Raw genomic sequence first — 288,358 nt, 5'->3', positions numbered from 1 at the left:
AAAAGAGGAAGTGTGAGTGAAGTACTTATGAAGAGAAGTAAAGGCATAAGAGGCATGTGTCGCAACAAGGTGGCTCCAATTGGGTAGTGGGAAGTATAAAATGCATAGATGGAAAGTATAAAAGCAGACAAGAAGTGAGCAAGGCAGGTCGAAAATAATGACAGAGTCTGAGAAGCAGGCTTTATGGGAATGCAAATGAGGGAAGGAATACCGATCAAGTGAGGTTCAGACACACATGGATACAGAGGAAAGACACCTAAGGTACACATAGGGCAAGTATTTCAATATTTATTCTATTACCTGTCTTCAACATGTCACATGGCTAGTGCAATTATTTATTGTGAAGAACAACTGGGTGTTGAAGTGAACTGCAGAGGTTTTTTCCCTTATATCCTTTAGTTGGTTTGGGCCACTGCCTAGATGGGCTACTGAGAAGAATACCAAAAGTTGACCGGGTTACAAGAAAGCTGTTCAGAGGTTTGAGGAGCTAATACTCTGGACAAAACGTTAAAGGTTACCAAAGGGGGTTACCAAGCCAGCAGTCAGTCGTCTGAGACACTTAAAAGCAAACTGTGTAGTTATGGGTGCCTGGTCCTTTAATGGGACAACACTTGGCCTCCAAGGTGGGTTTAAGCAACCCAGAAGTACTTCCTAACTGGATGGTCAGTACTCCAAAAGTTTTCAGGAGTCTGTCTTAAAAGAACTTCTGATCTCTCAGCTGAGATTGGTTTTAGTCAGGTCTGGAGAAGAGGCAAGAGCTCACCTAGGGCAAAGGAGGAGAAGGAGGTCACAAACAAGGATAATGACAGGGGCAAAGCAAGAAGTAAGAGGCAATATAGGACCATGAGGGTTCAGGATGCAAGATTTATTAAGCCAAAGTGAGGCCATTTTTTTATTCTGCATATTTTTCATTTACTACTGAAACTTTCTTAATTGGACTTTAACCGACCTTAATAAATTGCCATTATTCTGAATGTTAAAAGACATCTGGAAATCTTTTCCAGTATGAGGCTGCTTGAGAGCGCCTCCTGCAGTTATGTTAATATGATATTGTTAGTATTCTATATGTCATTTTTTCAAATTAAATTATAAATAATATGTTATAATGGGTTGCAGGTATATTCTGCCTTGTTTTGTAATAATAATTACTGGCATGGATTTAGCATATAAAGAAATCTGGGATGGGTAAGGTAAGTAGACATTTATATAGATGTAATGATATGTATAAAACACTAAGTGGAAACTTTGAAAAGTGGAGGCATCATCCTTTTAGTTTCTGAAGTAACAAGAATATTTTACAAAAGGGAGACTCTACCTTTTCTCACGCATGACAAAGATACTGAACTTAAAAGCACAAGGATGCAGGTTTCATTTTTGCCTCTGTCTCACTGTGTCAGCCTGAGCAAGTCACTTCTACTGTCTGTGCTCTCATTGTAAAAATATCTGTAAATACATTTCATGTGATGGAAAAAATAAACAGTACTGTTATTGGATTGAAATTTCATTACTTATTGCTGAAATAACAGTAAACAAATCTGAATAATAGGAAAATAAAACAGTACTACTACAAAAAATAACATGAAAATAATAACAACTGTGAACATAATGACATCCACCTCACTGTCCTTCAGTATCTTATGTGAACACATCTTGCAGCCACCACTGCTGATACCTCTTGTGCATAGACTCTGAATCCTCTCTTTTCGAATATTAACCCAATCCCGCACAAGAGTGTGACAAACCTGTTGGCCATTGCCAGACAGAAGGGAAGGCCATGTTGAAATCTAAGGCACTTCAAAGGTGCTCTGGTGGGGTTAAGGTCTGGAGAGAAGCCAGGCCAAGGCAGCACCTGTACACTAGGATTTCTGAGGACAATCATGACAGTTGCCTCTGTGCTTTGCCTGGCATTGTGCTGCTGTAGGGTCAGACCCCTAGGAAGTGTGAGCAGAGGGCCTCTGGCATGTTCTCTTGCTCTATGGACAGCAGCATGAAACCTGGCTCCATCTGCCCTGTCACTGATGCAGGCACTGTGTCTACTGACAGTTTCAGCAGTGGTAAAAGTGGAGGATCTAAAACCATCTTTCAGATGGATCCCAATGAAAAGTCAATCCTATTTTGGTGCAGTGATTTAAGGGCAACAAATTTTAAATGGCGATCTGTCCTGCCCATCTGCTGAAAATTTACCTGCATGTAAGACACAGTAGAGTGGCTTAATTAATAATGTAGGGTAATGCTGGCATATGCCATAACTGTGTGCCACATGCCAATGGCCCTTTTATCTTGTTTCTAGTAATGTTCTAGGCATTACAAAATACATAGAAAGGTGACTAAAAAATAGTCTTGCGGTCCTGTGGCCTAAGCTTTGAATTAAGGCTTTTTTTAAAGTGACCTGATCATGCATTGTTCCACCAGAACCTTCTTGGGTAGAAATGCATCACACTTTAATGCAGGGTTAGCCAACCAGTCACACTTTGAGCATAAAAGAAAATGCCATAGAACTGCAAAAAGCCACATCATCGGCTATGAATGTGTTTATGTAAGTACTGAATGTGTGTCAACAAACAAAAAAACAGAACAAAATCCAGTAACCTGCAGTAAAGGAAGATTGCTTTGAAAGACTTTTTTTTCTTCTTACCCTGCAAATAGTGGCTTTTGACTCAGTGGTACTTCTGCCATTCCTTGCATTTCACAATCTTTTTCAATCCTGGCTTAGATTCAGATAGATAGATAGATAGATACTTTATTAATCCCAATTGGAAATTCACATTCTTCAGCAGCAGCACACTGATACAATAAATAATATTAAATTAAAGAATGATAATAATGCAGGTGAAAAACACACAATAACTATGTATAATGTTAAATGTTAACGTTTACCCCCCCGGGTGGAATTAAAGAGTCGCATAGTTTGGGGGAGGAACGATCTCCTCAATCTGTCAGTGGAGCAGGACAGTGACAGCAGTCTGTCGCTGAAGTTGCTCTTCTGTCTAGAGATGATACTATTAAGTGGATGTAGTGGATTCTTCATAATTGATAGGAGCCTGCTGAGCGCCCTTCGCTCTGCCACAGATGTTAAACTGTCCAGCTCCTTGCCAACAATAGAGCTTGCCTTCCTCACCAGTTTGTCCAGGCGTGAGGCGTCTTTCCTCTTAATGCTGCCTCCCCAGCACACCACTGCGTAGAAGAGGGCGCTTGCCACAACTGTCTGATAGAACATCTGCAGCACCTTATTGCAGATGTTGAAGGACGCCAGCCTTCTAAGGTAGTATAACCGGCTCTGTCCTTTCTTGCACAGCGCATCAGTATTGGCAGTCCAGTCTAATTTATCATCCAGCTGCACTCCCAGATATTTATAGGTCTGCACCATCTGCACACAGTCACCTTTGATGATCACTGGGTCAATAAGGGGTCTGGGCCTCCTAAAATCCACCACCAGCTCGTTGGTTTTGCTGGTGTTCAGGTGTAGGTGGTTTGAGTCGCACCATTTAACAAAGTCATTGATTAGGTCCCTATACTCCTCCTCCAGCCCATTCCTGATGCAGCCCACGCTAGCAGTGTCATCAGCGAACTTTTGCACGTGGCAGGACTCCGAGTTTTATTGGAAGTCCGATGTATATAGGCTGAACAGGACCGGAGAAAGTACAGTCCCCTGTGACGCTCCTGTGTTGCTGACCACAATGTCAGACGTGCAGTTCCCAAGACGCACATACTGAGGTCTGTCTTTAAGATAGTCCACGATCCATGCCACTAAGAATGAATCTAATCCCATCTCTGTCAGCTTGTCCCTAAGGAGCAGAGGTTGGATTGTGTTGAAGGCGCTAGAGAAGTCTAGAAACATAATTCTTACAGCACCACTGCCTCTGTCCAAGTGAGAGAGGGATCGGTGTAGCATGTAGATGATGGCATCCTCCGCTCCCACCTTCTCCTGATATGCAAACTGCAGAGGGTCAAGGGCGTGTTGAACCTGTGGCCTAAGGTGGTGAAGCAGCAGCCTCTCCATGGTTTTCATCACATGTGATGTCAGAGCAACAGGCTGAAAGTCATTCAGCTCACTAGGACGTGATACCTTTGGGACTGGGGTGATACAAGATGTTTTCCAAAGCCTCGGGACTCTCCCCTGTTCCAGGGTCAGGTTGAAGATGCGCTGTAGAGGACCCCCCAGCTCCGATGCACAGACCTTAAGCAGTCGTGGCGATACTCCATCTGGACCCGCTGCTTTGCTGGCACGAAGTCTCCTCAGCTCTCTGCTCACTTGCGCTGTTGGAATTATGGGTGGGGATGTCTTTCCTATGCTGGTATCAGCAGAAGGATGTGTGGAGGGTGCAATACTCCGAGGTGAGAGTGAGAGTGGGTTAGGGTGGTCAAACCTGTTAAAGAAGTTGTTCATTTGGTTTGCTCTCTTCATGTCTCTCTCGATGGTGGTACCCCGCTTCGAGCTGCAGCCAGTGATGATCTTCATCCCATCCCACACTTCCTTCATGCTGTTATTCTGCAACTTCTGCTCCAGCTTTCTCCTGTACTGCTCCTTTGCTGCCCTGAGCTGGACTCGGAGTTCCTTCTGCACGCACTTGAGCTCATGCTGATCACCGTCTTTAAAAGCCCTTTTCTTCTGGTTCAAAAGGCCCTTGATGTCACTTGTAATCCATGGCTTGTTGTTAGCATAGCAGCGTACAGTTCTTACTGGAACTACAATGTCCATACAGAAGTTGATGTATTCAGTAGTACAGTCAACAACTTCCTCAATGTTCTCACTATGAGATCCCTGCAGGATATCCCAGTCTGTAGTTCCAAAACATTCTCTCAGAGTATTCTCAGCCTCCGGAGTCCACTTCCTGAATGATTGTGTGGTTACAGGTAGGACTCTCACTTTTGGTTTATAGTGAGGCTGAAGCAGAACCAGGTTATGATCTGCTTTCCCAAGCGCAGGCAGCGGGGTGTTGACACTGAAAGCAACACTTTCACATATGCGTTAGCAAGAACAGATCTGTGATTTGTGGTAAATGGTAGATTCGTTATAGTTGGAGGTCTGATACTAATCACTTTAAATTATTATTTTCTGGAGAAAAGATAGCAATGACATCACTGATGCTTCACTGATGCACCATTTTACAAATTTGCCTTAATTGTACAGCTTTTTAACATGGATGATGTTCAATGTAAGTTTCTATGAAGCAAGTGTTACTGTCTCAGAGTGCTTGGTAAACCTTTGAAAGAACTAGGTGTGTTTGAATGACTGTTGTTTCAAATTATCTAGCTTGCTTTTGTGAAGTTCGGTACCTCTGAGAAACTCCTCGCCGATGTTATCATGAAGTGACTTTAAATGATGCTGGAGGTTTAAAGCCTTAAAATGTGACAATGAAGTCTGACACATTAAGCATAAAGACTTTCTATTATGTTCCATAGAAAAATATAAATCATTCCACTTTGCTAAAAATGTTCTGTGTTGATCTTCATATTACACTTGACTTTACACTTTCCTGATCCTGTCATGACTTTTTTAAATCAGTGGTTGAGGATAGGGGTGGCATGGTGGCACAGTGGGTAGCGCTGCTGCCTAGCAGTTAGGAGACCTGGGTTCGCTTCCTGGGTCCTCCCTGCGTGGAGTTTGCATGTTCTCCCCGTGTCTGTGTGGGTTTCCTCCCACAGTCCAAAGACATGCAGGTTAGGTGCATTGCCAATTCTAAATTGTCCCTGGTGTGTGTGCCCTGCCTGGGGTTTGTTTCCTGCCTTGCACCCTGGGATTGGCTACAGCAAACCCCTGTGACCCTGTAGTTAGATTATAGCGGGTTGGATAATGGATGGTTGAGGATAATCACAATGAAAGTCTGTAGAAATCACCATAATAACAATATTTTGTTACCTTTTCTTCCGAGGTTGATATTCATATTTGGGCACAGATTTAAACACATAATGAAAGCTACAAACATTATAATTGAAAATAAAAAATAAAGAAAATATGATGTTAAATGGAGAGCTGCACATATGCAGACAAATAGCCGCATGTGGCTTGTGAGCCTCAGGTTGGCTACTTATGCTTTAATATGTTTGACTTGTTGCAGTATCTCATTGCATAAGCTGTAATTCTGGTCAGATGGCCTAAAATAAATTGACACCAACTATAATTATAGTTTTCTCATTCCAGAAAATTTGGCGTTTCTTTTTTTCCATCAGTATGCAAAATAATAATGTTACACTGCTGTTAACTTAATTTATTTGTACTGTAAATATCTTCTCAACAGGTAACATTAAGCTGTAAAAGGTATACCTGAATAATGTCTGTGTTACAATAGATGCACCTGAACATGTCAGCAAAATGTTTTGATTTAGTTATTTCGATTAAAAAAATGATGTAACTTTTTTTGGGCATGGTAAGAATTTTTTAAGACAACTGTGATTATGTTGCTATTTGTTCCCCTACGGATAAAACAATTAATTTATATGTTACTACTGTGCAAGCAGCTACTCTTGTAAATATACATTGTCATGTGCAGATTTAAAAAAAGACAGGTTTGGATCCTATGAAGATGTCTGCCAGCATATTTATTCCCATTCTCAAACTGAGAAAGACATTAGTGATTTTTTATTTTGCTTGACAGTGGCATTTGTGGAGTAAAAGAAGTGTTCTCATTGTATGCAACCTTTTTGCCTGCGCTGCTAAGGAGCTGCTGCCATTTCTTAACGTACAGTTTGAAAGTTTTTTATTTTTTTTTATTTTTTGGTTGCCAGAATTTTACTATAAAAAATATGGTGACAATGTTTTTAGGTCAGTTTTTGAAGTTGTATATTACACAGTGGCGGCACGGTGGCGCAGTGGGTAGCGCTGCTGCCTCGCAGTTGGGAGATCTGGGGACCTGGGTTCGCTTCCCGGGTCCTCCCTGTGTGGAGTTTGCATGTTCTCCCCGTGTCTGCGTGGGTTTCCTCCGGGCGCTCCGGTTTCCTCCCACAGTCCAAAGACATGCTGGTTAGGTGGATTGGCGATTCTAAATTGGCCCTAGTGTGTGCTTGGTGTGTGGGTGTGTTTGTGTGTGTCCTGCGGTGGGTTGGCACCCTGCCCAGGATTGTTTCCTGCCCTGTGTTGGCTGGGATTGGCTCCAGCAGACCCCCGTGACCCTGTGTTCGGATTCAGCGGGTTGGAAAATGGATGGATGGATATTACACAGTAAATAACTGTTGTTTGTTTGCAGCATGTTACAATAAAAATGAAGATTTTACAGTAAACTGACATTCACACTGTAAAAAATTTGTCAATTATTAAAACATCAAAAATATCACCAGAAGCAGAGACCAGCATGTAGTTTACAACAGTAAAATTACAGCAATCACTATTTATTTATTTTTATTTCATTATTTTTTTTTTTTGCAAACGTAAGTTTTATTCATACAGTACAAAATACAATCCAGAAAGCAAATTATGCCATTTCATTTTATACATTGAAAAGAATTCAATGTTTAATGAATCAATTGCATGTTGTCTGGAGGAAGAGAAAAGTCTGCTTTTGTGGTGTATTGTGTGCTACAGATTTGCCAGTTAATCGAAAACAACCCACCATAAATCAGCTTCAATAACCTCAAGAAACCTTCAGCACTCGAGGAAAATAAGTTTGCTACCTCTGTTTAAGATTTTTTCCACCTTGTGCAAAGGAGTGCGGGTCAAAAGGAACAATATAGTAAAATAGGGCATTCCCTTATGCAAATGTTGTAATTGTATGCTAATTTAGAAATCAGTGCCAGGAAAAAAAAGAAAACAGAAAATATTGAAATTCTGAAAATTGCAAAATACTCTACGTGTGTATTGTAACAACACAAACTTATTTTACCTCGGGTGCACATTAGTAATATTGAAGAAACAGCAATTAGAGTTAAATTAATGTAAGGTAGCTGCTTAAAGTTACAGAATGTATATCCTTGCCCACCATGTGTGAGTGTATTAGAGCAAACGACACGGTCAATAAACTTTTTTGAAACAGCTTAGCGTAATAAGATGGAAGGTATAATACAATTTCCTTTGTGATGGAATGATCTGGTTTTTGGTGCTGTATTTACCATTTTTTCACAGAAAAAGAATATTTTTTTACAGGTTAATTTAAAAAATATATTATTCTGTATGTTTAATTTCAGTGCTTCAGTGTTACTGAAACAGTGTTTTACCATTTGCATTTGGCAGTTGTTTACCTTCACTTTTTAACAGTTTTACACTGTAGAATTAATGACCATTTTTTACAGTGCACCATTCTTTATCCTAGTTTTTTTTTTCTTTTTAAATGTATCATATTTCTGTGATTTTTCTCTTTGAATTTCAAGCACTGATATCCATGTTCTTTAACATCACTTGCTATTTAAACTTATGTTGCCTTCAGGTTGTAATCCCACATACATCACTTACACAGTCCCTTATGTCAATTAACACCCCTGGAGCTCTCCTCAACAAGAATAAAAATTGTCATTATCGATCACAAGACTGGTGGCAGCATCTGAAGTATGCATTATTTTTAACTAACCTCCTCGAAACTGGAAATTCTGTAGAGGGTTAATACATTACATATGGAAATGGGTGTTAGGGCACAAGTAATGAATACTGTTCTGTTTTTGAAGGTGTACTTTTATTTGATTGGCTTTTACTCCCTATTTAAAATAACCATATACTCTAAATGTTAACAAAAAACAATATTCTTAAGTTAACAATTTATAAAACAAAGTCTGTATTTTTAAAATTCAATATAATTTGAATTTGTTTAAAGAAATTCCCAGCATATGAGGCTTACAGAATCAGGAAGAGCAAAGTCATACAAGTAACTCATAAGATGTGTGTGCACACATATCTAAGTATAACATACATTTTATATGCTTCTTTATTTAAATATTATGTATAAACAAAACTAAGAAATAGCCTATGTGTTTTTCTTTTCATTTTAATTCAAATATCTTTTCCTCAAGTTCCTTGTGCATTTCTTAACTTTCTGTTTTTTCATTATAGGTTCAGTCTGGGTTTATTTCCTGTGCATTCATAGCCACCAGCTTTTCTCTAACAGAAGAAACATTGTTAAAGCGGAAACTGTAGCTTTCGCCTCTACAATGGGGATCATTTTAAACTTTAAGCAGCCTTGAAGAAGGTGAATAAAATCCTGTGCAAGCACTTTGGGCCCCTTCACCACCTCTTTCTAATTTCCTACTCTTGCCGAATGCAGCATAGTGTCTTGGTTTCTGTTGACAATAGAAGAAACACTTTATTACATTCTCTCTTTATGATTTATGTTTGTGAACTAATTACAAAGTTGCTGCTTTTTTTTAAATGAATTCATTTTAGATTTTAAAGACGGTGTTTTACCATTATATATTTTAACTGATATACTTTCCTAGTAAGTTATTTTTCCTGGGAAATGTGCTTTGAATAAAGTATATTAAAATTAAATATATATGTACAGCATATATGTATATATATATACAGTATGTATTAGCTTTTGATTGAACCTTAATTTTACTATTTTCAAAATCCTCCACACAAACATTTTTTTATTGTTTTTTACCAGTTCTGAGTCACAGGTGGCTGGAGTTTTTCCAAGCATCATTATATAAACAGCTTATTACAGAATGACAGTCTGTTGATAGGTCCACAAATATAGCCAGTAAGGCTGGTCTGAGGGACTAGTTAAGTTGGCAGAATATCCATGGACTGTAGGAAGAAACCAAAAGTCCTCAGGCACTGGCACAGATAGTGTCTGTGGAAATAATAATTACTATTTCATTCATATGTTTTTTGTTAATTTTTACTGCTTTAGGGATTGTAATCTTGGTATGATGGAGACTGTCTGTGCTGCAATAAGTGTTAAAGCTATGGTCCAGAAGCCTTCTGTTCTTGTTAGAGACACCCGTAACAAGTTAGTCTAAAGGATGGGACCCATGTAGCCTGATTAGTTTCAGCCTGAGGAAGCCGCACAAAAGTCATGTGCAGTCCCCACATACGAGGGAAAAGGGTGATGATGCCTGCGGGATGACAGTGTGATGGGAAAGGTCCTTGTCAGCGCAAGTGTTTAACAGTGCGACTCAGGCTTCATTGGGCAGGCGGGATTGTGGAACTGGGTATCCTGATGGTTTAATTAGTAAGCAGTTCCACAGCAGCACTCCATGGATTATAATTAGGGGGCCACAACAACAGGTGGATAAAAGAGAGTGTTGGTAGGAAACAGGAAGTGCAGAGAAAAAAGAATGAAAAGAAAGAACAAAAAAGAAAGAGTATGTAGGTTAAAAGGAAAGGAAAGGGAAGGAAAGGAAAGGAAAAAGAGAAAGAACTGTGACAGAGCCGATGCTCAAGATGGCAGAAGGATGGGTTAAAGCCCCAAAAGGAGAATGTGGCCGGCATTCAAGTGGCAGGATGGCTCCTGCTGACCAATCAAAGAATTGGATCGACCCACAATTCCGAGTGAGCTCCCATCCTAAGGTTGTACTGTGGCCGCAGATGAGTGATGGAGCAGGGTCCATGTGGCTGACATGATGGGCTTGATGCACCCCAGCAAGGACAGAACAAGGTGGCTGGGGTGCAAGCTCATGACTGATCTTGCAGAAGGATGTCTCTTTGAGGAGATACCAGTTCAATTTAATGGATTATTTCCTATTTATTTGTGCACTATCAACCACCATGGACAACACCAATTTTTATCCTGGACTATTTTTTTTTTTATTTAAGGGAGACTACGTTGTTTGAACACATTGTTTGGAATAATAAAAGATCTAATAATAAAAGAGCAGATTTTGCACCTTACTCTTTACTGTTTATGTCCTCATTGCACAGCTCATATCAGTTATGCTAACTGGAGCACCTGGAGGAAACCCACACAGACATGAAGAGAAAATGTAAGCTCCACCGCTGGTCACTTGGTTCTGATTGTCTTCCTGGTTTTGACCCTTCGCTGCTTTTTTTTGACAATTTCTTTTAGCTCTCCTTTCATTTCTTGGTCACTTTGCTAACAAATATCCAAAGGCATTGTACATTCCTTATCACTCAGGTGTTGCATTAAGTAAATCAGCAGACACCTGATAGTCCTATCTAAGACTTCTATGTGCCATAACAAATCTCTGTGGTTCAAGTTTGCTCTTGCAACTGTGTTTGTTAACCCTTTCTTTTGCTTCCCTTTCTTGTTTAAAGCTTGTGGTCTTTTGACCATTTAGCATCTAGGATTTTCTGATTATTGAGTATAGTTTTAGTATTTAGGATTTTTGAATTTAGGATTGTGGAATAGAGGGTTAATATTTTTTAAAATAAAATTATTGAAAAATTATGTAAAAAATGAAATAAAGTGTCGGGCAATGTTATGTTTTATTTGTTTATTATAACAAACAAGAGATGCATTTTATGAGCTAGGGTAGATGACTGAGGAACAACTATCTGAATACCTGAAAGGGCCAGTTGTTTTATCTCTTTTTCAAATAAATGACAAGTCTGAATTAATTCTGAACTGAACTTCAAACTCTTTTATGTGTAAAGGTGCCTGTCTCGTCAGAATTTGCAAAGGGAAAGGTTAAGTCCCACAGAAAGCTGCCAGAAAAGAAACAGACCACCACACCACTTGCAGGAGGGACCTTGCAGAGTTAGTTTGGGAATGCAGGAGCCAGTATGTTTTGTATAAATGCTGAATGTTCCAGAATGTTAAACACATTACTAGTGTTAGTAAAAGAGAGATGCAGCATCAGTAGAACAATTAAATGCTTCTCCAAGGAATTAGGGGCAAATCACCCTTTTGCCCGATAGCACTCACATCTCTCATCATGAAGCGCTTTGAGAGGCTACTTGAACGTTAAACTTCCCGCATCACATGACCCCCTTCAGTTTACCTACAACCCAAACTGTTGCACTGAAGGTGCCATATTGTCCACTCTTCATTTGGCCCTGTCTCGTCTGGACAAAAGAGACACTTACGCTAGGATGCTTTTAATTGACTTCAGTTCAGCTTTCAAAACCATCATCCCTCAGAAGTTCATAGGGAAGTTGGGTATACGGTGCTGTAAAACTTCCCTATGCACCAGGATACTAAACTTCCTTACAGAGAGACATCAGGCAGTTCATGTCGGAAACACAATCTCCAGTACCATCACACTGAGCACTAGTGCCCCTCTAGGGCTGTGTACTCAGCTCACTTCTGTTCACTATGCTGACTCAAGATTATATGGCAGATGACACAATGGTTGTGGGTCTTATTAGCAATGGGGATTAGTCAGCTTACATAATGGAAATATGACAATTGATGGACTGGTGCAAGTGGAACTGTCTGTCTCTTAATGAAGACAAGATAAAGGAGATGATTGTAGGGGATCTGTACAGAATTTTTTCAAAACCTGGCAGGATTTAATCAATAATATTTTAGAATAAGAAAAATTTTCTTTTCCTTCTCCATTTATCTTTTTTTGCCCTATTAAACTCAATAATTTAGGCATGTTTTCAAGCCTTGAGTATTACTTCTTTGGCCATGCTCTCCTTCTCAGGGGTGGGGTTTGATTTGCTTTCAATCCTATTTTTTGTAAAAATTGATCTACAGTATATGTATGGAATGATTACAATAAAATTAATACAAAATAAATAAATAAATAAATAAATAAAAGAGATGATTGTAGACTTTAGGAAGGCCCATGCTGTCCCTATTCCACTGCACATTAAGGGCTCTGCAGTGAAATTGGTAAAGAGCACCAAATTCTTTAGTGTGCTCCTGGCAGTTGACCTTCTAGTACTTGATCAATTAACACCTCCACCATAGCCAAGAAGGCACACACTACCTTCGGATGCTGCAGAAGGCATGTCTTCCTCACCCCATTCTCATCACATTCCATAGCGGCACCATCGAGAGTGTTCTGGCCAGCCACATCAATGTCTGGTTTAGGAACTGCAGTGTCTCTGACTGTAAGGTCCTACAACAGATAGTGCACACCAAAAAAGATCATTGGCACCCCTCTGTCTTCCATTAAAGAAATCTTTATAAAGTATTGCATCCACAAAGCCTGTAGCATTGTTAGGAGCTGTTCTTTGTCCCACTCCCATTTAGCAGAATGTACTGTAGCATCTGAACCAGTTCTGCCAAATTCTGCAACATCTTCTACCCATTGGCCTTCTGGACTCTGTGCTGCTTCCCTGTGATCAGATCAGCTCCCTGTAGTTTTTTTATATTCAGTACATTTGTTACACTTGTTACCAGTGCTGCTTTTTATTATAAGTTGTTGTTATTATTTATTTATTTACTACTATCTTTTTCAATTTTTTACTATCTATTCACTTACCTATTATTTATTATTAATTTATCTCTTCATCTATTTATAATATACTATAGTTCTTTACCTGTCTTGCACTTGTTGTGTGATGTGATGTTGCATCATGGTCCTAGGGAATATTATTTTGTGCCACTGTATGCTACAATACTGTGTATGGATGGTATGACAGTAAAGCCACTTGACTTGACATGACTTATTGGGAGTGATGCTTAACCCTCCTCTAATGGAGAAGATGAAACTAGGGAAGAAATACCACAGGGGGCAACATCTCCTGAACTGCAGTCCGTTCATTGTTCAAGATGGGAAGGTATGGGCTTGTGCTGTTTCTAAGGAGCTTCCTCAGAGACCTAGCTCTTTAAGATCAACCAAACACTCACGGGTGAAGATACATAAATTATCTGCTAGATTACTCTTGAGTGTAGGATTACTCTTCATTTTTGTTTTTGGCAAAAAAGTGATTTTGGGACAGGTTTTAAAACTACCTCACAGCCAGCGCACCTTTGAATATGAAGTCATGGGGAGAGTTGATGGTGATGATGTTTGCTTTATTACTCTTTTCCCATGTGCAGGGGAGTGTCACAAGGACCCTCTTGTTGAAACAGCTTGAACCAGAATGTCACATTTCATTCTATAATATGGCAAAGGGCCAGTTGTAGAACTGCAACAAATACAGTGTAAGTCAAGCAAAAACATTTCAAATGTGCCCATATACTGTATATTCTGGAACAGTTAATAGTCTGACCGAGAAAAGGGAGTGAAATGTCTTCTGTTTGTGAAGGGTTAGGTCCTATGGGAATGCTAGCAAGACAGAACCACTCAAGTCTTTGATGTAATAATCTGTTTATTTTCTTTGTTTTTATACATGGTGGGCTGACAGGTGATTAGCCATATGGTATAGTACCCTTGACGTCCTAAAGTACAGAGAGTAGTGGGAAAATCAACAGGTTTTTTTTAGCAGAGAAACCCAAACACTTGGATAAAGCATGACGGTCCTAAAGAGGTTTTGGGATATTTATTCTATCTGCCAGTGGTAAGACCTTACTTAAGTATTATTATTGGTAGGGAAGGTTTACAGACAAATTGAAACTTTTTTATGTCAAGCCAAATAAACGGACTACAATAAATTAAACCAAAAACAAATAAAACAAGCTGGGCATTTAAGTGAGGAACATGTTATTTGAAAAAAAAAAGAACAACAATTGTCTGACAACACATCTGCAATTTGTTTCTATTTACAGTGCAGCAGGGACAGGACAGACAGTTGGAAATTGCTCTTTATTTCATGCAAGGCATAGCCATTCATATTTTAATCAATACATATCGTGTCTTAGTTAATTGCTTAGTTTTGATAGAGCAATATGAACCTTTTTTTCAGCCTACAGTACTTCTATTTAGTGTTTAAATAATCAGCTTCAGTAAATTCAATCAATTCAGTAAAAACCGCTACATCCTTAAAAAGAACATTATGTACCTGAAGATGAGGACACACACAGTCAACAAGTGGTTAGTTTAAAGTTGGTAAGTGCTTTTATTTTAAATCAACTTTAAATCAACAAACAAGTAGTGTCCAGAAAGTGCAGTGCATTCCAATAAGTCTATAAATAAATAATGCAATAAAATGATATGCAAAGCGGAGGTTAAAATCAATAAATAATCCCATAAAAATGTGGTTAGACTTGGGCAGATTTGTGACAGATGAAATTTAAAGTAAGTAAATGTTGTCACAAAAATGACCATAAGACATTGCGAAGGTTTGGGGCAGCCACCCGTATAATTGTTCCTGGCTGCAAAACTGATTAATGAGCACAGACATGTTCATTCAACTGAGTCCAAAACAGAACTGATTCTCTTCAGGCAATATGGCGGCTTTAAAGGCCAGCGAAGGAAGTGATGTCATCAGCACCGGAACCGGAAGGGACGTCATTGGCTGCCCCAGAGCCGGGCGGGATTTCCCTAGAATGGTCTGCAAAAGATCGAGAGGGAGAATTAGTGCACTTCGCCACCCCCTGGTCTGGCATGGAATCACATGTATTCAAGCCCTTTAGTTGTCTCCAAAACACACGTGTGTGACAATGTAAAGTATTACATGTAGGAAGTAATAATGTTAGGTTTGAATACACAATGGGAGGTCTGAAAACGAAACGTACACCTTATGAGGCAGACATAGAAGTTGTAGTGGACTTGACACTATCAACTTGCAGGCAGTGTTCAGAAGCCAAAAAGAAGACTAACAGAATTTTAGGTCATATAGCACAACGTGTAGAGTACAAGTCCAATAAGGTTATGCTCAAGATTTATAATGCACTGGTGAGGCCTCATCTGGAGTACTGTGTGCAGTTTTGGTCTACAGGTTACAAAAATGACCTAGCAGCGCTACAAAATGACCCAAGAAGAACAACTAGGCTGAGTTCAGGGCTACAGGGGATGAATTATGAAGTAAGATTACAAGAGGTGAGCCTTTACAGTTTAAGCAAATGAAGATTAAGAGGAGACATGATTGAAGTGCTTAACTAAGCTAATTATGAAGGGAATTAGAACAAAGGATCGAGACTGTTATTTTAAAATGAATTCATCAAGAACACGGGGACACAGAAACTTAAGGGTAAATGTCGCACTAACATTAGGAAGTTTTTCTTTTCACAAAGAACCATAGATATATGGAAAAAAACAAGTAGTAATACCAAGTAGTGTGCTAGACAGCAGAACTATAGGGACTTTCAAACTTGGACTTGATGCTATTCTAGAAGAATTAAAAGGATAGGAATAGCGAGCTTTATTGGGCTCAATGGCCTGTTCTCGTCTAGACTGTTCTAATATTCTAATGAAGTGAAACCTCTATATTTCCTCAGCTTATCCCATCATGACCTTGCCACATGAGCAGACGCCTGCCAATAGGTGCAGTCATCCAATAATCCTGGCTGCACTTCCCTACTAACAGTATCTTGACTCATTGCTGAACCTCACTCACGTCTCCCTTATCCAGTCCATCAGCATCATAAAGGGAGACGCCGTACAACAGGGCCTCTCCTACGTTGCTCAATAGGAGTTGGGGGGGGTTTTGCAAAAATAAAGTGAGGTTTTATTTACAGGTGCACATAAAGAAAAATACCTCAAAGGACACACAAAAACAGTTATGAAACAGAGTCCATGTATACACAAAAACAAAAATAAAGCTGTCTTCCTCCACAGTACTCCAAGTCAGGAAGCAGCTCCTCCAAACAAATGAACAGTACTGGGTTTAGCCACAAAAGCTTTCACAATACAGAAAAAGAAAACTGTGTATATACAAAAATAAACAGTGCACCATTAACCACAACCCAATAAATACCTCCACCAAAGCTCATCAAGAGATATTTATCAAGATACTGTATATATTCAAGAAGAAAACAAATGTGCAAAAATCAAGGCACAAGTTGCAGTGTTTGGTAAACTCACGAGAAACGCTCTACCAAGTACCTCAGTCAGTGCGATCTAGCCAGAAGACCCCCTCTAGAGGCCGGAAATTTCCTTTTGTATTCGGCTAACCAAGTAAACTGTCGAACGTCATCCTTCTATGGGCACGTGATCACGTGTACGTTTCTCCGAAGAGTGGTGTCTCCCACCCTGCCAAATTCCTATTAAAATGCAGGCGGCCAGTGCGTACATGCATATAGCTATGTGCTTCTCTCACAATTGAAAGGAAGCCCCTCTTTTTCCCCCCTGAACCACTGCCCAGATAACTGTCGATATGAGAACCCTTTGTACACTGTGGCAAACTGAAACTATGGTGCCTTGTGCTGTTTTTTGCTTGTCCAGCACTACAAGGTCATGGGAGGCACAGGCATGAGTGGAAGATGGAAAACGGCATCCTAGCCGGACAATGGCAGAGCCATCTTTCCACTCTTGCACGAAACCTGCCGCGACGCTCCCCAAAAGCAGCTCATATCGTCAGTGAAGATGTCCCTCTGCACCTTCTAAATGGACAAAAAGGCAAGCTTTATTTCTTTATATCTTATTTGTCCCTTTTTCTCCCAAACTAATACCCCTCTCTCAACACTGCAGAGAACACAAAACTAACTTAATTTAATTGATGGTAATGCCAATGAGGTGCATGACCACAACTTGACTAACCCACTCACATTTGCACGTGAATGCGTGATCTGCCAAGCACCACAATCAACCTCGGAGATGGCATGTACACTCTCAAACGTGCACCTGCACCCACTTGGAGCTTGCACACTCTGGGACTCACGATTATTTATTGAAAATTGTGCTTCGCCATGGACCTCTTACCACACAGTTGTGAATATAATACTATGAAATCAGATTTACAGTTCAAAATACCTGTAGGTATTGTCTCAGGTGAGCAGATATTCAGGGGTGGGCAAAAGTAGGCTTATAGTTGTGAGTACGCAAGGCCAGCAATTTGAGCACTTACAAGACTGTACCTAGTGCATTGTGACATTCTTTTGAGTTATTAAAGTTATTGAGTTATTAAAGCTATTATAATAATCATAATCTGCATATCTTCTCCCATACTAACAACTGTAAACCTACTTTTGCCCGCCCTTGTATCTATACAACTGACCATGGCAGTGTTTACCCCATAAAAATTACTTTGTGACCGCGGCAGATGTTTTAACTGGTGAAGATGAATGGGGACTAGTAGGGATTAACAGCATATTTAAAGACCCTATATAACAGTCCCCTCCTTTAACCGCCACCTTATCGTGGTGGAGGGGTTTGCGTGTCCCAATGATCCTAGGAGCTCTGTTGTCCGGGGCTTTATGCCCCTGGTAGGGCCACCCAAGGCAAACTGGTCCTAGTTGAGGGATGAGACAAAGAGCGGTTAAACAAACCTCCTATGATGGAAAACAATTTTGGACGGCGTTTTCCCTTGCCCGGACGCGGGTCACCGGGGCCCCACTCTGGAGCCAGGCCTGGAGGTGGGGCTCGATGGCGAGCGCCTGGTTGCCGGACCTGCACCCATGGGGCTCGGCCGGGCACAGCCCGAAGAGGCAACGTGGGTCCCCCTTCCCATGGGCTCACCACCTATGGGAGGGGCCAAGGAGGTCGGGTGCAGTGTGAGTTGGGTGGTGGCCAAAGGCGGCGACCTTGGCGGTCCAATCCTCGGCTACAGAAGCTGGCTCTTGGGACGTGGAATGTCACCTCTCTGAAGGGGAAGGAGCCTGAGCTAGTGCGCGAAGTTGAGAGGTTCCGGCTAGATATAGTCGGACTCACCTCGACGCACAGCTTGGACTCTGGAACCAATCTCCTTGAGAGGGGCTGGACTCTGTACCACTCTGGAGTTGCCCTCGGTGAGAGGCGTCGAGCAGGTGTGGGTATACTTATTGCCCCCCGACTTGGAGCCTGTACATTGGGGTTTACCCCGGTGGACGAGAGGGTAGCCTCCCTTCGCCTTCGGGTGGGGGGACGGGTCCTAACTGTTGTTTGTGCGTATGTACCGAACAGCAGTTCGGAGTACCCACCCTTTTTGGAGTCCCTGGAGGGGGTGCTAGAGGGCATACCTTCTGGGGACTCCCTCGTTCTGCTGGGAGACTTCAATGCTCACGTGGGCAATGACAGTGAGACCTGGAAGGGCGTGATTGGGAGGAATGGCCCCCCCGATCTGAACCCGAGTGGTGTTTTGTTATTGGACTTCTGTGCTCATCACGGATTGTCCATAACGAACACCATGTTCAAGCATAGGGGTGTTCATATCTGCACTTGGCACCAGGACACCCTAGGCCTCAGTTCGATGATCGACTTTGTGGTCGTGTTGTCGGACTTGCGGCCACATGTCTTGGACACTCGGGTGAAGAGAGGGGCGGAGCTGTCAACTGATCACCACCTGGTGGTGAGTTGGCTTCGATGGTGGGGGAGGATGCCGGTCAGGCGTGGTAGGCCCATACGTGTTGTGAGGGTCTGCTGGGAACGTCTGGCAGAGCCCCCTGTCAGAAGTAGCTTCAACTCCCACCTCTGGCAGAACTTCGACCACATCCCGAGGGAGGTGGGGGACATTGAGTCCGAATGGGCCATGTTCCGTGCCTCTATTGTTGAGGCGGCTAACCGGAGCTGTGGCCGTAAGGTGGTCGGTGCCTGTCGTGGCGGCAATCCACGAACCCGTTGGTGGACACCGGCGGTGAAGGATGCCGTCAAGCTGAAGAAGGAGTCCTACCAGTCCCTTTTGTCCTGTGGGACCCTGGAGGCAGCTGATAGGTACCGGCAGGCCAAACAGAATGCGGCTTTGGTGGTTGCTGAGGCAAAAACTCGGGCGTGGGAGGAGTTTGGGGAGGCCATGGAGAACGACTTTCGAACGGCTTCGAGGAGATTCTGGTCCACCATCCGGCATCTCAGGAAGGGGAAGCAGTGCAGTGTCAACACTGTATATGGTGGGGATGGTGCGCTGCTGACCTCGGGACGTTGTGGGTCGGTGGGGGGAGTACTTCGAAGACCTACTCAATCCCATTAACATGCCTTCCAATGAGGAAGCAGAACCTGGGGACTCAGAGGTGGGCTCCCCCATCTCTGGGACTGAGGTCACCGAGGTGGTCAAAAAACTCCTTGGTGGCAGGGCCCCGGGGGTGGATGAGATACGCCTGGAGTTCCTCAAGGCTCTGGATGTTGTAGGACTGTCTTGGTTGACACGCCTCTGCAACATCCCATGGACATCAGGGACAGTGCCTCTGGATTGGCAGACCGGGGTGGTGGTCCCCCTCTTTAAGAAGGGGGATCAGAGGGTGTGTTCCAACTACAGAGGGATCACACTCCTCAGCCTCCCTGGAAAAGTCTATTCAGGGGTCCTGGAGAGGAGGGTGCGTCGGATAGTCGAGCCTCGGATTCAGGAGGAACAGTGTGGTGTTCGTCCTGGTCGCGGAACAGTGGACCAGCTCTATACCCTTAGCAGGGTCCTGGAGGGTGCATGGGAGTTTGCCCAACCAGTCTACATGTGTTTTGTGGACTTGGAAAAGGCATTCGACCGTGTCCCTCGGGGAATCCTGTGGGGGGTACTCCGAGAGTATGGGGTACCGGCCCCCTTGGTAAGGGCTGTTCGGTCCCTGTATGATCGTTGCCTGAGCCTGGTCCGCATTGCCGGCAGTAAGTCGAACCCGTTTCCAGTGAGAGTTGCCCTTTGTCACCGATTCTGTTCATAACTTTTATGGACAGAATTTCTAGGCGCAGCCAGGGCGTTGAGGGGGTCCGGTTTGGTGGGCTCAGGATTGGGTCACTGCTTTTTGCAGATGATGTTGTCCTGTTTGCTTCATCAGGCCGTGATCTTCAGCTCTCTCTGGATCGGTTCGCAGCCGAGTGTGAAGCGGCTGGGATGAGAATCAGCACCTCCAAATCCGAGACCATGGTCCTCAGCCGGAAAAGGGTGGAGTGCCCTCTCAGGGTTGGTAGCGAGATCCTGCCCCAAGTGGAGGAGTTCAAGTATCTCGGGGTCTTGTTCACGAGTGAGGGAAGAATGGAGCGTGAGATCGACAGGCGGATCGGTGCGGCATCCGCAGTAATGCGGGCTCTGCATCGGTCTGTCGTGGTGAAAAAGGAGCTGAGCCGCAAGACGAAGCTCTCAGTTTACCAGTCGATCTACGTTCCTACCCTCACCTATGGTCATGAGCTATGGGTAGTGACCGAAAGAACGAGATCGCGAATACAAGCGGCTGAAATGAGTTTCCTCCGCAGGGTGTCTGGGCTCTCCCTTAAAGATAGGGTGAGAAGCTCAGTCATCCAGGAGGGGCTCAGAGTAGAGCCGCTGCTCCTCCGCATCGAGAGGAGTCAGATGAGGTGGCTCGGGCATCTGATCAGGATGCCTCCTGGACGCCTCCCTGGTGAGGTGTTCCGGGCACTTCTAACCGGGAGGAGGCCCCGGGGAAGACCCAGGACACACTGGAGGGACTATGTCTCTCGACTGGCCTGGGAACGCCTTGGGATTCTCCCGGAAGAGCTAGAAGAAGTGGCCGGGGAGAGGGAAGTCTGGGCATCTCTGCTCAAGCTGCTGCCCTCACGACCCGACCTTGGATAAGCGGGAGACAATGGATGGATGGATGGATATACTGTATAACAGTGTGATAATCTATTAACAGTATGACACATCAGGCCTATATATTTATAGCAATGAAGAATTAAACATATTTATAAAATGCAGTAACTACAACATTTAAAAACAGTATGTACAGGATGCTGTATGTATTTGTTGAAGTTGCATAATTCTACAATTGTGTGCAGCTGGCTAATTCATCTTTTCAGAAGAAGTAGCGTTGCAACTTAGTGAATGGATTGGAATGAATATCTCTTGAAAATTCACTATTTACACTGCCCACATATATTATTGAATATTCTTAAAAGAAGCAGTAAAACAGATCTGTTTTCCCTGCTTTCTTGGGGCACATGGAAACAGTCACATTAACTAAACTAACTATCCAGCCATCCATCCATTTTCCAACCCGCTGAATCCGAACACAGGGTCACGGGGGTCTGCTGGAGCCAATCCCAGCCAACACAGGGCACAAGGCAGGAACCAATCCCGGGCAGGGTGCCAACCCACCGCAGGACACACACAAACACACCCACACTAGGGCCAATGTAGAACTGCCAATCCACCTAACCTGCATGTCTTTGGACTGTGGGAGGAAACCCACGCAGACACGGGGAGAACATGCAAACTCCACGCAGGGAGGACCCGAACCCAGGTCCCCAGGTCTCCCAACAGCGAGGCAGCAGCGCTACCCACTGTGCCACCGTGCCGCCCCTAAACTAACTACTGCAGCTTTATTAACTCTTTAGAGATCATTATAACATGTTGACTTTTAGACACATAGACTTACCTATATACTGTATAATAGATGAAAAAGATCACTGGCATCAAACAGCAAAAGTAGGAGACTCTCTAAAACCATTGCACAAGGTATTTAAAATGCAAACTTAGTGCACAGTTATCTAAAGTTTAACTGAGGTAATGTTGCCTTTTATTTGAACAAGTAAAAACCACTGGAACCATACACATGTACTCTAATTTGTATTTCTGAAATGATGAAACCATAATATCTCAAACCTCATAGCTGGAAGAACATTGTCCCTAGTATTTATCTGTCTGGCCTTCAGTACAGACGCCACCTAACCAACACCAACAGGGTATACAGAATGCTTTAAACTGGAATTGTTTTCACTTTATGCAAGTACTATTAATGGAATAAATTTTGTCTCCCAGACTAGCTAAAATAAAATATTTATACATCTAATCTGCTGAAATTGAAATAAACAGGTGTTTATAAATATATTTCAGCAGGAAAACAAAAATGAGCACAAATATCCTTTGTGAGGGGCCAAACACAGGTTCAAATCAAAAAGGTTTGGGACTCCAGCCAGGTAGTCCCTTTTAATTCCTTCCAATTTTACAAACATAAACAGGTACCGTCCTCTAATAGGGAACATAGGCAAGCAAAACAAACTCAAAATTACAATAGTGGCAGGTAAACAAGCGTAATAACAGAACAGGTTCTCAGAGCTTTCACCCTCCAGCACTGATCTCATCAAAAGACAACTTAATAACTTTTAGAATGGGAAGATGGGAAGGGTGGAGCTAGTTTCCTTCACTGGGAGGTTTCTGGGAGCTGTGGGAAAAAAGGGAACAAGTTTAGCGACAGCGCCCCCTCTCACCCTGGAGGGTTACCTCGATCCTCAGACGCACATGCGTGACACCTTCCTTTCACTCTTTTTCTTAACACTTTATAATACATTTTTTTATTAAAGTGGTTGCAGATAGGGAAATTTACAAGAGTTAAAGGTAACCTCAAGAAAGCTGTCTTGTAATTTACCATAATCACTGTGGACACATCAGATTGTTACATCCGATTACATTTTTTCCATACTCTATGAAAATGTCAACCTCAGACCTAATATTCTTTACTATAAGAATTTGAGATTCATGTGGCTTATTTAAATATTTTTATATTTATTTATATTCTAATAGAACATTATCTTCTTCTACCTCTTGGGGAAAACCTGGGTCATCAGTGTAGACTGTATTTATACTTTAAGCCTGTGGCAATCGGCTGGGAGTGGCACCCAACCGGGATGCCCTGAAGGACCGGAGGAGGGTTTATGCCTCCTCCAGTACACGAGGGGACAATCGCCTTGGTGGCTTTGAGGACCACAGGAACAGAACTTAGAAGCTCAACCCTATAGGGGCCCGTAGTCACCGCCAGGGGGCGCCCAATGCCTGGACAGCCCTGGTCCTCAGGACTTCCGCCACACCCGGAAGTGCTGGGGGGAAGACGACCAGGGACACCCGGAGTGCTTCTGGATGCACAGCCTGCAACTCCGCCACACTGGGGAATGTCGGCGGTCACTCATTGGGAGGCACCTGGAGCACATCTGGGTGGATATAAAAGGAGCTGCCTCCCTCCATTCGATGGCTGGAGTTGGGAGAGGAGAAAGACAGAGCTCGTAGGAGAGGAGTGGAGGCGGTGTGAAGAAAGAGAGGCATTGTGAAGGGCCTGTACTTTGGGGTGATTGGTGCTGCGGCACTGGGGTTTGTGTGTGTTTCACCTTTGTAAAAATTGTAAATAAACGTGTTTTGGTGCTTAAAACGATGTCTACCTGCCTGTGTCCGGGCTGCATTCCACAAGGCATAAAACATAGAAAAACATTTGCATTATTTATTGTTTGTTAATATGTCATTAAGTACTTTAATGTATCTTCAGGCAGTTTAATATATTCCTGGTTAAATAACATATTCCTTTACAGTTCTCCTAAGGCTCATTCATTGTATGCATCAAGAAGAATCTCTGTGGATTCTGGTGTTATTCCCTCAGTGTTATTCACAGTGGCAAGGGCTCAGAATTAGATAAGAGTTTGTTCCAGGGTATACATGCATACAGCCTTAAATACTGAAAGCAGAAGCAATTTACAGAGGCAAATTAACCACAGAACATGTTTTTCAGTTCTTGGAGGAAGCTGGAGTGCCCAGAGGAAATCCACCCAAACACAGAGACAACATGCACTCTCACCTTGGTCATAAATGTTTTGAAGTGTTAATAGTACATCCTGCAATGCAAATATATGCATAGTATTGTATTACTGCGAGCTTTGCTATTAATATTATTGTAAAAAGACCCAGTGTAAATATAAAAAGATTTATTTCAAGATTTTTTATGATATGCACTTACTTGTATAGCACATTTATGCATTGGTTAATCCTGAGACATTTTGCTTAATGGTTAAATTATGCACTTAATTAAAAAATGAAACCATTATAATTAAGCCACATTGCTTTTTAACATTTCATTAAAAACAACAGATTGACACTGAATCTAAGAAAATGAGTAGTTTGTCTTTTAAAAAAAGCTGAAGCAGAGTCATAAAATAAATAATTAATTCCTGATGTTAAGTCTTAACTCCATCATTTAAACAATAGTGGGGTTTATTTCAGAATAATGAATTTTCCATTCCACCTGATGAAGTGCTAGTTTATAGGAGCACATTCAGCGCTTTGATCACAATTTCAGCTTTATTATATATATAACTTTTAACCAGTTTTTATTTAAGAAATTTTAAGTTTCTGTCTAAAGATATGTATAAAATGATAATTAATACACTCTTGGCAAAGAATATCCCTAAAATTAAAACCTTCTTTAAGAAACATATTTTAAACTTCACAGCAATGAAAATAAGGCTAGTATTGATATAGAAACAAAAAATATAATAGCATTTTCTTGTACAGAAGAGTCAATTAAGCTTGGCGATTGATTGGAAATTAATGTTCAATCACTTTTTAACTGAGAGGACTTAATCTTTGGTTTCACTGAATCTGTAGTCTTACAACGCAAGACTGGTCAAAGTGCCCCATTTGCATTTCTGAATTAATTCAAAATACAATTACAAGGATTATTACTTGAACTAATACTTATGACCAAATTACTCTAATTCTTAAGTGCTTCCAGGCAAATTTAGAGCTGATTTCAGAATTCTTCTTCTAATACATGAAATTAGGGTTAGGGTTAGGGTGTAAATGGTTGGTCCCTAACTTCTTCATGGAACTTATTAACAATGTATACCAGAAGTATATGGTACATTATGATTTTAAGGAGCTGGTCTTCTTAAGGTTCAAACATTAAAAAAAGAAATTGTGTAGGCAATTGAGCCTTTAACTACTTGGCCCTAAAGCTGTGGAATGATCTTTCTGCCCCAACTCTGTATTACATAGAAAGGCAGCCAACAAACCTGGAATCTCTGAGTCAGTAAGCAGCACCTTATCCGCTTGAACTAAAGTGAAATTCCAGGGAGAATTAAGGTCACAGCACCATTTGTCTCTGTTCAAGAATTCACTCAGGGCTACACCTCATTTTCAGCTGCTCATCCTCTCTGAGACAGCCACAGCAGGACAAAAACTGATGGCTTTTGAGTTACACAGCTACCAAAGGAATTACCACAGCTGGCAAAGAAGGCTGCTCTGCAGTCCCAAGGCTCTGTTTGAGTTGTGTCGTGGCTGTCTCAGGGAGGATGATTGGCTGAGAATGGGCAGCTGAAGCGGGTCAAATTCCTAAGCAGAGACGCAAAGCAATTCCGAGTTGCCTCAAATTTATTCTAGAGTTACCCTAAATACTGTAAATTGTTCAACAGGCTGTTCACAGTCCATTTCTATTATTTGGCCACTTGCTCAAAAATAAAAGACTAGCCATCATTATAAGCTGTTACTGACCCTCCTCTATTCTCTTGAGTTCCAGTAGGGATTCAATCTACTTTTTATTAAACTATGCAACTAGTATGCTTATACTACTGTCAATGCCCAGGAGAAGAAGAGCAGCAAGTTGGCCTGGGTTTTCAGAACTGTGATTTTTGTATTCTGAAACAGACTGTGGATACCACATTTTTATTTTCTCAAAGGGATGATATTAGTTTAAGAAACATTATTAACTGATTAGTTATCATCATTTTTTCACAACAGTGGCACCACAAGGAGAAGGATGAAGTGTCCTGCCAAAGACTGACAATAATGAAATAAATCCATTTAACTATTCTTTAAGTAAAAGAACAGCATTGTAAATAAACGAAAAAAAGTATGTTTCTAGCAGTGAAATTGACCATCATTCGTTGGCAAGAGTAACCCCTATGATGAGATGACTGTTTTAATTATATATATATAAACACTGTGGCACCAACAGGGGGGGTGTACCAGCCCCCCTACCTGAAACAGGCAGACACAAGAGGCACAAGGTCAAAGCACACGTGATTTTTTATTTTCTTTTCCCTTGTGGAAAACGTCTTCCCCATCTCCCACAAGCCAAACACAGTCCCCAAACACAGCACACAACACACAAATCCTTTTCTTTCTTTTTCTCTTTTCTCCTCCACTCCTCCTGGCAAGCTTTGTCTTCCTCCTCTTGACTCTGACTCCCCGAGTAGTGGCTGCTGCACCTCCTGGCCGTGGCCACGGATCCCAACAGGTCTGCACCAAACTCCAACCCTAATGAAGTCCTGCAGGAGTCCCAGGCACCAATGCAACCCAGGGGGTCTGCCATCCAGAGCTAGCACTCTGACCATGCTTGCTCCCCTGTTTCCTCCAGCATGGAGGCGTCCTGGCTGAGCCTCGTGGGTCGAAGTGGCCCATCCCGCAAGAGCTATTTCTCTCCAGGACAGGGAGTTGACATATCCTCTCTGCAACAACATAAGAAGAATGGCGCCCACTGCCGTTCTCAACGAACACCACCTCCAGCTGGGGCCCAGATTTTGACACTCATAGCACCGTCGCTCCCCTCCAGCTCATACCCTGCGGGATTGGAAGCAGAACGGAAAGTCCTGCTTTGTTCTGTGCCCAGCTGAGGTTGGCGTGTTTGTCCGCCTCTATGCACCAGAGTGGACAGGCTTTCGCCCTGCAATGTTCAGAGACCCAGTTTTCTTTTCCAGGTCCTCTACTTACTCTGGGGCGCACCAATGGTCTGGGTCTCCCTATGGGATGAAAAGAGACGCTGCGCCGTCAACGCCCCAATAGACTTAAAGGAAACTGCTGCCAGCATTTGGGGCCAGCACCTCACATGCGCCTCTGCCCTTCCCGCTCCCACCGCGTGATCAGTCATAACATCTGCTTCCACTGCCGGGGTAGCGGCTACTCCATGTCCGGAATTGACAGATACTAGCGCGCTTTTGTTATGCATACACATAACATCCATAGACTCCCTTCATCATGTTTCTCTTTAGTTTTCAAGTTCCTGAAAAAACTGAGGTATATTTATGTTACTGTCTTTAGATAGCTGGGTAGAGCCAACATAATATGAAGATTATTTCTGCTAATTTATTTATAAAAACAATTGCAAACAAGTATGCAAATGGCAGGCAGGCCATGCTTATTAAATGAGCAAATCAAATTTCACTTTTATTAAATAAACTAGCAAAATACCCGCGCTTCGCAGCAGAGATGTAGTGTGTTAAAGAGGTTATGTAAACATATATATATACATAAACATATATACGTATATATACATATCTACATATACACATATCTACATATACATATATATACATATACACATCCACATATACATATATACATACATATACAAATTTACATATCTACATATATATATATACATATAAATATAGACATACATATATACATTCATACATACATTCACATATATATATATATATATATATATATATATATATATATATATATATATATATATATATCTACTTATTGGCTCCTGTATTTAGGATATAGCGGGTTGGATAATGGATGGATGGACATTTGTATGCATAGCCCTATTTGCCCGTTTTCGTTTTTTTTCTTTCTTCAGTAATATTTCAGTAAACCCGGAGCTTGTCAGTTCAAATCGTGGTACTGACACCACTGTGTGACCCTGAGGAAGTCACTTCACCTGCCTGTGCTGCAAAAAACAAAAGTAATGTAACAAATTGTACCTCAGATGTTGCAAGCTGCTGGAATAAAGGCATAAGTAAAATAGATAAATATGTATTATACACATAGGAACTATTCATTTATTTTCAGTTAAGTCATCTGCAGCAAACCTTTATAAATGAGGGTTTCTCCTTTTTAGATAGTGCAAACTGTTTCTTCTTCATTGAGGTTTTCTCTTGGAGAGCTTTTTTCATTTCATTGAAAATTAAAGCAGCAGCTGCCAAAATATGTAGCTTTCTTATTAATTTTTCAACATTGTGTAAAATAACTTTATAAAGTAACATAAAAGGTTTAAATACTGGTTATCCTTTTACGCTAAAATATTACTAAAGAGATACAAAAAAAGTAAAATGCATATGTTCTTTTTCTTTAAGGAGATTAAATATTACTGAAGAAAGAAAAAAAAAACTAAAACAGCCAAATGGGGCTATGCATACAAACTTAAAAGGTTTAAATAAAACAGAAATATACACTTTTATTTTTACTTGCTTAACTTGTGGAGGGTGTATCCTGTAGCAAAGCCCTAACTTTTTTCGTGAAAGCCCGTTTCAGTCAATAAGTCTTAAAAACAGGTGTAAAGATATTGACAATAAGCTACACAAACCCACCAAGACATGGAATCGTTTAAATCAAGTATCATTACATCTTCCTTTCTTAAAGAGAAGTAAGGCAGTACTTATAAGCTTACATATATATATATATAGACATACATACATATATATATATCTATATCTATATATATCTATATCTATATATGTATATCTATCTATCTATCTATCTATCTATCTATCTATCTATCTATCTATCTATCTATCTATCTATCTATCTATCTATCTATCTATCTATCTATCTATCTATCTATCTATCTATCTATCTATCTATATATATATATCTAAATCCCAGCGAAGTACTGCTTTTAAATTTTTATTAGGAAGAAAAGCTTTTTAAATTGAGGGAAAATATCCTAAAATAGCAATTTGTTAAGGATCTGTTTTTTTGTGAAGCAGCCTTAACACAACTTTTCCGCTGTTTTATAAACAAACGCCATATAAGGTCTTCCTTTTTACTTGCTTTGCCAAGGAAGGAGCCTTTTTATGAAATCCAAGGGTTCTTCGCTTTTTTTTTTGTTTGTTTATTACGATTGTTATAGTTCTGTTTGTATACGACGTTGTCAGTTCAGCACTCAGGTTGTAATATGACCAAGCCGTGCAAGCTTACTGTTAAGAATGCAACGTATAGTTGTACATGAGAAAAGCAATCTTGCCTCAAATCAATGGCAACCTTTTGTAGGTCTATGAACTTAATTTAAAGTTTAGGTTTACACGGTGCTTTCTTTCCGAAGTACCTGCACTCATGAATATGTCTGTATGCATCAGTCGCTCAAATCCCCGCGCTTTGCACTGGCGAAGTACTGCTTTTAAATTTTTATTAAGAAGAAAAGAAAACCTTTTAAAATTGAGGGAAAATATGCCAATAACAGTTTGTTAAGGATCTGTTTTTTTGTGAAGCTGCCTTCACTCGAGTGATCACTTCGAGCTGACTTGCTGGCTAACCATAAGCGTTACCTGGTAGGTAACCACCCATACAATCAGATTGTGAATCAGACTACGAATGCCGTGAATGTAATTACCCCGATCTACATACTGTCAAATAAACGAACCACACGCCGTGGCACAATTTTAGGGGCTTCGCCTCTAGCGCTGATGTCCGAGGTTCGATTCCCGTAAGGGAGTGAAGTGAGTGGGTGGTTACCTACCAGGTAACGCTTATGGTTGGCCAGCAAGTCAGGTAACATCAGCCACGGTGCCTTCAGTTGTGAGAAGCAGATCATAGAATGGATGAAAATAGTTTACTGTCAAATAATGCAAAGAGTACGCGACACGTCTTTCCCCCTTATTCTTGGCTCATCAGGCGTACACACTCACTGCACTCGCTTACAGCAATCGGACGTCAGCGCTAGAGGGGCTTTGCAGCGGTGAAGTATTGCTTTTAAATTTTAATTAAGAAGAAAAGAAAACCTTTTTAAATTAAGTCTTAAAAAGAGGTGTAAAGATATTGACAATAAGCTACACAAACCCACCAAGACATGCAATCGTTTAAATCAAGGCGCGAGTCGAAAAACACCATCCCATAATATTAGTTAACGATTAACACATTTCTATATGTATTGTAAGCATACAATACAACTGATAATATGTTGCGCTTATTTATCTGGTGTACTGACATTTTTGCGCGTTTAACGGCTCAAATCTAACGTGGTTTGTGCCCTTCAGAATGAAAAGAGTTTGCATTTACCTTTTTAATAAAAGGCGAGCTTTTAAGCCTGAGAAATCACCCCGTAAATGCACACGTTTAATTGCACATGTGTTAATATGTATGCTTACACAGTATTAAAAGACACTTAACAAGTACACAGTATTAAAAGACAGTCAACAATTAACGTCATTTACCTTCATTCCCGCGTTTGACTTGTGCTGTAAATCTCTTCCTCGTTTTCAGTTCACGTGATTACGTAGGAGGCGTAATACGTGATGACGCGATACGTGACTCTGCCTCCTCCATTAGAGTATATGGACAAAAAACAGGTTCCAGTTATGACCATTACACGTAGAATTTCAAAATGAAACCTGCCTAACTTTTGTAAGTAAGCTGTAAGGAATGAGCCTGCCAAATTTCAGCCTTCTACCTACACGGGAAGTTGGAGAATTAGTGATGAGTCAGTCAGTCAGTCAGTCAGTCAGTCAGTCAGTGAGTCAGTGAGGGCTTTGCCTTTTATTAGTATAGATCACACTTTAGTGTGGTCTGCCATTGTGTATGGAACATGCATAATTGTAAACTTTACTCATAGAGAAAATAGTTAACCTTAAAAGACATGGGAAGGTAAATAAAAATCAAAAGAAAAAGAAAAATTAAACATGAATTTGGTTGTATTAATGGAATGATGTCAGTATATTCTTAAAAGTTGCTGGGCAGAAATTACTGCTGATCTATACTCTTTATAATTTTGTAACAGTTATCTTCATTCTCAGTTAGAATAGAGAATTAAATATGTCATGTACTGCTTGGCCTGTCCTGGGCAATGCCTGATATTACAGATACATTTGGTATGAAAATACATTCTATGAAGACTTTATTTTAAATAAACTTTCTTTTTACTTCAGTAAATTATTTACTTTTGACTATGTTCTACTGGATCATTTATTTATGACATATGTAGAAGTACATTTGGAGAAGATTACAAATATTTACCCTTAGTGAGAAAGCATTAAGGATATTGCAGACAAAATGGATTATATCGATGGTAAGAAAAAAAAGTGCAACTGGCATTGTTTGCTCCCTTGCAGATCAAAGTAAAGATCCCAGGGTGCAGTTAAGGTCCTCTGGTAATTTTTTGAGTATCTCTGGACAGGACCATTTAGATTTGTGATTTAGATTTGTGATAGTACCCTAAGTATATACATTCTCAAACCAGAGCCAGAGTAAGTCAGGATATACAGAAATCAGGCTAATTCCATCCCAGAAAACCTGAATTTAACCAAACCTATGTTTGTGGAACAGATTAGACCAATATTTCATGATCCGTAAGGCCAAAGATGCAGATAATTTGTTAATCATGCTTTCTGGAATGGACCAGCAAGCAAGTTTAGTGTGAAGGAAACTTCACTTCAAGACTTGAGATTAGGTCCTACTGTAGTCTAGCTCACAATTCTTGGATTCTGTTCTGCCACTACAAGGTGAGATTCAGTGGAATGATAGAGGGTATTATGAATTCCCATATATAAAATAGCAGAATGAGTTCAGGCTTCAAAATAACCAAAACCCAGACCAGTGTTCCAACATTTCTGGCACCCTTAGGCAGGCCTAACCCTTGGGAGCCTAGTCCAACACTCAAATGGCAGGCAATCTAAAACAACCAAAGCTAGTCTGTAATCTAGTTTCTAAATCCACAAAATAAGCAACATATATACAGTATATAAAAATTGTGACTGGTGTTGCCGACAGTTAGCTACCCATTACGGCAGCGATATTCCCCTGTTCTGTTTTTCTAGCACTGCCAGCTGCACACTTTTATGTGCTTAACTGCTAGCTGTCTCACTGTTAAACAGTAAACCTATGGGAAAGAAACACAGCTGCCCTTCAGGAGCTCATTGTTAAACAGTATTTCAATGGGAAACAAAACACTCTTATGTGTCCCCTTTGTGGGATCAGCTGCAAGCTTGCCAGGCTTACCACATGTGCGCTTCTTGCACGAGGCTTAAAACATTTAAAAGACTGTGCCCTGGCCAACCTCATGGCTCACTCTCCTGTCCTCTCTTCCAAAGACTGTGCCTACCCCCATCGCTTCTTCTGAGAATATATACATATATAATATCAACAATACATCTGAGCAAATATATAATATACTGTATTTTGGGGGTAGTCTTTCAACAATGACATAATGTTAGACTTGCATCCTGAGTTAGAAACTACAAAACACAAGGCATATAAAAAAGGATCTTACATAATACACTCAAAAAGTATTACATTTATTAAACAAACAGAAATCAAAAAATGACATAAACTTTGGGGACCAGGGCTGCTTTGTGCTAACAAGGGCCACCTCTGTACTTCAGGTCTGATGTTATTATTGTGGCCTGCTTTTTGATTTTAATGAGCTTGACTGTCACAGCTACTGTATTGTCTTCCCCTCAATTTCCCCTACTCCCCATGGTTTGGTTGATAGTGAAGCAGAATACAATATACAGAAAGTTTGGGATTCATTCAATATTTTATCTAGAATCTAGAATACTGCCAGGGGCTGTATAATTGCTTTGGCAATTTCATTAGCATCATCCTGGAAAACATGATGGTTCCCTTTTGATTCCATACTTTAGGAAGTATGGATTCAGATAGATAGATAGATAGATAGATAGATAGATAGATAGATAGATAGATAGATAGATAGATAGATAGATAGATAGATAGATAGATAGATAGATAGATAGATAGATAGATAGATAGATAGATAGATAGATACCTTTATTCATCCCCTCAGGGAAATTCAGGTGTCCAGTAGCTCAAGCACATCAGTAAAAAATTGTTGCAAATTATTAAGAAAGGCACAGATTACAATAAATAAATAGTAAGAGGTACAAATGGTCAATTGTTACAGTGGCGGAAGGTAGAGTGGTGATCAGGGCCTCATGCATCAATGGTGTGTATGCAAAAAAATGTTGTGTATGCCTGTTTCCTCTCACACTTTGAGACATATAAAAGCAATATTTGCCATTTTGTCAAAGCAGTGCTACTATTTCTGTGTCATTTACCTTTCTTTTTCATTTTCATATCAATGATGAGGGATATTGTCTGAAACAGAATAAACAGACAGTGGGCTGCGACTCGCCTTTTCACGTCAACTTGATGGCTTTTGTCAGTAAACTCACTACAGACACACTTTCACCGTTTTGTTTCTACAACGGCATTTGTTTCCACTCAGACATGGCAGCCAGCGTTCGATTTCACTTCCATGGCTTGTTTCAAAACAAAGGACTGGTCCAAGGGAAAAGGATAGTTTCTTCAGCAATCAAATCTCTTTAGGTTTAGTTGCATTAAGCTGTGGAGACTGTTTTCATCCAAAGCTTGATTTGTGTATTTATGTGGTATTCCTGCTTGTTGATGTTATTTAGATTTTTCGTTCACTTGTCACTCCTTCTAATATATTTTGTTCACAGTTCCTAGAACACACTCTAATATACTTTTGCATCTGTCTCTAGAATTGTCTTCTGAAATGGAGTTTAAATAAAAAATTCAAAAATCACAGTTAATGTGTGCAATGTACGATTACATTTTAGATTATTTTAGCATGACACAAACAAACTGCTCCTCCCAAATTACAGTTTTGGCCTAAAAAAAGAAAATCAGCACACTCCTTTAGTCATGCACTATTATTTTAAACATATCTTTGGATAAAAAAAGAATCTACACTTAAAAGTGCTCCTTAACCTCAAATATTTTTTAACTAGTACCAAGTGACTATTTTTGTTTGATTTTTCTGAGATTGAACTTAAGGTATACAAATTAAAATTATCTTAAAGCTTTAATTACTGGGTGTGGAATGTGGCCTTTTTTCTGTGCATATATAACACCTACAGTAGGGCAGAGTTAATGGTATCTTAGCTGAGTGTGTAAGCTCTACTGTAATCTTTTTGGGAATGTCAAATTGGAAGGTAGTGTTTTTAATGAACTGCTTTAATGTCTGTCTGAAGAATTCTTCAGAAATAACCTATATGTAGGCCTTGAAAGCATATTCTTAAGTTCTTTTTGAGAGACCCATCAAACATAATAACTGTACTCATAAAAATTAAAAACAAAAATTGACCTTACTACTATGGTACTAAAGCGAAGTATGTATAGCAGCATTCAAATAAAGCCTAAGTCTTATTAACGCAGTAAAATGATAATGGATGCAGCATCTTCACCTTTTTTTGATATTAAATTTAATTTCATTGTGCCAGCCCCTTCTTGTTTGATTATTCATGTAACAATCTTTTCTCCTTGTCCTTAGTGACACTTGGTCTGCCTTGGATGTCATTATATATGACAGAGGTCTTCTGTCCAAATTAAATTTTTATTGTCTGTCCACTTTCTGCTCTTTTAAAAAGTGGATGATCTAGCACAGTTGTGATCGGGACTTAAAATCAGCCAGCATATACATATACAGTCATCCCTCACCTATTGTGGGGGTTACGTTCCAGAGCCCCCTGCGATTGGTGAAAATCTGCGAAGTAGCTACCTTATATTTATTTTATTATTTATATATATTTTAAGGCTTTATAAACCCTTCCCACACTCTTATAAACCTTACTGCCTTATTACGTCCACTTACAACTCGTTTTGCTCCCTGGTTAAAGGACACTGTGGCCATAGATCTTATATTCTTTTCCTCCTTTTTAAATAAAACATATCCAAACCTTTTACCTTTTCGGCAATCGTTAGCATCTTCCGTTGGCGCTTGGGCACGGCCCCTGAAGCAGTAGCAGATCGTTTTGGAGCCATAACGAAGGGCTTGACTATGCACAAAGATAAACACAAAAGAACACAAAAGTTAACTCTTTACACAGCGAAACACGTTGATGCTGAATGAGCGAGATAAGACTTCCTGGTTAATGCAGCGGAATCGAATTCGGCGCACCGTCGCTGAGCCAATCAGCACACAGGAAATTAACTGCATGCTCTGATTATGTAGCTTCTCAGCCATCCACCAATAGTGTCCCTTGTATGAAATCAACTGGGCAAACCATCTGAGGAAGCATGTACCAGAAGTAAAAAGACCCATTGTCTGCAGAAACTCGCGTTATATATTTAGATATGCTCACGTATAAAATCCGCGATAGAGTGAAGCCGCAAAAGTCGAAGCGCGATATAGCGCCGGATTACTGTATATACCTCCAGGGGGTGCAGCAGCTGTCCAAACACCCAACACGACAGATAAAACGTTTTTATTCAGTGGGAAAAATTTTCCATCCGTTTCCCACTACCACCAATTACAATACAGCCCAAGAATATACAGCATGCAGCACTTCTTCATTTCTCTCTCTCTTTCCTTCCTTCCACCTCAACTCCTCCACTGACAAGCCTTGTCACTGTTTCTCCCAACTCTGGCTTGTCTCTGCAAGGCAGCTGGCTCCATCACAAAATGCACCCAGGAGCATTCCAGGTGGCTTGTTAGGGAGGTCTGAAATTTCTCCCATGTAATACATACAGGTTTTATTCTGTTATGGCAAATACCAATAATGAAATCTTCAGAATAATGAATACTTTTTGCAGGCCCGGACAAACATTCATAGAACATCATGTTAAATGAATCTCATTTTATTTAAATGTAAATCTCAGTTTTCTTTGAGATTAACAAAACAAAATGAGAAATGGTGTCAGTTTATGGTGAAAGAAATATTAACAATCCTGGAAATAACTGATTCCAGAATAAAGAAAAATGATGTAGCAAAAGCATTTTGGAATCACGCTTTCATCTTCATCTATCTAAAGATGTGTTTTCATTCTGTATTTTCATACCTGTACTTCTATTAAAAAAGTTACCTCTAACATCTCGTCATTCTGTGCTCATACCTGTATTTCTGTTTAAAAAAAATTACATCTAATGTCTCGTTTTCATTGTCTCGATGCATGCTCAATAATCCAGGTAAGGAAATCCTAGAAATTTGATTCTGTTCATCTGGACAAAGTTTTTAAGTGGGAGAAATATTTCGAGACTTATCCAAGTCTCTTCCTCAGTCTCAATTGACTGCAGGTTTCCCCAACCTTATAAACAGTACCTTGTGTCTTCAATCAACATATTTCATATACAAAAGCCAGTACTACAGGCAGAAGCACGGGTGTGCCATGGGTTCCCCTGTTTCACCTATAGTAGCCAATCTATAAATGGAAGAAGTGGAAAAGAGGGCTCTATCATCCTATCCTGGAACACCACCGAGCCATTGGTTCAGATATGTGGATGACACCAGGGGGAAAATCAGATCTCAGGAGGTACCACAGTTCACAGACCACATCAACGGGGTGGACAAACACATCAAGTTCACCAGAGAGGATATGGAAAATAACAAGCTAGCCTTCTTAGACTGTGAAATTTCCATCGTCAACGGGGGACATTTGAAAGTGGATGTGTACAGTAAACCCACACATACGGACCAGTATCTAAGGTTTGACTCTCACCATCCACTAGAGCACAAACTAGGTGTCATTAGGACTCTACAACACAGAGCTAACACCATTCCCACAGACAGAGGCCAGGGAAGCAGAAGAACACCACGTTAAAAAGGCCCTGAGTAAATGTGGATATCCCAGCTGGTCCTTTGTCAAAGCAGGGAGGACACCTAAAGAACGCTCCAAGCGATTCATAAGAGAGGAAGGACATCCATTGCCTAAGCGAAAACCCTTAGTGATCCCGTATGTGTCAGGAGTATCGGAACAGCTGAGGCGCATTTTCTCGAAACACCGGGTCTCAGTGGCTTTCAAACCCCAAAACACGCTACGCCAAAGATTGGTCCATCCCAAGGATCGGGTCCCACGGCACAAACAGAGTAACATAGTTTACGCAGTTAAGTGCCAGGAGGAGTGCCGTGAATTGTACATCGGGGAAACCAAGCAGCCACTGGCTAAGCGCATGTCACAACACAGAAGAGCTTCCTCGTCAAGCCAGGACTCCGCAGTCTATTTACATCTACAGGATAGTGGTCACTCCTTTAAAGATGAAGAGGTGCACATCCTGGACAGGGAGGAGCGCTGGTTTGAGAGAGGAATCAAGGAGGCCATTTACGTGAAAAAGGAACGACCATCTCTGAACAGAGGAGGGGGCCTAAGGGTACATCTGTCGCCATCTTACAATGCTGTGATTGCAGCCATTCCTCAACCCTCTATGAATGGTTCACACGTCTACTAATCAGTGGACAATTTGCATATCACTGATCAACTGGCCCTTTGTCAATGGTGCTAGTCTCTGTGATTAAGCAAAGGAACTGTTTATAAGGTTGGGGAAACCTGCAGTCAATTGAGACTGAGGAAGAGACTTGGATAAGTCTCGAAATATTTCTCCCACTTAAAAACTTTGTCCAGATGAACAGAATCAAATTTCTAGGATCTCGTTTTCATTACATATTCATACCTGTATTTCTAATAAAAAAAAGTTACATCTAACATATCATTTTCATTCTGTATTTTTATACCTATATTTCTTTAAAAAAAGTTACATCTAATGTCTTCTTTTCAAATAAAATATTTTTTGTAGTTAAAGAAACACTGATCTTTTATTCAGATATTGTTCAGCTTGGAAATTGCCCGATTTCCCCCACCTCGCACCCTCCACAATGCTGGAAAAAATACTGCTCAATTTCGAGGAATTAAACACCATTTCCGCATTATATAAAATCCTATTAGAGTCCCTACCTTTCAAAGGTCCAAGAGGACATTGGGAAGAAGATCTCCTAATCAATATATCAGAAAAGGAGTGGAAGGTAGCAAAGCAGAGAATTCACTCGAGCTCCATATGCGCAAAGCATAGAATTATTCAACTAAAAATTATATATCGAGCTCATCTGTCTCACTTAAAGCTGTCCAAAATGTTTCCAGGGCAAGATCCAACCTGCGAACGCTGAAACCAAGCTCCTGCCTCACTGGGTCACATGTTCTGGGCTTGTATCAAACTAACATCATTTTGGACCAAAATTTTTAAGTGCCTTTCAGACAGCCTTAGGGTCACAATCCCTCCTAACCCATTAACAGCTGTGTTTGGTGTTCTTCCAGACGGACTTGAAGTGGAAAAGGACAAGCAAACGGTGATTGCATTCACTACACTTTTGGCACGCAGACTTATTCTGTTAAATTGGAAGAATCCTAATTCTCCTCTGATAAGTCAGTGGGAAACAAATGTTTTATATTATTTGAAATTGGAAAAAATCAAATTCTCAGTTAGAGGATCTGTACAAAATTTTTTCAAAACCTGGCAGGATCTGATCAATATTATTTTAGAATAAGAGAAATAACTATTACCACATTTAATTCCCTTCTCCATCTCTTATTTACCTATATATTTATTTCTCCCTTTCTTTTATTTATTGCTGCCTTATTAAAAAGCCCTAAGCAATTCTCCTTTGGCTAAGCTCTCCTTCTCAGAGGTGGGGTTTGATTTGTCTTCAATTTTGTTTGGTTATAAATTGATCTATTCTTATGGAATGATTACAATAAAAATTAATAAACAGAAAAAAAAAAAAAAAAAGGATATTGTCCAGCTTGGGTCTCAGAGTTGCATGAGAGACAGGAAGATACATCCAGGTGTTCAAGGAAAATACAGGTACTTTATTACTCTACAGAGAAGGCAGGTACAGTCTCAAGACTTCTTTCAAAATAATAATAGATTCATTAAAGTGAAATTTCTAACCGGTTTAACAATGGAAAGAAAATACACATCATATACTGTAAAAGTCTATTAAAGTATGTAGGATAATAGTTATAACAGGAGAAATTTTCAAATTGAGTTTCTTTTTTTTGTTAATCATTTAAGGAATCTATGAATTTTAACTGAATTAAATTATTTTATGGATGCCCCACAATCTTATTTTTAGTTACATACTGCTTTAGTTGACTAGGAGGTGCCAAGAATTGAGCCAGACAGATAAGAAGATATTCTCATATGTTAATTTTATTGTATATGCCAAAATTTGTACAAGCCTTCTTGTCATCAGATAGTTTGGGGAAAAAAATTATGTTTAGCTTCACTCCTGTGCTTCTGTTTATTTAATTATATTCACATGCACAATGCCTAAGGTTATAAGTGTGTGTCTACCTGCAGCTGAGAGGTGTGGGTAAGAAGTTATATTCCATTCATGGAGATGCATACTAGAGGAAGGAGGGACTAGAATCAGCTAAGTTTAGGTATGTGTTCCTGTTTCATTCATTGTTCTTATCACTTGTCTGGGCAGCTAGTGTTGCTAGAAAATATTGGGCTTTATATTTCATGCGCATTTCGTAGCATACTATATTTATCCAAGGATGTTTGCTGTCACACTTTGATTTATTTAATTATATATGAGTTATCCATCCATCCATCCATTTTCCAACCCGCTGAATCCGAACACAGGGTCACGGGGGTCTGCTGGAGCCAATCCCAGCCAACACAGGGCACAAGGCAGGAAACAATCCCGGGCAGGGTGCCAACCCACCGCAGGACACACACAAACACACCCACTAGGGCCAATTTAGAATCGCCAATCCACCTAACCTGCATGTCTTTGGACTGTGGGAGGAAACTGGAGCGCCCGGAGGAGACCCACGCAGACACGGGGAGAACATGCAAACTCCACGCAGGGAGGACCCGGGAATCGAACCCAGGTCCCCAGATCTCCCAACTGCGAGGCAGCAGCGCTACCCACTGCGCCACCGTGCCGCCTATATGAGTTATTTAATTATATATGTATGAATCTGTTCAAAAGGGGGAAACATTTTGCTTACATTGAGCACTTAGTAATTCCTATGGCATATGGATGCTCCGATTGTTCTGATATTAAAATAAACTTCATCTTGATTTCAGGTCATTGATGTTGATGACACTATGGCCATCCAAGAGGACCTCAACAAATTTAATTCTGAACATTTTTGTTATAGGCAAAGTCGCTGGTGACAGCAGTGACCAAAATGTTGGGATTGTGATTGAAGGAGTGAATGTGCTTTCTGATATCCCTAGTGTAGCACACACATGTGCCTTTCTAATGTGCCTCATTTATGCTCTGGAACTAAGCTACCCCAAGTAACTTAAATGTACCTTTGAGTTTTTCCAAAAGATCTTGTTAGAGATGGAAGATGCAACCAAAATGCTGGCCTTGAAGATTCACAAACTAAGGGCCTCCTCACTTTTCTAGCGTGATGAAAGTCTGACAATGGATATTCAAAGAGCTCCACTTTCAGGACTGATAACATCACTGGAAATTTGTTTTCAAAGCAATTTAATGAAATACATTTCCAGAATATTTTTTTTTCATTGAGTATTATTGGTGTTCTGTTAAAAATGGAAAACAATGTTTGAAAGTGCACATTGTTGAGGGTTGAATGTCACCTTAATTTCACCACAATGCATTGTCTCTGTTTGTACATCTTTATGTGTCCTTGGCTTCCAGTTTCCCTATGTCTTCTCTTTTTCTCTCCGTATTTTATTGTGTATGTGTGTGTGTGTGTGAATGTGTGTCCCTCATCTTTTAAATTTGTGTTATAACTTTACCAATTTCCTTTCTTCCTTGTCTCTGTCTGTTTCTTTGACTTCCTGAGTTTTGCCTTCTGATAGTTTTGAACTTTTTTCTCCTCTCTTTCCATCCATCCATCCATTTTCCAACCCGCTGAATCCAAACACAGGGTCACGGGGGTCTGCTGGAGCCAATCCCAGCCAACACAGGGCACAAGGCAGGAAACAATCCTGGGCAGGGTGCCAACCCACCGCAGGACACGCACAAACACACCCACACACCAAGCACACACTAGGGCCAATTTAGAATCGCCAATCCACCTAACCTGCATGTCTTTGGACTGTGGGAGGAAACCGGAGCGCCCGGAGGAAACCCACGCAGACACGGGGAGAACATGCAAACTCCATGCAGGGAGGACCCGGTAAGCGAACCCAGGTACCCAGATCTCCCAACTGCGAGGCAGCAGCGCTACCCACTGCGCCACCGTGCCGCCCCTCCTCTCTTTCCCACTCTAAAATTCAAACATAGTGTGGAATGAGCCCCGGACACAGACAGACGGACATCATATTAATGTCACCCAACACATGTTTATTTACAGTAATAAAGCACAAACCCAGTGCCGCAACACCAATCACCCAAAAGTCCAGGCCACAACCACAGTATGCCTTTCTTCAGACCGCCTCCTTCTCTCTCTCTCTCTCTCTTCCTAGACCTTGTCCTCTTCCACCCGACTCTAGCCCCTCTGTGAAGGGAGGCGACCCCTTTTATATGCACCCGGATGTGCTCCAGGTGCTTCCCGGCAATCTTCCACCGGCACTCTCCAGTGTGGCGGAAGTGCCGGCTGCATACCTGGAAGCACTCCGGGTGTCCCCACTCATCTTCCCCCAGCACTTCTGCCACACCAGGAAGTGCTGGGGGAAGATGAGTGGGGACACCCGGAGTGCTTCCAGGTATGCAGCCGGCACTTCCGCCACACTGGGGAATGTCGGCGGTCACTCATTGGGAGGCACCTGGAGCACATCCGGGTGGATATAAAAGGAGCCGCCTCCCTCCATTCGATGGCTGGAGTTGGGAGAGGAGAAAGACAGAGCTCGTAGGAGAGGAGAGGAGAGGAGAGGAGAGGAGTGGAGGTGGTGTGAAGAAAGAGAGGCATTGTGAAGGGCCTGTACTTTGGGGTGATTGGTGCTGCGGCACTGGGGTTTGTGTGTGTTTCACCTTTGTAAAAATTGTAAATAAACGTGTTTTGGTGCTTAAAACGATGTCTACCTGCCTGTGTCCGGGCTGCATTCCACAAGGCATAAAACATAGAAAAACATCTGCATTATTTATTGTTTGTTAATATGTCCAGGGCTCTCCAGGCATGGGGGCGCCTCCTGGCAGCAACCACAGGCCCCTACAAGGTTGAGCTTCCCAGCTCTGTACCTGTGGCCCCCAAAGGAACCAGGGCGGTCGCCCCGTCATGGTCTGGAGGAGGCACAAGCCCTCCTCCGGTCTTCCTGGGTGTCCTGGCTGGGTACCACCCCCAGCCGGGTGCCACAATAGACAGAATTTTTTTTCATATAATGCCACAGTTATAGTCTGCAGTACTTTTCTTATAGAGTGCCAAGATACAAAATTTTCAGTATTTCGTTGTAACTACTTGAATGTTCAATAATTACTGTTTATGTGCTACTTATTTCATTCAAATGAAGGGTAGCTACAGATACTTTCATGCTCCTGTTCTGATGTGTATGCTACAATGTAACAGTTGTTTTTTACTTACAAAGAACCACTTAAAGCCAAACAGGGTGCGGCCCTTTGGTGGCCTTGACGGTCAAGGAAGCAAATGATGTGATCTTGATTACAAAAAAATGTTGCATGAGTGTTTTGTCTTTGTGTTAAAGACAAATAAATGCTCTTCAGAGTAGATTTTGTCTCTTTTTTCGAAAAGCAATTAGAGTTAATCACTTTAACTGTGATTGGCTTAGAAAATAAGAAAACAAAGGTAATTGAAAGATAAATAACAATGAGAATGTCAAGTAGATTCTACTCAAAAATGTACTTATGGGCATGACAATGTTGAATTACTTATACTCATAGAAAGTAAGCTGTGTCCTGAAAACCGAGGTAATTACAGCCAACAAGGAGTAATTCTGTTTAAGAAAATATACACAGGTACTACTTAAGAGCGTGTATTCATTTACTAGAACCGAGTTGATTTTACTTATAATAACGCCTTCAAAAATCTGAAAAATTGGGTAAATTCAGCTCAAAATAATGATGAGGAAATTTTAAACATTGAGTTTGCTTTATTGAAAAAAAATTTTTATGACTGGAAACTTAGGTGCCTTTACTCAAACTTCCAGTGTTTAGACTAAAAACTGATGCAAATGGCAACCTCACTTTTATTGAGTAGATCTGACAGTGTAAGGTGATGACACCTTCAACATATCTTCATCTTCACTTGCAGGCCTAGAGTTTAACTATGCAGAAAATATCTGTTAATGGAATAAGAAATGCACGTGTCATTATTTAAATTAGTATATGCACACATAAGATGTCATAACTCTGAACATAATTTGCTGGATTTGATAATGGATGGATGGATAGATATATGACATGGGAGAACCTATGGAGCATGGAACCACGGTTGCCTAAGTACGATCAGAATACATGCCAGGTCAAAATTAATAAATTAAGTAATCTAAATAAATAAATAAATAAATAATCCTAAATTGTCCCTAGTGTGTACTTGGTGTGTGTGTGTGTGTGTGTGTGCGTGCGCGCCCTGCCCAGGGTTTGTTTCCTGCCTTGTGCCCTGTGTTGGCTGGGATTGGTTCCAGCAGACCCCCGCAACCCTGTAGTTAGGATATAGCGGGTTGGATAATGGATGGATGGGTGGATAAATAAATAAATATATAAAAACAAGATGGGCATACAGGGATGTAGCTTAAATTTAGGCAAATAGGTGTAAGAATTGCTTGCGGCAAAAACCAATAGCACAAAAATAAGGTGAAAATCATATGTTAAAAGAGAAATAAAACACATTTTGCTTCAAATGCTTAAACATGAAAAGTAAAAAATGCCAATGTAAATCTATTGATGTAACAATACTAATTCAAATTTTTTTTTTTTTTGGTTTTTATTAGTGACAATTACATAAGGTATTTAAATATCTAGAATTTTGCAGGAATTTTTAAAAATGCTTTCTACTTTGTCTCCAAATTTATTGAATTATAAATCAACATTCAAAGAAATGTTTTTATTTCAAAACACATTAGGGTGGAGAGACACATTTTGTTGAGATTTTGTTTTCAGTTCGTAATCACTTTTTTTGCTTTATTTACATAGAGTTGATTCAGAAAGGGAATGTCACTGTCTGCTGTGCTGCAGTATAAATTCCAATTTGGCTCTTAATTTGCTGTCTCTAGACTCATATCTCAGTCTCAGTCTAAAAATAATAAAATTCATGCACACAAAATGGAAAAGAAGTGTGAATATACAGGCCACAATAGTTAGACACATTGGTTAAACTGGCCATTCATAGAAGTGCTGTCACGGCTTGCTAAACATAAATGGTTTTTTTCCTCTTGTAAACCACAAACATTTTGTTTGCAAAATACTGAAAGGAAGCCCTTCACAACTGCCAACTTTCAAAGGTTTTGAAAAACTTAGCAGCTCCAGTAAACTGGGTTCAAATCTGGGCTTGGACCCCATCTGTGTGATGGTGCACTTTTTCCCATAGCATGTGTGGATTTTTCTCTGGGTGCTTTAAGTTTGCTCCCAAGTTCCCAAGTTTCTGCATGACACTAAAGGCTGCTATAATATCAATAGAAAAAGAAAATGTAATCTTTGATAAATTAATTTAAATTTAATGTGATTACTTCTGCATTTCTTGCTCAGCTCTGTTGGGTCAGAAATCTCATTATTCACTTCATCTTAGTAGGGTATATTTACATAATACTATACATGTAATTTGTGTAGACCATCTGTATATAAAATGTAACTTTTGTTAGTAGTATTTACATTTTATTTCCATATAATTGATGTTTTTCATGCATCTACCAGTTTATGTATCTCTCTATTATCTACTGTAGGCCAACTCCCCACATTTAATTTTTTTCCCTGACATTTTCTAACTGCCACTTAATGACACATTAATTGTGGGGTGCAGTGCAGGAACAGGGTACTGAAGCTTGAGACTGATGGTACTGGGTAAAAATAAAAAAAATAAAAAAAATGAGCACTACAAGCAAACAATCATCATTATTAGTGTCATATTGTGCTTATTAAAGCGCTTATTGTGTGCACCAGATGAAATGGAAGGAAAGAAGAGCTAAAGTTGCGTGCTGTTGGTTCTGCTTGAAGTGAGAATTAAGGGCTCCTGGAGGCTGGCTGTTTGCATTTTATATGCTAAGAACTGTATTGTAACCTTTTAAGTTATCCGCTGAACAAAATATTGCAGTACTGTCTTTTGTAATGCACTGACTGATATAATTATCCTTATTTCTATCACTATAGTTAGTAATTTGCTGCATTTTTAGAAATAAACATGTCCTAAAAGTACAAATTTAAGTCTCAGAAAATAAAAACAATGCAAAAGTAAATACAGAAGTCATATTTGTTTAAACACAAACTAAAAAGATACTTCAACTCTGTGAGTAACAACAAAGCAGCAAATACATTAATATTGTAGCCACAAATATCAAAATTCACTGCTTTGGCACATAAGGGAGAAACGTCATCACCTCTACCTTTTGGGAGGTTAGCCAGCTAAACGACTTGCTTTCTTTGATTGCCTTTGGACTTGTTTGCTGCATGTTTGCTGCTTTTTGCATTAGTTTAGTTTTATTAGATGGTGAGTGCAAAAAAGATACTAAAGTCTTTATCAGATAAAAAGTGACTGGTGGGTGTTTAAGCCACACCTGTTTGCTGCATAAAATATAACAATGTTCAATGTGCTCTTTAGACAGTTGTAGAGGGGAAAAAAGCAAAATCATATAATGTCCAACAAGGCATTCCATTTTAAAACCAATTGGATAAGCTTATAACAGTCCTTATCAATGTGTGGAACATTGTTCTGAAGCATAGCAAAAGTTGAGCTGGACTTGTTATTGTGTTATTGGAAGCCCTTATCTTTAAGGTTATGACAAAGAATATGACCCAAGTGTATCTCATACTTTTGAGACTGTTAAACACATAGCAAGTTTATATTAAAAGCATCAAAAAATTAGTGTGAAAAACAGCATTCTCAGTAAACTTTCTAAGGCAGGGCAATTCTAAAAGAATATTAGTTACCATACATTAATTCATCACTTTTTGATAATGTAAAGAGTGACTGTTTTAGATTAAAATATTTGTATTGCCCTGGCTGTGCATTACTAAAGTTTCCTGGCCATGACTGGGCATCTAAATGCTAAACTGTTTTTCAAAAACTCTCTCTCTCTTGCTCTCTCTCTCTCTATATATAAATACAATATAGATAGATAGATAGATAGATAGATAGATAGATAGATAGATAGATAGATAGATAGATAGATAGATATCCTATATTGTTCCTGTTCCAAAGTAGGCAGGCACCTCTTCATCTAATGACAACAAACCAATGGCACTTACATCTCTGAATTTTACACTTTCTATCTGTATTTGATTGCTTTGGTTTAATTTAACATAATCATACGCTAGACATTGTTTGCTTATCTGGTTTAACTGTGCCTCAGCCCTCTGGTTCTATTCTAGGTATATTACACCATAAGCTTATTGAGTTCAGCCTTGATATTCTAAATGTAGCAGAACAACCATACCTTTTTGTAACTACAACTAAATCCTCCTTAATGTTCTTAACTGCTGGTCACTTTGATTGTTTACTTTCTTGTGATGAACTCAATTCAAAGTATAATAATATTATTTCATCAACTCTGGATAATCTGGCCACACTGAAAACCGAAATTGTTTCTTCTCATCACACGTCACCATGGCACACCCCTGAACTCAGACTTATGAAGGCTGCTGGACATCACCTTGAAAGTCTCTATAAAAAATCTGGGCTCACAGTGCACTGTCTTGCTTACACCAATCAATGTGAAAAATTATCAAGATGCTCTTAATGCTAAAAGATATGCCTATTTTTCTAATATCATCAATGAGGAAAGAAATAAACCTAGCACTCTTTTCACAACCATTAATAAGCTACAACCTTGATCAGCTACTCTGATTGGCTCTGTTACACTATGTAATGATTTTTTTTTCCAAAATAAAATTTGCAATATTTATAAGCCACTCCCACCATGCCCCCAATCCCACATGTTGTCATTGTGAATTAAGATAAACAGTTGTCTCATTGAGAGAAATTTTACTCTCAATGAATTGATTATGAAATTCAATGCCTCCACATGTTTTCTTGAGCCAACAGCACTTCTTTTATTTCTTTTAGGACCCATTTATCTGATCTTTAACAGTTCTCTGGTTTAGTTCCCCTCTGTTTGACAACTGCAATTAACACTCCAATTCCTAAAAACCTTCTCTTGATTTCTTCAGTTCTTAGCATATTATACACCAATTTCCAACGTTGTGTTTTTGTCAAAGTCTTAGAGAAGGCTATTGCCTCTCAGTTACAGCCACATATGCTCAATAACAACCTTCTTGAGCCTTTCCAGTAAGGGTTTTGCTCTCATCACCATACAGAAACTACTCTTCTTAGAGTAGTCAATGATCTTCTCCATTCTGCTGTTTCTGATCTTATTAATATTTTATCCATCCATCCATTTTCCAACCCGCTGAATCCGAACACAGGGTCACAGGGGTCTGCAGGAGCCAATCCCAGCCAACACAGGGCACAAGGCAGGAACCAATCCCGGGCAGGGTGCCAGCCCACCGCAGGACACACACAAACGCACCCACACACCAAGCACACACTGGGGCCAATTTAGAATCGCCAGTCCACCTAACCTGCATGTCTTTGAACTGTGGGAGGAAACCGGAGCGCCCGGAGGAAACCCACACAGACATGGGAAGAACATGCAAACTCCACGCAGGGAGGACCCGGGAAGCGAACCCAGGTCTCCAGGTCTCCCAACTGCGAGGCAGCAGCGCTACCCACTGCGCCACTGTGCCACCCTAATATTTTATTACTTATTGATTTTAGTGCTGCATTAGATACAGTCAATCATAATTCTCTACTCTCCCGTCTCCAATCTCACCTTGGAGTCTGTGACATTGCTTCAGCATGGCTGAAATCATATCTTACTGATAGGCAGCAATTTATTTCTATTGGAAAACATAAATCTCATACTGCTCCACTTTCTCAAAGTGTCCCACAAGGCTCTGTTTTAGGGTCCCCTCCTGTTTACCATTTACATTCTAAACCTGCACTCCATTATTCATCAACATGGTTTACAATTTCATTTTTATGCTGATGCCACACAAATTTACTTTAGCACTGGTCCCACAGGTCAGCTTCTACTGATATTAAGCTTTGGATGACATCGAACTTCCTAAATGCTGAACAGGGAAAAACTTGTTGGTTTCAAACTTGCTATTTCAAGGGTTATTAGCTTCTGCCTCAGTTTAGATTTAATCACAGTGTACCCCTCTAGTACAGTTTGTAACCTTGGTGTTACTTTTGAGCTTACACTTTCTTTTCAATCACACATTTCTTCTTTGACTAAAGTAGCTTTCTGTTGCTTATGTAACATTGCCCATCTCCATTCGCCACTCAATTTTTTGTGAGGCAGAAATTCTTGTTCATGCTTTTATCACTTCTCATTTAGATTACTGTAATTCAGTGTTGTTAGGTCTGCCTGCCAAATCTCTTAATAAACCGCAATATATACAAAATTCTGCAGCCAGGTTACCCACACTATGAAATCAGCACATATCACACCTGTTCTTTTTCAGTTATACAGGCATCCTGTAGCAGCTTATATAAAATATAAACTACTTGTCCTTACATTTAAAGCTCTAAATGGTCTCACTTCTTCTCACATTTTTGAACTTTTATGTCCTTACAAACCAGTATGCATACTCAGATCCTCTTACACCGGTCTACTTTCTGTTCCTCTTGCACATCGGTCTACTGTGCAAGACATATCTTTCAGTGCCCCCACACTCTAGAACAATCTTCCACAACATTTCTGTGACCGTACAAATTTATGGTCATTTATGTCCAACCTCAAAATACATCTTTTTGTTCAACATTCCTTAATTCAAACCTAACAGTCTTTACTCATCAGTCCATCTTTTAAAATAATGAAAATGTATCCTACTATATATTCTAAATTGTTTTATAATATATTATGTTATTTTAATGTCTTTATGCTTGCATTGCATTGTATAATCTTGATTATCTTGTAGAGTGACCCTGAGTCTATGATAAGGCATTATATGATTATTATTATTATTATAATAACCTCATATTATGAAGACCTTTGACACTCCTGGACTATATAAGTCCTCTTATGGTAGGTAATCTGGACCTACTGTAGTTTCTCTATCAGACAAAGATTGGCATGGAGGATCCAATTATCTTTCTACTCCACAAGGCTTATTCTCACCTGGACAAATTTGTCAGCACTGTGAGGATGATATTTTTTGGATTTCTCCAGTGCCTTCAATACCATCTAGCCATCCCTGTTAAGCAGTAAGCTCAGAGATATGCCAGTGGATGAGTCTATGGTATCCTGGATAATGAGCTATCTTTCTGGCATATCGCAGTCTGTGGGACTCAAGGACCGTGTTTCTGATACGGATGTGAACAACACTGGAGCACTACAAGGAACAGTCCTGTCTCTTTTCTCTTCACTGTGTACATCTCAGACTATAAATATGATACCAGGTCATGTCACTTACCAAAATTCTCATATGATTCTGCACTTATGGGGTGTATTGATAAGGGGGATGAGGCGGAGTATAGGAGTCAGGTGGAGAACTTTGTTTCTTGGTGAAGAAAGAATTGTCTGCACCTTAACATCAGCAAAAACAAGAAACTGGTTACTGACTTGAACCGCACCAAAGAGTCTCTACACCCAGTTATTATTCAGGGAGAGGATGAAGAGGAGGTGCACACCTACAAGTACTTGTGGGTTCACATCAATGACAGAACAGGCCTCGTAACACAGGTACCATATAAGAAAGGGCAAAGCAAGCATTTCTGAGGAAACTGTGTTCCTTTAATGTGGGTAATGATATCCTTCACATCTCCTACAAGTCTGTGAAGGCCAGTGTGATTTCTACGCTGTGGTGTGCTGGGCTGGTAAAATCATTTCAAGAGAAGCCCAACAAATCTACAGGCTAATTAAAAGGGTGGGGTCAATTATGGGTTGCACTCTGGATCCCCTGGAGGTAGTAGGAAGGAGGGAATTAAAACAAAAATGAGTGCCATTGTAAACAATGCTCACATCTTCTCTATAACACACTAACACTAAGTACTTTCCACCAATAAATCATTCAGCAGAATTGTGTCAAGCAGTGTTGTGCATGAACTAGTTCAAAAGAGCGCGTTCATTGAACAAGCTCATTTTTCTAAGAATGATGAACATAACGTAATGTATTTGCAAGTGAAGATCTTGAATGTGAGCTAGTTCAGTTTTATGTGACATTCTGTATCTGGTTTAGGCCCAGATTAAATGTGTTGCCTTACCCTGTAATGTAGGGGTGGACCCAAATCTGAATACGGTATTCGGATAAGCAAAAATAGTGGATTTTTACGAATATTTATTTCTTACAAATTTTTTGTCATTTATTTGTATTCAGAACAAATAATGAAAAATCAAATAGGCACTGTCTGTGTCTGCCTGCTTGTGCTTAAGCTGCATCCCCACTGACACGAGGAAAATGTTTTACTTTGCGAGGTCACATTAAATTTTTCCTCATTTGACATGCAATATGTGACGCGAATTTTGACCGTCAGTGTAACAGGTTAGTTCACCTACATGCAGGTTCCAAAGTCACCATTTGTGTCACACATTGGAAATAGACCGGTAATTGATATGTATACTTGTATCTATTTAATTGCTTTTTGACCAGGAGGATATTAGCATATATGGTTATATGTGTTTGTTGCTGGGTATAACTCAATAAAGTGTAATTAAATAAAAAAGTCTTCATAATTATTGTATTTTATTCAAGAACACTGTAATAGCCTAATTAAGGCAAGCAAAATTGAAAAAAGTTAACTCATGGGTCATTTATTCTCACTCCTTAAAAAATACAAAATGAACTGGACATGAACTAGTTCAAAATTGAAATGGTGAACTATGACTGTGAATTTATTCATTTTAATCTGTGTGAACTGAACTTTGAGCTAGTCCTTGTGAGGTATGAACTTGCACAACACTGGTGTCAGGAAATGCTACTGGGACTCCTTTATACCAACAGCAATACATCTACATAATGTCCCATTGTGACTATAGCTGCCAAATCAGAAGTTTTCTTTCTTTTTAATTTTCTTGTTTTTAAGTCATTCTAGTGTGTGTTCAGATGAATTTGTGTGTGTATATCTATCTATCTTCTTCCTCTTCATCTTTTCCCACTTTAATGTGGAGTCAATGTTTTACAGGTTTCAGTGTGATTTGTACGTCCAGATGCCTTTCCTGACACCAACCCTCCCCATTTATCTAAGCTTGGCACTGGCTCCAAAATCTATCTATCTATCTATCTATCTATCTATCTATCTATCTATCTATCTATCTATCTATCTATCTATCTATCTATCTATCTATCTATCTATCTATCTATCTATCTATCTATCTATCTATCTATCTATCTAGAGCTTGTGTTTCCTGTTGTACTTGAATACTTCTCTCCATCTATTTATAATGAAGGTTGATAAACTGGTTATTGTTTTGAGGATCCCAAAATAACAACCTTGAAGTCTGCCTTCTGATGGCTATAATGTGGTTGTGCTTCCTCTGTCTAAATCAGGGGTATCCAACTCCGGTCCTGGTGGGCCACAGTGGCTGAAGGTTTTCATTATAACCATCTTCTTAATTAGTGAGCAGTTTTTGCTGCTGATTAACTTGTTTTGCCTGAGTTTTAATTGACGTTACTCAGACCCCTTAGTTGTTTCTTTTTCTTTAATGAGCAGCCAAACAATATTGAGACACAAAACAAGCTGCCACATGGACCATCCAACCATCCATTTTCCAACCCACTGAATCCGAACACAGGGGCATGGGGGTCTGCTGGAGCCAATCCCAGCCAACACAGGGCACAAGGCAGGAACCAATCCCAGGCAGGGTGCCAACCCACCGCAGCACATGGACCAGCTAACTTGAAAAGAAAGAAAGTTGAAGGTCTCGGTCATGTTGGTCTGCTCAGGTTATCAAAACATCTTGATGGTGGTCTTAGAAAAAACAGAAAATCAACCGTCTGCTGTGGAAGAATGAGAGCAGCAACAAGTCATGATATTCAATAATGGCTTTAATTAACTGCAAGAATTGGCTTCTCATTAAGAAACTGGTTGGAGTGAAATTGGCTGGAGTTTGACATTTTAGAATGAAAACCTGCAGCCACTGCAGCCCACCAGGCCCGGAGTTGGACACCCCCGGTCTAAATCTTTTTTTTTACAACAGACTCACCCATTAGTAGCAATTTCAGCTATCAGTTGTTCTATCACAGTCTCTTTTGACATTTTTTTCTATATCATCTTATTTTTATTGGATGGATTGAGAGTGTTTTAAGTTGAACATATCATAAACATGGCTGGAAAAACCTGAATGAATATGAATTGTTTATTAGAATGTCAAGAACTGGCAAATAGGATAATTATGAAGACGCATGAGATATTTGAAAAACCGTGTAATCCAGAAATAATGTAAAGAAATAATCAGACTCTGCGATAGTGACTTTAAAATATATTGTATACTAAATCTGTAAAGAAAATCTGAAAAATTCTTAGAACACTTTAGTATTAAATGCAATGAAGAGGTAGAGAACAATTTTTAACTTTTACTGTGAGTATTTATACTTTTATTTTAATGCTCAGTTAGTACAATTGTTATAAAATGCCATATTCAGGACATATCAGCCATTTATCATTACTTTTGACATATTTTAGTTCTGAAATCTTATTTTGCAGCTAAATACTCAGAGCTTTGTAGCAGTAGCTCTGTAACATTTACAGACTAGCAGTTTGTAATGTGGGGTGCTGGGGCACTGCCTCCAAATATTTTAAAAACTCTACTTAAATGAATTGGGTAATATGAAATTATCATGAAATAAATTTGATTATTTGCACAGCATGCCTGGTATTGGCACATGTCAACATCCATTTCTGAGTGAATAAAAAAAAATGGTGTGAATACCTATATTTCAGGAATGAAAAACACCAGCCAAATGAGAGTCCATGTGAGTCCTGAGACACCCCCTTAAATGGTTGCTTTCAAATGGGGACGTGGTTCTCTGTGCCCCGGGCAGTCTCACATTTATTGGCAGAGAATTAGCACTGTTTTAGGTTTTTTTAATCTAATAAGATTGGAGAGTCGTCAAGACACTATTTTATGTTGATGTCAACGGTCCACTGTTCACACCCACCTTTAACATTATATAACTACAGATGAGCAAGTACAACTTTGATGGCAAATTCAAGTGAAGCTTCAGAAATTAAAGAATATTCGATTGTTTCTTTAATGAAACACCCCTTCATAATCATTCACATGAAGAAAAAAAGAAGATGAAGGAACTTGGACCGAACTGACCTGACTTTTGAGGATGAGCTTACACACAGAATTTTTCCAGCTCTTGTTATGACAGATTGACTTGGCTAACTGGGTGTGGTGTCATACCTTTTTCTGCTTTCCCTGTTTGCTGTTTCAAAATGTTGTTATCGAAGCATTGTGGGCAACAACAGGGATACGAGATGTAAGATATCTTTCTGAAAAATATAAATGTCATGAAAGTAGCTGCAGTCATCTAGACAATTGCATGAGGCTAAATTTTTTTGCCAGGCTTAGTATTGCTGAACATCTAGGAGAAGGCTACAGGATTGGCATTAGAAGGCACAATGAAGAGGTGACCAAAAATAGACAGATCCTGTCCAGAATAATAGATGAGATACATATGTGTTTGTTGTTAGTAGAATAGTGGTATGCTTTGGGATAATTTTGATTACAAAAAGTGTGCCACTACAGAAAAAAAGGTTAGGAAACACTGATCTAGACAAAAGTAAGGCTATTGTTTTTGGCAGGCTCAGTGAAATGACTCAGTTTAATCAGAAAGTAACTGAGAAATTTTCAGGCCTGAAGGAAACGAGGGTCAAAATGTATGTTCAAGGAAATACATGTATCCTGATCGTAAAGGCAGAATAAGATTTAGGTTGGACTTGTCATGTAGGTGTAGTACAAGACAGTTTGGGGGGGCGAGTTATATTTTAAGATGGGGGTGTGTGGATTTTACAATGTGAACTTGTGCCCAGGTGAGGAAAGTCTGGCAAACTTGCATAAGACTGGGCAGACTAGCAGCAAGTGTAAAATAAAATTAGAGTAGCAATGACTCTGTGGATGTGGTAAATGATAAACTGGGATAGAAGACTAGTGATTGAATGATGTGGATTTATGGAATAAAGTGGAAATGGCCAAGGACTGGGCACTCCATTAGCAGAAGAAAAATAAGATTTGGATTGAACTTATGTTATGGATATTTTATAGGATCGACAAAAGTCCGTTTATTGGAAGATTACAGAGGTGGTGGTGCGGATATTATGGTGTGGCACTTGGCAAGTTGGCAGAGGATTTGGAAATTTAGAGACAGGTGTGGTATAAAATTTGTGTGGCATGTGTACCTGTTCCTTTCCACATCTATAGGGCAAGTTATGGGAAGTATAAGGGGACTGCAGATGTCACAAACTGAACTTTTGGAGCACAGTATAAAAGGGAAAGCTGGCATCAGATTGGGCAGCTTGGTGGAAAGGGTATAATACATTTTAGCCTGGATTTGTCATATGGGTCATGTACTGGACAGGCCAAGATGTGCATCGACACTATAATGAGGACCACAAGAGTATGTGGAAAGACCAGACAGATAGACAGATATGAAAGGCACTACTTAATAGATAAGTGCTGCTTCATTTTGACCCCTCAAAAGCTGCATACCTGCCCAAGTTTTTTTCACCAGCCGCCACTGCTTACAGAAGTTGTTCATAATGGAAACAGTATTTATAAATTATGCTGTAAGAACTGCTTCACATTGTAGTTAACAATACACTCTGCTCTGATCTGTAGTCTCTTGTTTTCAATATACTGATTATGATTTTAACAAATTATTAAATCAAACTTTCGATCTGTTTCCAGATATTATTAGTTAATTTTTAATTGCATAGACTTTTCAAAGTTTACTTTCTTGGTTGTAGTAGATAGATAGATAGATAGATAGATAGATAGATAGATAGATAGATAGATAGATAGATACTTTATTAATCCCAAGGGGAAATTCACAAAGAATTATACAGTACAAGTGTAACACTCTGAATAGTTTTATCTGGTTACTTTTAATTTGTTCTTGTTTGCTTAGTACAACACCCAGAGATAATATGCTCTGTGAAAGGCTTTGAATAAAATAATATTTTTTGATTGAATTTGTAATTTACTAAATTTAATAACAAGATGTGTTCAGTATTTTCATCTTTTTATTGTAAATTAAATTTAAAAAGCTGAGAGAAAACTAGATTATTTGTGGAAAACCCACATAAAAACATGTTAGCTTCACACGGACAACACTTGAGTCAACAACAAAAACCCTGTAGTTGAAAATCCGATACAATAAGCACTATATCATCCAATCAATAGCAATATTCTGATATCTCTAATGAAAAAACATAATTGATCAAAATGTTATTGATGCTTAATTATATAAAGTAGTGACATAATTTGATGTTAAAATAAATTAATAATAATAATAATAATAATACATTTTATTTATACAATGTGCCTTTCTGACAACTCAAGGGCACCGAACAAACAAACAATAAATAAATAAATAAAAGACACATTATCCATCCATCCATTGTCCAACCCGCTGAATCCGAACACAGGGTCACGGGGGTCTGCCGGAGCCAATCCCAGCCAACACAGGGCACAAGGCAGGAACCAATCCTGGGCAGGGTGCCAACCCACCGCAGGACACACACAAACACACCCACACACCAAGCACACACTAGGGCCAATTTAGAATCGCCAATCCACCTAACCAGCATGTCTTTGGACTGTGGGAGGAAACCGGAGCGCCCGGAGGAAACCCACGCAGACATGGGGAGAACATGCAAATTCCACGCAGGGAGGACCCAGGAAGCAAATCTGGGTCCCCAGGTCTCCCAACTGCGAGGCAGCAGCGCTACCCACTGCGCCACCGTGCCACCCAAGACACATTATAAACAACTTCAAACATCAGAAAATATAAAAAATAAAACCAAACAAAGCCATTGTAATCATAAAGAAAAAGCCATTTTAAACAGATGCGTTTTAAGTTTACATTTGAAGGATGAAAATGATTTGGTATTTCTAAGCTCGGTAGGTAATGAATTCCATAGCTTGGGAGCAGAACGGCTGAATGCTCTGCTCCCCATGGTGGTTAGACGGGCAAGAGGGACGGTCAGATGGAAGGAGGAAGAGGATCTAAGGTTACGGGAGGGAGTGGCAACATGAAGAAGGTTGGACAGATATGGAGGGGCAAGGTTATGAATGGCCTTAAATGTTAATAACAGAACTGTAAAATCAATTTGAGACTTAATCGGGAGCCAATGAAGCTGCTGCAAGACTGGAGTAATATGGTGAATAGATGGGGTTCGAGTAATGATGCGTGCTGCAGAATTCTGGACTAGCTGAAGCTTTTGGAGAGATTTATTAGATAAACCAAAGAGGAGTGAATTGCAATAGTCGAGACGAGAAGGAACAAGACTGTGAACAAGAATGGCAGTGGTATGGGGAGTGAAGGAGGGGCGGATGCGATTAATATTACGTAGGTGGAAGTAAGCAGACCGGGTGATGTTATTAATGTGAGATTGGAAAGATAGAGTATTGTCAGGGATGATTTTTAATTAACTGTGCATTTCTCTTGTTTTAATCTTTCATACACTGTAGATAGTGGAAAAAAATATAACCCACACTTGTTGGTAATCTAGATATTTTCTTTGCTAAATTATGTTAACCACTTTTCAAATTCATTATTTATATTCAACCTTTTCTGAATCCTACAAAAAGGAAGACCATTAGTTTGCTCTTTCTACTTGTAATTTATAAGAAGAAAATAGTGCTCCACCACTATAAATAACATCAAAGGGTATGAAGGAGGGATGTCTTCATAGACTTGATAGCTTCCTGCATGCTTGGCAAACAAACATGAAACAGAATCTTGGCACTCTGATAAAGGCACCATCAGTCATGACCATAAAACAGCCACTTTAAAACGGATCCCTTTTACAAGAAGATTATATTTCAAATACATGCACAATGTCACATTGGGTTGGTAGTATTTTAATGATTTAAAAATTGTACATTTATCCATCCATCCATCCATCCATCCATCCATCCATCCATCCATCCATCCATCCATCCATCCATCCATCCATCCATCCTTCCTTTTTCAAGCCCATTTAATCTATCTCATGGCCATGGGGTGTATTCAGTTCTATTCAATCTTAAAAAAAATACTGTCCTTTGTAAATCCAGCAAACTGTACACAAATTTAAAATGCAGTATAGTTATAAAATAACTCAAAACATAGTGCAGCAAGAACAGAAAACACTTACATAAAATACAACAATTTCAAAGCCTTTAAGTGCCAACATTCAATAGTCCAAGGTCAGCCACACTCTGACCATTTTGACCATGACATATCTAACCCTGTGGCAAAGGAAGAGCCAAATCAGAATATACAAAGAGTAAAAAAAAATGAAAAGACTTAATAACTCTGAATCAAGATACTAGATATAATTATTTAAATCTAATTTGGAAATACTCTATGAAAAGACTCAGCAATCTCTAAGAAGGTTATAGTACAGTAGGAGTGAAATACATTTTTGAAAATATTTGTGGGTGCCAAGAAGAAAGGAAGGTTTCAAACCTGGCCAGGAGGACATAAATGGGCTTACCATGAGCAGTTCATTCCACCACTTGACAGGTGGCAGTATTCCTCAGAGCTAAACCTGATTAGGACACCCACAGGGTGGCATGGGAAATGGAGTCCAGAAACTCAGGCCTGGGGTGTTTTTATGTAATGGAAACAGAGCAAATTCATATATAATATGGAACTTTTGATTCTCAGGTTTCTTCATGTTCTTCTTCTAGGAAAATACTTGTAAAAAGAAAGTATTTGGTTCTTTTTTTTTAAATGATACAATAAAAACAGAAGTGCTTCAGCTATGCTTACTTTTTAGTTTATTTAATATTATAGAAATATTTTCTTTTGAGTTGCTTCTTTCTGCTCCATGTCAGGTTCTGTTCCAGTGAACCAGTGAAGATGCAGCATGAAGTCAGCACCACTCTTAGAAAGGAAAAATTTAGTTGTGCATACTATACAGTAGTGTATGTAAAGCAGAATATAACCATAATAAAGTAAACACAAAAAAGAAACTAATCTGAACATAGGTTTATTGACCACTGTCAAACCATTCATACCAGCTATTGTTGTGAAACATGTAGAAAGTCAAGATATTCACACAACGAAGATGAGATTTTTTTAACAAGGAGATGTAAAGGACAAAGTTGAAGAAGTCAAAATACAGAATGAGGTCAGAAAACCACAAGGTTCAAAAATATAAATGACAAAGCCAAACTAAGAGGTCAAAAAATTGTTAAAACAGTAAAACATCTGAACCAAACTAGGAAGAAAAAAAAAATTAAAAAATGATTAATTGAATTAAATTAATGAAATAATAGTAAACAGTGAAAACAAAACTGCTTCAAAAGATCTTTCCAGAAATATTCTGAAGCTGGGATGCCAGAAGCTGCACACCACATTCTTATTATAGGTGGAGTGCAACGATGCAATAAGTCATGTGACTTTCATGTTCTGTGACATGAAGTGGACATAGGAGCTGTAATCAATATGGCTGTGGCCATGAAAGAAAGAGGCACAAAATGGCAGCAAGTACTATTGAAGCTTAAAGCAAGATGATGGTGTGATAAAGTTATAAACATGCCTTAGGATATAAACAGAGGAAATATAGGAAAATAATAACAAAAATGAGTAATAACATTCAAAATGCAAGATCAGGAAACTGTTACTGAAAGCCTGGTACCCAGAAATAAAAAGCTATATAGTCACAGGGAGAAGGGAGGGATAGACTTTCAGGGATAGCAATCATTATCTGAAATGAATGTGTTCCTTATGTTTTAATTATTTATATATCTCTGTCTTTTTATGGGAGGCATGCTGTACAATGTTTGGTGCTGTTTCCTCAAGGATACACCTTACTGGGTTTAAATCCTGCTCCCTGTTGCAGTCTCTGTGGAATATACATGTCTTTTCTGTATTCTCATGGGCTTTTCTCTGGATACTTCATTATTCCTTCCATATCCCTGTCAGGTCTGTGTTATGTTAGTTGGCAATTCTAATTTGGCTCCATGGGCATGTAAATGGATGGACCCTACCTTTCTCCTAATGTTGGGATAACTGGGCAACAATGAACTGATTGACAATGTTTGAGGACTTTATTATGTCTTTTTATGCATATCATTGTTTAATGTATTCTGAGCCAATCAATTATTGATTAAAAATTCACACTAATAGTACACAACATTTAAAAGGAAATTAATAAACAAGGCTTCATATAGCAAGAATCCATTAAGAATAGCAAGTTGCTGTAATAAAAATGACCTTATAATCAAGATAATTCATTAGTAGACAAAAGCATTGGTTATTAGTAATTAAATAATAATGGAATGTTATGTTATAAAACCAAATATCTGAAGCAAATTTTGAAATGAGAAGACCAATATTTATTTAAAAAAATACTACTGAAAATAAGAATGAGCGATAAGTACAACTGTATTAAAGGTTCCACTTTTTACATATGGTAGGAATCCAACCTTAACATTCATCTTTTAATGCAGCTTCACATAAAACTAAGTGATTTGAATTTCAAGACCTCCAGAGTAAATGAATACTTTGCTAGTAGCAAATAGTGATGAACGAACCCTGCAGTGTTTGCTTCTTTTTGAGTCTGGTGAAACCATGGAAATGTTCAGGAACTTTGCATTGAAGTCAAGGGAGAAGAATAGATAGATAGATAGATAGATAGATAGATAGATAGATAGATAGATAGATAGATAGATAGATAGATAGATAGATAGATAGATAGATAGATAGATAGATAGATCAGGAACTTTGCATTGAAGTCAAGGGAGAAGGATAGATAGATAGATAGATAGATAGATAGATAGATAGATAGATAGATAGATAGATAGATAGATAGATAGATAGATAGATAGATAGATAGATAGATACTTTATTAATCCCAATGGGAAATTCACATTCTCCAGCAGCAGCATACTGATACAATAAATAATATTAAATTAAAGATTTATAATAATGCAGGTGAAAAACAGACAATAACACATACTGAGGTCTGTCTTTAAGATAGTCCACGATCCATGCCACCAGGTATGAATGATGAACTGAATCATTTTATTTTATTTTATTATGAATGATTTGAACTGAATCAGGATGAACTGAACTAGTTTTGAATGAAATTGTAATGATTCAATGGTCTTTTAAGTGTCCCTGATGGAAACACCTACAGTATGCTAGACCTATTATAGTGGCCAAATGTGAGATCTGATCTATGAGGCAGCCATGCTAACCGCTGTTTCTCAAACAACAATAGATAAAGACAGAACAATAACCACAAACAAATTGCCACAAACTAGCAATAAGTGAAAAAAATATATAATATTGTGTTCACAGAGTTTCAATCTTGGGGCACACATTGTTCATGCCATGAAGCAGCAGCACGGAACTGGCTCATTGCGTTGTTTAATGTTGCGGCTCCATGTGCAGCCTGAACATTTTTGTTGTTTCTGATCTATATGCGCTTTTTACCATCAAAAACACCTAAATAGTAATAAATCTTTCATTATTTTTATTTCACAGGGTCTCATGTGTTTTCTGACTTGAGGAGGGGGATAGGGAGGGCCTCTTTAAGGTTTGTTTTGACTTGTAGCTGCAGTTTAAAACTAATTATGCATGTAAAATTAGCCATGCGGCGCTGTAGTCATTGATTAAGTGAGCAAGCACTCCGGTGGCAGTACTCATAAACCTTATGGTCAGTTAATGTACTCATCAAATTAAAATGCTTAAAGTTTTTTTTCTTTTTTTTAATGCATGTGGGGTGCAAATCCAGCTGGAGTACTGATTGGGTCATGACATCACAAATGTGCAAAGCATATCGGGCACTGATCTTATAGTATGCATTACTGAAACTTCTGTGCATGGCTGCTACAGCTCTGATGCCACGTTGGCTTTGCAATGTGTTATGGGGAGCTGGGTAGAAAATGTCTGTGTCTGTCACTTGATGAACGTCCAAGAAAATTTTCCCGCACATAGTTTCACCAGCAAACATGGGATATTTGCTGCAGAAAAGGCGTTTGGCAAATTTGCTTATAAACACAAGGAGCAATTTGTTTAATTTGTTTACTTTTGAAGCTGTATTTAGTATTTTTTATTTCAAATGTCAATAAAATGTGTAATTTGGTTGGCCAGGGTGTCTGAGAACTGTCATGTGAATTGTATATCGCACACACACATACACACACAAAATTCCCATTTAATATTATAATTTCAATAAATAAACTAATTTGTAAATTAAAACTTATAGTAATCCCAGTAACTTTTATAATGCTGCAGCAGTCACCAAGGTGAAGGATACAATATCTTTACTAGCAAGTGAGAAACAAGGTGCATGCAAGAAGTATTTCTAAACTGTTTTTTTCCACTACAATTGTTAAGGCAGTTTAAGTGACCCACCAAAAATAAATCAGTATGTTAAATGCATTTCATTCTTTATTTCAACTTAACACTATTTATCCCTAAACTTTTCTATCACTTTCTCAGTTGTTGCTTTCTCACTTTTTTAAATCCTCTCCATATCTTGTTTTAACATTCCTTATGAAAATTATAGCTTGAGGTCAAGAGATGTGCCAATACATTCTCTTTGATCTTTGCCAGGCATCTGGGCACTCAAAGATGTTTTTCAAAGTTGTATTAACATAATGTTGTGGAAGTTTGGAAATCTTGCAAGTGCTTATGAGAGTGTTGTGTGCTTTACCAGTTTTCTTAATGTGCTTTATTCAGTTTGATTTATTTTTACCCAGTACAGTTCAATAAAAACCCCTGCTAGTTCTGAATAGAAGACTGTTTGCTTTTGGTCTCCTATTAATAATTGCTCTTAAGTCAATTAATCTTATAATACCAAAAGCAATAAATAAACTTACGCTTTTTCCCACGTATTTGACACAAGTGAGCAAAAAGAGAAAAACCGACAATTTTCACAATAAGCATTTTTTCAGTGTTGTATATTAAATGAATTCAGCATTAAAATACCCAAATAATATGCACATTACTTGTTTTTTAAGTTGTATATCTTTCTGCCTCTATTACTTCTGCTTACATAATAGTTATAAGCTATTAGTATATAAAATATTGTATGGAAATGTTACCAAGATTACCTAAAATGACTACACATTTTTACAACCAATGTCCAGTTTCTATTTTAACATTAAAAACAACATACCCTCTTCTTGCTGTTCTATTCTTTCAGAGTATGTTTATATTTAACTCTTACCAATGAAAAAAAAGTAAATGACATGAACCGTAATAAAGGCAGGACATAAACTTATAAACATTTTTCTTTTTTAAATATATTTTTCTAATAACAAATACTCAGTCCAATCAAATGCATAGGGTAAGAACTGCCTTGGGTAATATATTAATATTGGGAAGTAGATAACCTCCCAGTGGTAAAGAGGTCCTGTGTGATTTGTAAATTGTACAGGGAGAAGTATTGCTCAGTTAATATAGGCTGAAATCAAACAAATCACCAGGACCAGATAATATTTATGCTCGAGTTCTTAAGGAGGTTAGCGAATACGTATATAAACCTTTGACACATATTTTTTAAATGTCATTGCACACTGGGTAATTTCTGAAGGACTGGAAAATAGCAAATATTCATGATTAGGATGATCCAAGTAATTATAGGCCAGTAAGCTTAATGTGCATTATTAGTAAATTAATGGAAGGAATTTTTAAGAATAGGACTGAGCAGCACATGACAAGAACAGGAGTTTTGCTGAAAAGTCAGAGTAGGTTCAGAAGGGGGAGGTCATGTTTTACTAACATGCTAGAATACTATGTGGAAGCAACAAAACAACAACAACAGCATTCATTTATCCATCCATCCATCCATTGTCTCCCGCTTATCCGAGGTCGGGTCGCGGGGGCAGCAGCTTGAGCAGAGATGCCCAGACTTCCCTCTCCCCGGCCACTTCTTCTAGCTCTTCCGGGAGAATCCCAAGGCGTTCCCAGGCCAGTCGAAAGACATAGTCTCTCCAACGTGTCCTGGGTCTTCCCCGGGGCCTCCTCCCGGTTAGACGTGCCCGGAACACCTCACCAGGGAGGCGTCCAGGAGGCATCCTGATCAGATGCCCGAGCCACCTCATCTGACTCCTCTCGATACGGAGGAGCAGCGGCTCTACTCTGAGCCCCTCCCGGATGACTGAGCTTCTCACCCTATCTTTAAGGGAAAGCCCAGACACCCTGCGGAGGAAACTCATTTCAGCCGCTTGTATTCGTGATCTCGTTTTTTCGGTCACTACCCATAGTTCATGACCATAGGTGAGGGTAGGAACATAGATCGACTGGTAAATTGAGAGCTGAGCCTTGCGGCTCAGCTCCTTTTTCACCACGACAGACCGATGCAGCACACGCATTACTGCGGATGCCGCACCGATCCGCCTGTCGATCTCACACTCCATTCTTCCCTCACTCGTGAACAAGACCCCGAGATACTTGAACTCCTCCACTTGGGGCAGGATCTCGCTCCCAACCCTGAGAGGGCACTCCACCCTTTTCCGGCTGAGGACCATGGTCTCGGATTTGGAGGTGCTGATTCTCATCCCAGCCGCTTCACACTCGGCTGCGAACCGATCCAGAGAGAGCTGAAGATCACGGCCTGATGAAGCAAACAGGACAACATCATCTGCAAAAAGCAGTGACCCAATCCTAAGCCCACCAAACCGGACCCCCTCAATGCCCTGGCTGTGCCTAGAAATTCTGTCCATAAAAGTTATGAACAGAATCAGTGACAAAGGGCAGCCCTGGCGGAGTCCAACTCTCACTCATTTATATAGCACATTTTCATACAAATAATGTAGCTCAAAGTGCTTTACATGATGAAGAAAGAGAAAAAAGACAAAATAAGAATTAAAATAAGAGAACACTAATTAACATAGAATAAAAGTAAGGTCCGATGGCCAGGGAGGACAGAAAAAACAAAAAAAACTCCAGACGGCTGGAGAAAAAATTAAATCTGCAGGGGTTCCAGGCCATGAGACCGTCCAGCCCCTCTAGGCATTCTACCTAACATAAATGATCAGTCCCCATTGTATTCTGGGTTTTCATGGAAGGACTTGATGATGATGGTCACATGGACTTCTGGCCTTTAATCCATCAAGGTAGGGACATCATGGTGCTTTGATTAGGTGGTGGTGGCGCAGATCACCACCACAGAAAACCGAAAAAAGAACAGAAGAGAGAATAGGGGTAAGTACGGATATTTGGAGCCGCCATGAATAGTAATGATAATTAATTGAACATGCAGAGCATCAGGATTAAATTTAAATGAAGTTATGAGAAAGCCATGTTAAAGTAATGTGTTTTTAGATGTTTTTTAAAGTGATCCACTGTATCAGCCTGGCAAATTTCTATTGGCAGGTTATTCCAGATTTTAAGTGCATGCTATAAAAATGCAAAGAATTATTATTATTATAACAACAGAAGGCCGCCTCACCACTTCTTTTAAGTTTAGCTCTTGGAATTCTAAGCAGACCCTCATTTGAAGATCTAAGGTTACGATTTGGAATATAAAATGTCAGACATTCCGATATATAAGATGGAGCAAGATTAGTTAATGCTTTATAAACCATAAGCAGTATTTTAAAGTCAATTCTGAATGACACAGGTAACCAGTGTAGTGACATCAAAACTGGAGAAATGTGCTTGGATTTTCTTTTCCTAGTTAAGATTGTAGCAGCTGCATTCTGTACTAATTGCAATCGATTTATGTCTTTTTTGGGTAGTCCTGAGAGAAGTGCATTACAGTAATCTAGTCGACTGAAAACAAAAGCGTGAACTAATTTCTCAGCATCTTTCAATGATATAAGAGGTCTAACTTTTGCTATATTTCTTAAGTGAAAAAATGCTGTCCTAGTGATCTGATTAATATGCGATTTAAAATTCAGGTCACAGTCAACAGTTACCTCTAAATTCTTTACCTCCGTCTTGACTTTTAATCCTAATGCATCAAGTTTACTTATAATAACCTCAGTATATCCATTATTGCCTATCACTAAAATTTCAGTTTTCTCTTTATTTAGCTTGAGAAAATTACTACTCATCCACTCATAAACACAAGTAAGACATTGTGTTAGTGAAACAACAGAGTTGGGGTCATCAGGTGCTATTGATAAATACAGCTGCGTGTCATCAGCATTGCTGTGGTAGCTCACGTTGTGCCCCAAGATAATCTGACCTAATGGAAGCATGTAAATCGAAAAGAGCAGCGGACCCAGGATAGAGCCTTGTGGAACAACATATAGAATATCATGTGACTTTGAAGTATAATTACCACAACTAACAAAGGATTTTCTACCTGTCAGGTAGGATTCAACCCAATTTAAGACACTGCCAGAGAGGCCCACCCACTGACTAAGGCAATTACTAAGAATATTGTGATCAGTGGTATCAAATGAGGCATTCAGATCTAAGAGGATGAGAACAGATAAATGGCCTCTGTCTGCATTTACCCGCAAGTCATTTACTACTTTAACGAGTGTAGTTTCTGTACTGTGATTTGTTCTAAAACCCGACTGAAACTTATCAAGAATAGCATGTTTATTGAGGTGGTCATTTAGCTACATAATGACTGCCTTCTCTAGAATTTTACTTAAGAACGGCAGGTTAGAAATAGGTCTAAAATTTTCAAAAGCAGAGGAGTCGAGATTATTTTTCTTGAGTAGGGGTTTAACTACAGCAGTTTTAAGACAGTCTGGGAAGACCCCCATATAGAATGACGAGTTTACTGTGTCAAGAATACTATCAATTAGCACGCCCGATACTTCTTTGAAAAAACTTGTTGGTATTGGGTCAAGGTCAAAGGTGGAGGGTCTCAGTTGAGAAATTATTTTATATAAATCAGGTAAATCTATCCTGGTGAAAGAATTTAATTTGTTTATAATGGAGTACTGGGGCTTAAGAGGATGCGCAGTGTTGGGGAGACATAATATATTATTTCTAATATCATTAATTTTTTGATTGAAAAATACAGCAATAGCCTCACAAGTTTCACTGGAAGTATTCTGGAGGCATTCCATTGAGTTAGCTGGGTTATGATCAGGATATGATCAGAGTGGTGAATATGATATTATTGATCTTGACTTTCAGAAAAGATTTGATAAAGTCCAACTGGACTTGGCCATCAAACTGAAAGAGTCAGGAGTTCAGGGGACAGTGCGCAGATGTGTGCACAATTGACTAAAACACAGGAAGCAGAGGTTTATGGTGAGAGGAACCTTATCAGAATCAGGTCAAATTAAGAATGGTGTTCCACAGGGGTCATTGCTAGGGCCACTGCTATTTCTAATACTGTAAGTATAAATGATTTGGATAGGAATATAAATATCAAGCTGATTAAGTTTGCAGATGATACCAAGCTAGGAGGATTGCCCAATAGTCTGAAATATGTTGAATCAATTCAGAGGGACTTGGACAGCATACAGGCTTGGGCAGAGTTGTGGCAGATGAAATTTAATGTAAGTAAATGTAAAGTATTACATATATGAAGTAAAAATGTTATGTTTAATACACAATGGAAGATCAGAAAATGGAAAGTATAAGAAGGATTTAGGAGTAGTATTGGACTTGTCACTATCAACTTCCAGACAGTGTTCAGAAGCCATTAAGAAGGCTAACAGAATGTTATGTTAGGTTACATAGTGCCCCAATGTGTAGAGCGCAAGTCCAAGGATGTTATGCTTAAGCTTTATAACATATTGGTGGGGCCTCACCTGGATTACTATGCGTAGTTTTGGCCTCCAGGCTACAAAAAAGACAGAAGCACCAGCAAACGTCCAGAGAAGAGCGACTAGGCTGATTCCAGGGCTACAGGGGATGAGATATGAGGAAAGATTAAAAGAGCTAAACCTTTGTAGTATAAACAGAGTAGATTCAGAGGTGATATGATGGAATTGTTTAAAATTCTGAATGGAATTAGTATGGTGGATTGAGACCGAACTAAAATTAGTTCAACAAGAACACAGGGACACTGTTGGGAACTTGTTGAGGGTAAATTTTGCACAAACATTAGGAAGTTTTTCTTCTCACAGAAAATCATAGACACATATGGTACAATAAGTTACCAAGTAGTGAAGTACACAGTTGGATGTTAGAGATCTTTACTTGACTAAACTTTTCTAATATTCTACCACTTTATATCCAAAAAGAAGTTTAGGGGTTTGTTGCCAACCTGGTATGAAACAAAAATATATTTTATCATGTACTGAAGAGATATGTATGATTATCTTGATATATGAAGTAAAACCTAGGCAGAATGTTTAAATATTCAAATCTTAATCTATATTTATATATAAAATGAAAAGTTGACTGACTGACTCTCATCAACAAAATTAAAACAAACAAAACAATAGGAGCTTAAACATACAGAAAACACAAAAAACAAATGCATGAGATAATGAAAATTGTACACATCTAATAATAGTAATAATACTATAGCACTGCATCCCCAATATCCCAGGTGAACATACAACTGTTGAAAATATACACTCAATAACAAATTCTTTACATACCAATCACACAACTGAACTAAACTCTGCTTCAGATGTGGGTTTTTACTTCGTTCACTCAAGAATTTGTTTTGGAGTGTATCACAGGGATATATTTGGTTGAATTTTTTGGTTCTCCACTTTCTTTGAGGTACATCGTTGTTTCCATACACTATTCCATTATTCCTACTCATTATCTGTTTTAATTCAAAACACGGGTATAATTATCTTTCCCTCAAAATTCCCGCCACACCAACTGGGGTTAGCTCTAGTTAAGGTAGAAATTAGTTCTGGTATCAGGATGGGTTTATCAAATCTTTTGGTACCAGAAAGGTACAGTTCTATCTGACTGCTTCTGGGACAAAAAGAATACCTGAGTATTTCAAAGCTCTTAAAGGGTTAGTCAGTTCAAGAGAATTAACACCTGGGGGCCTCATGTATAGTCTCTCTATAACATGGTGTATGGACAAAAGCAGAAATGTGCTTACGCACAAAAAAATCCAGATGTATAAATCTGTGCGAACGCCAACTTCCACATTCTTCTGTTACATAAATCCCGGTCAGCGTGAAAAGTAATGCACGTGCACGCGCCTACTGTCCCGCCCCAACTCCTCCCAGAATTACGGCTCTTTGAATATGCAAATCAATATAAATAGTCCTTAAGCTCAGCCTTCTGTGAAAAGACAATGGCAAAAGCACAGGGGAAAATAGAAGAATTTCAGCGAATACCAAGTGGAGGCAAGGAAAAACGTACTATTTGTTGTTTAAGCAGTGATGTAAACAGTAAAAGGAAGCTGATCGAGTGACATAGAATGCCAGAAAAACTCGAAAGCTCAAGTTCACAACGATGCATAGTGTCCGAAATAAAGAACTTGTCAGATATCAAAGTTGCCGTGAAAAGGCGAGTCGTAGCCCACCGTCTGAGTGTCATATGAAAGCTTATTAGGGTACAGAGAAAAAAAAAATAGGAATACAGTGGGAAAAATGCACAAAATGTCAACTTTAATCTTGAAATTTCCACTTTAATCACGTAGTTTATTTTGTCATTAAAGTAGAACATCATAAACTTTGTTTAATTTACTAGTTTCTCAAATCCCATTGTAACTAAAGTAGTACATTAAATGCTTTGTTTTTCTATGTGTTATTCTTTGTGCTCTATGTGTGTGAATCACTACGTGTTTCTTAAATGGGCTTTCTCTTCTTCCGACAGGACACAGAATCCATTACATTCGTGATATTACAGCTCTCTGAATAATTAAAATACTGAGATGTATACGTGATATCACTTTCATGATGATAGGAGTTAAAGCATGTTATTAAACATGGGAACACGGTGGCGCAGTGATTGTTCATGTCTCACGCAGGATGCTTGCTACACTGTGCGTGACCTTCAATAAAATAATTTATTGCAGCAGTACTGTCTGTTTCAAATGTACTAACCCCCAATTCTTTCTCCAAATACCCAATCGCCACACAATCAGCTCTGTAATAGATGTTAAGCCATCTGTAAGCTTAGAACGCTGATTCTTCAAAACTTTTAAGGAACACTGAAATATCTTTATAGTATGTGTTTAATTATTCTATCCATCTATCCTTCCAGTGTCGCGCCAGCCACAGCAAGAATACAGCGCAAGGCAGGAACAATCCGTGAACGGAGCGGCAGATCCTTGCTAGCACAGCGACACCGTGACCTCATATGTTTAATTATTAACAATATAGATTATTTAAATGAAGTTATAGTTTTATCTGTATAATGTAATAAACATATTCTGCTGCATTTCATGTTAAAAATGATATCGTCATCATATGTAAATACGCGCTTTATAAAGTGGCACAGGTTGTGCAATATTATAACTGTATCGCAAGTGAAATAATTGTACTTATAAGTACAAACAGTTCTACAAGCAGCACTTCATGGACTGATTGAGTGCATTTATAGTTCTTGGGATGAAACTGTTTCTGAACCATGAGGTCTGTACAGGAAAGGCCCTGAAGCGTTTGTCGGATGAGAGCAGTTGAAATAGCAAATGGCTGAGGCAACGTGTGCTTGATTCTGTATACCGATAATTCTCTTTCTGATCAGCTGCTCCGAGTGGTGCAGTGAGAGTAACAACGCTAAAGCAGCTATGGTATTTGGAATAGTTTGGCCATTCCGTGGACCATTATATTGTTACAGGTTAATTACAATCAGATGCCTTAAACTAATAAACAATATGCGGTTAATTTCAGTGTATTTATAAAGCCACATCAGGGATGTGGATCTGAAAAAGAAAGGGAAACCACATTGGAACAGCAGCACTGCTTTGACGCTGGGTGCCGCCAATTTGCAAAACTGAGTGGAGAACTTGCATATGCCAGTGTTTGAGCTACCGTGAAAATGTACGTGGTTTTATGCCAAGTTTAGGTTTTATACATCGCGATTTAAGCGTGGAAACGGCTTACGCAACATTTTTGTGCGTACGCACCATTTATACATGAGGCCCCTGGTGTATGTAGAGCTTATTTTCCCTCTCTTGATTTTTGCATTATTATTGGTTTTGTACATGTAACAAATTATTCATTATTATTAATTTGCTTAAGCAATTCATAAATATTTTGAAGCTTTATACAACTATGCAGACATGGCTGGTAAAGGTTAACATGATGAGGCTAGTATTTAAGGAATTATGTAACTAGATGTGTTACCTGTCAAAGATGGGTTGAAATCAAATAATAAATGAAAATCTCATTTTGCAGTGCACCTTTTACTGGAATAAATTTTATAATGCATGTTGTAATAAAATGCATAATATTTGTCATTCCAATAGATGGTGCATCACAAACATTTGTAGTAATAAAATGAATTACTAGAAATGTTTGTGATGTTCTCTCTTTTGGAATAACAACTGCAATGCATATGCCTCTGTTATATGCCATTTAGTATGGGATTTGTAAAAGCAGTATTAATGTTTCTGTTGCTCTATCTGTGTGAATGACAAATGTAATGCATTTTATTGCTACATATGTTTGTGATGTGCCATCTGTTGGAATGACAGAGGTGTAGCAACTGCATGTACACACAGATGCACAAACAAACAGACATTTATCCTTTCATTATGGTGGATAAAATAGCAGGAAAAGAGTTTAGGAATAATATCAATCTCTGTCATCTGCTATTTAATATAGGTGTTCCATTAAAAGGACTGATAGAATGCTGGAATATGATTAATGTCAACAATGATGGAGTAATCAGCTGAATGAAGTAATGTTTACATTACAAAAAATCACCAATGACACCTCATTTTGAGCACAATGTGCAGTTTCAGACTGTAAAAAGTCAGAAATAAATATGTAGATGGTTCTGAGATGAAAGTGTCTAAATACATGAAAAAATCAACTTGTACATCATTAAATCAAAATTAAACCTTTATATTCCTGAACGTTGTAAGCAAGGTCTGGGAAGGAAACTACAAGTCATAGCAGGATAAGTGTGGTGGATTTAAAAATAAGAAAAATACAGAGGTATATTAACCTGTAGACAACTGTCAGAGCACATTATGGAAGTGAATACACTGAGACATATCAAAAGTGGCAAAAGTGATATTTATTGTGTTCACTGTGGCTACCCCAAAAATAGCATTTTGGATGTGAAACCTGAACAAAACTGCACAAATAAGTCTTAGTGGGTGGACATTACATGTCTAGATTTATTATTTTCTAAATATGGCATTTAAAGAGACATAAGGAAGAAACACCCTTGTAATGGATGCTAAATATCATAAAAGCAGACAAGCACGACTTTGCTATAGTAAGTAAAATCTTCATGAAATATTAATCAAAACAACTGCAAGTTTAGCTGCTGCTTGTTTAATTAAAAAATTGTTGTACTATAATTTTCTCAGTTCCTACTATGTGTTACATCTGATATACAGTCCAATTTGCTTACAGTCTCTGAACAGTGCAATTTTAAAAACTACATAATTATTCTACTTATCTTTTGTTGGGCATTTCCAACAAAAGTTTTTGTACTTTTTGAAAAACAATCGTATAGAGTTAAAATAGAGTCAAAAAAATTGCAACTGTTTTAATTAGAATATGTACAATGTTAAATAATGCATTTTGTTTCTATCTATCTGTCTTAATAAGAGTAAAAGAGGAAGCATGTCAGGAAGGAAATAAATATCATTTAATTCGCACTATATTCTAGACAGATAGATAGATAGATAGATAGATAGATAGATAGATAGATAGATAGATAGATAGATAGATAGATAGATAGATAGATAGATAGATAGATAGATACTTTTCTAATACTATTCTGTATTACTGGGAGATATCCAATATCTTTTGCAGGTCAGCTAAGACATAGTAATAATAAATTAGATTTTATAAGGCTGCAGCATGCATATCTATAGCACTAGTGGACCACAACGTGCCACTTCCTGCACATACCATCCAAGTAGCTTTAATATATTGACAGTGCAGGATGTTGTATTTGTAATTTCTAAAAATAATCTAATATTTGAGCACAACTCTAAACAATACCTTACCAGCCCATCACAGCAATTCTAAACAGATCTGCTGAAAAAGAAAATATAACTACTTGATAAGGTCATACTTAAGCATTTATATCATTATAAACTAGGGGGCTTTGCCCCCTGCTCGCTTCACTCATCAACCCCCCTGGCCTGCGCTACACGCCAGCCACTTCGCGTCTCTGCTGCTCACATATGTGGATTTCATTTTCACCAAATAACAACTCTTTTAATTCTCGCTGATACGCCTCTTCATTGGGAAGAAACACTACTTTTCCCTGATGGCAACACAAATTAGATGATCTACATGTCTCAGAACAATATTTTTTCACTGTTCCGTTATTTCACTGAGTAATAATTTCCATTTGTTTGCACTAATGCAATCTTTGCTATCATTTTTTTGAGACTTTCGAATTTTAGTACTTTCGTAATCTCTAACCTGCTCTGCATGTGTACCTCGCCAATGTTTTTGAATTCTTTACGGCATTCTACTTTGTCTTCTACTCTTCGTCTTTTATTTCCGGCCCCAGGTGAGGTTAAATCTATTGGCACAATGTCTCATCTTGCGGGACATGAAAGTATATCTCTGAAAAAGTCACATCTCGTCCCAGGATTATTTATTATAATAGAGAGATTGATTTTATTTCTGATTTATTTAAACTGTTCATTGTTAGACCTTTATTGAAGAAATCAAAGCTAGGCTTAATGCTGTTAAGAGTTACAGATCACTTCCAATTGAGCCTATCCGGGCAGCAGGCAGGAACCAACTCTGGCTGATGTTCATTTATACAAAGCCACATTGTTGTCTCCGATTAAAATGTGCAGCCCTTGGGATCTAAGAGTAAAGCTAATAGGGAAAAAAACAATTCAGACACGAGTACTTCACAAAGATGCTGTTAATTTGGTTCAGGGCATCAGCTTTGTCCACATCCCCTTCTAGCACCTGAGTTGTGGAGTCCAGTAATCAAGCCCAGTCCATTCCAGACATTCTTCATGTTATACTGAGTGAGTTTGTTTTTTTTATTTTAGCTTTGTAAGCATCCTTTCCTTCACTTAACATTTTCTTTAACACATCCTTCAGATCTCTTTGTCACTGGATTTAAATGCTCTCCTTTTCTCATTCAGAAGACCTTTTAGCTCATTCGTAATCCAGAGCCTGTTGTTTGGAAAGCAACATATTGTCTTTGAGGGTACCATTGTGTCAACACAAAAATTAATATAGTTTGTAATGCAGTGACTCTCTGTGACATGAAGGAGATTAAAAGAAGAGGAGGGAAAAAAAGAGACAGAGACGGAGAGAGAAAGAGTGCTCATGCTGAACTGAGTGAGGCAAGTAGTTGGGTGTGAGCCTTGGGGGCTATTGGAGCCGGAGGCTGTGGAAGGGGCGCTCCTGCTGAGTGCTTACCTGGGAGTAGGTGTGGTCTGATATGCAGTGTTCCTGCGGACACCTAGGGACTGGCAGCAGGAGACGTATGCTCAGCGCACCACAATTGCCAAAGACTGGGCAATGGGTACCTGAGCTGGGGTTTGAAGGTTGATTGCAGGCATCTCCTCCTTCTTCGAGGACCAGACGGCATAAAGGGAGGAGACACCAGATTTGAGAAGGAGTCATTGGGGCTCATTGTTTTCATGGACTGTTTCTGGTTTTAACCTCGTTGTTTTCATTGGGTCATTTATTGGATAAATTTTTAACCTTCACCTTTACACTGTTTTTATGAATTATTTATTTATTGAAGAATTTTGAGCATGCACTACTGGACACTTTGTTTGGCTGTCTTAATAAAAGCACCAAGGCACTTTTGCACCTATCTCTTGCTATGTTTGTGTATGGTGTCCTCATCCGCTGGCTAATCCCTCAGGTATGGGGTTCAAGAGGTTCCCTGTCACAACCTCAATATCATCCTCCTGTGACTCACGCACCATTTCCAAGTCTGTCATTTGGAAGCAGCCATTCAGAGCCATTTCAGCTTCCATGCTCCACTTCCTCATTATCCTGGAGGTAACAGTTTACCGTGTAATGGATGAATGGATAGATAGATAGATACTAATAACAGGGATGCAGCTGGGAATAAGATAACTAAGGTTGTGATCAGATCTGCCCAAAAGGTACCAGTAGTTTACACTTAAAGGCATCTTTAACATTTGAATTACACAGGTCCAACATTTTATTTTATCAAGTGGAGCAAGATACAAACTGATAGAAATTTGTCCCTCCAAAGTCTCATGGTTGAAGTCATCACATATTATAATTAATAGAGTCAAAATGAGTCATCATTAAAGTGTTGGTGACAGAATGAATCATTTCCATTGCAGTGGGAGGAATATAAACAATAAGGATGAACAAATGTATCTCCATGGGCAAATTATGTCTATGATTTCCTACAGCCAGAATTTCAATGTCTGTATTACAAACTGTAGTTTTAACTGTAATATGCTTCTTTGTACAAATTCCTCCTTCACATAGATGACCTGTCACCCTCCTGTCTTTTTTCCACACCACACTGGTTCTCTGTTTACTTGAATAAGATGAAATTTGTCCTGCATTAAAACAGTGTCATGTAAATCATCTTTAAGCCAGCTCTCTGTAAAGCTGCATTTGTCCAGGGTTTCAAAACTTTTGCAGCTTCAGCTTCGTAGAAAGATTCAGGAAATGAGAGTGATACTTACACAATTAGTTCTACAGTCTAGGTTTCTTCATTTTAAAAGTTTTTAGTGAAGTTCAAAGCAAAATATTTCACACAAGAATAAAGAGGAAAATTGATAATGCACAAAAAAAGAAAAGTTCTTGTCTATGGTGTTTCTGTTTAAGGCTTATATATATTGTTACATTTCTTTAAATTTCAATTCATTGCCACATATAAATAAATAAATAAATAAATAAGACATGACATACAACATATGAGCAGAAAAGTGTTTGACATTGTATCTTTCTTTAAAAATCAGACGATGTGATTTTCTGGATTTTTTTTCTCATTTTGTCTCTCATAGTTGAGGTATACCTATGATGAAAATTACAGGCCTCTCTCATCTTTTTAAGTGGAAGAACTTGCACAATTGGTGGCTGACTAAATACTTTTTGCCCCACTGTAGATAGGCGTCCCTCTTCTTTATGCTGCTTCCCCAGCACACCACTGCGTAGAAGAGGGCGCTCGCCACAATCGTCTGATAGAACATCTGCAGCATCTGATTGCAGATGTTGAAGGACGCCAGCCTTCTAAGGAAGTATAGTCAACTCTGTCCTTTCTTACACAGAGCATCAGTATTGGCAGTCCAGTCCAATTTATCATCCAGCTGCACTCCCAGGTATTTATAAGTTTGCACCCTCTGCACACATTCACCTCTGAAGATCACGGGGTCCATGAGGGGCCTGGTCATGTATTAAACTTCACAAACACTATATATTTATAGAACAAACGGGACATTACCTCAGTTTATTTGGCTTTCAGTGGCACAAAAGGCCTTCTCCACAAAAAACAGACTGAACAAAAATGTAGATAAACAACACCCTCTAGCCCTTCCCGATCCCAACAGCTTTCCTGAAGGATGCATTTTAAGTTGCTGAGCTTAGCAGCACTAACAGTATTTGGTCAGCTTGGCTTCTCAGTTTCATCTTATAACAAGAGACGTTAATCATATGTGAGTTGACATATATGTATAGATGCCTGCCGAGAAAAAAAGGCACTCTGTGCAAAGGGATAGATTGGTATAATTTAACTATTGCCAACCTCACATCAGCTATCAACTTGACAACTATTATATCCCTCTGAAAGCCTAGATGGGTTCAACAATTCTGAGATTCACTTTTCTAAGCTTATGCACTGTGCCAGTGATTGAACCCAGTCCAAGAAGACTAAGAAGCAGCATTACTTCAAGAAGAGAAATTTAGCGCCTAAACTCTTATGTTGCAGAGAATGCAGCAAAAAGTCTAACAGCAAGCTAAAAAAGTCAACACTGCACCATGGTCAGAAAAGACCACATGGTAAAAACAAGTGCACTCCACTACAAATAAAGTACTTCTCCTGAAGAAAGAAAAAGAATTTCCCATCCAAACTGCATTGGACAATATCCTTAATGGAGTGTTATTGCAAAATTTCTTTATCTGCACCAAGGTATTGTAGCATTGCTGTCAAGTGCCACAACGGCTGGATTTGCTGCTGTTTACATGGCTCTTTGAGATGGCTCGCTATCCTTAAAAGGACTACTCACCTTTTGCCGAACTAGTTGGAACATGCACATGTGACTAAGCAGAGTTGAAATTTTTAGAAGTGCTCCTGCTATAGATGATGTAATGCCAACTCATTCTTTTGGTGATTCATCCCTGGTGGGCCGTCAGATTAGGACAGAGATTAAGATTGGACGTGAAAAGGGAGTGGGTCTGGCCGGAGTGAGGGTTTTCTTCCCTCTCCTTCCATGGCTTCAAAAGATTTATGTGGTAAACCCGCTCACTCGGCCGACGATTTGGTTGCTTGACCAGATAGTCGACGAGCCCTTTTCATTCTTTAACCTCGTAGGGCCAACAGTTGGGCCAACAGTTTAGAGTGGAAAGTGGGTATGAGTACCATAACACGGCCTCCCGGCTGGAACTCCCGCAAGGAGGAGTTTCGGTTATAATTCCGTGTCTGTGCTGTTTGAGCCTTTGCCATGTGTTCTTATAGCAGGGGCTGAATCTTTGCCAATCTCTTGCATAATTATGCAATATATTCCAAAATATTAGTGGAGTGAAGGGCCTCTCCTTCCCAGCCTTCCTTTAGTATATCCAAAATTCCCAGAGGTTGTTGCCCATACAATAATTCAAAAGGGGAAAACCCCTTAGAGACCTGTGGGACCTCCCGGTAAGCAAAAAGTATGAGGGGAGGAGCTGATCCCAATTCCTACCGTCCGTGCTGACTACTTTGCGAAGCATCTGTTTAAGGGTCTGGTTAAACCATTCAACCAGTCCGTCCATCTGTGGATGGTATACAGACGTCTTAAGATGTGTAATATGGAGTAACCTGGCAACCTCCCTAAATGTACCCGACATAAAAGGTGTACCTTAGTCTATGAGGACTTCCTTTGGTATACCTTCCCGTTCAAAAAGCCCTACTAATTCCTGTGCGATATTTTGTGTATTGACTGAGCGCAAGGGAACAGCCTCTGGAAATCGGGTAGCATAATTGACCATCACCAGGATGTACCTGTGGCCTCATGTGGAGGGCTCTAGGGGACCCACGAGGTCAACCCCAATCCTCTCAAAAGGAATGTCAATGAGGGGGAGAGAGACAAGAGGAGCATGGTCCCTCCGGGGTATCTGGCAGAGCTGACATTCCGGGCAGGACTGACAAAATCGCCGAACCTCTTTGTTTATCCCAAGCCAAAAAAACCCGAGCTTCACTACCTCCAACGTTTTTTCGGCTCCCAAGTGGGTGCCCAGGAGGTGGGCGTGTGCCAGTTCACAGACTTCCAGCGTCAGCGGCACTATCAAAAACAGCGTCCGAACCTCGCCTTCGTGGTCCGCCACTCGATACAGCAGATTGTTTTTTAAAACAAAGTAGGGGCCCTGTGGTGTGGGAGTGTCGAGGGAATTGCCCTCCATGGAGAAGATCATGTTCCTGGCAAACTTCAGGGAATCGCCATTCCACTGCTCATGTTTGAAGGAGGCCGACGTAGACTGAAACTGAAAGTCTAACCGCATAAAGGGTCAACGTCACTCCCCGGGGACAGGTTCTCCTCTCGTGGACTCTCGGCTGAAGGTGTTTCCGGGTCAAGGTTCGGAGTGGGGAAAACCATCTCCTGGGTTGTGATGTCATCCGTAGTTGCCGGATAACACTGCGTAAGGGCAGCCAGGGCAGTCTCCGGCCTGTCCATTATTAGACCCAACTTAGGTTTGGGAGGAATGTAGGGCTTACCGCTTCTGTTTTCTGACCAGTCCCGCCCCAATATAACCGGATAGGGGGGTTCAGGCAAGACAGCTACCACCAACTGGTTATAAAGCACTTGGCGGACTTATAAAATCTGGTCTCTCCATGAACACACTTTACACTCATTTCCCGAGCCAACCACTGTCACAGTAAGACAAAACGGTGAGCAACAATGGAGATGTTACTCCTGGAATCGAATAAGGCCAGTACCCTGTGCCCATTTACCAACACCACTCCCATATTCGGAACAGTCAGAGGATTCACCAGTGCACAGTACCTTTCCCCTTTTAGCCAGGTGCAGTCCATGGGTTCCAGGGTCAGCGGGCAAGCAGTGAGGATGTGTCCCAGCTCCCCACACTTAAAACAGCGGGGAAGACCGGGACTTTTCTCGTGGGATTTACAGGGAGCTTCGGCTGCGCGACGGGTGGGCTCAAGAGTAGCGACGTGTCCCTGTCAGGGTTTCGCGAGTGAACTGCTCTGACTCCCCGGTGGGTGATCGCCAGTTGGTGATCCAAGACCTCCAACAGGCCATCCATATCCTTATATGGGTGGGCGAGATATTCTGGCAAGGCGTGGACCAGCCCTTTGCAAGCCACCTGTTCCACTATATGTCGCGGGTTGTTAATATCAGGCCGTAGCCAGCAATATAGCTTGCCTCAGTACTCAAAGTACTGGGTCGAATTTGCACTGACGCCATACCCTCACCTGCTGGCCAGAGGTTACGCCATAGCACTTGTAGATTTTGGGCCGAAGGAGGTCGCAGTTGGCGACCTCCTCGACAGGGAGATCATGATAAGCCCGCTGCGCGTCGCCCTTCAAGTACCGCACCAGAATGTGGGCTGTCCTCTTGAAAACCACCAGGTAGGACTCGATATCATCTGAGTCCGTCAGTGCTACCAGCTGGGGAGGTGGAGGCCGTGCCAGCTCCGGTTGTACTGCCTCTGCTACCTCCAACTGGGCTTTGGTTTCAGCGAGCTCGGTCCGAGTGTTCATCATCTCCGTCTTTAGGGTCTGGACTTCATTCATGAATGTGTTCAACACTGTACCAAGGTCCTGTCCTTCAGACATCTTCGGACTGTATCCTGCCGGCTATGCCACTGTAAAAGTAAGCACACGGAAACAAAATTAAGTGTTGGGGAAACCGTCCCCATATAGTATCTCTTTTTTGGGTCAGTACAAACAGCCTAGCTGTATACATCAGCCCAGACAACAATCTGGTGGCAAGATGGCGTATTTGTAGAGGCGGGGACGGCGAAAAGGATGTCGTGAATAACAGGGAATCCTGGGAGCAAGGTGATGTCATCGGGGAGGGACGACACGTGACTTATGCGATGCGGAAGGAGCCCAATCGTCTGGTTGTAGAACGGGGAGTAAACTCACGGCCCCAGGCTCTTTTGTGGATCGTCCTTCTTGTGAGAGAGCAGAGAGATGGATTAGTGTGCTGGCTTTTTCCCCTGTCTTGCTCGCGCGTGTGTGACATCCCTTAATTGGGAACATCTGAAAATATACATAAAAAGTAACCTAACCAAAAAGGCAAAAGTGAAATTTTATTGCCAAGGATATTAAACACACAAAACCATGTGTTATTTCCTCTTGAAATAGTAATTTCTGAAGAATCAATGTAAAACATTTCTGCACCAGCATAAATGGTGATTAAAACTGGTTGTGGAGTTTCATGTGCTGTTTCTACATATTGTTGTAAGAAAACAAACAAAAAACAAAACATTCTGTGCACAGATGTATATAGTAAGATTAATTTTGTTGACATAAAAACAAAAAAATATGTATTTTTACATAAAAGAATTAACTTGAAGCAGTCTGTGGTACATTTCTACAAACCTGAAAATAATACATGGTGAGACTAGAAAGTTCCTGCTATATACATAATGAATAATTATTTCAGTTAATTGTGCTGTGTACATTATTATAGTGTGTTCCACTGACAAGCCTATATTATTATTGATCTAGTTTTTTGGGTAGCTGAAAATATGCTGAGCAAGGTATTTTACAAGTCATTTGTGAAAAGTAAGAATGCTAACTGCTTTAACATGACTAAGCAGTATGTTTCAGCCTCCCACAACCCTCTGTATTATAGATATGAGAAAGAAAGAAAGAAAGAAAGAAAGAAAGAAAGAAAGAAAGAAAGAAAGAAAGAAAGAAAGAAAGAAAGAAAGTGTTAATATATAACATTAAATTTCTTAAGCAAAACTGAACTTCATGTTTAACTTACCTTCAGATAAAGAAGAACATGACTCATCTATCTCAGGTAGACTCCAGTTCACTGTCTTAGAACCAGCATAACAGTATTTCAATTTCACACCCTTTAGTCACAGTCCTGTAATCTGCTAGCCCTTATTCATTATTGCTTAAATGATGCTTCAGCCAAATATGGGTTATGGACTGTGTACTGTTTACATCATATCTATGGAAATGGGTTAGGGTTTAGTCTTATGGCTGCTATAAGAGTGTAGCCACCTGATGGCTCCAACCATGCCTGGAAATTAGACCCCAAATAGTCTAAACTAGGTAAATCTTGGTTGTACTTTTATTTCCCAAAATCAAGTTTCATCTTGATCTGATCTTACACAGTAAGATTAATGGAATGTTTTTTCACACTTGAACGCAAGCAAACACATGGTATATACAATACCTTCTAAAATATTTTTCCCAAAACAAGAAACAACATGTCAACAATTGCCAAAATATATGTTATTCAGCAGTTAATGTCATGCATAGTCCAAAAGAGAAGCACAGACTCACATACAACTCAGTTTCTGAATTTTCTCTGATGAGAGTCCAAAAGCAGCCATTAAACAGAAGGTAAAGATAATCAAATTATTCACAAGGATCCTAAAAAAATTACGGCTTCTAAACCAGTTGCTATAATGACATAACCAGTAAGGCGACGTTGGAAGGCACAGTCAAACATACATTGCAGCTGGGACTATTCACTGGACAACTGGTAAATGTTTGGAATCCACCAGTATATTAAGTGAGACAACAACAGGAATCAGAAAACCTAAGCATGCCGAGTGAATCTTATTTGATCTATTCAGAAATTTTCCATTGTTTCATGGAAACTTGAAGAAATATCTCTCTGCGCCAATTTTTTATCATGGTGTCTCTTTCTTTTTTTCCCCTCTCCCTCCTAATTTTCAGACTGAATCGTTTATTTGAGGGTGTTTTAGGCCAGGCTGGGTCAGACTTCAAATTAGACCAAAAAAGAAGGAGGCCGGCCCACTTTTTCCATAAGCAATTCAAGGCTTAGTGATCACAGACATTTCACCACCAAGCATACATTTTAAGGTTAAGCAACTAAACATAATCCAAAACAAAAATGAATTAAACTGAAGATGCAATCATATATTGCCATTTTATTCTAAGACCATCCTCCTAGTTTAGTAATGTGCGGAAATATGTCAAATAATGTCCCTCTATAACACTGTAAGAATGCACAGAACATGAAGACAGACCTGAGGACCTTCTGCACCTCCTGCAACTTCTACTGTACCAGCAAGCCCGCGATTCTCGAAAGAATCACAAATCCAAGAATGGCAATCACTTTCTGTTCCCTCCGATACTTGGAGGGATGAAATATCATGGAGGGTGGGTGCGTCCTGGGAAAGTTCATGTAATGAAATAAACATATTTGTACTAAAGTGGTTTCTTTTTGGAGCTGTGACTCAGTTGTAGGCGCCTTCGTTTATTGTTTTTATCCATGCAGTCTCTTTTTTGTTTTTCTATGGCTGTGTCGTCAGCGAGAAGTCGGTTGCTGACGGCGGCGGATTCGCGTGCTGAAGTGACCATGGCGGCGGATCCGGGCATGGAGGGCTACATTACTAAACGAACGTGGTATATGCGGTGGTGTGGGCAGTCGCGTTCGGGCGGCTGTACAACCTGGCGTGCACGCTTTACCTCAGGTTTAGTTCACAGGTCGTAGCCATGGTAAAGTTTTCATTTAATTAAATAAACATATTTGTACTAAAGCGGTTTCTTTGTGTGGGCGCCTTCGTTCATTGTTTTTATCCATTTTCATCCGTTTTCATCCATCGTTTTGTATTTCTGTTAGTTGAGCTCTTTCATTGTGGAGCGGTGATGTCTTTGCTTCTGGTGTGTCTGAAGCGCGTCGTAGGAGCCTCTGTGTATTGTTTTTATCCATGCGGTCTCGTCTTTGTTGTTCTGTGGCTGTGTCATTAGGCAAAAGTCGTTTACTGTTAGGAAGCATACTCCAACTTGCACACACTGACTGCTGGCACAGTGGATTAGAGCAGGTGTAGTTTACAGGTTGTGGTGTTTGGGTGCCACGCACTGACTCTGGGAACTATGGGCTCGGTTTTGTATTACAAATCATTGAGCTCACAGGTTGTGTTGTTTGGGCGCCACCTACCGACTCTGGGAGGCAGCTGGGTTTGACTCTGGGGCACTGCGGCGCAGTGCGCATGCGCGTCGGTGCGTCCGCCGTCCATGCATAAATTAAACTGTGGTTTAGTAATATAGATGTGTTGTAATCTGTTGTTCTTGATGCTATGCTTTAATAACACCTCTTCCTGCCCTTAGCCATCAGTATCTTACTCTTCCCCTTAGGAGGTTATTAACCTTACAGAATCAGAAAAAGGCAAGATTAGCCATTTTAATACTAAACCACTTCTGTTTTCACTTACCAAAGAGCAGTGTTACCATTTTGCTTTTTGTTTTCTCAAGTTTGTAAAAGTTGGGAACATGTGAAAAAAGGTCACAAAACAACAGGTGCCCAGTATAAGGCCAATAAATCAACAAGAGTAAGGACAGCAAAAACAATCATTCACAAAAATCCAGCTACAGATATGAAACTATAAATGTATGCTATGTAACTTAATACAGGAGTGTTTAACCAGATACCAGAAGTGTAACAATTCATAAAACTCAGTCTGAATCATGATTTTTGATTATGGCCCAGATTGTGCCTAGGTTCACCATGAAAAAGAGTCAGCAGATGAATGCCTTTAATACGGATAAGCTAAACACACAAAAAGCTATAGGACCAAATGGAGTCAGTCCTTGAGTTCTTAGCCTTGTGCTGGCCAACATTGTGGTATCATCCGTCACCTGTTCAGTCTGCCCCTAAGGCTGCAGAAAGTGCTGCTGCTGTGGAAAACATCCTGTATTGTTCCTTCCTGTTCCAAAGAAGGCAGACACTTCTTCACCTAATGACCACAGACAAATGGCATTTACGTCTTAGATTATGAAGACCTTTGAGAGACTGGTTCTGGACTATATGAGTTCTCTTGTGGTAGACCACCAGGACCCGTTGCAGTTTGCATATTGGACAAAGCTTGGAGTGAAGGATGCAGTTATCTGTCTGCTCTACAAGGCTTATTCTCACCCGAACAAAGAAAGCAGCATTGTAAGGAATATGTTTTTTTTTATTTCTCTAGCACCTTCAATACCATCCAGCCATCTGATAAGGGGTAAACTCAGAAATATGCACGTGGATGAGCCTATGGTGTTGTGGATAATGAACTATCTGTCAGGCAGACTGCAGTTTGTGAGGCTCAAGAAGTGTGTCCAGCAACACTGGAGCTCCTCAAAGAACAGTCTAGTTGTAGGTCCACATCAATGACAGATTGGATTGGTCTTGTAACACAGAGTAACTATATAAGAAAGGACCCAGTAGGCTCTTCTTCCTTAGGAGACTGTGTTACTTTAATGTGGGAAATGACATCCTTCACATATTCTATAACTCAGTGCAATATTATAAGCTGTGGTTTGCTGGGCTGGTTACAAACCTTCAATCAATCAACAAGCTAATTAAACTCTGAGGACTTTCAAATTACAAGTGTGTCAGTAAACCTTTATACCAACAGTAATACACCTGTATACTGTATTACTAAGACTACGACTGTCTCTTTTTAGTCATTCTGGTGTGTGTTCAGACTATCTATCTATCTATCTATCTATCTATCTATCTATCTATCTATCTATCTATCTATCTATCTATCTATCTATCTATCTATCTATCTATCTATCTATCTATCTATCTATCTATCTAATTAATGAATTAAGGGTCAAGTAAAGAGTAAGAAAAAACAAAAATCTGGTTTTAGAAGTAAGTAAAAATACATTTTTCATAAGCGAACATATTACCATTGTACGCATGTGATAATATGTGGAATAGAAGCTAACTGAGTAATGCTAATGGCTTCGAAAGGCGGGTTGTGAACTCTAGCTCCACCACTGCCTAACATCTTTTTCTTAGACCATTCCAGTTTTCATCCCATATTATCAGTATATTAAGATCAAATTATATAGTAATTACAAGGGGGCTTCGCCCCCTGGTCGCTTCGCTCGCCTACCCCCGGCGTTTTGAACCCGTGCCCGCTGGGCAGCCGTAGTTTCAGACGCGTGTTGTAGGAGCTTGCGTTGTTTTGAACCCGTGCTTGCCCTGCTTCTGCGGTTTGAGACGCGTGTTGTAGGCGTATATCCGTCAGTCGAGCTCGTTCGGTTTGAACCCATGCCTGCTTTGCCTCCGCAGTTTCAGACGGTGGGTCGCATTCGGCGTTTTGTACGATCCTAAGCAGCACATTATTCCTAACTTCACTCCGCAGTAGTGCCACGCACAATATGGCGGTGACGCCTGTGCCTTCACTACACAGTAGTGCCACTCACAATATGGCGGCAACGCCTGCGCCTTCTGTATTATGTCGGGTTTTACCATGCTGTGTAGGCGCCTTTGCCTTTCGTACTTTCCCGCACCTTCCGACGCGCGATGTAGGCACCTGCACCTTCCGGGTCTGCCTCTGTATCTCGCTGTGCATGTGTTTCGTGCCTAGGTTATTTTGAAGCTGTTGCATTCCAGTTTTCATCATCTGTAACCTGCTCTCCATGTGTTTGGCCCCGTTCTTTAACCTCTTTATGACGTTTTACTTTGTTTCCTACTCTGTCTTTTATTTCTGACCTCGCTTTATCCTGCTTGCGGCATGACAGACGGTTCGTAGTCTCTCCCGTTTCGCTCTGGGGAGGGGGGCTTTGTGTGGCGCCTGAGCACTATGTCTCCTGCGTCCACGGGCAGGTCCCTGCGTCCATATCCGGTTTACCATTCTCGGTTAGTAATATGGATAAATTGACCTAGTGTAAGAAAGTTTGAGTGTCCCATACCATTCACCTGTTTTTTAATCTGTTAAATTCTGCAGATAAACAGTTTGTTGTTTTGCATTTAAATGAGCAGAGATATGTCATGCTAAAGTCTGCATGCTGCAGAGGTTGTTTAAACTCAATTATAGCTAAACCACTGGGATTAGCTAAACAAAGGGTTATTCATTCACTGACCTTTAAAGTGACTTTTCAACTTATCTCTGTTAGAACACAAATAAACATTCATTTTTTCTTGTTATTCTGTTATGAATTATTTGGCTCTACTTCCCTTGCTAATGAGCTTTTGCCCCCAAATCAACGCACCACTATCAAATCAAATCATAATGGAAAGGTCAGACATATTCACTGTTGGTGAGAGATTACTTCTAAGAAACTCTCAGTGCCTGTTTTATAGCTCACCGTAAACTCTTATGTCATCATGTATTGCTTTCCTTTAATTTACAGAGTAAACATCCAGAACTGTCTTGGACTTCTTGTTGTCATGATTGCTCTCTGTGTATTTGGAAAAAATGTAATATTACCATTAGTTGTAGTGATTTAATATTTTTATAATTAACATTTGTTTTTGTTCACATCTTCTCGGTGCAATTCTATGAGTAATTCCATGTTAGTATTATTTTTAATGGCCACAACCATCCTGTTGTTAACAGCAGCCTGAGGTTGCTACCATATGATCTTATGCCAGCATGCATGTTATGTCATCATACCTCCATTATCTGGCAAGACAACCCACATCTCTTGGAATGCAGTCGTTGGATTGAAAAAAAAAAAAAAAACTTCTACTTTTTTTCTCCATTTCTATTGTAGGAGGAAACTAAAAGTCACTTTCAAATAATATTTAGCATTAAGATCTCTGTTTTGCCTTCTCAGACTTCGTTCCTGGCTTTTCATTTTGGATAATGTTTCTCCTGGACCAACAATATTTTGCATGCTTTAAGATGTTGTGCCTTTTTCAATTTGTGTTGTAGTTACTCTGTCAATTCTTTCCATACTGGACACGTACTTATTTATTGTGTCCATAATGCCTGTTATTTGTTATATATAGCAGGGCTGCATCTGTCCCTAGTGTGTCTCATCTGTTTCCATTTGGCACCTCGGCAAAATAATGCTGGATTCTGACCAGTTTTTTATGGCACCTTCTATAATAAAGCTACTTTACCTACATCAGTGGGGGTTACAGCACACTGGTGACTCTGGTTTTGTCACACCATTTTGGAGGAGCTCTTAGGAAATTGACAAATAAATTCAAAATATAGTATTGGATTCACACGTTTTCTCCAACAATTCACAAAAGTTACTTAAAACCACAACTTCATATAGTGGGGTCACATAAATTGTATGCCCAGTAAAACTGGAACACTGCAGTATGCAAATTACTTTCATGGACTGTACTGAATATTATTATGAATATTCAGAACAAACTAAATCAAACCAGCCTGTGACCCAAATCAATATAATAACCTTTCATCCAAATTCTGACTGCGAGCTAGCTGGATAGCTCTGTATAAAGCAGTCTGCTAAAGAATACACACACTTGACTATTTTCATTGGGTGAGGCATATAAGCCAATATTAGACAGGGCAGTACAAATATGAGAGAAGTTGTTTTGAGGACGTCTATTTTGTAAGCCGGTCCTGCTGAAAATAAAATGGTTGTTTCTTGGTAACCCCTACATGTACCACCCAGAACTCTACTTAGTATAATACTGAAAGAGCCGCTTATGAAATAGTCAGGGTCTTTTAATTTTTGTGTTGTCTTTTATTTACACATTCGTTTTCTGAACTTTTGAACAGTCTGGTAGGACTGTATCCAAATCAGTACCAAGTGCTAGATAGGAAGTCATTGAATGGAAGTAGATACCTTTTGTGTATTGGTTTATTACTTCTTCTTCCACAATTATTAAAATATTATTTTGCCAAGATGGTCAAAAATGTTTGCCTCCAGACTTCAGCAGAAATCTGTGGATCTGTAACTTGAACTCTTTTGTTTTTTTATATGTGTTGATATGAATGGTTTAGCACAGTTTTTCTCAACCATATTTTAATGATGACACCCGTAAGTCATTTAATTTATTTTGTAGCACCCCTAGTCAATTTTCTGTCAGATCCATTTACCAATTACACCATCACTCAGTGTCAACAGAGTTATAAATTGTGTTACATCTTTAGGGACACTACATATACTGTACATGAATATAGATGACCATGAAATATACATAACAGACTAACTGGATTTATGATTGTGAATTTTCAATATGATATTTGGGCCTGACATAGTTCACAGATCTTTTTGGCATTAGTTGGAATATTGAAGACATACCAACGCTGAGTACTTTCCGCCAATGAAACATTTAGCAGAAGTGCATCAAGAAACTAACTCTACTGGTGCTCCTTTATACCAACAGCAATACGTCTGTATAATGCCACACTGTGACTATGAAACCCATAATTTTCTTGCTTTATAATTATTCTAGTGTGCATTCAGGCCAAAGAGTATGTGTATATTTATTCCTTTACTTACTAATCTACCTATTTATGTATTTAATTGTTATAGAGCTTCTGTAAAAGGCCAAAATTTCCCCTGGGGACAAATAAAGTTCTATCTATCTATCTATCTATCTATCTATCTATCTATCTATCTATCTATCTATCTATCTATCTATCTATCTATCTATCTATCTATCTATCTATCTATCTATCTATCTATCTATCAATCTATCTCTTTTGTTAGTTTTATACTTTTAACATCCTAACTCACACTGCTAAGATTTAAAAAATTGTAGTAGAATAACAAGAGCTTTTTTCTCAATCTGAGGATATTCATTCTTCATTTCTATCCATAATTTCTCAAGACACATTTCTTCATGTTTGAGTTTCAAACTAACATCATTATGTATCTCAAATTATTTCGATTTCTCTGTGAGACTGAGTTTAGAATGTTTTGAAACTAATGGGTTCCTCAAACCATATTTTATATACATATTCTTCAGGATGCAGGTATGGAAAATAAAATTAGATATATTTACCTATATTTCAAGTCAATTGCATGATCTCTTTATTCTCTGATGCAGCAACCTGTGGCACCAACAATATTCACGTTGACTTGCTTCAACATGGTGACCCACAAGCTTAGCTTAAAATTGAAGCTTTGAGAGATATCAGTGGAAGTATTTTCAGATTTTCTTTGCATTTTGGACTAATCTTGTTTAAATACTCAAAGATATCAACTACATATAATACAGTATTTGTCATGCAAGTATCACCTGTAAGTGGCACGCAGAACTTTTGCTTCAGAAGGGTAAAAAGACACCTAATTATTCTGTTATTCACCACTTTGTCTTTTTTAGATACTCATCTTGCTTTCTAGTGAAGGAGAAGCAGATTAACATGGTTTGCCTCAATTGCTTGGCAAAGAGATGTGATTTAAGAGGTCTACTTTTTATATACCTAATCACTTTTATAGCTGTGTCTAGTACATTTTTCAATTCATTGCTGAGTGCTCTCTCAACCAGCACTTCATGGTGGAAGAATGAATATGTTATTATGATATCACTGTTTTCTTTTTCACTAAAGGGACTCATTTTTTCACTGAACCAAACATTGATGGTGCCCCATCTGTCTAAATTCCTACATACAGATGGGGAGGTGTGTAACACCACCAACACATACAGAAGTGGGCAAGCAGCAACACCTTAACTTCACGGCTTGGCTACTGGGAGAGGTTTTGGGACCCATCCTGTTTGCAAGCCAGGCTTCTAGACTGGAACTAAAACACATCTATGCCATAATCAATAGAGTGATTTTTTTTATTAAATTAAAGGCTATATTTTCTGACGTAAACAACCTACTAATACCTGCACCACAGCTGACCTATAACCTCCAGCCCTCAACATCTTGTAATCACATACATATTAGATGTCTAATTTTGCCTTGTTTTCATATTTCCCTTTTGGAGCACACACCTAAACACACTCTTGGACACCAGTAGCATTCATATCATTACAACTGTGGCTTAATAAATTAAAAAGTGTTTCTGCAGCATCACTGGAGCATTGTTGTGGCGCCTCATGGTGGTTGAAAACCACTGATCAAGTATCTACAGCTTTCCCAATAAAACAGTTAATTATGAATGGGTTAAAAGAGTAACATACAAATGCATGGGAAGCTCCATTGAAATGAGTTCTCTAAGTTACAGACCTTCACTTGTAAACATTCTTGAAATATGTTATAGTTTAATTTTTTAATAGCTTCTTCCCAGTACTGCTAAGATTTTTTTCAATTTTAAACTGTATCATTTTTCAGTGAGTGGTTTCTTACGAGACCAAGTACACCAAGGAGTTCAGGATAATTCTGTAACTCAAGCTGTAGTCCTTTCACTTTATAAATGCTTTGATTTATTGTTCATACCAGATACAGTACTCCTTTTGACCTTCCTGTTGTATTTTCAGCATTTAAACTTTCCAGACGTATTTATGCTGGCAGTCTAAAGTTAAATTAGCAACCTGGGCGTGTAGAATCAAAGAAAAAATACAGGGTGTGTTCAGATTTCATTGTGACGTCACACTTCACAGCCCTTATTATAAACCAAAGAAGAGAAATATTTGAATGAGAAAGGCTCATCCTGAGAACAACATGTTTATATAGTATTGAGCAGTGGCATTTGGCTCATGTAAACCTTGAGGGACTGTTTTGAATTAACTTCAGCTCTAATTGGAGAAAGCTGCACTCCCCTGTGAGGCTCTTTAGATTTACATCTGCACAGAATTATCATGACCAATAGACTTGCATCATCTGGAACAAAAAGGCAAGTTTTTTCTACTTTACATCAGAAAGCGCTGTTGGCAGCACTCATCACTTTTAATTTAAAAAATAATAATCAATACTTTATGTTCTGCCACTTCTAAGCCAGCAAACTTGCCAAAAGCCTAAAGCTGTGTAACAGAATTAATTCTGAAAGATCTCCCAAAGCCTCACTATAGCTTCTCCTTTACATTAAAAGCCTAATTATTCGTGAAGATTAATAAAAAGTTGTAAAGTAACATGGGTGTGGATTATAAAGCAAAATATCATATCCCATATGGGCAGAGAAAGACTGTAATATGATTCTTGTTTTGTCTGCATCAAAAATTAAGCTCTGTATTTGTAGACAAGTGTTAAAATGTCTCGATATTAAAGTATGACTCTAACACTGTACAAAACAGGAATGAACCAAACTTCAAGTTTTTTTTGTTTTATTATAAATTGCCACTGTCATGCATTTGCATCAGATCATCGCCTTCTGGGCTCATCTAAGGTATGTGGAACGAGATGGAACGCTGTCACTAAATGTATTGTCTCCTTTTCCCTCACAACCTCGTGAAACCGCCCCTTGAGAGCAGTGGAGCCAAAGAAGCCCCATCCCTTCTGGTCCAGTCGGTATAAAGAAGGGGCGCTCCTAGGAAATGCTGTCTCAATTCAAACCAAAAAAAGCCATGAGGAAGGTTACACAGACACCTTGAATCTATCCACATGATAGATAGATAGATAGATAGATAGATAGATAGACAGACAGACAGACAGACAGACAGACAGACAGACAGACAGACAGACAGACAGATAGATAGATAGATAGATAGATAGATAGATAGATAGATAGATAGATAGATAGATAGATAGATAGATAGATAGATAGATGGATAGCAACTTTCTGATCCTTGCAGCGCCACCACATTTACTTTTTGTGGCAAGGCATTAAACAGGATTTTGCATGGTTGGCACCCCAATTATTTTTGTTCTTGACCAGAGACATCCCTTTGCCTTCTACACTACATTTCCCAAATGGAACCTGTATTGTACTAGTAAGTTTTAATATTTTTATAAATAATAAATAAGCACAGTGATTGTTTATTTAAAGTATACTTCACTTAATATTTCTAATAGGATGGCATATCACCCCCAGTGTATGAGACATGCCATACATCAGCGGTTCTCAACCTTTAAGTATTTGCGACCCGAGTTTTCATAACAGTTTTAATCGCGCCCCCCTAACGTTTTTTTGAAACCCTAATAAAATTTATTCCTATATTTTTTGCTGCCGATACACTGCTACAAGTTTAAAATTTCCCTACGAATAGCGAAATTATGCCACATGTGGCAACATTCGTGCCCCCTTTTTTGTTACTAGGGGGCACGCCCCACAGATTGAGAACCGCTGTCATACATAATAAGCCACCTGTGATGCAGTTTTATTACTGACATAAGCTCTTTCACTTATGCAGGTTATCTGTCCCATTTCATTTTGAATTACCAGTTTTAAAGCATGCATGTATGTGTGCATGTGTGTTTATACATTGAAAAACCTGTGCCTAAATATGTCAAGCATCTCAGAATTACTTCTAGAAATTTCACTGAAAGTCCGGCTAGGATAAGAATTTGAAATACTTATGAAGTGTACTACACACACTCCCAGCGTGGAGTAGGAGTTCATGTTTGAGAATGAATAACGTCACAATTTTACACCAACTGGAGCTGCAAAATGGCACTCATGAAGGCATTTGGTAGTTTCTTTTTAAATTATGGTGATGTTTTGCAGGTTTCTGATACTAAAGCTAAGGCATCAACAGAGCAATAATAATAATATTTAATGTGGTAGGAGGAAAAGAAGAAGAAAATAATACAATTTGCATCTTTTGCCACCTGTGTGGTTGATACAGTGATTATTGCTTGCTATTTCACATGATGCAATGTTTCATCCACACTTGGGGCAAAGATCTTTATGTGCATGCTGTCAAATCACACCAGTAACTCCAGGGGGGGGAAAAAATATAAAAAAAAACCAGCAATTTGCATGAATGCATCCTGCTTTAACATTACCTCACATGGAGTGATGGGAAAATATATACATCTGTGTATTACCTCACAGTTTGTAAGTTTGCCGTAAAGTTCGAGACGTAGTGTGTTGTGACTTACCCAGTGCATTGCTATTGCAGAGCTGCATTTGTTTGGCTAAAAAATGTAACTTTTTACTACCTTTTCATTTCAGCTGGCTTCTTGTGTTGATGGGGGTGATCACGTGACCGCACAAAATTTGTTACAAGTATTATTTCATCTTTTTTAAACAGATAGTCTTTTTACAAGTTCTTTTTTGGCCAGCATTTCTACATCATTCCACCCTTCCTGGAATGTGGAGGGGGAGGGGCTGCCCATGGGGGGGTGTTGATCTCTGTCAGGAAGCCATCTTCTGGCAGCTCCTAGCTGAGTGAGGACAGCTCATAAGCTCCTAAATCCTAGTGAAGTTAGGTGTGGTTTACTAAATTAGGAAAACTGATCAAATGCTTATTACTGTATACCTACTCCTAATTATACAACCAGATTTGTCGCAGTGTGTTTTTTGAGCCAGTCAGGATAATTTTCTACAATGAGACATTTGATAAATATAGCTACTGATATGATGTTTTCCCAGCTGAGGACCAGGAATATTTAATCTACCACTGTTGTGACCTTCAGGATTTTTTCAGAAAGTTCCTGATGAGACACTTTTTTTTTTTTAATCAAATAGTAAAGATTAAAGAAACATTATAAATGAGATGTGAAATATAGCCAGAGCCAAAGCATTATTAGTTAACAGATCAATTGTAAAGGTTAAAGATGTATTTTCAATTCATAGTCAAGGAACAAAACAACAATTTTCTAACTAGAAGAGTGTTTTTAAAACTGTTTTCTCAAATAATCATGACAAATATACATGAGCGTCTTCACAAATGAGGATGCAAGATTTGCTGTTTTGTAAGGTTGGACATTTGAGATGTATCTGAAAACTAGATTGGCAGTAAAACAAGGAAACTGCTCTCCATCTGAACAAAGGAGAAAGCCATTAAACTAGAGTTTCATCAGATGCAGTATTGTATTTGTCAATGAAAACATTTTCCTCTGACAAGGGAAGTGGTATACACAGGCATCAGTAAAACAGCAGTGAAATGAATAGTGTAAGATTTCTTGTATGATAGAAACTGTGCTTCGTGGAACTTTTGCAAAGAATTAAAGATGCAGTAGTATAATTCTTTGTGTCCTGTCTGTTTTGAATTTAGCTCTGTCATATTTCGTTTTCATTCTCATACTGCTGATTATCTCAAAATATACAGTTGTGATTTAAAAACAGGTAACATACACACCAATATGAGAAGCTCCTGATATTGTTATATCTCTGAAGCTAAACATGCTTGGGCTCAGCCAGTATTTGGCACCATGACCCTGGATAAGTGGGTTAGGAAAATGGATGGATCTGAAAACATTTTGCAAAAATATATATTTGTGTAGAAAAATAATATTAATATAAAAAATGGAACGCTTGAAAAGTGCTGCTAACCAGACAACTTTCTTTTACACAAAAACAAAAACATGTGATGATGGTGGTTGTGCATCTTCTTACGAAACTTTAAAGATTCCTTTCCTGAGAATGTCATATGTGAAAGCTGTTGACCTAGAAAATTACTGGGACATCTTGATATACTGTATACTGTATAAACAAACAAATCTCATATTAAAGTCCTTGTTTTTGTGAATACTCACTTTGGGTGGCTCTCTGAAGACAGATGGAAAGTTTGGGAGTTTGGGATGGTATACCAAGAAGCAGCAATATGAAAAAATGCAGGGAAAAAGGACAAAATTCACAAACACCAATCCTGAAAGAAAAAGTAATCAAGAATAAGAAGAGCAAACTCCTAGGGATTTGACAATGACAGTAAAGCATACTGCTGGAATTTTGGCTGAAGGACTGGCCTGTAGTATTTTAAATGCATTAAATGCATTTTAATTTCCCAATCATATAACTGCTGCAGATACATAACCTAATAAAATGTGTAGGATCAGAGGCAGAAGACACATGGAGGTAGTTATTATTTTAAATAAAAGGCAGCATGAAAAAGGTGAATTAAGGAGTGAAACTGACAATTGTCAAATATGCATTGAAATTTAAATTATATGTTGGATCAGAAATCTTATACTGCATGTTAATCTATGGTGTGAATCATAGGTGACTGACAGCGTTTACCACACTTGCAGTGCTGCCACACAGTATCAGGCTTAAAATTAGAAACACTGAATAGAAAGTTAATTATAACTGTTATTTTTGATGAAATTTTATTATAATTTAAATATCATTTACAAAAACACATCAAGCAGCACAATAAATTTAAAAAAATGAACATTTCACCCATCAGCACATCAACCTAGTCCTGTAAGGAAGTACTGTATATTGAGTGGAATGACATTGCTCCAGAGAGATATGGACACCATCTGAAAATAGGCTTCTATGATAGAAACTGAAGGAATAACTTAAGAATGGAAAAAAAATCACACATTGAGAGTGAGCTCAGTGCAGCTGGTACCCAACATATGGTTATGAACTAGCTTTACCACTGACTTCCACCTCTTGATACTGGGTCCTGACAACCTGTTGTCTTGTTTTATGTTTTTACTTTCTGTTGGTACACTGTTTTACATAAGGTTCACTGTTAAATGCCAGGACTGGTGTCCTCACCTGCAGCTACAAAACCAGAGCACAGTTTCAGTTGATATTTTTCTATCTAACATGCAAATTGTACTAGTAATGTGTCATATGAGGTTTGACTAATAGGGCCTATAAACAACGTAACAGTCTCAGCAAGTGCGGTGTCTGCACAGGACCAACCAAACTGCCAATTGCAGAGCTTCTTTTATGCCAGCTTCTTGAGGTAACACACGGCTGTCATTCCTGCTTCACAGTGTGAGGGTCTGCATGAGTTTTGCATTTTTCCCCAAGTATTTACAGATTGATTGGTATCAGTGAATGTCAGTGAGTTAATTAAATCAAACACATTTTTCTAAGTTCTTTTATTAACATATTGTCAGTAAGAGTGACTCATTGTGAATTAAAAAAATCAATAACTGGTTTGTGTCACTTCAACCTGCTCTATTGCACATTCTACCTTTTCATTATTTTGATTGTGCATGTGCCGAGCGCATCATGGAAACGACGACAGACAGGCAGCTTGGCTCTTTCAAAAATCTAACGCTTTTATTAAAATAACAAGGCAGTGCAATCACATTTGTACACAATGAATCTTTAATATGGTCTTTTTACTAGGCTGCCACTCTATAGCCAATGTAAAGTAACAGCACAGAATGTAGTGGGGAAAAAAGTAAGCTCCATTTAGGAGAACAATAATCAGGATGTGAGTGTGGATTTGTCTGTTATTACAAACTATGGCAGAAAATTACTGTTGAAAAAATAGAATTGCAGAAACAAAAGTAGGATTATAAGTAGAATATAGTTGGGTGCTGTGGGATTTTTGGGAATGTCATAACTCCACCCATGTCGGAGGTTGTGAGCAGTAAAGTGAAATGGAGATGGATTCTTACCTCAAGACAATAGTTCTACGAATCTGTGATTAGATAATTATTTCTAATTTTCTTTTGTTTTGTTTCATAAGCATGGAAGGCATGTTTACTTAAATCAGAAACTTTGCTGCTTCAAAGTGTAAATATTCAGTAAGTTGTAAGGCTTTATCATTCACCTATGAACACATTTAAAAGTATTTGTAAAATTTATAAAAAATGCTTCACTTTAGAACACAATTTTATGTGGCAAATTAATATATACCATGGTTGTAAATAAATAACTTTGACATAAAAATATGTAATTTATCCTGCAAGACCCTTTATGTTCTGGGGCCTCATTTTTAAAACTTTGCATGGATGCAAAATTGAAAATATGAACAGACCAAAAAAACAGGAAAATGCGTTTACCAACAAAAAAAATAGATTTATCAACCCTGATTTATGCACGTCCCTACGCAATTTACCCTTTACATGTCACAACCACTTTTTAAATATGTATATGTGAACGTGCCCTGAATGCCGCCTGAAACTTCCATATATGGAGCATGCTAATCAGCATCATACATATGCAATCGTGATGCTTTAGAACTTCATTGTCTGGTAGACCAGCCTCCCACCTGATGTGTTGAGACTCCACCCCCTGCATTCAAGAATATTTTGCTGTGCTGCACAATTGAGAGCGCAAGATCATATATGGCACTACAGCAATTTTCTTCTGTGAACTGGGGGTCTGAGAAAGGCATAAGTTGCCAGCATCTGAGCGAGAAACAATGAATAGTACAGGCCATATGAACAAATGAAGGTTCAGCCAGTTCCCTTATCCACAAGCCATACACCACATGCAGTACTGTAACATCTGCCAAAACTACTTTGCCTCTAAATAAATGAATTCTGCGCTGAACCAGGCCACTGAGACACCATATTTGCCAGCCACATCATGTCATCATAGATGGCTTGTGCATTAATGGAATGTAATTACTTATGATTAACAAAAGCAGCTTCATTCTTGCTAGGTCCTCTTATTGGAATGTGAATTTAGTGAAATGCTCCAATTACATTAGGAGAACCAGAAACTTCTGCAAATTGTCCTTTAATGTTAGCTAAAGCATGTTATGATTTTTGCATGTGCATCCACACCATACGGAAACTGGATGTAGTGCCTCGCTGGTTGATTAACAGCTTCCAGCACAGCAGGAATGTTGGAGTGCCGCTTGGCTGACCTGTTGGACAGTTCCCTGAAAAGTCATAACAGGTAGTTGATACAAACTGAAGAAAAACAAAAAAGGTTCTTCAGTTCAAATGCATTTCATCTTAAAAAGAAGCTAAAATACAGTTTATACATCATATTAATTATTTTGGATGTGTAATATTCTTTTCACATGAATGCACATTCTAATAATGGCTCAGTGATATGAAGTATCATACACATGAGATGTCAGTTAGCTGACATTTCCCTGTTTGATCAAGGGTTTTGTCATTTCACAGTTTCTCCAAACTGTTGCATACAAATGGTTCAGAGTCGCCATAAATATATGCACTTTCTCCATCAAGATTTCTATTATAAATCTGGACATTTGCATGGGAAGTTGCCTACTCACATTTCAAACCTGTTTTTGTGAAAATGCAAGCTTCATAAAAGAGGGCCCTGGTCTGCTACTAGTACAGAGCAGATGGTTTTTAAACGTCTCATCTTTGTACCCTTTTCTTTTAAATCATAGGCAAATTAAATAATAATCATATATACAAAGAATATTCATTTAAAGTCTTGTAATTATATATCCTCTATATCCTGAAACAAGAGAGAGAATCTTCCTAGCATGTAAATTAAACAACTGGTGTACAAAAATATAATTTGATTGTACCACATGTTTCTATAATTTTCATTTTTATTTGTGATAATGTATTTCTTTTATTACATTTTATCATGGGCTTAGAAGAGATGTAGTTCATAATTAAATTTAGTGCAGTCAAGAACTCCACCCAAGATGCTGCACTAGGACCTTGGTGAACCATATTACTAACCGAAGGTTGTAAACCAGATGGGCGCAGGGCTCACCGGATGTATAGAAACCCCAAAGGTCCATGCTGTGACAACGCGCGTGCCTACAACGCGATTGCGAAAGGAGTCGCGGCTCAAACCAACTGTGACAACGCGCGCGCCTACAACGCACTTGCAAAAGGAGTCACGGCTCAAACCAAAGGTCCATGCTTTGACAACGCGCGCGCCTACAACGCGCTTGTGAAAGGAGTCACAGCTCAAACCAACTGTGACAACGCGCGCGCCTACAACGCGCTTGCGAAAGAAGTCATGGCTCAAACCAAAGGTCCATGCTGTGACAACGCGCGCGCTTACAGCGCGCTTGCGAAAGGAGTCACGGCTCAAACCAAAGAAAACACAGAAACGAGACTACGACCTGTGAACTACACCTGAGGTAAAGCGTGCACGCCAGGTTGTACGGCCGCCCGGACGCGACCGCCCACACCACCGCATATACCCTCCATGATATGTCTTCACGCAGCGGCTTCCCACCGAGTCGCATATTGCGCTGTGGCGCTCGGCCCCCCAGTCAGACGCAGTGGCTTCCCAGAGTCTGTAGGTGGCCCCCAAACAACACAACCTGTTCAAGCGGTCGGTGTCAGCGAATACAACAGACTCACGTCTCCACAAAATGAAACCGCTTTAGTATAGATATGCTTATTGGATTAAATGACATTTCCCCAGACGCACCCGCCCTCCATGATATGTCATCCATCCAGATATCGGACGGAACAGAAACTGATTGCCATTCTAGGATTTCCAATTTGCTAGCGAATCGCGGGCTTACTTCTTAATAATCTGAACCACTGTTATGTCCAATCTGATCTTAAACTTTAAACACAATTTAAAAAAAGATGAAGATGAAAAACAATGTGCATGACTGAAGTTTACTTAAAGGTCTGTTATCCTGTCAAGTAGCTTACCAAGCAATCCCAAAAGATCTCAAAAGACTTAGGTGGTACGATGTGGTGCTCTTTATGCAGTCACATATAACAGACACTACAGGAGCTCTGCAGGAAACAAATGAATCTGCAAATTTACAGCAAGCATATAGCAAGGAAAAGTACATACAGGTATAAGTCCTGCAAGAATACTGGAGAAAAAACCTTAACAAGCTACTATCAAATACAGACCAGAGTGAATGACCAGAACAGAGGAAAGATGAAACATCCACCAGTGTTCAAGTTGTGGTGGACAAAAAAATCATGCAATGGAAGAGAGTAAGTGCTGGGAAACCTTTCTGAGTTATGTTCATAGTTAAACAGTTTAACTCTGACACCATTTCACCATCGACTTGATGTTTTTTTGGAAGAAATAAGTGGATAGGAATGGCGAGATTTGTTGGGCTGAATGGCCTGTTCTTGTCTAGAGTGTTCTAATGTTCTAATGTAAGAGAAATAACTGATACTGACTTTGACTAGTAAAGGTAGTACCATTACTATAGATGTTGAACCACTGTTCACTTTGGACAAAGAAAATTATGAAAAACTTGCCAAAATAGAAGCATGTGCAAAAATGACTATGATGTCATATAAATATGCATAATCTCTACTACATACTGGCATTTTGAGAAAAGATTAGCCAGGGAAAATGACTCAGTCAGGCTATTCCTCCCCTCTATGTGGCTTTGCTTTATACCAACTCTTCTCAGATAGTGACTCGATATGATTGTGCTCTGAAGAAGAATAGAAAAAAAATGATCACAAGACATTAGGCAGCTCGTAGTCAAAAATACAGAAAACAGTCAGAGCCGAAAGGTCATAAGAAACAGAAAGCAAAAAGTTAGTCAAACTCTTAGTTAAAGGAATGCACAGAATCCTGATTCTCTAGGGGGATTTAAAACTTGCTAATACCACAAAACGATATGTTACAGAACCATAATCTTGGACATCAGCACTACAACACCACCATCTTAAACACTGCTGAAGTGATGGCATCATGCCATGTCAATTCCTGAATTTGCTAGTAAAAATATGGCCACTGACATGAAAAGCAACCAAAGTGACAACGCCTGTGATAATCAAAATAGCAGTGCGAAAATAAATAAAATGAATGATAAAAAAGCAGAGATATTCCCAATAACATATGGGAATGCAATTTTATTACTCATAACTTTAGGACCTAATTAAAAAATAGTAAAACTCTAAGATATGCATGGGAGGACATCTCAGTCATAGGAGATGAATTACACCCTAAGAAATCTGGAAAAATTTACCTGTAATTTGCAATTAAGAAAGATATGTTGCATGACATCACTGATAGTGGCAGGGAAGAGCAGAAACAGTTAATCAAGCCTCAACCATACCAATGATCACTCTTGTAGTGGCCGTGTAGATAGGAAAAATCAAAACAGAATTTTCGTGTGGCTTTAGAGTGAATTCTGTTGTGATGTAGGCACCGCTAAAATGTAATTAAGTATTTAACACATTTTTTCTAAGCTTTCCTTTTTAGACATTTTTAGTATAATGTTGGCATTATCATCTTGTTGAAATGTCCATCCATCCATTTTCCAACCCGCTGAATCCGAACACAGGGTCACGGGGGTCTGCTGGAGCCAATCCCAGCCAACACAGGGCACGAACCAATCCCGGGCAGGGTGCCAACCCACCGCAGGACACACACAAACACACCCACACACCAAGCACACACTAGGGCCAATTTAGAATCGCCAATCCACCTAACCTGCATGTCTTTGGACTGTAGGAGGAAACCAGAGCGCCCAGAGGAAACCCACATAGACACGGGGAGAACATGCAAACTCCACGCAGAGCTACCCACTGCGCCACCGTGCCGCCCTCTTGTTGAAATGTAGTTGTTAGAATTATTTTATTATTTTTTTATTGTATTATTTTTGTAATTGTGTTTACTACAATATCATTTTGTTTTTTATGAGGGTTCCGCCCTTTTTAGGGTCTCATTACTAGGATTCAATACCCAGTTACTACAATGCGAAACTGGAAGTGCTGGATGACATCACCAGTGCAACACTTTAAAAACTGATGTCATTTACAATCAAAGATTGTAAACAGTAATTTCTGTTAATGAAAACTTTAGTAATACCTTCCCACTACTGTTTTGGGATAACAGACAAGGAAAGAGAAAAAAGAAAGCACAAAATACTCAAAAAGGGGTTGAGGATAAGGATAAAACCTGGAAACATATACATACATAATAATTTTCAAAATGTTTTATTCTTCCTTCCTCGTTAGTGACACATTTCTGACTTTAAACATTCATTAATTTCTTGATCTGTTTAAAAATACTAAAACTTCCCAAGTCCTGAGTAGTTCAAATTCAAACAGTAATATCATCACAGCCCTAAATGTTAACTCATAGAGCTACTAACCTTATACATGACCTTTCCTAAAACAGATATCTCAGTTGAATGGGTTGCCAAAGATATGGGGGAAAAAAGTCTTGAGGGACCAATACATATTGGTAGTTATGATCTATGCAAAGTGATACCAAGATGTTTTTCCTTGTAATTATTATCTACAAAAGCTGCTCAGGAAGGTTTTGAAGAAAACAAGTCATTTAGCCAAACCTAATGACAAAAATGTGATTTGAATGCCAACAATGTACTACTATGAATTACAAAGATTAGAGGATAGGGAGCTGTAAAGGTGAATAAATGATCCACAACCACCAATGTAACTGTTTTTTTTTCTAAATGGAAAAAACGGTGACCAACAACGGTTGAGCACTAAGTTAATTGTACTTATTTATAATATATTTATTTATAAGACAAAAGCCTCACAAGTTTCACTAGAAGTTTTCTGGAGTTACAGTATTTCATTGAATGAGCTAGGTTTAGAAAACGATAAATAGGCCTAGTTGAGAATGAAACTCATGGATTTCTAGCATTATTTTAAATTTTAGAGAAATACAACTGCATGCTAAGATGGACTGCTTTGTTATATTCAGCTATTTGTACCTTTAATATTTCATTGTGAAATTTAATTTAATTTTCCTTCATTTATGCTCAGCTCTACTGCATTTTCTCTAAAGATTCAACACAATGAGTTTTCCAAGTTATTTTAGTGCTGGAGAATTTCTTAACAATGTTTTCATGGGCCACTATGTTGGCTGCAGCTCTCACCCTAGAAAAAAAAATTCAATCTTGCTGGTAGCATTGTTTGCTGTGCATCTGACTGATTATTGAGAATATTAGCAAACCCAGGTGCTGAAAATGCATCACAATAATGTTTTTTTTTAACAATATGCTGCTCTTTATATCTAGTTAACAATATTTCTGTGTTAAATGAAATGCATAAATGGTCAGATATACCAGTATCAACAATCTACCTCATGTCAACTTTTAATTCTTTACTAAATCCAATGTGTGTTCTCCTTTATGTGTAGGCTGACTGACATGCTGGCTAAGATCAAAGGAGTACAACAAGTTAATAAATCCTGTTGCTTTAGGGTCACACTGAATATTCACATGAAAATTGAAATCCCCTGCAATTAGGAATCTATTGTTATTATTATGGATACTTCTTCAATAAAGGTCATAATACACAGTGTTTTGGTTTCTATAAATGGTCACTCGTATAGTGTGAAAGTACCAAAACTGTTATCTTTACAGGATAACTCTGTAAATTGACAGATTTTTACTTTGCTGAACTGAATGAACAAAATTGTTATTTGGAAATGCTGTTTTCATTAACAGTTACTACTTAGCTATGTTTCACTTAAAGTAAGAAAGTCTATTTTGGTATTACTAATAAGATACTAAATGTAAAAGACTTATTGGAACATTAAACAGTATTTAGCAAAGCCACACTTAAGTTCTCGGAAGAGCACAGCTATATCAGAGTGTTAGGGCATCATGAAATAGTAATTAAGTCATTCATGTTTATCACGCTTTGTCTGTTCCTTTTCGTTAGCCCATGGTCTGTCACTATAGTGCTTATATAGTGCACATCTATAGGTGAAGCCACCGCAGAATTATCATGTCCTAAAATTGGTTTATAGTTAACAAGTCTGAGTACAAGTACACCTTATAGTCTGAGGTGTAAAGAAGAGAAAAGGAGAAAGGACTGTTCCTTGTGGTGCTCCAGTGCTTATGTACCCTTCTGAAAAATAAACAGGAGGTCAGTGTTTCTCCAGATCTTTTCTTGTTTCAAACTATATATTTCATTAGCAGCAGCAGTATTTACTTAAAAAATAATATAAAGGGTGTACAGAGAAAAGAGAAAAGGAGACAGGACTGTTCCTTGAGTACTCCAGTGTTGCTGACATCCATATCAGAAACACAGTCCTTGAGTCTCTCAAACTGTGGTCTGTCCCACAGGTAGTCCATTATCCAGGGCACCATAGGCTCATCCACCTGCATATCATGACTTTACCCCTTCATAGGGATGACATTGAAGGCACTGGAGAAATCAAAAAACATAATCATGACAGTGCTGCCAGCTTTGTCCTGGTGAGAATAAACCTTGTGGAGCAGATAGATACTTGTAACTTGCACTCCAATTTTTTTCCCAGTAGGCAAACTGCAGAGGGTCCAGGAGGTCTAGCACTGCTTACATATGGCTTAATATAAAACACATATTTAGACAATTAAACTAGCAGCTTGGCTAAATTCATAATTACATTCTATTATATTTATATTGTTAATGAAAGGTATAAAAGTCTATGAGCTATATTTTACCAGTTAGACACTGCCATTTGCTTTTGGAAAACTATGACTGTAAAGTTAATGGCACTTAGGTAGGTAATGAGTTCAAGTGTTTTCTTCTTTCTTTCTTCACTGAATTTTAGAAGGTTTCACTTCTTCTTCCCAAAGAAATCTCAGTACGGCATGTTGTTAAACAATGGTACAATCCTGCAGGAAAATGTCCATTTCCATTTGACATTGGCTTCAACTACACTAATGGCAGAGTACTGTGCTGTGCGTTCATACTACCCATAAGCCATTATATGCACATTGTATTGCCTTAGGTTTTATCCACTGGGGAGTTCTGTGTAATTTGCAAATTGCCTTTAGTTTTTGATTTACCTTTGTTTTACACTAATACATTAGGAATAGGTAATTTTACTGTAGTCATCCTACTAATTCTTATAACACCTAATTTTTTCACCTTCTTGTTACTTAATTATACATGTTTTTGGCAAAGTTTGCAATACAAAATTTCTATTCATGTTGATGGGCTTCTTGTAGTTTTTTCTGATGTTGGCTCAGATGTTATGTTGTCTTTGAAATAATAAGTATAGTATATTTTTATTTCTAAACTTCTCCTTTATGCTTGAAGCTCTTAATAGCCAAATAGGATTGTAAAGATTAGAGGTAATGCTTTACAGTTGATTGTCCTTTTAGAACTCCTGGGTCGTCTTTCCCTTATGAATATCCCGGTTTCCTTAAAATAAAGCAATTGGTCACACATGGTGTAATGATCCTCCCTGTTGCCATATGACTGTGGAATGTCTTGTAACTTGTCACATGCCCAGCACTGATCTAATCCTTTTTCCTGGAATAATCCACTATAGGGCACACCTTTCAACATGTACAATATTACCCCCAGTGGTACTGCATTTAACTTCTTGGTCCACTTTTGCCTGCAATGGCAGTCCAGAAAATGAAAGGGTATTTAAAGTTAAGTATTTAATTGCCAATAAATGAAATGTTTGAAAAAATTCATATAATAGAGAAAATGCTAATAACATCAGTTTGACTCAGTTGATTTTTCTCTATACTTCTTTGGACAAGAATTCAGGACCTTTCACAGGTAACTCAACATTTAAACCCCACTGACTGATATAAAGTTGACTTAAGCACATTACATGTGATGCAATAAACATATTTACATATTAAGATGGTTCAGTTTAAACAGCATAAAATTGTAGGGATAAGTGAAAACAGTATACATTGTCATCGTTCCTTCAAAGTTCTTTTTTATTTTAATCATTTTACCTAGAAATTATAAATTTATTTTTCATTTGCATATCTTTATTAACACTATCTTACTAAAAATCGTATTAAAGCAGGTAGCAGGACTTGTTATGGTTTTGTAACTTTGTGAACTTTAGTGAAAACTGTAATTTGTTTCTGTGAATTTACAGTATTTATTCTTTCATTAGGTTTGAAAAGTGTAACCTTCAGTTTCACTTTCATTTTCTACTTTAATTTTTTTATGGTTATTTATTTTATACATTTATTAGGTTTTGGACAACTCACAACACCATCGTGATTTTAGTGGGCTCTGCAGTTTTTAGCATCAGTTGCTATGACACAGATACTCGTTTCTAGCTTCACTAGGGGGCTTCGCCCCCTGCTCGCTTCGCTCGCCAACCCCTGGTGTTGGGAATGACAAAGAGCGTAATGTATGAATGAGATATATAATAGTGTGAAGGTGTAGATGATGTAAATAGAAAGCAAACAATAAAGTGTGTGGCACAGTGTAAAGGTCTATTGGAACATGTCTTTGTACACGCCGTTTAAGTGTAAAAGGTAATTCCAGGTCAGAACTTGTAAGGTCAATGACGATGGTTATTGTCGTGATCAGAGTCACGTTTGTCAGAGCTTAGAAAGAGTTGTGTTTCTCCAGGAAGTAATGCAATGACTTGGGTATTTATGTTTTCCATATTAATATTTTTTGGACATAATATAGTGCGTTGTGTTAAAAGGGGCATTTGGTCTAATGAGATTGCTGTTCCAAATCTGTCTGTAACTAAGTCGTCGCAGATAAAGGCTTGAGGAATTGTAATAACATCTGGGTGAAGTCTATCTGTATTGGTGAGTGTACCATCTCCCAGTTGTAATAACCAATTGTTATGATCTGGATGTGGACATCGCATGTTTTGTACTAACTGTATCTTTTGAAAGCAATGCCAATTGTCTGCGTATTTTAAGGTGCACTGAACAATAGCTGAGCGCATGGAATGTGGAACAATAGCTAAGCACTGTCTAAAATCTCCTCCTAATAAAAGTACCTTTCCTCCAAAGGGAATATTATTATTCATCAACGTTTGTAGAAGTTTATGAATGGTGTTGAGTAAGTGAGTGGATGCCATTGTACATGCATCAATAATTAACAGTTTTGCAAGACGGATGTCATGTGCAGTGCCACTGTTAATGTTCATAGTGGATACCGATTTGTAGGATCTAATGCAGTTCATAAAGTTTTCACTTTCAGGTACATCGTTAGTTAGAAGCTTCTGTAGATATTCAGGATATGAATGTAAAGGAGGCAGTCTAATTTGACCCTTTTGACAACAACGTGTAAATTCATTACTTGTATTGCCAGTTGTTTCTTCAGGGAAGTTAAGTGAATGAAAATGATTGAAAATGACATTCATTAATCCCAATGAATTTTCCTGAATAGTGGACTCATTATTGAACGCGTTGTCAGTTAACTGGCGCAAGCATTTAGCAGGTGTCTGTTGTTGATGTCCGTGACGTGACGTGTATCTTTTGCTTGTGCCGTTTGAGAGTCGCGTCGTTGTATGTCCATAATTTGGGACGTGTTGTTTTGGAGGTGTAATCGATTTGCCTGTGCTGTGTGAGAAGCCCGTTGTAGTTTACGGTGTGCATTGCTTGTATTGAGCCTTGCCCGTTTTTGTATGTCGGTCAGTTGAGCTTTCTCTTTTTGGAGCCTTGCGTGCTTGTTTTCCGGCAGTGCAGATGCGCGGTGTAGACGTCTGCGTTTATTTATTTTGTCCCTTCGCTGCCGTTTCTGTATGTCTGAGATGGGAGGTGTTTCGTTTTGAACCCGTGCCTGTTTCGATGCAGTACTGTGAGACGCACACTGCATGCGTCCACGTTCAGTGTGTCTGTCCATTTGGGTTTGTTTCTGTAACTGTGTTAGTTGAGCTTTGCATTTTTGGAGCCGAGACATTTTTTCTTCCAGTGTTTCAGAAGCGCGTTGGAGCCGACGTGTATTGTTTTTTTTCATGCGGGTTCGTGTGTTTGGTCCCGTTACTCGAGCCGTATCGTTTTGTACCCGTGATCGTGAATTCATGAATTGTTTGTTCTTCAGCGTTAGAAATATGGATAAGTAATAAGGAGGATCGCACTCACTGGTAATATGGAGCCTTTTCTGCAGTTGAACGGTTAATAGTGCCTCATTGTAATGAGATCCACCTATGCTGCATAGTGTGAATTGTGTTTGGTCCCGTTATCCGAGCCGTATCGTTTTGTACCCGTGATCGTGAAATTATGACTTGTTTGTTCTTGAGCGTGATAAATATGGATAAGTAATAAGGAGGATCGCACTCACTGTTATTATGGAGACTTTTCTGTGGTTGAACGGTTAATAGTGCCTTATTGTAATGAGATCCACCTATGCTGCATAGTGTGAACGTGTTGAGATGAGGTATGTTTAATACGGACGGTTCATTTAGAAATGGGGCTTTGTGTGTCATTTGTTATTTATGTTACTGTGGTCGAGGGTCTGAATCGTCGTTTTTGTGTACGTTTCGTGTGCTATGGCTGTAGTCTGTCCCGTTTCGTGTCCAATGGGCTTTGTGTGGTGCTCGCGGCTTCTTTTTTTTTTTGTGTGCTAGGGGCTTGTTGAATCCTCCTCTTTGTGTGTCCCGTTTCGTGTGCAACGGCGTCTGACTCCTTTTTTCTGTGGTCTGACTCCTTTTTTGTGTGCGCGATGCCTCATTTCTTATTTTACGTTGCATTCTATCCGGTTCCCGTTGCTTGCGGGGGGGGGGGGGGAGATTTGTGGGGCGCCTGCGCAGTACGTCTTTTGCGGCCACGGCCCATTGCCGGATGTCCCTGCGTCCATCCGGTTTAGCATTCTCGGTTAGTAATGTGGATTGTTCTGGAATTGGCTATTTAAGCTGCCGTCACATTTACCTCCCTGTGCATGTTTGTGGATGACCTCTCTAAGCATATCTCTTGCTTCCCAGTTAGTTAAATTTTTAGATAGTGAATAACTTGCTTTGTTTATTCAACAGTCAACTTTTCTTTATGTATTTGGCATTGGCATTTTGATTACTTAAATGTATTTACGGTTTTGACTTCAGCAAGTCTTATGGTAAATCGTCTGGTTGTAATCTTAAACTGCCCTTGGACTTTCCCGTGTTGGGAGAACAGGATTAAGACCTAAAATCTCTGTAATATTATGTCATGAATCCAATTTAAACTAAATCTGACTAATTTAATTTGAAGAAGCTGTGCATAGGTATTAAAAGCAGAATCAGTGTTTCCTTTATCTTATTTTTTAAGTAAATACTGTTGCAGGAATATAGTTTGAAACAAGAAAAGGTCTGGAGAAACACTGACCTCCTGTTGATTTTTCAGAAGGATGAATAAGCACTGGAGCACCACAAGAAACAGTCCTGTCTCCTTTTCTCTTCACTCTGTACACCTCAGACTATAAATATAACATCAGGTCATGTCATTTGCAGAAATTCTCAGATATTTCTGAACTTATGGGGTGTATTGATAAAGGGAATGAGACAGAGTATAGGAGTCAGGTGGAGAACTTTGTTGCTTGATGCAAAGAGAATTGTCTGCATCTTAACATCAGCAAAACCAAGGAACTGGGTATTGACTTTCAAGGAGTGGATGTAGATGTGGTCCACTCCTACAAGTACTTGTGGGTTCACATCAGTGACATGTTGGATTGGTCTTGGAACACAGAGGAACTATATATGGAGACTTCCTTAAATGAGGGAAGTGACATCCTTCTTCTATAACTCAGTGATGGTCAGTAGGGCTCCTTTATACCAACAGCAAATTGTTCAATAAGAGTGAGAGTGTAATGCTAAAAGTGAAGTTAGGTCTAACGTCTGATATGTTATCATGTGAGAAATGGTGAATAACTCAAGGATTATTGAATCATGACTTGCACAAGTCTGAGGAGTAAAATGGAATACAATGTTTTAAGCAACATTATCAGTGCATTAACTGTGCATTTATTAAAGTTCTTTATTACTATAAAATGTAGGTGGGACCACCTGAGCTATGAAAACTCTTTAAGGGAATTTACTGAGAAATTAATCAGTGGGCGAATGTTTTTCTTGACCAATGAGGTTTGCTGGTGAAGAAAATATTACCAGTGTGGCAATGGGTACACTCAGTTTCAAAGGTCAACAAACATTAACATAAGTAATTTGAAATAATATTACTTGTGGAGCATACTTTAGTATGAGCATATTACTTGGTCTCTGTATCCAAAATTCTACGCAGAGATACCAAAAACAGGGGGAATAAGAGTGTGATAGACAAAGTGGAGGGACTGAGACCCAGCCACTCTGGCTGACAGGTCCCAGTAGATGGTAAGCCTGGATGGATGGGCAACCCTGGTCAGGAAGGTTACTGTTCCCTTTCCTGGGCAAGAAACCGATATAACAGAAGGACAGTGATAGGCTGCTTCCCAGGCCCACAGGGTGACAGTATTTCTCTGGCATAGTTTCCATTTGGCCACCCCCAGGGCTAAATGAGAGTTGTAGTTCTGAATAGCAGCCCTGGCGGGGTGCCAGGGTGTTGGTGAAGTAAGCTGCTGTGGGGAGGTTCCCTTGTCAGGTAGACCCAGGATTGCTTTGTGGTTACATGTTCCAGAAGTACTCCCAGGTTTGGCTAAAAAAAGAGTCCTCTGTCTCACCCAGGTCATTTGGAGTTGGGAGAAGAGGAGGAGGAGTAAGAGGAGGACAAAGTTTGCCTGGAAAGATACAGAAGGAGAGTGTGCATTAAGTTGGTGTGTTGCCTGTTAGGATTCAGATATCTGGAGTACTGTTAGTTGTAAAAAAGCTACTATGCAGAGTAAAAAGGCCTATTTGGACTATATTCTGAGTTGTGGTCAAGGGTTTCTGGGTTTTGGGGTGCCCTCTAAAGTCTACAAAAGACAAAAAAAATTTGATGCAAAATGAAAGAAAAATCTTGCGCATTATAAAATGCTACAGTAAAGAATTTTAAAAGCAATCTTCAGAAATGAGTGTGAACTCTTTTAATGTAGACCATGTAATGTCACATATGAGTGTATCACTACCTAAAATTATGTATTATTGTACATGTTCATGACAAATATGCAAGAATATACAAGTAAATCTATGAAATATCATTGGGAAGGCCTCATGTTTATTTAATGTGCGTTTCTTTCCCATCTGGCAATCATATGCTTCTAACTGAACTTGTTGTCGTGCAAACTTTAATGATCCTGTTTTACCTCCAAGCAAGAGCTTTCATTAACTATATTTATCCTAGTCCTTTGTACTAAAATTACAGTTGTTTCATTTTTGAATTTCTCTTAACAAAACTATAATGTGTAACCTTAACTTTAGAACCTGCAATGAAAAGAAAAGTAGCTGAGGTAGCTTTCTTAGTCATAACTGGAATTTTACCTATTTCTTAGAAGACATATGTTTAAAAAGGCAACTGTGTAATTGTGAATTACAAATACATATTTATAAACTTCCTTCTTTTCCAAAATCAAAGTGTTTCCAGTCCTGGGCAGTGACAAAATGCATCTAGTCATAGGAGTGACCTAAAACCTCATCTATTCCTGAGCATTGTTTGAAAGCGTATCTATTCATAGGCGGTGACTTAAAGTGCCTCCAGTCCTGAAAACTTACTGAAAATTCACTCAGCCCCAGATAATTGCTGAAACTCTATCCTGTTCTGGGAAATGTTAAAAACTTTAAGCAGAACCAAGGAATGACCGTCTGGACCAATCACAATGCATTCTGTCTGGACAATCACTACACTTGCAGGCAGCTGATAGACTGAGAAATATCAGAGACAGTATAATTTTCCAATTGTTTTCTCTAAGATCGTAAGGCAAAGCAGAAACTTGGTTTACAAATGTAATATTACACAAATAAGTAACATTAACAATAAAAGAAATGGTCTGTATATGTTCTTCTGGATCTTTTTGATCCTGCCTCACTTGTATATTACCTTTGTTTAAGTTAATGGCATTTTAAGCAAACACCTTCTTTCTTTTGCATATTACAATTTAATGGTAAGATATCTGCAGCTGGTAATTTACTTCATAGAATTGCCAAAATTTACCCATTTTTATGTAATAAAGTCTGACACATTTCACTTGTATGAATTCAGTTTGGGAGACAAAAAGTCTAAAAGTGAATTTCAAATTTTTAGATTATAAAAAATTGAAATAATTGATCTAGAAGCAAAATCCTATCTATTGTATAATATTCTAGTATTGTGTGTTTTGTGGTCACTATCGCATGTTCCAATCTCTCGAAAGCAGAATTTCTTGAAATTTGGGTTGTGAGTTGTTACTGGAGGGGTCGCGAGTCACTGTTGAATTTAATGTAAATGGGTCCTACCCTGATCCACCGAACTCAGAGAATTGGCAGTGATTCTCCAAGGATCATCAAGGAATGGGTCTCGAAGACAATAAGAAGGACAAGACTATGTTGTGACCAAAAAAAAGTATTCCTGCTCTGAAGTATTGTGTATATAATGATTTGGGCATCTGCTAAATAATTATAATCATCTACAATTCATTTTGAAATTCTGCAAACACTTTTTAAGCTATCTGATGTGAATCTGACATCATTTTAATTGTTTTCATGTGCTGTTTTTTTAAATATATCAAATGCATTTCAGTATGCAGTATGTCAGAATCACCTCCTGTAAAACAGAATCTTTATTTTGTGGGCATTGATAAGATTTTAAGTCAGTGCATCAACAACTATTAGCACATTTGATTATGGAACAGTTATTGATGGATATATTTTTTTTAATTGTACATGAGTGAAAGGCATATACTGTCTAAGCTGCGTACACTCACATAACATTTTGTTTCAATTTTCTCTTCAAAAAATATAATGTTTATCCCATCCAGATCTGAGGCTGCTTAATTGTTCATTTGGTTAATGTCTATGTATCCTACATTAAAGTGCCTTTCCGTGTTGTGGAACACTTTTCAATTAGGATGCAATGCTGAGAGATGGTCAGTAGAGTTTAGAGGGACAAACCAATAAGGGGAGAGTTTTACATCTACTTTGAGGTAGTCAGAAGGCAAATGAGCAAACCACACTTCCTAATAAACCGAGACCTAGGGATTCAGATACTATATTTTAAAGCTTTTGTTCCTCAATGTGATTACCCTCCCTTGTGTGTTTTGTTTAGCAAACTAGATAATTTGACATATGTTTTAATACTAGGAATTTGTTAATCTAGCACATTGAGGTTCCCCTGTCAGAAAATTTAGAAAAGTGTCTTCCAAATAGTAATGTGCTACAGGTATATAATAAAACAATACTGTCCGTGTGTCCAGTCCAGTCCATCCGAGCAATCTGATTGGTCAGGCTTTGGTGATGGTGGTCAGGCTTTTGTGATGTGACAGAGGAACTGCTGGGAAGGTGAGTTTGAGACACACAAAGAGGAGTAAAGGTGTTGGGGAATGCTGAGAGCTGCCTTTAAAGATACAACCTATTTCCAAGAATACCAATGATGTTTTCAAAGTGGGGGGATGCTCATCTACCAGTGGTGGTAGTCAAAAAGCAGACAAGGCATCTCGTAATGTCCTTGTTTGAGAAGCAGGCTTTATAGGAACACTATCAAGAGATGAACCATTGGTCAAGAGAGGTTTGGTCACACAGGGATACAGAGGAAAGGTATATGAGAAACATTGAAGGTACATATTGAGCAAGAGATAGCAAATATTTTTAAATGTATTCTCTTACTTGTCTTTAACAGGTAATGTGGCTAGTAAATCACATTTTTAGTGGTGTACCTTTGGTTTTAACTAATATGATGAATGGAGTCACATTTAAGCAATATGGTGTATGCCAATGTTGTGTTATGCATACGTATCTGAGGAACACCTTCCAGGCTCATCTAAGATATGCAATACTCTGCTGAGTGAGAGGGGGTGCTGTCGCGAACAGTATTGCATCCTTTCTTCCCCACAGCACCAAGAAGATGTGCCTTGAGAGCAATTAACCCTGTCTGTTTTGGTCAGAGGACTCTAAAAACCTGATACCCCAGAAAGCGGGTGTCTCATTTGGATCCGGACTTAGATGAGGGCAGAGCTCCACAAGCCAGACCAGCTCTTAAAAGCAAATTACTTTCAGAAACCAGGAAGGCGAGTTATGTCTTTTGTATTTGGTGCCTTTGTGCACTTGTTTTGTTTAACAGCTGCTGTTATAATTAAAAGGGGTGACCCAGCTGGCAACCCAATACTTCTTTGGACTCACTTTGTGCTCCTTCCACCCATCCAGTCTATAAATTCTTTTGAAAATGAGTAGAATAGTGTAGTTAACTTTTTACTTGCATTGTTTTACTATTAAACTTGAAAATGATAAGAAATACATAAATCAGAATTTAGTCAAAGTGCAAACGTCCTATTCTAAAATAAAATGACGCCACCAATAAGAGATACTTCTTCACTTAACTTCAAAAGGAAAAAAATAACATTATTGGGACTATAACAACAACAAGTACACTAAAAACCTTGCTAAACTCTCTCCTGAAGACTATATTAAAATAATTCACTGTGCATTTATTATGATCAAGTAAATGATTCTTTAAGGTCTGTTTTGACCATTAGGGGGAACAGGAGCAAGTAAACTCAAACACTCATTGTTATTTCTCAAGCTTCTGAAATATCTAGATGTGCTTATTTAAAATGACTTTTGTATTAAGGACACTATGGTCTAATGTACAGTAGGGCTCTCATCTTTTAGTTCCCAGTTGACAAATTGCTTCCAGCTCTTCCTTTCTTACTACCCGAGAATGAATGTCTGTCTTCACTCCACCAGTTTGTTGTCTCTATCTATCTATCTATCTATCTATCTATCTATCTATCTATCTATCTATCTATCTATCTATCTATCTATCTATCTATCTATCTATCTGTCTGTCTGTCTGTCTGTCTGTCTGTCTGTCTGTCTGTCTGTCTGTCTGTCTGTCTGTCTGTCTGTCTGTCTGTCTGTCTATCTATCTATCTATCTATCTATCACAGCTGCTCCCCCTTCTGTCCCAATTAACTCACTGTCCAATTCTAGATATAATGAGGAGCTAACAGAGAATGGTCTTTATGCAACTGCTGGATTTTATTTTAATTCCTAGGGCACTAAGATAGACTGCCTGTCAATGCCTCCTGATAATATTGCACCTTTACCCTTGCTCTGGCAGCCATGCCCCTTAACTGCCCTGACACTTATGTAAAAAATGGATATCTCTCAGTTCCTCCTCCTAGGCTACAAAATCTTGTACTTCTACCATCTACTCCTCTAACAGTTTCAAAGTTGATCCATAAGTATTTATTCAGGTGTTGTAGACCCTATAATAATATAAGTAAAAATTGACAAAGGGACAATTCATAGAAATGATATAGAAAACCAGCGTGACAATGTTTTCTTGAGATTTATTTCTATTACTAAAATTGACCCATATGATGTCAGAAGAAGGGAGAAACACATGGAGTACTTATCCTTAGCTTAACTACAGTATATTTATTTTTTATATGGCCTTGATCCAGATTGCCCAACATGGGGGCCCTCTGCTGCCACCTGTTGGGTCTGAGGTCTCTGTTTCATTTGGGAATCTTCAGAGTATCTGCTTCTACTACACCCTCACCTGCAGGCAGGATTGTACATGTAGGTCATTAGGTATCCTCACATTGATATATCAATATTTAAGGATAAAAAGCCCCGCTTAGCACCACTATAGAAAAACAATATTCCAAAATCTCAAAAATGTTTTGACTGATTTTGACTCAAATGTGTTGACGTTAGCTGACACATTTTTTTATGTCTATACTTATTAATATTATTCAAACTTAGCTAGAGGTGGCTTATGCAAATAAATGATGCAGCAGAGCGATTGACAGCAGCACTAACCAATAGGGTGGACTGACAACTGAAGAGGTGATGTCCTGTATAATAATAATAAAAAAAACAGACATAATCACATTTGCAGTGTACAGTCAGGTGTAAAATGTTTGGCGAAATTCAAAGAAGATGTAAAGCTTAAAAGTTATCATATAAACCCTGAGTGATTGTGCCAGACATTGTTGCTATGAGGACAGGTGTTGCTTCACTAGAAGCAAGAAAGGCAGGGATAGAGAAGTAGATGCAGAACTGGCTTCCTCAGATTCAAGACAAGCTTAAACAATACATATTCACATCTACGGCATTTGCAAAAGGACCGCTACCCTGCCATCGCTGTTGTTTGTAATAAGATAAAATATAATTCAGTGTTAGAACTTTATCTTCCTATGACTATGACAAAAAAGAAAAAAAGAAAATAAATAGAACCATAAACTGATGAAAAACACAAAAAGAAATACTTGAGAGAATGATTTAAACAAGTGAAACTCGTAAACACCTAATAAAAATATATACTGTACTCAGATTTCACACTACAGTATTCCTACTGATTACCCATTTTGGTTTCAACAAATATATTTTCCTGTAAAACTGCATTTTATAATGATCATCAACAAAAGCTAAGTTTCTGAGAAAAACAGACGTTGATCTGAACAAATTTTTTACTTGTGTGCAATTTTTATATAGCAGGTTTAAGGAGCTTCAGTAATCAAATATTTTTATCACTTATTATTTGTCCAACACCATTAGCCAAGTCAATTTACAATGTTTGAGATATGATTGGTTACATTTCATTTGTTTTTACAATTGCAGGAAGGTGAAGTGACTTGCTCATGGTCATACAATATTAATAGCACTAGGGTGTTGTACCGTGTTAGCCATTATGGATATATGAGAAGTCAAGCAAAATAAATCTTTTATTGGCTAACTTAAAAGATTACAATATGCAAGCTTTCGAGGCAACTCAGGCCCCTTCGTCAGGCAAAGTGTGATGCAGTCAGAGTCAGAATCAGCTCTTTCTATCTTGTCCATGGCATTTCTCTGTTCTTATCTGCCCTGCTGACCCATAAGGTGTGCTGAGCAGGGCTGAGACACAGATGAACCCACACCTCATTTGAGTTCTCATCCCAATCATTTGCTTCGGTATCTACAGGGACCCAGTGAGCCCAGCTCCTTTTTCCTGCCATCTCCATCGGTCACTGCAGGACTCCAGAGGCCACAATAACCTCTGCTCCAAACTGCTCAGCAGGATTGATCTGTAGCTACACCACCATTCCCCTTGCTGCACCACGGGGGATCTCCGACCTCTCTGCTTACTGTTCATTGCACTGGCCTAACTACTTGATCCTGCTGTCTCTTTTGCCTTACCCCCCCCCCCCCCCCCCCCCCCCCCCCCACCCCCTTTTGTCCTACTCAGATGTTTTTTATAGTTCTGTGAGTGTGGGTGCTTTCCTAAAAAACCATGGCGCACTAATCAGGGATGGCTGTGCCAGTCACACCCATGCATGTGAATAATTGACTGGCCAATTCCCCCATTAAGCACAATGCAGCCTTTCTATCTTAAATATCTACACTCATGGCATCTGCACCACACTTTATTTATAAAAATCCTGTACCTGCTCTGATCCGCCACAGACCCCTGACACACTGTACCACAGTCCAGTATAAGTGTGCGATTATGTCATATGTGTTTTAAGTTGTTTTAGTATGAATGCAAATACTTTCATAAACAATGTGGAAATGCTACTGTGGATGGAGATCATTTTCAGTTAAAGATGCCATTTTTAAATGAGAACAAAGTAATGTGGACATAGCTTGAGTTTACCTTCTTAGATTTTTTATCTCAGAAAAAATGAGTGCTTCCACAATTACATTTATCTCTGCACATTCTGCTATATTACCTGACTTTCTATTGAGTATTTTAACTTTTCATTTCAGTGAGACCACTGTAATTTCTTTGTCATTGACAGGCTTCCTTTTATTAATATAGTATCTTCTTTTATTTCTTCTCCCCAAGGTTTCCTCTTAGGCTGTTAATTGTATTCATTATTATCTATGATTGTACAATGAAGAGATGACCTGCTAAACAACACTTCAAACCTAGCCCTGGTAATATTACTAGCTTTATTATTCTACACTGCCTCCCTTCTTTGTGACTTACTTACAGTGGCCAGTGTTACACTAATTATTTGCTTCTTTCCTTGAGCCAGTACATATATTTTCAATTATTAATTTTCATTCAAATTAAGCTCCTTTTCAGTAAAAGTAAACCTCATCTTTGTTGAGAAAGCAAAGGCCAAGTATGTAACAAGCATTATCATTACTGTTCCATCCATGAAGTTTTGTCTTTATCTGAAGTCTCCATCCAGATTTCTGGTTTCTACTTCCAGCATCACTCCTTCTAATAACCATAATTTTTGACATATCTTATGTCTCTTGATTAGTCCACATCCTGGTATTATTCCAAATATTTCTAATATAATCATAATATAATAGCTTGGCCATTAAAGCATATTTTGATACATCATCCCTTGCATAACACACTAAAGCTAATATTTGTATTTCTATCACGTTTACTTTAAGGTAAGGTAAAGTAATACTCTATACCCTTTTCATGTTCTGGAATTAGAAGACTTTTTCACCCTGATGCTGTGTGTTTTACAAGACAGCCTGCAGTTCCTGTTCATTTGCTAGTATGGATGAAGCTGGGCACATGCCTGCTACTGTCAGGCTCCTTGTTTTTTAATCAGTTTTAAGCAGTAAAGCCTTTTTATTTTGTTATATAACTTTTCTTTCTAGACTGCAATTCAACCCCCAGTACTACTTCCATATCTCTGTCATGACCCACTCATAATCTCAGTTTTGTACATTGTGTTTATTTGTCCTGGCACTATCAGTCATTGCCTCAAACATCCTCCCTCAATCAGTACTTCTGACATTTTGTATGCCTATAAACAATATGTCACTGGGGACCATATTCCTGATCTCAGCTGAGCTATATGCTGTTTTATAATGCTTTTCACTAGCACATCATTGCTTCTGTTTCCTGTTAATTTAGCCAAGGCTTTGAATTCCTGATAACCTGCTGTGTGTAGCATATTGCCAGGATTAATTTTAATTTTTTTTCAAGTCTAGGAGTTTATATGATTCTGACATGTTAATTTTTCTTTTAATTTATTAAGATATTTAGTTGTATGTTCTTTATATTATATCATGTTCTGTTACTAGCATATGAACATTTCTTTTTTATTTGACTTTGAGTTTCTTGAGCTGACTTAAACATTGAATGCCATACCGTCTTAGAAAATGTGAGAGTTCCATTAGGTATAAATCTAGTCTGAACTAACATCTTCTTCAACCATTATGCTTCTTACTGTATAAAGACATTTTCTAAGAATTCAATACTTAAATGTTTTAAGTCAAATCAGATAGAATCCACCTGCTCAGATATCTGTTGTGATTTATAACTGCATCTAAAGTAGAATTATATTTTAAGAGCTCAGAGAAGTCACTTTCCCCTTGTCCTCCTCCTCTATGTTACTATAAGGTCTTTGCTCTCATATCATGGTTAGTCGGGTCTGTTAATAGGATACCTTGGTTTTGGTTTTGCTGCTGCTCTCAGGTTGGTGCTGAAGGGGTCACTTCAGTCACCCCCTTTCTGATCACTGACACCTAACAATACTCAAAACATCTTACCTCAGTATCTCTTTTCCAGTAGATTAGCCATATATTATACAACACACCAACCGAAACCCAACTCACTGCCTCAATAGTAGCATTAAAAGCCTGTATAGATTATTATTCTGATCTTCAATATTCACCGGCACAATTAGGGGAAGAGCAATACTACTAGCCCCAATTTAGCAGACCATCCTAAGTGGCTTTGCATAAATCATTCAAGGACTTGTAGAAGTCCCTGGAGTAATCTGCCTTTTTATGCATTACTGAGGAAATTACAGCAAAAGCATACAAAGTTCCCCTTGTTGTTAGTAACATTTGCTGTTGCTGCAATATATACTCCTATTCTCACTATTTCATTTCCCTCTCCTCCGATTTCTGGTACCCCATCTCCACTTCTGCCCATCAGTTTGCTATTAGAAGCATTCACTATATTTTCTACATAACAGCCACTAATATTTTCTTTCTTATTTTCTACTGTAACTCCATTATAAACTGCTCAAAAAATTGAAGGAACACTTTGAAAACACATCAGATCTTAAAGAGGAAAAAAAATCCTGCTGGATATCTATACTGGTATGGACTGGGTAATGTGTTAGGAACAAAAGGATGCCACATCGTTTGATGGAAATTAAAATTATCAACCTACAGAGGGCTGAATTCAAAGACACCCTGAAAATCAAAGTGAAAAAATGATGCGGTAGGCTAGTCCATTTTGCCAAAATTTCATTGCAGCGACTCAAAATCGTACTCAGTAGCTTACATGGCCACCATGTGCTTGTATGCATACCTGACAACTTCTGGGCATGCTCCTAATGAGATGATGGATGGTGTCCTGGGGGATCTCCTCCCAGATCTGGAACAGTGCATCACTGAGCTCCTAGAAAGTCTGAGGTGCAACCTGGCGATGTCAGATGGACCAAAACATAATGTCCCAGAGGTGTTCTGTTGGATTTAGGTCAGGCGAGCGTGGAGGCTAGTTAATGGAATCAATTCCTTCATCATCCAGGAACTGCCTGCTACTTTGGCCACATGAGGCCAGGCATTGTCGTGCACCTGGAGGAACCCAGGACCCACTGCACCAGCATAGGGTCTGACAATGGGTCCAAGGATTTCATCCTGATACCTAATGGCAGTCAAGGTGCTGTTGTCTAGCCTGTAGAGGTATGTGCGTCCCTCCATGGATATGCCTCCCCAGACCATCACTTACCCACCACCAAACCGGTCATGTTGAATGATGTTACAGGCAGCATAACGTTCTCCACAACTTCTCCAGACCCTTTCACGTGTGTCACATGTGCTCTGTGTGAACCTGCTTTCATCTGTGAAAAGCACAGGGCGCCAGTGGTGGACCTGCCAATTCTGGTATTCTATGGCAAATGCCAATCAAGCTCCATGGTGCTGGCAGTGAGCACAGGGCCCACTAGAAGATGTTGGCCCTCAGGCCACCCTCATGAAGTCTGTTTCTGATTGTTTGGTCAGAGACATTCACAACAGTGGCTGCTGGAGGTCATTTTATAGGGCTCTGGCAGTGCTCATCCTGTTCCTTCTTGCCCAAAGGAGCAGATACCGGTCCTGCTGATGGGTTAAGGACATTCTGCAGCCCTGTAAAGCTCTCCTAAAGTAACTGCCTGTCTCCTGGAATCTCTTCTATGCCCTTGAGACTGTGCTGGGAGACACAGCAAACCTTCTGGCAATGGCATATACAGATGTGCCATCCTGGAGAAGCTGGACTACCTGTGCAACCTCTGTATCGTCCAGGTATTGCCTCATGCTACCAGTAGTGACAATGACCGTAGCCAAATGCAAAACTAGTGAAAAAAACAGTCAGAAAAGATGAGGAGGGAAAAATGTCAGTGGCCTCCATCTGTTAAACCATTCCTGTTTTGGGGGTCGTCTCATTGCTGCCCCTCTAGTGCACCTGTTGTTTATTTCATTAAATTTTATTTAAGGAAAAGAAAAAAGAGCACATCTGTCCAGTTCTGATGTCACTACATTGGTTACCTGTGTCATTTAGAATTGACTTTAAAATCATGCTTTTAGTTTACAAAGCCTTAAATAATCTCGTTCCATCTTATATTTCAGAATGTCTTACACCTTACATTCCAAATCGTAACCTTAGATCTTCAAATGAGTGTCTGCTTAGAATTCCAAGAGCTAAACTTAAAAGAAGTGGTGAGGCGGCCTTCTGTTGTTATGCACCTAAAATCTGGAATAGCTTGCCAATAGGAATTCGCCAGGTTAATACAGTGGAGCACTTTAAAAAACTGCTGAAAACACATTACTTTAACATGGCTTTCTCATAGCTTCATCTTAGTTTAATCCTAATGTTCTGTTATTCAATTAATTATCATTATTATTCATGGTATTCATATTCAAAATCCATGCTAAACCCTACTTTCTCTTCTGTTCTTTTTCCGGTTTTTTGGGTTGGCTACCTGTGCCACCACCACCTGATAAAAGCACCGTGATGTCCCTACATTGATGGATTAAAGGCCAGAAGTCCACATGACCGTCATCATCAAGTTCTTCTATGAGAACCCTGAATACAATGAGGACTGATCATTTATGTTAGGTAGAATGCCTAGAGGGGGCTGGGTGGTCTCGTGGCCTGGAACCCCTGCAGATTTTATTTTTTTCTCCAGCCTTCTGGAGTTTTTTTTGTTTTTTCTGTCCTCCCTGGTCATCGGACCTTACTTTTATTCTATGTTAATTAGTGTTTCCTTATTTTAATTCTTATTTATTTTGTCTTTTTTCTCTTTCTTCATTATGTAAAGCACTTTGAGCTGCATTATTTGTATGAAAACGTGCTATATAAACAAATGTTGTTGTTGTTAACACCAAACCAGCTTAAACTGATTAACAACCCCCTCTGCTACTTAATTAACCAGATCAATAACGCTGATTAAAAAGTGTTCATTTAATTTTTTTGAGCAGTTTATATGTTAAACTGTTCTATGAATTCAGGCTCACTCTATTTCATCAAAGTGGCCTTAGATTAAGGACTTCATCCTTTTTTTTCAGGATCTTCCTCCTCTTATCTTATTGTTGAACTAATAGCTGCTCTCTGCTTCATAAATCTGTGCCTAGGCCCCAGTGTCCCTATAGGTAAGTATCCCTGTACATAATGACCAGAATAAGGCCTTTCTCAAGTTAAAGGTATTATTTTGCCTCCATAATTTAAGGCAGGATCACTACTTACTATAGATATGGTTGTGTTAAACTCATGGGCAAAAAATCATTTTTGGTATAATTTCATTACACAATACCCATCTAATTGCCATTTCTATATATTGCACCTATGCCCACCAGTCTTTTCTATCTGGTGGTCTCATCAGCAAACAGTCACTCCTGCAAACCAATATTTTCATATAGTACTTCTCCAGGGTTAGTAATTATTAGGCTTAGCTACTCCCTGTAAATTAAACTCAAACTCTGTTCTCCCACTGGAGGCAGTGATGACCTTAGGACCCATAGGTTTCAAACTGCAATTCCAGATCTGGTGAAGGAGCTGTTTTTCCAGCTGAGGCATTCCTTGTGTGATTTGGGCTATACAAAAAATTAATTGTTGTACTTAGCTGTTAATACGATGAGTTACCTGCTGTAGGCCTGAAGCCCCTGTTGTCCTGTAGTTTATGCTACTAACCCTGCTTAACAATTTAATAAAATCTCTAGGTTGACACCCCCTCTCCTAAGCCTTTAAGACCAGTAAAAACAAAAAGTCTACAGTAGGTCAAATTAATATTAATATGTTTTATCTTATTTATTAAACCACAAGCAATATACAATGACAAAAGACTAAATGAGAGTAATGCAAAATACAGGCTAACATATTGCCTACTTAGTGTATAATCTCTATAATGTAATTACAATACAATATGAGAAAAAGAATAGTTCCAAACAGATAAGACTCTGCCTTCTTATCTCAGATTGGAATGCCTGCCTCAATTATTTCTACTGTGTATTTATGCCGTATCTTTTGTGAAACTATGTTCCAAACACTTTTTTTTTATTTCTAACTTCCTTTATTCTTAAGAAGACATTTGGTTCTTTCTTGTGTGATCCTGTAATCACCTTCTATATTTTCCTTTAGCTTTAATTTTAACCTAAGTGCAATGTATATAACATATAAAACACATAAAAAATGCATTTCCTTATATAACTAACCTTTTTTTTAATTACATCTCCTTATTTCTTATCCTAACTTTAGTTATGATCAGAGATGGGGTAACACATTACTGTGATCTAATTAGTGAGAAGTCAAGCAAAATGACACCTTTTATTGGCTAACTAAAAAGATTACAATATGCAAGCTTTCAAGGCAACTCAGGCCTCATCTTCAGGAATGATATAAAGATGTAAAAGATGTACATGGTACAACACCCAAGTACTACTGTGATCTAATTATAATTCCCAGTATGAAAGTAGGGCAATGCTATACAGTTAAATTCTTCTAATCACATTACAGTTAGTGACCTAACTAGAATGTAATTACCTTCCATTACGCATCTGTTTATATGCAGATAATATTTAAATGTAGTAAATATCTTTAAGGGCAGGCATTCTCTTTCACAAAATGTCTGATGAGGTGAGTGTGGCAGCCCCTGCCTGATTTGCACTGCACATGTGCACATTTTCATATAAGCATGCAGTATGTTGAATTTTACTATGCTGTCATATCTATACTGGAGGTATGTGTTATTTTTTTTGATATTACATAATTGTTTTACTTTGCAACTATATTGAATTCAACTTTATCTTTATTAAGAAACTAGGCACTGAACCTGTCAAAGACAGGTATTAAAAGAATTTTAAAATATTTGCTATTTCTTGCCCTACATGTACTTTTGATTCATACCTGGTGGCATGGATCGTGGACTATCTTAAAGACAGACCTCAGTATGTGCGTCTTGGGAACTGCACGTCTGACATTGTGGTCAGCAACACAGGAGCGCCACAGGGGACTGTACTTTCTCCGATCCTGTTCAGCCTATATACATCGGACTTCCAACACAACTCGGAGTCCTGCCACATGCAAAAGTTTGCTGATGACACTGCTATCGTGGGCTGCATCAGGAGTGGGCAGGAGGAGGAGTATAGGGACCTAATCAATGACTTTGTTAAATGGTGTGACTCAAACCACCTACACCTGAACACCAGCAAAACCAAGGAGCTGGTGGTGGATTTTAGGAGGCCCAGACCCCTCATGGACCCCATGATCATCAGAGGTGACTGTGTGCAGATGGTGCAGACCTATAAATACCTGGGAGTGCAGCTGGATGATAAATTAGACTGGACTGACAATACTGATGCTCTGTGTAAGAAAGGACAGAGCCGGTTATACTTCCTTAGAAGGCTGGCGTCCTTCAACATCTGCAATAAGATGCTGCAGATGTTCTATCAGACGGTTGTGGCGAGCGCCCTCTTCTACGCAGTGGTGTGCTGGGGAGGCAGCATTAAGAAGAAAGATGCCTCACGCCTGGACAAACTGGTGAGGAAGGCAGGCTTTATTGTTGGCATGGAGCTGGACAGTTTGACATCTGTGGCAGAGCAACGGGCGCTCAGCAGGCTCCTATCAATTATTGAAAATCCACTGCATCCACTAAACAGTGTCATTTCCAGACAGAAGAGCAGCTTCAGCGACAGACTGCTGTCACTGTCCTGCTCCACTGAGAGACTGAGGAGATCGTTCCTCCCCCAAACTATGCGACTTTTCAATTCCACCCGGGGGGGTAAACGTTAACATTATATAAAGTTATTGTCTGTTTTTACCTGCATTATTATCAATCTTTAATTTAATATTGTTTTCTGTATCAGTAAGGTGCTGCTGGAGTATGTGAATTTCCCCTTGGGATTAATAAAGTATCTATCTATCTATCTATCTATCTATCTATCTATCTATCTATCTATCTATCTATCTATCTATCTATCTATCTATCTATCTATCTATCTATCTATCTATCTATCTATCTATCTATCTATCTATCTATCTATCTATCTATCTATCTATCTATCTACCTACTTTCAGTCCCTCTGTATTTGCATGTGTCTGAACCTCTATTCACTAGCATACCCTGTCTTGAGCATGTTCCCATAAAGCCTGCTTCTCAGACTCTGTCATTATTTTTGAGGCACATTTCTCATCTTCTGTCCGGTTTTGTATTTGCCATCTTTGAAGGTGACTCTCTTTTACTCCTCCTCATGTGTCTCACACTCCGACCAACCACACCAAAGCCAAACTTACCAATCAGATTGCTCTGAGAGACTGGAAACACAGACCTTAGTGTTTTATTATATACAGTAGTAGATTATTTCTTGTGAATTAAGTCCATGGCACTGCTGCCTCATAGTTCCATCAAATAAGAGTTTGAATGTTTTGCATGGGTTTGCCTTTTATTAGATTAATTGGTAACTGCATTAGTGTGACCTGAAATGAATGTGTGCCTCAACACAGGGTTGTTTCCTACCTTTTGCTGAATGCAGCCAGGGCAGGCACTGTACCCAATGGCTTTGAAATGAACAAAACAGGTACAGAAAAATGGATGGCTGGACTTTCCTTTAGTAATAAATAAACATAAAAGACAGAAATACAATTATAAGGGAAAGAACAGTAAACAAATTTGATAGCAGTACGGATAGTGGTGTTTTTGAGATGTTACTCTTTGTATAACATTTCCCTGAAATAAACATAATTCCCCTTAGAACCTAAAAAAAACTGCCATTTGACCAGCTCACCATCAGGATTTCATTTGTTAAAGCAAAGGCAATCCCCCTGTGGTGACAGTAAACAATCATTTGGAAACTAAACTCTTTCACACTAGTTTTGTTTGAGTTAAGAAAGTGCACTATAAGCTTAGCTCATTACATCTGGAATCAATAGAAAATTTACAAGAGTGCTTGAAAGGTGTTTGGGATTTAATTACAACAAAAGTTCAGAAAGCACAAAGGCAATACAAAGTTTAGCAAACTAACAGCTAATCATTTGTTTAGAAATCACATTCGAACTTTACATGAGAATGATTTTGTCACATACTAACTGAATATGTACTGGTCTCTCTTATATACAGTTTGATTTTGGCAGAAAAAAAACAAAAACATTTGACTCCACCATTGATTACTAGGGAGTGGTACAAATTGATTAGGAGGAAGGAATTTTTATTGCTGTTACCTTGTTTACACTACAACATAGTTGTTGGAGTAACATTATTCAAACTGACTCTAACAGAAGATCTCTATGCATAATCTGTAAATACATTTATAATGTAATAAATTAACACCAATATGATCAGCATTGCTATATATTAATATCATTTTTTAAAGAATACCACTTCACTACTATTATTATTGTAAGGTTTATGAAACACTTTTTTGTGAGCTGCACAGAACCAAACAGTTCTTGAGAAGGCATCATGCCACATACTAAGAACATAAACAAAAAAACAAACACAGCTAAAAAAAAGTTGGATTAACTAAATGCTCTAGGTGATTATTGAATTAGATTAGAAAAGATTGAAAGACTGAAAAAAAATAAAAACACTGTGAAAGGAGATATAAAAATAACAAGAAATATTAATGCAGTTGTTTTTTTCCTTGTGTCTCCAGGAAACTATGAAAAGCCAAACATGTTTTCTGCAATACAATGAGATAAATAATATGAGGACTGAAACATGTTTTTTGTTGCTTAGAATATAATAAGTAGCATACCTGAAGTGATACTTGAACACAGTGTTTCTGAACCCTGGACTTTCAAATTTGCTGTTGCTATGGGCTTTGTAGTTACTAACATTATAATAGGATGGCAAGACCCATCATTATTGTTTAATTAGACATATCATGTCTACAACTGTACAGTCAAAAATACACTAGAAAATGCAATGCATTTTTTTTTCAAAATCTGTGTTATTTCATTAGTCTTGTACTGTACTTTAAATTGCTATTAGTTTTTTTTTATAACATGTCTTTATTTAATTTCATTTGCTTTTCAAGATTTTGATCCATTGATCAAATGAATAATGATCCAATAAAAGTGCAAAAAGGATATATATCAAGGAGTAGCTTGTTAATCATTAGGAACTGTGCACCTTTATCATAATGAGAGATGCTTTATGAACTACTGTATTTAGAAATAAGAAAAAATCTAAACAAGGAAGTATAACAGATACAACATGCACTTGTATTCAAACACCTTTGAAATATTTGTTAAAAATGAAAAAAATATGCTGTATGTCTTTGTATTTTGACCAATTAGGAAAAACAAGTAAGCATAAATAACATGAAAAACCATTAGCAACTGTGGTCTCCATCAAAGCCACTTTATTTGGTTCACCTCCTTATTTACACGGATAGCCTTTTCCTCACACATCCATTAATGTGTCTCTGGTTCAAAATATATAGCATCTAGACATTGTTAAGAGGTTTAGTTGTTCAATCAAACATAAGAACTACAAAATGTATGATCAAAGCAATTCAGACTATGGTATGTTATTGGTGCCAGATGTGATAATTCCAGGATCTCACAAACAGGTGCCCATTCCAAAGAGATCAGAGAAGAATGGCCAGACTTGTTCAAGCTAACAGAACCTCCAGAAATATTCAAACAATAACACTTTAGAACAGTGGTGTGCTGAACAGCTTCTCTGAACAAAACACACATCAGACCTTGACGTGGATGCAATGTTCCATTCCTGTTAGGTGAAAACAATAAATGGAATGTCATGTGGTTTGACTGACAAATTTTGATTTCACTTGTGATATGAGGATGGTGGGGTCATAATTTGCCATAAACAGCCTGGATCCATCCTGCCTTGTGTCAAACACACAGGCTGATGGTGGCAATATAATACTGTGAGGAATGTTTTCTTGGTCTCCTAATATAATATTAATTGAGCATCATTTAACTGCCACACCATACCTACGTTTTGTTGCTAACTCTAAACTGTACATTAATTTATGGAATGCTCAAAGTGGGCCAGTACTCACCAGTACACTTTACTGACACCTCCTCCAATTTCTGTACTGGCACATCTTAGATAGACATTGTGGCACGTGACTGGGGGTGGTACTCAGCCGGGATGCCCAGGAGGACAGGAGGAGGGCTCATGCCTCCTCCGGACTATGAGGGGGCGACCGCCCTGGTTCCTTTGGGGGCCACGGGTACAGAGCTGGGAAGCTCAACCCTGTAGGGGCCCGTGGTCACCGCCAGGGGGTACCCTAAGCCTGGAGAGCCCTGGACCTCAGCACTTCCACCACACCCGGAAGTGCTGGGGGGAAGAAGACTGGGGACACCCGGAGGGCTTCCAGGAGCACAGCCGGCACTTCTACCACACAGGGGAGTGTCCGCGGAGGAGTGTTGGGAAGCACCTGGAGCCCATCCGGGCATGTATAAAAGGGGCCGCCTCCCTTCAGAGAGGGACTGGAGTCGGGCGAGGAGTGGACGAAGTCTGGTTGGAGAAGAGTGGAGGCGGCCTGAAGGAAGCAGGCACTGAGAAGAGAGGCCTGGACTTTGGGGGATTGGTGCTGGAGGCGCTGGGTTTGTGCAAATCTAAGGATTGTAAATAGTGTAAATAAACGTGTGTTGGGTGATAATACGATGTCCGTCTGTCTGTGTCCGGGCTGCTTCTCGCAACATAGATAGAATTGTATTTGTCTCCAGGGCGAATTTTGATTTTTACAGAAGCTCTTTAAATATATTTATGCAAAAATAAATAGATAAGTAAGTAAATAAATACATATACACACACTTTTGTTTTGAACACACACTGGAATGGCTATAAAGCAAGAATGTTCAAATGAAATAAAATTTGTGACTTGGCTGTCACAGTCACAGTGAGGCTGCAGATGTATTGCTGTTGATATAAAGGAGCCCCAGTAGCATTTCTTGACAAACTTCTGCTGAAAAATCTGTTGGCTGAAAATACTCAGTGTTAGTGTGTCAGAGAGAGGATGTGCAGCATTGGTCATAATGGTCATAATGTTTTAACTCTCTCCTTTGCTACTACCTCCAGGGGGTCCAGAGAGCATTCTATAACTGAGCTTGTTCTTTGGATTAGCTTGTTGATTCAGTGGGCCTCTCTTGAAGTGCTGTTACCAGCCCAGCACACCACAGTATAGAAAAATCGCACTGACCTTCAATGAGTTATAGAAGATGTGAAGGATGTTACTTCCTATGTTAAAGGAACAGTCTACTAAAGAAAAATAGACTGCTCTGTCCTTTCTTACATAGTTCCTCTGCATTTCAAGACCTGTCCAATCTATCATTAATGTGGACTCCCAAGTACTTGAAGGACTGGACCACCTCTACATTCACTCCTTGAATAGTGACTGGACATAGACGCTCTTTGTTGTGGTTCAAAGTCAATAACCAGTTCCTTGGTTTTGCTGATGTTAAGATGCACACAATTCTCTTTGCACCAAGAAACAAACTTTTCCACCTGACTCCTATACTCTGTCTCATCCCCTCTATCTGTACACCCCATAAGGTCAGAAATATCTGAGAATTTCTACAAATTACATGACCTGATGTTATATTTATAGTCTGAGGTGTACACAGTGAAGATAAAAGGAGACACGACTGTTCCTAGTCATGCTACTGTGTTGCTCGTATCAATTTCAGAAACACAGTCATTGAGTCTCACAAACTGTAGTCTGCCTGACAGATAGTCCATTATTCAGGACACCACAGGCTCATCTTCCTGCATATATTTGAGTTTACTCCTTAACAGGGATAGCTGGATGGTGCTGAAAGCACTGGAGAAATCAAGAAAACATCATTCTCATACTGCTTCCAGCTTCATCCAGGTGAAAATAAGTCTTGTGGAGCAGATGGATAGTTGCATCCCCCGCTACAATCTTTGTCCAGCTGGCACTCTGCAGTGGGTCCAGGTGTTCCACCACAAGAGGACAAATATAGTCCAGGACCAGTCTCTCAAAGGTCTTCATGACATGAGAAGTAAGTGTCACTGGTCTGTAGTCATTATGTGAAGAAGCACATGCATTATTGGGAACAGGAACAATGCAGGATGATTTCCACAGCAGTGGCACTTCCTGAAGCCTTAGGGACAGGCTGAACAGGTGGCAGAGGATGCCACAAAGTTGGTCAGCACAGGCCTTAAGACTACATCTGGTGCAGCAGCTTTTCCTGTGTGTAGCTTCCTCAGTTGTCTCCTTACTTTGTCTTCAGTTATGGACTGTCCACACTGATGGTCAGAGGTGGACTAGTCACTGGCCATTCCAGTTGATGTGGTAGGAGTTGTTGATGTAGTAGAGATAGTGTGGGGAGTAAACTGCTCACTGATTAGGAAAAGAGTTAGAATCGAAACCTGCAGCCACTGTGGCCCACCAGGACTGGAGTTGGACACCCCTGCTTTAGATCCTTAGATGTTACCCTGGTGTATGCTGTGATCTCTTGGAATATTACATGTCTTGCTCTTGGAATAATATTTGTTGGTTAACCACTCCTGAGAAGCATAACAATGGTGGTGAATTTCTTCTGTTTTTACACAACTGCCTGACAGTAGACTGCTAGAGTCCAAACTCTTTGGATATGCTTTTGTAACTTTTTCCTTTATAATGAGCATCTTTTTTTCCATTTTTTTTTTCTGAGGTCTTTTGAAATCTCCCTTGAGCAAGGCATGACACAATTCCCCAAACCTGTGGGGTGAAGATCAGATTCTGACGTTGGAGTGATGGCTCTCTAGCTAAAGGATATGGTCTGATAACTCAAAAGTTGCCAATTTGAATCTTGGCAGTGACAGAAGGAATGCTACTTCATTGGGTCCTTGAGCAAGGCCCTTAACCTGCAATTGCTTCAGGGGCGCTGTACAAATAGCTGACCCTGCGTGCTCTGACCCAAAATTTTTGTGTGTTTCAGTAAGTTGCGGTGTGTGAAAAATGACAAATTCCTTGTACAAAAAATTGTATATGGTGAATAAAGGATTAACATATAATAGTTAAGACCCAGATTTACATTCTTTAAATAGGGCAGGGCCTCCAACACTCAAACTTGATTGCCATCCTATTGATTGAAACACCTAACTTGAACTTCTCCTTGAAAAGAACTGATAATCCTGAAAGTTCACATACTTTTTCACATACAGATATGTAAGAATGGATCATTTTCCTCAATAAATAAATGAAGAAGTATAATGTTTTGCGTCATTTCTTTATTGGATTATCTTTATCTTGTTTTAGAACATCACGGTTTAGTTCATATTTATGCAGAAACAGAGAAGATTCTAAAGAGTTCAGAAACTTTCTACCATCACTCTAGATGGATTTAAAAAACATATTGAACTACTCATACTTTGCCTCTTTTCTTATTAAGTCAGTCATTATTTTCAAGTGCCAGAGGTGTGTGTTTTCTGTTGCTTTTCACTTTGTTTTGACCACTGTACACTCTTAAAAATAAAGGTGCCAGAGAGGTTCTTCAGAGTGATGCCACAGGGGAATGTTTTTTGGTTCATCTCCCCTGCCAAAAAAGAGACATCCACATGAAGATTCCAGGCAGAACTTTTATTTATTTAGATCCTTAATAGGCTCCATAAATAGCCATCAATAAATAATAACAAAATTTTGAAATCGCAGTAGGTCCCTTATTTTAAAAAGGACTCTTGCTGCTTAAAATCACACAAGCTATGTTCATGTTTTCTTGGTTTTTTGTATCATGCAAGTATACATTACGGATATCTGTTTTGTCATCATATTAGGAACCTTTAAAAGCTCAAAGGGCCAGTCTCATATGCAAAGACACCTTCCCATAATGAAATGTTCTTTGTCAAGAAAAAGGGCTATGAGGAACCATACAATCTAGTAAAGTGCTATTAAGGAACCAGTATTTTTAAGAGTGTAGTTTACTGCAAATCAATTATGTCATATAGCACACATCATAATTAATAACAGTGACAAAAATATCAGAAATCTGTAGGGACAGAGACATCTTTGCTATAAGAAATCTTGAACGGCTTAGTAATTACCAGACATTAAGATGGCACTTACAATCCTGTATCAAAGAAGACTTTTCAAAACGTGTGACTTAAGCAGGAAAAAAACTGTCCAAAATGTCTTTATAAGTAAACATTAATCAGTCATTCACTCATCTCAGTTCCGAGCAAGTGAAATATCTTTACATAACTTTCAACCCGCCTTTCATAGTAAGGGTTGTGGTGTTAGAAGACAGAGTTGATCTGATCAGGTTTCCTGAGAACTACCCATAGTCTTTGCCATATCCTGAGGAATTTCCAGGCACTCTCAAGCCAAGAAAGAAACATTCCTTCCAGCATGCCCTTGGTCTCCTCCCAGTAGGCAGTGCCTGGCATGAAACCAACAGGAGATGCCTGGGGACATCCTCACTAGACGCCTAAACCATCCCAAAAGGTCTCTTCTTGGTTTGCAGCAGCAGCAGCAACAGCAGCAGCAACTGTACTCCAAATTCATCCTGAGATGCTGCATTCATTAACGTGTCACAAACTGGGATCCTAGTAAGGTTGTAAGCTTAAGTGAGGAGGTGGAATTTAAACATTAAATCAATTAAGAGAACGATAACTGCTCAGAGATACATTTTATTTGCAATTTAATTTTTAAAATTGATATTTTTATATGGCGGCACGGTGGCGCAGTGGTAGCGCTGCTGCCTCGCAGTTAGGAGACCCGGGTTCGCTTCCCCGGGTCCACCCTGCGTGGAGTTTGCATGTTCTCCCCGTGTCTGCGTGGGTTTTCCTCCGGGTGCTCTGGTTTCCTCCCAACAGTCCAAAGACATGCAGGTTAGGTGGATTAGTGATTCTAAATTGGCCCTAGTGTGTGCTTGGTGTGTGGGTGTGTTGTGTGTGTGTCCTGTGGTGGGTTGGCACCCTGCCCAGGATTGGTTCCCTGCCTTGTGCCCTGTGTTGGCTGGGATTGGCTCCAGCGGACCCCCGTGACCCTGTGTTCGGATTCAGCGGGTTGGAAAATGGATGGATGGATATTTTTATATATAACTCTTGGATTGAAACCCTACATTGTTCAGCATTCTGTTACAAACATGGAATTTATCACCACAACCATAAAATGTTATGTACAAAAAGAACCTGGAAAACTAAAGACGACTATGTAGATGACTTAATGTGTTATAACCTTGAAATAAACAAACATTCAATTCACCCTAAAGTTTACTTGTGCTTAATCTATGTGACCGCAATACAAAAGTAAAACTACAGCTACAGATTACTTTTATCCCAGTTTGCAGTTCCTCTGTACTACAAAGGCCCTACAGTTTTGTGAATAATTTTGTGTTTTAAATTACTTTTCCATTCATTTTTCCAGACAAACAGATCAGTCTTTATGGCAAAATTATGATTACTTCAATGTTCGTATTTCTCATTAGAAATGACTAAAGCTTAAAAAAATCACCAACTAACTGAATCTTAAAACAAGACTAATCAGGATGGGATGAGGGGACAGGTTTGTAGTTTATAAGTTTAAAAAGCTGTTGCCAATTTGGCAACCCCTACTGTACTGCTTGATAAATAAAAGAATGAAAAGGGTGACACCACTTTGTGTTCAGGGTTACTGGGATTATGCCAATACTTCACTTACCTCCATTTCGCAAGCCCCACAACTAGACATCAAATACCCCCCCTTGACTCTGTGACAAAATGAAACTTACTGACTACGTGTACTTTTTTCCGAAAGAGGGGAAAGTCTTTGCTTCTCTTTGTAATGTGTGGCAAGCAATGTGTTTGCAATTAGGTGCCGAGAGGAGACCCGGGGGTGTGTGCACGAAACGCAACTGAGCCCGTGACGTCACAGACAGGCCGCCGCTACTCCGGCACCCACAGGGGCACCGTTGAAAACTCCAGCTACATTGGCGCTCATAGAAAGCTTGTTCGTGGTGGCTAGGAAGAATGATCGAGCTAGTCATCGCTTGTGTTCAGTGGACGAATCAAACAAACAGCCACCTGGAAACATTTTAAAACATATATACAGTTTATATAAACATACATATATTTGTCTTGTGCACCACGAAAGATTTCTGGATTACGGCTTTCATCGGGATTTGGTAAACTGACCAGCTTGGCAGGTAAGCATACCCGATTTTTCTTCAGGGGCAACCGCTATAAGTAACATACTTTTTTATTCAAAAAAGAAGAATCTGAGATGTACGATTAAAGGTCTCACTAGGAAACAGTTTAGCAATCACTCATAGCTTTGAAAACGAAAAAATGTACGTTCAACACAAAAACCTATAACTGAGCAAATTAAAAGTTACACTCGTGGGCTAATGGCAATTAATTCAATATTTTAAAGAAGAAAACTTAATAGTTGAATTTAGGGAGTTTCAAGTTAGTATAATCGTTTTTTTAACAGTGATCCGAAGAGAAAATACACTTGGTTAGAATACATTTGCTAGTAACTGGAAATTCAGACGCGCTTCTCTCGGGTTCATAATGATAACAGTACAGAAATGCTTAGAATTTGCTTAGACGTTTAACTCGAATTGTTTGTGTAATCTTTCACTGTGGGCATTTTTAATGAGTAGAACCGTGCGATACGATGTAAAATTATTTACTCAAACTGTTCACAAGAGAGCAAACATCTCACACTCACTATACTCAATTTGCCGAAGGGTTCTTTAAAAACTTATTTAAATGGGTTTAGCGATTTTTAACACATACTTTTTTATGTTGTTAACCCCTGGTTATCAGCTCGCTGTTTATTCTAATGTTCAACAGTCTCGGTGTTGTATGGGTTTGAAGCGCATAACCGCTTCCCTTTTCTAAAACTTTTGAGCGAGCCTCATCAGTCTTAAATAAACGAGTACACAAAGGCGTCTGCTTACTTGAATTTGCGTCTCGATTTGTCGTGAAGCTTGTGGAGCTTCGGAATGACGGATGCACATTAGCACCTGCGATTGAGGGGTGGCATCTGTCTCTAATGGCGCCGTCAGTATAAATATATATACATAATGAGAGCAATTAAATGATTTGCTTGCGGAAAAAACTTTTTATCCGGGGTGTGATGAGCGTCCGCGAGTACGTGTGAATCACTTGATCGCACTCCCTTGTGGTTTTTCTGCGGATCTTGAACTCGCTGGATTTGCTTTGTGGACTTTTTTTGCAGTGCTTATGCAAGCTCCCTTTTTCTTCCTTGAATCACTTCTTCCAGAACAGCGTCTGTTTAGACAAGCTCGCCACCTCTGTCTTCAGTTCGTAATCTTTGAACCCTGTTAAAAGATAAACGAAGATACAGTCAACAGCGTTGTATATGTGCACGCACGATTATTGCTATTTTCTTTAAGCGAGCGTAAGGTTTAGCTTTAGATTCGACTGTCTAGAGTATAAGCGTCGTAAGAGTAATAATTAATCAGTATGTGGAACCGACGTGAGAGATAACATTTGGAAACCTTTAACCAGCAGCAGAAACAGCAGGACTCTTCTCATAATGTAACCCATCCAGTTCAATTCCTCTTTCTTATTTTTATTACTTGAGTTTGGTTTCAGTAATGATCAATCATTACTTTAAAAATGTTCACAGTTTGGTGTTTAAGATCTGCAGAAATTATAAAAAAAACTGTGAAAGTTTTTATTGTGATGTACACAATAATTTAATCAATTGTCTTTCACTTTGAGTGGAACAAAGTTTAATGCTTAACAACAGATTTACCAGCCAACCATTAAAGAACTAAACGGTGTATACCAAGTTTGAGGGTGACACTTCATGTCTTTGCTTAGTTTATCTGAGGCCTTTTTCATACAGGTGATCCTCTTTTCATGAGTATTCTTGAGTAAACAGAAAAGTCTTTAGATACTGTGTGTAAAGTCATGTCTTTCACTTGATTGATTTGCTTAATTTGGTTAAGTGAAAATGAAAATTAGAAGTCACAAGTTTGGCACCTTGGACCTATAGTACTCCTGCTTCATGGATCTAATATGATGGATTAGAATCTTAGCTATGCCTAGTTATTGTTCAACTGGAGTTAGCATATTCTCCCTTTTGTCTGCCATATTTTTAATCTGGGTGGTCTGGTTTTACTCCAACATGGCCAACAGTGTGCTGTTAGGTTAATTAGTCATTGTAAACTTGTGGTAGTGGAAGTGTGAGGGCACACCTTGATGGACTAGCGCCTGGGCTGGTTCCTGCCTTGCACCCAATGCTTCCGAAATAGGATCCAGCCTTGTATGGCCCTGAGTAGGGTTGAGCGAGTTTGAAAATGTTATATTTTTGGTAGGATGAGAAAATTAATGTTTTCTTTGTTTGGTTTTGTAAACATATTGTTTATTTTGTGGTAGTAAATCTAAAACATTTATTAGGCTTTGTGGAGACCCTTGTGTCTGTTCATGTGGAACTGATTTGCACTGATAACATCTGTTAAATAGACCGATAAAAAAAAACAAAAAAACTTCCACCCGTTGGATTAAGCTGGTCTGAAAATGCTGTTACGTATACAGGGATGGTGCCTTCATGAAGACCTAGAGCTCCAATTGGAAGTTATTTTTTAATTAGCCAAGGAGTTTTTCTTCATGATTGTCAGTAACTGGATTCCAGTTCTTTTTGTGAAGCTAAATTGGCAATCATGTATATGCCAAGACAAGTCTGTACATCTTAAATAACTGATTTTCTAAAAAAATGTTTTATTATTTCATCATAGATGGTGGCAAAAGTAAATGCAACTGTCATTGATATAAAAGAAAATAATCATGACTAGCTGCAGCACTTATGAAGGTTTTATTGATTCTGGCAATTAAAGTGTTGCTAATATGTAAGCATTATTCACCACCACTTGGAGGTCTCTTTACCATTACTAGGATAAAATGCTTTCATAGATGTAAATTCATTGTTTTGTTAGTGTTTTCTAAGCAGGGTTTTTTAGGCCTGCAGTGTTTATTAATGATGTTCAAGGGTTTGGCTTGTATCCATACTGTTCTTTTATGAATCTTTCTACAGATTCAGAATGTTCCTTCAAGAAAACTTAAGTTTTTTTTTTTTACAGAGTTTAGTTATTTATTGCATACTTACTCTATAATTTCTCATTGAAATTTCAATTTTATTAACTTTTAAATGCAGACTATAAAAAACAGGTATTAATGGCAAAGTATTAGTTGGTTCTTTGCAGGAAATCCTGCAGTTTGACATGTAGAACTTTGATTTCTAAGAAATGCTTGGTCAAAAATTTCCTGTGTTATTCCAATTTGTAGTTCCCTGTGACTCTCGATTGGAAAAAGTGAGTTTGACTGGAGGTCACATTTAACAAACACATAAAACATTTTTTTAGTTAAAATTTCAGAATGAACAAAATATCAGAGATAAGAATACCAATTGCAGTGGCATTTTAAATGAACACAAGAAGCAGAAGTAAGTCAACAAGTTTAATCAGGCAAGGATATGAATTGATGAGAGGAAATGTATGCAGACCACAGTGGAGAATCACTTTGCAATAATGCAGATTAACATCTTTTGTTTACTTTCATCTATCCATCTTCTGAACCTGCTTCTTCCATTACATGGTTGAGGTGAGGTGAAAACCTGAACAGTAGTATTGGCAAAAAAAGCAGAAAAAATTCTGAGCTTGAATCTAGAACATCGCTGCACATGGCAACTTATACACCCTTATTCTCTCACAGAGAACCTGTTTAAAGTCACCGATCAACTCAACGTACACCAAAGAATAAGAATATCCATCCATCCATCCATTTTCCAACCCGCTGAATCCGAACACAGGGTCACGGGGGTCTGCTGGAGCCAATCCCAGCCAACACAGGGCACAAGGCAGGAACCAATCCCGGGCAGGGTGCCAACCCACCGCAGGACACACACAAACACATCCACACACCAAGCACACACTAGGGCCAATTTAGAATCACCAATCCACCTAACCGCATGTCTTTGGACTGTGGGAGGAAACCGGAGCGCCCGGAGGAAAACCCACGCAGACACGGGGAGAACATGCAAACTCCACGCAGGGAGGACCCGGGAAGCGAACCCGGGTCCCCAGGTCTCCCAACTGCGAGGCAGCAGCGCTACCCACTGCGCCACCGTGCCGCCCAGAATAAGAATATCCCCTACAAAATAATTGTATTATGAATGGAATATGTGTACAAATGTGTGCCTTATGGCTTCTATCCCCTACCCTAATTCTAACCTAAAATATGAGCTTGTTTTGCCCGAGCTATAAAGCAGCATTACCAATTAATTAATTAATTCATTCATTTTTAGGTCAAAGTAATGTGACTGACCACACTGGACAGTTTAAAATTTGTAGTTAATGTTTTAATTAGTGTACCTTACCTGCATGCAAAATTGTTATATTGAGAGAAAATTTTGCTCATTTAATTGATTGGAAGCAATTCATTTCAGAAGCCTTTTCTTTATAGGAATCACCTTTGGACACTTTTTATAACTTAATGTATCCTATCCTCGTTAAACTATATAATGTTCCCTTTTGACCGCATTTGCAATACTGTGTATAGTCCTGTTCAATGTTATGAAAAAAAAATCTTGTCACATTAGAGAAAGTCCAGAGAATAGCTGCCACATTCATTTTGGGAATTAGCTATCAGGAGACTCTACAAAACATAATCCTTTCAGTCTACGTAAACACAGACTAAGAGGAGACATGATAGAAGTTTGTAGAAGTTTACAAGAAGAAGGTTGACACTGAGATTTTTGTTTCTGTATATCTGATTTAAGCAAAGCTCAGGAGTCCAAGTAGAACTGAAAACATAATTAAATTCAGCTGCCCAGCACTACTTCTTCAATGTAAAGGACTGGTATGCATGGAATCAGTTTATAGGCCGTACATATGCAGCTTCTCAGATAATTAACATGCTGATGAAACCCTGCAATCCAAATAGCCAATGATACAGAAAGTTGATGAGAACTTATATATTATACCACCCTGTGCTCTGTAATAATGTTAACTTTATACAGTTTTTTTTACTGTGTTTTTGGCACCCATGCCTGTGGACTGAAAAACAGCATGAACACTAAATGTGAACACACTAAGTTTTTAAAGTCTGATGAATATTCTCAATTTTGAATATATCCTAATCTATATATCACTGCTGCATTAGCATTAAAGATTCACATTAGCATTACATTTTAACTAAAGTGTTCCTCATTATGAAACATTACCATATTTGCAAACATAATAACATGGGTGCATATTCATTGTTGAATCAGCCATCCTTTTTTCTGTACTTGTCTCCTTCTGTACAGAGTTTCATTGACTACCGCGTGTAGGCCTAATTGAGCAGTCAAAGCATATCAGGTAGGTGAAACTAAACTGAACCACAGTATCAGATGACAGTGGTTATCAACTAATAGAGCGATAGCCAATAGCTCAAGTCAGCTGGATTTCGCCTCATTTAGCTTGAGCAATAAAAAATTAAAATGAAATGTTCATTGTATTGCAGTTGGTTAGTGTTTTATGATAGTTGGCACTACAAATTACAGTCAGTGGATTTCAAATTTCATAGACTCGTGTTTTGTAATTTAAGTAAAACCTGTTTATAAGCGTTAGATGGTAGGCGATTTAATGGAATATTAATGGTGGACGGTAATTTAAACAACTTTTATAACAGATGGACCTAAATTAGATATATTGTGGGTACAGAAACTATTCAATGCAAATTTAATAAAGAGCTGCAAAATGTTGCGCCAAATGAATGTTGAGTGCATGTTTTCCTGTTACCGCCATCGCGTGCGTTGCCTTGGTTCTTTTGATTCCAAATCTCTTTGCACGTGGCAGCTAATGGTATGTTTGTTATCCAAAACCTGCAAAAGCTAATGCTCAAATTCAAGTATTTCACAGTTTAAAGAATTATTTAATGAAATTAGAAAAAAAAACTACCTAATTAGCAATAGTATTGCTGGCTGATAATTATTTCAAAGACCATGGGAAACGGCAGATGACCGGTGACTTAACACCGTGAAGCGTTGAGTGCACAATGTCATTACCCAAATTCTATGGACAGTTGTGTTGCCCTGTGGATAAGTCGACCCTGTTTTTTTGAATGAATTTTAAGGCATAAATACGCGACTTATACGCGAGTATAAACGGTAAGTCCAATTTTGATAGTAGTGAGTACAATGCAGGAACCAAACCCTTTTGAAAAACCAGCACATCCAGAGCATATTTCTGGATATACGCACACAAATGTACAAATTAATATTGTGCACAAGAAAAACATGCAAACTCCATGTAAACAATAGCTTAACTCATTTCCCAGGCTAACTGAACGTACACCTTTCAGGATAGCTGTTTCAATATGTGTAAGAGAAATATATATATTTCTTAGGTCTGAGCCACAAACTGATTACTTGGGTGGTTACCTACCGAGCAACGCTTGTGGTTGGTCAGTCGGCAAACATCTGCCATGTCCTCTCAGTTACGAGAAGCAGATCATAGATGTGTAATACAGTATCTGCCAAGTACTACAAATACACGCCCTTATTGTGGGTCTTCAGGTGACTGCACTTTTGCATCCCTTTATATGGTTTAAACCTTGGATGTCAGTACGTGAGACGAAGCCTCAAGACATTGCACCACAGCAGCTGGTTCACTTATTTAACAGGATGAAGATTGAAGTATTATTAGATCTGCATTGCAATCTGATTATCTGGGTGGTTACCTACCATGTAATACTTGTGGTTGGTCAGCCAGTCGCTAAGCAACCATCACATCCTTTCAGTTGCGAGAAGCAGATCATAGATATGTGATAAAGTATCTGCCAATAAGGAGATGCAAAAGTGTGACCTGACAAGCTCCAATAAGGGTGAAACACATGTCGTGTACTCTTTGTATTATTTGGCAGATACTGTATTATATAGCAGAATATATATTGTGAGACAAAAGAGGCACAACAGAGATAAAGTGCTGGGGTACTAGATTATGATTCCTGCATAATTGTTGACAAAACAGCAATAATATACGTGGAATAACATCTTCTCAGGCATGAGTCTCAGACTGAAGAGATATGGTGGTTCTTTTAAGGCAGCCCTAAGAAAGAGGTGGTTTCAAGCAGCTAGAACCATAAGTGATGTGACTGCTCCTCATGCCATCAGTCTTCAGGTCTGAAGGCAAAATGAAAGGAGAGGCATTAGGTGACAGTGCCAACCCTTGGCTTGGGATGGAATTACCAACGGACAAGCCCTGAAGTTGTCTCACAGTCATGCAGGTGTGACTGTATATATTATATATATGTACAGTATGTATACAGTATGTAGTGTTTTTAATTTTGCCATACAAAGGAGTTTTGTTATACATATCTAGCTTTCACCAGATATTGCACCCAACAGTGATATTAACCCAGTAAAACTATGCTTCGTTATAAAAAGTAAATGCTAGAATTATTTAACTGTAACAGGCAACAGGAGATTAGAAGATCCAACAAAAAGTAAAAGTTCAAATCATTTCCATTGTTTACTGCCCAGTTTCATTTATGGTTTGCAGTTTGGTAATATTATTGCAGCAGACATTAAAGAATGTTTGTCTTGTTTTAAAAAAGAATTCTGGAACTGCTTTCTTTGTTAGTAACATTTCAGACTCCCAGTGGGCTGTACAAGTCAGTTACACATTTGAACGGAGCTGGGTTATTTCAGGTGGCAGAGACTGAAACCAGATCAAGGACATGCAACGTAATAAAAATTAAGGTATTTTAGGGCTGCTCAGTGCCGTAGTTGTGGTTTGAAATGAATATAGGGTTTTTCATGTTAGAAAAGCTTAATTTATCAAAACAGGATATTGAGTGAGTAAAAGGTGAAGTGGAATTAAAATGTTCTGCTGATGTCTTTTGCTGCCCATTCATGTGTCATACTTATTTTGTGTTCTTTATGTAGGCAAGGTTAATAAAATGAGGAGGAGGCCCATGGAAGCAGTAGATGAAGTTGTTAGCTTAACTAAAAGCCACCCAGCCTGGCATCCAGAAAAGGTGAAGCCCAGCAACTTACTGACTCACCTCTCATAGTATTTGCTAACTGTTATGCTCTATTCATGATTCTTCTTAGGATGGTATTCATCACAGAAGGGTAATCTATACCCCATTCATCCATTTTCTAACAGATCTATCCAGTTTTTAATGGGGGAGAATGATTCTTTTAAGGAAGTAATTAGGCCAAATGTAGCCTAAGTCCTGCCACATTTGCTGGAGGCACGAACCAACTCTGAAAGGAAGAAACAGCCAATCACAGGGCATACACTGACATACAACCATACTCACTTATATTAGGCTAGTTTAGAGTAGCCAATAAACCTAAAAAGCATGTCCATGGGAGACCAGAGGGCAACCCATAAACAAATGGGGAAAATATGCAATCTCCACACAGTTTTTGGTATGGGATTCACACCCAAATGAGTGGATCTATGGGGCAACAGCGTTAACCACTGCATAGTCATGCTATCCCAATTATGTATATTAAACTAATTTATAAATGTAGACACATAATATAGTATAGTGGTCACCTGTTTAGTGCCGCTGCCTTATAGAACCTGTGTCATGTACTCCATTATATGTGAATTTCCCATTGGGATTAATAAAGTATCTATCTATCTATCTATCTATCTATCTATCTATCTATCTATCTATCTATCTATCTATCTATCTATCTATCTATCTATCTATCTATCTATCTATCTATCTATCTATCTATCTATCTATCTATCTATCTATCTATCTATCTATCTATCTATCTATAAGCTCACTGGGAGCCTATCCTAGCAGTACAGGGGAGAAAGTGTACAAAGAAGGAGCTGACTCTCATTGTGATACCAGTACAATGAGTAATAGCAGACAAAATGATTTTAATTCAATACCTTTATTGTAATCCAATCAAATCTCTTATCTATAATTTACATAATTCTATAGTAGTTCTGTTTTGCTGTATTGGTGAGTAAAGGTTTGGCATAGTTTAAGAATTGTAGGTCTTAAATTCAGAAACATGCTGAAATAAGTTATCCCCTTCTTTGGTTGAGTTATCCAAATATTCGAATGAGCAAGACATTTGATCTAAGAGAGTTTGCCTATGTTATAATTGTTGATGCCAGGTTTGGTGGTTCCAGTGATCAGAAACATTTTCCCCCATGAGAATTTCATGCATTACTGTCTTTAGAGTTTATGGAGAATGGCGTGCTAAACGAAAAACATTCAATGAGTGGAAGTTCTTTGGGTGAAAGGACCTCATTAATGAGAAAGGTCAGAGGTGAGTCGACAGGCTTGATCATGTTAACAGGAAGGTTGTAAATAATCAAATAACAGCTTTTTACAACAGTGTTGTGCAGAAGGGTATGTTGAAACACACAACATATTGGACATTGGAGCGGATGAGCTATGTATAATAGCAGACGGCCACACTGGGTGTGTGTTCGCCACCACTGGATGACTGAAGAATGGGAAAATGTAATGTGGTCTGGCGAATTGTAATTCTTATGCAACATGCATTATTAAATGTGCATAAGCATTGCTGCTGACCACAGTCATCCTTTTATTGGCATTTTATAAAACAATGACTATAGATAACATTACAAAGCAGGCATCATCTGAAGCCAGTTCCACAAATACAATGGTCTTTTTGGTTTACTCCAGTGGCTTGCACAGTGTCCACATCTGAATACCGTACGTAAAGCATCTTTGAAATGGGATGGAACAGGCAGTTTGCCATGTGAATGTGAGGGAAGTGTGGGATACTGTCAAGTCAGTATGGAGCAAAATCCCAAAGGAATACTCACAACACCATGTTGAATTACTTGTCCCAGAAATGTTAGACTGTTTTGGAGGCAAAAGCAGGTTTTACCTTCTGATAGGTTTGTGTGTCTAATAAACCTGTGTGGGTATTTATTTATACATATTATATTATATTAGTAATCTGTACTGAAGAATCTGAGCAGCCCCTTGAGTCTGTTTGATAAGAACGGTGTTATGAAACATGTTTTAACTTTAATCATGATTAAGATGTATGTCATTCTGAAATTAGACACAAATACCAATACTTTTGAATGTATTGCATTTGACAAAAACATGCAGCTGTGTACTTTACAAAACTGTGTCATATTTCACAAGAAAATTGTGTGTCCATGTAAATGTCTGCTTCTTGGGCATATCTTATTGAAATGTCATGTCATTTAATTTTCTGATCCACTTAAACCAGACCAGGGTCGCACAAGGCAGGAACAAACCTTGGGCAGGGCAGTAGTCCATCGCAGGTCTTATTGAAATGTGATGTATGTATTATCCTCATGGTAACAAAGTAAATAATGATATAAAAATAACAAATAACAATTATAAAGCTTATCTGTTTAGCTGGTATTTAATTTATGCAGGTCGTGCATATCATACAGCCTTTTCTGAAAGATTATAATGTATGTTCCAAAAACATATTGGACAGTTTATTCTATGATGCCTATGGCCTTGGTTCATTACCAGTGGTGTAGATACTGTGATCAGGCCCCGGAGACGTCATATTTTCTGAAAATTTATTACTTTTTTTATTTTCTAGCAGGCTTGGTATTTACTTCAAAAAGAAAAAAATCCACAGCTATTTATATGTATGTAGATTTTAATGAATTCAAATTTGTTTTATAGTTTAGTGATCGGAGTAGAACCCAATAATCCACAATAGTCACATACTGTATGACTGAAATTAAGAGCATTTGTATTACAAGCATTTTAAATTTAGCAAAATTTGAACATAACTGGTAACTGACTTACATAACATACGAATATAAAATCTGTGCCTCCACAGACAGGCAAGGTCTCACTCTTTTGCTGTTGTGTTCACTGTGTAATTTACTGTATGTCACATTTTGCATTGGTTTTTCATAATGGATTAATCGTACTTAAAGTCTTCAGCTTTTGTGGCATGAAAAGTGCCAGTTTAGGAAATATGTGAGGCAGTAAACTTTATTTTGCACGCAAGTGGATATCACACTCTACCTTTCCATCCATCCTTCCATCCTTTCATCCATTGGATCCTCTCTAGCAAGTTGTGGGCTTCGGTGAACTGGATATATACATTTGTGTTCATAATTAAATTTCTATACTCTTGTCTCTTGAATACAAGTGAAATTTAGAGTCTAGTAGCATTGTTATTTACTGTTAAAATATCACATCATGAAGAAATGTACTTTATCCTGGCAGTCCATGACAGGTCTCAAACTAGCTCAAATAGGGATAATTTAAGGTCACTAACTGACCTAACATGTATGTGGAAATGTGCAAACACCGTCTGTACTTTGAGTGGGCCAGAAATTGAACCCAAGTCCCTGACACTAAAAACTGCACCGTGGTGCTGTCCTAAATACAAAAGATTAATTTCTCTAATTAACTTTTCCTTGATTATTTTGATTGCTGATGTATATATTTCTTCTCATTTACTTAAAACATTTTAAAGGTGACGTGTGGGCAAAATGGGTATTGTTGCTCTCTCACAGATCAAGCGTTTGTGTGGTATCTGCACATTCTCCTGTGTCTGTGGAAGTTTTCTACTGTTTAATCCAGTTTTCCTCCCACAGTCTCCTCATGCAGGTGTGGTTACTTGGAAATTCTAAATATTTAAATGTAAAACATGTTCTAGTACAAAACAGGCAACTGTCTGGAATTTAGCAACATTCAATTCAGTATTATTTTGGAGAAACTACGTGGACAGGATTAGAGAGCTTTGTTGGGCTGAATGGCCTGTTCTCGTCAAAATTTTTAAAATACTGTGTATATAAAAAGAAGCATATGTTAGTGTCTCCCGTAAATGATAATATCTTTGTGTTTAGACTTGTGTACAAACTGCGTGTAACAAGTGAGCATGATCTGTTAAGAATATTGCCCATAGTGATGTGCAGTTTAAGCTGAATGACGAGTCGGTGCTACCTATGATCTCCTTTGACTCTGCATTGGATTAGACAGGTTTGAAAATGTACATGTGTTATGTTATCTGTTAAAAATACACTTCAGTCGGAAAAGTATATACTGTACTAGCTGCCGCATAATCACGCCGCTTTTTTAATGATTTTTAAACACAGGGAAAAAAATGAACATTTGAAAAATCCATAATTTAATAAACCACCAAGAAAAGTAACATTGCAACAATGCACGCTACGAACCAACATACAATCATCGTTCAGTACGCACTGCCTGTTCATGTGCCCGCCCCCAACTCCTCACCTGAGTCGCTTTCGTCTGTGTACAGTCCACATGCACCTGTGAGTCACGTTGACTGTTCATTTTCCAAACACTGCCTCAGTCGCTTTTGTCTCTGCTACAGTCCACATGCACCTCTGAGCCACGTTGTCTTTTCATTGTTCTTTGCGGTTCCGGCTGCTTTGCTATATATAATCCACCAAGTCACCCGACCATGGTAGTAGTGAGGGAGGGTGTGTACAAAGGGCAGGGACGTAATCAGTGCGAGCGTATGACCCGCACTTACTGGGAATTCCTCATTCGTGGGGAACAATTGCAAGCCCCGGTCCCCATCACGAATGGGGTTCAACGGCTTACCCATGCCTGTCGGTGCTGGGTAGACACACGTTGATCCATTCAGTGTAGTGCGTGTGCTGTACCGGACATCCAAGGGCATCACAGACCTGTTAATGCTCAATCTCACATGGCTGAAAGCCACTTGTCCCTCTAAGAAGTTGGACGCCGACCGCTTGGCAATCGTGTAACTATTTAGCAGTAGGGAGTCTCATTCGTTTTCGGAATTAACCAGACAAATCACTCCACCAACTAAGAACGGCCATGCACCACAAACCCACAGAATCGAGAAAGAGCTATCAATCTGTCAATCCTCTCTGTGTCCGGGCCAGGTGAGGTTTCCCATGTTGAGTCAAATTAAGCAAAATTTGTGTGTGGTGAGTTGTTGCATCCGGGCACATGAGCAGGCACTGTGAATGCCTTGAGAGCATGGGTGGACACGTGCTGGGGAATAATGAGTATCTATATATCTTCTTAGATACAGAAAGCATCTGATGTGGTGTTTGGTGAATTGTTGCAGTTTGTGAGTTAGCAGTTGTGATGTTTTTACACTCCAGTACATTGCGGTGAACACTGGTAACAGTCAGGTGGGCGGGCGGGCAGGCATTCTCGTCCCATGCTCTTAGAGTTGGTGGGCGTGTCTCTGTATCGGTTCAAGTTGTTGGGCGGTGCTCTGTCGTTTGTATCCCATGGTCGGACGACTTGGTGGATTATATATAGAAATGCAGCCGAAACCGAAAAGAAGAATGAAAAGTCAACGTGGCTCAGTGGTGCATGTGTACTGTAGCAGAGACGAAAGCGAATTGGTGAGTTGTTGCGTCCGGGCACATGAGCAGGCACTGTGAATGCCTTGAGAGTGTGGGTGGACGCATGCTCGAGTTGGTGGATGTGAGTTGGTGGGCTGGGCTTTGTGAGTTGACTGACATGGCTATTTTTTGCGTATCCCATGGTTGTCTTCCGGCCGTGTGAATGCCAAGAGAGACAGGGTGGCGGTGTTTGGTGAGTTGTTGCAGTTTGTGAGTTAAAAGCTGCAATGGTTTTACACATTTGGTGAGTTGTTGCAGTTTGTGAGTTAAAAGCTGCGATGGTTTTACATGCTAGTAACAGTCAGGCGGGCGGGCAGGCGTTCTTGTCCCATTGTCTTAGCGTTGGTGGGCGGGTCTCTGTGAGTTGGCGGGCGTGGCTATATGTGTGTATCCCATGGTTGTCTTGCCTGTTCTGTCGGCTTAGTGAATTATATATATAGATTAATACATCACACATATATCTATTAAAACTGTCAGAATTTTAAATTATACATCAAAACATATTTTTGGCCATACTGCCTAGTCCTAAATGATGCCATGTGCATATGTATTCCTGTCTTACACTAATTGCTGCCAGGATAAGCTCTGGACCTGTAACCCTGAACTGGATTTGATAGCATTAAAATGTATGTACAGTAGCTCTAAAATGATATACACCACCACTGGCAATAACCTTTATTTTCTACAGCAACAGAATATACAGTATGAGGAACTCCATCTTCAGCCTCAAAAATGTAGTGTGCTACAGACAGACAGTACCAAATGGGCCAGCAGGTGTCTTATGTTTGCTAAATGTTTAATGTAGGATGCTGAATCTTGTTTATAATCTATCTTACTAAACCACAGTTAATTTATGCAAGGCGGACGCACCGAGGCGCATGCGCACTGCGGCCTTGGCGCCCGCCCCAGAGTCCAGAGTCAAACGCTTGCATGCGCACTGTGGCCTTGGCACCCGCCACAGACTCCAGAGTCAAACGCAGCGGCATCCCAAAACGCAGCGGCGCCCGCCCCAGAGTCAAACGCAGCGGCTTCCCAGAGTCAGTAGTTGGCGCCCAAATAACACAACGTGCTGCGCCGTGGTGCCCGCCCCAGAGTCAAACGCAGCGGCTTCCCAAAACGCGGCGGCTTCCCAGAGTCAGTAGGTGGCACCCAGACAACACAACCTGTGAGCACCCAAACAACACAACCTGTACAGTCATGGATACAAACAATGAACGAAGGCGCCCACACAAAGAAACCGCTTTAGTTCAAATAGGGTTATTGAATGAAATGGAAACTTTACCATGCCTACGACCTGTGAACTACACCTGAGGTAAAGCATGCACGCCAGGTTGTACAGCCGCCCGGACGCGACCGCCCACACCACCGCATATACCCTCCATGATATTTCATCACGCGGCGGCTTCCCACCGAGGCGCATATTGCGCCGTGGCGCACTCCCCAGAGTCAAACGCAGCGGCTTCCCAGAGGCAGTAGGTGGCACCCAAACAACACAACCTGTTCACTACACTTGCTCTAATCCGCTGTGCCAGTAATACAGATCACATAACAGTCACAGACTCAAACCCAGTGGCTTCCCCGACTCACTGGCTGGCACACGAACACCACAACCTGTGAACTAAACTTGCTGTGCTCCACTCTGCCAGCAGTCAGCGTCAGGAAAGTCAACAGAATCACGTCTCCACAAAACGAAACTGCTTTAGTACAGATATGCGTATTGAATTAAATGACATTTCCCCAGAAGCACCCACCCTCCATGATATATCATCCATCCAAATATCAGACGGAACAGAAACTGATTGCCATTCTTGGATTTCCGATTCGCTAGCGAATCGCGGGCTTACTTGTGGAAATTAAAGATTGCAGCTCAAAACACAGGTCATAAGTTTAAGTTGATTTAGCCTATTTGGCCACTAATGATTGAAAGTTATTTCTTCTCAGGAAGCCTAAGGTCTCTTTACTCGTACAGTGAGAAAAAGACTGCATGATTGAATTGTGTTTTTTGCAACACATTTTGATATCCAAGAATAACATATTAGCACTTCAGATGCTAAAGCTGATGATTTGGTGTAATGTAATGATGATGGAAACATCCATACTACATTATCATGAAAGATGCCACCTAGCCATAAGAAGAAATGTTTTTTAGTAACATTCTTTTAAATGTTTTCTCATATTATGTATTATTTATATTGAAATCTTCATTTGAAATACTTGAAGAACTGGTAACATATTGGAGAGAAACATGAATTTGCGGAAGATTAATTTTTCTAGAGGTGGTCGTCTTTCAAAATGCAAAAATACCACTGTAAAAAAAACCTGTAAATTTATAGTAAATTACTGGCTACTAATTGCTTTGCTTTCACAGTATTTTATGGGCTCATATTACTGTATATTACAACAAAAATACAATATTATACAGCGACTTCACAGGAAACTGTGCCACAAAATTAATGTGATGTAGCAGAATGCTCTTGTTGAATTAAAGTAACTGTAATAGCACTGCACAATTTAGTAGCCAATATTTTGCTGTAAATTTACTAAAACAATTTTATTTAAAAGACATCATGAAAAAACTTGACTGCAGTTTAATAGTTAAATGTCTAGCATGTCTGGTAATCAGGTTTGCCAGCTCTTGGAAATATTTCCAGCCCAATGACAGCAGAAAACCCATGTAATGGTGCTGTGGAGCAGCCCAGTGAATGATACTGGGGAGTGTTTGGGCTTTAAACTTGTTTTGCCACTATTGATATATTTCCATTTTGAAGTTTTGCTGATATCGATGATGGTAAGTCCTCCTTGGAGTTTTGTCATCACACATTACTTTTAAAAATACCCCATACACTGCACAATTTTTTTTGAAAATAGCCCAATATGGCTCGAAAACCACATTGGCAACCCTGGTACCAGTCATTTTGCCAACAGACATAAAGAATGTTATCCAGTAATACAATTTCAGTGTTTATCAAAATTATTTTATGTTGTCTGGATATTTATGTATTGAGAATCATTGCTTTAACCATGTATTGTATTACAGTTTTTGACTGTGAAAATACACTGTTAAAGTACTATATTTTTAATGGAAGTTTTTTTTACAGCTTATTCATCTGTTTCCCCCAAAATGTATATCAAGCTGAGTTTTGTAGGTCCATAAAGCCCTCCTCCTCCTGTCTTCCTTACTTAGTCATTTATTCCTTATGTCTCTGGTTCTCTTGTGAATGCAAACGTTCTAATATTTGTAAGATTTCAAACAAGTTTCCGTCAGTTGCCATGCAGCCAGTAATTCACTTTTAACTGTCATCTTGCCACATATATAAGTGAAACGGTATGAAAATTCACAAACTGAAAATGTCCCACAATGCAATGTGGACCATTTCACATACAATTTTACAGTAATTTGCTGTCTTATTGCAGTAGATGGCTTAGCCTGCCATGATCATGCAATACTTTTTTCAATGCAGTATTTTTTGTGAAAAAGTAAATTAAATTCTGTGAAATGCTGGCAATTTTTTTTACAATTTGTATACACTCTATTGTACAAACTGGAAATTATCATTTTTTTTAATACTGTGTTCCATCTGTGAGAAGCCATTTACTTTCATTTTAGTCATAGCAGACACTTTGTTTGTAAACTCAGATATTACAGTGTTTTGGTGTTTATTGTACACTGTCTTATTTTTGATTGATTGAATTGATTGTGTGCCACCCTTTAAATTTAACAGGTATTCTTAATGGCACCAGCCACCCTTCATATGCTTTAGAATTACAACTGGTTGGAAAAATAGAAAATTCTCAGGATATAGTGTAGGTGAATTGTATTTCTGCTTTGGATGTTTAATCATTTAAACTTTCTAAAACTGATCACTTTTCTGTTTCACCTCTCTTTGATGAAAATCCATTTTCTAAAATATAATAAGCATTGTCTGTTTCCTAAGAAAAGAGACATTTAATTTACAAAAAACTCAGTGCTGTAGGGAGGATTGCAGCATTGTGTGATCAGCATTTGTTAAAAATAAAAATAATAAATTAGTTTTCTTCAAGGCAAACAATATGGATTAAGGAGAGGTCCCAGTATTAGTGGTACTGTGGTTGAGAATGATCAATTGTCTGCTGGTAAGGAAGGGTGAAAAGTGTATGGAGGAGTAGAGATAAAAATGAGAGAGTATGCATAAGCAAAAAAATGTTGCTGTCATGTTCAGTATTTTAATGAACAATGCAAATGTTGCATTGTCAGCATTGTAGCTGTTTTCTTACTTCTTTGTAAACAGTAAGGTCTTTTAGGGCTTGTTTTCCAAATCTTTTTGCTCTTCTCTTGCCACATTGATTGCCTCAAGAATTGCTATGACTATAAACAACATACTGTAAATCAGCCAAGGAAGCAGTGAAGAGCTTTTTCTACACAGTCAGTACAAATGCTGATGTGAGTTTATTTAGTTTTATTCATCCCATCATATGAAAATATTCTAATTATTGCACATCATGTGTCAAGAGGTTACGGAACTGAAATTGATTTAGAGAAGGCACCTAGGATCTGTATTTTTGACCATAGATTTTTATTTTGGATGTTTTCATTGATTTAGTAAAAATAATTGAGAATGTGATTATTCAATTTCTGTTCATTTTTAGAAATGAACTGAAAATGTGAAGGTTGAATTATATGCAGATGTACATTAAGATACATGTAGTAGTCACGTGGAATGATTCATCAAGATGCCTGCTATTAAAGCAGATCATGACAAGTTAGTTTGTCAGGTATGCTGAAATGAGATTGTGTCTGGGTTGGAAATGGACATTTTAGTCAATATAAAAACCCAGTTACATTATTAACATTACCCAGACCATTACTAACAATACAGCTTTACATGGGTTCTCTTCATATCCTTCTGTTTCTTGATTTAATTAATGCAGTTATCTCTAGCAATTCTATTCATCCTTTTTTTTTCAATTAAATAAATGGTCACCTATTATTCCAATTATTGAATCGTATGTCATGGTTGTTCTCTTCATAACATGAAATGACTGATAATGAGGTAATGCCACTGTAATTTTGCATGCCTCTACTATAATTCTATATAACTTAATGTTCAGTGACACATACAGTGCAGTAGTCAGACAGTGTGGTGTAGTGGTTAAGGCTTCAAACTCTGAGGTTGTGGGTTCAAATCCCACTACTGACCCTGTATGATTATGAGTAAGTCATTTGACTGGCCAATACCCAAATTGTAAATCCAAAAGAAATGTAACAATTGTATCATCAATGTTGTATGTTGCCTTGGACAAAGGTATCAGCCAAATAAGTAAATGTAATATTCATATGTTAGTAGCATGGTGCATAGCTTATACTGATTGTTTTACATTATCTATCTTTCATCTGTTGGTATTGCTGGGGCACGCATTTGTTTCCTTGATCACTGACTGGTCAAGGTGCATTTCAATTTTTTTGAAGATGTCTGAATTGGTACCACTTGCTTAGTAATCTTTCCATAATAACATCAGGAGCATGACTAATGATAACATATGGCTAATCAAATGGTGTCTTCTAAGATGTAAAACTCATTAACTTCAATTTTTAATACTCATAGTACGTTGTATTAAGTAGTAAGTAATATGTAGCTAAAGAATTTTCCTGACAAGATTTTTTCTTCAGAATATAACGTTTCTAAAGATTTTCCTGTCAATTGAGTAATATGTATAGAAGATCTGAGAAAGGCTTTCATGGAGGGAGACTTTTTTTTTGGGCATTTCAGCAACAGACTGTGGCTAAAGATACACAAATGGGAACTTGAGAGTTTGCCACAGAGTGCCCTGTACAATACACAGATGTTATTAACACAACTTCTCACTAAATGCTTGACTCTTCTATGCAGGTGTTAAAAGGTGTGCATTTCACTTTCCAGTTGCATAAATATATTTTTTGTCTAACAGTTGTGTAAGTGTGCCTTGTGATGGGCTGACACCTCATTCAATGTTTGTTCCTGCATTCACTCTGATAGTTCAATGAAAGGTTTGGTTTCTCTGTGTTCAGTAAATGGATGGATGATGATTAACATATTTACTTAGCTCATTACTCTGAAAGCTTGTTTTAATTGCCGACTAACCTTATCATGTAAATTACAAGCTCATCAGTTAGGAATCTTCTTAAATTTTGTGCTTCATTGATTAAATCACATTAAATTTGGTTCTTTGATCTGGATTCACAGCTAATAGCTAATTTATTTGTCCCCAGGAGACATTTGGCTTTTTACAGAATCTCTTTAGATAGATAGTTAGACAGATAGAGATATAGACATACACTATGGCCACAACAAACACCAGAATGACTAAAAATGAAGAAAATTAAAAAGAAAACTTATGACTTGGCTGTCATAGTCACAATGAGGCCATGTGCAGACATATTGCTGTTGGTATAAAGAAGCCCCAGTAGCGTTTCTTCACACACTTCTGCTGAATAATTAGTTGGCTGAAAGTATGTTAGCGTGTTAGTGTGTCAGAGAGAGAATGTGCAGCATTGTTCATAGTCGCACTCAGTTTTGCCTTCATTTTCTCCTTTGCTACTACCTCCAGGGTGTCCATTGCACATCCTATAACTGAGTCTGACCTTTTAATTAGCTTGTTGATTTGGTGGACCTGAAGTGATGTTACCAGCCCAACACAGAACAGCACAGGAAATCACCCTGGCCATCACAGAGTTGCAGAAGATGTGAAGGATGTCACTAAATTAAAGTAACACAGTCACCTAAGAAAAAATAGCCTTTCTTATATAGTTCCTCTGTGTTCCGAGACAGGTCCAACCTGTCATTGATGTGAATCCCCAAGTACTTGTAGGAGTGGACAACCTATAAATCCACTCCCTGAATAGTGATCGGACACAGAGGCTGTTTTGTGCAGCAAAAGTCAATAACCAGTCCCTTGGCTTTTCTGATGTTAAGTTGCAGACAATTCTTTCTGCCCCAAGAAATAAAGTTTTCCACATGACTCATATACTCTGTCTCAACCCCTTATCGATACACCCCATATGTGCAGAATCATCTTATATATAAACGTCCACACGTAAAAGTGTGTGTGTCTGTCCGGCCTGGAAGTGAGAGGTGGAGATGGGGATTGGGCTCCACCTCCGAGGAAAGAGAAAACTCGCTTAACCACTAATAACACAAGCGAGGCCAGCACGTCAGCAAAACGAAACCTCTGAGGAAAGACAAACTCGCTTAGCCGCTAACATCAGCAAAACAGTATCCCTTTTACTTTTTCTTCTGCCGCTAATACACAAGAGATGTGAGCACATAGGCAAAACGAATCCTCCTAGGTGAGAGATGCCCTGAGTAAGTTCCTTTCAATTACCTGACATCTCTACATTTCAATTTTTTTTCTGACAATTTCAATAGTTTCTAGGACCTCAGGCTTTTTATAGTACAGGCTTACACAGCTAATCATATAATAAATAATTAAATTTTACCTGGGAAATGTTTAGCAGATCAAAATGTGGGGACACTTTTTGTTAAGGCAGTGAATCCATCACCCTCGCTGTGAAAATTACCAGGAGTCTTTTGAACTTCAGGAATATTATTTTAGCTTGATTGCATCAGTGTTTGCTTTTCAGTACATGCAAGGTGTCAAATTTAAATTCCAAAGGGAACAGTGAGTTGTGGCTAGATGATTTCTAAGGAAAATAATCATTTAGATTTTATGTGTCATTGTCTAAAATATTTGACACTGACATGATGGAATTGTAAACATACATAAACATTACTGTCATTGTTCATTGCATTTGCTAGATTCAGATGGCATTAATGATTGTAGAGATACTGTAACTGTTTTAGATAAACTAGTTACTTAGATGACAGCCTTACCCTACTACTTTATTTAGGCTAAACTTAAAAATAATGGTTCTTTAATGACACTATATAGTTCTTTATTGGATTGTGTGGTCCCTCATATGGACATTGCTTGAGAAAGAACCATTTCATTCCGGCAAGGGTTCTTTGCATATGATGTTGGTTCTTTGTGCTTTGAAAAACTTCCTCTTGTGTAGAAAAAAAAAACATATTTTTAATGTATGTTAGATTACCTAGCCTGTTTGACCCATTGGTATTTCATAAATCTGTTACCATCTATTCATGGTTATTTACTATATGGAGCCTGTTATAGATCTAAATAAATAAAGGTTCTTTCTGAAACCTTCATTTGGAAATCAAACACAGTTCCAATATGACATCACTCTTAAAAACTACTCTGGTGCCTTTATTTTTAAGAGTGTAGAGTTGGCATTTGTATCGGAAAATGCAATTAAAAGAGGATGATAAAAAAAATGTATCTACCCTTGTAAAAATCATACTCCAAAACCCTCCAAATGAGTGGCACCAAGATAGTACTTCATGGGTTCCCCCAATGATAAACAGGTTAGCAGTCACACCACACATGTAGCAAAGTATGTTTATGATATCCCAGACCAAATACACTCTGTGGCGGCTGATCTGGTGACAACAGAATTGAAGGCGTTGTAGTGACCAAGAAGGTTTATCTTGGAAGTGAGTTGACTGTGAAAAGGAGTCAATTGTTTAGTGCAGTTGGTGAAAAAGTCTCATTATTCTGCTTGAGGATTGAGTCCATTATTATGGTTATTGGGAAGATAAGAATCCATGAGATTTGAGGTGAAGTAGAGAATGGTGAAAGAAAATTTCTTTTGAATCTCTTATGAATTTCTCTTGATGCTGATATAATTTGAACACAGGATAGAGCAAATGTAAATTAATTGAAAAGAAAACATCCAACAGAACCTCATATAAATAGAGATTAAGAACACCTGAAACAAACACATGGAGCAGTTCCTAAGTTTAGGGATAATAATGTTTTGGGGAAAATCATTAGATCTAGTGGTACAGCATCACAAATAGTGATTATAAAATGGTGAAGAAGATTAGCAATAAGTCCAACTATTGTGCCGTGTACAATGCTTAATTCAGTTGGAGATGATTTAGCTGAATTGTGGACAGACCTTTTATTAGTAAAGTCAGGTAAAGCTGATTAGTTATGTTACTTAGGGTCCACTGAAATGGAGTGCAGGTGTTAGTAAAGCAAAGGCAAAAAAAGATAATGAAATCAAATAGTACTATACTAGTCGACGCCCGCCGTAGCATATGGCGGTGTAAGAATAGGAACAGAAAACAGTGAGAAAGGAATTCAGAAATCAAGAAGAAATAACTACTTCTTGAAAGACGCAGTGTGCATGTAGAATTTCCGGCCAAGCAGGATTACATGTGAAAGTGATAAATAAATCAGGCTTTCCGAATTTATGTACTATGGCCATGGCATCCTGATAGTTTTGTTGCATGTATCTTGGACTTCCTGGAAATGTGGATGGTAATATGATCATTTTGCCTACACGTACGTTATTTTCAGCGTTTGCTTGCAGTGCGTCTGAAAATCCTTTGTATTGTTCCATGTGCAGATCTTGTTGATGTAATCTGAGATAGTTGAGACGGGTACCTTCTGTTTAAACATGCGCATCTATGACGTACTGTTGGAATAGTTTGCTGCTGGAGTGCAAAATACTAAATGTATTCCTCATTGCTAATCTGTACGTGTAAAATTGGCATTGAGTAAGCCTTATTCGCTTGGCGGTTCTTTTATCAGGAACATGTAAATCTTTGTGCCAGCCAATGTCTCCGTAAGGGAATAATAGTGGGTAAACCATAGGATCGCAATTCATATTGAGCGTGGAAATCTGTTTACAGGAGTTGCCTATGGGATAGATGCAAATGTCCCTTTCGGAAGGCTGTTCGCCATATTCTCCGACGAAAATCGCTGCAACATCGGTGTGACATGTCGGGGCATTGTATCGTCGTAAATCCTGCCTAGGGTTTTCTTTAAAAACCATTTTTACAGATGCTGTTGGATTGGACTAAGCGATTTCATGCATGTGTTTGTATGATTTAACGAAGGGGTTGATGGTTCTGAGCATGGAATCTAGCTGGAGAAGTAAATTTTCGCTGCATACAGAGTTTGCTTTATTTTGTAAGCATACTTCAGTAGCTTGTGCTGTATCAAAAACATACAACTGTTCATATCCTGGAGAGGTAGAAGTGTTAGCGTATAGTGGAGAGATTTGGTGATAAATTTGCCCGTGTATTTTAAAACAGTATGGTCCATGGCCAGGAGATTGAGTTATCTGTGCACCCATGGAAGCAAACGCTAGAGAAGAGTTGTATTCTCGAATGTGTTCACGATTATTTTTAGTTTCTGATGTTTGCTGTGTAAGAAGCTGTTGTAAAGACACAGGTGGCTCCCGCAAAGGTGGTAAAACTACTTTTCCGTCGTGGCAGCACCTCGAGTACTTGTTGGATGTATTACGCTCAGCAGGCCAGTAAAGTACATAACATGGAAGAGGACGAATAGGAATCGAGAAATGCCGTGTCGGCTGCGTGTGGGCGGGACCGATTTTGAAGTGGAAGCAGGACGAACCAGAAGAGAAATATATATAAGAGATAAGTAAAAGGCATGAAGGATAATGCAGGAAGGAACGAGAGCATGTTTGGAAGAAAAGGTGCAGGGCATGTGTAAATATTGAACTAATGACTGTGCAGAGTGTGGCAAATATTGTGAGAAACTCTAATTAGCTTACTTTCAACTGGATGTGGGGCTGTGAAATATGAATTAACATAAGAGGTAGTCTTACAGGTGACAAGCATTATCTTTATTTTTGGGGTTCTGAGTGCTGCTTTAAAAAGTGTCAACTCGTTTTGTAGAAGGATGGAAATTCTGCTATTTTGGTGACGTGTCCAAGATAAATGTAGAAATATTCTGAACTAAGTTGTAAAAGATTAGATGTGCTAGGAATAACTAGGAGCAGCCCTTCATTTTGACTTCTAGTAGCAGTAGTACTGGTAGTAGTACTGGTACTGTCATTTGTACAGTGTACAGTAAATTTCTTACTTGCATTTCTAACCAACATGCAACACCTTACCACTTTCTGCTACCCGACAATCAAAAATATATTAAAATTCGTAACTGTTTTTAACAGAAACCACACTTACCTAATGTGCTCCTTTTTCCCTCCTTTTAAATATGCCTATCTTAAGAAATATGTATCTAGTATAGGTGTATAAAGAAATAGCATTAGTTTAGACATGGAAAATATGTACTAATTTTTGAGTGATCAATAAAGTGTTTGTATTGGCACAATACTTATAGCTTGGTTTTCAAAAAGCTTTTGAAAAGTTACATGATGTAAGGCTGGCAATCAAAGTGTAAGGAGCAAAGATTCAAGGCACAGTGCTGCATGAATAAAAGGTTGCCTTAAACTCAGAAAACTGTGGACTATGGTAAGAGCAACTTGGAGCAAGGTGATGATAAAACTGGTGGCATTTGATTGACATACCTACATAGATCTGTCCATTTAACTGAGATGTGGAGATGAATTGCTAATACTAAGCAAATTTGTAATAAGAAAGCAATCATGACATTCTTCTAAATCAAACAACTGACATATTCATATTATTAAAACTGATATTCTCATATTAATCAGATTGTTAATTTCTTGAAATTGTAATGTATTTAGCTTTAAGAATAATTTGCTAGATGTCTTTTAGAATTCTTTTTGAAAAGTGAAGTGGCATCATTTTTTTATGAAATGACCACCACAATGTTTCACACCAGTCCATATTATACATTTTGAAGCCGCTGCTCTTCTTAATTTATCTAAATGATCTAGATAAAAAATGTAAGTCACACATTGATCAGATATCCAGGTGACACACTAAAGTAGATGGATTTGTAGAGGCCATAGCACCTGCAGAGTCATTACAGATAGATAGACTTCAAACTTGGTCAGATAGGTAGTAAATGAAATCTTTGCACACAGGAATAAAAGTATAAGATGTAATTGAAACTCATAAAAACTCATAAGGCATAACAACCACACAAGCTAGTAGGGTGTTGGCTTATATGGAACATTGTGTAGTGGACGAGTTCAGGGAGGTTACACGTAAGATGTATAGGGCACTTGGGAGGACACATCTGGAATATTGTGTACAGCTTTAGTTTAGAATTACAAACGTAATACAACAGTGTTAAATAAAGTTCAAGAAAAAAAAACTATTAGGTAGATTTCAGGACTACAGAGTGTAAAGTCAAGATTTAAAGAGTTGAATCTCTTTAGATTTAGCAAATAAAGAATAAAATATGACGTAACAGATGTATTCATGATCATTAAGGGAGTTAGAAGGGGTTGTTTTAAAGTGAGTTTTTCAACAGGAACATGATAGCCACTGATAAACTGGTTAAGTTTAAATTTTACACATATTCTAGTAAGTATTTTGTCATATAAATGTCAGTATTGTAAGTTTTAAGTGCAGTGTACGTGATAGTAGTACTTTCGGCACTTTAAAATCACAGCTTTACAAATGTTTGCTGAATAGAGATAGAGGAGCCAATGGGCTGATATGCCTATTTTCCTAAAAGCTTATCTTGTATTCCTTTTTGCCTCAGAGTAAAATGATCATGCATGTTATTATATACTGTCTAGCTAGCACAGACAACATGATGCAGAGTTAGAAAGGGTGGAATTCACAAAAGTCATCAGGATGTGCAAGAAAGCAGTGTTGAAAGAAAGGACTACATTGTGTAGATTTTAGATCAATCAGACTTTTGAATTATATATTTTAACATAATGAGTTATTTACCTATGTATATTTTTTAGTTAGTGTGACTCATATAGTGTGAGTTGACTGACCTTAATTCTGTATACCACAAAAATAAAAAAATTAAAGTTTTATAACTTTGTTAAGTTGTTTTCTCATTTTTTAAGTTATCAAAACTTATTGAGTTTTACAGTGTAGTGTAGGACCAATTTTGTTTTGTATATGTGGAGTAAACTGTGGAGAATAATTAGACTCAGAAGTGGACTATAAAGAAGGAGGAAGACAGACTGAGGTCAAAAAGAAATCAGAGAAACATATAACGAAAGAAGCCTTAGTAAGCCTGTACTGTATACGCAGAACTTTTCTTAGCCTTGAAGGATGAACAAAATGGTTGAAAATTTAGGAAGAGGTTTTGTGGGAAACAATACTGCCTTTGTAAATCTAATAACCGTAAGTTAGTATTTGCTACATCAGTTCTTTGGTGTCATCATTCTTCCATGCAAGAAAACAGGTCAAGAAAAAAAAATTGTGCTCTAATTTTGATACAAGAGTATTAGGTATTGTTTTAAAATAATTAGTTGTTATTATTTGATAATAGAGAGTTGTAAAAACATATACTGATGTAAAAATAAAAATAAATGCAACCATTTTGTCCCTGTAATGAACCCCTGAGGTGTACATGGGGTTATATGAATAAAGAAACAGACTGAAGAATTACAATTTTTAGAAATAAATGAAAATGTGTGATAGGCCAAATTCCTCACTGGGGACAAATAAAGCTATATCATATTGTTAACAATAAAAACATACTGCAAAAATGATAGTTTACACCTTATCAATTACTTTCTTGAGACATTTTGGACACTTTTTAACACATGAGCCCATCACCTTGAGGATAGACAACTGTGGAATGTACCAGCACACATCCTGCACAGCTGTAGCCAGACATTTTTTTTTCCTCTCCCAGGTTGATGGCTGACGAAGTGACCACCCCAAAACACTACATTCCAGGATGTTGTGTGTCTCTTACAGAGCAGTTTCCTGGTTTCTATGGAGATTGATGAGTGACAATGTGGCTTATTTAATTCTATTAGGAACTTGTCAAACAGATAACCTACAGCCACACCAATGAGGGTGAAGTGATTTAATTGTCTTAGAACCTGTTTAAATCATTACACCTTTTCGTAAGTACAGTAATGTTTAAAAATATCCCCTTGCACAAGGCACTCCTAATCAGAGTTGTCTAAAATGGTAACTTCAAAATAATTTTTTTTCTGCATTGAATTTGTAATTGTATTCATTTTTATATCTCATTATTGACTAAAATAGCGGACATGCCAGTTTTCTCATATGTTTTATTTTCACCTGACGTTTTTTAAGCCAAACCCGTTTTTTTGCGTCCCATCTTGGGTTGGTTCCTGCATTGTTTCAGATGTTACCAGCCCAGCATTCGACATCCTGAAATACTGTAATGGGAAAAAAAAACTATCCAAATTAAAAAAAATTGAAAGATGAGGGATACTGAAAGTGTTTGCAGATTCTGACATTTTAAAGAATACAGTTTACCTAGATTATATAATCATTTAACATTAATTTATGGACTGTATCTTTACATACCCCATTCCTTTTCAGTTATCTTTTAGATTTAAATAATCATTAATTTATAGATCATATGAAATCTTTCCATACCTCTTCCTGCAACTGTAGAGCGAAAAGAGGTGTGGTGTAATGCAAACCGGGAACTAACGGGCTTGTTAAAAAGATCCGCCCATTTCACTCCGCGCTGCGGCAGTGTCTACCTGGGCACGCTCAATCCCACGGCATTCTTTGGAAAATGCGTGATGGGACTGGCGTGAACGCGTATACAAAAGGCAGAAACAGTTCCGTCAGGTACTACATCATTTGTTTCTTTTTTTTTTTTTGCAGATTATTATTAACCGTTGTGTATGCTGTCTTTGATTTGCTTACCATTTGTAAATTAAGTAACTGCTGTGCAATCGATACCAGTTTCGGAATTCATTCATTTTTGACCCCAAGTTTCATTTACAGGATGCGAGTAAGTCAGTCCTTGCAGGGGCAAACGAAAATCGTGAAGTGTACATGTTCAAAAGCCATCACATCAACGTCCATCCCACGTACTTACCGTGGCTGGCAATTAACAACCAGCAGCCAAAGAGACTTGTATATCCCTGAGCTCTGAAAGAAATGTTAACATGGTTAGAAAACGCACACACAAGGGAGAACTTTATAGACAAGTGAGAAGGGAACGCAACGAAATGCATTGCGCCACCGTTAAGCTGTGCAAACAACGGCTTCAAAATTTTGAAATAGTTTTCGCGATAAACGAAGGAAATATTTGCGTCCAATAAGCTCAAATAATTTCTGTTTTTTTAAGTATAAAGTAAATTTGTCCGATTTTTTTTCCAGACGGTTTTAATTTGCCTATTAATGTGCAATAGTTTAACTTACGTCTTAATAAAACAACTGGTATTTCCTGTTCTTTCTAACTTTTGAGCGCAGGATCTAAAATTAAAAAAACTGTGGTTATGCATAGAGAGAGTCACTGAAATGCAGCTCGATTTCGCTTTATCTATGAGTAATACCGCTTACCTTATCTCGAGCAGCTCCTTCCGCTATGTGAGGCTGTGGCTGCAGCCAAAATGATCTTAACACGGTGTGCACATGTACTGTATATGCGAACATATATTGTAGTGGGGTTTTTTTTGGAGGGGGGCTGTTAAGTGTAAACTGACATTGTCATCTTGGGATACGTCTAGGATTTGCAGGTATCAAAGAGTTAGCCCCCACTGTGATTGTCATCCACATATATATAAAATTGAATATCAGGAGCTATATTATATATGATGGACAGGAGGATCAGGTGTCTCATGTATATAATCAAGAAAAAGGACCAGGGGCTGGGTGCAGTACATCAGAGGCTTAAACCCCTAAAGTCCCTACTGTCCTCCCAATGCTAGTTTGTCATTCTTGGCTGGTCTCTGACCCAAGGACACCACTTCTACCTCTACTTATTTCTCACTCCTTTTTTGCTTCTAGTGAAACAACACGTACTCGCAGCCACAGCACATAGCAGTGACACTCAGGGTTTATAGCTCTAATGCTAACCACTGACCTTGCATAAAGCATGCTTTCAGAAAAAAAGTTTATACATTAGCATAATATTAATAAATATTGACAAATAAAAAATTATTGATAATAAAAAAATATGGGTCGGCTGATTTTCCTTTTTCCATAATGTTACCAAATTTTAATCAAATCTATTCAAGCATTTTGGGGTGTTTAGTTTTTCTGCTGTGTGTGTATATGGTTGGGGGGGAGGTTATTCCTAAATATTTCTTAGTGGATCCTTTCTTAGCGGATGCCTATTGCCATAGATGTACCATCCCACTAATTTTTACCTTTTTAGCAATATATGAAATCACTAGCCAACCTGTGGCGTAGCATACGCCGCATAATCACGCCGCTCTTTTAATGAGTTTTAAGTACAGGGAAAAAAAATGAACATTTGAAAAATCCGTAATTTGATAAACCACCAAGAAAAGTAACATTGCAACAATGCACGCTACGAACCAACATTCAATTGTCCGTGACTGAAAACTGGAGGGCCGCTGTCGTGCCTCCACCTCCCAGAGCGAGTGACGGGGCTGGACAGTGCTCGGGCGTGGAGGGCGGAACGGGGGGAGAGGGGAAGGACGCCAATTCCGCCCCAGCCCCCCCCCCGCCATTCATTGTTCTTTGTGGTTCCGGCTGCTTTTCTATATATAATCCACGAAGTCACCAGACCATGGTAGTAGCGAGGGGGTGTGTGTACAAAGGGCAGGGACGTAATCAGTGCGAGTGTATGACCCGCACTTACTGGGAATTCCTCGTTCGTGGGGAACAATTGCAAGCCCTGGTCTCCATCACAAATGGGGTTCAACGGCTTACCCACACCTGTCGGCGCCGGGTAGACACACATTGATCCATTCAGTGTAGCGTGCGTGCTGTACCGGACATCCAAGGGCATCACAGACCTGTTAATGCTCAACCTCACGTGGCTGAAAGCCACTTGTCCCTCTAAGAAGTTGGACGCCGACCGCTTGGGGGTCGCGTAACTATTTAGCAGTAGGGAGTCTCGTTCGTTTTCGGAATTAACCAGACAAATCGCTCCGGCCATGCACCACTACCCACAGAATCGAGAAAAAGCTATCAATCTGTCGATCCTCTCCGTGAACGGGCCAGGTGAGGTTTCCCGTGTTGAGTCAAATTAAGCGAAATTTGTGTGTGGTGAGTTGTTGCGTCCGGGCACATGAGCAGGCACTGTGAATGCCTTGAGAGCGTGGGTGGATGCGTGCCGGAGAATAATGAGTATCTATATATATTCTTAGATATAGAAAGCGTCTGATGCGGTGTTTGGTGAATTGTTGCAGTTTGTGAGTTAGCAGTTGTGATGGTTTTACACTCCAGTACATTGTGGTGAGCGCAGGTAACAGTCAGGCGGGTGGGCGGGCAGGCGTTCTCGTCCCATGCTCTTAGAGTTGGTGGGCGTGTCTCTGTATCGGTTGAGTTGTTGGACGGTGCTCTGTCGTTTGTATCCCATGGTCGGACGACTTGGTGGATTATATATAGAAATGCAGCCGAAACCGAAAAGAAGAATGAAATTCAACGTGGCTCAGTGGTGCATGTGTACTGTAGCAGAGACGAAAGCGAGTTGGTGAGTTGTTGCGTCCGGGCACATGAGCAGGAACTGTGAATGCCTTGAGAGTGTGGTTGGACGTGTGCCGGGGAATAATGAGTATCTATATATCTTCTTAGACATAGAAAGCGTCTGATGCGGTGTTAGAGTTGGTGGGCGGGGCTTTGTGAGTTGACGGACGTGGCTATTTCTTGCGTATCCCATGGTTGTCTTCCGGCAGTGTGAATGCCTCAAGAGACAGGGTGGCGGTGTTGTTGCAGTTTGTGAGTTAAAAGCTGCGATGGTTTTACACTCCAGTATATTGCGGTGAATGCATTGCGGTAAATGCTGGTAACAGTCAGGCGGGCGGGCAGGTGTTCTCTTCCCATGCTCTTAGAGTTGGCGGGCGTGGCTCTGTGAGTTGTCGTCGTATCCCATGGTCTTAGAGTTGGTGGGCGGGTCTCTGTGATTTTGTGGGCGTGGCTATGTCGTGTGTATCCCAAGGTTGTCTTGCTTGCGTATCCCATGGTTGTCTTGCTTGCCCTGTCGGCTTAGTGAATTATATATATAGATATTTTTGTTGATGAGTGAGTTAGTGAGTGAGTGATGCATTTATTACATCATGGTTTTAAACAGCAAATCATGAATAATATTTTTAACCTTTCTAATTCTGTTAATAGACAGGAAATGATAGTTATCTGACTCTTTAACTGTAAAAACTGTGTCATGTCTTGAGTGACAAAAAAATGCCTCCTTTACTGTATTTGCTTATAGTGAACTATTTTTATGGTTGGGCAGAGTTTTGCTAAGAATAACCCTGTCAGAACTTAATGAATATGGTAAGTTGAAGCAACCCATATAATGACTAAAAAAGGCGAAGAACAACTGACTGAGAATCTTAAATTATCAACTTTCTTAATTAGGTGCATACAAGCAGGTTGAATGTCAAATGTTACTACATATTGTTATGTCTTGTGTTGTGGTTAAGGTGTTTCCTGATAGGAAAGGGTGGCACGGGACAGGAATCAGCATGGATGAAAAAGAAAGACAGAGGAAGATGTATGCTGGCAGTGGGAACACACATCATCATTCCAGTAGAAAACGAAAGGCAAATAAGTTAGGCAAATGTCCTTGATGTCCCAAGACTGAGGAGAAAACATGTAATTGCGCATTGTGTTAAAGGCAGACATCCCCATAGGTTCCAGGGATTTGTGACCCAGTGTGGAGCAAGCAGTCCTTTCAGGAGGGGCAATCAAAATTTGCTTGAGTGACCTTGCTGCTTAAGGTACAAGACTGTGATTGTTTTTGGGCTGCCAAGGGTTCACTGTTAGTTAGTGCCCTAAAACCTTATAGACACACTGTATGCAATCATCCTGGCCAGTAGGGAGTTCACATGGAAGATTATGTAAGGTCTAGATAAAAAGAGACCAGGATAAAAAACAGTGTGTAAGAGAATGCTGGAGCTAGACCAATGGGCAAATTAATGAGCCATCCCACGGGGTCGACAGGGTTCAAGACCAGTGTAGAAAGTTGCAGATAGCAACGTCCATTTTGTTTGTGCCATGTCATTTTCTAACCTACTTAATCTAGACCAGGGATGTAGGGGGTGCTGGAGCCTATCCCAGCAAGCACAGGGTGCAAGGCAGGAACAAACCCTGGACAGGGCGCCAGTCCATCAGAGGGCAAATACATATACCCACACCCTCCGCGGGAAGTTTAACGTCACCAGTTCACCTAACCTGCATGTCTTTGGACTGTGGGAGGAAACATGCACAGACACGGGGAGAACTTGCAAACTCCACGCAGGGAGGACCCAGGATATGAACGCTGGTCTCCTTACTGTGAGGCAGCAGCACTACCACTGCACCACCCTACCTGTCTTGTTTGTACTTTGCTTTATCATTTTTTGTCTCTTTTCTGTATGTTTTATATTTAATAATAACTATTACTAGGGAGCTTTACCCCCTGCTCACTTCGCTCGCCAACCCCCGGGCCTGCGCTGCGTGCTAGCCTCTTTGCGGTTCTGCCACTTGCATATGGGAATGTGGATGTACAATTTAAACAGATTTTTATTTTCATGGGAATTGTTACATATGCATCATCCCAATGTATAAAAGCCTGTGATTGAATTTCGTTTCTTTCTTTCTATTAAAGAAAACAACTTTTTTGAATGTTTGGCTTTGAGATTTGTTAATTGTCTTTGCAAAAACTATTCTAACCGGAATCTTTTAACGTTTTAATACGAATGGCATATTAAGATCTCCTTTGTTGTCTAATGTTATCCGCGGAAGATGTACTACATTACTTTTCTTGGATAAATCCTTCTTTCTACAGTAATTCATGTGTTGTAAGACCGGACGTTGTTAACGGTTGTAGATATTCTTTGTTGATATTGTAAACTGTTGTTTTCATCTTCCACACGGTCACCACCAATTGTTTCAGCATAGTCTACTGATACGCATGTAACCAATTTGCTGTGTAACCGTTCAACATTTTTGGACACATTTAACCAATTTGATGTGTAACCGATCAACACATTTTGCGTTAATTTGTTTGACTTCCTCATTTCTCGGTGCTAGGATTGTGCGTGTACTCATTTATTTATTTATGTTGATAACCCTTCGTGATGAAATTTTTCAATGAGATTTGGACATAATGCGTCTTCTTTAATTGGGGACTTAAAGTGAGGAAAATGTTAAAATGTTTAAGAGCTGAGAGCGCAGGAAGTGTGTCTGACAAAAGCATTCACACGAATGAGAGTTGAGAGGACCGTGGTCTTGTTTGAAAATGTTTGAGAGGAGGGTGTCACTTGAAAAAATCTCAAGGCAAAAGTCTTGTCTTGCAGAACTTGAAAAAATGTCTCTTCCAAAAAGTCTTGTTGCGTCGAAGGATTTTTTTATATAATAGGAGGAAATAATAATAATAATAAACATATGATTTTGTACATTTTGGCCTTGTTATCATTCTGGGTCTGAGTTGCTATGGCAGGTTCCCAAATTCTTGCAGAACCTGTATAGTAAGGGCCCGTTTATACTTCACGCTCAGAACGCGTACGTGCCCGCATCATGGCTGCCACGCGTTCTGACTGTTCATTTGATGCGTCCTCTGAGCAGGTCCTCAGAAATTAACGTGACGCGTGTGCGAGTTGCAGTACCAGCAAAAAGTCGGGGGGCGCAGTGTGCTAAAAGTTGGAATGTGACATCAGAGTCTCTGTTTACTATCTACATGTGACAGAAAGCCGCTTTGCGGATCCTACGAGATCGGTGTGCGCGCTTCGATATTTGATAAATGGTTTGATGTGGTGAAGCAAAATGCCGACATACAGATGTATTCGTGGTGCTTTTATATTCAAGCGTCGCATATTCCAGATCGCAATGACATGCTACGTTTTAAAATTCTCACATACCATCTTCTGTGCCATCTTTTTTTCTAGGGCTTCCTCTGCACCTGACAGCAGCGAATCGCCAGCAATAGATCGTCACACTGCGCACATTAAATGTATGATATTCCAACTCTCTGCACATTTAGAATCCTTAGATTTATACTTGATATCACTTTCATGATGAAAAGCATTAAAGTATGTATATTACATTTTGCAGATAAATCGGTAATTTCGTTTAAATAATGAATACTGTTAATAATTACACACATGGAGTGACACAGTGGCGGAGCATTAGTGCTGCTGTCTTGCAGGGAGTCACGTCGCTGATATTCCCTGCCTGGAGTTTACATGTTTTCCTGCTGGGTTTCCTCAATGTGCTCCAGTTTCCTTCCAAAGATATGCAGATTTGGGGATTTGGTGCCGCTAAAATGACGCTAGTGTATCTGTGTGCTTGTATTCACCTTGCAATGAGCTGAGGCCTCCTCCAGGGATTGTTTCTCACTCGTGCCCAATGCTTGCTGGAATGGACACATTCCTGGATTTAATCAATAAACATCCTTTTCAGAGATATTGCGGTAAGGTGTCATCGGAATTTAATGAGTGTTCTAGGCAATTCACAACACAGAGAATCCAGGTGGATTCCTCCAGATATACGCAAAGTACGCGCGCAAGTATAAACACTACAACGCTTGCGTAGCAGGAGTGTCCCCTGCAGCATGCGTCACGTTGCATGAAGCAGGCATGTCAAACACGCGGCCCCCAGGCCGCATGCGGCCTGCAACAGAAATCTGTGCGGCCCGCATGACAGATCCTAGTTAGCACTGAACTTGTACGAAATGATTGACTCAATCACAAACAATAGTATTCTGCATCTTTGGTGTTACTTATTGACTTTTCTTACTTCTGCCTTCTGACAAAAGTGCATTTTCCCATGGCATTACGGTACCGGAAACGTCATCTGCTAATATAGCCACGAGCCTTGACCAAAGTTAATGAGCCGCAGCGTCACAACTGAAGTGCTAGGCTGCAGCAGGGGTGGCCTTAGGCATGTGCAAACTGTGCACCTGCACAGTGCCGCCAAATCCCAGGGGCCGCCACGCCAATATATATTGAATATAAAACAGAAAGAGAAAATAATGACACAGCTGACGGCAATGTGGCCGAAAAACATTGTTTCTTGTTAATTAGTACGCTGTATTTACAAATGTCGCTAGAGTCGGAGCAGTAAGCTATATGTAGTATTAGAATGTTTTGCCGTAATGAGAATATCATGGGTCGCCACTTGGTTTTCAAGTTACGGACACGCGTATATAGAAGCGTGTCATGAGCACGAGGCGGCTATGCAGTGTCCGCAACGGATGTGGCCATCCGCCGAGCATAAGATACCGTATTGACATTGCCAGGCGAAGGGGCCACCGATTCTTTCTCAGCCCAGGGCCGCCACGAGCCGCCCCTGCTAAGGCTACACTACTGACTGGGCTGCTGAGACTGGCCACTGGGCAGAACTGACCATCACGAGTAGTAATAGCCCACATATTTTCACGTTTTTTTGCTCTAGTTTCATGTAATTTTGTGCTAGTATTGTAACGAACAGTTAGTGCAGACTACAGCTGAAGATCTGAAGTGGACGCGAGAAGTTGGTGAGTTGTTTATTAACATATGTTTGTGATTTTGAGTTTGTAAAATTATTGTAGGTCAGGTGGCTTTTTGCATATCGGCTTATTTTACAATATAAACTTTGAAGTAAACTTAGTAAAGTAAAATTTGATTTTTGGAGGATTTGTTTTCCAACTTGAATTACTGAGCAATGAATTCAGTGAGCATTTTCGTGATCACACAAACAAGGCATTGCGCTGTTCTCTTACAACGTTGAGAATGCGCCTGAGAATATCCAAATGGAATTGATTGAAGTGCAGTCAGATTCTATTCTGAAGGCAAAATACAACGAAATTGGTGTGCCAGGCTTGTATGCTTACCTGCCACCCTCGTATGTGCAGATCCGTAAGTTGGCATCGAGAGTACTGTCTATTTTCGGAAGCACTTACCTTTGTGAGCAATTGTTTTTGTTAATGAAAGCTACCAAAACCCCACATCGCTCAGGACTTACCGTCGAGCACCTTTCATCCCTCATAAAATTTGCAGCTGCACAAGATTTCAAGCCTGATATTGACGAACTGGTTACTAAAAAGAGATGCCAAGTGTCGGGACAAAAGAAATAAATCTCACACTGTAAGGCTCCTATATAAGCAATGCATATAATATAATGAATATCAATCATCAAGACACTATATAAAAGCGATCGGGATTGTCCTTCCGTCCTGTGAGTGCAAAGCGTAGCAGTATTCCGCTTATCACAGACTTACTACTTGCAGCTTGCGGTACGAAGCGACGCAATGTGAGCAGAGTTCTGGTGCTCCCATCGTTCCCTTGCTTTTGTGCGCGATGTGCTGGAAAAATAGACAAAATTATGTCACTGGAAATAATTAATGTTGATGGAGTACAAATGCCTCACCGCGTAATAAATATCAGGGGAGATGGTGCTTGCTTATTCTCATCTATAGCTTATTTAGTGCATGAAACTCCGTCTTTAGCGGTACAGATTCAGGCTGACATTGTACGACATGTTTTAAGTAATTGGTCAAGGTTTCAGCCATTTACAATGATGCCGTCAGGAATCTCTTATACAAATGAGCTTCAGTATCTCACTGAAATGTCAAAGTCTCAAACTTATGGTACCATTTCTGAGCTAATGGCAGCGGGAGAGTTGTTCCCCTATGAGTTTCAAGTATATTATTATGGAGTCCTATACTCCAAGTTTGGACAGGCAGTCGAGGGGATAAAAAAACTTAGGTTTTCGGGAGATGTTATGAATGGGCACTTTGATGTTCTCATTCCCTACACTTGCATGCCTGATGTACACACGGAGCGCACACAAATTGAGGATAAAAGTCGGTTGCCTTAAAAGGAGGGTGAGCCTAGTAATATAATAAGGACCTAGCTAAGAGGTTAAGACTCTAATTCTACACTGTTGTATGGAGACTGCATGGAAATTGCTTTTCTTTAAACTTTAAACTTTGTTACATTTTTTTTAAAGTTTTCAGTATTGGAAAGAAAGCTACAGTAACTTTGTTTAAAAGTATAATAGTATTTGTTACAGTACGGCCCGCTGACGCACGTATGGCAGTCGAAGCGGCCCACCAATGATAGTGAGTTTGACATGCCTGGCATGAAGTATAAACCCGGCCTAATACCTAGTATTTTAATAGTAGAAAAAAAATAGAATGGCCAAAACCCTACATTGCCACATTTGTCAAATACCGTAATAAAGCAAAGACTTACAGTATCATGATTCTGAGCTGTGAGGAATCTGTTTGTGATGATCTGAATTACCTTGAGGTCTTGCTCATGAGTGAGGGTAGAAGTGATTATGATATTGACCAACAAACTGGCGCAACACCAGCAGTTTTCCCAATGTTTTGTTCAACTACACAAATGTGGAAGTGTTTTTGCTTTAAATAGCAAAGGATTAAGCCTTCCAAAATGGTGTTTTGGTAAATCTGACCATAGGAAAATGGGAGGTTTAAAGCCTGACTATGTCTGAAAATGGAGGTCAAGCTTTTAAGTTAAGAAAAAAATATCAAAGAGTCTCAAAAAACCTTGAAGTATGTCTGAACTGACAAGAAACCATTAAAACTCTTGCTGGAACATAGACAAGTCCACAGATTTGTTACAAAAGGATGCTTAATACAAAAAGAGCAAAGAAAGAGTTGCCAAAGGTAATCCTAGCAAACAAAATCAAAAACAGAACACCACAAATAAGAAATCACAAAAAGCACAAAACTTATAAAACCACCAACACTGGAGTACATTTGAGTATATAACACTGGATATCAATTCCTATCATTTTTTTAGGGCTGGGGGTGGTCCCTTAACTATGATGGATGGGTGGCCCTTCCTCTTGGGAATCCACCCATAAAATACAAGAAACATGAGATAATTGTATGACAAACATAGGTATTAAATAATGACCAAAACAATAAATGGAAATGAAAAAAAAATTAAAGAATATAAAAAGAAGCACCTGAAATATAAACATTTGACCATAACAATTGTGTGTAGCTCTGATCACCATGTTACAAAAAAACATAGCAGCCCTTGAAGCACTGCAGAGGAGAGCAACCAGGTGCATCCCAGGACTTAAGGACATTTGACCTATTTTGACAGGTTCATATAATTGACCTTTTTTAGTTTTGGGACATTCCAGGTTTTTGAAATCCTTAAAGGCATTGATAAAGTAGATCCAGCTAAATTCTTTTCACTAAATAGTAAATAATGAATTTAATGGTGCCAGAGGAAATTAAGGTGAAGTGCAATTAAGACTGATGCTAGGAAGCACCTCTTTACTTAAAGGGTTGTGGGAATATGGAACAAACTACCAAGACAAGTAGTTGAAGCAGAAACCTTGACTACCTTTAAGAAGTATCTGAATGAGATATTGGTACAGCTTAGTTATTACCTAAACAAACGAGCTTGATGGACTGAATGTTTTCCTCTCGTTTGTCATATTTCTTATGTTCTTATGACAGTGGTTGTGAAGAGCTTAAGTCCATGGACAAAGATGTCCATTTACCAGTCAGTTTACATTCTCTTCCTCACCTGTGGTCACAAACTCTGTGTAGTGACTGATAGAATGATCGCAACTATAAGCTGCTGAACTCAAGTTCTTGTGCAGGGCTGTTGGGTTCTCTCTCTATGACAGGGTAAGGAGCTCTCAGCAATAAGGGAGGAGCTTAGAGTAGAGTTACTGTTTCTCCTGAGGGGAGCAGTTCAGGTAGTTTGTAGTTTGGATACCAAATGGGAGTTGCATTAGGCTGACCCACTATGAGAAGACTGAGGACGGTAGACTCAAAATATGCTGGAGGTTTTATGTTGCTTGACTGCCATGGGCCCATCTGGGTGTTCCATAGGAATGCCTGAAAGACGTTACTGGGCATAGAGAGGTCTTGTCAACCCATCTCAGTGTTTTGCTACTGTTAGCTAAGAAAAGCAGAGAAATACAGAGCAATGACTATTGTAATGATTTTTTGAATTACAGAATGTCATAGCTCTTACTGCTTCACATATGTTCTAACTAGGAGAAAATTAAAACATTGCTTTGTAATGTTAAACAAAACAGGAACCAAAACAAAATCAGAAATTAAGATCTCTGAGGTAGGCAAAATGCATTAGAAAACAAAAACTGCATAAACTATAGAGGAAATGAGTATTTAAAATAACTTAAATCTGAAGCACTTCTTTCTTTAGATTAATTTTCAGATTATATTTTCAGCTCATCAGTTAATGAATAAATCTCTTCATTGTGGTTTCCATGGTAATTGCAAAACCATCGAGGCAAAATGAATTTGAAGACTTACAGCAATACTTTGTGTACTTGGCATGGTGGCCGTCATAGTGAGAGTCAAGGGGGACACATGGTGACAGAGTAACTGGCTTATGCACATTGAAAAACCAATACTGGCTACAAAGCATTGATAATATATACAACATTTTTCTAACATAACATACTATTACTGTTAAATTAGCAGGTTTCAATGGCATAGCTGAAGATGTTTTGGGTTATATTTGGCTTCAGAGAAATGCCTTAATCTACACCACTTCACTTTGTTTAATAATTGTTTTCTGGTATTCACAGACCCTTTCTCAGTGGCAAAAGATATATGTTGGACCGAATTTCAGAGATCGATCAAACAGTGATGCCAACTTTTTAGTCAGACACTCAGCTTGATACAGACTGGTAAGTGACTTCTGTATTTCAGGTCTGTAAAGAATCAAGGTCTATCAACAGTTATTTGGCAGAACAGTAAATTTCATGACAAAGATCATCACATGGTGACTGTGTGTTCCAAACAATGTTTTCATAACACTTGTGGCAGAATATAAATGGTGTTTGAATAATATTGGTTATAATGGTTTTTGAATAATATTGTTTTAGATAAGCAGTAGATAGCTACAGTATAATAATCAGACTAAAATGCTAAATGTTAATGTTTCATTAAGCAATGCTCTTGTTAAAATAACAGAGATTAGTCATTACTCATTGATCAATATTTTGATCACAGAGTTCTGACAAGTTGATTTTGGAGCAGACTCTGTATTCTAGAATCATATACATGATGCAGACTGAGCCTTTAAGTCATTCAAATGCCATTTTAAGCAATGTCACAGCATTGTGTATTTTGGCTAATGCTACACCTTAAAAGAAAAAGCTTCTTGGCAGATTATACAGCACATCCTTGGGTTTATATTTGAGAATGCCTGATTTTATGCTTCTAAAAAAGGGTTGATTTTAGATTACACAGGTCAAAAGATCACATATAAATGAATTCATACTTTAAGATGTGCCTTATAGGCAATCTCACATATTTAAGTAGTCTATTGTGGTATCCTGTGTGAACTGTAGTGTGTCGTTTGCTGTCAGTAGGACCTAAATCATGCTAAACTATTTTATCGCAGCTGTATGGTTTGTAAAAAGACGCTGCATGAGTTGAGACTGGAGGTGGCGGGGAGGTGGACCTCACTAGTGCCTTAATCAGAAATGGCATGAGTACAACACTGTTTTGCTGCCTTGCCCAAATGACCTAGTGCTTGCAGCAGTGTTTTGCCAAAGCTGCACATCTGGCTTCTCAGCTTCCCTTATTTACATTTTTCAAAACATACCAGAGACTGTTCAACTTGCATAATCTGAAGACAGGGTCTGTTAGAAACATCTGCATTAATGGGTTGTTATTGTATGTTGTTTCTAAGACACTTTCTCTGTCAGTGTGATAATGTCTGCTTCCTTTTAATACTACCTCTTCTAAATGGTGAGGCAGTGGTCTTCTTTTTCTTCACAGTCCTGTACCTCCTTCCTAGTCCAGCCCTGTTTTTTCAGATCTTCTTTTACTTTATCAGTCCACCTCTGCTTTGGCCTCCCTCACCCTACTTTCCTGTACTTTTTTAGATATCTCTCCAACTTTTGTTGTACCTCTGATTGTCTCATTTATTATTCAGTCATTTTGTATCTCCACATGTCCAACTCAACATTCTCATTTCTGCTACATCTACTTCTTTTCCTGTGCTCCCTGTACTGCCCATGTCTCGGCTCCATGCATAATTGCTGGTCTTAACACTGTCTCAAATAACCTTACCTTTAATCTTCTCATTAATTCTCAGTGGTGGAACCACCACAGTGCTGGTGGTTCTTTATTTTAAGTAAATTGTGCATGCTCAGCGTGTTCAAGAATACTATTATTTGTATTATGCCAAAGAGTGAGAACAAGTTAGGGACAGTATCTGAACCCTGTTCAAGTTGAAAGGTTATATTGCTTTGTTTTTTTATAAGTTAATTAAATAATGCTAGACAATGCAGTTTTCACTGATTTTAAACTTTATTTTTTACATTTGATTACAATGTGTACTTGATTCACATTTTAAACATGGACATGTATAATTTGTACTGATTTTTTTATATCGGTGTCTAAATAAATAATAGTCAACAGCACTCTGTATTGGAGTTCTCAACCTTTCTTTCTGGATGCACCACCCCAAGAAACTGAAATGTTTGAAGTATCACAATTTTTTTCTTTGGTCTTAAGTTTTTAGCACTGAACTTGATAGTTAGTTAGATTAAACTAAAGATGATACTTCTTTAACTCTCCCAAATTGATATTGTATGGGAGAAGGGATGTTAACAAGGTATTATAGATAGTTTTTTCATGTGTGTCATGTACTTTTTTTAAAGCACACAATTTTTTTAAGAAATTACTTTTTTAAAGTATGAACAATAGTGTCGTTTAATATGAAATAAAAATTAGAAAGCCTAAAATTTCCATATTTTTAATTTAACAGTCTCAATTTATAATTATCTATTATTAAGCTTAACAAAAAAGGCAACTTACTAGGGAAGGTGAGATATATTGTAAGAGTGGAAGGGGCTACAGATACTGTAATAATATAAATACAGTAGGTGTGTTAACAGATGTTAAAAGCTGTTACTTGCTGATATTACTGGAAAGGATCTAAAGAACAATCCTGCATTTTTGCACCCATTTTTTTTCAATCCGACGAACTGAGTAGAAGGACTGCTAGAATTTATATGTGTAATGTGCACTCACTCAGTGGAAAAAAAAACATTCCGGTAAATTGAGTAGAAAATGACTAGGCCTCAAAGACAGCCACTATTTCCTTTTCCAGAATTCTCACTTTTGATTCCCCTGCCAAAGTATCAAAACCAGCAGAAAAATTTGTCAAAATAAAGGTGAGACAACCGAACTTTTGTAGCTTGTCTTTTTTTTCATGTCACAATGGCGATAACTTACTTTTCTATGATAGGAAAGGGAAAGCTTTCTTGTAAATGTAGTCCCCATTCTTATGACGTATAACTTGAGGCTTGGTGGCTGCACTGTGAACTTCCTAGCGGCAGCACACATGTTTCAGAACATCTTTAATTTACTCTCATCTTAAACACTGAAGAAACAAACAGTACTGAAGATTAGGTAACCACTTTGGTTGCCCACTTTGCCACTGCTCCTGTTCTATTGCCAGCAGTGTACTTCCACACTATTATTTAAAACTGGAATTTCTACTTTTGTTGTTTCAGGACTGTTTTTTGCACAAAGAATGAATGTTCCACAAAATGTAAAATGCTGATGCTTTTAGGTTTAGTCTGGCTGGTTAAAAAAAAACACTTTTAGTAGACTTGAATAAAGCTTGCCATTCTTATTTGGATCTAACATACACACAGTCTCAGCATTTTTCCATTGCAAAAATGCGTTATTCATTTAATTGATCGGTTCACACATGGTGTACTGTGTGCATGTTTGGTGTGAAAAGTGTCTCAAGATTAAGAGATTGATAATTAGAAGTAATCTTTAGGCCATTCCTTGTCACTCTTTTAAAAAAGTATAAATAAGACTATTGTATCCTAAGCTTTATTGACCTTGGAGCAATTCTAATATACTTCTGATATTTGTTTGTTTTTTGAAGATGTATAACAGAAAACTTTGTGCCAGTTTACTTTTTTTCATCTTTTTGATTTGCAGCAACCACAAAATAAACTTAGCTATATTTTGCATTCTCTAGGTCCATCATTATGATTTGAAGCTGTATGCCCAAAATATTCTGTTTATTTTATTCCTGAACATATATAATAAATTAGCCATAGTACCCGTCATAAATAGATAAAAGAATAATTTAAAAATATTTACTCTCTCTTGCTCTACATGAACCTTCAGCACCTTTTCTCTGTATTTGCATATGTCTGACCCACTCTTCACCGGTGCTCCATCTCTCAAGCAGATTTCCATAAATCCTGCCTGTCAGACTCATTCATTATTTTCGAGGTGCCTTTCTCTCCTTTTGTCTGCTTTTTATACTCTTTGAAGATGACTCTCTCAGCATGCCTCCAATGTCGTTTGTCATCTTCACGTGTCTAACGCTTGCCCTTCCTCTTTCAGTTCCGTTACCAATTACACCAAAGCCAAACTGACCAATCAGATTGCTCACTGGGATTGCACACACACACATACACACACAGACTTTAGTGTTTTATGATATAGTATATCTACTTTTCTGTTGAAATGCAGTGTGGTCCAGTGAAGAATCACAAGGTCCAGTTGGTAAATAGTAGGGTGCCAACAGCAACCCTTTCATTCCCATTTACTTCAAACAGAAATAAAAGCAAAAGTACTGTACAAGCGCTCAATGAAAGGAAATGCAAACCAAAGCTAGCAAAATCTGGCTTCAGGCTTAATTTGTTTCAAGTCGGTCAATCATGTAAGAGCTCTGTCCTGTGATGTGCTCTGTTCACAGAGTGGCACCTCCTTCTGTCGATGCCATGACTTTTAAGTGGGAGACCTGTAGGGGCGGAGTCAGGTGCCCTCACTGGAGATTTTTTCTGTACTGTGGAAGGAAAAGGAGAGGGCATGATTAATGACAACATCCACTCTAGACCCTGGGTGGTGTCACATGCTTTAGAGGAGCCCTGACTGTGGTCCACAGACGTGCATATGTGGCTACAGATGTTTTTTACAAAAGTATATTTGATGTTTAAGAACTTCCCCAGTTTATTCCTCATGATTGCTTAATTTATTATTAAGTGATCTGAACCAATAGTAAAAATCTCTTTACTTGCATGTATTGACTCCCTTTTGTTTGTTTTATTTTATGATTTTTGTATCAATAAATATAGTATATTAAATCTCAAGCAGACATTGTATAGTAAAATGTGACTGTTTAATCTTAAACTTTATTGTTTAAGTGTAGTTAATAATACTGTTCATCATTCTTAAAGTAGTACTTAGTGTTGACAGCTATTGATGTTTAAATAGATAGGGGGAAATTTGGTACTTGTCAGTGTATTCCTGGCATTTACAGTAGCTGTCATTGATTGATAGTATGGAAATGTGTTTTTGTGCAATATTGTTTTTTCACAGGTTCCCCATGTGCACTGTTCAAGATCATGTTTATTGTTACAAGTACAGTGACAATTTTACTTCTATGTCTAACTAACAAGTTAGGAGGAAAATGTCGTTCACCAAAAATCATTTTTACATCTCTCTTAATGATCGAAAAAGTGTATTCTTAGATTGATTGCTTTCTGAACATTCATACAATTTATTAATATTTATTTGATTTTATTGTTTAATAAGAAGAATTCAATAATACAGTATCTTGAAAATGCATTTTGTCTTAGGAAATACCAGTATGTACTTTATTTACACAACAATTTCTCTTTTTTATTAAATGCTACTAATTCTTCACCTATTGCCCTTCGTCTTCTTACTGCATGAAGAAGTGGTATACCCATTAGTTGTCCTTTTTGCCATTCCTTCTACTTTATAGTCAGCACTGAACTTTTAGTTTTTTTTTTTACATTTAGAACTAGATTTTGTTGGTTTTGTTGTCCTTTGTGTCTGTAGTCTTTCACAATGGATAAGTCTTCAATGTAATATGCTTGTGCCATTGTGTTTTTTCTGTACTGCTGTTAAAAGGAACAGTCTATTTTTATAGGAGACAAACAAAGCCTTTGACATTTATTTGAAACGTGCTCATATTCAAAACCAGCTTTTGCTTGCTTAAAAACATACTTGTCATTGTATTCCTGGCATTTACAGTAGCTGGCATTGATAGATAGTATGGAAATGTGTTTTTAAGCAATGCTCACGGGTTCCCTATTATTAGCTCTGTTCAAGGTCATGTTTATTGTTATGTGTACAAAAAAAAGTAAAAATCTTACTTGCATGTCTGACTAAAATGTTTTGGTGTGACGAATATCATAGGAGAAAAATTTTATTCACCAAAAGATCTCTTTTAATGATCAATAAGTGTATTATTAGATTTACTTCTTTCTGATCATTCATACAATTTATTAATATTTAATTATGTATTGTTTAAAAGCACTATGCTGTGCTTTTTTACTTGCCCATATTCAGATTTGCATAGATTTGCAGAAAAGAGAGTTTTAAGTTAAATTGCAGTCGCGCAAAACAAATAATTAGTGAGGATTTTTTACTTTGTTTGGTACATACAAATTCTGAATTTACCTGGTATGTTAAAGGCACAAAAATCATATTTATTTCCTCATAATAGAAGCATTTACACATTTTTTACTTGTTTTGTGATGAGATGATTGTATATCAGTATCTAAATTATAGAGTGTAGAGTTTGTTTTAAAAATTGTTGTTCATTAGATTCATTGTACAATCTAGGGATTTTATGTAAGAACATTACAGCTAATAAAGCACAACACTTTAAGTTGCTTTGGCACTGCTTGTGAGCAGTGCTGAGATAATGTCCCATGTTTTCCTGTTCATGTGTGCTGGAGAGGCTGAGCTCATATAATACAGGAAAGTAATTATAGAAAGCCAGGTTTTAACTTACACAGATGTTACTTATTTGTAATGCAACCCAGAAAGTTGAAATGCAGAATAGTTTGAAGCATGTTGGCATTTTACTAAATAATTCGTACATTAAACTGTGTGGCAAGGTGTCGACAACCAGGTCACATTTTGCTTGAACTTGTATAATTTTACAGCCACAAATGAAGTTAGCTGGCCTAATAGCTGAGGTGCAGTATCATATCAATTCACTTTGTGATCCTGACCCAATCACCCAGCTTGCTTTGGCTAAAATTGTCTACAATAATGTCTTGAAAAAATGTGCTCAACTGTAAATGCATTGTGCTTTCAGATGGTTTTCACAATGGAAGATCCAGCCGTCTATTATTGAACCTAGAGTCATGAAAACCATGAAAGATTATATCTTAAGTACATTTATTTCTGAAAGTAAATTAACATTGGAAATTTAGCTTATTTTTAAATTTCTAGCATGTTTTTCTGAATAAATGTAAAATGTCATTATCTTGAATTCTGTTGTTTATAGGAATAGTCTGTTTTTTAATGTAATTGTAATAATCAGAATACATTTCAAATGTCTAAAATGGAGAAAAAAAACTTGGCAAATATAACAGTAGTTCTGGCGACAGTACTGGAAAGTTTTACAGAACAGCTGCCTTTTAATGGCAGTGCACCAGATTTCCTCAAATTAAACTTTCTTGTTGAAGACGTAAATTCCTGGCTATCCTCATCAGAGTTGAAAATCTTTGTAAACATTATCAAACTACCTGCTTAATCATATGCATTCCCCGTATATTTTTACAATGCTTACATTGCTATATGGAATCGATCCAGCACACAAGTACTGTAATTCCACTGTTCTTAGAATGTGTATTGTGTGTAATAAAAAAGAATTCACCCATCGACACCCTCCTCCCGAGCATATCTTCAAGTTATCTTCATATCTTCATTATTTTACAACATTGAATCACAGTTGGTTAAATTTTGATTTTTTGGACTAATCAATAGATGAAGACTCTTTTAATATCAAAGTTAAAACAGACCTCTGCAAAGTGATCCAAGTGAATTACAAATGTAAAACACAAAATAATTGATAGCATAAGTAATCGCCCCTTGCCATGACAGCCTTGAGTCTATATGAACAAGAGTCTCTCTCTGCCAACTTTGCATGTCAAGCCATGAATTTTTAATTGGATTGAGATCTGGGGTGCACACAAAAAGCTTTATATCTATTTTGAAAATGACTTTAAAAATATTAAAATTAGTAAAAGAATTCAATATGACCAGATCATAAAGAGGGTGAATGTAAGTGGGTGGTAGGAAATGAGGTTTGCATATTTATTTATTTGAAATACGAAGGATGATTATAATAGATTAAAATGCATAGGAAAAATCGTTTTCTGTATAAAAGGAATTGACTTACTACTGGTGAACTGAAAGGAGGAAATAAGGAAAAGTTAGAAAAAAAAAAAACTATTTCCACATTAAAATGCAAAACACTGAAAAAGAAAAATTGTCCCATCACAATTAAGAAATTGGCAGAAGTTTAACAAATGTGGAATATGCTCATAAAATATGTACTATAAATTGAATGTTTCAAAAAGGTTCCAGAAGCAAAATAAAATACATAAATCTTTGATATATACAATAGTATTATTATGAAGAAACAAATAAATAAACCTGGCTTGACTACAGAGACATTTATACATATCAGTGTTGTCGAATGATTTACATGAATTACCTAGTTACAATTTACTGTATACTCATGCTTTGCTGTGGTTAATTGTGATTAATTGAATTTGTTCATGAAAACCAGACAAAAAGTTTTTGAAATAAAAAACACAAAACATCATTAAACAGGATTCAAATGAAATACGTTTTTTTTTTCTTTTTCTTTATGAGCTAATGAAGGGCTGCAACAGTGTGCATCCACAAAAGGAAAAACATTATTATTTCCTTGCTGAAAAAATAAAAAGAAAGTTATGTGACACATTATGGCTATATAGCCTTAATATTGGCAAAGCATTGTCTCTCTCACATTCTTTTTATTTTATCATATTGTTTCATAATTGTATCACATTTAGTACTTATTCTGAAAAATGATCATTTACACTGTGTTAAGTTTTTGTTTGCTGCTAAACAAGACCCAGAACAAAGCAGGAGACCTCTCACCTATATAGCTCTGGAAATGTTGAGATTCAACCATCACTTAAGCTGGCAGCTACCATCTCTTGATAACCTTAAAATAAATTCACAAGCTAGTTATTTTAAATTATATTAACAGCCCTATTCTTGAAAATAAGATATAGCAACTGTTAAATGATGACTTAGGGTTTAAAGACTTGCTGTTGGAAATTTCTGTGTTGCAACATTATACTAATGCTGTAGTATATGACACTTTAGTTCAGTTTATTTTCTTCTTTCTTACCACTATTCCTATACTCTGATAAAATGGCAATCCTTCCCAATAAGATCCATCCATTATCCAACCCGCTATATCCTAACTACAGGGTCACAGGGGTCTGCTGGAGCCAATCCCAGCAAGCACAGGGCGCAAGGCAGGAACAAACCCCAGGCAGGGCGCCAGCCCACCCCAATAAGACGGCTTAGCTAATTTCATTTGAATGTATTAAATAAAGACAGTATTTCAACAATGTTTTTAACGAATAAGTTTTCAAGTCAAAGTTAATTCTTCAGAAGTGCAGTATATATGCATTTGTTATGTGAAATTATGTTCTAAAGTTAATTGCATTGTATAAATTAAAAAAAATATATCTTGCTTGCTCTGGTATTTTAGAATGAAGAGTATGGGGCATGGAGGAAAAGCTTAAGAACTTACCAAACACATCCTTTTTTCAAGCCAAGACAGCTGCTGAGTATTGATCCATGCCTTCTGTGTTTCCGATGCATGTTTTGTACAACAAAAGGGAAATACTGACTTTATTGCATATTCCTGGCACGGGTTTTCTCATAGTTAGGATATGAATTCTATTCACTTATGAGAATTCCCAGGTGACTATGTAAATAAATCCAAATAAAACCAACCATGTGGCTTGAAAAATTTACTGTGATTTGGTTTTTTGGAAGGAAACCACCCTCCAGGAAGGGTGAAAGGTTGTTACCCAGGAAGACTAAGTGCTGAGCTATCATGCATGACTAGTCTTCTTTTAAATTGGCTAAAACTCATACTATTGGTGATTTACAAAAATCACATGTATAAACTATTTTACAATGTGTGTATAATCACAAGACTTGGATCAGTACTCGACAACTGTCATGGCTTAAAAAATATACATATTTGATACGTTTTTAAGCTTTTCCTTTATGCCTCATAGAATACAACGTAAAGCGCCAGTGGGGGCAACATTTTTTTTTTAATTTATACAATTAACTTTAGAACACAATTTCATGTGGCAAATGCATATACAGTAATCCCTCGCTCTATCGCGCTTCATCTTTTGCGGCTTCACTCCATCGCGGATTTTAAATGTAAGTATATCTAAATATATATCACGGATTTTTTGCTGGTTCGCGGATTTCTGCGGACAATGGGTCTTTTAATTTATGGTACATGTTTCTTCAGTTGGTTTGCCCAGTTGATTTCATTAAAGGGACGCTATTGGCAGATGGCTGAGAAGCTACCCAACCAGAGCACATATTACTACGTATTAAATAAAACTCCTCAATGATATACAATATGTTTCCCACGCGGTGCTTTGCATACTAGAAAGCCCGAACAGCACATATTGATTTTTGATTGTTTGCTTTTCTCTGTCTCTCTCACTCTCTCTGACATTCTCTGCTCCTGACGGTGGGGGTGTGAGCAGAGGGGCTGTTCGCACACTGGCCTAGAGGATACGGACGCTCCTCTAAAAAATGCTGAAAGACTACCTTCACATTTCTCCCTTCCTTGCAGCTTCTTTGTCCGGCGGTGCTTTGCATACTTAAAAGCCCGAACAGCCCTATTGATTTTTGATTGTTTGCTTTTCTCTCTCTCTGTCTCTCTCTCTGACATTCTCTGCTCCTGACGTGCACTCCTTTGAAGAGGAAGATATGTTTGCATTCTTTTAATTGTGAGATGGAACTGTCATCTCTGTCTTGTCATGGAGCACAGTTTAAACTTTTGACTAAAGGGTGTTATTTCATGTCTAGAGGGCTCTAATAATGTTAAAAAACGTATTTAGAAGGCAGTAAACAGGCTTTCTATGCTCTAACTGCAAAAATATTCGATTTATAAATAAAGAATCCTACTTTGCGGAAATTCATTTATTGCTATTGAGTCTGGAACGGATTAACCGTGATAAACAAGGGTTTACTGTATAGCATAATATTTCTCCAAGGTCTGTGACCACAGAGTGGCCAGAAAATCAAGAGCTCCCACTTTCTCAGCACTCCCTACAATGACTACCAATGACTTCCTACCATTTCTGTTTAATGTCTGGAGGGAGATGGAAAAAGTCTTGGGGCAACCACCCCATATACTTGAAAAGATGAAGTTGGAAAAATACAACAATACAGTATTAGGTCTTTACAGATTTGAGTCCAAAACAGAACTGAGGTACAATGACAAGGATGGATGATATATTAGCTAACTGGAAGAGGTGGGATGGAAATAATGTCATAGGGAGGCAGGTTCTGAGGGACCAGAGACAGAAATGATGTCTGTAGGTGGCAGGCTCTGTGGGACTGGAAGTGGAAGTGACTTTTTTATGATGTGGGTTCTTGTGACTGTCTGCAAAGGGAAAGAGGAAAAAGAGTTAAGAGTACAGTGCCAACCCCTGGTCAGAGAAACACATTTATTCAAGCACGTAAACTATTGCCCAAGCGCGCATGTGTGACACTACCTTTACTTTTGTGAAGCAGACAATAACAAAACCCTGTTTTTTATAAATTGTGGTATAAAAAATGAGATAATTGCAGAGGAGTTTTATTTAAAATAATGGTTGTGGTGGTATGCTTCTATATAAACTCATGATGAACATGTATTTTTTCTTCTTAGTCTATTTGTATAATAGTCCAGATATATACTGATCAGCCACAACATTAAAACCACCTGCCTAATATTGCATAGGCCCCCCTCATACCACCAAAACAGCACAGACTCTACAGTACCTCTGAAGGTGTCCTGTGGTATCTGGCACCAAAACGTTAGTAGAAGATGCTTCAAGGTGGGGCCTATATGGATCAGACTTGTTTTTCCAGCACATTCCACAGGTGCTTAATTAGAATGAGTTCTGGGTTGCACATCTACATGACAACCGCTCTTTTCCACCCTCTCAAACATACACATTATTTGATGCTTGGAAAATGTCTGGGATTAAAACCTTTAGATACTTGTAAATCAGTAATGTTTTTGCATCCTACGAGCAATTAAGCTTCAAATTTAACTTCTCATCAACACAATTTTTCCAGTACTTTCAAGCTATAAACTTTGCTAAACAGAATCTGCCCAATTTTCCTCACCTTCCACCTATTTCTTTACTGGAAGATACTGTATATTGATAAGTCTTGAAGAATCAGACAGCTTCTGCACAATGTATAAAACACATTTTAAAGACCCTTCCTTTCAAAGATCCCAGGGCACAACTGGGAAAGGATCTTTCACTTAACATTTCAGCAAAGGAGTGGCAGGCAGCCATGCACAGAATACCCTCTAGCTCCATTTGTGTAAAGCATTCAATTATTCAATTTAACATCTTCTCTCCAGCATATTTATCTCAATTGAAACTATTGATAATGTTTCCATAGCACGATTCAATCTATGAAGGTTGTAATCTAGCTCAAGCGTTGCTGGGCCACACGTTTTGGGCGTGCACCGAATTAACATTGTTTTGCACAAAAATCTTTGAATGCCAATTATATAGCGTTCGTGTCACAATCACTTCTAATCCATTAACAGCTTTATTTGGTGTACTCCCAGATGGACCTAAAGTAGAAAAGGACAAACTGTAATTGCCTTTTCCTCACAACTAGCACGTAGACTTATCTTGCTCAACTGGAAGAATCCAACCCACCACTTTTAAGTCACTGGATATCTGATATCCTGTACTATTTGAAATTGGAAAAAATCTAATTTTCACTTAGAGGATCTCTTCAAAAAATATGTCAGGGTCTAATCAATAATATTTTAGAATAAGCTTCTATATTCAGCGCTTTGAGTAGTGAGAAAAGCGCTATATAAATGCAAAGAATTAATTAATTAATTATATCCGGAAAAAGGATAGTCCTCCTTCCTTGCTGCTTCAAAGATTTGCTTTGTTACCTGGCTCTCCTCTCTTTCATTTAGGTGGGGGTTGAATTTTGGCTTTGTTAACTTTGATTTGATTGTATGGGTTGTTTTTTAATTAAAATGAATAAAATGGAGATAAAGAATGAGGTCTGGGGAATCTAGAGGCCAAGACAACACCTTGAACTTTTTGCCATGTGCCTCAAACAATTCCTGAATTATTTTTGCAGAGTGGCAGGGCACATTATCCTGCTGAAAGAGGCCTTTGCCACCACGGAATACTATTGCCATGAAAGGGTGTATGTACTCTTCAACTATCTTTAGGTAGGTGGTACTTGTCAAAGTGACATCCAGATGAATGCCAGGACTCAAGGTTTCCCAGGAGAACATTGCCAAGAGCATCACAGTGCTTGCCATCTTCCTGCTGCCATTTATTCCACAGATAAATGATGCACACATTCCTGGACATCCACATGATCAAGAAGAAAATATGATTCATCAGACCAGGCTACCTACTTCCATTGTTCCATGGTCCATTTCTGATGCTCGTGTACCCATTGTAGGTGCTTTTGACAATGGACAGAGGTCAGCATGAGCTTTCTGATTGGTCTGCAGCTACTCAGCCCTATACACAACAAGCTGAAAATTTTCAGTGATTTGTACTACAGAAGTTCTTTTGTAGTACTGGACCAGACAGGCTAGCCTTCACTCCCATTGTGCATCATTGAGCCTTTGATGCCCATGACTTTGTTGCCAGTTCACTGGTTGTTGTTCTTCTTCACTACATACCAGGAAAACCCCACAAGACCAGCCATTTTGGAGATACCCTGACCAGGTCATTTAGCCACTACAATTTGGCCCATGTTAAAGTCACTCAGATCCTTACAGTTTCCTACATTTCCTCCTTCCAACCTTCAAGAACTGACTGTTCACTTGCTGCTTAATATTGTATATCCCAAAGCCTTGACAGATGCCATTGTAGTGACATCATCAATGTTATTCTCCTCACCTGCTAGTGATTTTAATGTTGTAGCTGATTGGTGTATGTCACCATGGATAAACCACGATGGGTAGTGATTCTAGTGCTTTGTTGAAACTGAAAGGATTATGTTTGTTTTTGATGAAAGTTAACATCTTCACTATGTACAGTAAGTCCCAGGTGTTCATTTGTGTAAGGGGAACATACATCTTACTCCTATAATGTCTTTAATGTTTTAGCAACCATTTGTCTTCAAAAATCATTAAATTATGCATTCATTCATGTTTTAAATAAAAGGTTTGGAAAAATGGGGTGGTGGCACAATGAAGAAACAAACTCAGAATAGGACAACAGTGTAATTTAGGACACATTCTTATTCACACCAGGATAAAATGTATTGTTATCATTTATTATATTTATGTAAAATTCTTGTTGTGTCTCATGGAAATAATAGTCTGTTAATAATTTCTTACTTAACATGGTAGCATACTTCCTTTAGTGAGAGGGAAAAATAAAAAAAAATTAAAATGCCCAACGTTGGAAAAGCTGCTGTGTTTCAAAATCTCTGAAGTGCAAATTTAGTTCATTTTGTTTAGATATAAAATAAAATTTGTAATATGTCGGAAAGTGTCTGGGAAAGTTGGGCAATTACTGTATTACAGCATGTGCTGCTTGGCAATGCATTTGTCTTACTGATTAGCTGCTTTCCATTTTTCAGGCTGTTTGGCAGATTATAAGGCTTTCTTTTTCTCTTTAGAGAAAAGCCAAGCAAAATGACACCTTTTATTGGCTAACTAGAAAGATTACAATATGCAAGCTTTCGAGGCAACTCAGGCCCCTTCTTCAGGCAAGATGTAATCTTTTCTCTTTAGTTATTATTGTCTGGGCATTTTTTTCTAGGTCATTGTGTTTGGGCCTTTGAAAGGACATGCATTCAGTTTACTTATCTTAACAAGGCTCCCAAGATCTCTATTGTCATATCCCATTAGCTAGAGTAGTAGCTTGGAAAGATAAGAGAAAGAAGTTAGGGCTTCATTATTTACAAACAAAAAAATCATTTGTATATACAGTATCATTTTTGTTTAGACCATTCTAAGGCATTTTATAAAACTCGGTATTAGAACTTGGGACCAATGAACTAAAAAATTATTTACAGATTTGGCAGCCAAACAGTGAAATTTTTGTGACACTTTGGATTCTACAAATATTGACTATTTCAGAGGGGTTACTAGGCAAAACTTGATTGTAACTTGACCACAATTAACCAAGGTGTCTTGTTTTGAGTAGCTGTTTTCCTTAAATGTGTATGCTACAAAACTGCAGTGCAGCAATTGTACACCATTAAAGTAATGCATAAATTTACAGGAGAAGCAGAAATTTGATAAATGCTTTTCAGGTTGCAGTTTCAATGTGAATTTTGCCAACAACTTGCATAAAATGTATGTTATACTGGGGCACTGCTACTTAAGTGACTTGGTAAGAGTTGCAGTCTAGCACCTTAGCCACTATGCCTGGATATGCATAATTAGACAAAAAAAACTCTCTGCTATGTTCAGCATTTGTAGTTCTATCACAGTTAAGGGGTGTCGTAAGTCTGTAATGAAATTCTGCAGCCACTATAACCCTCCAGGAAATAAGTTTAAGACCATTTTACACAGACAGTCCCACTTTATAGGAGTTATTATTGCTCAAATTAGAGTATGTTGCTACTAGGGGGTTCCCCAGAGTGCTGAAAACACAAGACACAGCTTAGCTAAATATTATTTTTGGAAAAATTAAAATTATGTTTAATGCACAATAGTTATCTTTCAAGGTTAAATCAGTACAGCACAATAACAATAAGCACAACAGGTCACCTTCTGTCTTTTTCTACCACTCCTCCATGAGTGTTGTCTGTCTCTTCCGGACACCTGACTCCCTGATGCAGATGAGGTGGTGTCTTTTATGCCGGATCTGGGAGTGCTTTTGGGACTAATGCATTGCACATCAGAAGAATTTCCGTGCAAGGTGGAAGTCCCCCAAAGTAGGGATAAGCATTCCCCTACAGTTCCCCCCTGGCGGAACCCAAGTACTCCAACAGGGCTGCCTTTTAGGACTACAACTCCCAATATACCCTGCAGGTCAATAAATGGGAGTTCCACCAGAGGAATGCTGCCACCTTGTGTATAGGGGGAGTGCATGGCCCGGGGAAGCAGCGTCCCTCTGTCTCCCTCTGAAACGTACAAGCAACCAATCCAGCTAGGATGCCTGTCCATCCACATCCTTCCATTAAAGCCTCACAGTCGGTAGGGAATTAATCTTGAACCCTGTCAGCATGCCAGTCCTTCCACTCCCAACACTTACAAGTACTAACAATTTTTCCAAACATTATAAAATTCATGCCAGCACATAATTATGGAAATGGCATTACATTTATAAAATGAAAAAAAAAATTATTGCTGAAGACCTTCTATATGTATTAGCCTTTGCTGGTAAGAAAGATTTTGGAAGAGCGACACAATTGAAAAATGACTAATCCACATTTTATTGTCCACAATGTATAAGGTTAATTCAGCAGATGTTGCATGACTAAGTAACTTAATAAAGGATGCAATTATTTCAGATGTACATGTTTGAAGAGAAAGATTTACAATCTACACAACTGGAAAAAAGACCAAGCATCCACTCAGACACTCAAATGATTTTAAAAACATAGATTATTTCAGCTAACCAAAACTAAAATTCCCACTAGGAACAGGAGTCCATTCAGTTTGATGATGAACAAATGTTTATTACTGATCCTACTGAGAAGGTATTAAAGGTGAATTGAACGAAACTATAGTTTATTGATTGGCTTTGTTTGATTTTTTTCTAAAAGTATTAGTATTACTTCTGATAAAGCTGGATGTTAACACGATGGGAAGAATAAAAGGTCCCTTGGCAGCACTGTGTTGTCCAGTGATATTGCCTGGAATTGTAAATTTACAAGATGCTATTTGACTAGATTGCACAATTTACCTAGTGACAAGATTATGACTATCTACTGTGTAATAAAACACTTAGGTCTGTGTGTCTCGTCCCTCTGAGCAATCTGATTTGTCAGTTTGACTATGGTATGATTGATCAGTTTGGCACTGGTGACATGACGAAAGAGGAAGTGCGAGTGTGAAATGCACAAGGATGAGTAAAGGTGCAGGGGGCATGCTGAGAGAGTCACCTTGAAAGATGGGAAGGATAACACCGGACAGGAGGTGAGAAAGGTGCCTTGAAAAAATAATGACAGAGTCTGATAAGCAGGCTTTACGGGAAAGCGCTCGAGAGAGGGAGCATCGGTTAAGAGACGTTCACACATGCAAATACAGGGGAAGACACTGAAGGTACACATAGACCGAGAGATAGCAAATATTTATAAATTATTCTATTTCCTGTCATAGACAGGTACTTGACTTCGAAAACCTGTGACGGGATGAGGCTGTGAGTGTTTTAAGAACTGTGTTATTTATTACTTTAATGATTTTAGTGTTTGCCATGTACAGGGTGGTGGTGAGTTACATGTAAAAGTGTGCAACTATGTGTGCTAATTACTGCCAGGTTTGGTACAGCAATCACACACTGCTGGGAATCGCAGGATAAAGGGGGCTAAAGTAAATGCAGGAGGAAAAAGTAAAAGTCAGGAAGATGAAGAATGCTTATAAGTGGAGCAGATAGTGTGAAAACTTTTCTGAAGGGCAGGATGGACGGCGTTAGTGCTGCTGATGTTTATGTTAGAGCAGGACCAAGAGCTGGTGCTGAGACACAGAAGCAGCAGATTGGCTGGAAAACTGCTGCCAATTTTTTAAAGGGCATATGAGATGGGATGATTGCTTGAGGAAGGATTCATAGATTACTCTTTGTAGTGACCGAAAGGTGGTGTCGCAGAGAGAAAGGGGATTGAAGGTGCTGCAGCAACAAGTTGTTTGAGTTAAAAAGAGAATTTAGATACTGCTGAGGTCTGTGATGTGGTAGCAGTCATGCCCGGGAAGTTGGGGTTGCTGGGGGCTTTGTTTGGGCTCTCCTTCAGAATTCCTGAGGAAGGAGGGTTTGACATTGTGGATAGAGAATGGAATTTTATTGATGTTAAATATTTTTTGAACACACACTGGCGATGTTAAGAAGATTAATTTATAGCAGGCACTTATTCTGCTACACACTTTATATTAAACACTGCACTGTTTTGCTGAAGGATATTTGTGTTTGTCTCATCACTTGCTGCCAGTCAGTCCTCAGACTATGAACTGCCAGATGCCCTGATAAAGGACACTACCAAGGGCTCTGGCACTGGGCATTACAAAGTCATTCTTGTTGTTATTTCTTTCATTTTAAGAAGGTTTATTCCAGACCTTATAGGTGATATCTATAGGTGACATCAGTAATCTTCACACTTCACCAATGGCAGAAAACATCCTGTGTAGTAAACTTATGGGTTTCATAACATTGAGAATAGAATATTTAAACATCTTAAAATTTCGGAGAGTGCAAATGGAACATTGGTGTTACAATGAATGTGCTGATACATATTAGCTAGAGGTCATATCATACACCGATAACTACCCAAACTACGAACAAATTAGAATATTCGGCCAGTGCTTGTGGTCAACCAATCAACCCAATTCATTGCTCGAGCTCTGCCCGTAATTGTCCCTGGTTGAACAAAAAGTACATACCCTGGAATAGGAGCCAAAAAATGTACCAGGAACTGCTTATAGGGAATAACAAATGGCCCGAGTTCTGCAGTAGGAATGCTTCAAAAGGTCCTGAGTTTCTAAAAAGTCCCTGGTTCCTGAAAAAATTCCTGTGGTGGGAAAGCACCTATATATATTTTAATTTTTAGAATGATGTTACTATTAACAAGACCGAAAAAGTAGTAGCTAAAAAGAACTGTATTTAAGTGTTTATTTTGCTTGAGTACTATGCCTATTACTTTCACACCAGGAAACCATCTAGTTTACTTGGGCATCAAAATATGACAACCTGATTGCTCTGAATGGGCACAAAGTTAAAAAAAATAACCCTGGACTCTTAGGACCCTGATTTTAAAGACATGTGGAATGTGAGTTAAACATTGTATAAACCTTAAACCTGGAAAAAAAGAAGACACAAGTGTATAGGATAGCTGGAGAAAACATTTTGGAATGTGCATCCACATATGTGTATGTCATTTAATAACAAAAATATGCTTTTCATGCTGTATGGCTTAGTATATGAATGCCCGTACAATGATATCATTAACAGCTCTCCATATGTTTCATATAAAAAACTGCATCACTGACAGATATTGTTCAGTCGTCCAGTGCTGGTAAACACCAAGTTTATTTTGGACCAAAAAGCGGCTTTGCAGTATTTTCTCTTATCTTTTGTAAATGTACAAGTCCTAACAGGGAAATATTATGAAATCTATGAAGGTATTTATTGTAATACTATTGTTAGCTGTATAATATAAATTCAGACATTTATCAAAACTCTACAATGCTTAAAATTTCTAACACATAATTTTTGTGCTGAGATTTCAGGATCAATGTTGCCTTAAAGTTTCCTTTATTTTAAATTGACTGGCTAGAATTTAATTTGAAATATACTACAGATATTTATTTTACTATACTGTCCAATTTAAGCAGTCACGGCCTAATGGGAGTTTTCTGATAGAATTGTATCTTGTTTGATTATAATTTAAACTGATAACATTTAGCTGGTTAAGAATTCAAATTTCATTTGTAACTATGCATTATGGCTTTGTAAGGTTTTTCCATTAGGAAGTATAAACTGTACAAAAAGGAAAAAGAAACACCACAAATAACATTCTTCTTCCGAAACGATATTCTGGCTTCTGGCAGAAGCCTACATTTAGCAAAAGTCTGTGTTTTAGAAATAAGGCAAATGGTTTTCACAGACTTGCATAACTGCTTGCTTGAGTGCTCCCACGGATGTATTAGGGTTTGAAATCAAGGGAGAGAAGGGATGTGACAGCAGAAAAGCAGATAAGGCACGTCAACACAGATGGTTTACAACAGAAGTTTGGAATGTGCAATGAAAAGGTTTTTTTATGCCATGTATTTCTGAACAATATATACAGAAGTTTCTTTTTGTTATTGGAAATTTTGTATGTGAAACAAAAGCAGCGTTGTTTGCAGCCTTGTAACTTCAGCTTGGTTTTCATCACTGATAAGAAATGACTTCTTAAATATGCAGGGTTTCATATTATAAAACTGAATTCTTGTTTGGGTATAAAGCACTATTATATGATTATTTATTATAAGAAAAAAGTGCTGGGTCCTGAAATTAACTTGGACCATTTTCAGGATGAGATTGTTCCATCTTTGTAACTTTTTATGCCTGCTAAGTCTCTAGTAAACTGTGACCCTAGACTAGATAAGCAAATATGAAAGTGAAATAATGAAAAACAATACTGTTTTCCTAATGTAAGTTCCATCTTGTAGCATTTGCTGTGAGATTTGCATCTTTATGTCTGCTTATTATGTAATTAGAAATTTGCAAAGTTGGGCCTAAGGTCGGGATGAGGTGATGAGGCAATCGCGTCAGGCGGCAGTTTGGTAAGGGCAGCATTTTCATGTAACAGTATTTTTTAACATTACAAAATAATGATACTAATACATAAAATGAGAGTTAAGTATAAACCTTAAGGGTCACATACACATTCAATTCCTTATTCCTAAGTACATGTATCTGTGATTAACTGATGGTTGTCTGCCTAAAGTTAAACTCTGAGAAAATAGAGTTTTGCTTCACCTGATTTACAGTATATTCTGTGATTAGTCACAAGTTAATGGCCATTACTTCTTTTCCTGTCTTATCTTCGTAACTTAAGTGTGATCATTGACCAGCATTTGAATTTGGATGCTCAAATGAGAGTTAAGTATGAACCTTAATAATCACATACATATTCATGCTTTATTCATATCTGTATACATGAGATTGACAGATGGTTGTCTGCCAACTTCCTACAGTTAAAGTCAGAGAAAACAGAGGCATTGCTTATTGCTCCACCTAATGTACAGTATATGCTGTGATTACTCACAAGTTATTACTTCTTTTCCTTAGCCAGTTGCCATATCAATTCTTTTTCTCGTTCTTCCTCCCTATTGAGATCAATAGTGTCTAGTACAGAAATGGAAATGCTTGTTCATGGTCTTATTTGAACACATTTAGGTTATTGTAATTCCATATTTACTTGTTTGAATAAAATGTCTTTGTCTTGTTACAGTCCATACACAATACTGCTTGCAGGTCATTAATGAGGTGTAATAAATTGTCTCATATTACTCAAATTTTGCAGTCTTTATACTGACTTCTAGTGGAATACAGAATTTATTTCAAAATTTAGTTTAGCTCTGCTGTATATGATTGATCTAATGCCTCGCCATATTCTAATCAGGCTCTAAGGTCATCTTACAAAGATCTATTAGTTGTTCCATGTTTGAGAATGAAGACACATGGTGATCGAGATTTTCAGTCTATTGAACTGAGAACGTGGAACAGTCTTCCTTCTGCTTTAGAGTATTTAAACAGTAGTTATAAACTATCTGTTTAGTCAAGCATTTAATTTGGTGGAGTGATTTAAGGCGAATAGTATGACTATTTGCTGGTTGTTGTTTGTTTTCAGTGGTACAGTCAGTTTTTAAACTTTTTTCATTATGATATTGTGTTGTTTTATTTACAGCTCTCTGTGACTGCTGTCTCAGATGGGCACTTTATAAATAATTAAATAATAAAAAATACTGCCTTTCAAAGGTGAGAAATGTTTTTATTTTAAAAGTTTCACATTTTTCATAATACAGTTCTTGCCAAACAGCTAGCATTTAGGAATCAAAAATGGCACTTGTGCATTTTGAAACTACATTTCAGTGCATGAAACTGATATAAATTTTTTCAAATATTGTGTTGTGTATATTGATTGTGTCATTTTGAACAATTTTATTAATTTGTCTAATGTTGTTAAAGTGTCAGTTAAATGTACAATATCTGTTAACTGTTTCTTAAATTCACACTGTGCATGTTTAATTAAAAACAGAGTTTTCTTTTAACTTGCATTTCGAAACTGTCAAGGTATATATATTTGCCAAAAATGTGCCTTACCTCAGGTGGCAATATGTAATGTGCTGGCTCTGTTTTTATCTACCTGTGAACTTGTTGCACTGCTCTGCACCTGCACTCAGTGAAGAGTGTTATACAAAAATAAACTAAACAGACTTTGTCAATGACCGCTGTCACATCAGGAAAAACTATTGACCCTTTTGTGATCAGAAAGAGCGTGGCTGTCAGTAAATACAGCAACAGAGGATCATCAGTACTGATTGTTTACACAGTAAATGATGAAATACATTTATTTTTCAAGTAAAATCCAGCATATAGTGTTGACGTGTAAGATACATGTGCAGTGCCTGCTTTAGGAGAAAAGCTGAGAATGTAGAAGGACTAAACTGCTTCCTCACTGCTCTTTAACATTCATTACAGAGTGGACAAAAGACTAAGTTGCTGGACATTCTATACTCTGTACCATTGGCCAGTGTTCAGACAGCCTTTTGAAATTCATCAAATAAGAACTTATTAATCAGATAAAATTGCACATTAATTGTTTTTTATGAGAGTTAAAGTTAAATATAAGAACATCAAGTATGCAGGTTTGAATTGTAGGTCTGTAGCAAGAAGCTGACCTCTTGCTCACTCTGATGGCCACAGTCAGGCACCTATTAGCATCACAAGGTGAGCTTGAACCTCCCCTGGGAAGTGGACTATCATCCAACCAGCAGAAGTTACATCCTTACTTTGAAATGAGCAAGCAGGCCCCATTGTACATTGATGTGTGTGCATATCCACACCTGCTGACATGCTGACTCTGAGCCAAAAACACAGTCCAAAGGAGAGACTTGTAAAGCCTTGTTTCAGGAAAGGCATCTTGGCATCAAAATTCTGCATCATAGAAAGGACCTACAACAGCTGGGTCATGTTTTTCTGAAGCAGTTTCAGAGCATACAGCAAGAGTCTGCTTGCCATTGCAACCTGAGGAAGAAGAACAGGCTACATCATAAACAAGGAAAAGAAATGAAAAATTGAGATAACGCAGTAGCATCACCATCACAGCAGTAGAATTCTTTGTAGCAACTTATAGGATGTCAGAAATAGCCTTGAAATCTGTGATTGCTTTAATTGAATTATCTGGGTTAAGATAAATAAGAACTCGTAAGTCATAGCAAAACACAGACACAATATTCTTCTATTATCTTTACCAGTGTCACTGTTACTGTGTAACAAATATCAATAATAACCATCTTGTATCAAGTTTCAGCATTTCATCCAAATTTTGTACTTGCCACGTTTTCATTTTTTCAATTGACAGTCCCTGTGATAGACAATAGAATCAGGAGAGAGAGAGAGAGAGAGAGAGAGAGAGAGAGAGAGAGAGAGATAGATAGATAGATAGATAGATAGATAGATAGATAGATAGATAGATAGATAGATAGATAAATAAATAGATAGATAGATAGATAGATAGATAGATAGATAGATAGATAGATAGATAGATAGATAGATAGATAGATAGATAGAACCATTCCCACTAAAATTAATTTATTTCTAAAGAAAAGTATTAGTTTATCATTATGTCTGGATTTGCTAGAGCTCTAGCAAAACTGAAGTGCAGATATGATCAGATCATGCAGTTCTTGAGGATACTTTGGCCATAGCATCATGTGTCAAAGCTTCATTTCCACTTTAATCCAAAGATGTTTTACTTGATTTAGATCTGGTTACTATGCAGGCCATCTAGAGTAGAGCAAAGTAATTTTTACATTGCCCTGCTTGATATATCTTTTTCAAAAAGGGTAGACTATGGCCTGACCGAAAAAGATGCACAAGGTCATTAGTAATTCCTAGGTTGGTTGTGACATTCAGATAATGTTCAGCTGGGTAATTTGTGGCATGAAACATTGCTTAGTCATAGCTCTGCCACCCCTAGCCTGTACCATTTACAAAACAGAGGACAGATCCATGGGTTCATGCTGTTTGTGTAAAATGCTGATTCTACCTTCTGCATGACACAGCAGCAGTTCAGATTCTTCAGACTTGGTGATGTTTTTCCAGTTTTCTACAGCTTTATCTTCTTGTTGTAAGGTGACTGGGCTAGAACCTGGCAGGGTTATCTGCTTCTATAGCTTTGTCATTCTCCTCTAGGCTAGAACCTGGCATGGTTATCTGCTGCTGTAGCTTTGTCATTCTCCTCTAATATCTCTCTTTAACATTATATTTTCACCCAGACATCTGCCACTGACTTGGTGTATTTTGTTTATTGCAGTTTCTTTGTAAACTGTAGAGACTGTAATGAATATTAAACCCAGGAGGGTTCCTAAGTTGCTGAACTCACACTGCCTAACACCTCCACTATATGAAAATATCTGAATGTGTTTTTGTAAAAATGGTTGTTTGAGGGATTTTGGGAAATTATTACTGCTGCACATTTATATGTTTTATTTGTCTGAGCTTCACCAACAAAACATTCTTTACTTATTGTTGGACTGATGCCTTTATCCAGAGTGACTTACACTATCTCAGCTATGATCAGGTACATTTCTTTTATTATTCCAAGGGGAGCACAAGCAGATGAAGTGACTTGCACATGCTCACACAGTGTCAGTATTGGGATTTAAATCCACAGCCTCAGGGCTTGAAGTCCAAAGTCTTAACATTCAAACCACACATTGCTTCCAGAACAACAACAACATTTATGTATATAGCACGTTTTCATACAAATGATGTAGCTCAAAGTGCTTTACAAGAAGAAGAAAGAAAAAAGAAAAAAATATAAAAATTAGGCAATACTAATTAACAAAGAATAACATTAGGTCAGAAAAAACAAAAAAAAAAAAACTCCAGAGGGCTGGAGAAAAAAACAAAATCTGCAGGGGTTCCAAGGCCAAGAGACCACCTAGCCCCATAGTAGGCATTCTACCGAACATAAATGATCTCAATCAGTCCTCATGGTTTTCAGGCTTCATGAGGAAGAATTAGACGATGATGGGCCTCTGGCCTTCAATCCAGATGTAGGGAGCGCACGGTGCTTTGATCAGGTGGTGGTGGTGCAGAACACTACCACAGAAAACCGGAAGAAGAACAGCAGAGAAAGTAGGAGTTAGTATGGATTTCGGAGCCATGAAAAAAAAAAAAGATAATTAAATACATATACAGAATATCAGGGTTACACTAAAATGAAGCAGAAGTATGACATAATTGGTGCACAACAATATAAATTAGTGCAACTAATAGACTTATTCAGAAGCAAGGTTTACAGTTTTGTAATCATTGTAAAGTGTTTTATTACCACAAATAACTGTCCATACATTTCACCATATACAGTGATCCCTCGCTATATCGCGCTTCGCCTTTCGCGGCTTCACTCCATCGCGGATTTTATATGTAAGCATATTTAAATATATATCGCGGATTTTTCGCTGCTTCGCGGGTTTCTGCGGACAATAGGTCTTTTAATTTCTGGTACATGCTTCCTCAGTTGGTTTGCCCAGTTGATTTCATTGGCAGATGGCTGAGAAGCTATCCAGCTTACTTTCTCTCTTCCTCTCTCTCTCTCTCTCTCTTGCGCTGACGTAGGGGGGTGTGAGCAGGGGGGCTGTGTGCAGCTGCTTCCTGAAAGGACATGCTGCACGGAGCTTCGCATACTTAAAAGCTCAAAGGGCACGTATTGATTTTTTTTATCTGTCTCTCTATCTCTCTCTCTCTCTCTCTCTCTCTTCCTCTCTCTTCCTGCTCCTGACAGAGGGGGTGTGAGCTGCCGCCTTCAACAGCTTTGTACCGGCGGTGCTTCGCATACTTAAAAGCCAAAAAGCCCTATTGATTTTTTTTTTGACTGCTTGCTTTGCACTCCTTTGAAAAGGAAGATATGTTTGCATTCTTTTAATTGTGAGACAGAACTGTCATCTCTGTCTTGTCATGGAGCACAGTTTAAACTTTTGAAAAAGAGACAAATGTTTGTTTGCAGTGTTTGAATAACGTTCCTGTCTCTCTACAACCTCCTGTGTTTCTGCGCAAATCTGTGACCCAAGCATGACATTCTAAAAATAACCATATAAACATATGGTTTCTACTTCGCGGATTTTCCTATTTCGCGGGTGGCTCTGGAACGCAACCCCCGCGATGGAGGAGGGATTACTGTATTAACAAACACACAATGCAATTGCTAAAAAAATGTCAGATCACTACTTGGAAAATCTGAACCCATTGTGTGAATTTGCTGAGATCTCTGCTAAAACTCAAGAGGAGACACTTGTGAGAATACTAGAAGTATGAGACAAAAGAACATGCATCCATTGTATTTCTTTCTGATCTCATTGTTGTCTAGGAGAAACCAAAAAGGTGTTAAGGAGACCTCTTTTTTGATTTTTCATTCTTACTTTTACCATATAAAACACTTATCTGAGACTGCTGTTTTGTTTTATTGGGTGAAAGTTATTATTTTATTATAATGATTATTATTTATGTTTGAGATATTAAGCATTTACTTACTTGTAAGTCAATCCTATTTACTGTGTTAATTCAATTTACATTCACTGACACTTTTTATTGCAAACAATGTACAAACGACAGACATAGTACAGGTATTTACTTTTTAGTGATGATGTTTTTATAAAATATAAAAAAATGTTATTTTTACATAGGCACACATTCTTACTATATTTTAATTTTGGTACAATGTATGATATTGCTTCAGTTCACAGAATTTATGAAAGCTGCATTCTTAAGAGAAAGTGAATACACCTTGCATTTTTTTTTTGTTCTTTATTTCACCTTATACAATTTCTTGTATTAGGAATTTGTTAGTTTTCACATACCCCTTGGGGTCAGAGCACAGGGTCAGCCATTGTACAGCACCCCTGGAGCAATTGCAGGTTAAGGGTCTTGCTCAAGGGCCCATCAGAGTAGGATCTCTTTTGGCAGTGACGGGGGTTTGAACCGGCAACCTTTGGGATACCAGCACAGATCCTTAGCCTCAGAGCCACCACTCCACCCATTTTAAATGCAGTTGCAACCAAACCCTCATATGTACAGTAGTTTTACATGGATACTTTACCCCATATCACCACACTATTAAAAACATTCTGAATAAGCACCAGCAAATGTATAAATTCATTTTTCATGTTGCTTTCATGTGATGTACTCTAAATTGCTGGTTCTACACTAGCTGTGGTTTGGAAGGCATCTTTGCAGCAAAGACCAAGTCAGTTATACTGCATTGAAGACTGTAACAGTAACATGCATGCATACACAACATCCACTCTACATTATATAAGGACAGGAGAAATCCATTGTTGCAGTAATTACTGCATACCAGATAGGCACTACATATGTGAAGAAGACTACTTGTATTCTGTTCCGTGTGTTCTGTTTACCCCATTTTAAAATGGCCATTACGGTTGGGGGCTTGTTGGCTGAGGTCTCCAGAACTCTGACTCTGTCTGGCTTATCTGACTCCTTATCTATTTATAACCTGGTCATGATTCTAGTATTAACCGATGAACAGATATTGTTGTTTTTCATTTATGTAAATTAGTGTCTGCTTTGCTTTTGATGTATTTGAACAAATCTGTATCCTTATATATGATAATATATGTTTAGTGAGTGATTTAAACTATTCTTGCATTTCCATTGGGAGTTGTCCCAGTGCTCTGCAACTGAACTTGATGAGGAGTGCTGTGTAAGAACAAAGTAGTTTTACTACTGTATTGTATTTCTGAGGTGACAGTGACAGATTGCCAATCTAGCTTTGTGAGAAGGATTGCTTGTGTTCTGTTTTGTATTTACCCCATTTTTTGACACCCATTGCATGCCCAATCCACCTGGATGGGGGTCTCTTTCCCAAGATTTCTTCCTTTTTTCATGTTTGTTTTTTGGGGATTGATGGGGAGAGGTTGTCTTCTTAGGGAGTCAGGGGTGGGGGGCTGTTAAATCCCATTGTGACACTCCATGTACGATTTTGGGCTGTACAAAAAATAAATTGTTTTTGTTGTTGTAGGCATGGGCACATTCATGAACTTTTGATGTAGGTATTTGGGGTAGATCCTGATAACAGAATAAAGCTTGAATAACCTCTGTTCACATAATTAAGGTACAGTTTTGTCATTTTAAATGCGCCATTTAAATTTCATAAACTTTCAGATTATATTTCTTGACCTGTTTGCTGAATAGTTAGTCTTTTCTAATTTCTGGAGAAATGTAAAAAAAGCTTGCATCAATGTAATTTACTATACATTATTTTTTTTACCACTTAGGGTGCACATATTGTAAATGATAAGCTCTGTGTGCTGTACAAATATCATTCACAGTTTTAATCCAAACATGGCAAAATGGGCATTAAGTAACACCTTTTGAGTCACATAACAGATGGTAGATGTCCTAGGCTCAAAGAGATTCTAAACAGGTTTTGACATATCTACAATTTGGCTTTGTTTTCTGCAAGACTTCACACCAAAACTGCTAGTAATATGTTACCAATGAAAGTGTTCAGTATACACCCTTTCCCACCCACATTGAGTGCTGGCAAAAATATTTACCACAAATCCTCTTTCATGCCAAACTGGTAAGTAATAAAAACTAAGCAGATGTTCATTCATGAGAAATGCTTTCTTTGCTGTGAGAGCATGGTTTCAGACTACATGAAGATACCATGTTTTCGTTTTGTTTCTTAAAAGCAGACTTTGAATCTCCAGAAATGAAAAAAAAACAACAATTATCCAAACACTTTGATATAGCACCTTTTTACAGTGAACACCAAGACACGCAAGTGCAGAAATACAGTTGTTCAAGCGTATTTTTTTTAGATTTGGAGAACAGGATTGTAAAGTAACTTTCACAGTGTTGCAAAGTAACTCGGAGGTGACCATTAACTTGAGTTTTTAGGTTTAGTGCCTTAGCCAGTAAACTACACTGTCATACCAAATGAAATTAGCTGGAAGGTTGTGTCTATTGTGGATAACAGCCTGGTCACTGAGAAATAAATCTATATAAATAAATTATAATAAACAAGCAACTTTAAACTTCGTTGCATTAAAATACAAGTGGAAGAAGCCACTTTTCAAGGAAGCAGTGATATAAATGTGTGGGCTAATCTTCATGGTCATGGATAAGTTCATGTTGGACTACTAATTACTTGTTAGCTAAAATAATATAAAATTACCAAGTCCAATTCTGGATCACAGAGAAATTTTATTGGAAAACTGGTTACATTAACACTTTTAGCTGTAGTATTGTGCTGTTTGAGAGCTCTTTGAGGAGCTGACTGCACACTTTGATTGACCCCATCCATTACACTCCTAATACATGTAACCTGTGGCCCTAACTTTCACTGTCTGTCTTGTCTCTTGTTTAAAATCAATGAGCTCCTCATTTGTAGAATTTCATCTTGGAGTAGGCTTGCACCAAGGAGATATCTTGACTAATGCTTTGCCTTTGGTGTGGCTTACATTATCTAGAGAATGTGCAGCACTTGGGAAAACCAATATAGTGAGGCCAAAGTGACTGAGAGGCCATTCCTAGTCATTTCATAGGGTTACGGAGGTCAGATATTTTAGCTTGCGCTGCCTCTTTTACTGTGGGGTGTTAAACTTAGTTGCTTTTATGGTAATTACATCTTTTTCTCACTTTGCTTTTTACTCTATATAAAATCTTACCCATGAAATTATTCTGATATATGATTTACACAGGTTTTAAACAAAATATAAAAAACATTGTGTTGAGGTATGGTTGAGGTATGCTGCACAGGGAGGCTATAAGGTTTCTGTACAAAGCAATTAAACAATGTGAAGCACAAGATTTCTATAGATGTTTAAGTATTGTACCTGTATACTATACCAACTAAACATTCTCTTATTATATCTTTACTGTCCAACAAATGCAACACAAGTGTCTCAAGAAAGGCAGAAGAAGCAAAGCTATTTTATGCACAGGCATGATGTTGAAGATCCTCAGCTGCTCCAATATCATTGGTACTGCAATCCTATGCAGTCTTTACATTCTTTGCATTACTTCTCTACATGTAGGAACCCATATGTTCAAATCTTTAACTTTTGATCTTTCTGTGTTATAAGAACTGTGTTTGTTCATGGACATCTGCTTTCTTTAAGAGACATCCAGCTGTCTGAACACTTTTGGTAAGTCAGTAATTCTGAGAATATCATGATGTGTCTCAGACAGCAACAGGCTGATAGACACTTCTTAGAACTCTTGTGTGATAGAACACTTGTTAGAACTGTTTGGTCTTTAAAAGGGGCTTCCTCAGATGTTGTGAACATCTAGGGTATCAAGCACCTGTGATGGCTAAGGATTCTCTAGAATGTTTTTGTCATGTATATAGATTTTTTTTTTTTTTTTTGCAAAAAACTTCAACCAGTATCAATTTCAGATATTTGCTGTCTCAGTATTCAAGACCCATTTATATAATTTTATATTTTACTAGTTGACTAATCTTAAACATTTTTCACTGTAATAGGCAATATTTTTTGTGTTGACTAAACAATGATTAATTGATTTGGCTTTTTTATGAACTTGGTTGATTTTGTTTTCTAGCTATCATTGAAAAGGCTTTTGCCCAACAGATAATGAATGGACAATTTCTGCTTTGTAATTTCATAGTTTTACTAGTATATGAACATATATTTGCAATTTATAATCATATAGTGTTTTAGGAAATCACTAACATGAAGATGGAGTTGCATTGATTTGATCTGCATTTTTCATTAAATGACAAGTTCTAATAAAATTTGCAATCGATTACCATACTCGCAATTATTTTTCTGTAATTATATAGTAAAAAGCTTTCAATGGAGTATTTCTGGTATGTCTAAAGCAACTCGAGGTAACAATGTTGTTATAGTAACATTATAACTGTTAACTCTGATATATAAAAAAACTTTTAAGAATTGCCTTTTCAATATTTATACTGAGAGCTTAATGATAAGATGACAATTATGAAAGATTATTTGTACCAAAATTAAATTCAATCTAACATGTTAACTATGTGGAAATGCAATACATATGCAAATGGTCTATTTAATTTTAGCACAGTTTTATCGTGTCATAATTAAAAACACATGAACCAACTGTTCCCCAACTGTTCACACCCCTTGCCCGACCTTTTAGTGCTGATTCGTCATTTGATTACTTTTAGTTTTGGCACGATTAAAGCAGTGTCTCAGATCAAAATGCAATCACACAGAGCTGCTGCTAAGCGAAATGCAGTACATCTGCTCTTCTTTTAGTTGTGACTTGCAATCTATGAACATAAATTAAAATGCAATATGCTTTTGTATTGTATTTTAAACTGATAGTAAAATTGTGTGCTGTGGTGAAAAGCAATCCATCATTTGGTTAATATGTTTTTAACTATGACATGATAAAACTAAAATCACATGTCCCACTTGCATATGTGCATTGCATTTCAACGAGTTAATACTTTGGATTGCATTTAATTTTGGCACGAATAATCTTCCATAGACAGTAACTCTTTTTTCTTTCTAAGTGCGCATTATACTCTTTTGTGAACTTTTGTACTATGTAATTACAATTGTTACATGTAGCTTATTACTTTCTTAGCACTACCTTTACTTTACAAAGTGTTCTTGTAGTAGTGATATGTTCATGTGCTCATTACTTGGCCTTTGAGGATACTGCATATTGTAAAGAAGGGGCCATGAAAGCAATCAAACAAAACAATTACTATCCTGTTTTATCAGGATAGCATTACTTTAAATTTTGGTTTCAAACTTTACTAAGTTTCATCTCATTGTCATTTTTAAACTCTGTGGCTGTTTCACACTTGCAGTGCATATATTCTCTTTTGGTTCCTTCACTGATTCCTTTTCCTTTCCAGAGTATAATTACGTTTATTGTTTCTCTTTCTAACCCTAATGACATGATTTAAGCTTGTTTTCTCTGGTGAGAACTCCGCACTGGCTCTTTTATTATCTGGGCCTTCCTGTTCTCTTTCCCCATTAAGTTAAGTCCAGACATTCAGACATTTATTTCTTAGCTGCCATGGTGCTGAGATGAGCAATCTATAACAATATTAGCTGGGAGTAGGATATATAGGAAATCCTCTTTGTAAATAAATCCACATCCTACAATGAATACTGTCCTTGATGTTCGCAGAAAGGAAAATATAATTACAAGAGACTTGCTATGTCATTTCCCATAAGTCGGTGAAGCTAGGTCAGCCAAAGGATGTATTCTTGTTGAAGTACTGGACAGCACTTGGTACAAGGAGGTACCCTAGTAAGTGTATATAATAGTTTATTATACGCTTTCTTCATTTGGTGAATAAGAAATTCATTTGAAACAGTAATTTTTTTCTCAGTCAGTTGGAAAAAAGATGCATATAGTTATCACAGCTACAAATAATTTATGTTCATACACAGCAATATCAGGTAATTCTGAAAGTTAAAAAGACATTTGGTAATGGCTGTTGTTAATGTCTTTTATGCTGAAATTATGGTTTTAGTATAGGAAACAGTGCCACATTGAAAAGCTTTCACCTTTCATGTAACTGAGCTGTACATACCTACTGTCACAATACACTTAGTACTTGTACTTTTCTAGGTGTCTTCAGACTGTTCTTCTGGTAGTTGAGAATATACAGTATGTTCTGTTTTCTTGTTGTACATGCCGTAGGAAATTGAATATAGGAGCCTTTTGCCATCTTCAGTTGTAAAGAGAAACTTCGCTAAACAATGATTACCATCTAGTTAAGTTTGCTGATGTCTGTTAAGTAGGTAGAGTGTTAGTTATTCTAGAGTCAGCATAAACATTACAAATTGATCTGGACAGAAATGAGACAGAACATATGTGGCAGATGAAATTTAATGTAAGTAAATGTAAGGTATTTCATGTAGGAAGTAAAAATGCTGGATCTGAACCCATCATGAGAGGTCTGAAACTTGAAAGTACTACTTATGAGAAGGACCTATGAGTTGTACTGGGCTACTAAGAAGGCTAATGGGATGTTAGGTTACTTGGTATGAAGTTTAAAGTAAAATCAAGAGAGGAGTGCCTTGAGCATGGGAAAGGCGCTATATAAATAAAATGTATTATTATTATTATTATTATTATTATTATTATTATTATTTTAAGCTATGCAATACCCATCAGGAATATGGATTTCAATTCTGGTCTCTGTATTACAAAAAAGACATAGCAGCACTACAGAAAATTCAGAGATAAGCAACTACACTGATTTTAGGACTCTCTATTACAAGATATGAGGAGAGGCTGAAAGAACTGAACCTTTTTAGTTTAAGAAAATAGAGGTTAGGAGGAGACATCACAAAATGTTCAAAATTATGAAGAGATGTAGTACAACTGTTACTTTAAAATTAATTCATCAAGACAAACACAGTACAGTGATGGAGGCTGGTTAACTGTAAATTACACAAAAAATGTTAAATAGATTTAACTAACATCGAGAACAATCGAAAAGTGGAATACAATTACGAAGCAGTGTGATAGTAGTACTTTGGAGAAACTCAGAATTCAATGATGGATGATACTGTATTTTGCAAAATTATATTATGTTGGGCCAAATAGGCTGGTCCCATGAAAATTGTCCTTACGTTTTTATGAAACAAAAATACGGTAAAGTAGTGTCTATTGTTTTCACACTGGATTTTCTATGTGTATATGGCAATTCCAATATGAGTATGAATGAGCAAAACAATAACTAATAATCTTATTCATCTGAAAGCCCCAGGGACTGCTTATGTGTCATGTGTTTTAAACTTTTTCCTTCTTCCTTTGAATTGCTTTACTCAACACTTTAGACATATAATTTGTAACAGCTGGCTTCAGATTTTTATCTTAAAAATTATTTTATGGGGAAATTAAACATTCTTCTATTTTTCTACTTAAACTAGTAATTCATTAAATGAAAGTTCAGTTACAATAGCCTTCCATTTTTATTTCACAGTAGTATATTATTACCAAGATTTCATTATCATAGCATTTAACTTTTGCCAAAACAATAAAACTTTGCTGATTATGAAGATATTTTTGTTTTACATCAGCCACTGTAAACAGTGAAGTGATTGTTACTTTGACCGTGTAATTTTCTCAGTAGTGTGGGCATAAAATATCCTTAAGACGTTCAGCGTTCTCTTTAACTATACAGGCATTTTTACTTTACTGCCTGCAAATTTTAACACTTCACTGTCTTGATTTAATAATAATAATACATTTTGTTTATATAAGCCTTTATAGAATTCTTTTCCTTTTAATACACTGAATATCAGCACATCACAATCCAACAATACAGAAGTGCCAAAATCATGCTGCAATAAGTAAAGACAGAAAGAGAAGATGGTTACAAATAATATTTCAGACTTCCAGTAGCCAAATGCACATGGACAGCTGAAGAATCGATTTAATATTTTGACATAAAAGAAGGGGAGAAATAGTTATATTACTTTTGTACACTTAAGTCATTAGAAATCCGTCTTAGAATAAATGTTCTAGCACAAGTGAATTGTCTGATAATACAAATCCCATTAAATTCCCTAAATTATGAATGGCCATTACCACATTCCAAAGATGTGCACATATGGCTAATAACTAAACTACTCCTTTATGAGAGAGCATGGAGGTATGTGATCATGCCTTGCAAGTACACTGGGGACCTCTCCTTTGTTGTATCCTACCCTGCCCTTGTACTGTCAGGATAGTTTTCAGTTATGTAACTATAAACTAGATTATGTGGGTTCAATGACAGATAGAAGGAAACATCAACTTGCACTCTTTAGTTGAAAGACATATAAAAACAAACACCAGACTGGAACACTAGTCTTTGACATGACACAATTTCAAACCCACTTAACCCTTCAGAGTAGGTTTACTAGTGTGTCAGCATCAGATTAAAAACAGGAAGCAAACACAGAGCAGAACAACAATCCTTTACGGGAACTACTCGTGCACAGTCCCAACTGCGACATATTTAGAATCAATAATTCAATTACAACAACAACAATTTAGTTCGTGTATAGCCCAAAACCATGCAAGCAGTGCCTCAGTGAGCTTTAACAGGCCTGTTTTTCACAGACCCCAAGTACAAACACACATAACTACAGTAAATACAGAACTATCACATATAAGGAGGCATATTTGTTAAAAGACATTACAAAAAAGTAGAAACAAATTAAAATAAATTAAAAACAATAATATTTGTCCATCAGTTAACCTTGACCTCCCATTGTTATTTTATTAATCCTTCTAATCATAAGTAAGCCTACATCCTGAGATTTGAATGTGCTCTAATTTGGAGTATAGAAGGAAATTCAAGATATCCATTGAACAACCAACTTAGCCACTGGAAAACTTTCAGACTTGACACCAACAGCAAAAAGTCATTGGGATTCAAATCCAGGAGGCTTGATCAGTGTTGCACCATGCAAACCAATACATAGCAGCATTGTTTTAATAAGCGTCAGCAATCCTTTAATGTAAATCAGTTCTTTTCTTTTCAAATACATTTTGTCACACAAAATTGATTCTGAATACTACCTAGAATAAAATTGAAAAAGAAAAAATCATTGAAATAAATACAAAGTTTGAAATTAATAAAATGGGAAGGAAGTTACAACAATGTAATGTAAACAGTGCTTAATTTAATTGTGCTAATTGAGGGTGGAACTGATAATGAGGTGCTATACTTTGCAGGATTTTTAAGTATGTCCATGTTAAGTGAATTTCTTTAAAAGTGATTGATTATTTACTGAAGTACAGTATTTGAATTAAACAAGTAGTTACTTGGTAAGTTCATATAATGTATTATAACTGAAGTCAAAAACTTCATAGATATTGCATACTCACATCATTTAAATCTTTAAAACCACTTGAATACTGGATGTATATTTAAATTGTACTAAGTAAAACCTAGTCTGTAGTTTGTTGTGTAGAAAAAAGGCTCTGGAGTTATGAAATAGCAATACTAACAACTGTTCTCCTCTATTTTAAGCATAATGCAATTAACTATCATTACATACAATTTTATCTCATTGTATTTTTTTTTTTTTTTTGCAACTCAACTTGTTGGATCCTGTTTCAGATCCTTTCTTGGTTGGATTATGCACTTTCATTGTATTTGAATGGGTTTCCTTGGCGACCTCTAGTTTCCTTCTATAGTCTAAAGTCATGCTGTTAATCTGATTGTCCTCTGATTGTATTTGTGGTGAACGGGTTTCCTATTCAGATTTGGTTCCTGTCTTACACAAACACAACTCTGTGATGGGGCAAAGCTTGTTTAGAGGAGATGGGTTCATGGAAAAATAAACATTTGTTTATTTGCTGCTACTACTGTCAGCAGCCATACCACCTACGCTTTAGATCAGGTCATCCACCTGAAGCTTAGCTTGTTTGAGCCCAGCCATTACTTGGATGTGAAATCAAGTCAGGGAAGTCAGCAGGAGGCGAATACTCTGTGGTCTGTGTATGGATCCCAGTGCGGTGACAAAGACATTGCACTGTAAAAATAGTGCTGTCCTTCAGATGACACATAAAGCCTCAGTCCTGACTCTCTGTGGTCATTAAAAATTCAAGGGCATCTTTCAAAAAGAATAGGGTGTATCCCAATGCCTTGGCTAAATTATCCCTCATGGCCTCATCCATTCTAACCCCTTAATCATTCCTTGTCACTAATTAACTATCTCTGTCACCCCTTCACCACCTAATAGCTATTGTGTTGTGAGTGGACTAGTGCAATAATGGCTGCTATCGCATCATCCAGGTGGGTGCAACACATTGGGGGTGGTTGAATGGTTCTCCTCTATCTATTTGAAGTGCTTTGAATATCAAGAAAAGCGCTAATTAATGCTATCTGCAGCTCCAGTCTGTCTTCTTGGGAGATGTGGCCAATACTGATAACGAGTGAATGAGCGTGCCCACTGGCAAAACAACTTGGGTTGCAACCATAGTAGTAAAAAGCAAATGAATGATACTGCAGTCGCCATTTTTCACTTCCTGCTGAGTAGTTCAAGTAAACAATCATTCTTAAAATATGTTTTTACTAAAACTATGAATGTTTATATGACCCTTTTTGCAAAAATATTAAAATGTCTTCTTAAATGCTAAAGATATTATTGGTGAAAAAATCTCATTAATTTGGATCACCAGTGAGCAGAAGCTACACTGTATCATTTCAGAAATATTTTGTCTCAGACACCTGCTCTTTAATTACTGATACATTCGTCTTTCTTCTCTATCCACGTGGGTATTAATTGATTTTGTAGACCACCATAAATTATTGATGTTTAACTCACACTTAAGTGTGAAATGCAATCATTATGTGTATATTGTCCTGTGTGTTCTGTCACTTAACTATATTTATATCATCCTTTAGAAATCATTGTTTATATTCTTCAGAATACATCAAGAATTACACATAGAACACTAAACATTAAAAAGTGTTTATGTTCTTTGATTCTTTTGATTAATAGGATGAGGAGACTTCTAAAGGGCAGCATGGTGGTGCAGTAGTAGCTCTGCTGCCTCGTAGTAGGGAGACCAATGTTTACATCTTGGGTCCTCCCTGTGTGGAGTTTCCTCCCTATGTTTGTGTGGGTGTTCCAGTTTACTCCCACAGTCCAAAGAAATGTAAGTTTGGTGAATTGGCAATGCAAAATTGGCCCTAGTGTGTGGTTAGAGTGTGTGTGTGGATGTGTGTGTGTTCGCCATGCAATGGACTGGCACCCTGTCCAGGGTTTGTTCCTGCCTTGCACCCTATGCTAGCTGGAATTGGCTCCAGTAGAATCCAGCCACACTGTTCAGGACTAAGTAGGTTTGCAAATGAGTGACTGACTTTTACATATTATCAAATACACGGTAGGGATGTGTTCTAGTGGCTTAAGTACTGGAGTGTAAATTTTGAAATATCTAGTTTAGTACATGTCACTGATAACAACAAAACCAATTTCTTGTATCCCAAAATGCAGTTCAGCTTTCCAGGTATTTGAAATTCATTACACGATATTTCAAAATAAGTTCCCCATTATTTTACAGTTTACAATATCTCACATACATTTCAGGATTTCTCAAACACATTTTGAGGTATGTGTTTAAAAATCATTAACTATAAAATGTACAGTTCTTCAGTAGGATTTACTGTCTGTTCTAAGATATGCTGAAATGCAATTTAAATATTTCAAAATAGACTGGAAATTATGTTGAGATGTCTTTAGTCATAATTAAAGATATCTCAAATACATTTTAGATATTTCAAAGTGATATTAATAAATCTCTTTAAAGATATTTTGAAATCAAATTTTAGATATTTTGCACAAGTATTGTAAATGGAAAAGAAATATATTTCAGGATATAAGGAAGTGATTATGAGATAAATGAAATCATATTTAGATACCACAATGTCAATGTAAAGATATCTCAAATGCATTATGTTGATTATACTTTGAAATATCATAACAACAACAATCAGACCATTTTCAAATATTGGAAATTGATTTCCAGATATCTTAAAATAGGTTTCCTTGCACTTCACATCTAATTTTCTATCATCTCATCTTTTTATCAGCTTTTCCTGGGTATGGTTATGGTGGCAGCAGGCTAAGCAGGTCAATCCAGATTTCCCTGTCCCTGGGGAATTCTCAATCTGATAGCTTCCCACACCTCTAGTGTCCATCATGAAGTCCTTTGGTTGCTGCCATGAGATGCCCCGACCACACTAAGATAACAGCTTTTAGCAACCGCTTCAACAGGTTCACCAACCCCAGTCTGCACATAGGTGAAGTTCTTTCAGAGATAGGAGTTGAACTCCTCACAAAAGGAAGCCTTGGCCAGACACAAGAAATTGTAGGCTTCCCTGGTCTGTGTGGATTCCTCACAAAAGGAAGCTTTAGGCAGACACAAGAAATTGTAGGCTTCCCTGGTCTGTGTGGATTCCTCACAAAAGGAAGCTTTAGCCAGACACAAGAAATTGTAGGCTTCTCTAGTCTGTGTGGCTTACACACCTCACTACCAAGTGATGATCAGTTGACAGCTATGCCCCTTTCTTCACCTGAGTGTCCAAAACATTTGGCTTAAAGTCAGATGACACAACTACAAAGTCTATCATTGAATTTCACCTGAAGGTGCTGTGATACCAGGTACACTTATGAGCCTCTTTGTGTTTGAACATGATGTTTGTTATGGACATTCCATGATTAGCACAGAAATCCAATAACATCTCACCATTCTGGTTAAATTCAGCATGCTGTTCGTCTTAATCATGCCCTCCAGGTATTGCCATCATTTCCAACATGAGAACTGAAGTCACCCAATAATACTACTGAGTCATTGGCAGTTTCAAGCACCTCACCAACCTTCTCTAAGTAGGCTGAATACTCTAAATACTCTTGCTGTTTACTGCAAATGTAGAAATAACAGAATTTTCCTCTCTGCAACTCGTAGTCGCATTAAAGGAATCTCCTCATCCACCGCAGAAAACTTCAATTGTACAGCCCTCTCAGGATACACCTGCCCAAGATCTTTTATATATGGCAACTCCAGAGTAGGAGAGAGACCACCAAAACCCATGCTACTCTATGTGTGGAGATGACACCAACTATATCTAGCTGGTACATTTCCACCTCCCGCACCACCTCAGGCTCTTTCCCAATCAGAAAAGTAAAGATTCAGGCTTCCAACAGAAGCCTCCATTGCCAGGGTCTAGTCTGTCTAGGTCTTTACCGCTTTTACCTGCCACTGGTATCACACCCAACCCTCACCCTTTGTCTAACAGGTGGTGAACCCACAAGACGGCTCCACATCACTGTTTCGCTGCACTTCACAATATCTTGATATAGTTTCCTATGCAATTTAAGATAGCTTAAATTCACTTCAAAGGATCTTAAAATGACAGGAAGTACTTTTGAAAGCATAGGAAAATTGACAGGAAATCATTCTAAGATATTTTGAATTACAGTACAATGAAAATTCATGGGAAGGTACTTAAGTATAACGTGAAATGTAAGTATTTTTAAACAGATGTATTATTAGATATCATTAATTTCAAGATTTAATTTCAAAATATCTTTAAATGTTTTTTGTGGCATCTCCAAATGTAAATAGTTAGTAGCATACCAATGCTTCTACTATGAAGAAAATTAAGCAGTTACTCTAAGTGTGTAAAGTGCCTTGGGTTGGTACATGTTGTTAAAATGGTGCCACAAATGTGTGTTTGTACATGTAATGATTGCATTACCCTTTATAGACAGAGCTGCATTATTTTTAAGTCCATCTGCACTTATTATATCCTATTTTATGGGTTTTTAATAACATTTTACTAGATGCCCAACCTTTTGACTAAAGAACATCTCAGTCTGGGATGGCAATCAAGGATCATATTGGAGATGGAGGCATTTGTGGTGTTAAAGGTGCCTCAGAACTACTTACTCCTAGGGCTCGTGAGCTAATCCTTGTGGTATCTGGTATACTATACGATCTCACCCTGTGGATGACACCGGTTCCTCATACTCTGCACAAAAATATGCACACACATACTCCCAATGGGGGTTAATTTTTATCATTCCCATATGAATTTTTCCTGAGTTCTGTTTCCTCTAACGGCCTAAAAGACTTAACTGTTTTACATTGGAGGATTTCAGTTTTTCTTGAATACGCTTAGGGGCACTTGCATCATAGGTTCTTTTAGCGCTGCTGCCTCGCAGTTAGGAGACCCAGGTTCACTTCCTGGGTCCTCCCTGCGTGGAGTTTGCATGTTCTCCCCATGTCTGCGTGGGTTGGGTTTCCTCCGGGTGCTCCGGTTTCCTCCCACAGTCCAAAGACATGCAGGTTAGGTGCATTGGTGATTCTAAATTGTGCTTGGTGTGTGTGTATGCCCTGCGGTGGGCTGGCGCCCTGCCCGGGGTTTGTTTCCTGCCTTGCGCCCTGTGATGTCTGGGATTGGCTCCAGCAGACCTCCGTGACCCTGTAGATAGGATATAGTGGGTTGGATGGATGGATGGATGGACGTTTTATTCATAGCTAAAAATTTCCCTTGAAAATATTTATTTTTATAGCATCTATTACAATGAGGTAAACACCAGGTTTTCATACTCTGAATCTTATGTAAACATACACCTCCATATGATTGTTCTTTCAGAGTCCATGCATTCAAAGAGTGGGAAAGTCTTGCAGAACTATGTTGGTTCCAGGTTGTACCCTACCTTTTACAGATTAGCTAATGGTGCATCTCTATTCTGAATACTTGGTCTTGCCCAGAGGGGACTGGGTGGTCTTGTGGCCTGGAACCCCTGCAGATTTTATTTTTTTCTCCAGCCCTCTGGAGTTTTTTTTTTTGTTTTTTCTGTCCCCCCTGGCCATCGGACCTTACTCTTTTTCTGTGTTAACTAATGTTGTCTTATTTTAATTTCTTATTTTGTATTTTTTTTTTTTTTTTTTTTTTCATTATGTAAAGCACTTTGAGCTATTTTTTTGTATGAAAATGTGCTATATAAATAAATGTTGTTGTTGTTGTTGTTGTTGTTGCTTAATCGTGTCTCATAAATCCTCAGTTAGATTGACATAGTAAATGGGAAAGTAAGTACATTAAACCCAGTGCACTGTTCCTTGAACCTTTTCATTTCTACCTGTGTGGCCTGTAATGTTTTCTTGCTGCAAAAGCCCAGTTAAAAATAGTGACGTTAAGCATTTTAACAAGGGAAACAGTTTGTGCCATGGAGGTGTTAGATTTCATTGGACAAAGCAATTTTTTTCCACCAGTGTTAATTCTGTTTAGTTTACTACAACCACATTTTATACTTTTTTTTTCTTTTTTTGCTAACAACTAAGGAACACAAAAAAATCAACATCTTAGAGACACAGAAAGAACATTAAATATATAATGAAATCACCCTGTTATGTTGAAAGGTATTGCTGTTGGCAATTTTTTATCATTTGTAATAAGGCACAATGTTGTACTTTTATCATTTGTAATAAGGCACAATGTTGTACCATTCTTCAGTGTTTTCACCTATCGTTCTGACTGACTGTTACTTTTCTTCGACTTCTTAGCCTATGGAAACAAGTCTCATCAAAGGCCTATTTTAGACCACAAGAAAACCATTGGCTGGATTTTTTACCATTCGTAATACACCTGTGATACTGTTTTGCATGAGCCTACAGTGTAGCAAATGCCAAAAAAAAAAAACGGAACAGTTTTGTTGTTCATCTTCCTAATATATTCACCCAATACCCCGCCATTTACAAAACTACTTCACTCCTTAGTTTTTGCTCGTTCTTCTTCTTCTTCTTCTGAATTTCTTATACAACTGATCATATAGTCTCAGCCTACCTGCTTAAACAGCATTCTCTGAATGTACAGTGCCATTTTGGAGAACTCAGTCATATGGGAAAGATAGGTAAACTGCTTAATCTCACATACACCTAAGTACGTCGTAAAATAATGCAGTATACAAATTGTGAAAAATTTTACAACTCCCACCACACGACGCAAATTTTGTTAAACAGTAAAATGAAGATTAAAGTGAATTAAAAATTTTTATTGCTAGATTATGCTTCATTTAAGACGTAGCATTCTCTAGGTGTCTTGGAGAATTAATGCACATCAATAGTCGTTTTGTATGACTAATTGAGAATTACAGTGAAGACATTGTTTCTCAGCACTGCATCTAGCATAGGAAACACAGCAAACTGGGCTACTGTAATTAAAAAAAAGCTCCAGATTTACAATGCAATCATTGTGCATCAGCCATTCTGTGAAGCTCACTTTTAGATTCTAAACACCAGGCCTGTACAGACTGAGGAGTAACATGAGCTTATGGTGCCTGTTTACACCTTGACTTCTCAGTCATGAATTACACTTGATGGCAGCAGAGTTGTTTTTGTGATTGAATAGACAGAAAAGGGCAAACCCCAGGGTTTGTAATACTTACTAGATTTTATTTATTTTTCAAGATTTCTGTACCTAGAAGACTGGTATTCATATGAAGTAACAGACTTACTTTACTGCAGTTGCATTATCAGAATAAGAGCAACTTACTTATGATCCTTACATATTGCAAGGTTCAGAGAAACCTTCAGGGAAAACCTTTGCTGACAAAATTGCTAAGGCAACTTCATGATACATCAATACCACTCCCTATACACAGTGGCTTTTATACGAGTGATGGCAGAGCTTTCAGTCATTACAATAGTTTTAAAAAAAGAAAAAAAACGGTTACTGCAGCATGTGAGCATTGCCAAAAGTGGATTACCTGCTTTAGTAAGTTTATATTTTTTGTTAGTAAACTTGGACTGTCATTTAGATTTCTGCTTTTACGAACTGAATTTTACAAAAGGTAGGAATCCTTTAGTGTGCATGCTTATTACTTTTAGTTTTTAAAATAAATATAATTACTTACATAGGTATCCTTTAAATACACAGGACGTTATGTGGATAAGTTTAAGTTCAAGTGCATGCACCATGTGTAGATGGTGCAATGGAATTCTTACTTGTTTCCTTAAAATAGTGGCAGTAATACAATACCAATGAAAAGCCATACACAAAAATGTAATAAATATGAAGCATAAACAATTATGTACAGTGTATGTGCAGTACAATATATAGTAGAGCACACAAAACACAGTATAGTTATTTTGACTAGCTATTCAGTAACCTTGCATATAAGAACATGTACAGTGTCTGTTACTATGACTGGCTGTTCAGTAATCTTATGTCCTTTCGATAAAACATTTTATTTGAGCTCATTAGTTTGTTTTACCTCATTGTCAGGAATTTCTGGATGTTTAGTTGCTTTGGATTAGCAGTTTAGCAACAGTTTGACATTGGAATGGTCAAGTGGCTTACGTTTAAGGGTGTGAGGTTATCAATCAGTTTTAGACTGCATGTCTCACTGCTCCCCAGATTTAGCATTGTAAAAAATAAATGTGTGTGCCCAACTTAAAAGTAGTAACTGATTTCATCACACTTTTAAAGTTAGCCTCTGAGCATTTTGTTTTACATAATTAAAATTTTTAATTGGCTTAGTAAGCTGTGAAAGTTGGCCAAGCTTATAAAAAGATTTTTTAATATTAATTATTGTAAAATCATAACAAAGCCATTCAAGTAATGCCAACTCAAAACAGTATATGTGTATTCCTATTTTCTATATTAGGCTTTTGAGCTAAAAAAATACAAAGAAATCAGCTACATATTTTTTGTTAGAGTTGCAAACTGTAAATCCTAAGTTCTGTATTGCTAGTACAATATATTCTGTTTATAAATCTGAATACACATGAGGCAAGAAAAGCAGTAGATTGTCAAGATATAGCTTTATTAATTTTAAGTGCACATGAAAAATCTTAAAAAAAGCCTTTTTAAAATCAAAAGACACAAATATTGAGCCTATAGCCAAGTGAAGTGGGAGTCCATGTTCTTTCTTACCTTCTTTCAAGGGTACCTTCTTTTGGTATAAAACCAACAAATACAAAATATTACAATAAAAAATATTTAAAAATGGTTTTGTAATAAACATATTTAAACAATTAAAACATGAAAATATTTATTTTATTAGACTCCTGTTTCTTAAATAATCTAAATGACAAGTCTTATCACAAGAAATGTATCTATAAACAGTGCTGCACCTAACGAAACAAGAACCCTAAGTGGATTCTTCTTGGGGCCTTGAGAAAACCCTGAATCCACTACATTAGTATTTCTTCTAACAGCTTTAATTTGAACAATAAATGTATAAATATATAATAAATAAACAAAGAAGCACACATCACAAACTTAACTACAACTTTTAAAGTTAAAAATACTTTTTTTTTAAATAATCAAATTTGAAAGTGAATGTTTAGGGGTTCCTTCAGCCATCTATGAGGTCGTCCCATGACAGCTTCTGTGCAAGGTCTAAGTTGATGCTGAAGATAGCCAAGCTGCCATTCTTGTGCTTTGGATGACCTCAAGTATGTCTTGATGAGCTTATGTTTTGAAAAAGTTGTAACTGGGAGGGTTGCTGCAATCTGCTGCAGTCAATTGATTTGCTTACTTTATAAATGAAGCCCTAAGCAGTAGTAGTAGTAGTAATAATAATTATAGTAATGGTCCAGATTGCTAATGTGCTATTACTCTGTGTTACTTGATATAGTCAACAGTATCACTTGTGATGTGATTCAATAACAAAATCAACAATTTTAATACTACTACTACTACTACTGCTGCTACTACAACTACTACTACTACTACTACTACTACTACTACTACTACTACTACTACTATTAATAATAATAAAGATAATAATAAAAAGTAAAACAGCAACCTCTTTTACTACCAAAATAGTAATACTACTACTAATAATAATAATAAAATAAAAACTACTAATACTATTACCGAAAGTTCTTAATAAACGTATTTAATACAGTAAATGCAGGGACAAAATATAGGTGAATATTTAGATATTTAAAAAATGAACATATAAATATATCACATACACATGAATTTCGCTATTGACAGCAGATCAGTAATGTTACTGATGTAACATTAGTAATGTTAGTAATGTTTTTCCTGTTCTGTTTGTTGACTTGAATCCATTTAGCCGTTTATTGATGGAAATCACAATAAGTGACTGTCATTAATTTATTTGACGATTCATGAAACAGGAATAACCCCAACAGAGTCAAGCTGCAGACCTTCAGAGTTCAACTGCATTGAAAAGGTTGTCACTTTACATTATACAACATTGATGTTATGCTGTACACCCATTTACATTATGGTTAAGATTAGGGTTGTGGGAGGAGTTATCTGACTCAAGTCAAGTAATACAAGCAACAAAAATGTGCAATCCAATTGGCTGTCCAGCAGAGCTCCTGAATGGCCAAGTTCAGCAAACCCCCAAATGGTCTCCCCACACATCAGTCCTCTGATCACAGGCCCCATGCCCAGTGCGTGATCTGCATATAGGAAGGAATGGCTCTGTCTATAGCATAAAATACATAACTGCAACATCATAAATAATCTCATTTCAACAGATTACGATACTTTCAAGCAAGTCCTTTGAAACCCTTGTTTGGTTTGCCAACCAGAAGCTACAGGCAACAATGATACATATGGTGGCCTGTTAAGTTAAATTTGCCACTTAAATGAGACTTCCCATAAGAGAGTTATATACAACTTCCAAGTGGCTAGCTGAAGTAAAAATATTGCAACACTCAGGTCTTCTCTTGAACCAAATTTTCACCAGTTCTCCTTGTAAAAATTGCCATAAGACTAGCACATCAAACTGCAGGATTCTGTTTCAGCCACTTTCTTAATTGCAGGTCAAATTCCGTTACAACAAATATCTTTACACCGAAATTTTCATTACAACGAAGTGTTTTACTGTCCTGACAGTTTCCCCATAAGACATAAGAGTCTATAAAAATCTTATTACTACGAAATACATTCAGCAGATACTTTCATTAAAACGAAGTGCCCAAAAGACCTTGAAATGCCTGAATGAATCATCCACAGACCAGTCAAGAGAATGAATCATCCACAGAGTAGTTAGTTCTGTGGTTGCAGCTTTGTTGTGCACAATGATCCCCGAACAGAAACATTATAAATTTTTCTCTTTCTTTGAACATTCCTTGTACTGTTTTTTGCTGTGTTTGTTTTCTGTGGTTTTCAGTGATACCTTTTGCTTATTGCTTGTCAACATTTGAAAAACATCCACTGGAATTTAACTCATTGTCACCATCCTGTAGAAATGACAGACACAAAAAAACGACAACACATTAGAAAAAATACTTCAAATTTTTGCGGCTCTCGATTCCGGCAAAAAGAAAAAATATGTTGCCAGTGAATTCAGAATTTCGACATCATCATTGTCAACTTTCTTGAAAGACCAAGGAAGAATAGAAGAAAGATGCAAACCTTGGGCCTCAGCCCAAACGTATGCGAACTGCTGCATTTGAAGACGTCATTGGCAAGTCGACCAGTCCTCGGTGTTATAATCATGTTACATTCCTTCCCTGCAAGTATAAAGCAAACCAGCGAGGTTGGATAACTCAAGACATTGTGGGAAACTGGCTGCGACAACTTGACAAGGATATTGTGATGCGTGAGTCCCTGTCTTGCACCCCAAAACATCAGGCTGAGTCTCAGTACTTTAGCAAAAACAGCTTTATTGAAACAGGAACAGCATGGTTTTTTATTGTAGCAGTATCTACCACTCTTCTATACACAGACACAGCAGTCAGGCAGGGTCAAGCATTTGAAGACGTCATTGGCAAGTCGACCAGTCCTCGGTGTTATAATCATGTTACATTCCTTCCCTGCAAGTATAAAGCAAACCAGCGAGGTTGGATAACTCAAGACATTGTGGGAAACTGGCTGCGACAACTTGACAAGGATATTGTGATGCGTGAGTCCCTGTCTTGCACCCCAAAACATCAGGCTGAGTCTCAGTACTTTAGCAAAAACAGCTTTATTGAAACAGGAACAGCATGGTTATTTATTGTATCAGTATCTACCACTCTTCTATACACAGACACAGCAGTCAGGCAGGGTCATGGCCAGGTTGGTGGCCAAGTAATACTGTTCCCTGCATTATAATGTCCCTTGCATCACCCATCGACAACAGGTGCTCGACCGCGATCGGCTTGGATTTGCTTCTCCGGCACTCCGCTGCAGCACTGTGACAAGCAGTCTTCCAGAGACACGGCAATCACACTTTAGAACGCACTTCGACGAGTATATATATATATACATACATACATACATTTACACACATTATCAATAAAATAATAATGATAATAATGGAAAATTCGAAGCAGTTTATAGGTTTGTGCTAATGATGTAGCTTCAGCCAGTAATGGATTATTAATGCCAGTTGGTGAGTGCATACGCGAGTAATGTTTGTCTGTTTGCTTACTTTAAAGTGACAAGTAGCCTCTAATTCAGAGCTAACACTAACTCGCATATAGGTTGACCAGCGTGTAATATAATGTAGTTCCAGCTGTAGCAGGTAATCAAAACTCGAAACTGACATCTGACAGTATTTGAAGAACTTATGTGGAAATCATCACATTTCTTCATAGATGCTGTGCTGTCAGAAGGTGAACCCAGTATAACACCAGTGATTTTTTTCTCTGCCTATGTTGCCATATCAGGAGGATTTTTAACACAAGGAGGTCAATGGTCAGGTCTAATAAAGCCAACTGATCCATATTTCGCAAATCCAATGAAAGATGAACATCAAACCCCACAGGTTAAAAACACTCTGGGTTGCCTGATAACTGCCTCCCACAGGTAAACACACAAAAGTACAATCTAGGCTGCAGTTTGGTGTTTAACAGAGGCAAACAAACACAAATGTAACATTATATTGAAGTCAATTAAGCTCCACCACAAAACGCAACGTAAACGCCTAGGTCACACAGAGCTTATTCATTTAACCAAGATTTGAATGCCGCTATGGACAGGGCCTTATTCCCTTTCTCACTGCCCATTTGTGTCTTCCTAGTCAGAATCAGAATATCTGTACAGTAATCCCTCGCTATATCGCGCTTCGCCCTTCGCGGCTTCACTCCATCGCGGATTTTATATGTAAGCATATTTAAATATATATCGCGGATTTTTCGCTGCTTCGCGGGTTTTTGAGGACAATGGGTCTTTTAATTTCTGGTACATGCTTCCTCAGTTGGTTTGCCCAGTTGATTTCATACAAGGGATGCTATTGGCAGATGGCTGAGAAGCTACCCAGCTTACTTTTCTCTGTCTCTTGCGCTGACTATCTGTGATCCTGACGTAGGGGGTGTGAGCAGGGGGGCTGTTTGCACACCTAGACGATACGGACGCTCGTCTAAAAATGCTGAAAGATTATCTTCACTTTGCTACCTTCTGTGTGCAGCTTTTAAGTATACTGCACGGTGCTTCGTATACTTAAAAGCTCAAAGGGCACGTATTGATTTTTTAATCTGTCTCTCTCTATCTCTCTCTAACTCTCTCTCTCTCTCTCTCTGCTCCTGACGGAGGGGGTGTGAGCTGCCGCCTTCAACAGCTTTGTGCCGCGGTGCTTCGCATACTTAAAAGCAAACAGCCCTATTGATTTATTTGCTCCTTTGAAGAGGAAGATATGTTTGCATTCTTTTAATTGTGAGACTGAACTGTCATCTCTGTCTTGTTATGGAGCACAGTTTAAACTTTTGAAAAAGAGACAAATGTTTGTTTGCAGTGTTTGAATAACGTTCCTGTCTCTCTACAACCTCCTGTGTTTCTGCGCAAATCTGTGACCCAAGCATGACAATATAAAAATAACCATATAAACATATGGTTTCTACTTCGCGGATTTTCTTATTTCGCGGGTGGCTCTGGAACGCAACCCCCGCGATGGAGGAGGGATTACTGTATTGTCATTGTAACAAATACAACGAAATTAGGTGCAGTCCCTGCGGTGTCAAAATATAAATATAAAATATAATTATATATAAAATATAATTAAAAATGATAAGAAAGGATAAGAAGAAATAAGGTAGAACACAAAAATTCAACATAAGACCTTAATTGCACATGAACACTATTGCACAAGATGTCATCTATTGCACTGCTACATTGGAGGTGATTAGGTGGCAGGTGTCCAGCAGGCGCTTCATGCATATAAGCCAGTCCCCACCAAGTGGTGATCAGTTGACAGCTTAGAACCTTAGCTAAGTGTCCAGAATATATGGCCTCAGGGCGGATGATATGACAAGGTATCACTACAAATTTGATCGCTGATCTTTGAACCAAAGTGCTCTGCTTCCCAGTACACTTATAAGCAATCTTAAGCAAAAATCCAACAAAAAGCATCACTCAACGATTTTTCCTTATTTCCAGCCAGTTCATATCAATGCCTTCAATGTTAAAATGTCTGGCAGTTGTTCACTGAAGAAAATGGAATAAATGTGCTCTGGTGTTGAAAACTGCTTTCCCACATGTATCTATTCTGCAGAGTTTAGTAACTTTCCAGGTTACCCACTGTGTTTTCTGTTTTTTCTCTATGTCTTAGTGATTATGAAAGACATGTTTTTAAGCATTAACAATATTCAAAGGCATGTTAATAATAATTTAACTATGATTCCCTGTCCCAGAGTTGGCACTTTATAACCTGATAATTCTCATGTTCACAATGAAAGTTTTAACTGATAATTCACTGTTTTTAAATGTAACTTGATAAAATGTTAATTAGTGCCCTGCCAGACCGAGTTGATTTTAGGTGAAAAGTCTATGCTGATATACAGTTACTACTTTTCAGGTTGTTTACACTTGTGCCAAATAAATGAATAAACATTGCAAAATAAACATATGCTAAATTAATGCAGATTTTCAATACACAAAGTACTAATGTATGAACTGCTTTTGTTGACCCTTTTTTGTAACTTTTTAAACTGTCCTAATGCATATGTTCATTTATCTGTAATGTCAAAAACTTCCCATGTCCACAGTCTGTTTCCTTTCTGTTCTATTTCAAGAAGATAGGACCAAGTAGGTTGACATTTGAACTGTATGACCTTTGCAAAGTATATATACAAAAGAAGATACATTATATGAATGAAAAGCTACCTATTGATCTTCTTCTTCTTTCGGCTGCTCCCGTTAGGGGTTGCCACAGCGGATCATCTTCTTCCATATCTTTCTGTCCTGTGCATCTTGTTCTGTTACACCTATTGATATAAGATTAAATTCTAGCTGTAATGTGACATTTTTGCCCTTACAAATGTGGCATTGTGCGATTGATGTATCACAATATCACTCTTCTTTGTCAGTTTCCTATACTGTAGTACTGAAAAAACTTTAAACATCATAAGATGTTGCATGGACTTAAGCATTCCGTGCACAAATTGGCATATTTTTGTTGTTGTTCTTTTATTTATTGTTTTTAATCAAATTCTGTTACCTTCCTTTTGAGTCAAAAACAGATGAAATCACTTCAGGAGAATTATTGTTTTTTTTTTATTTTTAATATATAACCTGTGTTTAGCTTTCAAACTAGCATGTTCCTGGACTCAGCTCAAGATAATCTAATTGATATTATGAAAATAGGAAATGTAGGTTTCATACATTTATGGAATTATTTATTGTCATTTTTTAAATTTGTAAAGCTTAGTTTTAGTTGCAGTACTTAATAATTTATGAGGATTTCACAGTGGCTAAACTGATCCGTGGTTTGAAACCTGTGTCTCTTTGCTGTATGCTCTCTCTGTATTTCTGTTGATTTTTTGCAGGTGCTCTGGTGTTTCTCCAGTATATCAAAAGCATGTGTGTGTGTTAGCTTAATTGTTGATTCTAAATTTGCCATTAATCTGTGTGTTTTGGTGAATTCCACAACCTTAAAGTGGATTAAACAAGTCTGAAAATGGTATGGCATGGCAGTCAATAAATTATCTCAGTGGGAAAATGGAAATACTATGCATAATTTTTTGTGAAATAATTTTTTTTTAAAACCTGCTTGTACTCTCAGTAATTTTCATATTTTCCTCAACTCAGCTTCAAGAGAATTTATATATATATATATAAATGTATATATATATATATATATATATATATATATATATATATATATATATATATATATATATATATATATATATATATATATATATATATATATATAATATGTATTTGTGTGTGTGTATAAGATATTTATATAAATATATATATATATATACAGTATATATTAGCAGCTGGAGATCCACAAAGAGAGAAAAATGAATCACTTTTAGTACTGGCCTTAAATCTTACTGGTACATTGTCCCAGTTAAATATATGTCCATAAATATTATGGTCGTCACCCTTTTTAATAACAATAAAGCAAAAATGGAGCTTGATGAAGCTTTAACAAAACCTGATCTGACAGTAGTTGAGTGTCTAATGTGATCAGTTGTGATAAGGAGCTCTGTCTTTCTCAAGCATTGATCCAGAATGAGATGCCACCTTCTGTGAGTGCCTCAAATTTTTATCCCTCCAACCGGAAGTGGTGAGATCAGTTGCCCTCACTGGGATTCTTCTTTTAGCTGTGGGAACAAAAGGTGATGATACTGTTAACAACAACACCCCCTCTCATCCAAGAGCAGAATTGCCAAGATGAGTCAGGAAGGAGATACACAGACACACATGTATGAAAAAAAAATTATGGCCAGGTGCAGGAATAACAGGTCATGCAAAGGGAAAAGTTGGGAAGCCAACTGGGTCATCCTGTTTAATTGACTGAACTGTCCAACAAAAAGAATGCCTGTAGGCATTATGCTTCTTGCCCTTAGGCACAATGCAACACAAAATAGATTCAGCTCTAGCTGAAAATATGACAGTCTATCAGATAGGATCTCCATTTCGCTAGCCACTCTGGTCGCAAAAGATGTCTCATTCTGCATAGTCAGGTTTCTTATAGCTGGAAGGGGTGGATTAAATTCCCTTACTGGGCATTTTCTTGGTGCTGTGAGGAAAGAAGGAGAAGAGAATGTTAGCAGCAGTGTCCCCTTTTGTCCCAGTGGGTTATTATATACCTCGATCAAGTGTATGAGGAGATTCTCTAACACATGCAGGACAATATACTGTATATCAGCATATGTGTATGTATATATAAATATAAATTTATTCACGGCATTCGTAGTCTATGTCACAATCTGATTGTATGGGTGGTTACCTACCAGGTAACGCTTGTGGTTGGCCAGCAATCTGCTAACATCCGCCACGGTGCCCTCAGTTTGTGAGGAGCAGATCATAGAATGGTTGAAATAGTTTACTGTCAAATAAATGCAAAGAGTACACGACACGTGTTTCGCCCTCGTTCTGGGCTCATCAGGTGTACACACTCCACTGCACTCCCTCTCGGGAATCGAACCTCGGACGTCAGCGTGTATCGCCTCTGGCGCTGACGTCCGAGGTTCGATTCCCGAGAGGGAGTGCAGTGGAGTGTGTACACCTGATGAGCCCAGAACGAGGGCGAAACACGTGTCGTGTACTCTTTGCATTTATTTGACAGTAAACTATTTCAACCATTCTATGATCTGCTCTTCACAAACTGAGGGCACCGTGGCGGATGTTAGCAGATTGCTGGCCAACCACAAGCGTTACCTGGTAGGTAACCACCCATACAATCAGATTGTGACACAGACTACGAATGCCGTGAATGTAATTACCCCAATCTACATGCTGTCAAATAAACGAACCACACGCCGTGGCGCAACGTTAGGGGCATCGCCTCTGGCGCCGAGATTCGATTCCCGAGAGGGAGTGCAGTGGAGTGTGTACACCTGATGAGCCCAGAATGAGGGCGAAACACGTGTTGTGTACTCTTTGCATTTATTTGACAGTAAACTATTTCAACCATATATATATATATATATATATATATATATATATATATATATATATATATATATATATATATATATATATATATATACACACACACACAAATATGCTGATTTATGAAGATAATCTTAGCCGTGAGAGTGTTAATGTGTTTTTTCTTTGTTTATACAGGTTGCCAAGATGGGTACACCACAGTGCTACTACAATGAGACCATTGCTTTTTTTTACAATGAAAGTGGAAAATATCTGGCAACAGAATGGAATACAGTCAGCCGACTTGTTATGGGACTTGGAATCACTGTATGCATCTTCATCATGCTTGCGAACTTACTGGTCATGGTGGCTATCTATGTAAATCGCCGCTTCCATTTTCCAATTTATTATCTTATGGCCAATCTTGCAGCTGCAGACTTTTTTGCAGGACTTGCATACTTTTATCTAATGTTCAACACGGGACCCAACACAAGAAGATTAACAGTCAGCACTTGGCTTTTACGTCAAGGTCTTATTGATACTAGCCTCACTGCCTCAGTAGCAAACCTGTTGGCTATTGCCATTGAGAGGCATATCACTGTCTTTCGCATGCAGCTGCATACCCGCATGAGCAATCGAAGAGTTGTAATTGTTATACTAGTGATCTGGACCATGTCCATTGTAATGGGAGCCATCCCCAGTGTGGGCTGGAACTGCATATGTGCTATTGAGACTTGCTCAAACATGGCCCCTCTATACAGCAACTCCTACCTTGTTTTCTGGGCTGTTTTTAATCTTGTCACCTTTGTAGTTATGGTTGTCTTATATGCCCACATCTTTGTCTATGTGCGTCAACGGACAATGAGGATGTCTCGCCACAGCTCAGGACCACGTCGTAACCGAGATACCATGATGAGCCTCCTGAAGACTGTAGTGATTGTGCTAGGTAAGATCTCCTTTTTTGTTTTAATAATGTTAAGTACCTATGTTTTATATAAAGAATTCTATTTATAACCTGCCTTAATGTTTTTTCCAGTGCAAATTACTTGTTTACTGTTAAAATGACAGTGTTTTAAAGTAACACAGATATTGTTAATGTCAACCTGACTACCTATTACAACAGCTGCACCCTTAACCTAGAAAATGATGCAATTTGTTAAAAGTTAAGGGATTAACAGGACTACAACAGTAAGTGGAAAGAATTCGGCCTTGTTCCTTAATGTTTGAATTAAGAGTAAAAGTGAAAAATAGGGGACTGTTGAAAAACAGGGTTACGTTTTACATTGTGCCAGTAGGTTTTTTGTTTGGATCTGGCATACTGGTTATAAAAAAGTGAAAATGTAAAAGTACACACCAATTTATGAAGCACAGGTATTTTACATGAGTCAAGCAGGCAATCACAATCTGAAAATAATACCCTTTTATAGGCATTCTTTACATTACTTTTATTATAACCCCAAGGAATATATCTACTTGTCAAAGCGCTAGTTTGTTTTATATATTCCGATCAGTCTGAGCAAAATTATCTAACCTGAAGAAACTGGGAGATCAAGATTTTCAACCAAAGACCGAGGATAAAAACTACTGGCAGGCAAGAGTGTCAGCAGTATGGTCAGCAGAGGAGGCCCTTATGCCTATTAGCACTAATGCTTTACAGTATGAGTGCTATGTACTGCTTTATGCAATTATTCTTTATATACCTTAATTTTTTCCCACTAAGGATTATAGTTACCCTTAACTATTTCTTGCTATGATACTGGTTATTTATTCACTGAGATGCTGACTTTTATAACCACTTTCTCTGCTCTCTGCCTTGTGCTACGGCCTGCGCGTGCTACAGGTTTGAATTCAAGTACCTTTTCCAAACATTTAGCTATTTTTGCTCCTGTGCTGGCAAAATAAAAAGGATGCAAAAAAAATCCCTTTCAAAGGAAAAAAGCTATAAAAATTCTCACACAGCTCCTTAGCGCCAACCAAAAAAAACAAAGTTTCCAAGCGTAAAAGTTGTTTTATAATTAACTGTCACACACAATACTGGGCACTTCTTCTACTTCGTAATGCAAGGATAACAATTCATTACATTTATATAGTGCTTTTCTCAGTACTCAAAGTGCTATCCACACAGGGAGGAACCGGGAAGCGAACCCACAATTTTCCACAGTCTCCTTACTGCAAAACAGCAGCACTACCACTGCACCACCTATTTGACATCAGCACACCTGTATATCAGTCCCAGTCGTCTCAGCAGTCATTCAGTTTATTGCTCCATTGTCTTTACAGTTAAAGAAAGTATTCTGGTCTACTCGCTTTGCTAAAGTAAAGACCTCTGTAGCTCCCTGATTCCATGGCTGTGCTGGACAGCCAGTGGGATTGCAGGTTTTTGTCACTTGGTTTACTTGACTTGAGTCAACACTCCCCCAACCCTAATCTTAACCATAGTGTAACCTGGTGATATTACTGACATATAATATAAAGTGACATCCTCCTCAGTGGAATGGAGCTCTAGAGGTCCACAGCTAGAGTCTATTGTGCTAAAATCTGTCTGGCTGCTCTCTGTATACAGGAAGTTAGAGATGCAACGATACACACACTTCCTCAGGTACTGTAAAAGTGGCACTACAACTAAATTATCATGAAGCTTAAAAAGCAGATCCTCAAAAAACTAATTTTACAGTCAATTGTACTGAAAATTTGATTTATATTGGCTGCCAATCAAACAGAACATCACTAATTCTAATTGACCTAATTGTTTAATTAGACTGATTTTTTTCTTCTCTTTATTTTGCATTCAGAAAAGTGTACTGGTATGGTATTTAAGTATAGAAATCTATCAGTTTTGAAGCTGTAAGAGGTGTTTTGAAAATATCTTTACATGTTTAACTTTATTTTACCATTTTCATTTAAAATTTTTTTTCAGTTGAGTGTTCTTTCTCAAATATATCCAAATACTGTCAATTGATAATGAGCAGTACAGACACAAGCTCAAATGACACTACTATTTCGCTTGAGTCCAAAAGACTTTAGTAAGAAAAGGGTTAAATAACCGAGATGTTGAAAATGAGAATTTTTTTAAAGAATAAAAGAAAAAAATGTGTTACAACAGTGTAACACATACATGTTTACTACATTCCAGAGAAAGGACAGGAAGCAATAATTTTAATTTCTGGACTGAGATAAAAAAAGTATAAAATGAAAAATGACAACTTACATAATGAACAGAGTCCAGATAAAAGATGATGTTAGTTTGGGATAAACACTTGCAGCCACAGTGGTCTACAGGATTGAACCTGAGAACCACTAATATAAGCCTTTTCTTACTTATTAGCTTGGTGCTGAATTTTAAACAGGAAGATGATGTTGTGCTTTCTTGAAAGAGTATAGGTCTCCAGATAAGTGTATCCTCCTGTAGACTGGCACACCTGTCCAATTTTAGGTCTAAACTTATATCTGGTGCCTCCAGTGACTATAAAACTAAATTGAATGGTTTAGTTAAATGAATGGGTGTAATTTTAGACCCATTATGTCTTAGTTTTTGTTATTATTATTATTGGATATACAAACATGCACAGAGTTCGAACATGTTTAATCTATCAAGAAAAAAATTGGAAATATGTATGTATTGCTTGGCAGAATAAAACAATAATTTATAGACTTATATTTGGACTTCAATTTTGTGTTATGCTTCAAATTCATCAGAGTAGCTTTAGGTTTGAATAATGCCTATTAAAAAAAAAAAAACCTCTCTATAGGACTCAATGTATGTTGTTCTCTATTACTGTTTTCATGTTGGTTCTCTGTTGAAGGAATGTTTAATCTAAGATGGATAAAGCTATGCAGGCAGTTTGACTCAATTTTTTGCTTCTGGGCTATACATAAATTGTTAACATATGTGCAGTACCCAAAATGTAGATATGTTAACCTGAAATGTCAAAACATTAGGAAACTCTTTGCCTGGCTTAGTTTTGTCCTTAATGAGAAGTCGGGTGATTTTGTAAGAGATAAGCTCTGCTTTGTGTTGCTGACATAGCTTTACTGTATTCTGTTTAGAAAAGAAAAATAGTAGTTAATGAAAATACTGTTTTTCGTTTTGGAAAAATTAAACTCATTATACCTTAAAAACCGTTTTGGCATGAACAAAAATAAAAACAAAAGTAAAGGACATAAGAGTATAAAAGTGTAATCCATCCATTCATTATCCAACCCGCTATATCCTAACTACAGGGTCACGGGGGTCTCCATCCATCCATTTTCCAACCCGCTGAATCCAAACACAGGGTCACGGGGGGTCTGCTGGAGCCAATCCCAGCCAACACAGGGCGCAAGGCAGGAAACAAACCCCGGGCAGGGCGCCAGCCCACCACTGATAAAAAAGTAATTGGTTTTCTTATTCTGTTCATTAGATGTATTTATATGGAAACAGTTGCCTTCACAGAAGTTGGACATTCTTCTTGCTTTTGAGATGGAAATTTGGAAATTTGATTTTCTAAAGTTAATTTAGCATTGAGAATATCAAAGTATGAGAATAACCATCATGGGCCAGCACTGTACTCCTAAGATGATGTGTTAAATATTCTAAAGATCAAGGTGAAGCAGTTGAGAGAAATGATCTCTATGAAATGGTTCCTCATAAACATAGATTCATGCATACATGAACATACAGAATATCAAACTCACATAATCCTGTGAGTACCCTGGACAAAATGCCAGTCCATCACAGGGCACACATACTGTATGCACACACCAATCACTGCATCCTTGTAGCAGCAGAGTAAACCACCGCAGCCTTTTCTGTCCAGTGCACTTTTGGAGATTAATATTTTAAGACAGTTCATAACGTTTAATTGTAATAAATGATAATTCTTTATTGTTTCTTAGTGAGAGTAATAGGTGTGTTAAATTATAAACATACCACATACCACAAGAAAATTAGTTTTACATGAACCTTTCAAAAAGAATGTAATTTGTCCAGGAACTACAAAACAAACCAGTTATTTCAATAACAACTGGAAGAATATAGAAAAAAAATCAAATTAAAAAGAGAGTTCAGTTAATCATAGCCTTCATTTGAACTCATAACTGACATTCTGATCAGCTATTATATCCTTCCATGAGCAAATCTGCTAACCCCTAGTATCAATGGCTGAGTTGATGCTGTATCATATTTGGCACATATCATTTCATAGGCAAATACATGTGCATTATCCCATCAAACACACATAATTTCTTTTTATTGCAATTTTTATTTCAGTACTAACTCTTTTAGGGCTAATTTTTTTTTGTTTCTTTTCTCCCAGGGCTGAATATTTTTCCAAAAACTAACTTTTTTTAAAAAAAAAACACAAAGCAATTGAAATCAACAAAAAATATTTACTTTTGACAAATGTTACTGTCTTGCATGTTGTATGAGCCTGCATACTCTATGATTTCACATACATATCACATACATTTTACACAGCAAAGTCCTGCAAAGCCTGATCTCGCTCAAAGCAGCCAATTTCAGTCATTGCCAAATTGCACTGCTTACAATATGTGTTGCTTTGGTGCCTACTTTTCAATTGTCTGTTGCTGTACTTTCTCACATATATTGTTAGTGTGTACTGTAGAGAGACAAGTCACCCGTTTGCCATCGTGCCATGCCACTGCCACCAAGTTTTCTGAATAAAACTTTGCAGCAGCATGTACCTATCATCACGCGGCATAACCTGTCCAAAGCCACCAGGGGACAAAGCACGTTTGGACCAATGCTCTCTGAAGTTATATCACCAGTTCTGTCCCATCTCTATTTGTAATGCCACAGCGCGCTTCATCTCGTCTTTTGTTGTGGGTTTCCACTTTGAAAAATGAGAATGCGATGCAAGCGCTGCCCGCGATTCAAAAAATTTCTCTGCCTACCTGTTTGTCTCATCTGACAGTAGCTGAAAAGCAGCATCAGGAGAGAGCAGCCTGAAGTAGTTCAGCAGCTGGTGATCTGTCGTGTCCAACAGCAAGCCATGCCGTCTTGCGAAGTCCGGTAGCCCACGGATCAATGTCTCTGTATTCCTCCCACGCGAACTTTGCCGTAGATGCATCGGCTGCACGAATTGTTCAGCTGGCAGCGGATCAGCTGGCGTGGCATCGGCTGGTGTCCGATCAGCTGATGCCGGCTTCTCACTCTCTTGTTCGATCTCCTGATCGCTGTCAATAAAATCCAATTCTGAAAAATCAGAGTCCGACTCCGCGATAATGCGCAAAACATGGTCTGCCGAGTGTTTTCTTTTCTGCACTCGCTTCGCTCCCTTGTGACATGTCGATGCCATCTTGCCTTTGTTTACATTTCGCAACTCACGCACACGCAAGGATTAGTTGCCGAGTCAACGAGTCTAGCATTCCTCCAAGCACAGAGGGAATGCCTGCGACGTGACAGTGAGTTTTGTCGCCATTAACAGCTGATTGTCGCCCTCTATCCCTCTATGTCGACTTTTGTCGACATTCGCCCTCAACCCCTCCTGTCGACAAAAGTCGACATCCGCCCTAAAAGAGCTACTATATAAAATTAATGAGGACTATTTTTGATTTATGTCACTTTACTCTTGGCCTTATTTCTTCAGAAAACTCCTTGAAACTCTCTTGCTCAATGTCTTCTGCTCTTTCTCTTTCTTGGCTCTTTTAGTTAAATACAAGTTATTTCTTGTTGTTTCTTTTTTTTAAATTAGTTTTACCATACTGGAAAGTATTAGCTCATTTGTCCCATTAAATGTTGTCAGGGTTTAATTAATCAATTAGTATATTATCAAACTGGTAAGAATGCTGTGGAAACAAAATTGCAAAGTGTAACATTTCTGATCCATTATTCCATATCCCATGTTCAGAAAGTTAGTATAAAGTGTCAGAGGTTTCCACATTCATAGTAGGAATTTGTACAATGTACTGTGAAAAGGCACAATATAGGCGCCCAACCCGGCACAAAGAGACAGGGAGGCATGCGTTTAAATAACACACGTCTTCCCGGGTCCCACAGGCACAACACAGTCCCAAAAGCACAAAGTAAATACACCAAAACAAAACACACTGGTCTTCACCACCACCACCACTCCTCCTCCTCCTCCTCCTGGCAAGCGTTGTCCTCCTCCTCCCGACTCTGGCTCCCGGAGTGGTGGCTGCTGGCTCCTTATATAGCCCACTCGGAAGTGCTTCAGGTGATAATTAACCTAATTCAGGCTGCATTCCCGAGTGTGGCTGCCTTCCAGCCCACACAGGCTCGTTAAGCCATGCAGCTCCCCCTGACGGTGGCCACAGAGCCCAACAAGGCTGAGCTCCGAAATCCCATGCCTGTGGCCCCGATGAAACCCAGGGGGGCTGCCACCAAGTGTTCCAGGGGAAGTAGTGTGTAGCCCGTGGCAATTCCCCCGGACCAAGTGTCGAAGGGGCGCCCTTATTTTTTAAGGTATTTCACTACTGTATAAATACACATTTACAAATTTAACATTAAATTTATGCTGCTTCTTATATTTTTTTATATTTGTTTATTGCTTAGCAGTGTTACATAACTTGCACAGGACATGCCTCAATTCCACTAAAGACGTTTTGTCTATGGAGTCTTTTATTTACCAGCTAGTATGCTAAAGTAGCCAGCGGGACGCAAGCATATTTCAAAGCTGTTTGCATGCATTGTAATAAACCCACAAGTCAAACAAAAGCAATAATGGTATTTTAACATATGCAAAGGTGTCTTCTTTCAAATAAGTTGTAAGTTTCAATGTTGTCTGCCCTCTGTCATTAGCAAAATATGTGATTTGCACATAGCGAGTAGCGTCCACAAGTGAGTGTATCTGTTTATATCAAAATACTCACCTACTTCAAGCCACATACAGTGAAAGGCTCATCACCATTGGATAGCTGAGTTTTAGTCCATTCTAATAATGTATAGATGTCTATAATGGGTCATTCATATTACATATCACAGCTGTGCATAAAAGACAGGAAATAAATTGCTTCAGCAAAAGTTCATCATTATACACCATTGCACACAAAGCTTGAGTCAGATTTTGATCACAGTTTTGACTCTGTTGAGACTGATGCGTTTGATGAAGGATTTCATACTATGCTTAATTTGTAAGTACTGTACTGCTTTTTATATAACTTTGAAACATTGCGGCATGCAGTTTTAGAGTTCAAGTGCCATGGATTCAATTGATATACCAGGGCGCTGCCTGCTGCATCTTCTCCCTATGTTAGTTTACTGAGCAGTGCCCTTTCAGTTTCAACTTGGAGTACAGGCAATGTTTCATAGTGTGCCCATGAATACTGTTACTATATACTTGTAGCCCTTGAAGTTTTATGTGAGGACTTCCTCTTCATCACATTATCACTGTATCGTGTCACTAATATGATGTGACAGAGAGAATTAAAAGGTGTTTCTGCTAGTGGCTTGACCACAGTACAATCTCCCCCAACCTCCCCCACCTCACCTCATTCACACACAACTACCACAGGGATTGGCAGTGTGTATGATATTATTTGTCCCATTTCAAATCATGCTTACATAAGAAACCAGAAGTCAGAATCAAGCGTGATTACAAATAAGAATTAAAATTAAAAAGCAGCCTTTGCGGAAGGGAAGGTTCGAGTGGGATTATGAAGCAAGTGCTTGGTGATGTGAGCGTGATTAGAAATGGGATAAAAAGTGTTACACAGCTCTGTTGATCCCTTTGGTGGCAGTGGCGGTGGCAGGGGTGAGGCAGATTATACTGTGAACAAGTCTCATGTACCTGGTACACAGCGGCTCAAAAGTGGCTGAGAGATACTCATTTAAGTGTATGTGTCTGTATAATTAGCTCTGCACTCAGAGCTACCAAGAAAGACATTGTCCCCATAGCCATAATCCGGCATTGGAAAAAGTTGGTATGAAAATGTATGTACAAAAAATATATAACTTGTTATATACTTGTTTTGAGACATAGTATGGGTGTAAGAGGCTAAATGTTTCCAAAAAGAAACACAATGTTTCCAAACAGTAGGGCTGCAACGATTAGTCAATGTAATCGAACGACATCGACTACAAAAAATCACATTGGTTTTTGTAACTGCAATGCACTACATGAACATCTGGGGGCATTATCGTTTGTTATTGTTTGTCAAGACTACACACAGTCCTACCAACTAAGAAGAACGTCTGAGGAGAAGAAGAATGTAGAGGAAAATAAACGTGGTTGCAATGGCGAGTCGGATAGAGGAGGGGGAAGAAGATGGAAAAAAATTGAGACAGAAACTGCTGAATCCCAAAGACTGGTGCTGCAGTTCTGCCAGGGCCGGCAGTGGTCGTGAGCTGGCTGCTCAACGAATATACGGCACTGACTGATCCGCTCCGGCATGCTGGCAAATTGCTCTGTGAAGCAAATATAGCCGGTTGCGGGGTTCAATGAATGTACGTCGCCGAATATACTCACTCCCTGTGTGCTGGAAAATTGCACTGAGGCACGACTATAGCCGGTTGCAGCATTCAATGAATATACAGTACATCGCGGAATATACTCGGCTCCAGCGTGCTGGCAAATTGCATTGAGAAACAACTTTAGCTGGTTGCGGAGTTCAGTGAATGTACGTTGCCGCATATGTCGCCGCATATACTCGACTTCGGCCTGCTTCCAAATTGCACTGGAAACCGACTGTAGCTGGTTACGGCGTTCAACGAATGTACTTTTCCGAATATACTCGGCTCCGGCGTGCTGGAAAATTGCATTGGGAACCAATGCAGGTTCCGGCGGTTTAAGGGTTAAGGGAATATAATTTCAGTTTTGTTTGCTAACGTGTTTGGAGCTATAGTAAACAAGTGAACAGGAGTAGCTGAGCCGTCCTGGTTTTTTTTTCTTCCTTTTTCATATAATATTTGAGTTCATATGAATAGTAAACCATCTCTAACTAGCGTTAGGTAACTTGTGTTTTGGAGTATATCAGTAATTAGCTTGTTACATATTTTAGTCCATTATTTTTTTATTTTGGCATAACATAGTACATGATGTGATAAACTACAACACTTTCCCTTCAGAGTGTGATAATTAAAACATCTTTCTCTGTCTGCAAAATCATTCTTGTGTATTCCTGCTACCTCTATTCCCTCTGAGCATCTCTTCTCAGCAGCTGGGAACATTGTCTCAAAGAAGAGAACCAGCCTCACACCAGAGCATGTCGAAATACTCACGTTCCTCCACTGCAATCAGGAATATATGAACTGAATCTTTTATAAACTGTACATTATTGTTTTATTTTATTTGAATTGAAGCTTTATTTAAACTTTTGGACTTTTAAGACACACCAGTGGCCATTTTTGGTTAAGTTAAATGCACTTTATTTGTTTAAAGACTATGTGCATTTTAGTTTGTATTTTTTAATGTATTTCTTTTTTATTGTAATGGTCACAATAATATAAAATATCTGAATATTTTCAAATTCATATTTTTCACTGATTGTTATTTTAATTTGATTATTATTAATTTTAATCGTGTTAATGCAGAGACATCAGGGTGACATTCACAGGTGGACAGACGGGAGCAGATGAGGTAAGACATGCACTGGAGCCCAGAACAGGATGTGCAACCACAGGTCGCAGGCATCAAAATAGTCAGGCATGAAATAATCGCGACTAATCGACAAAAAAATTGAACAATTAGTCGACTACCAAAATAATCATTAGTTGCAGCCCTACCAAACAGGGGAAGACGTATAACTTTGCAATGCTATGCAATATGCCATGTAAACTTCGCACAATGAGAGCTGTTGGACTGGGGCACAAAAGAAACTTGATTCCATGGTTGTACGTCATAAATTGTCTTGGTTATGTACTGTAAACTCCAGTTTTTTGGAGTGAAATGCCTAAATCACCAATTTGTTTGTTTTATTTAGTTAAACTTGGTATAAACAAAGGTTTTTAAACATATAAATACTTCTGTTTGTGTCTTATTAAATCAGCACACAGTACTTTTCAGTTACTATCAGTGAATATGTTGTTACAGTGTTTGGCTATGGAACATACCGCGTAATGCATTGCTATCAACATGTTCATTAGTGCTCTTTATTTCCGAAATAGCAAGCACAGCAGGTTTTCCTGGAGGCATCTGTTTTGGTTTTCCAAATGTTGTACTAGAACGCGGTTGACTCGGTTCCAATGTCATTCCGAGGTCCAACACCAGTCTTCTGAGGTAAATTAACACAGCATAATGTTGTGCTCCATTTGAAGTGGGAAATCAGAATTTCTGAGTTCTAATTCAGAGTTTTCAACGGGAACCTCCCTTAAGTTGGATGTCCAACTCAGAAACTTGGGGCTGATCTGTCAAGCCTGAGTTTGTCCAACTTCAGATCATGACATCAATCCAAAATGGTGACCTACACTTCATACTTTAGTGTAAACTGTAGTATTGTACTGTTCATTAACACTTCTGTCTGTTTGTGTCTGATTAAGTCTGTTGAACACAACACAGAGTACTCTCCAACGTCTATCTGTGGACATGTTGCTATGATGTATGAGGCACAAAATATTGTGTATTGCATTGTAGTCCACTGCTATTTATTCCGATGGAGCAAGCACAACAAAAATTTTCCTGGACGTGTCCATATTGATTTTCTGAATGTTTCACTGGAATGCAGTCAGCTTGGGCATGACATCATTCCCAGGTAGGACTTCCGAGATAAATGGAATTTAGCCTAAGAACATCATAATCTGTTAAAGTTAGTGTACATAATTGACAGACAAAGAGTAAAATAACAAGCTGTGTGCTTAAGACAATAGTGGCAAATGCTCTGATTAATGCTGTGGTTTCTGAAGTTGGATTAGTGCCACTAAGTGTTAAGATAACTTTGCCTTTGATGATTGTCTGCCTTTTCCTTATGCAATATATCTGTTTATTCTCCACTGTTTGTAGTAGTACTAGTATTATCATTTGTACAGATTACAGTTAAATTTTTACTTGCATGTCCAACCAACATGAAACTCATTGAAATTCTCCGGTGCCATGACGAACAGGAATGTGTTAAAATAAATACCTTCATTTTGTTGAAAAGGAGACACAAATCAGCTTGCCTGATGTACTATTTTGCCCTCTTCAGGTACCCTTGTAGTTCCTGAAACCTTGTGGAAAAAACTTGAGTAAAAACTCAAATAATAATGATATTAAATGATAATGAAGTGATGGGACTCTGATTGGATTATTGGTTATGAATAAATTATATTCTGAATGATTAATAATAAAAAAATTATATTAATTATGTTCATTGTGCTAGGTAGTTAAAAAGTCAAATAGAATTTAAGTGTAAGGCTGTTACCTAAAATCAAAATGTCTCATGGTGTCTCTGACAAGTGAATAATATAAAAAACCATTTGGAAAAAAATAAAAACTAATTTGCTATGAAATTCATATTTTATTTATTTAATAATTTATATATTTAATAGGTTCAGAGATCCTAAAATGGCTAGTAGGGGCTAGGTTGTTATTTTTGTGCATAGGCAGTTATTTTTGGACAAGATCTCAGTTAGCCACACAGAAAAGGCTCCAGAATTGGGAGTGGATTGTTTATAATTTTGTCAAAGAAATTATTTTATTATCTAATGTCTATTTATGATTGTTGTCTTTCAGTACTAGATAATTACCACTGGTCGGTAACATCTTTTCCAGTCTCATTATGCAGTAGCTATGTCAGCTGGTGTGTGACCTGATCGGTCACTTAGCATTTAAAAACTGCGATTGAAAACAAATTATCTTTCATCTTCTTGGTAGGTGGCGAGGTCTAGCGGCTAAGAAAGAGGGCTTTGAAAAGTTGCAGGATCAAATTACACACTTGGTGCATTGTTTGACACTAAGCCTGTTACTATGTCTGGGTTTGTAAGTTGTAATAAATGTGCACCTTGTGCTTTATACAGTATATAATGTGTAGTATTTGCATCGTACCATGATGTATTCATCAGTGTTAGAAATAACTGAAAGTATATTTATCACCAATGGAAATGATGATTGTGTGATATCTTAGTGGCCAGGTTTCTTCACAGTTCTAGAGTTCTCAGTTTGAATTTAGGCTTGGTCACTTTTGTATGAATCTTGCATGTTCTTGTTTTGTATTCTTGAGCATCCCACTTGCCAAAGATGGTGTGTTAGATAACTGGCAACTCTAAATTAGCCTGAGTGTGGAAGTGTGGATGTGTGTGTTATTAGGTGCAAGCACCATCCAGGGTTGGTTCCTTTCCCCCTTCCTTCCTTCTTTCCTTCCTTATACTCAACCCCCACAACCCAGACCTGGATTTAGCTCTTTCAAAAATAGATGAATAGATGAACATCCTCAGATTAATAGTACAATATTAAACTGTTAAACTTAATGTTACACTTTTTTGAAGAATGTTGTGAAATTATTTATGTTGACATTTTCATTGAATTATTGAGAAGCAGAACAATGTAATGTCCTTTCTGTTACTGAATGACATGTTAGGAATCATAGTGCTGAAGAAAAAGCTCAATATTGCTATAACCGTTAGTGACAAACACAAGGTCCTTTCGGGAGAGTCCATCCATCCATCCATCCATCATCCAACCCACTATATCCTAACTACAGGGTTACAGGTTTGTCTGCTGGAGCCAATCTCAGCCAACACAGGGCGCAAAGCAGGAAACAAACCCCGGGCAGGGCGCCAGCCCACCACAGTTCGGGAGAGACAAACACAAGGTCCTTTCGGGAGAGTCCATCCATCCATCCATCATCCAACCCACTATATCCTAACTACAGGGTTACAGGTTTGTCTGCTGGAGCCAATCTCAGCCAACACAGGGCGCAAAGCAGGAAACAAACCCCAGGCAGGGCGCCAGCCCACCACAGTTCGGGAGAGTCTCCACATTTTATTAAAATAGCTGAAGTGACGTTTTTCATGTAAACATGATTTTTCCACTTTTAGTTTCTATAACACATCTTTACATTGTTGCAAACTAGAGGGTTGTGACGAGTTTGCCTCATTCAGCAAAATTTGTTGTTCAGCTAAGAATATAATAAAATGGAACTGCATCATGGGCGGCACAGTGGCGCAGTGGTAGTGCTGCTGCCTCGCAGTTAGGAGACCTGGGTTCACTTCATGGGTCCTCCCTGTGTGGAGTTTGCATGTTCTCCCCGTGTCTGCGTGGGTTTCCTCCCACAGTCCAAAGACATGTGGATTGGCGATTCTAAATTGGCCCTAGTTTGTGTGTGTCCTGCGGTGAGTTAGCACCCTGCCCGGGATTGTTGGCTGGGATTGGCTCCTGTGTTCGGATTCAGTGGGTTGGAAAATGGATGGATGGAACTGCATCAATTTTCATTCATACAAGTGTATCCATCAATATTCTATAGCTGCCTGTTAAAGCCATTGAAGGAAAAAAATCTTTACTTGATAGATCCACACTATTATCAGAGGATAAATTAATTGTATTGATGTGTCATATTAATATTACCTTCCCTGTTGCATTACAAAGACATTTTTCCTTGAGCAATTTCACCTTTGGAGAAAGAGGTATGTGATATGAAATGTACCATAGGCATTCCAGCAAAATGACACTGAAACAAATATTAACAAGTAAGCCCGCGATTCGCTAGCGAATCGGAAATCCATGAATGGCAATCAGTTTCTGTTCCGTTCGATATCTGGATGGATGACATATCATGGAGGGTGGGTGCATCTGGGGAAATGTCATTTAATTCAATACGCATATCTGTACTAAAGCGGTTTCGTTTTGTGGAGACGTGATTCTGTTGCCTTTGCTGACACCGACTGCTGGGATCTATATTACTGGCACAGTGGATTAGAGCAAGTGTAGTGAACAGGTTGTGTTGTTTGGGCGCCACCTACTGACTCTGGGAAGCCGCTGCGTTTGACTCTGGGGTGTACGCCGCCGTGTTTTGGGCGCCAAGGCCACAGTGCACATGCGTGCGTTTGACTCTGGACTCTGGGGCGGGCACCAAGGCCGCAGTGCGCATGCACCTCGGTGCGTCCGCCGTGCATAAATTAACTGTGGTTTAGTAAGATAGATGGTCCACCTGAGTGAGTTTTCTTTGACTCCAGTTCAGCCCTCACATCACACAGGGATATGGTCCTTGATTTGCTCACAGTGCTTACCTCTTCTCCATTGCATCTACTTGTTAGCAGGTCACTTTCTCTTATGACCCTCGTGAGCATCAGCTAATTGGTAAAAGGTACCGCCAGGAAGTCACAGGTCAGAATTGAGTTCCACAGAATGACTCCAGACATGAAAGAGTCACAAAGGCAGCACGAATAGGTGGCTGCTTGAAATAAACATGTGTATGTGTTCTGTGTATGTTTGAGAGGTGTGCATGAGTGTGTCTTGCTACGGGCAGACAGTGCATCCAGAGTTAGTTCTTAGAGAGAGAGAGGGGGGACCTTGGTGGAAACGGTGAAGAATTTCTCAGGATGCTAGAAAGTGGGTAACCAAACAGTGAGCAGATATGCCTGATCACTGGTCAAAGATAGAGTGGCGCCAACAATGGAAAATCAGAGATGGGAATATGTGTAGCTGCTAGAGGTCCCAGAAAGGAAAGTATGGGGCCCTGCTGTACTGCTGTGGAGCTATTATTTCCCACAGTTGAGCTATCACATACGTTTTTCTTCAAATTCTCTGTTGTAGGCAGCCTTTAAATCCAATAGGTTATTTATGGGCCAAGCCCTGAAATTTCTTTGCTTTGTAGTGATCCTGTGGGTGGGTTCAAGTCCACCAGTTTAGTACTCATCTAAAGATCACTGGTGCCCCTGCAGCTTGATTTTGTTTGCTGCAGTTGGGGAGTAGCTGCTGTCACTTGAGGCCTGATGGAATAATGCTGTGCCCTTAGTAGTCTCTCCAATACAGAGAAAAAATAATTCCAACTGTCCAAGTTAAAGACATTGCTGACAGCATTTTAGAGAGATTGTGGTCTTATGCTATTCTTCCATGACCCCTCTCTGTCTTTTAGGTTAAAGGGTCAGGCATCTATAGGATAAGCTATGGTGGCCGTCCTGTTCTGAAAGAGGACTGTTTGTTCTTTCCCAGTATGTCGTAGGGTACTCTCACTCTACAATGTTTCTGTTGGCTTCCCTTTCAGGCACTGCATGTCATAACAAGCCTATCTACTCCATGTGGCACCTGTCTGCCCACATTAGCACACACAAGTGTGCTCTAACTACTAGTTTTATTCTCCCTCTCTCTGGGAGGTCTTTGTTGGGACAGACCTCTGCCAGATGAGAGAACAACGTTTTGAAAAGTATTAATTAAAAATAAGTAATGTTTACCCATTCACTAATTGATAACTGTTAACATATTTTTTGATAATCCGTATAATAAATTCAAAAAACATTTAAATAAGAGACCATCCTTAAACAGTTATTTGATTTGGCTTGGTGGGTGCTGTTTTCATCTGTAGGCAAACAGAACACGCAGAGCACAGATGTTGAAAAAAGGTGGATGTATTTTGCCTCAGTGGTCACCGGCATGTAATTAGTTTGGGAGTGGAGCAATGGAAAGGAAACCAAAATCCGGTGACATGAGAAATGGTCAAGGTCATTACAAGGGAATGAATAGGAGATTGTTGGGAACAACTTAACTTTTATTTGAATACCTGATGACATTTTCCACACAAAAAAAGGAGCTATGAAATATTCAGACTTGTTACTGAAGTTTAATGATACAATATGTTTTAAATGAATTTAGTATTTGCTTGTATTAGAAATTTCGCAAATGTTTAACTGGTATAATTAATCTTTAATGTATTTAGGTGGGAATTTAAAATATTTTGTATGCTTTTAGGTAAATTAAGTTGTTCTGATTCCAATCAAAATCACACCACATGCAAAATCATAGAAGCTAAATTATTTTTGCTATATATTTTTTCTTTGCATAGTTACCCATTTTTAATTTTGAAGTAGTTAAAATATTTTTGCAAATTCCATGGCTATCTTCCTTAATAGTTCTTAGGGCAACTGTGCTTGTTTCCACACTTGTACTCGGGATTTTTAACAGCTAGTGGTGGCAATACGCAATATGACCTACAAAAGAATCTTTGAGTCACATCACTCAGTAAACAGAATGGAAAATCTGCTTGTATTTTCATGTGTGTGTTTTTCTTTTTCTTTGATAGTAAAGAATTTCAGCAGCAACTGATTCCAGATGTGTACCTGCCCTTCACAAATGAACTATTCCCCTTGTATTCGTAGAGTGTGTTTTCTTTTTAATATTGCTCACACGTGATTACTCTAACTAGTGCTATTCATCAGGGGAAAGTGCCTTTTTTTCTTTTTATGTCCTTTCAAAAAAAAAAATAGACTGGCTGTAGACCAGAAGCATACAAAATGGCAGAGGAAAGGTTACATGAAAGTTTACATAAAGGTACTCAAAATTTACAAATGATAAAATTCAAGAAAAACTGTAAAAGCAGTAGACCTTCGCTATTGATAGCAGGAAAATTAAATGTGAAAAAAAACTACCTAGTCATATTTTGTAGAAAAAGGGCTATACCAGCAATTCCTATCAAAGCCTTTCCACTTGTTCAATTTTCCATATTAAAAAGTAATGAGAAGGATATGCCTGTACTTTGAAATGTATGTGTGTGTGTTTTGGTTAACACTTTAGGTACTGCAAAAATGTATCTATTACTGTATTTACTTACTACTGTGTAACATCATAACATAGACTTTTTTTGTTGTTAATAATACTTATAAAGCATTAGTAAAGTGTTTGCTCATCTGAGCATAACTTCACTTTGAAATTGTCAGAATAGACATACTAAAGTATGCAATATCAAGAGAAATAGTGAATCCTTCATATTGATGTTATTTTACCAGCGTTTCATAGCTATTAATGCACAGAGATAAATAACCTATTTACTTATACTTCCATCCATCCATTTTCCAACCCGCTGAATCCGAACACAGGGTCATGGGGGTCTGCTGGAGCCAATCCCAGCCAACACAGGGCACAAGGCAGCAACCAATCCTGGGCAGGGTGCCAACCCACCGCAGGACACACACAAACACACCCAGCACACACTAGGGCCAATTTAGAATCGCCAATCCACCTAACCTGCATGTCTTTGGACTGTGGGAGGAAACCGGAGCGCCCGGAGGAAACCCACGCAGACACGGGGAGAACATGCAAACTCCACACAGGGAGGGCCCGGGAAGCGAACCCAGGTCCCCAGATCTCCCAACTGCGAGGCAGCAGCGCTACCCACTGCGCCACCGTGCCGCCCCTACTTATACTTTATAAGGATAAATGTCGGTACAGTGGTAGTGCTGCTGCTTTGCAGTAAGAAGATTGTGGGTTTGCTTCCCGGTTCCTCCCTGTGTGGATAGCATTTTGAGTACTGAGAAAAGCGCTATATACATGTAATGAATTATTATTATTATTAAAAAAGACCAAAAGAAGTCTTTGTTAAGCTTTTCTTACGTAAATAACTGATCGATGCATTTTAGAAGTATCTGAAGTGTTACCATGTTTTGATATAAAAAGCTATAAACTGGTTTCAAATTATACGTCAGCCTTACACACAATGTAAGTCTTTTATAGAAACGGATGAAAGAAATAAAATGTAATAACATACATTTTATTATTTTATTATTTAACCACTGATTTAAAGAAGTGGACGTTTTTGTAACCTCAGCATTTTATCCATTGTGACTATCTTACATCATATTAAAGCTGTGTGCCCAAATAACTATCATTTACACATAGGAGACATGGTGCCACTAATGCCCATTCCATTAGACGGGTAGGGTTGGGACCCAGTGTGTAAATACTGGTGTATTAACCAGGTTGGAGAAGGAAGGCTAATGCTACATTACTAGAGCTGAGAGACAGCTATAGCAGAGATAATAGAGTAGAGATAGGCCATACTAGTAGGCAGTTTCTAAAAGTGGTAACAAAAAAAACAGGGTGTTACAGTCAATAGGGTAACAGAGATAATCTGCTAAGATGTTGGAGACAAACTGTGAGCATATTCACACACCCATTTCTGCAGTTGTCCAGGCTCTAGTAACAGGATTGGAATCAAATTCAGTTTGTGGAGATATCTGCACATTAGATTGCTTTTGATGAGAACAGGCCATTCAGCCCAACAAGCTTGCCAGTCCAATTCAGATGCTTCTTTCAAAATAACATCAGGTTGAATTTTGAAGGTTTGAAAAGTCCCACTCTCTTCCACATTCATTATTAATTTATTTCATATGTCTGAGGTTCTCTGTGTGAAAAAATCCTTATAACATTCATGCTAAAGTTGCTTTTAACAAGTTTCCTTATGTGCCCTCATGTTCTTATTGTCAGGATCCACTGGGCTAATTCCCATCATAATTTTAAATACTTCAATCCTGTCACCTTTTAATTTCTGTTTGCTTTAACTGGGGAAAGTCCTAACTTATAGTAATCCAGGACTCATGAGGATTTAAAATCATAGGCTGAGTCAGTCAAAGTGGCCATGTAAGGGTTAGTTGTTTTTTGGCTGTTAGCCTGAATGGGCTTGGAACAAGAAGGGACCATCCTGACTTGCTGTTGTTGATTAATCTATGGGGATACCTGTGTTTATTAAAATCTAAATCTAAAATTTCAACCTTAAAGTGTATGCTGTACATTTTAATTCCTTAAGAAATAACATAAGCTGAGACAAACTAATGAATTATATTATTCGGTGAAGTTTTGTGGTGTACCTAAAGGATGAGTATAATTAAATAAAAAAAAAAAACCTTTACAGTTTATTGCTTGATTAGCTTGGTATCTAATGCCAAGTTTTTTTCTTGTGCCCATATCTTGGTGACAATTTCAGGCAAGTTTTCCATTGTTTGTAAATCTCAATCAGTTATTACTGAATAATTTCTAATGGTTAAAGAAGAGGCACATTAAAATAGAGCAGAAAAAAATCAGTCATCACCAGTACAGAAAGAAAAGTGGAAGTGTGATTTGAAAAATTGGGCCGCTGCGACTAGCAAGCACATTGCATTTAAGCTTCCTCTGATCAAAGCAGAAACTGACCCCCAGCTGACAGAACAGCACCATTTTTTCACTTTTACAGTCTAATAAATGAGCATGTGTGGACACGTGTATACCATTTGTAACATTAAGAGCAGTTGAATGGGTTTTTTTTCGCTTTTTCAAATGCAGCACACTTCAAAGGCACATACATATTACACATGTAGGAAAAAGTCATTACTTAAAATCCCTTGCTATGACTATCGAAACTGCTTCAGTGCAGAGAAATGCAAAGCAAAAATCTGAAACTTCTGAAAGTGCGCTTGTCTGTCTAAACCCAAATACTGTGCTGTGGGATAAAAAGCACACAGCTACCTTGTCAGTGAGTTCTACAACCTCACTTGACTACAAGGATTGAATTTTTAATGCTGTTTTTCTTGCTGTAGTGTGTTTAATACCTAGAAGTGGGGTTAAAAAATAAATTTAATTTCAGCTAGAAAATTCCAATAATTTTAATTTCAACTAGAAAGTTCCAAACTACTTTGGCTTAGGCCAGGCAGTTTGATAAAATATGAAGAATGTGTCCATGAAAAACATTATTGTAACTTACATTGATATCAAAAGAATCCAAAATTCTTTAATCATATTTTTGGATTGTATTTACGTGTGCAAAAAAAAAAGATACTGATATTTCGTGAGTAAGCTTATTCACTCAAGAACACGTAATTTTTATTTATTTTTCAATTGTGCATTGACTGCATTGATGTCATAGGTGACCTCCAAGAAAAGAAAGCAGAATAACATAAATAAGATAACACAAATTCCTTTTTTATTGCAACCAGTTTTCACATTTCATGTTATCTTTAATAGATTTCATTGCTTAGTAATCTGGTCTACACATATTTCAAAGAAAGTTATACATATATTCTTTGCTGTAGCTTTAGATGCTTATGTTTCTTGCCATTTGCATTTGAATTAACCCAGAAATGGGTGAAAGCAATATTGATTGCTAAAGAGTAACAATTACTTCGCAGCCATTTTGATTTGCCTGCTCATCTGTGAACATGCCACTGAAGTCATTGCTCACCCTTAACATTCAATGTTGTCAGAATTTGAATACACTTAAGTGAGGAAACTACAGAAAACAGCAGAGGAAACATTTAAAATACTGACAAAAGAACAAATATTTAACAATTTATTCGAAGATGAGAATAAAAAAGGGCAACTCACTAAACAGCAAAGTCAATTAAAAGTAACTATGGTGCACTTATTATGAGTTTGGCTGGAAGAAAAATTAGCAACAGGGTTTCCCCAATACTATGTTTTGGAACCAGTGCTTGGCACAGTTACATCCTTTATGAAGTAAAATTGTGCATTTTACACATTTTTGAGCTGACATACTACAGTATGTAAACCAGAAATTTATTGACATATACCATTAATAGTGAGTCAGTGAGACCATAAAGAAAAACATGACTTATTAGTAATTTGTTTAATATAAATACATTGGAATGCCAAAATGTAAGATGTGAAGAAATTGCAAATACATGTACAGTAGCCTCCTTATCGTTGTTTCCCTCTGTAAAAATGGCAAAACATCAACATAATCACAGTAGGAAAAGTATGTCTAGTGTCCACAACTATATTCATGCAGGCACCAATGCACAATAGGCACTGTTCGAGCAGATGTCAAAAGATTTATACATATGACAGGGTAGAATGTCAGTGCCTGACACACACGATTAACACCACTCTTTCTGTTATTGTAGCTTACCTCAGCACAAGGCATAGTGACTTCATGTCCCCTGACACGAACATTTACAGTGGCTGCACTGTGAACAGTACTTTGCAGTCAGATGTTTTGCTTGTCCTTTGCTTGATCTCAATCATTTTGCCTTTTTGACACACAGCTACGGCAACACGCTGCTCGATGTGTTCACACAACAGGAGTCATCAAGCGTATCACGGAGGTTTGGTCACACGGTGCTGCATCAGTTTTCTTTTGAAGTAAAATCTCATGCACTTCAGGTGAGGTATAGAAAGTATTCATCATTATACAGTAGCCTTGGTTAAGGAAAGGGTCCACCAGTGATAGCACAAATGATGTAGTGATGCCACTGTACTTGTACTTATCTGTACTTGCCACTTGACCCCTCTACTGGTGTAAAATATCGAGTTCCAGGTGTACACTGAGCTGTTTCACACACCATGTAGAACTTGATACCGAACTGTGCCCTTTTCAATGCAATGTACTGTTTCCATGACAGCCTTTCCTGGTAATGCTTGAGACTTTCATCAATACTACATCACATTCAGAAACATACAGTACACCTTCTGCATATTTTTGATGATTGCCAGATGGTACAGTTTTGGTGCTGCGTAATTGGCTCCATCATAGTCACTGTCACTGGTGGAATGCAGGTATTTTATAATGAGTGAAAAATAATGTTCATTCATACCTTTGCTGAAAATGGGTGTCTGCTACAACCAGTACCGTCTCTGAAATGGATTACCCACTATGGTCTTTAGTATCAGAAGACTGAATAGTATCTGCAGTGACAGGTTGCCAGTGACCGTGACAAGCAAGTTTAATGCAACCTTTTCGATCCAACTCAGCATGGAGGCTCATTTCAACAACTGTTTTCTCCACTAGAATGTCATAGACAAATCATAAGTAGTCCAAATAATCAACAGACATCCTTAGACTAGATTACCCATAAATGAGCAACGAGGAGGTGCTTGGATTGTCTGCAGTGGTATGAAGCCAAACATGGACATCACTGAAACATGACAGGTCGGAATGTACCAAAAAAGTTGTCAGTTTCACTGTCCATGTCAACGTCTGATAGCAAAATCATATTGTCATTACTATTTTAGTAATGGTTCAGTTTCAGTTTGTTTAAAACTGGCTTTACAGCTTTTCGTTTGTGATTGTGTTTTTGGTTGAAGGCTCCACTCCACTCATGAATATTGATGAGTTACCATAACATTAACAGTGACAGAAAGCATAGAAATATTCATGATTTTTTGCAGTATGATGTTACTTCATCCACTAGATGGCAGTGGAATACTGTACCGCAGGTTACTCAGGCTGTAAAGCGGATCATTACACGTCATCTTGATGTGCTTGGGGTAACACTAAGGAGGTTTAATAACATGCTACAAGTTGTTTTTACAAAAACTTAACTATCAGTGTTACTTTCTCTTGATGAATTTATGTTTTAAAGCTGACAGAAGAATGAAAATTGTGATAAAACATTGCAAAAACAATAAGGAATGCATTTTTCATTTATGGTTAATACAAGAGAAATAAAGTAGCCTTCACTTGGAATGTAAACACTGACGCACAGCAGAATTCCTCCTAGAAAATAGACTGCTTGTAAGTACCAGAAATCAGGGATGGTCACTCTTGTTTTAAATATTCTGAACTTTTAAAAAATACTAAGATATTGCTGGATTACAAATGATTACATATGATTGAACAGTCCACCTACACTGCATGTTCCACCTTCCCAAACACCCGACACAGACAGACATAGGCACAAGTCTTTGCAAGCAAAGACTTTTTATTTTACTGTGGGAAACTCTTCCCAGTCATTTACAACCACCAAAGCACAGTACAATCAAATCAGCACACAGAAATGCCGTTTTTCTTCTCCCTTTTTCTTCTCCTTATTCTCTCTCTTCTTTCCTCCATTCCTCCCAGCAAGCATTGTCTCCATGCTTCCGACTCTGGCTCCTGGTACTGCGGCAGCAGGCTTCTTTTATGTGACGCCCGGGAGTACTTCCAGTGTCCCATTGGTGTGGTCCTCAAGCACTACTGGGTGAGGCGTGAACCCAACAAAATGGGCTCCTCAGTCCCTGCAGCACTCTGTGACGGCACCCCCAGAATCCAACTGGGCTGAGTGCACAAACTCCAAGTCCTGGCATGTTCTGTGGGAATCTGGAGTGCTGTAGCAACCCAGGAGGGCTGCCATCTGATGACCTGGGGGAGATAATGCCCTGTACAGTCTCTCTCCTCCAGTCTATCCATTATAATGGCGTACCAGCCAGGTTATGGGCGCTGCCCATATGCCACAGGATGTAAGAGGAAACTGGAGAAGCCAAAGAAAATACATGGACATGTAAATCTATTTAGCTGGGCTGTAATCCTGCTGCCCTTGCTGCCTGTACTGGGAGTTCCAGAATTCCAACTCAGTCTTAGAAAGGAACTGTCTTAGCCAGTGAAGAACTCCATTAGCTCAAGAAAGTAATTGGGCTTTGGACAGCATGGGTATCTTTATGAGGCAGCAAAGATAAGCACTGTGCCATCTGGAAATTAAAACAGAAACTTTAACTTCCTCACTATATCATAATTTATTCTCAGGCAATGCAGGATGCAGTTACAAGAGTATCTACTACAAAATATTCTGTCAAACATACAGTAAATGCACAAAGAAATTTGAAACTATTTATTTTTGCATTTATTCTTTCAGCTGCTTCCACCTTTTTTGTGACAATCTTTAATCTATAAATGTATATTAGGCAACTGTGCAAAATTAAAATGTATATATTTTGTTAACATTTTGAAAAGTATAGCTATCTGTTGCATCTGTTGCAGGCAACAGTGAACCACACGGCTGCAGGTTTAATCCCAGCAGTGAGCCATGGTGTCATTCCAAGCAAGTTACTTAATATGCCTGTGCTCCAAGTGCAGAAATCCCCATATTTGTACTGTGTATGTAAACCACAGTTACTCATTATGAAAGATCTTAACCAAGTATAAAATATCACTCACCACTATGATGTAAAATGCTAGTATTGTCATCTGTATTATTACCAAGCAACATTTGTTCTAAAGCAGTGACAGTGCTTGGAATGCAGAACAAATTAGTTATTAACACATCAAAAATGTGACTTCTTTAGTAATACAAAAAACATGCAAGGTATGTGAGAAGTGATTTACCAGGTGTTTTAAAGTAAAATTAAGAACATATTAGATCACTTTAACTAATTTACAATTACTACTACAGCAGTAGTGTGAAATAAAGTATAGAAAATTTCAAACTTTTCCCCTCATCAGTCAGCAAATCAGAACAAAAGCTTTTTAGCTAGCCTAAAATATGTCGAAGTATATAGTGTCACAGTGGAGCTGGGTGGTTTCCACCCCTGCCTTGTGGACCCAGTGTCTGGTGTTTGAGCACTGTCACTGTTTATTGTCTGTTTGAATGTTGCATGTTCTTTCTGTGTCTGTGATGGCTTCCTTCCACATGCCCAAAGACATTCAGTTTAGTTTAATTTGTTAAATAGGCTCAAGTGTGTGTGTGGAGGTGCCCTGTCCAGGGTTGTTTCCCGCTTCACACTTGAATTAATTCATTTTGAGAACTCTGTGTATGCATTCTCTGACCTTGTGCAGTTCAAATAACTGAAATCCTTTTTTCTTGTAATAGCAAATAGAACATTCTTGCTCTAACATTTTGAAATTTAGAAATTATTTTAATTGAACCATCTGTCAACAATCCACAATGTAGAATAAGCTGGAAAGTTAAAACAATTAGGTGTACTGAACAATTAAAATTGTAGAGCATCAATCAATCATTGAGTACAGAAGAACCAACTTATTGAAAAATAATCAGAAAATTATATAACTGCACTAATAAATGAGTAAATATATATATATATATATATATATATATATATATATATATATATATATATATATATATATATATATACGCAACAACCTTTTTCCGGCAGCACTTCCTGCCAAACTGGACCCAGCAAACATCCACCTGCCCCTTGGCATTGGCCACAGGCCCCAGCTGGGTAGAGCTTCCATGCTCCAAACCCGTGGCCTCACTGCAAGCCAAGGGGGCTGGCTGTCCTCTATTGGTCTGAGAGAAAATGTCCTGAAAAAGCTTCCCCTTTTTCATATATATATAGTTTTGAAGAAGTTTTGAAGAATCGGCGTTCTTAGCTTACAGATGGTTTAACGTCTATTACAGAGCTGATTGTGTGGCGATTGGGTATTTGGAGAAAGAAAAGTAAGGACAGGAATTGGAGGTTAGTACATTTGAAAGAGACAGTACTGCTACAATAAAGTATTTCATCGAAGGTCGCACATGGCGCAGCAAGCATCTTGCGTGAGAGATGAACAATCACTGCGCCACCGTGTTCCCATGTTTAATAACATGCTTTAACTCCTATCATCATGAAAATGATATCACATATACATCTCAATATTTTAATTATTCAGAGAGCTGTAACATCATGAATGTAATGGATTCTGTGTCCTGTTGGATGAAGAGAAAGCCCGGAAGCACGTAGTGATTCACACACATAGAGCACATAGAAGATCAAACACAGAACAAAGCATTTAACGTGCTACTTTAGTTACGATGGGATTGAGAAACTAGTAAATTACACGATTTAGGATGAAGTTTATGATGTTCTACTTTAATGGCAAAATAAACTACATGATTAAAGTGGAAATTTTGAGATTAAAGTTGACATTTCGTGCTTTTTTCCCCACTGTGTTCATTTTTTTCTCTGTACCGTAATAAGCTTTCTTGTGATGCTCAGACGGTGGGCTATGACTCGCCTTTTCACAGCGACTTTGATATATGACAACTTCTTTTTTATTTCCGGCACTGTGTGACTTTGTGAACTTGAGCTTTCAAGTTTCTCTGATACTCTGTCACAAAACTTCCTTTTGTTGTTTATACCACTGTTTAAACCAACAAATAGTATGCTTTTCTTTGCCTCCACTTGGTATTCGCTGGAATTCTTCTATTTTCCCTCTTGGTTTTGCCATTGTCTTTTCACAGAAGGCTGAGCTTAAGGGCTATTTATATTGATTTGCATATTCAAAGAAGCATAATTCTGGGAGGAGTTGGGGCGGGACAGCAGGCGTGTGCACGTGCATTACTTTTCACGCTGACCGGGATTTATGGAGTGGAAGAACGTGGAAGTTGGCGTTCGCACAGATATATGCATCTGGATTTTTTGTGGGTAAGCACATTTCCGCTTTTGTGCTTACGTCATGTTATAGTGTGAATTCTACGCACGCCGTTATGCATGAAGCCCCTGGTCTCCTCGAGGCAGCACCACTTGCCATTCTTCCCCCCAGGGCTGTACCCTACATATAGCTGTTTTTTGTCTTAGGGCCAATGTTCCTAGAAGATGCTTCAGCTCCCTACACCCCTGAAAATGGAAAATAAATAACTACATAAAATCACAGGCATTTTAAATGATGAGAGAAGAAAAAAGATGTTGTATTTACAAAGTGTTGTTAGTGACTATAGTTCATCCGTGACCTATCAGTCAATGGTAACTTTATAAATTGTACTCAGCTGAGCAAATTGCAGATATATGGTCATCTCAGAACATCATAGAAATCAGACTGCTGGGTGTTTGTTTCTATGTATAATAGTGTAGGAGATTTTAAGTTATTGATTATGTGGATTTACTTTACAGCAAATGCATGTGATGAACAGCAGTTTCGCTTTCACATCAACAGGTGTCTTAGCATGTCTGTTGTCATGCTTTGATAGATAGATAGATAGATAGATAGATAGATAGATAGATAGATAGATAGATAGATAGATAGATAGATAGATAGATAGATAGATAGATAGATAGATAGATAGATTGAAGCATATTTTCAACTTCATAATGTTTGGCCTGGTTACATCATTTAAAGAAATTCTGTTGCATTCTCATTCCAGTTTCTTTAATAATGCCCTTCACTGATTTCTGCAGTACACTTTGTTCCTCTTAAGATTTAGAGAGCGATGTTGCTAGTAATAAATACAAATACAGTGGAACCTCGGTTCACGACCATAACTTGTTCCAAAACTCTGGTCGTAAACTGATTTGGTCGTGAACCGAAGCAATTTCCTCCATAGGATTGTATGTAAATACAATTAATCCGTTCCAGACCATATAAACTGTATGTAAATATATATATTTTTTTAAGTTTTTACGCACAAATACAGTTAATTAAACCATAGAATGCACAGCGTAATAGTAAACTAAATATAACAACACTGAATAACACTGAGAAAACCTTGAACAACAGAGAAAACTAACACTGCAATAGTTCCGGTGGTTTAAATTAAATTAAATCCGTAATTTAGTAAACCGCCAAGAAAAGTAACACTGCAACAATGCACACTACGAACTGATCGCTTTAAACAGAAGTGAAAACAAAATCAAGCCCAGTGCATTCTTTAACTGCCTTCCTACCTTAAGCGTCCAGCCCCCTCTCTCTCACGCTGCCTGTGTGTGTGTGCGTCTCCCTCTCTCTCGCGCTGCCTGTGTGTGTGTGTGTGTCATGCTCTCTCGCTCTCTCTTGTGCACTGCCTGTGTGTCTGCGTCTGTCTCTCGCGCTGCCAGTGTATGTGTGTGTGTCGTGCTCTCTCGCGCGCTGCCTGTGTGTCTGCGTCTGTCTCTCTCGCGCTGCCTCTGTGTGTGTGTGTCGTGCTCTCTCGCTCTCTCTCTCTCGCGCGCTGCCTGTGTGTCTGCGTCTGTCTCTCTCGCGCTGCCTCTGTGTGTGTGTGTCGTGCTCTCTCTCTCGTGCGCTGCCTGTGTGTCTGCGTCTGTCTCTCTCTCCCGCTGCCTGTGTGTGTGTGTGTGTCGTGCTCTCTCGCTCTCTCTCTCTCACTTGCTGCACAGGAAATGCACAGGGAGAGACTGAACATGTACAAACTGAAAGAGAAGCTGGCTTGTTCGTATACCGAGTGTGTGGTCGTGAACTGAGGCAAAAGTTTGGCAAACTTTTTGGTCATAAACCGATTTGTACGTGTACCGAGACGTTCGTGAACCGAGGTTCCACTGTACCATTAGAGTGTGTATAGTTCAGAAGGAGACTGCAGTGTAAATATGTAGAATTATGAAAGTGTGGGAACAAAACTAGATATGCAGTCTCAAAGGATCTTTCTGGGAAATTGACTAGCATATCTATCTATCTATCTATCTATCTATCTATCTATCTATCTATCTATCTATCTATCTATCTATCTATCTATCTATCTATCTATAATCTAATATAGTGTATATATATCTATGATTATCTTACTGACTGAGAGACTAACTGATAAGAAAATCTTGCCTGTTTGCAGAGTACGTAAAGAAAAATGGTTTTGATTATGGAGCAACGTCATGGCCTTGAGGCCCAGAAAAATCCATGAAAATAAGAGAAGGCCACAATGATGTTTCACATTTAATTGGAAAGGGCAGTCTTAGAGCTGGTTTAGTCCAATTGCAGATTAGCACAGATGGTAGTCTGTCTAGTTGAAAGTCAGCAGCATCATGGTCCTGCCTGTATCTTGTTTTTTTTTATCTTGATCTTTTTATGTTTAGTATGCAAAGATATTTGCAGAAGACTTACATTTATCAGCACTACATAAATGATAACAAAAAAGTTGTTTGTATCTTCAACTCATGAAGCTACTGTATCATTGTTTTAAAAGATTTAATTTAAGTTTTAGGAAATACATATACAGTATTTCAACAGTGTTGTATTTACATTTGTATTGAATATCTTTGATAAGAAAGGCATTGAACAGTAGAATATTTATTTCTTCCCAAAAAAAAATCACACAATCCTAAAATTAAAAATTGCATACCTCATCCACAATAACCTGTATGTTTATAGTGTGTTATGATGTGCATTTATTTTATGTTATTTTGTTGACTGGATGCATATTAACATCTTTTGATTTCATTTGCATTTTTCATTAACATCTTCTCTATTCCATAATGTAAACTGATTTGGTTGACAACATTCTACGAGAGTCTGAACTGTCACTGTCTCTATCTATCCTGCATTGTTCTTTATTATTTCACAGCTCACTTGCTACAGCAGAATTATTTAGCTTATAATTTAAAATGATCACTTAAGTTCAGAACAATGGCATTAGTACTGTATAATTTTCTCTGTTTAATAATAATTATTTGCATTTATATAGCACTTTTCTCACTACTCAAGGCATTCAGCAAATGCAGGTTAAGGGCCTTGCTCAAGGGCCCAACAGAGCAGAGTCCCTATTGGCATTTACGGGATTCGAACCGGCAACCTTCCAATTGCCAGTGCAGATCCCTAGGCTCAGAGCCACTACTATTCCATATGTACTGTCATAACAGCGGTGTTAAAAATTCACTAACAAAAAACAAAAAATGCTACTAGTATAGTAAAAATTATATTCAGTATAAGAAAAAGTTAAGTAATGGAGAAATAGCAATAAGCAAGGTTACCGGCAGACAAATCATGTGCATATTTTTATCAAGAAAAACAAAACAGAAAAGCAGTGAACCTCACAGTCTCAGATTACACAACTTCTCCATTGGCCTGAAACAAAATATTTCAATACCTGACAAAAAATTCTTAGTTGCAACGAGAGTATCCTTTTCTGTATTTAGTGCACTTTTGTTTTAAATTTCCTGGCAACTTTTCCAATCAAAAGTAGTAAATGAAGTGTGGCATATATTTATATAAAACTTTGGTTAGTCAAGAAAGAAATCCTTTCTTCCCCATATGTGTATATATACAGTATATATATATATATATACGTATATATACAGTATACTCAAATTATGTACTAAAGACATGATTACTTAACAGAATGCATTACTTTGTATGTGTATCATAAAAATCGATGGCAGCATTGTGGTTTATCAATTTGTTTTTATTACGCTATTATCTTACGGAAAGTATTTTACTACAGTAGTTAAAGACATTTGGGATGAAACAACAATAAATGTTATGATTCCAGTTCTGTTTTAAAGGCCTTTACACTCTGGTTGATTGCCTGGCGTTTAAGCATGTGGTTTATGTTAGACAAGGAAATTCCAGAGTGTTATCTCTGTCCCTGAAGCATAATAATTGCATCAGAAACTAGCAGTTAGTATTCAGAGTGATAGTAACAGTTAGCTGCCAGTGAGCAAATGTATAAAGATCCTAACTGAACTGGCAAAACTTTACATTTGGTTTTTGACATTGTCCTTGATAAATGACATTTAAGTGCTTCTAAAAGAAAACCAACAATTAGTGGTTTTACATTCTGTAGTTTGCCAGTGCAGTAAATCCCACAATGCAACACTATGACGAGTCCATCAATGTAATCACGCAAATGTCATAAAACGAAGACAACAATTGGAAAGCTAACAGCAGTAGAAAAATGGGGGGAAAATGATGCACCTGGCTATCCCATTTGATGTGCACCGTAACTACTTTACTACTTGTTTAGTCTCACGGTCTGAGAAAATTCTGTTATGTTGTGGCCCCATTCCTGTGCTGTAGCCTCAAGCCATGTCTTTCAGAAGTATTGCCTTTCTAGTTTACGGTCTAAATATTTGACTTAGTATAAAAGGAAGCACATATGTAACAAAGCCAGCTTAGTGCATGAACTTTATTCCTTCATCTCCAGCTTAACATTCAAAATTGAAACTAGTATTAGGATATCATACCTTTGTTTTCTCAAATATTTTTTGATTTATTCTTTAAAATTATGTTTTTACTTGTTAGTATATTGGTGTTAACCCCTTCATCCACAATCACATCAGTCCGTGTGTGATTCATAATAATCTTATGAATTACCAAGCAGTAATCCAAAAATATGTTAAAATGAATCCAAGTAGTAATTCTGACACTTAGGTTTGAATCTGATGTTCAGATTATTTTTCTTTGCAGAGGATTATTTATTTAAGATTACAAACCATCAAATATCAGTTAGAAAAGCCATGTTCAAAAAATGGATTATTGGAGAGAGTTTCTGAGCACTTTTCCTACTTGCAATATATACCTAGTTATTGTTAAACTTTCCTTTCCTAAAGTCTTTTTAAAAAAAAGCCAAGTTTACCCATGCATATTGTCTGCTGTGTCAATACGTGTACAACTCTGACTGCCTCATTTAATTTAAGAAGGGCAGCTAGGGGGGCGTGAAGTAACAAAAAAGGGGGGCGTGAATGTTGCCATATGTAGCGTAATTTTGCTATTCGTAGGGAAATTTTAAACTTGTAGTGGTGTATCAGCATCAAAAAATATAGGAATAAATTTTATTAGGGTTTCAAAAAAACTGTTATGAAAACTCAGGTCGCAAATACTTAAATCACTCCTACCACTTTCTTTTATGTGGACTCATTCCCTGGACACTTTTTACTACTTGGACATGGATCAGCATGCTGCTGCTGGAGTATGTGAATTTCCCCTTGGGATTGATAAAGTATCTATCTATCTATCTATCTATCTATCTATCTATCTATCTATCTATCTATCTATCTATCTATCTATCTATCTATCTATCTATCTATCTATCTATCTATCTATCTATCTATCTATCTATCTATCTATCTATCTATCTATCTAAAGGTTGAGAAACACTGAAGTAGGGTTCCTTGGCATCCTTTCTGTGTCTCTTAATGCAAACAAAATGCCAGCTCCAAGGAAGACATTATACATGAATGATGTCCACAGGCTAATCCTGTATAGCATACATACATATACAATATTATATACAACAAATTGAGCATTTCCTAAAATGATACTGTCACAAATTAGGTAAAACCCTCGATAGGAATTATAGTGAACAGTAACAAACAGCAGAATTCCATCATCCATGAAATGGAGGGCCCTATATACAAAACCCCAGGGTGGTACTATCTCTTTTATTCAGTAGCTTAGTAGCATATACTAATTCGTCATGGGAATGTATACCATGACAGATGGAGGTCTTACTAGTGCAAATTAGCTTTCATCCTTTGTCAAATTTAAGTATAGTTTTGAGCATTTTGTATAGTAAACTGGAGCAAATTCAGACAAATAAAGCATTTAGTTATCATTTTATTCTAGATTCTGTATTTACAAGAGGCATATCAAAATTGCTGAACTGACTCAAAGATGGCCTAACTTCTGATCATGTGGGCTCCAGGTCAGGTGTATCCTGTTTGTTTTAATCCTCCTTGAGATATGTCTTGAACTTGACTGGAGTCCACCTGTAGCAAACTAAATAAATTGGACATCATTTAGAAAGGCACACAGTCATGTCATGTATATAAGGTTCCATAATTCACATTTAAGGTCCGGACAGAAATCAAGCCATGAAGTCCAAGGGGCTCTCTGTAGAGCTCTCTGTGATAAAATTGTGGTGAGGCATAGTTCAGGGCAATGGTATGAGACCATTTCGAAAGCTTTGGGTGACCCCAGGAGCACAGTGACTTGTGAAATGAAAGAGGTTTGAAACCACCAGGACTCTGTCTAGAGTTTCTATCTGGCCAAACTGAGCAAACAGGCAAAAAGGCCCTTGGACAGGGAGGTGACAAAGAACCCAATGGTCATTTGAACACAGCTTCAGAAGTCCCCTGCTGAGCTGCTCAGTAGCTCTCTATCAATCAGGCATTTATAGCAGAGTGGTTAGATAAAAGCCATTCTTAAGTAAAAGGCATAGGCAGTGTTGAGTTTGCTAAACAGCATTTCAGTACAATGAAGAAAACTGATTTTCTTGTCTGAGGAGGCAAAATAATCTCCTTAGGCAGAACTCCAAGCACAATGTCTGGTAAAGACCAGCCATTGCTCTTCACCTGGTGGCAGTCACATTCTGTGGTGGTGCATTTCAGTGGCAGGGACAGAGTGCACTTGATTTCAGACTAGGAAAACAGTTCAACTTTCAGAACGAAAACGACCTGAAACATATAGCCAAGACAATACTGGTTTGGTATCAGGAAAGGCTCTGACTGTCCTTGACCTAAACTCCACAGAACATCTGTGGATGGACCTGGAAGATGGCAGTTAAAAGATGCCTCCCACCCAGTCTGAAAGACCTAGAGAGAGGATCTGTCAGGATAATGGTGTCAAGTGCCCAAATCCAGGTATGCAAAGATTGCAGAGACTTACCCAAGAAGACTTGAAGCTGTAATTGCTGTCAGAATAATTACTGAATAGCTATATGAATGAGACATTTCAGTTTTTGATTTGTAAAAAAATTTGCAGACCTTTCTGAAAACATGTTTTCACTTTGTTATTGTGTATTATTGTTGTGTACAACAAATCCAGATAGTGAAGGAGTATAAATACTTTCTAAATCCACAGTATATAGCTTTAAATATTAGTTGCACCTTAACATAGTTTGTTACCTGTAAATGCATAATAAAAAACATGACAAAAATAAATATGAAGGTAATTTCTGCCATGTAATAGTAATTTCAGTATGCATTTATTATGATGGAACTGCATTGGCGTACAGTGGGAAAAGGGCTACACTTTAATTTCATTACAAAGGTACAGAAGATTATTTGATGCCCAGTATTCTAGCTGTTTGCATTTGGAGCTTATTCTTTACCTCCTAAGTTTATACATACAAAATGTTTGTATGATAAAATAGAAGTTTAATGAAATGAGCAGACATTTTCCAAGTGAGCACTGTTCAATCTGAAGATAAATGGGTTTCTGCACACTAGCAACAAGCATTTGAGCAAAGTCAGGAAGAAGAACACTGAGCTGCTTTGTCTGTTGATTGTTCGATAGTTTTGACAGAATTCATGAAAAGTACTCATTAGGGAATCATAGGTATTTGACCTTCAGGGGCCACTTGCACGAACACAATCAATCTGATCTTGGTTTTCATTTCATACTGAGCATACTAGTACAGCATGCATTTCGTTTCTGAAAACTGCCCATATAGATGACCACATTGTGATGTTTTTAACTATTAAGAATCATTCCTTCCAGGGCTTTTGCCAAGATTATGAGAGTGTAATTTTAAGAAATGCAGTATTCTGAAAAATGACTCTGAATCTACAATGTAATAAACGCAGATGCCACTATTAGATTATTCATGATGACATCCTGTCTTTTTTCCATTAGCATACTTCCATTTAACCGATTCATTGGTTTATCTACCTTTTCTTACCAGTTGTTTTTTTCTCCCCATTTCTGTGTGTTTCAGTGTTTGCTTGTTACCGACTCTTGTGAGTGAGTTGAAGTGTGTGAATGAGTGTATCTTGTTGTTACTGGCAAACATTCTTGGGTTGATTCTTGTTGCAGTCCTGATACTTACAGGTGGTTTTCAACTCTTTATAAAATTGATATAAGTAAATATGTGTTTATTTTATTTGCATTGAAGTCAGTTGCTTCATTTGAAAATAAAGAAAATGCAAAGTTCTGCTTTATAGAATTATTTTTACTGCAGTGGGTTGACGCCCTGCCTGGGGTTTGTTTCCTGCCTTGTGTGCCCTGTGTTGGCTGGGATTGGCTCCAGCAGACCCCTGTGACCCTGTAGTTAGAATATAGCGGGTTGGATAATGGATGGATGAATGGTATTATTTTTAGTGTAGACTTTTAAAAGTTTAGAATAAGTTATGACTTAAAATGTTTTTTCATGAACATTCACAAAGCATGTTCATTTTATTAAAGTACAGTAGTGTAAAAGTTGTTAGAATGAATCATTTAAAACCTTTGTGCAATATGTTGTGTTCTCTTCTTCAAATAGAAGTCAAAATAAAAAAAATAATCTTTACCAATTTGAAAAAGAAGAAACCAGTATGCCTCGAAATAAAGTGGTCTCCTCATTTAAAATGTAATTAGATATGGGAATACAATGACAGCAAGCATTTCACAACCACATCACTTGATACCTTAACAGAGCTGATTGGTTTCTCGACTTCACCTTTTCTTGCACTTATTTTTTTAGGTCCACTCTCAGAGCAGCATACTGGATAGGTGTAAATGGTGGCAAATTGTGTCTGGGGTCATTGTCCAGGCCCATCGTAAAACTGTCCACATCCCTCCCTAGTAGTTTGTAACCCAGATAGGCGCAGCACCGAGTGAGAGATAACAGTTTTGAAAGGTCAGAATACCCCATGGAAATGTATTAATATAAATGCAAAATAATGAAGTGTAGTATAGGAAATAATTTGTTAAATAATACATCAAAAAAGACTTAAAAATCCCTTTAGGAATGCTTCAAGGCATCAGGTTAGCCTGTTTGGCAAGATGAGCATGGCTCTCTCTCTCTCTGTCTCTGACTCTTCAATTAACCCCGGTGGGCCTCATCAGCTTTAGGGGACATCAGTAGTTGCAGTCGCCATCAACCAACTGTCATCCTGCCTGCCCTATTCGGCTTCAGCAGAGACCCACCTAGCCAGCCCTCCCATCGTCCCATATGCTGTATGATGCTACCTGGATCTTGGGAGTTCCATTCAAGTCCCCACTCTTACACTAAGCTCAACAGAGACACCCCTCACAGCGCCATTATCTTTGCTTCCTCACAGGGTCCCGACTGTCCTGCCTTCTCTTTTCACTTGCTTGCACCACCGTTCTTTCCTGGAAACACACTTTCCTTTCCCAACCACCTCATTGACAACCTGCAGCCGCTCTACCACACTACAGTGCACCTGCACAAAGGCCCCCAATCCCCCCCCCCCCCCCAAAGGCTTACGGCACTGATTTTTTTTTTCTTTTCTAAGCTTGCAGTGCTACAGACCTCACTTCATGACAGATTAATCTGGAGCAAGTCACATTCTGCAAAATTGTTCATTTTCTTGGTAGTGAACAATTTCAACATTACAACTCTCGTCAGGTGTTCCACCTCTTCCTGTGTCCTTGTTAAATGTTTTCTTGTAACATCGCCTTGTAAACTTCACTACTCACTTTTATAATGTTTATTTTCTGACAAAAAATGGATCTGCAATTAAAGCGTGTAGCATTCTACCGGATTTGACTCTTCATATGTTTTTGTTGAAGAAAAACTGTCCACACAAACATGCGCACACCACTTGTGCAAGGTCAATCTAAAGTCACCAGTTATTCCTTGAGACATACCGTAGGAGTAAACTGGAGTACCGAGAGAGAATTCCTAGGGAGAACATATAACTCTGTTGACATCTCTTATGCATTGAGATTGCAGCAATAACAACTACACTACCATGCCACCTAAACTGAAGCTAACAGAGTAGAGTTTTTGCCAAGGAAAAACCACACAAGAGAGATGTGCAAATTACACATGGGCAGTGACTGGGCCAATACTTCAATGCCATTTCAATGCAAAAAACATGAATGTGAGTCTCTGTATAGCTGTATTCAAAATAGTGTTTTAGCACCCCATTGAGTAAATTTTATCTATTTTGTACTAATTAAATTTTTTTCATGTACATTATTAAAATATTTTCAGTATTTTATTTAAATGCTCATGCTTACTTTTATGTAAAGTTTGAATTTGGTTGACTATTCTAGCAAGCCTTGTGCCAAACAGTGCACATATTTCTCTATGTAACAATATATTTAAAGCTTATCTTCCTTCTGAAAGAACAGCTGCATAACTGTAGAATGAGATAACACCACTTGCTGTGGCATCTGCTTCCAGAAAGCTACAAACTAAAGAGTTTTGATTCACAGAGAATTTTTCCTTCACCTCATTAAGAACTTAAGGTCAAAAGGGTCACGTGCTAAAGACAAGAGTCTCTCAGACACAAGCACATTTTTTAATCTTTTTAGACTGCTTTGCACTTCTTTCTGTTGTAAATGGGAGTTGGGATTTAAACTAGCTTCTTTGTACATCTTACTGTTAATCAAAAACCATGTAGCCCCCACAGCTCTAGGAAGACTACAATTTTTTGTTATCGAAAATACTAGCTGTGTTACCCGGCTTCGTCCAGGAAATTTTCTAAGACAATTCGTCTTTGTTATAGAGCCATTGGTTAACCGAGTGTATCAGAAGTACATGTAACTACCTAAGTGCTTTTCTATATGCAATATTTGTAGGCATTTTACCAGCGGCCAAAATTACTAGCAGGTAGTGTGGTTAAGGCTTTGGGCTTTAAACCCTGCAGTTGTGGGCACAAATCCTGCTACTGACAGTGTGTGACCAGGAGAAAGTCACTTCTCCTGCCTCTGCTCCAACTGGAAAAACAAAACAAATTAGGGTTAGGGTCATACTCACTTTGGATAAAAATTTCAGTTAAATAATAATAATAAGTAACAATGTTAATATTGTTAAGTCACTGGAGCTCCTTACTTGTGAACATGCTATACACAATTGCTCATGAGTAAAACATTCCTTGCCTTTCTTAGTGACTTGGTTTTTATTGATGGTCAAAACACTATTTTACGGGAGTGTATTCTTTTGAATTGAAATGAGTAGTCAGGAATAATGCAAAATTTGAGTATATATTATTATCATGATTAGATATTCATGGTTTTCATTTATATGCGCCTTTCACTCAAGTACAGTATTTTTTTTGTGTGTTTTTCATTAGTTGTATGTAGTCTACTTTTAAAGTCTGGAGATAGAAATGAAAATGCAGAGCAGTGCTTGAAGTGGAGATACATATGTGCCCATACATACCCTAAGTGTTACTCTGAGGTATTAACATGAAGAGTGAGGAGCGCAGAGCAGTAGCTTTGAGCATTGCAACACAATTTTTGAAATTCAAGCTTCACTATGTAAGACTGACATTTCTCTCTTGGAGATTACAGCACCATGATGGAAGAGTGGGGGGTGGGGGGTGGAGGTTGAGTGTTGAGAGTTCTTCCTTATTGTTTTAAGTGCTGCAATTGAAGAGTGAGGGTGAGAAGGGGGTTCAGTTTTCAGTGGTGCAACTGAGGACCGGGGATTGATGGAGAGGAATGGATAATCAAGATGAGAGCTGGTACATATCTATAACGTCACCAAGTTTCAATCATATCCATCACTTTTGGGGCATTTAGTTTTTTTGTTGTTTGCGGTCACCTCTGACTATTGATATATCAAAATGTCCTTTCTTAGCATATACTGTACATACTACTGTAGATGTACCATTCAGCCAAATTTCAGTGTTTTACCTAAATGGAAAATAATGTTTTTGTTAACGAGTGTGTAAGGGAGTCAACTTTGCATTATATACGTAGACAGATTACATATATTGATTATTCAAATACTGGGAAGGCGTTCATGGCCATAAAATCTAATAATGACATGTATTTTCATATTACTCCTTTTCAACTGGGTTGCATCCTCCAATATTCCTAAAAAATATACATGTTAATTTTCATATTGTGAATATGCATGAGTGTGCACTGCAGAGACATAAATGACCCAACCAGCACTAATACTTGTGTTTTGCTGATGCTGTTGCTATTGGCCTTGAACGTGATTGCACAAATGTAATAACTTTTTTAAAATCGGATGGGCCGATTGCCCTGCCTCTTGGGGGACCACTCATAAAACAAAAGAAACATGAGAAAAGGTGCATGAATATAAAGAAACTAAATATTCAACGATGTAGACATAAACACTAAACAAAAGAGACATTAAAATGGTATTTGATCCTCAGCTAGGGGAGGAACCCTGGTTGAAATATAACATCCGGGACATCGATAATCATGAACTGACGATGGATCAGGGCAAGTAAGCAGCATGGCAAAAAATAAAAATAAAAAAATGGCAGTTTATTTAAAATGGGAGAATAGAAAGTGCAAAACAGTGCATAAATAGTTCAATAAATACATCCAGTAAAATATGTGCTTTAAAACCAAACCAAGTGTCTTTAAGGTGAAAATATTCCACATAAATAATGTTAAAATCCTAATCATGGGAAAGATAAACCTATTTGGTCCCTCCCTGTTCTCTCTCTGCCCCAATGCAGATCCAAACTGCACCATTACCAGCTTCTTTGGTTCCAAGGGCAAATTCCCTGATCCACCATGCTGATCTGAATCACTACTGCTAATGGTTTCTTCTGATCCCAGGGAGTCTTGCCCTTCACTGAAAGCCACCATGTCTTGAGCCTCCCTCCTCTGAGCTGCTCCCGGCTCTCTCTGTCCCAGTCGACAAGGCCACAGCATGGAACTGCAACACCGCACTCGGAGCAGGTCTTTCTTAGATGGTCAGCCTGACCAGTGCTGCCCTTGTCCTTCTTTTGCTCCCTCTCCAGTCAGTGATTGCTCTTGTCATGCACTAATTCTCTATTATACCACTCCATCCTCAACCAGTGCCTACTAATTACTGTCCTGTAGCATGATTGGTAATTATTTAATTAAACCGGTACACACATTCAAGGTCGCACTGGCACAAGCATTAACAGTAGGTTGTGACGACAATCAATAAAACCATTAATTAAATTAAGCACTTAAAACAGCCCCCCATATCCATCGTACATGAATGAAATAATCTCTACACTAATTCTGTCACTTAACCTGCATGTACTAAAATTGTAAATGTACCACAATCATGGAAGTCAACTTCGGTAAAAGCATCCACCAGATAACAAATATCATTCTTAAATTAGAGTCTAAGACCTATTGTATATTGTATATTTATTATATATGTTCAATTAATATTTATATATTTCTACAATCTTCCTTTTTTCTCATTTTAATGCAGGAGCATTTATCATTTGCTGGACCCCTGGCCTGGTTTTGCTGCTTTTGGATGTATTCTGTCCTCAGTGCAACGTTCTGGATTATGAAAAGTTCTTCCTCCTCTTGGCTGAGTTTAATTCTGCTATGAATCCCATCATCTATTCCTACCGGGACAAAGAAATGAGTGCTACTTTCAAGCAGATTCTGTGTTGCCAGCGCCAGGAAAATGTGAATGGTACTACGGAAGGATCAGATCGATCAGCTTCTTCAGTTAACCACACCATTCTGAGTGGAGTACACAGCAATGATCATTCTGTTGTTTGAATATAGACAATGTGTTTTTGAACAGCAGACAGAGCTGTAAGTAAAGACTGATAAAACAAAAAGAGGTGGGCAAAGTGTGGGCATTTCAATCTGGATTTATCTACCATCCTCTAGTTATCAGCTGGGATCCTTGGAAACTTTATGGTATGACATTACAAAGATTTAGGATCGAACAAGAATCTACCTGAAACAGAATGATTTGTTCAGTATTTTCTTTCGTCTTTAACTCTTAGTATTTGAAGCTAAGCTTCTCCATTTCACCTAAGTATTATCAGCCTATGGAAACATCAGCTGGCACCACTGTTACACAAATTTTGCAATGTTCAGTTTAACTGTAAACCTATGCCAACTAATCTGTATTTACACATAAATTTTTTATGCTTTAAATAACATTTTACATGTAAAAAGCTTTAGCATCCACACTATCAGCATGCTTGTGATGAATGTTTTTCATTCCTGGATATTCCATTGACTTGCGTTTATAAAGCTACACTGCCAATACACCTTAAAATTATATTTTTATATTTCAAGTTAAACTAATGAGATGTAATTTGTGTTCTGATCTTTGTATTAAAGCATAATAACTATAAGAATTAAAAAATATTAAGTAACTTCTTTATAAAAAAGGGAAATATGTTTTAACATACCACAAAAGAAAAGACAGAACTCTATAAATATATAAATGTATATTTGTTTACATTTTGTTAATAAAGAAGGTGGCAGTTTTTATTCAGACTTATTTTTTCTTTTTAACTAATAAGGTTTAACTTTTCTTTATTTTAAGGACAACCTCAGAACTCTCTGTTGTCTCACAAAAGTTTCTTTCTGTTTTTGAAACATCCTAAAGGACAGTTTTATTAAAAGAGGAAATCCGTACATCCATATTCTGAATTTACTCAAGAGAGCCAAACCCAATCTTGGCTGCATCACTGGCAAGACTGGAACCAGACCTGAATACAAGTAGACAAGCCAGTCAGAGTGCGCAGTGATTCTTATGTAGGGGCAGATCTACTATAAAACTAATGAAGCTTAAGCCTCAGGGACCCTAATCCTTGTGGGGCCTCAGAAACAACTTTAGTCCAACATTGCTTAAAAAATTTGGGTGTCTACTGTAGAAGAAGGGGGTTTAAAAATAATAATATATAATTCAACACAAGATAATAGTGAAAATAACTTTTAAAAGGTTGTTAAAATATAAAAAAAAAAATTTGTGGTGATCTGTTGTGGAACAGCCCCACCGAAGAAATAGTTACCCAGACCTCGCTGTTGGTTGTGAAGGGGCCCCATGACAGTTCAAGCTTCAGATCCCCAAAAATGTAGGACCACCATTGCTCATATGCATGCAGATTCCACAGAGTGATTTAGTGGGTGGTCCAGGACTCAAAGGTAGGTCTTATTTGATGTGAGACAGCAGCTATAATCACAATGGCTCCAACCTGGAGGGGACTCGTCATGCATAATAAATGGGAGGTCAAGGCAAAATTAGATCATAGTAAATTTAACAAGCGAGAGGAGACCATTCAATCCATTAAGCCTGTTTGTTTGACTAACAACTAAGCCGTTCCAGTATATCATCCAGATTGTTCTTAAAGTTTGTCAAGGTTTCTGCTTCAACCACATGTTTTGGTAGTTTGTTCCAGAGTCTCACAATTCTGTGCTTCCTTGCTTCAGTTTTAAATGCACTTCCTCTTACTTTCCAGTGATATCCTTGAGTATCTGATTCACGCTTAAGCTGAAAGAATGTTGCTGGATCTACTTTGTCAATGCCTTTGCGAATTTTCAATTTCCTGGATTAGGTCCTCACACAGTCTCCTCTGCTTGAGACTGAACAGGTTTAATTCTTTGAGTCTGTCAGAGTAGGACATGTCCTTAAGTCCTGGGACTTCAGTTCTATTTGGGTTTACATTCTGTGGACAAAATCAATCATGTAATGAAACAGTATATATTGACTTAAAAGCTATAACCATGTTATTTGTGCTAAAATTTAAACTGATAGTTGGGGTTCATGTTGATAGTAGGCAGGGTCTTGTGTAATATCTATCTTACTGAACCACAGTTAATATATGCACGGCGGACGCACCGAGGCGCATGCGCACTGTGGCCTTGGTGCCCGCCCCACAATCCAGAGTCAAACGCGGCTTCCCAGAGTCAGTAGGTGGCGCCCGAACAACACAACCTCTGAGCGCCCAAACAACACAACCTGTACAGTCAAACGCAGCGGCTTCCCAAAACGCGGCAGATTCCCAGAGTCAGTAGGTGGCGCCCAAACAACACAACGTGTAAGCGCACAAACAACACCACCTGTAAACTAGACTTGCTCTAATCCATTGTGCCAGTAATGTAGATCACATAACGGTCATTCAGTTTGGCGCCCGCCCCAGAGTCCAGAGTCAAACACAGCGGCGTCCCAAAACGCGGCGGCACCCGCCCCAGAGTCAGTAGGTGGCACCCAAATAACACAACGTAATGCGCCGTGGTGCCCGCCCCAGAGTCAAACGCAGCGGCTTCCCAAAACGCAGTGGCTTCCCAGAGTCAGTAGGTGGCGCCCAAACAACACAACCTGTGAGCTACACTTGCTCTAATCCACTGTGCCAGTAATACAGATCACATAACGGTCACAGACTCTAACCCAGCGGCTTCCCAGACTCAGTGGCTGGCACACGAACAGCACAACCTGTAAACTAAACTTGCTGTGCTCCACTCTGCCAGCAGTCGGTGTCAGCAAAGGCAACGGAATCACGTCTCCACAAAACGAAACTACTTTAGTACAGATATGCTTACGTAATTAAATGACATTTCCCCAGACGCACCCACCCTCCATGATACGTCATCCATCCAGATATCGGATGGAACAGAAACTGATTGCCATTCTTGGATTTCCGATTCGCTAGCGAATCGCGGGCTTACTTGTTTTTCAATACCAGACACAATAAATGCTAGTAAAGGAATTCTCCAGACATGTTCTCATGTGAGAAGAGACTTGTGGTGAGATCTGTCATAAACCAATACTTCTAAACTGCAACTGTGAATACTGCAGAAAGGTTAATGTTTAAATGAACATTCCTAAAATATTAATATTTATGGGACATTCGAAGAATTTCAAGTCATTACATCTCAATGAGACATGAGTCTTTTAATTTCAACTGAAACAAATAGCAGACGTAATTATAGTGTGAATGGCTGATTAAAAAATGAATTCCTCTACCTTTGCAGCATATCATCAGTTTGAATTTATTGTATAGTTTAAAGTTACAGTTGCAAAGCTGATATATAGTATAACGTGGTGATTCCCAACGTGGGGCACACGCCCCACTAGGGGGCAATTTGATTTTTTAGGGTGGTAGTTCAAGAATTTAGGTACGTTAAACAATTTATAAAATGAAAAAACAGAAATTCACTTAAAAATTATAGAAAAAAATAAATATTATTTTTTACAGAGACATATATTTATTTAAACATAGAAGGGATGGTGAAGAACCCTTTAATTTATGATTTTACAACCGGCTTGGGGTTTTTTATTTAGAAATCATTTTTACCATTAAAATAATATGAATTGTAACAATGATTATAACATTTTAATATAACAAAAATATAAAATGATCAAAATATTACAGAAAAAGCTGTCATTAAAGTTATTTTATATTTATGAATATCATGTCTCTTATTATATGTTTTCAAAACTGTATTTGCTATATTTTCATATTACTTCATACTGTTATTTTTTTTTTAATAATTTCTTAGTGATTTCTTTGTCAGTATTTTAACTATCCTTTCCCTCTTTTGTTTCCATGTTCTTTTGAAGCTTGTTTAGACCAAATTAATGATATTATGGGCTTTCTCCACGTGAGTAGGAGTTCACTTTTTGAATAGGTAATAATAAGAATAAGGTATATGTTACAGTGGGGGACATCATGACTTTAGAGAGGCCTAGGTGTTGCATGGCCAAAAAAAGGTTGGGAACCACTGGTTTATATATTTAATATATTTAATATTATATTGGGATTAATAAAGTATCTATCTATCTATCTATCTATCTATCTATCTATCTATCTATCTATCTATCTATCTATCTATCTATCTATCTATCTATTTACACATATTTAATGCCACACTCCACATAATGTCACAATTTTTTAATCCCGACCGACTTCTATAGTAATATCAAGCAGGAACTCCACTATTGTTACTCCGTAATTTCACTTATTTATTGTTGTAGAAATAAAGAGACAAAACTGCACATAAAGGTTTGGGGTTTTCCGGCCCCGTATACTGTACAGACTTTGCAAAAGAATTATACAGTCCAGAGTACATTCAAATCCACTACTGAACAACAAGATGGCGTGATGGGGGAACATTTATAGAGGGGACCGGAAATAAACAGAGGAATGTTGGGTAATGAGTTGTGGTGCATTCTGGGATCCTGACGTCATCAGAGGGAAGGATGATGCGGAAGTGGAGGAACGGGAGGTGGCTCAGGGTGTTGGCGTTTCCTTCTTTCTGGCAAAATAGAGAGAAAAAGGTTAGTTGCCTGTCCGTCCCATATGGCTTTCGGTTTTCGCGCTACTTCCCGGGTCGTTCTGCGACTCCCCATGCGCGCGTGCGTGACATTGTCAACTAGTTTATGTAGCCTGTGATTTAAGTCTCTTTAATATTACAGTATCACTGTCAGTGCTGCTGATTTAATCATCATTGTTCATTAATTGTCACCTTACATCAATTACTCTCACACATGGTCTTACTTAAGGAGAACTTTGAACAGTCAGTAGAAATGACTTGTAATGGATTGTTTGGCAGCTGATGATGTGGCATAGGCTAGGAATGAAGAGAAAGTGCACATTTAAAATGGTGAGTAAATGTTGCAAAAATAGCATTTTTAAAGATGTTCAATTCTAAGTGTAAGAAACATGACATCATAGACGAGTTTGGTATTGACATTTCAACTGTGTTAAAACTTGCTAGCAAGTGTGAAAAATAAAGAATTTTCATTTGTCCCCAACAGCCATTTCTGAATGAGCAAATGTTATAGAGGTGTAGTTGAATTAGTTTACGAGATTTTGCACTCCTCTGCCTAAACTATTGGCCTGTTTAAATGCCCACTGGTGAGTCTTGGGAATGATCCTGGCTTGGATCAGTTCACAGATCCACACGAGTGCGGGTGTTGTTGATCCCCAAATGAAGCGGTGTGAAGCGGAGCTGGTTGCATGAATGTACATGCATTGAATGCGGCAGAGAAAAGATCATTAGAGGGATAGACACTGTGTTTTATAATGAACTAGGCTACCACTGAGGGTAAAATGGCAAACGAATAATGCCATAAAAATACTTGCACAATGTGAAAATCTATCAGCATGTTATTTTGTCATACAACCACCAAATGTCTAGCAGATAGTGTGGTGTAGTAGATAGATAGATAGATAGATAGATAGATAGATAGATAGATAGATAGATAGATAGATAGATAGATAGATAGATAGATAGATAGAGTCATACACGGAGCTGCTGAAAAGGCTGCCACTCTTGGCGGCGCCGGAACTAAGACTACTAATAGTAGTTAAGGCTTTGGGCCCTCAAACCCTGAGGTTGTGTGTTTAAAACCTGCTACTGACACTGTGTGACCATAAGCAAGTCACTTGACCAGTCTGTGCTCCAATTGGGAAAACAAAAGAATTGCATCATAAATGTTGGAAGTTGCTTTGGATAATAAGCAAAAGTTATCTCAAAATGTACACCAAATACTCAACAGCAAAAGCACAAATGAATTTAAAAAATCTTATTTTTATTTAATGGGCAAAGTTGTAAATTATATTGTAAATAAATAATTTATGTGCTTCATGATAATGATGATGACTACACCAAAATTGTGAGATAAAAATAAGTAAAAATCAATCAATCTTTTAAAGGGCTCTTCCCTTCAACCTCCAAGGCAGAAATGAAACGTTCAGGCTTTACAAGAGTAAAGGTTGGCCAAGAACTCTGCAAGGTCAAAGGGCCTTCCCAAGCAACCCAGAAACAGCCTAGCGGTTCCAAGCACAAAGAAAATTTCACACACTCCAAAAGAAATATTCCTTGGGTAAGAAATTACTTTGAGAATTTCATTGAAATTTTGATAATGTTGAGTAAGTTAAGTTTGCTATAACTATTTTAACAACGTGTTAAATTATTAACACGAGTTTACAACTTATTTAATTTTTGCACAGCAGACCTATCTGCTGGAGGATGGGTTAATGTCAAATCCAACCTTACAGGAATACTCCACCCAAAAATAATGTTTTTTTAATATGTTACCCCATGAATTTTGTAGTGAAGAACAAAAAAAAGTTTAATCTCATGCTTCATGGAAAATGCAGGTAAAAATGTTTATGATAGAAAAGACATCTATGGTGACCAACACCATACAAACCATTGGCAAACAACATCAAAAGTATCCACGGAAAAACAAAAAATCATGTAACTTGTGTCACATAATCCATGTCAGTTATCCAGTCATATGCTCACAGTGCACAAAATGTAACCATTTTTTGTTAAATTATTGTTAAATAAATACTTGGAAAAATCTGCACAGAGTATACACAGGAAACGCATTGAGCTTTTGCATTTTTTGCCATTGTATAGTGTAGGTCACCTCAGATGTCATTTTATCCCTGAAGCCATGAGATTAAATTTTTTTTACAGTCACAACTACAAAATATATGCTGTAAGTAAAATATAGAAAATGTAATCTTTGGTTGGAAAATTCCACTAATCAAAGATGCAATTGTTGGGAAGAATTTTGAATATTTGCCTAAAGATAGGGTTCTGTCAGAATGGATTTCAAAAAGCATTACAGAATCATTTTCAAGGTCACTTTAGGAGAGACCTACAGTGTAGAAGAGATGACAGTTAATGATTATCTTTTCAGTATGCCAAAAATGTCAACAGTCTAGTCAGTTTCTTCAGTGTGGATGAAGCTGACATTACCAACCTCAATACTGTGCTTTAAAAATGCTGTAATGGGAAATAAAAAGCCCAAGACTGCCCAACGACAATATGCTGTAATATGTCTGGCACTGCAATGTGGCTTCTGTTGGTGATTGGAAAATAATACAATTTACATTGCTTCAAGAATGTTAAAGGCCTTGTGGTGATGTACAAAGTGAATAAACATGCATGATTGTCAACCTGATTCATTACATCCATGAAATAAAAATAAGGTTTTCTTTTCTATGGACAGCTACTAGAAACACACTGTTGGTGAATTAACTGCAATTAAGAGAGTTTTTCTGAGGTCTAACTCAGGTCTAGCTTCAGTCTTGTGACATAGTTATTATCAAAATCTTCAAGCAACAGTAGCAGAGAAACTAAATTATGTGGCACATTGACTTCATACCTGCTTTATGGGATGCAGTAATTCTAGCTGTAACCATTTCCACAAGGAGCATCATATTTCATCACAATCATCTTAGGATGGCTGTTATGCAGTTGATATTGATAGTATGATGAATATAGGTTATCTGAAATTTCAGACTGTGCTGTGCACTCCGAACAGCTAACAACAGCTGATGATAAGTTGATTAAAACAGAAAAAAAACTGCAGTGAGTTGCATGACAGTTAAAGATGGTGGAACTTTGAAGGACAACAGCAACAATTTATTCATTGTATATCTCAAAATCACAGAAGGAATGTCTCAATGGGCTTTAACGGCCCCCCAGTCTTGACTCTCTAAGAAGACAAGAAGCAAAAAAAAAGTAAATCTTGGCAATTTAGAGAGAGACACCAATTCAGGTAGGTTGGGCATGCAATAGGTGTCAAAAATGGGGTAAATACAACACACAAAACAGAACACAAGTAGTCCTCTTCACAGAGATAGATGGTCACTCTATCATTGTAACCTCTGAAATACAATACAATAGCACAAGCTCCTCTGTTCTTGCACAGTGCTCCTAACCAATTGCAGGCACAGAGTGCCTTGACTACTCTCAAAGCAAAATGCAAGAACAGATTATACCACTCACTAAATACGGAACTATCACATATGAGGATACAGATTTGTTAAAATACATCAGAAACAAAGTAGAAACTAATTAATATAAGTAAAAAACAACAATATCTGTCTATGACTTAATTGTAGATCCAGATTGTAGAAAAATTGTCAGGCAAGCCAGATACAGTCAAAGTCCTGGAGACCTCAGCCAACAAGCATCCCCCCCCCCCCCCCCCCCCCCCCCCATTGGCTCTTCTACAGCTGAGTCAGTGCTGAGCCAGCCAATCTGATGAAAAGACCCTTCTACCCTAAGATTCCAGTTCTCCTTTATCTGAGATGACTTTTTCATGGCAGACAAATGACACAGAGGACACAGAAGAATGATTTTACAACAATATAAAGAAGAGAGCCAGCAATGAATCCTCAACTGTTTCATTTGTTCAGTCTTTGACTTCTTTTGAAACTGTGTGCATTTTTATGCAGTACGTCAGACATACTGAATGGCTTATATTCTGGAATTCTAAATTAACAGACTGGTGAATATTACACAGCATAAAGTCACACACTTTTGTTTGATTGCAAATGACTTCACACATTGTCTTAGAACTGCATATCCTAGTAATGGCTGGTTGAAAGTTACTGGATACATCTATAACATGTCTTTCCAATATTTGGAGGTACAATGTATTGCATTTAATTCTGTAAAATTGTCTGAACAGATCTATAATTCATGTTTGAATTTAAATTTTATTTTTCTACTTAATGTTGGTTTTATTATAATGAAGTGGAAAGTTATTTTAAATAAATATCATGTGCTGCACTATTCTGGCTTATACTATACATTGCACCTCCTGTTAACCCCAACTCTATTTAGTGTCAAACAATCCAACCAGTTGTTTCTGTTCCATTAAACTGATTGAGCTGTGGCGTTTAAAGTAAATGTGTCATAGGTGGTCCATGGCATTGGGCAAATCTATACTAATAAAAGGCAAAGCCCTCACTCACTGACTCACTCATCACTAGTTCTCCAACTTCCTGTGTAGGTAGAAGGCTGAAATTTGGCGGACTCATTCCTTACAGCTTACTTACAAAAGTTAAGCAGGTTTCATTTTGAAATTCTATGCGCAACGGTCATAACAGTCGACAACGACCACCATGTTAAACTTTCTTATTTATGGACCCACCTTCACAAAATTTGGTAGGCGGCTTCCCTGCGCTAACCGAAACCAATGTACGTACTTATTTTGGTGGTATGACGCCACTGTCGGCCGCCATATTGAATTTTCTAACGGTCTTTGTTACTTATGGGCTCATCTTCAAGAAATTTGGTACGCGGGTTCCCAACACTAACTGAATCCTACTTACGTACATATATACGTCCATAGCCTGCAGCTCGGTCGCCGTGTGAGGCGGCGTTGGGTCCCCCATCCCCAAGCCTCCCACGTAGTTGGCGGCCTGCCTATATAAGGCCGCCCGTCGCTCCGGTCTCTTCATTCCCTTCCTTGCTTCACCACGGTATTCACGTCTCCCTGCTGATAACTGCAGCCTTTTTATTTAATCCACGGCTTCTCCGCTGTTTTATTGTTATTTTATTATGATTATAGTTATTGTGTAGGTATTTTAGACTTAGTTTACATTGTTCAGGTACCCATTTCCTTTATCATTCCAACCATATCCCCATTAACATGTCTATCGAGGTGATCACCATCGATCAAAGAACTGTCACTTACCGAGTGGTTTCCATGCCCGGAGATGGCGCCTGCCTTTTCCATTCTCTGTGTTACATATTGAACGGCCAGATCAGGCTCACTCTTGATATCTGGGGGAACATTATGTCTTATGTATTGAATGACTGTGACAGGTTCAAGGTGTGGACTGATGACGGTACAGGAGATAATTATACTACACAGGAGCACTATAAGAGTGAAATGCTTAAACCCTTCACCTATGGTTCTGCATGTGAGTTGATGACTGCCGCTGAATTGTTCAGTTGTCGCTTTCAAGTGCACCAAAATGGCCAAATATTTTACACCTTTGGACAACCGCCAATGCCCTTTTATTCACAGGTGACGATTTGAGTAGTGGACACTTTGATGTTTATGAATGTTTCAACTCTCAAAAGCTGGATGCAAAGTTGTCGATAAAACCCATTTCAATTCAAACGCCTCCAATTTCCAGTAAGGCTCTGCTTTGCAATGACAATTAATAAGTCTCAGGGACAGACCCTACAAAAGGTTGGCATTGATTTGAGGCAAGATTGCTTTTCACATGGCCAACTATATGTTGCATGCTCAAGAGTAAGCTCAGCACACAGCTTGGTCATATTACAACCGGAGGGCCGAACTGACAATGTGGTATGAAAAGAGATCCTTAACAAATAATTATTGGTATATTTTCCCTCAGTTTAAAAAGGTTTACTTTTCTTCTTAATAAAAATTTTAAAGCAGTACTTTGCCACTGTGAAGCACGGGTATTTTGCTAGTTTTAAATAAATAGTCGTGCCCCAAAAAGTGCACGTTACCACATCAGTAATACTAAACCAACTTAGATTCACCAATCTAGTGCTCGAGTAGGTAATTTACACCATAAAATGGTGTAACATATTGATCAAAGGAAACCACAACTTTCTTAAGAGAATTCTTCTTAAATATAAACCACAATTCTGAAATTGTTGTATTACTATTTAATGTAATAATTGCCCTTCTAAAATACATCTTTACTTCACTGAAGTGTAATAAACCCAATCTGCATTGATTTTCTCTCATATTCTTATATTATTTATCTATTCAACTGATAAGGTTGTGAGATGTTCACTTAATTTGCCTCCTCTACTCCTGCCAGGTATCCCAGTAGGGTAGGCACAGTATAAATCCACATTCACTAGTATCACACTTCATGTCATTACCATGATACTTAGGCTATGTTCACAGTACAGGTCTCATTGCTCAATTCCGATTTTTGACTCAGATCAGATTTGTCTATTTTGATGGTTCACATTCATAAGTACAAGTGACCTGTATCTAACTCTAATGTGAACGCATCTGTCCTCCAAGATGACATGAAAACACATATTGGTATTTTTGTGCATGAGTCATCTGCTTCACTAACAACAAAAACTTTATATTTGTGAGATGACTCATGGAAATAAAACTGACAAAAGAAACATGCTTGTAGCTAGGGTACTGTATGAATCTCATTTTGATCTGAAGGACAGAAAACAGTTCATCATCTGTGCATGATTAGATCAAAAACGTGAAAAAAAAAGCCTGACAGCTAGACTTCACTCTTTTTGCAGCTATTGCTGGCACTGCTGCACCAATAGATGTGTCAGTACAAGAAATGAGCCAGAAATGACGGGATTGTGTCTGTTGCCATAGCTGTAGCTGTCTTCCATTGTTATTTTGCTGTGCTGTTGGTGCTGGCTGATGGCAGCAGTGCTCAGCCCATGCATATAGGCAAAAAGCCACATGAATTCCAATTGGATCATTCTCATTACTGACGCATGGCCATGAATCGGATATGTAGCCAATCTAGGACCACATATGGAAGGAAGTGACTTGAATCATATTTGAAAAGATCAGATTTCTGTGTCCACACAGCCCTGAAAACTTCAAATGTGTGTCACATTAAGGCAAAAAATTGGATTTGAGTCACTTCAGCTTGGTAATGTGAACATAGCCCTTGTATTATTGCATTTGATTGATTCTGTTGTGCATCTCTGTAGCAAAAAATATTATAAGAGGGTTGTTTAAAAATTAATTAAAATGGACTGTGTTCTCTAGACCAGGGGTCCCCAACCACCGGTCCGCGACCCACTACCGGGCCGCAGCCGTCTGACAGCCGGGCCGCGAGAGAACTGCCGTCAACGGAGACTCACTCAGACTTTTCAGAACGCTTGGCGGGCGGGGCTTTGCAGCGGCGCAGAGAGAGGAGAGACACCAAGGTGAGAGAGTATTACAACAAAGTATTGTTACGGTCCTGATAGTTTCCCAATATGACGCGAGTCTATAGAAATCGCGTTACTACGAAGTACATTCAGCAGATGCTTTCATTACAACGAAGTGACCTTGAAAAGCCTGAATGAATCATCCACAGAGCAGTTAGATCTGTGGTCGCAGCTCAGATGTGCACGTTTGCACAACGATCCCCAAACAGAAACATTGTAAAAAAATTCTTTCTTCGAACTTTCCTCGTACTGTTTTTTTTTTTTTGCTGTTTTTGTTTTCTGTGGTTTTCAGTGATACCTTTTGCTTATTGCTTGTCAACATTTGAAAAACATCCATTGGAATTTAACTCATTGTCACCCTCCTATAGAAATGGCAGACACGAAAAAAACGATAACAGTGTTAATGTTTGTGATGTGCAATCTGTTGGAATGGCAAATGCAAAGCATATGTCTTTGTTATATGCAAAAAAAGAAGAAAACTCTCGGGTTGCAAACGTATGTGAACTGCTTAATAATAATAGAAATGTTATGCAAATTGTGTATAAAACTGCCCACTCCCATCCTACCCCCCCCCCCCCCTCCCCCCGGACCGGTCCAAGGAAAAATTTGCATCTAATAAAGTGGTCCTTGCTGTCAAAAAGGTTGCCTTGCACCTTCTCATTAATTCTGGTGCTTGAGTTCATTCAAAAACAGATACTTTTTTTACTTTTACTCAATTATTTTGTAACCCAAATACTTCTTACTTCAGTGAAAGTAAAAATTTGGCAAAGTACAGTACTTCTACTTTTATACAAATATCATTTCTAGCTACTTTTTGCAGCTCTGATTGTGGTCCATTTTGTTGTCTCCAGCACAAAACCATAATGTATAATGACTGTCTCAGTGCAAAGAGGTTTTGAAAGGACTTGCTGAACATTGCTAATCTGGTTCAAAGTTAGAAGACCAGCTAAAAAATAGCTCTTTTGGGGGTTAGCCAATGTAGAGTAATGCACTTGTTTAGTTAATGTTTGTGGCCAAAGAAACACCAAACTGGTATAAACATTCGAAACAGAAATGTTCAGAAATCTTACATACATGCCTGTAACTATTAAACAATTTCAGTACCAGATTTGCCCCTTGTTTATAGTAACTGGGGTGTCCGTGCTGGGCTCTACACTTGGAAAACCCTGTGGGGAACTGCACCTTACTCCCCTTTTCTAAATGTCTTTAAAATTTAATTTCAAATTATTCTGTCTTTAGCAATAACCCAAGGGATACACTATAGCTTCTTCTTTCTATGATCTTAGGTTAAAGAAAATTTCAAAACACCCATCACCGATACTTCTTCAGGTAAATTTGATTGTGTGAAGGAAACTGGGCCAACAATGAGCTCCAAACCCCAGCATGAACACACCAAGAATCCCGGTTTCAAATAAAGGATGGTTTATTAACCAGAATTCCTTCTCACAATACTTGAAAGTAGCACAAGCACAGGTTTCTCTCTCTTTTCCCCACAATAATCTGTTTATCTTCCAACTCCTCTCACCACAGCACTGCCCTCCTCCAGTTGAGTGTTGACTTCCTACCTCCAGGCTCACCTGGACAAGGGAGTGTGGTCCCTCTTATTAAGTACCTAGAGGTACTTCCGGTGCCAGGACCACTGCCCGATGGAAGTACTTCCAGGCTATACAGCAATCTCATTTTAGGGAGTGCATCTCCCTGCAGTGCCCCCTTGCAGCACCCAGGGGCTCCAGCAGGACTGTGTTCCTGGACTACACTTCCCAGCAATTGGTTCCATACTGGGCACTGCTATACAGGGCCACTGCCATCTTACGTGTTGGGGGAGTAAAAACTCCCCAGCGACATCTTCCATTTCCGGTAGGCTGTCTGTCCATCCTATCTGGTCCACTCTTCCAGGTCTGATCCCTTTCTCCTCCCCAGCCAGGATGCCTGTTTGCCTGTTAGGAGCCTCCCATCCAGGTAAGAAACCATCCCCACTTCTGGCCGGGATGCACATCCAGCCCCTGTGGCATCTACAATGGTTAGAAGGGCAGGCTCTCCCATGGTTCTGGTCAATGTAATTGTGCAGTAAGAGCACTGTTAGAATCCTTGGGTATGAGCTGAATCCATGTTAAACAAGTATGCCAGTTTGAGTCTCATGCTGCCGGGACATACACTAAATGAATTTCTCAGGAAGGGTGCTGTTATGCTGTTATTTCTTTTGGTGTCAACTTTGGTGTTTTGTTAGGCTGATTTCTGACAAGGGTGAAGTTAATTACTTAATTGGACAGTCTGTGGTAACATGAAGATCTAATATTTTAAAAGTATATATTGTGGGGAACAACCTGGACACAGACAGGTAGACATGATTTTAAGCACCACAACACACGTTTATTTACACTATTTACAAATGAAACACGCATACAATCCAGTGCCGCAGCACCAATCTCCCCAAAGTCCAGGCCCTTACACAATGCCTCTCTTCTGGTCCGCCTCCACTGCTCTCCTCCGAGCTCTGTCCTCTTCCACCAGACTCCAGCCATTGAACGGAGGGAGGCGGCCCCTTTTATACACACCCAGATGTGCTCCAGGTGCCTCCCAATTAGCTTCCACCGGCACTCCCCAGTGTGGCAGAAGTACCGGCTGCGCACCTGGAAACACCCAGAAGGTGTCCCTGGTCTTCTTCCCCCCAGCACTTGCGGGTGTGGTGGAAGTGCTGAGGGCCAGGGCTCCATAGGCATTGGAGCACATGGTGACCACGGGCCCCTATAGGGCTGAGCTTCAAAGCTCTGTTCCCATGGTCCACAAAGCCATCAGGGTGGTTGCCCCCACGTGGTCTGGGGGAGGCGTAAGCCCTCCTCCGGTCCTCCTGGGCGTCCTGGCTGGGTACCACCCCCAGCCTCCTGTGACAATATACATATGTGTCATTAACCCTGATCATTAATTTGAAAGATAAAATTTATTTTTATTTAATTTGCTCAGCTCAATGCATAATACATCAGAACAAACTACAATGTTTAATGGGTGCTCTTAATGATTTAATTGCATTGCATCACTTCTGTTTTCATGGCTTATTGACAAAAAGGGGCTTCTGTGTGTTTTTTAAGAACTGTTTCTCAGGAGAGATAGAATTAATTGACCATGATCTCTATTGAAAAGGAAGTTTAGTTGGAGAAATTGCTTCAGTAAAAGTTAAGTAGGTCATGAAAATTAAATGTGGAAAATTTTATAATGAAGCTTTATATTTTGCATAAATAATACTGATCTTTATATATAATACACTACCGTGGCTGTCTGTCTGTCCAGGATTTTAAATCATCTGTAGCTCGCAAATTGTTTGACCTATTGACCTGAAATTTGGTACACATATACGACGTGACGTCTACTATCCGCTTTCAGGGTGATGATTGACCTCCAAGGTTATTCCTCTTTTTATTTTTATTTTATTTTATTGTAGAATCATCTCTTGGCAGTGTCCAGCAGGATGGCCATGTGGCGCATGCATATGGGCGCCATTCTCATTCCCTACCATCTTCGCCGTCACTTCCCCTACCTCTTCATATTTTAAATCATTCTTGAGGCAGATTGAAGACTTAAGTGCCAGCTTACGTGAAAAATTAAGGAAAACATACTAAGTAATTGCAACACAAACACTGACTTAATCAGTTTTAACGCAAAAAGATGCCAACGAAAGAAGAGAAGAAGCGGGCCGCTAGTGTGGAGGAAAGAGGAGCTGCTCAGGAAGCAGCAAGCGCATCAACCTCTGAGCAAATAAATGCTAAACATACAGAGAAAGAGGATGAAAACTAGGAATGCTCAAGTCAAGTGTATTCACTGCAGGTTATCGTGCAGTGCGCCGTTACTGGTATTTTAATAACTCGTAATGTACTAACACTGTCATCTTGTCCCTGATAAGTGAGTTAACAAAATGGAAGAATGGATGGATAATGTACTGATAGCATTTCATCATCTACTGTGTCTCATGACCAAATTAGATGCTTTTCTTGATAAATAATACATAAAATGTGACAGTGTTCCATTATGTTGGCTGCAGAAGTATCAGATTATCTGAAAATAAGCTAGGCACTTTCAAGCACTTACAGTATTTCTTAGGACTTTTATTTCTTACTAGTCATTAAGCCCGTTACAATAACAGCTGCTAGAACAGTAGTGCATAAACATTAGTAGGAACAGTCTATATTAAATGGCAAGGGACCTTGACCTCATTCTGTTTGTTGGTCGAATTTTTCTTTGTCTTTCAGCCTTTCTTTTGTTGATGTTTACTTGCTGAGCTGACCGTTCTTCGTGGACTGCCGCCGTGTATTGCGTGTCTTTAATTTTCTGTGACAGTAATACTGTCTTGTACGTCCGCTGGCTTGTATGTCTGTAATATACCTTTAATTTTCTCAGGCGGTAATACAGGCGTGCGCGTCGGTAATATGCCTTTAATTTTCTCTGACAGTAATACTGGCTTGTATGTGGCTGTAATATGCGTCACTGTATTGTGTACCTTTAATTTTCTCTCGCAGTAATACTGGCTTGTATTTCCATAAAACGCCTGTAATTTTCTCTGGCAGTAATATCGCGCATCGCACCGTGCCCCGCGCATGCGCACTTCATCAGAAGACACACACACACGGACACCTGGACGCACACAGGGATTTTATTAAAGAGGATACCGTATATGGCCATAATAGAGTGCTCTAGACTGCGTGCAACAAACTAAAACTGTTACCACTGTCACTATGAACAAAGGTGAGGGATTAAAGTCTTGTTGCTTAGAAAACTGACAATAAGTCTCAAGACTGCTGTTTTAAGAACTTTAAGTGCAGGAAGCGTAGTAAATAGGGACACCTGGAAAAAAAGTTGCTGAAACCTATGTGTCAGTGAGGGCAAGCCATCAATCTCATGACTTCGTGGGTGAAATTCAGAAGGTGCAGAATGTCATTTCACAGGAAGTCATCTTCTCACAATATGTAAACAACATAGCGGCCCACTTGACATTTTGAACCTGGTTATGAGAAGCCTGACTTGTTTTTGCATATCAGCAATGCACTCATGCTAAACAGTGATGCCTTTTCAGTGCATTCAAGCAATAAAGATAATTTTGGAACACACTCAAGATGCACAAAGAATTACGAATGGTTTAAAATCATTCCAGTTTTTTTGACCCGAGTCACCTGTATGAGAAAGACACCCCCAATATGCTATACCATTTCACTCGTCTTGATGTTTGCTTATACAAGACATTGAGGTTTTTACCCTCGTATTTTGACCTTGTAGATCCAAAAAGCCCTCATTTTTAGACCATTTTTATACCGTATTTTGTGTAGAACATTCACTCCATTAATGGGATACGAGAGGTCAATGTTATCCCTTTTCACAAAACTTCAAAATCATGGTAATTGGTGATATAGGTATGTGGAATATCATCTTATGCTATTTTGAAGTTGCTGATCACAAATATATTTTTTATATTTGTTGCTTTTAACAGTAGTCCTAGGTTAAGGTTAAGGGGAAAAACGCCAAATTTCAAACATAAGCATGTGAGGTATCATTATATTATTTCAGGGTCAGTGATTATGAATATTATGTTATTTTGCATTTTTGATCTTTTAGTTGGGATCTAGACCTCTATGGACCACTATCCTATTACAATTGCGAATATTTAGACTTTAAACAATTAAACAGAAGCACATATTTTCATATTTCAAATATCTGACACACTTATTCTTGTTTATTATGTACTTGTAATCATTACATTTCATATAAACACCCTGAATTAGGGTGGCTTATGCTAATTCAGACTATTTTTCCTCTCATTAATGGCTGTGTATTATTGGTGGGCTAAAATTAATTAAATTGGCAGGTAAGGACATAATGGTTAATCCTTAGGCAACATTTTAGCAAAACTATGCAAGAAAAACAAGTAAAAGGGTTATGAATTTAGAATGTAACTATTATTAAAGTGTTCTTCTTCTTCAGCCAACAGTAGCTCAATTTCTGTCAGCACCCTGCTGGCTAACACTACTGGTGGCGGTCGTTGTTAACCCAGTCCTCAACTGATCCGGTATGGAAATCTGTATTGTTGTCTGCATATTGATCTGGCAAAATTTTATACTGGATGCCCTTCTTGACATAACCCTCCCCATTTATCCGGACTTGGGACCAGCACAAAGAAACACAATGGTTTGTGCATGCTCTGTAGCTGGGTTAATTATTATTATTAAAGTTCATGGGTCAAAAATCTAAGTTTGGCACCTGGAAGAATAAAAAAAATCAGGTACTGTAATGTGCCCTGTGTGTGTTAAAGGAGAGGTGATAAACAGACATGTTAAACAGTTGTTAGTTACGGGTGTGTAATCTATCCTGAAAGTGAATAAGAAACTGTATTAAGAGGTTGGGAATACACAGCAGAAATGCTGTAAATTTTCTTGTAACAAAAGCTATTGTTATTGCCATGATGTAACCATAAAGACTTGCAGTGAGTAAGACCAGAGCCAGTTTCCTACATGAAATAGAGGAACAATTTTCCTAAGCCTTAGAGGAAACTTAAAAATAGTTTAAGTTACAAAAGTTATAAAAGTCCCTAAATGGTCTATAAGCAATTTCTTTGAGAACTTTATTTTTAACATAAAATGTTTGCTTTAAATTATTGGAAAGAATGTGTTAAGCACTACTTTACTATTTACTAGGTGGCTTTCCACTTTATATCATTTATCAGTACTGTGGAAAGAGGACAAAGTTAGCACTAGTGCCCCCTCTCAGCCCCGGGTGGTAGTACATACCCCGGATGAGCCCTGAGAGTGCTGCACATGTGTGACATTGTACATTTAGTGTGTACTGTGATAGTTCCATTAATGCTGAGATGTCTTAAAAGGAAGGTTGAGATTTGGTAAAAGGAATCATAGCCATTATAACCCTTATTTATTGTCATCTGGGTTAGCATCTGTTTCTGATACGTTCTTCTGCCTCAATCTTCTGCTGGTTTAATGAGAACCCAAGCTTTATACTTTTTTCTTTCACCATATTCCCCTTCCTGAATCAAGTAGTGAGGTTAATAAATATAGCTAAAGACCAGAGGTGGGTAGAGTAGCCAAAATTTGTACTCAAGTAAGAGTAGTGTTACTTCAAAATAATACTACTCAAGCAGTAAAAAGTAGTCATCCAAAAAATTACTCAAGTAAGAGTAAAAATGTATTAGGTGAAAAGGCTACTCAAGTACTGAGTAACTGTTTGAACATAATAAATTATTTATTTTTTAGAAATGTTGTAATAAGACAGACAAAAATATAAAATATGTGCAAATTCTGCTATTTCCAAATAATAAAATAAAAAAATGAGTAAAAAGAAATAACATTATTTAATGAGGTAGTTGGAGCAAGTCACACCTGCACGTGCGGATGTGATTGTTCTCAATTGCTTCATTGGACAGGAGTGTATATATATATGGGTCAGCACAAAAAAAGAAGGGGGAATCAAAAAAAAGGAGAAAAGAAAGAGTCTGTACGGGACCGGCATCATCCCACACTTGCCCTCCAAATAGCATAGCCGATAGAAAATAACATTAGAACAAGGCAGCTTGCGCACGTACAAGAAATCTCACTTTACCTTGACTGTCTGTGTCTGTGCATGTTTGGTTAAAACCTGCTTGTTCTTCACTCAGTGAAGTGATGGTTAAGCTTCAACAGGAATTGGCTCTCAGGGTTCTTGCAGTGAAGCTGTGACCGTTTAGCAGTGAACAGGAGCCCACATGACTAAAAGTCTCCCACAGGCTGCAGATGCCGGAAGTTTATGTGTGGTCATGTGACTGCATGGCTATGTCTGATTGGTGAAATGGAGTCAAGTGATTATTGTTGCTACGTCTGATTGGTGAAACGTAGTCATGTGATTATTGTTGCTACGTCTGATTGGTGAAACAGTCATGCAGTAGATCCACTGGCGACTTCTCTCTGGCAAAAATATAGCGTATCTAATGTGTAAATGGAAAAAAGTAACGAGTGGAGTGTTGCCCAATGTAGCGGAGTAAGAGTAGTGGTTCTTCTTCCCAAATGTACTCATGTAAAAGTAAAAAGTATGGTGCAGTAAAACTACTCTTAGAAGTACATTTTTTTTTAAAAGTTACTCAAGTAAATGTAACAGAGTAAATGTAACTCGTTACTACCCACCTCTGCTAAAGACCATACAATAAGGATAAACCTTCTAGCTGTGGAGGAAGTCAGAGGATACATCACTGTGGAGACCTGCCAGGGCCAGATAAAGCATTCCAGTTCTGTTGGTTCCTTTGCGCTTTGGCTAAACCATCACTGCATGTGATTTACTATATTTACAATCTTAAGTGAGAAACTCAGACAAGAGATGGCGAACTGAGTGACCTTTGTGACTTTTACAGTCTAAATGTTTTGCAGTGTTTGTTTAAAGCTTGGTTGTTCTTAACCTTTACTACAAACCAATGTTTCTCTCATGCTTATTCAAAATTCAGTTTGACTGTGATAATCAAACAAAAAATATTAAAAAAATAAAGCCTCTGTATATTTGTTAATCATTTTTACAATATAAATAGTTTGAGTCTACATCTACAGTAAACATACAATGAAAATGAAATTCTTATAAAGCGTCTTTCAACTGGAATGAAGAGTATTTTTATTTCAATTGATGGATTGTGAATGACATATGATAGAAAAGGGTCAATGAAAAGGAAGTTCTTCTCATGGACAGGGAAAAGCATCTGCAGTAGGGGGAGCTTGAAGGCAGTTGTAGGAACAGCAATGAACACCGAATACCAGTTGTGGAATTGTTATAACGGAGAATTAAAATTCATTCATTTAAAGCTCAAAACTGCTAAAAATCTCAGCTCTGTATTGGCACAAAATCCTAAACTAAGAACTGCCTGATTATACAGTGAGTTTGAATAAATGTCTACCAGCACAAAATTATAAAACTTACAAATTACTTTCACTCACTCAAAAGTGCTATTCCTCCATTGTTTTCTTCTGAAAAACAGCATCTCTATCAGCTATAGAAAAAACAATTGCAGTTCATTTTCTTTTAAGTTCATTTAATTTGTGTTTTTTTAAATTTCCTGGTTGTTGATTAGTAATGAGAACTTAGTAACAATATGCAAGTGAATCACAATGTTGACTTTTTAAAAAACGCAAGGCTAAAAAAAAAGGTAGTGAAATCAGTTCATTTCATATTTTTGTTATGTATGGTGTACACAGTACAAGATTGAATAAGTGCATCACACCATTGCCCAAAATTTGCTTTTTATGGCAAATTTAACAACATAATACAAAGTGATATGCAAAACAGGAAACAGAATTTCCTTTTACATACATTGTGGTTTGTGCTTGATGCTTCAATATTGAAATTGGCTAAAAACAGTTCTTGGAATATAGGAGCGCTTGTTGAATTTTTTTGTTTTTGGTATAAAGAAAGGAACACTTCTAAATACAATCCACAATGAGACAAAAAGATACATTGTAAGATAAAAACTGTAATCCAGTGAGGGAATGAAATTCTTATGCCAAAGTGTTTGAGGGAAAAATAAATGCAGCAGCTGCTATCATTGATGACATCTCGCTTTGCCGATGCTCCTATTTAAACTTTGTGGACGTTGATCAAAATGTCTGTCTCAGGCAATGCATCTGCCTGATGGGAATTGTAGTCCCTGTGTCAGCATTGCCACAAGGTTGCAGAACAGATGAATATTTAGGGGATGGGTGTGTTATCCATCCATCCTTCCATCCATCCATCCATCCATTATCCAACCCACTATATCCTAACTACAGGGTCACGGGGGTCTGTGTGAGCCAATCCCAGCCAGCACAGGGCGCAAGGCAGGAACAAATCCCGGGCAGGGCACCAGCCCACCGCAGGGCGTGTTGTACATATATTAAATACCTTTCTTCTAAGATCAATTGAATAGATTTGACTGTTTGTAAACCGGCATAGTTTAGTGATTCTTTTTGCAAATTAAAATTCTAGGTTTTGATTTCGTTTGACTTGCTGGCCCACCAACCCCAAACCAACGCCCCACTTTCCACAGTCAATGGTTGTTCTTTTACTGTAATGCCAGATATGAACATTTGGATATGAGGCTTTGTCAAATGGTGGATTTTATGAGATCTGAATTCAGAGTTTTGATAAATTAAAAGTTCCTTGAGATAATGTCTAAGCAACTTGTTCACTATACATACAGTTGGGTCCATAAATATTTGGACAGAGACAACTTTTTTCTAATTTTGGTTCTGTACATTACCGCAATGAATTTTAAATGAAACAAATCAGATGCAGTTGAAG

At 38.3% G+C, this 288,358-nt stretch overlaps 1 protein-coding gene across 3 annotated transcripts; it reads left to right on the top strand.

Moving 5' to 3' along the window:
- The first annotated feature begins 133,093 nt into the window (after positions 1-133,093).
- lpar1 (lysophosphatidic acid receptor 1) lies at positions 133,094-266,897 on the top strand. Of its 3 annotated transcripts, none has more exons than XM_028791970.2 (4): positions 133,096-133,324; positions 172,891-172,992; positions 225,809-226,556; positions 265,869-266,897. In XM_028791970.2, the coding sequence occupies exons 3-4, from the start codon at positions 225,818-225,820 to the stop codon at positions 266,168-266,170; spliced, it is 1,041 nt and encodes a 346-aa protein (XP_028647803.1). In that variant the 5' UTR covers positions 133,096-133,324; positions 172,891-172,992; positions 225,809-225,817; the 3' UTR covers positions 266,171-266,897. The 3 variants fall into 3 exon arrangements, with proteins under 3 accessions (XP_028647806.1, XP_028647803.1, XP_051784274.1); XM_051928314.1 differs by lacking the exon at positions 133,096-133,324 and adding an exon at positions 134,106-134,186; XM_028791973.2 differs by lacking the exon at positions 172,891-172,992 and having other exon boundaries at positions 133,094-133,324.
- The last annotated feature ends 21,461 nt before the right edge of the window (positions 266,898-288,358 follow it).

The sequence above is a fragment of the Erpetoichthys calabaricus genome, chromosome 5, assembly GCF_900747795.2.
Source record: "Erpetoichthys calabaricus chromosome 5, fErpCal1.3, whole genome shotgun sequence".
Taxonomy (NCBI): domain Eukaryota; kingdom Metazoa; phylum Chordata; class Cladistia; order Polypteriformes; family Polypteridae; genus Erpetoichthys; species Erpetoichthys calabaricus.
The sequence above is the reverse complement of the archived record's forward strand: the minus strand, read 5'-3'. Positions and strand labels throughout refer to the sequence as shown.

Excerpts from the sequence above, each read along its gene's own strand:
- lpar1 (XM_028791973.2), top strand. The coding sequence starts at position 225,818 with ATGGGTACACCACAGTGCTACTACAATGAGACCATTGCTTTTTTTTAC. Across the intron at positions 226,557-265,868 it reads GACTGTAGTGATTGTGCTAG|GAGCATTTATCATTTGCTGG; the intron begins GTAAGATCTCCT and ends ATTTTAATGCAG.